The 267,239-nt window shown below is 48.0% G+C and overlaps 7 protein-coding genes and 2 long non-coding RNA genes across 16 annotated transcripts; 3 read left to right on the top strand and 6 right to left on the bottom strand.

The window, feature by feature from the left end:
* Nucleotides 1–782: 782 nt before the first annotated feature.
* Nucleotides 783–24,189, bottom strand: LOC116941479 (neutral amino acid transporter A-like). The gene is made up of 8 exons (XM_032952590.2): nucleotides 22,737–24,189; nucleotides 10,810–10,852; nucleotides 10,481–10,564; nucleotides 9,649–9,815; nucleotides 8,220–8,453; nucleotides 5,708–5,902; nucleotides 4,825–4,959; nucleotides 783–2,688 (listed from the first exon to the last, which is right to left on the bottom strand). Exons 1-8 carry the CDS (start codon nucleotides 23,189–23,191, stop codon nucleotides 2,469–2,471), a joined length of 1,533 nt encoding a protein of 510 aa, XP_032808481.2. The 5' UTR covers nucleotides 23,192–24,189; the 3' UTR covers nucleotides 783–2,468.
* Nucleotides 24,190–29,145: 4,956 nt separating this feature from the next.
* Nucleotides 29,146–37,157, bottom strand: LOC142924357 (uncharacterized). The gene is made up of 2 exons (XR_012941602.1): nucleotides 37,048–37,157; nucleotides 29,146–36,365 (listed from the first exon to the last, which is right to left on the bottom strand). It is a non-coding gene; the product is annotated as an uncharacterized LOC142924357 (long non-coding RNA).
* LOC142924356 (uncharacterized) lies at nucleotides 36,131–38,023 on the top strand. The gene is made up of 2 exons (XR_012941601.1): nucleotides 36,131–36,269; nucleotides 36,912–38,023. It is a non-coding gene; the product is annotated as an uncharacterized LOC142924356 (long non-coding RNA).
* An 11,576-nt stretch (nucleotides 38,024–49,599) lies between these two features.
* Nucleotides 49,600–68,461, bottom strand: LRPAP1 (LDL receptor related protein associated protein 1). 2 transcript variants are annotated; one of them, XM_032952588.2, is made up of 8 exons: nucleotides 67,947–68,461; nucleotides 62,705–62,837; nucleotides 58,204–58,331; nucleotides 57,770–57,884; nucleotides 54,168–54,293; nucleotides 52,318–52,400; nucleotides 51,434–51,673; nucleotides 49,600–49,881 (listed from the first exon to the last, which is right to left on the bottom strand). In XM_032952588.2, the coding sequence occupies exons 1-8, from the start codon at nucleotides 68,085–68,087 to the stop codon at nucleotides 49,810–49,812; spliced, it is 1,038 nt and encodes a 345-aa protein (XP_032808479.1). In that variant the 5' UTR covers nucleotides 68,088–68,461; the 3' UTR covers nucleotides 49,600–49,809. The 2 variants fall into 2 exon arrangements, with proteins under 2 accessions (XP_032808479.1, XP_032808480.1); XM_032952589.2 differs by lacking the exon at nucleotides 54,168–54,293.
* A 16,609-nt stretch (nucleotides 68,462–85,070) lies between these two features.
* On the bottom strand, nucleotides 85,071–137,705 carry MEP1B (meprin A subunit beta). 6 transcript variants are annotated; one of them, XM_032952587.2, is made up of 15 exons: nucleotides 135,030–137,705; nucleotides 105,982–106,009; nucleotides 105,727–105,777; nucleotides 103,809–103,846; nucleotides 102,767–102,851; nucleotides 101,453–101,570; nucleotides 96,884–97,062; nucleotides 95,984–96,202; nucleotides 94,802–94,954; nucleotides 92,335–92,544; nucleotides 91,255–91,728; nucleotides 90,028–90,204; nucleotides 88,651–88,825; nucleotides 86,940–87,120; nucleotides 85,071–85,562 (listed from the first exon to the last, which is right to left on the bottom strand). In XM_032952587.2, exons 1-15 carry the CDS (start codon nucleotides 135,087–135,089, stop codon nucleotides 85,533–85,535), a joined length of 2,178 nt encoding a protein of 725 aa, XP_032808478.2. In that variant the 5' UTR covers nucleotides 135,090–137,705; the 3' UTR covers nucleotides 85,071–85,532. The 6 variants fall into 6 exon arrangements, with proteins under 6 accessions (XP_032808478.2, XP_075922805.1, XP_032808477.1 ...); XM_076066690.1 differs by lacking the exon at nucleotides 135,030–137,705 and adding an exon at nucleotides 129,346–131,844; XM_032952586.2 differs by lacking the exon at nucleotides 135,030–137,705 and adding an exon at nucleotides 110,333–110,730.
* Nucleotides 137,706–156,271: 18,566 nt separating this feature from the next.
* LOC142924355 (uromodulin-like 1) lies at nucleotides 156,272–175,735 on the top strand. Of its 2 annotated transcripts, none has more exons than XM_076066687.1 (7): nucleotides 156,272–157,717; nucleotides 159,556–159,806; nucleotides 161,513–161,631; nucleotides 164,309–164,551; nucleotides 168,392–168,545; nucleotides 170,040–170,181; nucleotides 171,777–175,735. In XM_076066687.1, the coding sequence occupies exons 3-7, from the start codon at nucleotides 161,531–161,533 to the stop codon at nucleotides 171,977–171,979; spliced, it is 843 nt and encodes a 280-aa protein (XP_075922802.1). In that variant the 5' UTR covers nucleotides 156,272–157,717; nucleotides 159,556–159,806; nucleotides 161,513–161,530; the 3' UTR covers nucleotides 171,980–175,735. The 2 variants fall into 2 exon arrangements, with proteins under 2 accessions (XP_075922802.1, XP_075922803.1); XM_076066688.1 differs by lacking the exon at nucleotides 156,272–157,717 and adding an exon at nucleotides 157,825–158,501.
* Nucleotides 175,463–237,274, bottom strand: LOC116941731 (NSFL1 cofactor p47-like). The gene is made up of 9 exons (XM_076066686.1): nucleotides 236,984–237,274; nucleotides 233,396–233,532; nucleotides 183,814–183,900; nucleotides 182,493–182,655; nucleotides 179,560–179,652; nucleotides 178,685–178,794; nucleotides 177,832–177,969; nucleotides 177,126–177,311; nucleotides 175,463–176,621 (listed from the first exon to the last, which is right to left on the bottom strand). Exons 1-9 carry the CDS (start codon nucleotides 237,077–237,079, stop codon nucleotides 176,459–176,461), a joined length of 1,173 nt encoding a protein of 390 aa, XP_075922801.1. The 5' UTR covers nucleotides 237,080–237,274; the 3' UTR covers nucleotides 175,463–176,458.
* Nucleotides 237,275–239,921: 2,647 nt separating this feature from the next.
* On the top strand, nucleotides 239,922–252,939 carry LOC116941761 (peptidyl-prolyl cis-trans isomerase FKBP1B-like). Its single transcript, XM_076066689.1, has 4 exons — nucleotides 239,922–240,110; nucleotides 242,926–242,973; nucleotides 247,974–248,086; nucleotides 250,803–252,939. The coding sequence occupies exons 1-4, from the start codon at nucleotides 240,074–240,076 to the stop codon at nucleotides 250,929–250,931; spliced, it is 327 nt and encodes a 108-aa protein (XP_075922804.1). The 5' UTR covers nucleotides 239,922–240,073; the 3' UTR covers nucleotides 250,932–252,939.
* On the bottom strand, nucleotides 252,892–258,175 carry SF3B6 (splicing factor 3b subunit 6). The gene is made up of 4 exons (XM_032952591.2): nucleotides 258,025–258,175; nucleotides 256,731–256,849; nucleotides 255,764–255,902; nucleotides 252,892–254,822 (listed from the first exon to the last, which is right to left on the bottom strand). Exons 1-4 carry the CDS (start codon nucleotides 258,052–258,054, stop codon nucleotides 254,736–254,738), a joined length of 375 nt encoding a protein of 124 aa, XP_032808482.1. The 5' UTR covers nucleotides 258,055–258,175; the 3' UTR covers nucleotides 252,892–254,735.
* Between the last annotated feature and the right edge of the window lie 9,064 nt (nucleotides 258,176–267,239).

Below are 267,239 nucleotides of genomic sequence, written 5' to 3'. Positions count from 1 at the left end.
CTGGCTCACTGAGGAGGAAGATGCCCCTGTAGTTAGTCTGTGCGGTTCACCTTCAAGAGGGGGGCCACCAGGGCATCCTTCTATTCTTGCAGAACTCATCCAGTGGTTCGGACAGTTGTGATGAAGTCGTATAAAAGTCCATACAGACGTTACCCTCCCTCGGCATTTCACTTGGGAGATCGTCTCTGACCAGCACTTTTCCTGTTCTCAGACTCTGGATCACCTATACGTTCTCAAAAGATGACACTTTACCGCAGCCCCAGCAGGGTCATCCCCACCTCACCTCACGATATTTTCTGGGCTGAGGGATTTCCCCTCTCCCAAGACCTGACAGAAATGCTCAGCACATCAACAAACCTGTTCCAGTGGATGAGAGATCGGATCACCGTTCTTTCCCCAAAGGATGGTAATAGGTGTGGTTCTGCAAGTAACGTTGTTTTAATGTAATTAAAGTGAATTGTGATCACGGGCTACTTCGGCAGATTCCATCTCTTCAGCAACCCGGTACCACCACTCATTCTTGCAGCACCGCACATCTCTCCGAACCTCCGAGCGAAGACTGCGGTAAGCCTCATTTTCCAGCATGGGATGCAATGGTCCACGTGGTGTGCCCAAAGTAATTTACCAACTTAGCACCAACACCATCAAATGGCAAAAAATATCTGGATATTGATGTGCTACTATTGATGCCGTTCCTAAAACCAGTTGCTTTATCTCTGCAACACAGCATATGAAGAATTGACGAATGTGTTGAGCTTTTGAAAACACCGTAACCACAAATAGGAGTTGTCACTTGCTCTTTATTCTTAACAATACATTTATTACATTTTTCAATGACTGCACAGGTCGAGTTGGGTTTTCTTTACATTTTTCAAAAATAACTATTGTGCACTCGCAACGACAAATAACTATTGTGCACTAGCAAAAACAAAGCCAGCTGCTCTATTTCATTTTCAGAACAAGTCCCTGTTCTAAGCACTGATCGAATAATGTAAATGGTCCCACGGTGTATGTACAAAATAAAATGATAGTCTTTGTGGTGATTGTTCCACCGAAAAAAGTGTGGCTATAGAAATCGAGGGGGGGGTAGATAAGAGAGAGGGGTTAAGGACAGAAAGGGAGGGCGATATGAAGAGGCCCTCAAGAAGCATCGGCTGGCGCTTGTGTTACAACCACACAATATAAACTGTTGATCTGTATTCAAGTAAGTATTTTCAAATATTAAATAATTTATGTTTACCAGTCAAACGTGCCAGTTTTGTATTCATGGTCCTTTGTTCAAATACATTTACACATTGATATCCATCTACACTCTGCGCCAACAGTACGCTGGCATTGCAGCAATCACTGCTTTCGCGTGTGCTCTCTACACCACGATGAACAAGCAGCAGGGCGCTGTGCAAATCCTCACTGGGACCCGCGTGCCTATTGGTAGGAATAGGAAGAAACTGCTCAGAAAAGTACCTAATCAGCACAGAGGGCTAACCTCAAAATAAAACGGCCGACGCTTGCTTCTCAATACAAACGAAGCAAAGGAACGTGAGTTGCTTTTCTCCGTGGCCTGGGAATGATTGCTGTTATTTTTGTTAGATCGTAAAAAATTTATCCAGTAATTTAGGATTTATGGAATCATTCATGTGCTATCTTATAAAATATGTATGACTTTATTGAAACCTTGAACACATCCTGTTTTAAGGCTCTCTATGTTTCCAACACAAGAATATTGTAACAATTTCAAGATATACAATTATTCTAAAGATGTAAACCTGCGTGTATTTTGTACACACCAAAATGAAAACTCCCGAAACGCCAAAACATAAAAAACGCCTTGTTCCATTTTTGCTCTTTGTATCAAGTAGGATGTAACTGTATGTTGATACACAGGCCTAAGCCCACTCCCGCAGCTTCATGCTGGTGGTGGAAAATGCTTACAATAAATAAAATAAATAGGGAATATTTTGTTATGCCCATCTGCATTGTGGATGTGCAAAACATAACAAGGTCATATTACTCGTTATGTTTGAGTTTGGCCACATAAACATCTGGCCAAATTTCTGCTGCAAGAGCCTCCACCACCAAACGAAATAAATTATGAATCGTTTACGTGTTTAACAATAAGCCAATTCTTCACGTTTCAGTTCACCAGTGGAAGCAATTCTTACAATTGCACCATATTAAATCATTAATCATTTGCTGCAAAAAACCTACAGGCTAAGGTATTTTTTTTTTTTATTCCACAGCCTTGGTTAAAATAAAAAAAATGTATTCGGGTGTGCATTAGCTTTGCACTCAACTGGTAACATTTACTATCTCAGTGAATTCCCACTCCTAATTCGCCAATTGAATTTCTGGTCTACGGAGACCGGGTGTGGAAGGAGGCGACTTAAGCAACAACCGGTGACGCTGTCGAGGTGTCGTTGGCATCTTTGTCGTCGTTGTGAATCGGCAAGAGGGCGGCACGGCACCGGCTAGAGCACGGACTCACGGCTGGGCTCCACGATATCGCCTTTGCCTGGCATGAGTGGCCGGTCTTCGTGCCACGTCTTCCCATTGGGCACTGGCTCGCACTTCACCTCCTGCAGCTCCTCTTCTCTGCCGCGTTTCTTCTGGTCGCGTTGGCTCAGCACGTGCAGGATCCCCGCCCCGATCGCGTCGCCCTCCACGTTAATCACGGTGCACGTCCGGTCCCTGGCACAACCAACAACGGCCTCGTTAGTGTGAACCCCCTCGCGACGGAGGATATGTTACCGGGGAGAAAACGTACCATTTTTATTTATCAACTCAATGCAATAAAACAATAAATCATTATCACCAGACTTGCTTAATTCACTGCTAGGTAAAGGTCTCCCCAAGCCATCTCTCTTGCTATGTAATAATCTGTCCGGCACCTGCAAAGGAGCCAATCTCATCCCTCTGGATGTCCTCTCCGAGCGTGTTCACTCCTTGGACTGCCATTCCATCGTTAGTCTCAACCACTGGCCAAAACCCTTTCTAGTGCTGTGGATTTGCCCAAGAGCATTTACTTTTATTACGCCTTTTCCATTCTGATGTCATAAGGGTATGTAATCAGTTTTTTAATTCCGTTCCAGAATCAGAATACAATTACTTTATCAGCACATTTTCAGGTCGGAAGATGTACTGAGGCTCCCACAAGGCCATGCGGGAGGGTGTGTGGCACAGTTTGGTGCCAGCTATCATAGAATGCGTTCGTGTGGCTACAATTCTCTGCGGTGAGTACAGTATGTCTCTAAAAACTACGGCATTATGCCTCTAAATAAAATTAACGCCAACTACTTGCGTGTTCTGAGATTCAGCAGTGAACGGGACCCACCCTGCAACTTGCAGACGTCTCGGAACAGGAAAGGGTTAATCAGACAATGATGTCACTAACAGGACATAATTATTAACATTCAAAATATAAATTCAGAAGTCTAATTGTTTTCGTGCTCAATGAGCATTGAGGGGTGCTATTCTCCCATTAAAGCTCTCAGCCAGTTGTGGAACTTCCATATTCTTATGGCCCAGAAGGTGATACTCATTTTATTGAGCCCAAAGGGATGAAACGCTGAGTCAACTTCCAACCAGGATTTGAATTCTTAACCTCTGGATTGCGAGCCACTCGCTTGAGAGCTGAGCCACCTGGCCGGATAGATGCAACACAGAGATGTACTGTGATCACAATAGGCAAATAACAATGTCTAGATTTATCACATGTTTAGCCTTTCAGGGCATCCTAAATTAGAGTGACAACCAGTTTGAATTGTCTATGCCAGCGGTTGCCAGCATGTGCTCCATGGAACTGTTGCAGACACAACTTATGTCATAAAACATCACAGTTTGGATGGGTGGGTAGGTTGGTAATTGAGCGAGTGGTTGACTTGGTTAGTGAGCGAGTTTGTGAGTGGGTGGGTTGGTTAGTTGGTGAGTGGGTGTACTGATGTGTTAGTCGTAGAGCCCAACCGATGCCAGATTATTGGATCCAATGCTGATACTGATTTTGGAGTACTAGTTCACTGATTGCCGATATATCGACTGATATCATAAAAAAGCTACATTTTCTCATCAATTTTAAAAACTTCTACTTCACTAAACTTTAAATATTTGAGAACATTGAACCGAAATTATCCTATGAACAAGAAAACAAATTAAAATACACATCAAGAAGTTAATGGAAAACTAATAGTAAAAAATACTTGCAAAATTAATTTCAGCTATTTTGGCTGAGTCTGGCAGTGCTCGCACATCAGAGTTCATGTCTCTCGTCATGCCATTCGAGCAGTTGCAGATTGTAGTGAAGATAACAGCACCTCTGCATTCTCACCACTGCATGGTGAAGTGCACATTAATCAACACCTTTTTGTATCAAAATTGAACAGGCCACGTGCAGAGACTGATGGCGGGGAGAAGAGTCGGTGAGGCGATGATGTGTCATACACTGCAAGCATCGTACGACCCCGAACGTGCTAGCGACTTAAGTGCACGCCTCAGCTGCGCCACCTCACGCTTGTAGCATCAGAGCTCCCTCTACCGGATCATTTAACAAATAGCAATACCAACTGCCAAACGTAACATTTACAGGTACAAGAATCGATTTCTTCTTGGTTCATTACATATGTAAAGAAGTATCGTGGCACATTGGTGGCATGAATGCCAATACCGATGTTTAAAAAAAAATCCAAATGTCGGCCGATACCTCGGTTAAGCCAATAACATCGGTTAAATCTATGTATCAGTCGGGCTCTAATTCGTGGGTGAGTGGGGACTGTGAGAGGTCAGACACCACAGGCACAGGTGTGGGGAATGCAAGTGCACTGGAGAACTCACACAAGCCAGTCGACTGCCAGGATGAGGGAAATGTCGTTGGTGGGCAGGCTCACTGCTTCCAAAATTATGGCCAGTGTAAGTACGCCACCTGCCGGGATCCCAGCAGCTCCCACACTCGACGCCGTTGCCGTAACGCTGTCAGTAAGACACACAGCACAGCTTGTGTTAAAACAGGGGACGGGGGGGGTGTGGCCAACACCATGCCTGGCCGCCTTTATCTCCCCAGTGGTGATGTTTATACATCACACCCTAGTCGACCTAGGGGAGAGGCCCATGACCAGTTCGGATAATCGTTACTGGTGTTTGCCATGAGCAGGAATCGAACTCGGGTCACCAGGTTCGTAGCGCAGGGCGCGAACCGCTACACTACCGCTCCCTACACTCCAACACAAACAGCTGTCAAAATTCAGGCATTGGCTCCACATCGTATTCGCCACTTGTTGCAGAGATCTGTGATTCAAATCCGGCAGGCCGCCCCGGTTAATACTGAAGTGCATGTTGCAAGTTACTCTGGCAGAAACATCACGAGGAAGAGATGGTGCAATAAGAACAGCTCGTATGCGGGAGAAAGATGGATAATGGCATCGTAGGGCTAAAGGATGACAATGGCATGGGGAGGTCTTCATGCAATAGTGGTTAGATAATGGTTGACAATGATGGCACACAATCCAAAGCATTATTTTGTTGGGTGGAGTTAAAACTTTAATAAACCGGTTTTACTTTATCGAGATCATAAACCCACGTACAGGTTCCTGCGAATGTGTCTGGGTCATTGTCCCCCCGGCTGATGGCACAGCATCGTGATGAGTGGAGGCATTCAACTGTTCAATGCGTCAGCACCACGGACTACTCCTCACCACCGTACAGGCAACAGGCGACTCACAGGATGGTGAAGATCTGTCCGGCGTCGAGCGTCACGTTGTTCATGTACGCGATGAAGACGGCCGCCACGCACTGGAAGAGGGCGGCTCCGTCCATGTTCACCGTGGCGCCGATCGGGAGGATGAAGCGGCTGATCTTCTTGTCCACGCCGTTGTTCTCCTCGATGCATTTGATCATCAGCGGAAGCGTTGCCGAGCTGCACCCCAATGGCGAGTGAAGAAACCGAACCTCCTTTTAGCATGGTTGGCTATGTACGATGTGAAAGAAATTCAACTTACATGTACGTGGCAGAAGATAAATACACCCCCCCCCCTCCTGTACCCGTCCCTCCACGTGGGAGAGAAAATGCCAGCATGGTTACGTCCCTTTAAACATCTGGAGGCAACACAGGTCGCCCTTGCTCTTAAAGAGAGGCAATGGTGGCAAAGGAGAGCAACCGATGTGCGGTACCATGTACGACCATTTAACGTGTACGCGGTGACGGCGTTGTGTAATACGTAGTGGTAATGTCCTGTTGCCTTGTATGTTATGGGTACAGTGTACGGTATTGCATTTATGATTAAGTGTTTGCCATGCTGTGTACACAGCATTCATTGTGAAACATCCCGCACCTCCGATTAACACTGTTGGCTACGTACGGTGCGAAAAAAAGTTCGACACATATACATGTGTAGTGGGTATTGTTAACGTAATACGCCATCACCACTACCGACCTGGTGTAGCGCCAGCCATGGATCAACAGGGGGCAACAGCGAGTCCGGCCTGCATGACGTAACGCCGTTAGGCCAGAGAACCCAGAAGGTGGTTGGGAACCGGAGGTATACACCCCAGGCCAGTGGGGGCTGGGGGATTACGCAATAATCCAGGTACCTCCAGAAGGTTCTAGAGAGTAGGTGTGGCCAGGGGCGAAGTGACCCTGGCACCGTATATAAGTCGGACCTCTCGGGTTTGCCAGTCGTCGTCAAGCAGAAGACCGAAGAGCCAGCCCAACCCCCGGACCGGAAGTCCTTGTCAGGGCCGGGACCGAGTGGGCCAGTGGTCAGGACCCAAGGACCTTGGCTGGGTCGGGTCAGGCTAGCCTCCCCTGGGTCCCCCCTAGCTAGAGGGCTGTGATATAGAGAGTGGTCCCAGTGATTAGGGCACGTTATCCCGGAGGCTATACCTCCCCAGGGTATCAGGTGAAGGGGGCCGTTACCCCCTTGTATTAGGGACCTTGTGTTCCCGTTATTGTTATAAATAAACGTGTTGCCTTCAGAGAAGACTGAGTCTCCATCTGTACCCACTACACATGCATGCAAAATTGGCATCGACACATTATGCTGTACGTACTGTGGGTGGCATACATCGTGTATTTTGAAGTGTTTGTATATATCGTTTGTACAGATCACGTTTCGTTTGCATTGCGTATATTGCATGCAGTATCTACCGTGTGGCTTTAGAATAAGTGCCATTATGAACACAGTCTCATCCGCCCCATTCAACCTGCCCCAAGTCACACGGCAACAAAGGCAGCAGCTGTGCTGGAGTCCAAAATCCTCAATATTTGCATAGGGGCTTAAAACATTACGGCTATGTCATTCAAGTTGGTTCATGGAGTGAAACCCTCCCACACCGAAGCACCCCTACGGTTTCCAGGATGTAGCAGTAACACTGCACTTGGTGCAAGATCATACAAGCAATGTGCAAATTCAACAACCGTGAAAAGAACCAGGGTCGCATTGACATTGCAAAGTTAATGAACCCCATGATCAACTAATTGACCATGTAACTCGCGTATTTCTCAGGAAACAGGTCTGTTATGAAAACTGTACAATCGACTGCAATAAAGTTCACAATATCAGTACAAGCTCTCGGTACAAATCAATTCGTAAATATCGGTAACCATGCGAACATTGACGCCAATTCCTCTACTGTCCAGGTCAAACGTGGAGAGGTGGGGACCCTAGCAGAGCTGTCTGACAAGGACCTAACCAGCACCTATGCGGTGCAGCCTGCCGATTTTTCAGATGAACAGATTCCGATTTGACCCTCGTCACGGTGAATACGCAGACAAGACCGTCTCGTGCACATATCCGTCCCTCCACATAAAACACACACAAGTATTTATTTGCACATACAATCGGTATTATTGTGCACTTAAAACTGGTAGTGGATCATTTCAGCACCATAGGTTCAACACAAGAAAACACTGAACAGTTTTCGACATCGTCTCTCAACAGCAGATTCCCAGCATATTTTGACCAATGTTGGTGAATTGCCAAATTTTATAGGCAAGGACCCCCTCTCTGTTAAATATTGGGTCTTAGTTTGACACAAAACTAAATACACAACACAAAATAATCAATGTCTTAACAAATATTTTTACTCTGTGGGTCTATGTGCGAGTCTACGGATCTGTGCGCAATTCCAACGATTGCATAATATATTCTCCAACAACAGAATACGTGTCTTGTGGTCTCGACGACAACATCAAACAGAAGAAGCGAGCTCGAGGACACGACAATTACATTCACCTGGACGCGGTGCCGAACGCCGTTGTGAGGGGGGTGATGATGCCCAGGAGGAAGCGGTACGGGTTCTGCCTCGTGCACGCAAAGTAGATAAGAGGTAGGATGATGCCGCCATGCATGGCATGTCCCAGAATGCAACACAGGATGTACTTCCCCAGGCTGCTGATGAGCTGCACCAAATCGTCCATCTCCACAATCTTGCTGGCCACCAGAAACATGATACCCAGGGGCGCATACCTGAGGGGAAGGGAACACGGGACAGAATTATTATTATTGTGCAGTTCAGCAACCGGCCAGGCGGCTCAGCGGTGGAGCAAGCGGCTCGCCAGCCCGAAGTGTCGAAAGTTCAAACCCTGGTTAGGGGTTGACAGCCCATCATCCTTCCAGGGTAGAAAAAATAAATACCACTTTTTAGGGAAGTCAACAGTCCTATGGACAGACTCATACCCTCCGTATTGATGAGTAATTTTCACCACTGGCCCAGAGCTATCATCAGCGGTGCTTGCAAAGTACACAGCAGAATGGTCTGTTTATTCTACCCCCCATAGTCATTTTGCTCAAGCGGCAGGCCCTTGGCGGCCATCTTCTCCATCCTTCTCCGTTTTCTGCAGTCTTCTTCATTCTCCCAAACGCCACTTCTTTCAGCTCCTCCAACATCCCAACCCTTGGCTTTTCCTCTCTCGAACTTGTCCATCTGTAACCTCCATCTTCATCAAACTGTGCCCTCCTAGCATGGGATCAATCCAGTTCTGCCCTTTCCTTCGAATGACTTCCATTAGCGTTATTATTTCATTGATGCCATCCAAGATTACTTTCTTGATCTTCCCGGTCCAGCTCACTCCAATTCCTTCTCCACACTCTTCTAACCGTCTCAGTTGGTTCTTTCTCAAGGTCCACATTTCCACTCCATTTAAAACGGAATCTTTGTATGGATAAGAAACTAGTGGTTTATTTAATGCAAAACTATGTTTTGTGTTGGATCAAAGCCTTGGGTCACTGACAGAACAAGTTCACCGCACTTTACAAGGCAGTGTGAAGATAAGTATTGGTGTTATTAAGGTCAGTCCCTGATTTATCGCATGCCATGAAACTTCCATAGCTTGCAAGGTATAACTCTTTTTCAGAAGCGACCTGGCCATAAATGCTAGCTCAAGAAAATGGCTTATCATGTGGAAATTTAGAGTAGCTAAATACTCAAAAGCATGTTTCTAAATGTGGAGGGAAAAACCGGAGGACCCTGAGAAAAATCCACATGACCACAGGGAGAACATGCAGGAGTCAAGGTCGGGATAAAACCCACGACCTCCTGTAATAAACCTGGCAAAGTAGTTAACACCTCGTCACTGTTTGCGCCCTAAAATGATGCACAATACCTATTTGATGCACGATACGTGCCGAATACACACAGACAGAGCGAGGGACACACACGTACCACATGATCCAGGACACCAGTACCATCGTGGCCTCGTTGAAGCTGTTAAAGAACCCGATCAGAGCTTCTCCCTCAGGGCCCAATTTGCGCAGAGCGATTCCAAAGCAAATAGCGAACATTACGAGACCCAAGATGTTCATTCCATCAGCATCAGAACCCACGGGCACCTGCAAATAACAAAAAGACAACGATCAACATTGAACAGTTGTCTTCAGTAACTAGCTTCGCATAAAACTAGTGAGAAAAAAATACAATGAGAGTGAGTAACGTAAAGATAACATCACGAAAATTACTCCAAGAGGACAATACAGTAACAAGACTTCCGTAACTTCTTTATCAGAGACTGCGAGCAGCTGTTCTAGTTTCCTGCATTATTCTTGACTTAAAGCTTGCGTGACTACAGGAATTCACTCTTTGGGTCTTTTGGTAACTCTTTGGGTCTTTCGGTAAAGACTCAAAGAGTATGAATTCCTGCATTATTAATTTCCAAACGTTCACGATGGCTAATTAGTAGCTTGTCGGCCAGATAGCTGTGGTAGAGCAAAGCTTCTGGTTCTTTCACACAAATGAACACCTCCAGTCTATCTGACGACATCTATCTCACTGCATCTCTTAACTTGACTAAATATCCATCCAAAAACATTACCATTCGGCTTCAATTCAAATCTGGCCTGGTTTCCAAATTCAGTGTTTGTCACAAAACTTAGAGCTAATGGCACCCACAAATATAATTTTAAAATAGTTAAATTACAGTTATGTTAAAAGTCAATGTTTATGAGAACTAGATGTGCTTTAGTAGAACTGCTGAAAACACTCGAACTATGTCACTCACCTTTTCTTGTTTGATTATTTCCATCGTTCCATTCTCAGTGGTCAAATTCATCTTAATGAACACCGTCTCGTATGTTGTTGCATACTGAAACAATATTAAACATCGCAAACTTAGAGCTAATGGCATACATCGAAAGCAACAGTCATTTATAATACGTCATCTCCCATATAATTTTATATTATTTTCCACCGTGGTGATTAAATTGTGAAGTCGTCATGTCCTGGAAAGCAGGACAAATGGCACAGTTATGTATGTATGTAGTCAACCATGATAAACGGAGGTTCGTGAGAATATTCCACAGAAAAAGTCTTGTTTTGCAAAATTCTTACCGACTGGAATGCTGCAGAGACCAAATTTGCAGGAAATATGTTTCTGTTGAAAGAAAAACCAAACGGTTACGATCATGGAAAACAAAGATTAAGACTGCAATTGTCAACCACGTCCAGTCATATGCAAGCGAGTGACGTAAATTGTATGAGGCTCAAGAAGAGAATAAAAGTTGAAAACATCGCAAAAACGTTGACCCCCCCCCCCCCACAAAAAATGTAAGGGCAAAACATTTTAAACGTATTGACTTCGGCCTGGCAAGTTTTCACATTGATTTGAAAGGTGAGAAAACCATACTTTTAAAATATCAACCATTGTTATTACAAAGGGAAAGTTAAGATGATTGTAATAATGGAGAAGGATTCTTAATCTCTCCATGAACCAGATAAAGTATTAAAGTTCATCTGAGAGAGTTTCCCAGCTAACACTGGCACTGTGGCTTGACTTGTATTTTCCAAGTATGGAGGAGATGTGTGTATCATCCAGTTGATGTTCTGATGCGGTTGACAGTTACACCACCGGTGGTCTTCGAATAATGTCAAAGCCAGCCGATGCCATGTTTGGGTGGTTGCCATAGGCAAGAAAACGTGGAAGATACCTTACAGTTTGTGTGACGTCTCTGCCAATATTTGGTAGCAGAATGTTCACCAGTCAGTTCCAGTGTTCTGGTTGGTATGTACATCACATTATTCCATTGCGCATCTAGCAGTTTTGTCTACAACTTCCCCGACCAGGCTGGAGTGCAGGGACTGTCACTGAGTAAATCAGTGAGGGGGCGGCAGTTCACAGCGCATCACCTGAGACACCCCTAGGTCGTTCGTGCAAGTTTCTGTAGCAGGGCAATTCTTGATTTTTTTCTTTTCACAGATCTGTCTTTTGTGGAGCTTAAAAGTCAGTTCATGATAACACAGAGATATTTGGGAGTGGGGTTATAGTGCAGTGGGCTACCAGAAAAGGGCACATCAAATGTTGCACCTGCTGAATTATAGCTGAACTCCTGGAAATTTGTGAAAAAGCTTTATAGTTCATTGGATTCCTCCAGTATAAACATTCTGATCGGATTCTGATTGTTTAGGTGGACAGATTATATGCCTCCAATAAAGTGAGATCCGCTGCGAGAGTATTGGCAATGTTCTTGACGTTTGTGGCCTGTGCAGCAAGGCCCATGCCACTTGCATAAATTAACTTGCAAGATGCTGAGCCGAGAGGGAGACCATTGCGGCTGAGCTCACCAGTTGCTGGGCATCTCGAGTAGGGTTCATAAAGTAAACATCTCAAACACTACAAGAACAAATTCAAAAAATAAATATAAAATCAAAACAATTGGCAGTGACGTCAAACGGCCGAAGGCACGCACCACACCCGTAGTTTGCATGGGCGGTGCAGCCACGTCGACAAACACGTTTATATTCCATGCCTGACGCGTTTCAACATTCCAGCACTCAGTGACATTTATCTTGTTTCAGTGAGTTTTTTGGGTTGAATACTTTTTTTTTACAGAGTTTTAGTTTACAAGCAAGCTGACTCGACCTGTTTGCTACATTTACAAAGAAGTGGCTTGTATGAGGCTCAAAGTAATTTCAGTTGAAGTCAGATTTCTGGTTCATGCACAAAACTGCTCGTGACAATTTAAGAACCATTTGAAGCCAATGAACAACATCAACAAAATACTTTTCTGGACATGGACTTCCTGATTTTTCGTTATTTAATACTCGTTATCCATGACATCCACCACAGCACACACAAATGTTATCGCGTAGAGTGCTCTACGCGATAACATTTGGCAAACCAAGTAGGTTATTTAACAGGCCTGGCTCTGCTGATGATATCCTGAATGTCGAAACCAGTCCAAAATTTCCCTGCATAAATTCTGATAGAAAACATTAGTCTGGAAGGCACAGGAGGCCGACGGACTACAAATGGATGTTACATTACGTGGAGAGATTGGCTGCACGTCATCGTCTATTTGTTTCCATCTCAACGCATCTCATGATACAGAAAATGGCAGCATACATTCCCGAGGCGAGATCACTAGGAAGAGATGACGATTTTATTTAAAGGGAAATTGTGGATAAGATGCTAAAAAATACTTTCGTACGGAGGATCAACTTTTTAAGTCTCATCAGAATCCATGGATGAAATGGGATTCCTATGACAATGCTTTCTTAAAAGAGAAACTTATAATAACGGCCGTATGTTACTTTATGTTATGTACCAAGTAAAACTGCAGTGAACTAGGACCTATATGTTACAGAGAGGGTCTTCGCCTAGAATTGCCAACACTGCTGACGAGACACTGAAATATCAAATCCGGTCCAGAGTTTGTATTAAATAAATGCTGCTGAAATTACACACTCCCAGATGGCCGCGTGGTTCACAGGGAGTGTAACAATACCTTTATGTTGTATGTGGAGGGGCAGTTTTGTGAAGGAGCTATAGATTTATAATGGAGGTCGAGCGATCTACACGCGGCAGCACTTTTTGGTATGGATTCCAGCTAAAGCAGTCACTTCCTGTGGGCCACTACAAGTCGCCCAGGTCACACGACATTATCTCGTTCTGATCGGACTGTTGGAAATATTACCGAATTGTGGTGCAGTGCGTGTGTAGGGGTGTCAGGGGAAGGATTCCCACCAATAGGAGGGTTGGTGGGACGGTGACAGGAGAAGGGGTAATCGAGGAGATATAAGGAGAGAACTGGCGGGAAGAGGGGGCTTGGGCGGGAAAGAGATTGAGGGACGGCTGGAGAGAGGTGTGGATGAAAATAGAGGAATAAACGTCGAACCCCCTGCAACCCTTGTGTCGGCTCTCCTTTACACTTGCATTGTCTTTATATATAGACTGTACCACCTCGTGCACCTAAATTATTGGCTTAAGGTTTTCAAATACTGTATGCAACAGCCGAATAGTATATATCGTGGCTGCACCGGGGGTGCCCTTCAGCTGCTACGACTGTGCTACAGCAACAACAGCAAGTCAACGAGTACTACAGCATTAATTACAGCTACTTTAGCAACAGCAATAACTACAGCAGGAAACAACCACTTACAGCATAAACAACCACCCACCAACGACTGGAACAGCAGCAACGACAACTGGAACCAACTTAGCAACAACTACTGCAACAAAAACAAGTATTACACCAGCAACTAAAACAATAATAGCAACTAACTACAGCACAAACGGGAACTACTACAGAAAGCAACCGCTACAAAAACAGCAGCAACTACACACAGAGTTATTGCAGTAGCTACTACCGCAACACCATTGCCAATTACTGCTGCATAATCTCCAACTAGAGCCAATGAAGCAGTAACTTTAACCACTACAGCAGAAACGACCACTACAGCAACTACTCCCACGGAAATAACTACAACTATTAAAAACTATAAACTATTTTTATTTTACCAGGTAAGGCCCATTGAACTATAAGGCTCGTTTTCAGAAGTGACCTGGCCACAAATGATGACCTCAACAAAGTGGCTTATTAAGTGGAAATGTATAGCAGCCAAATACTCTAAACGCGTGATGTTGATTCTAAATGCGGAGGGAAAACCCGGTGGACCCGGAGTAAAAACCAAACGACCAGGGGGAGAGAGACATGAAAACTCCACATATACAACAGGCGTCAGGGTTAGCATCGAATCCACGACCTCCTGCATACCAGGCGAGGGAGTTAACACATCGCGACCGTGGCGCCCAACGACAGTTAACAGAAAATCAACAACAACCGCCATTCGCCACTAAGTAGCGGTGACGTCACCACGACGCTTGTGCCAGGCCATGTGCACCATGAGGCCACAGAAAATCAACAACTTACTGCAGCAGCAACTGCGACGAGAGCAATAACTGCTGTGACAATGGTGTTGTGAGCACACATTGATCATCTGCCTCGCACGCCTGGAATACCCACTTGGAAGTCTTTCAGTCGCTGGTTTTAAGTACAGATTATTATAATCAGCCGTAGCGGTGTTCATGCCGACCTACTGCTACACGCGTGAGCAGTTCATGCGCAACTGCCAAGATGTCTCCCCACTGAGAAGGGCACGCAAGGCTGCCATCTTTCGGCTCTGCCTATAGCAGCCACTGGATCGGCGTGCACATCCTACAGAGAACGTGGCCGTGGTGTCCGTTTCCATCTCCATCTCGTGTTTCAGCCCCACCGGATCCACTGCACTGCTAGCCAAACTGCCGCATTACCTGCGACGGCTGGGCAATCGGCCGTGCTATCACCCACCGTCATGGAGATAGAAGCTATAAAATAAAACTTGACAACTATTAACTATTTTATTTTACCAGAAAAGGCCCACAGTGCTTTATATCTCTTTTTTTCAGAAGCAACCTCGCTATCACAAATGCTAGTTCAAGGTAGTGGCTTATCATGTAGCAGTGTAGAGCAATCAAATACTCTAAACGCATGTTTCTAAATATGGACGGAAAAACCGGAGGACCCGGATAAAAATCCACACGACCATGGAGAAAACATGCAAACTCCATATATACAACAGGCGTCAGGGTCGGGATCGAACCTATGTACACCGGCATAACGAAGCAAGGGCGTTAACATCTCACTACCACGGACAGCTACCATCGGTCCAGACCATAAACCACTCTGCCAGTGCTGCTGCCCCTTTGGCCTGTGTAATTCGGTCTCCTAAATACACGGTCCATTGGAAACAAGTCATCGTTAAAAGGTAGCTAAAACGTGTTCCTAGTCACCGAGACGTGGCATAGACGAGCGAAGATACTGCACTACATCGGTGCACACCACCGGGCTACATCTGGACGTATCAGGCCCATCACAATGCGATGCCAGGACAAACCATGGTGGAGTGGCAGCCATCGTGTCCTAGAAGCTGGCGTGGAAGATCATCCCTCCACCATTTGCACCCGAAGACGTTCCGGGTCCCTGTGCTTCTCGGTCACCGCGTCCTCTAGCACAGCGGTCCCCCAACCTTTTTGGTACCAGGGACCGGTTTTGTGGAAGACAATTTTTTCACGGACCGGATCTTTCCCCATTTTCAAAGAAGCTCTCCAGCGCTGTTTGTTTTTTACTCATTTTGGCGAGGGTTAGCTTGTGGGCTTACTAAAACTGTGACTGAGACAAGTGCGCAGTGCGGGAAAGAGGCACAGACGAAAGTGGTAAATAAAATAATGAGCGGGCCACGTGCGGACTCACCGCTCACCTCCTGCTGTACGGCCCGGTTCCTGACAGGCCACGGACCGGTACCGGTCCGCGGCCCGGGGGTTGGGGAAACCTGCTCTAGCACTATCGTCCAGCTGCTTCTCTATCGCCCAAAGGTCATCGCCCATTCCCCGACATGTTCTTCGTTGAGCTGTTGAGGTACCTCGAAGCCATCGCGCTGTACAAGTGGTAGATCATATCGGTCGGTGACTTGAATATTCACATTGAAAGAGCTCACGAGCCACACGCCGTCCACATAAACTACATGCTCACTCACGTGCATCACGTGCCACAACATGTTCACACACCGTGATGGTGGAACACTGGACCTTGCGATTACGAAGGTCGGAACTCTCGAGGAAATATTGGTTGAGCCACCAAACGTTATCTCAGACCACAGTCGAGTTCGCCGATACCTTTCATTTCCCCACCAATCGTTGACGACAGTGTGGCGAGAGATTAGCTGGGGAGTGCTAGATAAGGAAACATTCCGGACTGCTATCATCAACTCAAAGCTCTTCAGTGCTCACGAACCAGATAGCGCAGGCGTTTAATTTTTATCTGTGCTAGAGTACTCTCCAGTCCCTGGTTGATGAATTTGCGCCAGTGGGGACTACAGCAAACTTCCGGCTCAGGGTGACTCCCAGCAACTTCGACGACACTCACGCATGCAAGAGCAACGCTTCTGTCGAACAGACTTATCTTCGGACAGGCAGGTGGGCCGAAACGTGAACAGAAACGGCACCGTGTCTCCCGTGGGAAGGAGCCATCGTATTGGAACCGCAGATTCATGGAGCGGTCTGCTCAGCCGAGCAAGCCGTGGACCTCTAAGGCGAATCTTCTGGGAACAAACATGGCGGTGAAACCAGGAGTGAACTGTCCATCAGCGCAGAACCTAATGACTCCTCCCACTGAAAATTTGGTGAAGTCCGTAGGGAAACAGAAGGCAATACCCCAGAGTAATTCCTGTCACCAGTCCCAGCCATTCTGGATGTTCATTCCATGTTCAGCCGAGAAGATCCAGAGGATCATAATGACTGCTCCAACGAAGTCCTGTGGGCTGGACCCACTGCCGACTCAAGTCATGAAAGGAGTTCCTTCCAGAGCTTCTGCCGTTCATTAGGCACACGTGCAATACTTCAATTGTTCAAGGTTGTCTACCAACTTGCCATGTTGTCACTGAACAGTTGAAGAAGGCTAAAGCAGACCATTCTGACATCAATAACTCCAGGCAAATTTCGAATTTAACATTCATGTCGGAGATAATTGAGAAACTAGTGAATCGTCAGCTTGTGGATTTTCTTAAGCAAAACAGCCCGATCGCAAGCCTGCAATCTAAATACCGACGCAGTTGCTCAACAAAAACGGCAAACCTGAAGGTCATCTGTGATGAATTTATGGCAACTGACCGTGGTGAAGTCACACTGCTCTGCCTACTGGACCTGTCTGCTGCGTTTGATACGGTTGATCACAGCATTTCAGTCGATCGTCTTCAGAGCACCTATGGCATTCAAGGTAATGTACTCTCATGGATTGAGTCCTTAATTACAGGTCAGACAAAAAGAGGTCAGCTTTGCTGGTAGCCAGTGAGGAAGGTCACCGGTGCCATGCGGTGTGCCACAAAATGGTGTACTTGGCCCGGTGCTCTTCCTACTCTACACCGCTGACATCATCAGCATCTTCATAATATTGGCATGCATTCATATGCCAATGATATACAGCTCTACTTTCACTAAAAAGCCAATGTGTGTGTCTCTTACGTTCCACGTCTCATTGTGCATTGACGACATAAACAGCTGGATGACGTCAAACTGTCTAAAGTTGAACTGGTGCAAAAACTTAATGCATCACACCTGGGACCCACCATCAGCTGGCAAGACATAAATGGCTGGGATATTAAAGTGTCAGATATGCGATGACTGTCGAGACAGCCAAGAGGCTCGTCCACGCATTCAATATCAGCCGTGCAGACTACTGCAACAGCATCTTCGGCTGTGCCAGCGCTGTGCACCTTCGTCCGCTCCAGACGGTGCAAAACGCCGCAGCTCACCTGAAAGCTCAGAAGCGGAAATTTTATTTCATCATGACTTCGATACGAGACGAGCTACATTGGCTACCTATTAAACACAGGATTTCTTACAAACTGCGCCTACTCATCTACACGAGTCTGCATGAATCCACTCTGTCGTATCTCGCCGATCAGTGTGTACCGGTCTCAACATACTCAAATCGACGGCATCTACGATCCACAGCCCATCATAATCTACTGTACTCCGCGTGAACCTTGTGCAATGAGGTCAGCGCAGTTTCGGGGTCTCCGGCCCAACGACCTCGAACGAGTTACCAGTTCACGTTTGGGATCCTTCCCTGAGCTTGAGCCAGAATTGCAAGAGACTTAAAACAGTGTTGTTCCAAAGAGCTTACATGTGCGATCAGTGCTCATTCGTGATGGACTGGATTCATAAGTACTCGACAATAAATGCTCACTTATTTATGTAAATATTGCCTGTAATCCAGATAAATTGTTGGCACCTTCCAGTGCCTGTGGTTCCGACTTAGCAGCGGTGAGATGCAACTAAGCTATTACACAAATCAATACATTTTTTGCTGTTAATATATGCTCATTTCCCCATTGAGCACAATGGATGCATGCAGTTGCTACGAGTGTGATCTCTCCCAGGCACACAGTGGCTTGACCGGAAGCGTGACAACACCAAGGCGATGAACACAACTCCATCTTTCCCAATACGATTTCTAAATGCACTGGAGATGTGGCCAGAGGCATTAATCCCTTGGGAGAGAACTACAGGGTGTTTAAAAAAGATGGACCCGATTTGAAATCGCTATATCTCTGCAACCACGAACCGCCCATGAAGGAAACTCTTACCACTTGAAAGGGCGAGGCATAGAGTTTCAAATTATTACCGCAAGATGCCTCTCCCAGCGCACAAACAGCCCCTAGCCTCAGTCATTCGCAAGATGGTGACCCCGCAACACAAGGGGCGTTTTGCGTTCTGCACTTTACCAAAACTGAATCCGTAATTGCGGTGCAGCGTGCGTTTCAACGGCGTTTTGGCATTGATCCGCCAATGTCGAAGAGCGTTCGTCATTGGTAGCGACAATTTGAGGAATCGGGCTGCTGTTTATGTAAGGGGAAGAGCACAGGGCGACCACGCACCTCAGAGGAATACATGAAAAGAGAGGCGTTTGGGACGAATTCAACTATCGTCTCTATGTTGTCCGTACAGCAGGTGGAGGGCACAGAGCATTTATAAAATGGTTAGTAAAATTTGACAACTCATTAAACCGTTTGTAACTTTGTGTAATTGTAACATGTTGCCATCGTGAAATATACTGCTTTGAAATTGGGTCGATATTTTTTAAACACCCTGTATAATGACAGTACAGACTTTCAGGGCAGAATTTGAAGGTGATTTGAATTAATTTTATCACATGCCAAATGTTGCATTATCCACCTCTCATATCTGGCCCTCCATATATATACACACACACACAAAGCACGTGGAGGGACAGATATGTGGAGCAGGAAAATGTCCTGCTTGTTTAATTACTTGTATTGTCCACAACGATGGCAATTATTATTTTGTATTGCCATTCTATGTTTGTGTATGGCATATGGTTCAGGAGCCAGATGCCAATGTCGAGGTCTGCTGGCCACGAGGGGGCTTCAGGAGAGCGAGTTGGTGGACATTTGCTCGTCCTCCTCCACTGATAGATTGCCACTTGTGTTTACTTTTTCACTTCATCCATGTGCAATACTCACTTTTGAAAGCGTTAACATTGCGTAATGAATGCCTCCAGCCTGGACATACAGCATGACTTGGATAAATATCAATGGGCTGAGTCAGCCTCAGTACTTGTGTTTGATAAGGGCTGCCTCGCGTCCAGCCAGCCTTTGACAAGCCTGCGAGTCATTTCCCCATCACACGCATCCATAGAGGGATATATCCACAACTAGATTACACACCATGTGCCACGTGCCATGTCAGCACTTGGATGCAGGACTGAAGTGCAATATAAACCAGCAGGGGGCAACGACACATCAATCCATCAATTAATATTGTGAGCCAATATTCTTCCTTCACATACTTGTCCCTCCACATAAAAAATATATACTTATATATACTTTACACATACCATTGGGCACACAGCACAATGGTATGTAGAAGTGCATAATTCCAGCAGCATTCAGTCAATACAAAAGACTATGATCCGTTTTCAACAGTCTCAACAGCAAGTCAGGGCTTTCTTGAACCAATATTGGTGAACTGCCAGATATCTATAGGCAGGGTCCCTCTCTCTTACAGATGAGTCCATATGTCGATTATTGTTGTGTGCAACACAAGGAACTGGAATCCCAGATCCGTCTTGCCAGATCCCCATTAGCTTGAGTGTAACACTTCCAGTCACCTCATGGCTAAGTTATCCACAAAGCGATGCAGTCTTTAGGATCAAGCACCTTTCCAATCATCAAGACTCACGCTCTCGTAGTCCTGGGTTTAGGTAAAAGTGTATACATTTATCTCTAATTTTGAGGCCAGAATATAAAGCGTGTGCTTTTAGATTTTGACGTCTTATTGACGCCAACAGATTCCAACATCCACACACAAACTGAAGCACTGGTGGCGGTGGTTGTTGTAGGTTCGGAAAGAAAAAAGATTTGCTCAAATTTGAAGTTAAAGATGTTTTAAAAATATTTTCATACGGGTCGTTAACCGTTTGCCATGCATTGCACGAGTGCGTGTGTGCGTGTTGTTGGGGAGCAGTGGCACAGTGATTAATGCACAGCACTACGATTCCCACTCACGGTCAACACCAGCAATGATTATATCCGAACCGGTCCTGGGCCTCCCCTAGGTCGACTCCGCCTCAAATGAGTACCTGGTGCTGGGTGTAAACATCAACACTTAGGGAGACAAAGGCGGCCGGGCGACGTGCTGGTCACCCACACCCTCTTGTGCCGTGCCGGCCTTCAGAGATGCTCACTAACAGCACTTGGCACAAGTCTGTTAAGACTATACGGGGGATGTTTGTCTTTTGTGTTAGTGAGAGATGAAAGTGAGAGTGAGCAGATGTGAGTACGAGTGTCAAATGAGAGTGAGTAGATGTGAGTGAGGTGCAAATGAGAGTGTGAGCGTGAGAGATGCCAATGAGAATAGGCGTGAGTGATATGCAAGTGAGTAGACGTGAGTGAGTGCGAGATGCAAGTGAGTAGACGTGAGTGAGTGCGAGATGCAAGTGAGTAGACGTGAGTGAGTGCGAGATGCAAGTGAGTAGACGTGAGTGAGTGCGAGAGACAAGTGAGTAGACGTGAGTGTGGGATGCAAGTGAGTAGACGTGAGTGTGAGATGCAAGTGAGTAGACGTGAGTGTGATATGCAAGTGAGTAGACGTGAGTGAGTGCGAGATGCAAGTGAGTAGACGTGAGTGAGTGTGAGATGCAAGTGAGTAGACGTGAGTGTGAGATGCAAGTGAGTAGACGTGAGTGTGAGTGTGAGATGCAAGTGAGTAGACGTGAGTGTGATATGCAAGTGAGTAGACGTGAGTGAGTGTGAGATTCAAGTGAGTAGACGTGAGTGAGTGTGAGATTCAAGTGAGTAGACGTGAGTGTGATATGCAAGTGAGTAGACGTGAGTGAGTGTGAGATGCAAGTGAGTAGACGTGAGTGAGTGTGAGATGCAAGTGAGTAGACGTGAGTGAGTGTGAGATGCAAGCGAGTAGACGTGAGTGAGTGTGAGATGCAAGTGAGTAGACGTGAATGTGAGATGCAAGTGAGTAGACGTGAGTGTGAGTTCAAGTGAGTAGACGTGAGTGTGAGATTCAAGTGAGTAGACGTGAGAATGTGTGAGATGCAAGTGAGAGTGAGTAGACGTGAGTGAGTGTGAGATTCAAGTGAGTATACGTGAGTGAGTGTGAGATTCAAGTGAGTAGACGTGAATGTGAGATGCAAGTGAGTAGACGTTAGTGTGAGGTGCAAGTGAGTAGACGTGAGTGTGAGATTCAAGTGAGTAGACGTGAGTGAGTGTGAGATGCAAGTGAGTAGACGTGAGTGTGAGATGCAAGTGAGTAGACGTTAGTGTGAGATGCAAGTGAGTAGACGTGAGTGTGAGATGCAAGTGAGTAGACGTGGTGAGTGTGAGATGCAAGTGAGTAGACGTGAGTGTGAGATTCAAGTGAGTAGACGTGAGTGAGTGTGAGATGCAAGTGAGTAGACGTGGGTGTGAGATGCAAGTGAGTAGACGTGAGTGAGTATGTGTGAGATGCAAGTTAGTACACGTGAGTGTGAGATGCAAGTGAGAGTGAGTAGACGTGAGTGAGTGTGAGATGCAAGTGAGTAGACGTGAGTGTGAGATGCAAGTGAGAGTGAGTAGACGTGAGTGAGTGTGAGCTCCAAGTGAGTAGACGTGAGTGAGTGTGAGATTCAAGTGAGTTGACGTGAGTGAGTGTGAGATGCAAGTGAGTAGACGTGAGTATGTGTAAGATGCAAGTTAATACACGTGAGTGTGAGATGCGAGTGAGTGTGAGCTGCAAGTGAGAGCGAGTGAGTTGTGTGCGCGACGGCGAGTGTCCATCACGGAGCGCGCGTGAGTCACTCAGTCGGGGAAGTCGCAACCATTGAACCCCCATCAACGCACGTGGCGGCGGCGGCGATGTTGGCGGTGCCGGGAGCGACTCGCTCACGGCTCCCTCCCCCTTCGGGGTCGAGCGCCCTGGGGCCCCTTACCTAGCGAGGTCCAGGAAGGAGTCCACTGCCTCCTTCGACTGCGGCAGGGCGACCGCGCCCGTGTACACCGCGGGCTTCACGCCGCCCGCGCCGGGCTTGAGCATGAAGGCGAAGGCGACCCCCACGGAGGAGGCGATGAGAGTGGTGACGAGGAAGAAGAGGATGGCCAACCCCCCGAGGCGTCCGAGCGAGCGCGGATCGAGGCTGGCGGCTCCGGACACGAGGCTGCAGACCACGAGCGGGATGATGATCATCTTGAGCATGCGGATGAGGAGCTCGCCGGGAAAGGAGAAGTACGTCTTGGAGGCGAGGCTCAGGTCGGCGTTGCGCACCGCCATGCCGATGCCGATGCCCAGCAGCACGCCGGCGACCGTGAGCAGCACGAGGAGGTTGCCGCGCACGAACGCGCGCAGCCGCGAGCCCCACGATCGCCTCTTCTCCTTGGCGGGTGCCATCGTTCTCGTCTTTTTCGTCGTCCGAACGGGGTTTTACCTCTCGAGGCAGGGGGGGGGGACGAGGCTCAAGCGGTTTGGCGGCGGGGGGGTGGTGAGCAGGCCGGGTTTGCGAGCACAGAGAGATGTGGGTGGGAGGGGAGAGACTGGTGCTGGACAGCGGCGGGGAAGTCGTCGCGGCGGCGGCGGCGAGGAGAAGCGGCCGAGTGGATGAGGACTTGGGGGGGGGGAGGAAAAGTCGGGAGGGAGGTTGGTTGACAGAGGGGGGGTCGGACAGTGAGTGAGGTGAGCAGCTGCAGGGAGAGAGAGCGAGCGAGTGAATGGCGAGAGAGAGAAAGCGAGCGCCGCGTGTCGTCCCCCCGTGCGCGTGTAGGCGGATTGCCGGCAACTTGGCGCTACTTAAGGAAGGCAGAATGATGCAACCGTTGCTATATCCTGCATCGAGTGACGTTGGTGGGGGGTGTGGTGAGTGGGGAGCGGCGGTGAGCGCTCCGAAGCTGGCGACCCGAGTTCGATTCCCGCTCACGGCCAACAACCGGTGACGGTTATCTGCACCGGTCCTGGGCCTCCCCAAGGTCGACTCAACCTCAAATGAGAACCTTGGTGCGGTGTGTGAATGTCGCCTCCTGGGGAGACAAAGGCGGCCGGGCGTGGTGCTGGCCATCCACACCCTCGTGTGCCGTGCCGGCCTTCAGAGTCTGTTAAGGCTATACGGGGGATCTTTGTCTTTGTGTGGTGATGGTAGGTGGTGTGTGGTGTGTGGTGATGTTGGTGATGATGGTGTTGTTGTCTTGGTGATGCTGGTAAAGGGGCATTGGTGATGATGTTATGGTTAATGGTGATGTTGTTCGTAGCGGGGCGTGTGCGTCGACGTCACCGTAAGACTGGCGTGAAATCTCATCCACTCCCAATATTGTGTTGAATAAAGGTGTCAGTTTTTGGGCCAGTTAAAAGGGTAAAACCGACTTCTATATCTTGTTACTGGCAAAGGAGGTCTCATAATATAAATGCTCACCCCGAGCCCTAAATACTCTGATAGTGCGCTGTTTTTGAGTTGTATGCCTTTTGGCGTCTTCTGGTTCAACACCAAAGGAGACTAGGCTCTAAGAAAAGCCGTCTCGGGTGTGAACCAATCAAATTCAAGGGCAGTGCATATTATTATCAGAGTTGTCTTTTTTGTTTGCATTTTGACTGCTTGTGTTGTGGTTATTGCAAACATGATGCCTTGAATAAAGGTGTCAGTTTTTGGGCCAGTTAAAAGGGTAAAACCGACTTCTATATCTTGTTACTGGCAAAGGAGGTCTCATAATATAAATGCTCACCCGAGCCCTCAATACTCTGATAGTGCGCTGTTTTTGAGTTGTATGCCTTTTGGCGTCTTCTGGTTCAACACCAAAGGAGACTAGGCTCTAAGAAAAGCCGTCTCGGGTGTGAACCAATCAAATTCAAGGGCAGTGCATATTATTATCAGAGTTGTCTTTTTTGTTTGCATTTTGACTGCTTGTGTTGTGGTTATTGCAAACATGATGCCTTGAATAAAGGTGTCAGTTTTTGGGCCAGTTAAAAGGGTAAAACCGACTTCTATTTCTAGAGTCCAGCCTACTGAAAATTATCTTGCCTGGGGAGTTATCTCAGCCCATGATCGCTTCTGGATCGATATATAAAAAAATGAGTACCACCTTGCGTGGGAAAGTCAACAGTGGCGGTCCCATGTAGAGACTCGTCCCCGCCATAGGAATGCTGAATTTCCACCACTGGCTCAAGGCCTCGACTTGGCTATTCCGTCAGCCATGCACACAGAACTCTGTGAGTGCATTGATTTAAGAAATCTCTGGACGAGTATCGCCAATGCAGTGTCTCATCAGCAGTCATGTTTGACTGAAACTATGCTGAACTATCGGATAAGCCAGCACTGGAAGCTACAACCTGCATGTGGCGCGGCAGTTGACACAATGGAGCACGTTAATTGTCCCCCCTTAGCGCCTAGTCGGTGGGTGCACCACAAGTATCGTGTGGCGAGGTAAAGCGTGGGTACGACCACCCCTTCCAAGACGTCCGGCCGGTGTGCCAGAGCAGGCCAAATAGCGTCAGTTTAACACGTAGGCTTTCGCGGCCAATATCCCGCAAGAAGAGCACGCAAGTGTTGTCATCACAACTACACCTCTATTTAAGGAACGAAACAGGTGGACTTCTCCACAAATCTGGCTGTCGCCTGCCTGATGAAGAGCCAAAATGCTTCCGAAATAAATGTAGTCCAACTTTAATTCTGGGTCACTGAGAATGAAAATGATGCTTACAATTGTTGATTGGCTCTAGTTTTCAATATATGCTACTGGGTCAGTATATACTACCCTTGACTTGGGAATGGCGGCAGATAAGCGAGTTATAAAGGGAAGGGGTCTCAATTTAAACAAGAAATGACGAAAATACATATTTGACTGGACCTATGAATAAATCTATTACTGGGTTTGGACAGTAATTGCTTTTCGAGCAAAACAATGAATGATGCAATCTGAACCTGGTATTGCATCATACATGATATAAATTGCATCATGTTATTCCTAGAAGTCATGGATGATGCAATTATAACTAGGCTTACATCCCTCTGCTGAACAAATTGCCCTATATCAGCTCTATAAATCATAGTGTCGTGCTCTCTTATTTGTCAGTGTTTGATTTTGCAAAGGGACACATTTCTGTTTAGCCAAAGTGAGCAGAGATGCCTCGTACTTATGTGAACAAAGCAGATAACTTCTATGTTTGTGGTGAAGTGACTTTCGCACCACAAAATCACATTATAACCACTATGGTTAAGAAAGCCCATCACCTTTATTTTGGCTGCAAATTGGAGATCAGGACAAGATGTGAACCCCACACATATGTTGCAACACTTGTGCAACACATATTTGCCAGTGATTGAATAGGAAAAGGAAATCTATGCCTTTTGTAGTGCCAATTATTTGGAGAGAGCCAACAGATCATATCAGCAATTGTTACGTCTGCATGGCACCTCCAGTTGGGAAAGGTGTATCAAAGAAGAAAAAGGGAACTGTGCATTATCCTAACATTCCATCAGCTATACGCCCAGTACTGCACGGAGAATGACTGCCGGTTCCTGATGCGCCATAATCAATCTCACTTGAGCCAGACAAGGAAGAGGAAAAGGATGAACTTCTGGTCATGAACCATCAAGGTCACATGACCCATATTATCTCCCATTCTTTTCCTCTGAACCACACCTCATAACAAGGTGAACTGAAATACCTTGTCAGGGTTTTGGAACTACCCAAGAGTAAGGCAGAGCTGTTGGGCTCCAGACTGCAGCAGTGGAATCTCCTGGCAGGTGATGTTGGGGTTTCCATGTTCCATGACCGTCAAAAGAATCTTGCCCCATTCTTCATGGAATGTGATCTTGTAGCCTGCAACAACAGCGATGGTGTGATGGCAGCCCTCAACATCGGTCATGATCCAGATGAGTGGAGACTTCATTGATTCATCGAAGATGAGTCTTAAAGCTGTTTTGCTGCATAATGGCAATGTTTTGGCATCAATTCCAGTTGGTCATGCAGTCCATATGAAGGAAACCTATGACAACAGGAAACAACTTTGGGGATGCACACACTATGACCATCAGTGGCAACTTTGTGGCGATTTGAAGGTTGTTGCTCTCTTGCTTGGTCTGCAGACTGGATACACAAAGTACTGCTGTTTTCTCTGTGAATGGGATAGTCGTGCAAGAGATTCCCACTACATCAAGATAGATTGGCCACTCGAACAGAACACTTTTCCTCCCAGGTTCCAATGACTATTGGAGTCTGGGAGGAGAAGTGTTCAGCATCCACCACTTGTTGAATCAAGGAAGATTTTGTTACCACCCTTACACATCAAGCTGGGTCTGATGAAGAACTTTGTCAAAGCCATGGACAAAACACAAGCAGCTTTCAAGTACCTCCGTGGAAAATTTCCAAGGTTAAGTGAAGCTAAGATAAAGGAAGGCGTCTTTGTTGGTCCTCAGATTCGTGAACTTCTTCGAGATAATGCATTTGACAGTGCACTGCGTGGCAAGGAAAAGGCGGGATGGAAAGCCTTCCAGTTAGTGGCACATTTTCTCGGAAACAACAAGGCAGACAACTCCAGGGAGTTGGTGGAAAACCTCCTCAAGGCATACAAAAGCATTGGTTGCAACGTGTCACTAAAGATACATTTCATGCACTCTCATCTAGATTTTTTTCCCACCTAACTGCGGAGCAGTGAGCAACAAGCATGGCGAGTGATTTCACCAGGACATTGCAACAATGGAGAAACACTATCAGGGCAAATGTAGCCCATTAATGCTTGCAGACTTTTGCTGGACATAAAGGTTGTTGGGTTCGATCGCGTTATTTATAAATGTGTCGCAACCCTCAACCACCTGCCACGTTGACAAAAGACAAATAGTTCACTCTTTAGCCCACCGGTGTGTTGAAGAGCAGATCCACAACATTTACAATTTGAGTACGCCGTTTTGATGAAAATTACATCCAGCATCTACGGGCGATTTGCCAGAATAGTGAAGCCGGTCTTTAATAGTGCAGGAAAACGTCATCATTGTCGAACTCCATGAGGATTCTAGATCAGAGGCGGGGGTGGGGGTGTATGCAATTATGTAATAGCTCAGTAATCAGCCACTTAGCATGTGACTCATCTGTAAGCTATCACAGCGGTTGAAATTATTTGAATTCGTCTCAATTTCAATTGATTCTCCAACTAATCTTGGCCAGTAATAATTAGTTCTGCATAACACTTCAACGCTATCAAAATCAATTGAATGTTCTTGTTGGAAAGCATGCTCTGCCACTCCTGACAACTGTGTTTGGGAAAATGTAACGTTCCTTTGGTGTTATTTTAGTCTTATGCTCATGTTACGTCACGTCTGTCCAATATAACACTTGCCGCATAAGCAATTTATCCGATATACACCTTCTGTTGATAACTTTGGTAATTAATCTTTAGTACAAGACACTAGTTTTTTTTATTTTGTGTACCGTACCAAATCTCACTTTAATGTTTTGCTTTTGCAAAACAAGGGCTAATTTGTCAGTAACTCCTGAGATATATGGTATTTTAATTGTTTTGATAATCTTGATCACTTTCAGCAATATTGTTGTTTGATCTTGATTTGGCATTCAATGCTCTGTTAATTTGAGCATTATTGTAGCCATTCAGTCTTAGTGCTTCTTTAACGTTTTTAATCTCTTTCCCTAAACTTTCACCATCTGACACTGTCTTTGCCCGATGTATGAGCGTCTTGATGAGAGAGGATTTCTGTGCTGGGTGATGATGCGAATCTGCATTCAGATAGGCACCCGTGTGCGTTCCCTTGCGGTAGACGCTCTGTGGTGTTATTTTGCCATTTTGACCGCGTCCAAGCAAAATATCCAGGAAGGGGAGTGTGTTGTTCACCTCCATTTCCATGGTGAACTGAATGGCTGAGTTTTGCACAATGAGATTATTTAAAAAATAATTAAGTGTATCTTTACCATGTGGCCAGACAACCAAAGTGTCATCGACATATCTCAACCACAAAGATGGTTTTAAAGTACTTGAGACAAGTGCTCTCGTGAACTATTTGTCTTTTGTTAACGTGACACATTTTTTACTGATTGGCTGTGTCGGTGGTGGAGGGTTGCGACACATTTATAAATAACGCGATCTAACCCAAAAACCTCTATTATGAATAATACTGGTCGCGAAGCCCACGGACAGTGACAAGAGATGCTCCATTTAATGAATACAAGAGACAAGCCAAGAAGCGCCGAGTAGACACTGAATAAGGACTAAACTACGTACTTATACACAATTGTTTTTTTTCATTTTGTTTCATAAATTGTATCTATATAACCCTTTTGTTTATTTTTAAAGTGTTACATGAACAGGACAGGTGACATGTTATCATGTAAAGCAACAATAAACACATGAAGGGTACTCGGTTTGCAATTTATTAGTAAAACTCTACTATCTACACAATATACATAGACGTAAAATGTAAAACTTAATTATCTTGGGAACAGTAGCCAACCAGTTGTTTTAATTGTAATACAGTGGTACCTCGGTTTACGTCGTTAATTCGTTCCAGAAGGTATGACTTATACCGAAAATGACATATACCAAACGAATTTTTCCCATAAGAAATAAATGGAAAGGAAATAATCCGTTCCAGAGTATAAGAAATTATATTTTATATGGCATATTATACATTAATGGGATTGTATAAAATAATGTAGACACTACTCATTACTAAAATGAATACATAAATTAAAATAAATGCATAAATAAATTAAAATAAATTGAAATAAAAATATAGCAACGGTTGTGCACTGAACGAGATCTCCAGGCAGACTGAGGAGCGGCGCTTTGTCTCAGTCGTGAACGAGGTCTACGTGGGGACGCGGCGACTCATCCCGACCCATACAAGTTCTACCAAGCAGCGCGTCGTATCCCAAGCAAGACGTCGTATCCCAAGACATGTTTTTCTCGTCAAAACACGACGTATACCAAATTCGACGTATTCTAAAGCAGTCGTATACCGAGGTTTGACTGTATTTGAATTCAGCACATCAACATCCATAATAAACAGCACATTTCATCTCTGAAGCAGACGTCTAAAAAAATGTAGACTAGTGTTACTGGCGAAACGTCATACTCATATTGAGTCTACAATTTTATTGAGTTACTTATGCAATTTATCCTTATGCAGTATATTTTGTTTTCAATTATGTATCACACTAGCTTGTTTGCCCGTCTAAGGACGGGTGTATATTGCAGTCAAAGTGAAATATTCAATGGAAAAATTGTTCAGCTCATGATTATTAATGAGGGGGAGGGGGGGAGTTGCCCCATGTGGAGTGACGTCTCCCGTTAATGGTTATTGTGGAGGGGTGTGGCATGTGGAGTGACGTCACCCCCTCTTGATTATTAATAAGGGGTGGGGTGCGGCATGTGGAGTGCGCGACCTTGTGCGTTCGTGTAAATTTCCACGCGCACATTAATATTAATTAAGGGGTGGGCCTCTTTTGCAGTGACGTAACGTACGGATGTCGCACTGTGCTGCGTAGATTTATTTTTTATCGTCACTTTCTGTAAAGAAACGTCATATTTGAAGCGACTTTGCGTAATCAATTATTTAATTCAACTCGACCTGCCTCTGTGTTCGTGTAAAAATCCACCCACTCATGTGGAGTGACGTCACGCCGGGGAGACTCATGTGGAGTGACGTCACGCGGAGGCGCCTCATGTGGAGTGACGTCACGCGCGGGACATTCTTGGCTCATTATAATAGTAATAAGTAACTTGCTTACCGTTCATATACTTTGCACCCCTATCGTGTTTTTAAATTGTTTATTGTTGTAACTTTCTGAGCCGCTCCAACTGAACGTCTGTGAAAAAGAGCTTCATAGCTCATCAGATTCCTCACTATGGCGAAATGCTAACTCAAGGCCGTAGCCATGGAGTCAACATTGGGGGGAATCAAATCTTCCAGGGGGTCTAGGGGTCGTCCCCCCAGAAAAAATATAAATTTGAAAGCTAATTTCCTGCCTAAATATTAAAAAAATCACTAACACATGGGATGTACTTTTTATAAAAAAAATTACAATCATGTCTAATAGTGTATTGTATTACATTGCTCTGTTTTTTCTTTTTTTACCTTTTCTTGTTTCATTGTATGTAATGGCAGAGATTATAGATTAATAAAGTACAACCATAACCACAATCATATGAACAGAAATCTATGCATTGTTATATGAAGACAAGTCCAGATATTGTGGCCAAGGTTTAGCAAATTGTTATGTTTATTTACATAGCATAGCAATTATTATTTTTAAAAAATATTGTTTATAGCAATATATTGGGACATTCTGAGCATATTTTAATATTAGGGGGGATGTGTGGGGATGTGTCCACCCCAATATATATTATAATTACGGCCTTGTGTTAACTACCTCGCCTGGTATACAGGTCGTGGGTTCGATCCCAACCTTGACGCCTGTTGTATACTGTATTTGGAGTTTGCGTCTCTCTCCCCGTGGTCACGTGGATTTTTCTCCCGGTCCTCCACATTTATAATCAACATCACGCGTTTAGAATTTGCCTGCTACTATAAATTTCCACACGACCAGCCACTTTGTTGAGGTATCATTTGTGATAGCCAGGTCGCTTTTGAAATAGAGCTACAGTATATAGCTCAGTGGGCCATACCTGGTCAAATAAAAATAGTTTTAAGGGGTAGTTTGAATAAAGATTCTAATTCCGATCCAATCTTCTCTAAATAAAGCACTCAACTGCTGTCGGGCGTCTCTGTTTAACCAAGGTCGTGGGCCATCTCCATTGATCGCCCTGAAGGTATTTAGTCTCACGGGTTTCCAGATGCGTCCCTCCTCCACATTTTAGTGTTTCAATTGTGTTGTGCATTTTTTGTTTTTCTCGTATTTTATACTTCATCTTCTTTGTGGAGCTCTTCAATAATTTCCTGTTCATTGTTATTGGTTATGACAGCAGGATGTCAGTGAATCTGCGCTGGTTATTGCTTTCTCTGTTCATTTTTGTATCTTTATTTCTCCAAATTTTTGTTTAAATATATAATCTTCTGTTGTTATGAATCTCCAATGACAATCACCTAGAATGCCGTCGCCTATATCTTGTCGGATCTTGGAAGCCACGCCGGGTTGAGCCAGAATCGGGTTTACTGCTCCGAGATAGAGGCTCCCCACTCATGAATATATGCATAGTGTTTAGTTTGTTATCCTTCCCTCGCACCTCTGATTAGCACGGTTGGCTACGTACGGTGTGAAAGAAGTTCAACATACAGATATACAAATAGATTCCTCAGCAACTAAACGTGCCTGACATGGCATCTCATGTCAACCATTCTAAGGGGGCTCCCCCAGTGACAGCTGTCCCTGTGTGCTATACAAGGTGACTCAGCATCCGGCCTACGGTGGGTTTTAATCTTCCAGGTATTTTTTGTATACATTTAGACCGTGACACGAGCACACATAGCCGAATCTTTTTTTAGAAATGACGTCAAGGGACCTTTAACGCCCGCTGTGAAGCAGATGAGCCCATCGTATTTACGGTTAATATACCCACCATACAGTATTAACCAGGGCAGCCTGCGGCTAACGCGCTCAGGCATTCAAAAAATGTAGCTTAAGATGACAAACAAAAGCGGGCTAGTGCCGTGGGCGCCGCGTCCTGCACGAAGCAGCGAGAATCAGGTTTTGTCAGTTGAAGGCTGTGGTTCTCCCACGTCGCGTTGCCCACGTGGAGCCACATGCTCAGTATTCCGTTTCCTCTCCAGGCTTTCACATCGCATTGTCGCGGGCGCGCCTGAAAGAGTTGACGAGAAGACGGCCGCCGCACCTCAGTGGTGGAGGCGCTCAACGAGCGCAGCAGCCTGACCCCGGAACACCACGCGTGGGTTTACTAAGCGGCTGCGAAACCTCGTGCGTTTAAAAAAATAAAACACAGACGGGAGATGCCCGTGGATTTGGACGCAGGTCCGCGAATCTAAACAGATGTTTAACAGAGAGAGGCAATCCAAATAGCTGTGGATTTAATAATAATTAAGTGCATCGTTCGTCAAAAAACAACAGTTACATAACACACTAACCGTGAGCATTGCTGTGCAGTATATGCTTAGCAACATAATATGCAGGCAGTTTGCCTCCTTCACATAGCCGCCTCTCCACACAAACTAGCAGTGTCTTTTTACACGCAGGGGCGGAGCCGGGGTGACATTCAACAAATTTTAATTTCAAGAATGATTAGAGAGTCAGGCTGTTGAACTAGACGCCATCGGTTGGCGACACACTGACAATGCAGTTGCACGGAGTCCGCCAGACCGAGTGTCGTACACTTATACTCAGTTTACACGCATCCTGTCAACTAACACAACCTTATGGGAGTGCATAATTTCACCAGCATTGATTTAAGCCAACTGTGGACTTGTATTAATATGCAGTGTCTCTACAGCAATTAGGCTTGCGTGAACCAATGATAAGCAAGGACCGTCTCTGAGATGGGAGTCCTGGTTCAAAGCAGACTCTCTAATGGATAACACGAAGTAATAAAGCCCTGTGGCCAATTAGTTGCTTAAGAGAATACCCTCAATATGTGGGGAGACGTATACGGAAAGGCGGTATGGTCTGGCTATCTGCATTACAGTGACACGCGTCCTTCGTGTGTCTTTCACACTGCACTGCCAAACGGTGGAAAAACACCCGGGAAGACAGTGCATTCCACCAGTAACCATACACGCAATAATAATTAACCACACTCAGATTGGGGTTGTTTTTTTGTTTGTTACAAAGAAGCTACATTTAAGCCTGTCGTAAGACTAGAATTAGACTTGTGACTCAAGCAGTAATGAAACGCGGTTCGGTTCGTTTTGGAGAACATTTGACAAGAGCCCGGTCATGCTGCAACTACATTGGCAGTGGTGCAGAAATAAAAAAAACATCACATTCCTCAACAACACTGCCTCATGTGCTATGTGGAGGGTCATTGTCCCAAACGTCACCAATCGCTATGGTGTTCCTCTTCACGGCCACATCTTTGTCACCAGACTGGTTAGCGCGGCTGGCAAGGAGATAAAAGTTCACGAAGTTCCGCCCTCGAGGTGTGGTGATCTTTCCCCAAAGTGGGAGATGTTCATCCCCTGCCTCTCCCTGTCCCCTCATTGAGCCACCGCAGCGCCCTTATTGCGGCGGGAGATTACACCCAACGCCTGTACGATCCTATCGTTCGTATGTGCACTGGTACAGGACTGGTACAGGACTGGTTGTTTTGAAATGCGTGACTAAAAATGTGGATACGATTGAGAGCACCGCGGTGGTGAGATGTTATCTCCCTCGCCGGGTATGCAGGAGGTCGTGGGATGGATGCTGAACCTGACGCCTGTTGTATGTGTTGAGTTTGCGTGTTCTCCCCGTGGTCGCGTGGATTTTTTTCCCGGGTCCTCCGGGTTTTCCCTCCACGTTTAGAAACGTGTTTAGATTACTCGGCTGCTATGCATTTCCACATTATATCATTTGTGGCCAGGTCGCTTCTTAAAAAGCGCTACATAGCTCAGTGCGCCTTACCTGGTAAATAAAAGACTATTAGTTTAAAATAGAGTTGAGGCGACTTGTGCACGAAGATTGTTGCTACTACTCATTGTTTTTTTTCGGTAAAGTCACGTATGTAGAAATACAATGAAATTATATTAAAACAAAAAACAATCACGACGTTTCGATCACAACGCAAGCGATCTTCATCAGGTGTCAAGAACAAATCACGGAGGTAAATACAACAAAAAGATGAGAGACGAGAATTCAACAAACCTGAAAAAACATGTGAAGCACATCCAGTCAGGCCAACAACACAGCTAGACACTTCCTGGCGGACCACGAATTTCAGAAGAGTGTTAAATGTCGTGTTCAACCTTTGGATTGCACATACCAGCATAGATAGAATGAAAAATACGAGGTACACGGTCGGTAGAAATACATATACAAGTCCACCAAGAGGTAAGGAGGGAGGAAAGACGGACAGGGAGGCAGAGAGATGGGGGGGTGCCGGAGGGATGAACAGAAGCTTAAATAGGAAATACGGTTGGAGGGGGGGAGGGGCCAGAGCGAGAGCGGCAGCTCAAACACGCACATCTTACACATACAAAACGGCAGCTCAAAAAAGGACCACCTCTTGTAAATACAAAACGGCAGCTAAAAAATTACCACCTCTTGTAAATACAAAACGGCAGCTCAAAAAATGACCACCCCTTGTAAATACAAAACGGCAGCTCAAAAAGGGCACATCTTACACATAATTACAACGGTAACTTCCCCGTAGAAGTATGATAATTAAGTATTAAAGCTTTCGTTTTGTATGTGTAAGATGTGCGTGTTTGAGCTGCCGCTCTCGCTCTGGCCCCTCCCCCCTCCAACCGTATTTCCTATTTAAGCTTCTGTTCATCCCTCCGGCACCCCCCCCCCCTCTCTCTTTGCCTCCCTGTCCATCTTTCCTCCCTCCTTACCTCTTGGTGGACTTGTATATGTATTTCTACCGACCGTGTACCTCGTATTTTTTATTCTATCTATGCTGGTATGTGCAATCCAAAGGTTGAACACGAAATTTAACACTCTTGTGAAATTCGTGGTCCGCCAGGAAGTGTCTAACTGTGTTGTTGGCCTGACTGGATGTGCTTCACGTAATGTTTTTTCAGGTTTGTTGAATTCTCATCTCTCATTTTTTTGTTGTATTTACCTCCGTGATTTGTTCTTGACACCTAATGAAGATCGCTTGTGTTGTGATCGAAACGTCATGATTGTTTTTTGTTTTAATATAATTTTATTGTATTTCTACATACGTGACTTTACCGAAAAAAACAAGGAGTAATTTTATGCAGTCACGAAAGCTTTAATACTTTATTATTGTTGCTACTGCTGCTGCTTCTCCCAAGAATCTGGTCAGCCTCCCGACTCGACTTTTTGAAGGCGTTTTCACCATTTCTGGTCAACACGGGAAAATAATTGCTTAAAAACATGGTAAAAGTTTGCTATAAATGTCTAGAACAATAAACACGATAGTTTCACCTATTTCACTCAGAAACCAAGGGACCTGGCGCGGTGACGTAACCGTCATTGGACTTGCAATCCAGGGTCTCAGGTTCGATTCCATCTTCTGGGGTGGCATCTTTAACTTTTATTAAGTTTCTTAACCCCCCCCGCCCCCACCGTCTCTATCCACCCAGCAGTGCACGTGGGTACACCACTGTCGTTCGGCAGGTCGCGAGTGGTGGGATTCTATTCTCGCGGCTGGCACCACGTTATAAAGGCTCGATGCCAATGTCGAGGTCTGCTGGCACCGGGAGGGCTTCGGGAGAGAGATCGCGCAGTTTTTCTATTGTTGGGGTAAAGTGTGGGTACACCCACCTTTTCCAAGACATCGATTCAGCGTGGAGGAGTTGACGATGGTCAAGAAAAATTAACTGCGGCGCCCAAAGAAATGGGACACAGCTGGGAGGATGGCGACCCAAGGAGATGGAGCGATGAAATCATTTCAGGTGCTGGATGGTTTGTTGTATCGCTGGATCTGGAGAGGTGGCAGCAGCTTGGGGACGCATTCATCCAGCAGTAGATTGATCGTCGTTGATGATGAACTGTCACAGAGAGTATCGTGGAGATGAGTTTAGGATTGGATGCTAGTTCCAGGACTTTAATACTGATGCCAGATTTCGCTTGCCGCGAATTCAAGTTTTGCTGACTCAGCATGATGTGTTTAAACACTAAGCAAACAAATTAATCAGCCGGGTGTTGAACAAGCTGCAATTTGTGATTAGTTACGTTGGGATGACTATGCCGAACGGCAATGTAAGATCAGAAGCCATGCCACCACTGCAGCTCGAGCTTTCTTTTGGTCACTTTATCATTGCGTGACGTAACTTGCGCAATGTAACGAAACGCCACACGTCATTTGTTTTATTTGCCGTCAAAGCTCCCCACCCCCACTTGAAGTGCATAATCCATGACAGTGATTTTTATCGTAAGGTTCAGTGCTGTGACATTAATTTCATTATTTATCTCACCTAGGCATATAAAGGTGTTGCTTAGAGTCATCTGCAATCGGTTACCCACTCAGGTATTTGATTTTAACTACACTGTATATTGTTTTCCTGTCAATAAAATGTGCGCTCTTTGTCCAACAGGTTGCAGATCGATCATCAGAATTTGCTGAGGACAGATACGTCTCTATCCGCAGAGACATGCACACTGCAAGGGAGTTTCCACGTTTTCTTGCCAAAGATGACCACATACCCATCAACCAAGACCTCAAAAATGTACCTCGCCGCCGACTCAAGTCCAGATCGCACCCCTTCTGGGATCGCACTGCTGCTGCTGTCACCATCCCAGAATCTCATCCAGATCCGGAAGAACGCTGCTGGCAAACAAAATGGAACAACCTGGACGTCCAGAACAAACTCCTCCTGGCTTTGACATTCCTCCTCAAAGACCCTGGTGTAACCATCAACCGCATCAGACTGTTAACAGTTCGATGCTAACATCTCCTTCATGAATTGCAAATGAAAGCAAAGCCTCAGTAGTGCGATTATGGCCATGCAACCCAAACTATGAACCACGTAGCTAACCCACTATAGTCTGCGCTCCTTCAACGGAGGAGGTACAGCAAACCGACACGAACGCTCTCTCTGCTGAAGCCCTCTGGTCGTGGCGAGCAGCAGCATGACATTGGCATCTCGCTCCTGAACACATTGCTTGCCAACATCACCAAGCGAGAACATAATGTAATTGTTAATTCTAGATTTTAAACTTTCGTGACTGCAAGAATTCATACTCTTTGGTTTTATTCGGTAAAGTCACGTAGGTAAAAAAACAAATTAAAATAAAAGAAAACAATTAAAACGCGACGTTTCGGCCACAACACGTGGCCTTCTTCAGGTGAAGGAACAGAACTCTCGGGACGACAGCACCTCAATGACCGCTGCTAAGATTCGCAGCGTCTTTTAAGCTCGGTGGGAGAAGCAGGGCGCCTTGACAAAGGAGTTTACATATCAAAAATAGCTGTGTTAAAGTGTTGAAACAGCAGGGTGTTAAAGTCAGAAAATTAGCATGTAACTGGGGAATTAGCATGTTTTTGTTGTGTAGAGGGTGCGGGAGATGGGTCACTGTGTGTGTGCAATAGAAACGGAAATTGGAAAAATTAAAGATCGGCAAGAATGTGCTGTAATTGTTTTATTTTATTTTAATTTGTTTTTTACCTACGTGACTTTACCGAATAAACCCAAAGAGTATAATGTAATTGTTGTTGGAACACATACCTGAATCATATCAAACGTTTAGTTGTTTGACAGCCGTAACCATGCTGACGAAGATAAATCATGCAAAAAATGTTTTTATACTGTATTCAAATATTTCACCTGGAAAATCCCTTGAGATAGAACTCATTTGCAAGGTTGCCCAGGATGTCAAGCGACACATGCATAGCACGCACACGACAAACTTAGATGCACCTCCGATTCGCGCGGTTGACTACGTACAGTGCGAAAGAAGTTCAACATACACCATACATAGGTGCTGTGGTATTGTCCGAATCAAATTGCATGGCTTATCGGTGCAACGTGGCTTTAAACGAAAGGCAGAAACTGGCATTAAATATCTGTCTCTTGGACGTTTGCTAAAAATGTGGGATTAAAATCGGGTGATAATTAGTGATGGAGCTCTAAGCCATGTGACGATTTAGGCAAGACATATCGGTCTTGACATTGAATCCCAAACGAGATGGCGATTCGGGGTAAAGAGAGGGGGATGAATGCTTCTGCTTTGTTCACACGGTCGCTCCGTCACATTTCCCAGCACGTGGTCACTCGGATTCTTGGCAGAACAGTCTGAGCTCTCAGGAGTTGCACAGTTAATTTGGTTTGGGCTGGATTCTTTACATTTTAACTTGTTTTTATATTTCACTGAAACCGATTATAAACTTTGCACAGCAAAGCAATGCGTTGTGCTGCGATGTGTGAGATTGGATTTCATTTTTGTTTATGTTTTTTTTAGAAAACGTTTTATTTTTGTTCATCAGTATTTATCCAAACTTTGTTTTGCATGTGTTAGTGTGTGTACTTTATCACTTGGGCAGTTGCACATGTGCTGTGCCCAACATTGTGCAGGCTGTTGAAGCTTCTCAAGCGCCTGTGGTATCTACAAAGCTTGGACCAGTGGTTTCATCCGGGGTCGATGTATTGCGAGGGCTTCACAGGGGAGGGTTGTTTACAAGAGGCCTGGTCGCCTTGCCTGCCGCGTGTGTTTGGAGAACACCAACGCTGTGCTAAGGTCAAGAAAAGCCTCACGGCGTCTGAGAGTACAGAGTCAAATCAACCAGCAAGCGTTAACAATAGCAAGCGTTAATCATTAGATAATTTCGAGTTAGACCACGTGATTATCTGACCAAATTAGTGTTATTATGACCCTCCACCACCCAACACGGCAAACACATTAATTGGGGCACGGACGCGCGTTTAACGCACCAACTGTGATTGTTTCAGCTGAACGGCGAGTTGACAAATTATCAGACTCGTCGTTGTGAGAATAAATAAAGGCTCATAATTAAATTGGCTGCGCAAACCTGCACGAGTTTTAAGAGATTATTGTCTTACTTTCAATTGTATTTAACTCGCCTTGTTCTACAATTGCCCTTTCAATCTGTGTCCATGTTTTGTGTCCCTTTACTTGGGTGCCGTTTTTGTAACCCATCCCGAGAAGTCGTAACCTCTCATCAGGCTCTCACCCGTGAATCAATAAACTTCCTCCGTGTCTCCCCAAAAGACATCCCCCCCCGTCTCAAGGTTAACTGATTTGTTCAAGTTGAACTAAGTTCCATGTTTAAACTAAATGGAAAAGCCCAACATGTTTCCGTAGGGGCTGTGTGGACGTATATGAGCACGCAAGCGTGTACTTGCCAGGGTAGGCGTCTGGTTTCTGCACGCCAAACTTACAGTGCTCGCTTTGGCATATTGCGAGATCTCATTTGCTCAGGGATGTAATTAAAACATGTTGATACATCATTCGTCTCCAATTATATAACCTTACTACCAAACAATTTATCAACTACCCATGGTCCACAAGCTTCACTAAACATCCACATCACCACTTTGATTTTGTTTAAATGCACATTTTAGTCCCATTTGAGCCAGCTGAGGACTGTAACTGGGCCAGTGCCTGCATCACCGGATACTCCACAACAGGACAAGCTCCAGGCTGCCTTCCTGTCTGAGAGAGTCAGCGTGGATTTAGCAGACCAGCGGTGTGGTAATCCTCTCACCCACTGTGTTGGGTTCCGTTTCAACAATTTGGGGGCAAATTAAAACAAAACGGGTTCCAAAAGCATTCCAATACTGAATGTAAAAGAACTGTGGTTCAGTTGTTCTCTTGGAGATTTGATTATTTCCAATGTGCAACAGCCGCTTTGCTGGAAAATCAACAGTGGTTGACGCGGATAGACTCACCCTCATCATAGGAATGGATAATATCCACCACTGGCTCTGTAGGGCTGTAAAGCAGCAGATGAGCACTACCCCGTTGCCCATTTGATATCACTTTGGCTTGGAATTGACAATAAGCTTCGTAATTCTCAGGGTTGTCAGTTTTTGTGTCCCTTCAGAAAATTCGCTTTGCTTGGCAGAGCTCCCGCACATTGCATGGCAAGCGGCGCTGATGCAGACGTGCCAAGGACATTGCTGCCTTAGCCACGCCACACGTCAGGTCTGGGGCACGCTGCAGCCTGCGATGGCGTTATGTAACGACGGCCAATTTCGACTCCACAGATCATCAGCAGGCACAATGCTGGTGCATGAGCACTACGAACCGCGCGCGCTAGGGTCACTCGATGAACCTAGACACGCTTGCAAACAACACATTCCCCATCTCGAGCGATATTCAGGTGAAATAATTTAACAAAATAAAACAATACGTTAATTTGACACTTAAATGTGAGTTTGTACCTCTTCCAAAATAAATAATTAAACACGATACATTTCAATCTTGATTTGAAGCTTTCGTGACTGCAGGAATCCAAACTCTTTTGTTCTTTCGGTAAAGTCACGTAGGTGGAAAAATTAAATAAAATCTAAAAAAATATATCACGACGTTTCGATCGCAACACAAGCGATCGTCCTCAGGCGGAAAAAATAACCCAGCAGTGAAACTGCTGAACCAGGAAGAACACAGCGAGAGAGCTGTTACAACAAGAAGTTATATATGTTGGCCAAGGGCAAGCAGGCGGGGTCTGAGCTGGAAAGGAATTCCATCCCCGCACACAAGCACGTCAGTTGTGTTAATGGGGGAGATTAGGGAGAGAGAGATGAGCATGAAATGAGCTTCCGTCGCCGCATAAGAGTATCGTCCCCGCATATGCGCACAACAGCAGTGTTAATGGGGGATTAACACTATGTTGATAAGAGAGATGAGACAGGGAGATTAGCAAGTTAATGTCATGTCTATGTGTAACACAAGCTGCAGCGGTGCCAACTGCGCTATGAGGCAAACGCGTCAACGCAAGAGAACCACCGTAAGTAACGGTGGTCGCGCCAGTGAGACACACAGCCCATCACACAGCCAGAACCATCGATATATCGAGGCTAAGGGAGCAGAGGTGACCATGTTAGTGAGACCCCATCCCGTTAATGCAGAGGCACCCAACCGGGCAATGCAACTCAGAGAGTCGGAGATAACAGTTAAATGGCAGGAAGGATGGAAGCACCACAGCAAGTTACGACTTCACTTGGTTAATAACGTCCTTCCAATGATTGCTCAGCTTATACCCATCTTATTCATAATAAACTGATTATACCCATATTCTCGGTTGAAATTGTCTCTGTGTTTATATATCTGGATGGCTTCATGGACAAATCTTTGATGGTAGCCCGAAGGTTTGCAAAGTACCTTGGTCTCGGAAAAAATAATATCGTGCGAGCCCACTGCGTTATAACAATGATCAGCCACGGCAGAGGTATTGGTTCTGCCGTGTTTCAAATCTGCCTTGTGTTCACAAACACGGTCCGAGACATGTCGTTTCCCCAATGTGACTGCTGCCACAGACACGACTTAGTTTGTAGACACCAGCGTATTGCATGTCAGGAATGACATCCTTCACAGATGGGATCAAATCACGGATTTTGTGTACTGTATTGAATCGGACCTGGATCTTGTGTTTGTTTAAGATTTTGGAAATCTTTTTGGTAACACCTGCAATGCATGGCAAGGTGATGGTTTTGATTAGGTCCTCATGATGGTTGTCTCCCCATGGTTGGGGATACAGCTTTGTGGATTGTGCGGTCTGAGATTTCCAAAATCTTAAACAAACGCAAGAGCCAGGTCCGATTCAATACAGCATATGTTGTGCGCATATGCGGGGACGATACTCTTATGTGGCGACAGAAGCTCACTTCATGCTAATCTCTCTCGCTAATCTCCCCCATTAACACAACTGGCGTGCTTGCGTGTGGGGATGGAATTCCTTTCCAGCTCAGACCCCGCCTACTTGCCCTTCGTCAACATATATAACCTCCTTGTTGTAACAGCTCTCTCGCTGTGTTCTTCCTGGTTCAGCAGTTCCACTGCGGGATTATTTTTTCCACCTGAGGACGACCGCTTGTGTTGCGATAGAAACGTCGTGATTTCTTTATTTTATACCTACGTGACTTTACCGAAAGAACCCAAGAGTATGTTACATTTCACACTTAGATGTGGTTTTGGCAGCGTGGAAGAGTAGGCCAAAACACCTTCTATCTCTCGAGCTTCCTGGAGTGGAGGCTGCTCCGCCAGCAGTGGCGAAAGTAAGCAATTGCAGGACTGTACCATTATTTTCAGCTGTAGGGTTTGACGTCTTTCAGTCCACAAAGCTTCAAGAGAAATTCACTTTGGAGTTGCCTCTAGTGCATCCAAGCCAAGCGTTCAATACTCTTTCGTTCTATTCGGTAAAGTCACGTAGGTAAAAAAATAAAACAACAAAAATCACGACGTTTCGGCCACAACACAAGCGGCCTTCATCAGGTGAAGGGACCAGACTGTAGCACAAGTCTCTGCTTGTGAATATTATCTTTAAGCTTATCATGGAACCATTACAAGTTACAGGCACATGAAACAGATATGTTGTGCCTATTGTTCGAATTTTTTAATACACGGATATAAGAGTGAAGGTATAAAGAATCTACAGCTTAGCATAAAAGTGGGATATCCCTGTGCAAATGTGAAAAGGGTGTTCACATTTCCACCCACACATAACCACAACCCCAACACCCTTGCAGCCAGGACTAATTAGCGTGCCATAATTTTGTAACCGATTGCAAAAAAAAGCGGTACTGTTTTATCTATTTCTGACCAATAAGCAGCAACCTTCGTGACACTTCTGCTTATTCTGATTTGCTCCTAACTGGCCAAAGTAAAATAGAATGGAAGGGAAACGATGACGTTCATACATATTTCCATTCCGACAGTTCACACGAATCTCGTCTCAATTCATGGAAACTGGCGACGTTGAGGATAACGACTCGGTCTGGTGGATCGGGCGGCTCTCAATCGGAAAATTGCGAGTTCGAATTCTGGTTGGGAGTTCTCGGCCCATCATCCCACTGGGGTCTATAAAATTAATACCAAGCTGTGGGGAAGTCAACAGTAGTTTAGTTATGGATAGACTCAACCCTTCCTTAGGACGCTGGAGTTCCCACTACTGATTCGAGGGCTGTAAGCAGGAGATCAGCAGCGTCTAATTGCTTATTTAGTGCGAATTCACTCGGCCTATGCAGAGTGGAATAGAGCCAGAGTTTTTGATTGTTATAAGAAAAATAATAACCCGAGTACAGCAGTGCCACGAGGAGTGTGGAAGTTGTGAGGGGTCAGTCAGAGAGGAGCCCAACTTCTGTAAAATCTGAAGACACTTGCGTCAGTGGAAACTGATGCAATTATCCGACCTTTTACAAACCAATACTGTAATTATTAAATTAGAAATATGCGTAAGTTACATATATAAAACACACACACATTTGTTGAGACTGACCAGTTAGACAGATGTGTTTTCTTAAGAAAACAAAAAATACAAATAAGGAGACAAGGAGGCTCTTACACGAGATCTAAAGGAACCTGTGCATTAATGTCATATACAAATTATACGAGCATGGCCTGTCACTGCAGAGGATATATGAATATATAGACAGACACCTTAAAACAGAATCAAGCAGACAATATATCTCCTTTACATACCAGTCGCTCCACGTAAAAAAATGTTTCACACATTCTTGGTTCTTTCGGTAAGTGCACTTCTCCAACGTATGCTACTGTTGCTTTGTTGTCTTTGCTGCAGTGGCATTGGTTTTCTGCACCTTTCTAGCCCCGCCCACTTCCCCCCCCCCCCCCGTCCAGTAGCATTCCACACAACGCTACCTTCCCCCTACTCCCCCCCTCCCTTGCTCCTCCCCCCTCTCTAACGTATATAACCCCTTACCACAGCATCTCTCCCACTTCAGCTGAAAATGTTATTGCTGTAGTTTTCACACCTGATGATGATTGCTTGTGTTATTTGTATTTCCCTTCTACGTGACTTTACCGAAAGAACCAATAATATGAATCCCTGCAGTCACGAAAGCGTTAAATCGACACTTATGTTTCACACGTCCCTTCAACAGCACGGCATTGTTGGGAGTGCATCATTCTAACAGCATTTATGTACACAGAACAAGCAAATTCTGGACTGACGTCAACATTGAGTGTCTCCTCAGCAGTCAGGCTTGCTTGAGCCAACGCTGGTGAACCGCCAGATTTTACAGCGTTGGCAAGGACCCCCGTATGTTAGATATGAGACAAAGTTCGATGCAAAATTATATGAAGCACAACACAAGATGAAGAGTGTGCATTACGCGGTTGGAAGCTTCTGGACCAGAAGGCAGTGGCTTTCCCCTACAGTGGACACATCGCGTTTGTCAATCGCACGAACGAGCAGAGCATGCGCTTCCCATATTGTCTCTCCACATACACTGTTACACATCCCATCAGCCACACGGCCTTCTGGCAGTGTATTTCAGAAGGACATGTGGCTGAGATGTGTAATTTTTTAAATAAATATCGGAAGACACGCACGGGGAGCATCCGTATGTCTGCTTCCTTATTTTGTTGCTGATATCCTGCACAACGATGTTCATGATGGCGTGGTGTGGTCTAAGTTTGTCAATAGCTGAGCCACTGCCTCGCACTTTGAACTGTCCCAGTTTTCTCAGAGCCTCACACTGTGCAATTTTTCCATAATACCTTTAAATTATGTTTTAATTAACACAACAGACTTGCTTATTGTGCGGTTTTAAATTTTGCATTCTCAATATCTAAACATTCTAAATGTGGAAAATTTGCACACACATAGTACATGAACTCAGCGCTCTTTCGCTGTCCTACAATGACCCAGATTGCTCCGGGACCCACAATGTGCAGCGCAATCTCCAACGCAGGTCAGTCAATCTCTCTCTGCTCTCTCCCTCTCTGACAAAGGGCCATTGCCCAAAACGTTAGCCCGATACATTTGTCGTCCATCGTACGGCAGCGCTCTGGATAAAATGTGGCACGTGGCATTTTACTTCAGGTCACTCCCGCAAATGAGACTGCTGGTTTCTCGAGTTGTCATCTGATTAAACAAACTACTGTAACTTGAAAGACTGCGCTTGTGCACATGCCGCCGCCAAAGGGAGCCCTCGACGTTATAGTTCATTACAAAGCACAATGACACCACTGAAGTCTACACACTAATTTAAGGTATAATGAGTGGGACAAGTTACCATATTACTCCGTTGCTGCCCTCGAATGGCAGATATACCCCGTGGTTGGTACCCTGCATTAGGAACCCGGTGACTCGATTTGGATTCCTGGCTATGGCGAACAACAGTGTGCGAGTCAAGGCTAAACCTGCCTGCCATGATCAGCGCGGTGAAGTATGGTCGAATACACCCCATGACTTGCACAGGGTGGGGAGACCGTCATCCAGCAGTGGATTGACATAAACCTGTGGTTTAAAATAGATACCTTCCAGCTAGTTGCAAGATAACCAAGAATCTCTCAGCATTTCCGCAGGAATGACATTGGCATACCTACAGACCATTGCCGTACCTACAGACCACTGCCGTACCTACAAACCACTGCCGTACCTACAGACCACTGCCACACCCACAGACCACTTCCGTACCTACAGACCACTGCCACAACCACAGATCACTGCCATACCTACAGACCAGTGCCACGAGCATGTGCATACACGGCACCCGTATCTAATCTGCCAAGCGAGAATTGCGGTTACGGTCTCACGACCACCATGCTACGCATAATAAACGAGTCATTGTGAACTGATAAGAGATAAGTGTTGCTCACTACAGAAATAACTCAAATATATCAACGTGGATACTACACGCGGACGTTATGGCAACGTTAAAGCGAATTAATACATCTTGTAACGTATCATTATTTTAATTGTATGTCTTCATCTGCTTTTGCGCAAACCACAATAAACCAAAATGAATGCGACTGTATCGATTTATTGGAGGTGCTGATCTTGGGAGCCAGACGCTAATTTGCATCCTGTTGTGTTTCCGTGACGTAGCCTCCGCCAAACACCAACGTCCCTCTCGGATTGCATCAGCTGCCTGCTGCTGCCTTTCGCATAAATGAACACAGATGTCTGTATAAAAACTCACGCAACCGTAAGGGTGAGTGTTATCATAGGACGGGGTGGTGGCACAGCGGTGAGCGCACTGCACTATGAAACAGGTAAGCAGAGTTCGATCCCCAGCCATGGCCATCATCAGTGGTGCATTCAATCTCCCAACCGGTCACGGGCGTCCCTCTTCACCCACCCGCACTGACCGGCGTGGTGAAGTATGATCGTGACCGTCATGGCTGGGGAAGGCTTTCATCCAGTAGTCGATTGACCAAAGGACCAGGTGGCTGAGCCACGGAGCAAACGGCTAATCGGGACGTGCGAGCTCACATTCTGGTTTGGGATTGATGCAGCCCATCAACGCTGGGCTGCGTCAATCCACTTTGTGGAGGAAATAAACGGAGTCTCGCCACGCGGGATTTCCCCCACTGATCTCAGATGAGCACGACCTCATGGCTCGTTTGAGCAGAAAATCACTGAACGTTTTACGTTGTACATCACTATGAATGTAATGTATTCTGCTAAGTGTAATTGAAACGTATACTATGACGCAATGAACGTGTTTCAATTATACGTTTGTCATTTAAATGATTCCACCGTTACAGAGGTCACTGAGATCGCAGCTCTCTCCAATATTTGACTATCAAAAGCAGCTGGGTGGTAGGAGCTGCAACCCATCCTCTGCTGGGGCTGTCTACATCCACTCCACGTCGGCATCCCAGCCCAGGGGGAGCTGTGGGTACCTTCTGCACTTGAACACGAGCACCTGCCTCCCTCCGCCCGGGCACGAATCTCAAGTGGGCGAAAGGGGTCAGGCGCTGCGCAGGAGCTCCCACGGCTAGCCCGGACGTTTATTTACCCCAAGCCCACACCAAAAAAGTAAATCTCCCTAGAACTGAAACGTAATAAAATGAACAGCTACAGCCATAGCAGCCACATTGCCACTTAAACGCACCACCATAAAGTGTCAAGAAAACACATTCCCACTTAAACTGCATCGTCGCCAAAGGCAATGCGATCGTCATCATCATCTACCCAGCTCACCATCACTGTCATGACCATCATCACGAATTCCATCGACATCAACATTGTCATCAACATCCTCCCCATATCTGCATTGCCTCATCATCACCCTTGCCAACATCAATACCTAAACGTAACAATCGCAACTCCCAAAAAACTTCACGTCTCCATCAACGCCACACTGACTTGCGTCCCTGTCAACCACCATTAACACCATCTACATCACCATCAACTTCAAATACATTGCCGTTATAATCAGCGTCAGCATTATCACCTTCATCGTCAACTTCATCAACATCACCAACTTCACGCTCGTCAACATCAGTAGCATCCCCAACTTCAACATCACCAATGTGTGTACGCTGAACCTCTTTCGCGCCGTACTTAGCCGACCGTGCTAATCGGAGGGTGCAGTTTACAAAACACCCAATTCTGCAGGTTCAGGGAGCATGTGCACTCCCTAACGCAGAAGCCGATGCCACCACCGCACCTCCTCGCTACCGACGAGTCCTCCTCTCCGCCAGCTGCCGCAGCTGCAGTAGCAGCACAGTAGCAGCACAGTGAACGCGCAGCGACCTCAAACAACTGGCCTGAACGTCTCAACTCCCTCCGCCTATCCCATAGTTAATGGACGTAAAAGCATCTACTGTCATTATGGAGAAAGTGGTAACAAAAAAATAAACACGCAGACAATATATGTTCCTTCCGCATAAAAAAATTACACATCCCATCGACCACAGTACGTAATTTCACCGGCGTTGATTCAACAGAAGCAAAATAGGGCCGATTTTGACATGTCTCATCAGCAGTCAGGATTGCTTGAACCGATGCTGGTGAACCGTGATGTGAATGTATGTGAAAATATATAGCTGGTCGTGACTGATATAACTTATAACAATGTTCCAGAAGGACGAGGGAGCTGAACCTTGGATACGTACATTGCCGAGTCTAGTGCACAGGTGCTGCTTGAGTGGCGCCGGTAAAGCTGGTTTGCCAGCAGCATGCGGAGCACGTCGAGACGGCGAAATTCACGCGCAACAAGGTTTCCCTTTTAATGGCGGATACCCAAGCGTGTGGCCGGCAACGCGAGACACTCAAAGTGCACCCCCCGCCCCCCATGGACGCTCACATACCGGACGCTCACATACCGTACGGGAACATTGAGAACGCTTGGCTGGAACGATCTGGGACATTCGGAAGAACCCAGACCCAGCCACTTCAGATTTCCATCTCTCTGGGCATGTAATAGATGCTCCAAATGGGAGGCTGTGAAGAGAGTGGTGCCATTACGGTCCAAGGACCAACCATAAGACGTCTGTGCCGAGGGTGACCTTGACAGTCATGGGCACTGTGGTGGCGAGATATTACTTCACCTGGTATACAGGAGGTCGTGGGTTCAATCCCGACCCCTGTATAATTGCAGTTTGCATGTTCTCCCCATGGTCGCTTAGATTTTTCTCCGGAAGCTCCAGTTAACTCAACATTTAGAAACACGCGTTTTAGAATATTTGGCTGTTATAAATTCCCCAGAACGAAAAGCCATTTCGTTAAGATATCATTTGCGGCCAGGTCACTTCTGAAAAAGAGCTATATAGCTCAGCGGGCCCTTACTTGGTAGAATGCCATTGTCATCCTTTAGCCCTACGATGCCATTATCCATCTTTCTCCCGCATATGAGCTGTTCTTTTTGCACCATCTCTTCCTCGTGATGTTGCTGCCAGAGTAACTTGCAACATGCACTTCAGTATTAACCAGGGCGGCCTGCCAGATTTGAACCGCAAATCTCTGCAATAAGCGGCGAATGCGATATGGAGCCAATGTCTGAATTTTGATAGCTGTTTGTGTTGGAGTGTAGGGAGCGGTAGTGTAGCGGTTTACGTCCTGCGCTACGGACCCGGCGGTTGTAAGTAGAGTTCAATTTTGATTGAAAGCTTTCGTGACTGCAGTAATTCATATTCTTAGCTCTTTCGGTAAAGTCACGTTGAAGGGAAACAATAAAATAATAAAATATATATAAAACAATAAAAATTCTCACGACGTTGCGACCATAACACAAACGGTCATCATCAGGTGACCATGCAGAGAAAGTCTGTCAAGGCGATGGCAAACATGTTCTCTGAAAAACCCTCGTACTTTTTATGTCATGATTTGAACAAAGACATCAACCAAACTTTGTGTTTGCAAAGTGAACATGTTTACTTTAATCAAGAAAATTATGCATCGAGGACACGTGCAAAAATTAAGTGATTTTAAGAAATAGGCAACTTGAATTATAAAAAAAAACATTAGTAACTGCTCTGTAATTTGAATCACAACACTATTACAACTATCACATACGTACATTGACTAAACCAAGCCCATGTGTACCATGTGTGCGTTTGTCAAAGTTCATTGTGCTGTCGATAAAGCGGTCGGGAGAGGCGAGTGGAAATATCCTGGTGCAACTTCTTGACCTGTAACCACACAGTGCCACAGAACACGCACCGTGACCACCAGCGACCAGCATTGCATGTGCTGCGTACGTTCTCATCAGAACCTCTACGGCCATTCCTGAACATTGTTATGATCATTACTTTGAATGCATTAAAAATTCCACTTTCATAAGCATTGAGCAATTACATAATTATTATCTGCCACAATCGATCCACTGCTGGATGAAGGTCTCCTAATGCTGCCATGGCCGCCACCTCTCGCGATCCTGCGATGCAACAATCCACCCAGCACCGACCGGTACGCAAGCTGCTCTCATCGCTCCATACACTCGACGGACATCCTCTCGGACACGGTCCATTCCTTGGCTACCACTCTGCTAAAGCCACTTCCAAGACTGAAAAATCTCGTCACCGCTGTCCAAGTTGAAAACGTCATTGTGCCCAACGCCATTCAAGGCCACCATCACCACACCCCGCCGCCAAAGCTCTCTACCCCTCCGCTAGATCTCGCAGCTGCTGTACAGAGGAAGACGGTTACATCCCAGTTTCCCACCGTCTGCTCTTAGGTCTTCCACTTGGTCATTTGATGTGATGTTAACGCTGCACTATTGCAGCAAAAACTACGAAGTCAATGTCGTAGTCATTGGCCCTTCAGAGCAGGGAGAGGGTGAGTGGATAAAGCATTTCACAATGTAATGCTTTAAACGAGTTTACCGTTTTCATCTGTTCTTTGAAATTTGCAGAGATAAAAATATCTTCCATTGAAGATATTCGTTAGCAATAACATAAAAATAAATATTTAAAAAACTAAGCTCAAGATGCCTCTTCAAGTAAAATGATTTGTAGTTAAAAAGTTAATTTGAAAAATGCCTTTGAGCAGGTTATATTTCTGTAACACAAAAGCCTTACAGCTCATTTGACTCAAAGTGCCACTGGAAAGACAATGCAGGCAATGATAAAGTTGTAACGCGGGAGAGAAAATGGCTGCAAGACCATGGGTGAATAACTTGTGCCTTGTAAACATGGGATCGCACACAGATGTCACCATGGGAAGCATAATCAATACATACCTTGCAGACTCTTTAAACGATCCATAAAGAACGACAATCATTCGCATCGTTGTGAATAACAAAATAAATACAGAATTCACCTCCTTCACATATTTGTCCCTCCATGTAAAAAATATATATTTGACACATCCCATCAGCCAACAGGCTATCTGGGAGTACATAATTCAAGCAGCATTGGTTCAACACAAGCTAAATATGGACTGGTGTTCGACATTCAGTGGCTCATCAGCAGTCAGGCTTGCTGGTGAACTGGCAAATCTTTATATGCAAGGTCCTTCTCAGTTAGATGTATGTCCTGCACCTCTGATTAACACGGTTGGCTACATACAGTGCGAAACAAGTTCAACATACATACATATGTCCTAGTTCAAAGCAAAACTATACAATACAAAACACAAAATTATCATTCACATCGTTGTGGAGAATATAATGATATTTATCCATGACCCTGTAGCCAACACATTCAGTGGAAATAATTGTAACCTATGTAAACAAATTCTCACCTTGTACGCTAGCGAGCGTGTCTTGTCCGTCAACTCATTATGCCTGCGTTGCGTTTCACCAAGACGATCCACATCGTGCGATAGTTTTACATTTTCCCGTTTACTGTCCTGTGCCGTCTTGCCAAAGGGGACATCGTCATACGTCGCCTTGGCGTGCTGAAGTTTCTCGTGGGACACCTGCAGCTGTTCGCGGAAATGGCTGTGTTTTTCTGAGATTCGCTCCAATGTCAAGAGTTCCTCCTGGGGATTAAAGAGACTATGCTTACACTTGGACACGAACGAGATCGTACGCAAACATGTCAGACACGGTGTCTTTTAACACAAGCCAACATTCTAAACTATTCGTAAACATTCAAACACAAATTAAATCGTAGCTTGCTGACTTAATTATGTGAACAAAGCCTACTTTGGGCCACGAAAAAACATTGAGGACACTCCCTTAAAAACTGTAACAAACCTTCATGACCACCTCCATATACTTTGACTCCATACACCAAGAGAAATAAGTTATTAATCGGCACATAACACCTGCTACAACATATGGTTCAGAAACATGGTCATTTAGGAAAAACATAAGACATGACAATGGAAAAAAGTGCAAAGATGCATAGAGACGCGTGCAAGTTCTTCTGTCACGTGGTTGTTTTAGCTCCAATTTTTATTTGCTTAATTGTACTTGTCTTTGTGCGATTGCTTTTGTCATTGTGGTGACCCAGGTCAGCATGTATGTTGAACTTCCTTCGCACCATACGTAGCCAACCGTTCTTATCGGAGGTGCGGGGGAAGGACAAGAAAGTCAACACAAAAACATGTTCTTGCAAATGAGGCTGACCTGGTCTCTTGAGTTATCTCCTCGCTAAACAAAATGAACTTGAGCCACGTACCTTTACATCGTGCAGCTCTTTCTCAGAGAGGTTTGCTTGTTGGGCCATTTCCCACAGTTCCATTGCAACAGGCTCGGTGAACTCTGTGCAAACACGAGATATAGAACAATGTGGAAATATTGGTAGAGCAACATAATCCAGTTCTATGCCAGCTGTTCCTGATTTGCAAAGTGCAATTTGCAACATCAACACTCAGGAAAGTTCATTAGTGTCCCCTGTCAATATTTAATGTATTTTGAGTTATCCAGCACTTTTATACTTCATAGATATGCAGTGCTGAAAGGGGAAGTTACCTTTCAGACATAGTTTTAAACGAGACAAATTATAACATGACCTATCACCAGATGTTTAAGACTGATATAAAAAAGTCTAAGTGATTTCCGGCTCAAATGAGCATTGAGGTGGTGCTCTTCTGTTCACAGCCTTGCGGCAGTAGGGGAAATTCCATATTCCTATGACGGGGGGAGAGACTACCTATGGATCAATCATTTTTGACTTCCCAACAAAGTGGAACTTGCATCATTGACCCCGAAAGGATGATGGGCTGAGTCAACTCTCAACCAGAATGTGAACTCACGACCTTCCCGATTGTGAGCCCCTCACTCTACCACTTAGCCACCCGGCCAAACAGAACAAGAGCAAGGCAAGCACATGGCACTTTTACTGCAAATCTCTTACCTACAATAAAGTATTATAGTTTTCGTGACTGCATAAAATTACTCCTTGGTTTTTTCGGTAAAGTCACGTATGTAGAAATACAATAAAATTATATTAAAACAAAAAACAATCACGACGTTTCGATCACAACGCAAGCGATCATCAGGTGTCAGAACAAATCACGGAGGTAAATACAACAAAAATATGAGAGACAAGAATTCAACAAACCTGAAAAAACATTACGTGAAGCACATCCAGTGAGGCCAACAACACAGTTAGACACTTCCTGGCGGACCACGAATTTCAGAAGAGTGTTAAATTTCGTGTTCAATCTTTGGATTGCACATACCAGCATAGATAGAATGAAAAATACGAGGTACACGGTCGGTAGAAATACATATACAAGTCCACCACGAGGTAAGGAGGGAGGAAAGACGGACAGGGAGGCAGAGAGAGAGGGGGGGGTGTCGGAGGGATGAACAGAAGCTTAAATAGGAAATACGGTTGGAGGCGGGGAGGGGCCAGAGCGAGAGCGGCAGCTCAAACACGCACATCTTACACATACAAAACGGCAGCTCAAAAAAGGACCACCTCTTGTAAATACAAAACGGCAGCTCAAAAAGGGCACATCTTACACATAATTGCAACGGTAACTTCCCCGTAGAAGTGTGATAATAAAGTATTAAAGCTTTCGTGACTGCACGACGTTTCGATCACAACGCAAGCGATCTCTTACCTACAATTGGAATGTATCTCTGTACATTAATAGATTACCTCTGTTGTTAACAAACCTGAAAATTCTGTTTAATGAAGGCATTAATGAAGCACAATCTTCGATGCTCCATGATGCTCGTGATTATATTGTGTTGTGTGATATTAGTTGAGTCGACCTAGAACCCATATTTGAGAGGGTCCTTGCCTGTCACATCCGGCAGTTCACCAGCATTGGTTCAAGGAAGCCTGATTCTGCTGATGAGACATTAAATGTCTAAACTGGTCCAGAATTTGCATTGAACCAATGCTACTGAAATTATGTACTTCCAAAAGGTAGTGTGGCTGGCAGCGTGTGTAAAAGATACTTTGTATGTTTCATGTAGAAGGACAGATATGGAAGAGATGTGTCAGCTTAGTAATCTTGTAACTCATGAGACAGCCTCGCCTAAGATGCGCCTCTATCCAGCACTGTGCATTACCGTTGTTCACGTATCCCATGCTCATCAACTCTCGCAGACGCTGCAAGGAGTTATGCAGTTTACTTCTCTCTTCCTTCAGCTGCTTATCTGGGATTCCGGCTCCATCAACTGTGTTCATGTTGCGTCCTGAAAGAATTACACGAATGGGTGCCTTTTATTATGAAGACCAGACGAGCTGGCTCAGCGATATAGCGAGCAGCTCCCAATCGGAAGGTTGCCAGGTCACATCCCGGTTGACGGTCGACTCGGTCAAGCATCTCTGCAGGATCAATAAAGTGAGTACCATATTGTGCAAAAAGTCAACAGTGGTCATCCTCTTGATACACTTGCCACTGTCAAAGGAATGTGGAATTTTCACCACTGGCTCAGGGCTGTAAACGGAAATGAGCACTTTATCAATGCTCATTTGTGCAGGAAATAACTTTATTTATGTTATGATAATCATGCACATGGCCATTGGTGTACAATTCTTTTTTATATATATATAACCTGAGGCAACAACAACATGGCAATTTGTGTTGACTGAGAACAGCGTCGGGAATGTGTTTACTTGGGAGTTCATGAATTACTTTCCTGTGTCAACTCAGAATATTTTCAAGTTTCAAGTTTATTTTTTTAACCACATAATAACTCAATAGACCAGGATAGGAGCCTCATTAGGGTGACAGGGTGGTTCATTCGTAACACCCAGTGCCTTACAGCAAGAAGGGCCTGGGTTCGGGGAACATTTCTGCATGGAGTTTGTATGTTTACCCCATTCTACAGAGCAAAAGATAGTTAGTGTGCATGAGTGAGAGTGGAGTTCGTTTGTTCTCTCCACTCTACAGATTGTGATAGTTAGTGAGCGTGAGTGTGCATTAGTGTGAGTGGAGTTTGTTTGTTCTCCCCATTCTACAGTGAGAGAGTGAGTGTGTAGGAGTGACTGTGGAGTTTGTTTGTTCTCCCCATTCTACAGTGAGAGTGAGTGTGTATGAGTGACTATGGAGGTTGTTTGTTCTCCCCATTCTACAGTGAGAGAGTGAGTGTGTATGAGTGACTATGGAGGTTGTTTGTTCTCCCCATTCTACAGTGAGAGAGTGATTGTGTATGAGTGACTGTGGAGTTTGTTTGTTCTGCCCATTCTACAGTGACAGAGAGAGAGTGTGTAGGAGTGACTGTGGAGTTTGTTTGTTCTCCCCATTCTACAGTGAGAGAGTGAGTGAAAGTGAGTGTGCATAACTGAGTGAGTGTGAGTGGAGTTTAATTGTTCTCCTCATTCTATAAAGCGAGAGTGAATGTGAGTGGAGTTTGTTCTCTCCATTAACATAGTGAGAGTGAGTGTGCATGCCATTCTACAGAGAGTGGAAGGAGGGTGCATGAGTGAGTGTGAGTGAAGTTTGTATGTTCTCCCCATTTGTCTGTCCAGTGCTCGCTAAGCTGCATTGGCTTGCAGTTTCCAAACGAAACATTATAAAGTAGCACTCATTACACACAAAGTGTTTGCCACAAATAAACGACAATACCTTGATGATCTTGTCAGGAGCATGAACCATCACGCAAACTCTGGTCACCCTCACAGCGGCTTTTGGCTAACCATCGAACAAAGATGGTCACTGCATAATGCGCTTTCATGTGCTTCTGCGGCCGTCTGGAACGCGCTTCCTTCCAATATTAGGAAGCCAATTGAGCTTTGTAATTTGAAATCTAGATTGAAAAGTATTTTTTTACAACTCCTTTTTGTGTTTAGTTTGTTGTCCTTCCCCAACACCCCCAATTAGCACTGAAGGCTACATACGCGGTGCCAAAGAAGTTCAACATACATACATACATTCTACAAAGTGGGAGAGAGTGAGTGGAGTTTCTATTTTCTCCCCCTGTTCTGCGTCAGTTTCCTTCATATTCTGCGTTTTTTATATACAGCTAAAATAAACCATGTAACGGGTATTGGCCAAACATCCCAATGCTCAATAATTACCTGAACATACTCAACTGGGATTAGACGTAGCAACATTGCCGGACTAGGAAAGGTTTTCAGGACACTCCTGAAACAGTCTTCAGATATTTTGAGAGTTGTTTGTAGCTGCGTTTATTTTGAGAAGTATTCGCTACAGGGTGCCACAGTGGCGAGATGTTAACTACCTCGCCTGGTATACAGGAATCATGGGTTCGATCCCGACCCTGATGTGTACATTTGGAGTTTGTTTGTTCTCCCCATAGTCACGTGGATTTTTCTCCGGGTCCTCTGGATTTTCCCTTCACATTTAGAATAATGCATTTAGAGTATTTGGCTACTGCTAGAAATTTCCCCGGGATAAGCCACTTCATTGAGTTATCATTTGTGGCCAGGTCACTTCTGAAAAAGAACTATGTATGTTGAACTTCTTTTGGAACGAACATAGCCAACCGTGCTAATTGGAGGTGTAGAGGAAGAACAACTAAACATAAAAAGCATTTCATATTCTTAGTTCTTTCGGTAAAGTCACGTTAAAGGGAAACAATAAAATAATATTTTACAATAAAATCATAATATTTTATTATTTTATTGTTTCCCTTCAACGTGACTTTACCGAAAGAACTAAGAATATGAATTACTGCAGTCACGAAAGCTTTAAATCAAAAAATAAAAAGCATTTGTAAAGAAATTCGTTTTCCATATAGATCTAGCTCAGTGGGCCTTACCTGGTAGAATAAAAAAAGTTTAGTTTCGTGTGGATGTACTGAACATGGGGTGTGGCGGAAACCTTAACACCGTTTGATGTGTTGGTGGTGCCTTAAATTATCACTTGAATTAAACCATGAATCAACAGACGATACGTATCCTTCCCATATCTCATCCTCCACACAAAAATATTAATATTTTTTACACATCCTATCAGCCACATTACCTTCTCAGAGCAAACCAATGCTGATGAATTGCATACATTTGGAAAGGGTCCTTGCCTACACAGGATATATATATCTCTCTGACAGTTAGAACTATTATTGGTTTAGCCTGATTATTCATGAAACACTGAAAGTCAAAACCAGTCAAGAGATTGTATTGCACCAATCCCGTTCAAGCTATTCACTCCCAGAAGGCCGTGTACAGACCATGCTGTGGAGGAACAGATATTAGGTTATTTATTAAATATCGATCATTTACAGGCATTACCACATCACCATGTGTGCAGTAGATCCACCCTGTAACAGATGCATCTCAAACAAGCACAGCTACAGACGATTTGCCGGATTTAGCAGTCCTGCCTCGCTCAGCAGCACACAAATAACCGCCTTAAAAATACTGCACAAACTTTTCAGCTCGCGTTCACATGGAGCAGACAGGCTATTGCAGGTCAACAAATACATTATTAATAGAGGCGAGTGGGCCTCGGCAGGACATGCTAACAAGAGACAATGGACGCCTATCAAAAATAATAACGCAAACAAGGAATTGACACATCCAATGGCGGATCTACTGAGGAAATGGAGCGATGGAATCAGCTCGTGTGCAGGTGCTGGATGGATTATTACATCGCAGGATCGCGAGAGGTGGCGATTTTTGGAGGCCTTCATCCAGCAGTGGATTGACCATGGCGACAATGTCGAGTATGTGTGTCATGCTCTGTACGTGGGTGTGTACGTACCTGTCGATTGGATGACCATCGCCTCGTACTCTTGTATTCGCTCGTCGTGGAGATGGAAATCTCGCTCTAAGCGCTCCAAGTCGCCGGCATTTTCAAACCTCCCAGAGCCACGCGCCTAGTGGGTGCCACATACAAACGTGATGCCCTAAATGTAACAGGTGTGTAGGATTACGCGGATGAATTTTCACCAATTTTTATCCCATTCAAGAGTTCACTGACAGCATTCATCGACAGAATTAAAAGATTTAACACGTTGGTTTTCGCAAACCAAATAGGTGGCGTGATGTGATTAACATACCCAAAACGGACGAGGACATCCATTGAGGAGATGCAGCAACGAAGTCAGTTTGGATTGAACGAATTGAACTAATGGTGGAAAACTCCACATTCCGAGGGCAAAACCAATCTCACTCGCCGTCCACCAATGCACTCACCTTCTCCCACATCTTATTGAGTTTTGGGTCTCTGAACGGCTTGCTGTCTCCAAACTCCATCAGCCGATTGGAGTTGAGCCCGAAGTTCTCCTTCTTTCCTCCATCCAGGCCGTAGCGTGCCAACACAGCTACGTTACACACCATGAGTGTAGACATGCCACCCATTTGAATTGATTAAAAGCCAGTCAATCCATTAACACTACAAGAGAAAAAATACATATGCCCACGTGGCAACTTGATTTTTGACTGGCTTTGTCAGGTGGCAGGGGGTATAGCTGAAAGTTGGCATTATATGCACACAATCTAACCCAAAAGTATCAAATAATTCATCAAGAAAGATAAGCCTTCACAATATTTACCATAATGTAGAAAAGTAAGAGATTGCTAAAAGGCAACAAACGGCGAAAAATAAAAACCAGATCATTAGCAAGTGGCACCAAAATGAAATCAAAGCTAAAAAATTAGCTGTTTTTAGTCACCTGTAAACAATATGTAAATATTGAAATTCTGTATAAACAACCGCAGCTGTTTAAAAAAATATTCCAGTTAATCAGAAGGCAGTGGTGGCTTAACAAAGACAAAAATCCCCCATGTAGCCTCAACAGGCTGTTGGGGCAAGTGCTGTTAGCGAGCACCTATGAAGGCCGGAACAACAGCACATGAGCGGGTGGGTGGCCAGCACCACGCCCTGGCTGCCTTTGTCTCCACAGTGGCGATGTTTACACACCGCACCAGGTTGAGTCGACCTCGGGAAGGCCCAAAAGCAATTCAAATAACCGTCACTCTTGTTGGCCGTGAGTGGGAATCAAACTTGGGTCACTGGGTTCATAGCGCAGTGCACTAAGCACTACACTACCACTCCCCACAGGTAGTTGTACCCACAGTGCATGACAGACGCTGGATGTGGAAGCCGACCATCTATCCCAGTAGTTTTCTCCCTGTGCTCTGCAGAACTACCATTTTATTCCCAAAACACCACAGGTTTTGCTGCAAGAAGTTGAGAAATGTTTAACTAAGTTAAACCAAACAAAAAAGAAAATTAATGTATTCATTCCGGTCTTAAAAGAACCAATTGTCACGGCTGAGTGGACTTCAGTGGGCAGACTGTTCCCGATGGAAACCTCCATTTCCGTTGTCATAAGTAAAGTGCATTTTGTACACAGTAGGTCCATATCAGATGAGCGTAGGTGTCGTGAAGGTGCACATGGGCGATTGGTATCACTTAGGTAGGTAAGTTGGTTGACCGGCTGTCTTTGCTGCGACCTTGAACTCAGCTCTCTTATGCACTGGTCACCAGTGGAGCTCCTTCAAAAGGTTTGAGGAGCTCAAAAGAGATGGGGCCGGGCAAACGACTCTGGCCAGGAGGGTGTTTTGGAGACACTGGAGACGTTTGCTGAGGCGAGTTACAAAAGTAAAGGCATGTGGCACCAAGACTATACACTAAAGTATTTGTGACACCCTTATCTTTGCAATTTCTGATGTGACATCGTGCTCGGGTGTGTTAAGTGTAAATCCGGATTAACTCACTGATATGTGATTCAAAGGTGAGATCTTTGTTAAGTGTAATACCCAACAACTTGAGATTGCTATGTGGTGTTATGCAACTACCCACCAGAACGATGGAAACTGGTTATATTTTGATTGAAAGCGTTCGTGACTGCAGGGATTCATATTCTTGGTTCTTTCGTTTTATATTTTTATTATTTTGTTTTCCTTCTACGTGACTTTACCAAAAGAACCAAGCATATGAAACTGGTTATGTTTAGACGTCCTAAATTCTGATGAGTTGCAAGGATGATGGCCTCAGACTTTGAGGGGTTGAGTTGCAGGTAGTTTAGCATCAGCCAGTGTTGTGGGCACATTCTGACAGCAATGTTATTATGTCCGTATCAGAAGTTTTCAAAGGGGATGTGGAGCTGGGTATCATCAGCGTACTGATGTACGTTTACACTGACACTCTTGAGCCTGGCTACTGGAGACGCATGAGACACATACGCTGCCAAGAGAATGGGGCCAAGAACAAATCTCCCTGCACATTGTGTAATGATTTGGATTAATAAACCAAAAGGGAGGTTGAATATTTTCTTGACATATTTTTCCCTTGAAATTTTAATTCATGTTACAGAGCGTTTTTATGGTGGGGTTTTTTATTTGGAAAAAAATATTTTGGGTGTGCTTGGTGGCGGGCGGTGAGACTGCGTGTTCAAGCTTCTTTTGTTTAACCAGGTGGAACAAAAGAGGAAGGGATGAGTCTGATTTGCAAACGTGACCTGGATCAGCAACATTAGAATAGCAACAAAGTAAATAACAACAATGAAGAAATATAAATCAGAACAAAAACAACTATCACAAGAGAGCAATCAGAAATATTGCACAACCATAAATACATGTTAAACGAAAGAAAAATATTCAATCCCCTGCAACACAAATCGGCTAGGACAGATCATTTGTACATTAATCAAAGTACAATTACAGAATTAAGTTACAGAAACATTAAACATATTATAGGGCGATTATAGTACCAACAGGTAACAGACGAGGATGAATGTCAAATGCACGTGCGTCAAAAGTGCTGAGGGTTGACAGTTAGTGAGTGGTGCGTGGGCCCAGAAAGGGCGGGAAGTCTCGACACCCTGCAGCTGTGACTGTGTAAAACTATTCACAACATGATTTCACGAAACTGATCAACTCCAAAAGTGCTAAATCGATTCTACTGCAATGGTCGCATTTGTATTCATTAATCGAGTTCACAAACTAAGCAAAATGAGGGCAAGTCAAAACTGTGCCCTCTAGGGTCTGCAGAAATCGATGCCAAATAAGTTTAGCCTATGTTGATACAACAGCCTTTGATAACATTGATTTTTTTTCCTGTTGTAAGAACAATCTAAACCAAAAACCTTTTATGATGAAAAATAAATAGTTGTTAACATGCACAAACTGAATTAAAAAAGTTCGAGAAATCACCGAGTGGTGAGCAACAACAGTCAGTGCAGTGAACATACGGCAGGTGACCGATCTGCAAAGATCGACTTATCACGCAGGTAACATTGAGCAAAGCCATCACAAAAAACATCACAAGCAACACTCAGCGATTTTTCTTCGTGGCAATAGGGGGGAGTTAAGATGACCCAAATAAGATTCAGATAATGTAGAACCACGCGGAGACAGAACTTCTTGTAAGGGCTTTCGCCGTTTATTAACACGGTTTAAACACTCAGCTCACACCAGGGGTAGGTGTTCTCTATACTCGGTCCTTCCCGTGGACCCCCAAGCTCTACTCGTCCTAACCTCGACTATCCCTTGGGCTCTCTTACTCGGGCCGGGACGGGGGTTCATTCAACACCGCACGGCCGAGGGGAGAAAAACCCCACTCACTCTTAGCCGATTCTCACAGACTTCTTCGAGCCCTACTCTCGGCTATCTCTTCGGCTCTCCCACTCGTCGACCCCGAACGGGGGTTCAGCCAATACCGTCCGGTCACGAGCGGGAGAGACCTCCTTCTTGCCGATCCACACTCCGGGCTCCCACAACGACCACGCCTTCGTCACGGAGTCCTCCTTAAGTACCCCTTGGGCGGCTCCTCCCCTTCACTCGGACCTGCCCCTGTTCTCGAAGGAGTCTCCTTACAGCGCTCATGACATGACGTCATCACACCTTACAGCGCTCAGGACATGACGTCATCACACTACTCTTCTACACTTTTATTGCTTCTTAAAGTAATCCGTTTACTTGCCGATGTGTTTAATGTCCCATGGGCAGTGACTGAACCTCAAAGATTGAGCAGCGTACAAAACCAGGGAGCGCTTGTGTAAAGATATTCATTATTTTTGAGCCCAGTTAATCCACAAACCCGGATAATCCACCCATGTCTAATCAAGAGCCAACTGTAATCGACAAGAGAACTGCCAAAAAGATATGTTTTTTTATACATAGTTCAGACAAATATATTTTATGTGGAGAGACGTATATGAAGGAGGCGTAATGTCTACTTATTTATTTTGATACTTGTATTCTCTATAACACTATAATTTGTTTTCCGTATTATATTATTTTGCATCAAACGAGGACCCAATCTTTCAAAGAGGGCCCTTGTCTACAAGATTTGTCAGTTTACCAGTATTGGTTCACGCAAACCTGACTGCTAATGAATAAATGAATGTCAAAGCTGATCCAGAATTTGCTTATATTGCACCAATGCTAGAAAAAAAATGCCCTCCCAGAAGGCTGTGTGGCTGACGAAATATATGGAGACAGTTATGTGAAGGAGGTGAATTGTTCACATCAGCAATGAAAAACTTGTGCCTAAAGAATAAAGTTTTCAATCAGTGCCGATGACTTGCGATAAAATATGGATCACATACGATGGAGAAAATGGAACAGATGCAAATATGGGAAGGAGGCGTTTGTCTGCGTATTGATTTTGTTGGTCAATTGGGCGCAAACTGCTTTCTAGGCTTGACCAAGCAGAGCGAGTGGCCTTGCGGCTCTGTGACTCTCGTACCCAAAAGGTTGCGGTTGAGCTGCTCTCTCTGCTGCTCCTCCACGTGGCCGTCCCGCTTCACCGAGAGCTCCTGCCGCTCCAGCAGACGCAGCTCTCCGTGCAGATCCGACAGCTGCACCGCCGATAGCTGTATCTGTTGCCCCAAAGACAAAAATCCATAGTCTTAACAGACTGTTGGGGAAAGTGCTGTTAGTGAGAACCTATGAAGGCCACAACGGTACACGAGGGGGTGGGTGGCCGGAACTTTGCCCGACCGCCTTTGTCTCTCCAGTAGCGATGCTTAAACATTTCACCAGGTACTCATTTGAGGCTGAGTCAACCTAGAGGAGCCCCAAGACAGTTCAGGTAATTGTCACTGGTGTTGGCCGTGAGCAGGAATTGAACTCGTCTTGCCAGGTTTATGGCACAGTGCACTAACCACTACACTACTGCTCCAAAAATAAACAAAGACAAATATCCCCTGTATCGCCTCCATAAACTTTTGGGGCAAGTGCTGTTAGCGAGTACCTATCAAGGCCGCCACACTAACCACAACACTATTACTCCACTCACAAACATGTGCTTAGTTTTCTGGGGCACACAATGCCAGTAAACAAAAATTGCAAGACAGTGTAATAAACGATGATCATAAATAATAACCGAGTGGCAGGCTAGGAATGTAAAGCATCCAAGAGTTTTCTAGCAGAGCAGATGGAGTGATGAGGTCAGTTCATATGCAGGTGCTGGATAGATTGAAGAAATGCATTGTGGTCATTTTGTCTTTGGTCATCTCTTGCAAACTTTACAGCAGCCAGCATTAGTGACTATACTTTGCTGATGAGTCCCAATGAGGATAAAACCAGTCTACAGTTATCTGTCTCGCTGCTGCCTGGCATTCCGTCACATTTGCTTAAATGGATGTATACATATGACAAGAGGACCACAATTCAGTTCTTCAGGAATTGCTGATGATTTTTTTTCATAACATACAAGGCTGAGGAGTACTTTTTGTTCACGTGTTGTGTTTTTGAAACTGTACTTGCCTAAAAAAAACTATTAACACAAACACGGAGGCAAAGACTGCAAGAGGCAGGGCTATGGTGCAGGGTGGCACGCACAGTGCCAACACTTTTTCGGGCGCCTTGCTGTATTATCTGCCCCTGATCTGCATGGGTTTCCGCTGGGTTCTCTGGTTTCTTCCCAAAGATACAAACATAGGATGTACTCATTATATGTTGAACGTCTTTCGCACTGTACGCAGCCAACCGCGCTCATCGGAGGTGCAGGATATAATTGGTATTGGTCAAATAACCCAATGCAAGACCCTCCTGAAAAAAAGCATCTTCGGACATAGCGGTGGCTTTAAAAAGTAAAAAGTTAAATAATAAATAGGGTGCAGCGGTGCACGTAGCTACGTCTCGAGCGCCACCTTTTGTGCGTGTGATGCAGCTCTAGGTGGCCCAGAGGCTGCGCACATGTATTAGATTTTTTTATATAAAATAAAATAAGTCATGCAACCCAACCTTTGGACCATACAGTAAACCCATATAGATCCATAGAGATACATATAGACTCAAAGAAATCCAGAGACACAGAGAAACATTAAAAACAAGACACAGTGGTGCGATTGTGGCTATGCAACCCAACTTATGGTCAACAGAGTACACCCATTAGATCCAAAGAGATACAGAGACACAGGGATACATTAAAGACAAGCCACATTGGTGTGACTGTGGCAATGCCGTTCAAACTATGGACCATATCCTGGAGAAAATACCAAGCTCCTCCGTAAATAGAGAGTAAATAGCAAAACCACAAAATGCTCTTTCATGAAGCATCTAGCTCCTGAACATCTTTGCTGTCATCACATGCAAGAACAAAAAGTTGTATCCAGCACTGGTCCAGTTGAATGTTGCCACTCAAGGGTTTTGATGTAATTAATATATAACTATAATTAATAATTAAGATACGGTGCTAATTTATTTACCCGCGAACCACCGCACCACCAATCCACCTCATTTGAAAAGTCAGAGGGTATGTCCTACGAAAATAAGCATTGAGGCGCTGCTCATCTACTGATTATATCCCTTAGCCGTTCAAGTGATGAAAATTCCACAATCCTATGGTGGAGGCGAGTCTATCCATAGGACAACCACCGTTGTCCCAGATACTCTATAACAAAAACAAAGTCGATACACCACACCAACATAAATCAATATTACGTAAATACATTTCGCATATGTAAGTTGGGCTATAATTTCCGATACTGAAGTGGGGCTATAAAAATGTATGTAAAGCTAACATGTAGAATGAGGGTGAAGTTCCGTTGGTTTTTAACCTTAGTCATAGGTCACGAGTTATAAGGTAATACGTGAACCATTGCATGTGGTAATGGAGAATGATAGGAATGAATGTTAGATGTTTAAGGTGTTACTTTTTTACAAGCAGAGTTAATCTGCAATCACAATAAATGGGTAAATTGTATAATTAACCAGACGCAACCTCAGTTGTATTGACTAAACATCACAATCCAGGACACTCCGCGAAAAGTCGTCACTCGAATTGAACATCATTGAAAAAGAGCTTCATACTTCATCGGATTCCTCCAGTCTAACTAAAACATCTTAGATGTAGATGAAAAATATAAAACAATAAATTTATCACGACGTTTCGACTGCAACACAAGCAATCATCAGGTGTGAAAACCACAGCAAGAAAATTTGAAAAAAGCGGCGGTTTTTTATCGTTATTTTATTGTTTCCCTTCTACGTGACTTTACCGAAAGAACCAAGAATATGAATCCCTGCAGTCACGAAAGCTTTAAATCAAAACATCTTAAATGAGCAGACAATTCGCCTCATTCCCAGATCCAGGGGTTAGACAATAAATATTAAACTATTTTCTACACGTGCCATCAGCTACACGTGCCATCAGCCACACGGCCCTCGGAGAGTGCAGTTTCAGCAGCGTCGAACCAACACAGGCAAACACGGGACCTGTTTTGACATTCAAGTATCTCATCAGCAGTCATGCGCGCTTGGTTATTTGCCAGATGTTTATTGGCAAGTACGTTTTCTCTTCGACATGGGTCCTGGTTCAACACAAAACCATTTCAGACCTCATACAAAGACATCAGAAGCGCCGTAACACAAGCGCGAGGCCAGATAGGGCTCTGATTAATGCGACACAAAGCGGAACGTTTGACCCCGCAAATCCTTCGTCATAGTAATGTCCCTAGTGATGTCCCGCTCAAATAAACACTGAGGGTACACATATCCCGTTTAAAGCCCTGAAACCAGTGCTTGACATTCCACATTCCTATGGCTGGGCAATTCTCTGCATGTGACAAGCACTGTTGACTTCCCCATAAAGTGTTAATCGAAGCGAGTAGAAAGACAGCACGCCAGGGTGATCCAGATGTCATGTGACCCCGATGTTAAAACGTTGTATTGGTGTATACCAATGGGTTTGAAAACATAAATCAATACGCAAAGGAAACAACAATTCGGGCTAAATTAATTGGGCGGTCACAAGACATTTAGACCACACTGGTAATGTGTACTGTAGAGACAGATCTTTGCCAATCCACTGCTGGATGATGGTCTCCCTGATGAAGGAGGGTGCCTGCGTGAGGTGGGATGGTGGTCAGTAGTTAGTTGATGGTGCTTACTGCCCTGTGGGGTGTGATGTTGGTGAGGAGCGATGTTGGTGAGGAGTGTTGTTGGTGAGTGAAAGTTGGGGTTGAGTAGGGAGTAAGGAATTATGGTGGTGAGGCGTTATGGTGGGTGGGTGAGTGGTGGGGAGGAGTGAGGATGGGGGGAGTGTTTGCGATGGTGGGGAGTGAGGAAATCACGGTGGTGAGGAGTGATGGTAAGCAGTGATAGTGGGGAGTGAATAGTGAAGAGTGATGGTGGGGAGTGAAGTGATGGTGGGGAGTGAAGTGATGGTGGGGAGTGAGGAGTGATAGTGAAGATGGTGGGGAGTGAAGTGATGGTGGGGGAGTGGGGAGTGATAGTGAAGATGGTGGGGAGTGAAGTGATGGTGGGGAGTGAGGAGTGAAGAGTGATCGTGGGGAGTGATGGTGGGAAGTGAAGTGATGGTGGGGAGTGAGGAGTGAAGAGTGATCGTGGGGAGTGATGGTGGGGAGTGAAGTGATGGTGGGGAGTGGGGAGTGAGGAGTGATAGTGGGGAGTGATGGTGGGGAGTGAAGTGATGGTGGGGAGTGAGGAGTGATGGTGGGGAGTGAGGAGTGATGGTGGTGAGTGAGGAGTGATGGTGGGGAGTGAGGAGTGATGGTGGTGAGTGAGGAGTGATGGTGGTGAGTGAGGAGTGATGGTGGTGAGTGAGGAGTGATGGTGGGGAGTGATGGTGGGGAGTGAGGAGTGATGGTGGGGAGTGAGGAGTGATGGTGGGGAGTGAGGAGTGATGGTGGGGAGTGAGGAGTGATGGTGGGGGATGGTGGGGAGTGAAGTGATGGTGGGGAGTGAGGAGTGATGGTGGGGAGTGATGTGATGGTGGGGAGTGATGTGATGGTGGGGAGTGATGTGATGGTGGGGAGTGATGTGATGGTGGGGAGTGAGGAGTGATGCGTGCAGATGCAGCACTTGTCGTAGTTATAAAGAAAAAAGAGAGAGCGAGAGAGAGCCAAATGGAGCAGGAAGAGAGGGGGCAGAGAGGGGGGGGGCGGACAGGGGGTAGAGAGAGAGGAGAGGCAGAGAGGGGGGTAGAGAGAGAGGGAAGGGGAAAGAAAAAAGAAAAAAAATTGGGTCTTTCATTTAAAAGGGGGGGGGGGGGGTTACATAAAGCAAAGCATTAAAAAAAACGAAATGATGAACGGAGCAAAGTGCCGACTACACCGAGCATCTTCTTGTTTCTTCTGATCGTAAAAAAAGGAGTGATGGTGGGGAGTGAGGAGTGATATTGGGAGATGGTGGGGAGTGATGGTGGGGAGTGAGGCGTGATGGTGGGAAGTGATGGTGGGGAGTGAGGCGTGATGGTGGGGAGTGAGGCGTGATGGTGGGGAGTGAGGCGTGATGGTGGGGAGTGAAGTGATGGTGGGGAGTGAAGTGATGGTGGGGAGTGAGGAGTGATGGTGGGGAGTGAGGAGTGATGGTGGGGAGTGAGGAGTGATGGGGAGTGAGGCGTGATGGTGGGGAGTGATGGAGGGGAGTGAACAGTGACGCTGGCGAGGAGTGATGGAGGGGAGTGAATAGTGACGCTGGCGAGGAGTGATGGTGGTGGGAGTCGAGTGCAAGCTCCTCACGCGTTGCGCTTTGTTCCACGCCTGCTCGATCTTCGCCACTCGGAACTCCCCAGGACTCACGTCGGCCCCGCAACTCGCGCACGCCACCATCACCAACGCCATCGCCACGAACCGCATCGCCTCCGCGTCTCTCGCTCTCATCCCTCGCGTGACTGCCTCCCCTTCCACAACTAACCACCGCCGCTAGCCGAAGCAGCAGCACGAGTGTTCAACACAACCCTTCTCTCTCCACACACCGCCGTGTTTGCGTGAAACGTCACGACTCCAAGATTCGCCGATTGCATTGGACGAATGGAGTCGTTTTGCACAGTGAAGTCGATTTTGCCGCAATTGTGTGTTTAGTTGTCTCCCCCCACCCCCGCCCGCACCTACCGATGAGCGCCGTTGGCTACGTACGGTACGAAAGAAGTTCAACATACGTACAATGTACGAACGCGTTTGTTTACGCCACCAAATTGGCGAACACGCTGCGCATGCACACCAAGAGCGGTACAGTGTAGTTGATGGTGTAGAGGACCCCCCCCCAGGGTGAATCGCCGAATCGCGTCGCGCAACGCTGGATGCGGGCTTGAACTAAACAAGAAGCCACCCGCTCCCCATGCGATCTGTGAACTAAACAATATGGCCGCCGCATCTGATGCGGTTAAAGACGTCATCGCCCATGGCGATCCTTGCTCTGTGGGCGCGCGGGTCAGTGGGTAGGGGGGTGTGGACGTCATCGCTCACCCCCACCCACGCACAAATGACGTCATGGGAAGCGTGCAGACGTCAAGGGGAATGTGCGGACATCATGGCGAGAATGACTGGGCCGGACGGGTGTGTGGTCTGTGTGAATTAACACGTGTGGAACGGTGTGTAAACGTCGCCACTGGGGATACAAAGGCGGCCGGGCGTGGTGCTGGCCACCCAACCCCCTCGTGTGCCGTGCCGGGCTTCATAGGTGCTACTCGCTAACAGCACTTGCCCCAACAGTCTGTTAAGGCTATACCAGGGATCTTTGTCTTTGTTTGACACAGTAGAGGGTACAGCTGGTGCACCTCAGCCAACCCATGGCACCTGCTGGGTCGGTCCCGAGACCTTCCTGTCAGCGAGATTTCGACACCTCATGTGCACCTGGCCTGGCACAGGCGCCGTTGGCGAATGGCGGCTGTTTTTGAATTTATTTCGCACCGCACGTAGCCAAACGTGCTAATCGGTAGTCGAGACGTCTTCAACCTGAAGCAGCCCTGAAATAACTCAACACGTTCGTCAAAAAACATCACCCTCAACTTCACATTAACAGTATGGACGACATACTGGTATCCACGGCCGGTGGGTTTCGCCAATTCCAATTCAGATCACCCATTAAAACTATTTCACCTTTAGGGAGGCCCCCAAGAAGCTCTCAGTGCAGACGCAGCTTCAACATCCTTACCACTAGGCGGTCTATAGCAGCACACTACCAATATCTGTTGATTATTTGGGAGAGTTATTCTGAGAGCCAGACCTTCAAAGCAACATTTTTTTTAACAAGGAGTGAGGTGGTGAACATGCAATAGTATTACCATCACTGAATTGTCGGGGCCGTTGCCCACCGACTCCCCCGTTCCATTCATACCGCTACCCCCCGGCTGCTCTGTCAGGTCCAGACTACCGACCCCTAATGTCTCGCCCCCCTGTACCTCTGCCTGGGATGTCGACCGCGTTTGCATAGCTTAATTAGCGGCTCGTACGCTTTGCGCTTGCGATGCGCTACACTGTTCAACGGCGGCGTGCCGTGGTGAGCGCGCTCGAAAAGTAAAACCCCGTCCTGCACGGGAATAAACAGGTGTGGCGCGCCGCCGTGGGATTCCTTCCCACCCACGCTCCACGCGCTTAAGCAAAAACAAACATGCTGCGATTACTTTGCTCCGATTTAACGGGCCGTTTACACAGCTGCGTATTCGCGCACGCCAGGCGCTTAATTCGCTACCTCGCTATTAGACAATCGCGCGAGTGCGCGACCGCCACCCCGTCACACAGGCGCGCGAGCGTTAAGCGCTACTGTAGGCGATTGCGCAGGTACGCAAGCGCTGGGCACCACCGAAAATAGTCGTGTAGGCACGCGCGCGCTGAACAATACTGTAAACGATCGTACAGGTACGGACACCAAGCACGCTCTACTCCCTTATTCGCCGCAAACAGCCGCGTGTGCGCGCGAACACAAAACACTCTCCACCCTCCTCTTCACTCTCCAAAGGACCACACGACACAATTTATTCCCCTACCAGTTATTTTATTTACCGCGAGCGACCCGTTAAGCTATGCGTAATTGTGTGGGTCCGTGGATGTCAGCCTATTCTCCTTGGGATCCTAGACTGTATTTCCTCTGCCTATCGCTCTGCTTTCTATCCTCGATCAAATAGCCCAAACTTACCTCTCTCTCTTACGCGTACTTCCACTCTGCTGCGCTGGCAGCTGTAGAAAAGCGATCCGTAGAGGGTTGAGCCTGGCTGTGCTGAAGTTCGTCACGCGGACGTCTCGAACGGCTGACTCCCCTCCTGCGTGGACCGCGATGATTTTTGAAGAAGACTGTCCCTTGCTACGCTAAGCCTCCGTATTTTATACACCCTAAAGGAATTCCGTTGCTCTGGCGCCTGCCCACCCGTGCTCCTTCATATTCAGATCTGTAATATTACTTATGACAAAGGCGTACCGTGGTTCCCACGCTCCGTACCGCCCTGTACATTCAGAGGCTGAGTTATTTTCGTCCTTTTTCACATGCTGATCCGTGACCTTTTCTAGAACAAAAGACATTCAGATGCTTCCACCCCACGCCGCCCTGTCTATGCAGAGGCCTGAATGCTCCTATCCTGTTGTTATTTGGACTCGGGAGCTCACCTATAATCAAGGGCATTCAGTTCCTACTTCCATCTATAACAACAGGAATTCAGTTCCTAATCCCACCTATAACAACAGGCATTCAGTTCCTAATTCCATCTATAACAACAGGAATTCTGTTCCTGATTCCATCTATAACAACAGGCATTCAGTTCCTAATTCCATCTATAACCACAGGCATCTTGCGGTTCACACGCCCCGTGCCGTGTGTGCGGTTTCGCTCGCGGTGGCGCAACGGTCTCCGCCGTGACCACGCAACTTTAATGTCAGGTCACGGTGCCGCAGTGCGTGTCAGCCTCTGGGGTAGATTGCCCAATTTCCCGGCCGCGGAAAACCATGAAGCTTGATCCCATTAGGGGCTTCTGGATAAAAACCCGACAGCCAGGTGACCTTCCCCCCCGGCCCTACGTGGGGTGTGTGTGTATACATGTGGGGGGGGGGGGGGGACTAGGGGCGCGCCGCGTCGGCGTCGTCACTCCCCGGTGGCGGTGTCACGGTGGTGAATACGGTCCCCGACGGAGCTGCTCCGCCGCGGTGGTACCACACAATTCCACCTCCTTTAGACCCTCGGTCAAGCCGAAAAAGTTTGTAGTTGTTAATCGTAATCTGCAAGTCATTTACAGCAGGAGTGAGAAATGTTTCTGGAAGGCAAAAAATGTCCGGGTCCAGATTTGCCACTTGTAGTTTTAGTTGACTTAATTTTATCACAAGCCCTCTGATGTTGACATGTAGAACACCAACACCTTTTCTGCCAGAAAAATCTACAGAATTATACGATTTCTTTACATTTGGGCCATGATGAAGCGCAATACCTCTCAGAAATAAGAAATGTAGAATTAATAGTTTGCACAGGTATTTTCTGTGAAAGGATGAAGAGCGGCGAACCTTGGATGAATAGCAGCAGCTCGCAGATGGCGATATTTTTAAGAGCAGAATGAAGTTTGGAAAGAGTGCTGGTGAAGTAATAGGACAGAGATAGGGTTTAAAAGGATACAATGATGAAGTATAGAAGTGTCTATAAGCTGTTTCATTAGCAGGTCTAGTGGCAAATTGAGCAATAAGTATAGACGAGAAGTAATGAGGGTTCCTGGTGGTAGAGTTAAGTGTGGTACTAGATATGGCCAGGAGGGACAGCAGTAGGATACACAGCAGAATAACTGCTATCTTTAAAATATCAAGTGTACACACAGTTTAACAACACAAGCGGAAAAAAATATTTGTAGGCCGAGCACGAAAAACGTCTTGCCGCACTCGTCACACATACATGGCTTCTCGCCCGTGTGTTTGAGTTTTTGGAGATGAGCACCGCCCTCAATGTGACATTAGAGCAAGAGATCACTATTGATCATAGCATTGGAGGTGAAGCGGCAGAGGGTGGCGCGCTTATTGACGGCATTTAGCTTCTCGCTGCACTCGGGCGGCAGCTTAAGGGTTTCCAGGTCATGGAGCGAGCGCTGGAGGGCGGCTCCGTGCTTGCCGAGCAGGTCGTTGCATGTGCTCGTATCCTCGAGCTTGGAGGACAGCGAGCGGAGCGTGGTCTGCAGTTCCGTCTTGTCGGCCTGTGCACCTGATTTCTCATCGCCCGAGTCATAAGCTTGCAGCACGCTTGTAGAGCCAGCCCTCCTTCACCACCGTCACCTCCGCCATGGCGTCTTAGTCCTTCTGCTATGGCTCTCTCGGTCTGCTCAAGCACTCCGCCACAGACTCTCCATGCACTTTTCACGAGCATGAGCGACGCGTCACTCCTCACCACTATGACCACGGCAGTTCGCATGGCCCTGGGTGCTGCTCCCTGTGATTTTGGGAAATAAAGGCGGCCGGGCCTGGTGCTACCCACACACCTCCTCCTGTGCCATGCCAGCCCCCATTTATGCTGCTCGGGAATAGCACTTGCCCCAAAAGCATGTTAAGGCTAAATGGGGTCTTCGTCTGATTGCGTTTGTGTGTCAGTCGACCCGTGGCACCTGGGTCGTGCACATAGCTTGGCACAAGCGTTGTGGTGAGGTTACCGCCACTTAGCGGCAAATTGCGGTTGTTGTCACTGTTTGTGTGTTTGCGATTGTGTGTGTGTTTGTGTATGGGTGTTTGTGAGTGTTGAGTCGAATTTCTGTGCGGTTATAAATGAGGCCTGCCTACGACCCGTCCTGGGTGTCACCAGGCCGTCTCGTGTGAGCAGCTCACAGACCTACGTTGAACTTCTTTCAAACCGTACACAGCCGACCGCGATAATCGGAGGTGCGGGGAAAGGACAACAAACTAAACATGCAAAAAAACTGTTCTAAAGAAAGTAGTTTTCAATCTGCCCCAGTGGCTTCCTAATATTCATTCACAAACCTTAAAGGATAATAAATGCACAATACGAAAAGCCTGAAGCCTAGGGCTTTAAATTTCGATTTAAAGCTTTCGTGACTGCAATGATTAATCTTCTTTGGTTCTTTCGGTAAAGTCACGTAGAATGAGAATAAAATAATAAATTGATAAAATAAAATAACACAATAATATTCTCACGAAGTTTCGGCCACAACACAAGCGGCCTTCATCAGGTGAAGGGACGAGACTGTCTGGTAGGACAGCGCTGGAGTGAAAGAGCCACGTTCAGATCACAACCTTTAAGCTGTGTGAGAGGAAACAAAGCGCCTTGACAAAGGAATTAGCATATAATTTAGCATTGAAATGGCTGAGTGATTAGCTTGTGACTGGTCACAGAAATAGCTATGTTGAAAGTTAAAGCATACACATCCGCAGAGGCACCCCTTGACAATGGAATTAGCATAGAATTTAGCATTGAAATAGCTAAGTTAAAGCATACACATCCGCAGAGGCACCCTTGACAAAGGAATTAGCATAGAATTTAGCATTGAAATAGCTGAGTGATTAGCTTGTAACTGGTCACAGAAATAGCTACGTTGAAGTCAGAGCATACACATCCACCGAGGCACTTAGTACAAATCAAACAGGAGAATTTAGCATTGAAATAACTAGGCGAATTTAGCATTGAAATAACTGAGTGATTAGCTAGTGACTGGTCACAGAAATGACTATGTTGAAGTCAAGGCCTACACATCTGAGCTATTCACAGTACTATATAGTGAACCAATAAAAAACTAAAATATAAATTACCTTAATGTTATCAATAAACTCTATATTCTCCAATCAGCTAAGCTACCAACAATAAGTCGTTATATATCACAATGCTATATGGCGAAAAAAAATGGGTGGATTCTTACCCTCAACTTTAGCACCACGGATAGCTACGGGCCCCGTTCAGACGGACGAGTTCATCCATGGTCGGAACAGAGGAGGGGGAGAGAGACAGCTGCGAGGCGCTATTATACTCCATGTTGTAAACCATACCATTAACCGTGGTGTGAGAGGTATTAAGAGTCAATGCTGGCGAAAGAGCTGCGGTCTGAAGGTCATCGTAAAATACAATTAATTAAGAACAGAAATGGTTTAAAACATCTTTCCAATGGTTACTAAGCCAGAATCCATCTTCTCGGTTGAAATTGTCTCTGTGCTTGTATATGTGAATGGCCTCATGAACGAATCTCTCATAGTAGCCGGTTGGTTTGCAAAGAACCTCCGTCTTGGAGAAGTCAATGTCATGTGAGCCCACTGAATTATAACAGTGATCTGCCACGGCAGAGGAGTTCGTCCTACCGTGTTTCAAGTCTGCTTTATGTTCGCGGATGCGGTCCGAGATATGTCGTTTGGTTTCTCCAATGTAGCTACTACCACAGAGGCACTTTAGTATGTAAACGCCCGGGTACTGTATGTCTGGAACAGCATCTTTTACAGATGGAACTAAATCACGGATTTTATGTACTGTGTTGAATCGGACCTGGATCTTGTGTTTATTCAGGATTTTGGAGATCTTTTTAGTGACACTGCAATGTAGGGTAAGGTGATGGTTTTGAGTGGCTCGACAAGAGGATCCTTCTTCATGACTGGAGTGATGGCTTTGCGGATTGTGTAGTCGGAGTAACCATTAGCCCTGAGAGCCTGGTGTACGTGCTTGAGTTCACTGGTAATGTGTTCCTGGTCGGAAATGCATTGGGCTCTATGGTATAGAGTCTTGATGAGGGAGTTCTTCTGGGATGGATGGTGGTGGGAATCCGGTTTCAAGTAAGCATCTGTATGGGTAGCTTTCCTGTAGACAGAGTGGCTCATTGAACCATCATGTCTCCTTTTAATTAAGACATCCAAAAAGGGTAGTTTGCCATCTTTTTCGACCTCCATGGTAAATCTGATGGCTGGGTGTATGGAATTGATGTGGTCGCGGAATTGGTCTAGAGCAGGCTGGCCATGTGGCCAGATGACAAAGGTGTCATCAACGTACCTCTTCCATAAGGTCGGGCGTAGAGTGGCAGTCTGGATGGCGTCAGTTTCAAATTTTTCCATGAATACGTTGGCTACAACCGGAGATAGGGGGGAGCCCATTGGGGTGCCTTCAGTTTGTTTGTAGAAAGTTCCATTCCAGGTGAAGTATGTGTTGGTTAAGCAATGTCTCACCAGGGGGGGTACATCAGTATGCAGTCCTTGATGAACCAGGTCTTCAATGATAGCGATGGTGTCAGGTACCGGGACTTTGGTGAACAAGGACACCACATCAAAACTGACAAGCAGGTCGTCTGGGGACAGGGAAATGCCTTTGATTGTCGATACCAGGTGAGTAGAATTTAGTACCGCAGAGGTGGTTGTTCCAGTGAAAGGTCGCAGTATTTCAGCAAGAAAACGTGCCAGTTTGTAGGTGGGGGAGTTGATAGTAGAGACGATGGGACGAAGGGGTGTATCTTCTTTGTGTATCTTTGGAAGGCCATATAATCTTGGTGGTCTGGCAGCAGAGGGTTTCAACGAGAACTGTTTGATCTCATCAATTAATGCTGTTGAATCAGAGATGATTTTGTTCGTTTTGGTGACCAGGCTGTTGGTGGGATCTCTTTTTATTTTTGTATAGCTGCCATCGTTGAGTAGTTCATGAATTTTGTTGTTATATTCTGTTTTGTCCATGATGACAGTGGCATTGCCCTTGTCGGCTGAGAGGACGACAATATCATCCCTCTTTTTTAATTGAGATAATTCAAAACGTTCGTCTTTGCTGATGTTGCTGGGTGGCAACTTAGCGTTTTTGAGGGTTGCAGCGATTTCAGATCTTACTACGTCTGCAGAGATGTGACTCAAGCCCTTGAGTGCAACGTCGACATGGGCAATGATATCATTAACCGGTAAGTGTCTCGGTGTGACAGCAAAGTTTAGACCTTTAGCTAAAACGGATTTCAGACCATCAGAAATGGAACTGTTACTGCGATTAATTACGACTTTGTTGACGTCTATCTTTTCGGTGTGTGGATCCGATTTTTTGCTGGAGAGGTGATTGGATTTGGAAATCAAATTGTCCCTACATTTGGTCGACATAGTGGCAGCCAAAGAGGTAGTCATATTGTCTACATGTTCCCAATCCGATGTAGCCATTGTTGCTGTCAATTTTAAGTGTGATTTGTAGAGTGTCTTGTCTAACTGATCGAGTTCGGTGCATGTAAGTCTGATTTTTTCCGAGATAAGAGCGAAGCTAGTTCTAGCTAGAATTCGTTTTGCATTGAGAGAAGTTGCAACAGCAGAGGTTAGTGTAAATGCGGTTGGTATTACCTTAGAGTCGCGGCATCTCTCTTAAGATCATTCAACAGACTCCGGGATAAGAAGACTCAACTAATCGAGTCTCTCCCCTTTCTGAAGAGATGCCGCGACTCTAAGGTAATACCAACCGCATTTACACTAACCTCTGCTGTTGCAACTTCTCTCAATGCAAAACGAATTCTAGCTAGAACTAGCTTCGCTCTTATCTCGGAAAAAATCAGACTTACACGCACCAAACTCGATCAGTTAGACAAGACACTCTACAAATCACACTTAAAATTGACAGCAACAATGTCTACATCGGATTGGGAACATGTAGACAATATGACTACCTCTTCGGCTGCCACTTTGTCGACCAAATGTAGGGACAATTTGATTTCCAAATTCAATCACCTCTCCAGCAAAAAATCGGATCGACACACCGAAAAGATAGACGTCAACAAAGTCGTAATTAATCGCAGTAACAGTTCCATTTCTGATGGTCTGAAATCCGTTTTAGCTAAAGGTCTAAACTTTGCTGTCACACCGAGACACTTACCGGTTAATGATATCATTGCCCATGTCGACGTTGCACTCAAGGGCTTGAGTCACATCTCTGCAGACGTAGCAAGATCTGAAATCGATGCAACCCTCAACAACGCTAAGTTGCCACCCAGCAACATCAGCAAAGACGAACGTTTTGAATTATCTCAATTAAAAAAGAGGGATGATATTGTCGTCCTCTCAGCCGACAAGGGCAATGCCACTGTCATCATGGACAAAACAGAATATAACAACAAAATTCAAGAACTACTCAACGATGGCAGCTGTACAAAAATAAAAAGAGATCCCACCAACAGCCTGGTCACCAAAACGAACAAAATCATCTCTGATTCAACAGCATTAATTGATGAGATCAAACAGTTCTCGTTGAAACCCTCTGCTGCCAGACCACCAAGATTATATGGCCTTCCAAAGATACACAAAGAAGATACACCCCTTCGTCCCATCGTCTCTACTATCAACTCCCCCACCTACAAACTGGCACATTTTCTTGCTGATATACTGCGACCTTTCACTGGAAAAACCACCTCTGCGGTACTAAATTCTACTCACCTGGTATCGACAATCAAAGGCATTTCCCTGTCCCCAGACGACCTGCTTGTCAGTTTTGATGTGGTGTCCTTGTTCACCAAAGTCCCGGTACCTGACACCATCGCTATCATTGAAGACCTGGTTCATCAAGGACTGCATACTGATGTACCCCCCCTGGTGAGACATTGCTTAACCAACACATACTTCACCTGGAATGGAACTTTCTACAAACAAACTGAGGGCACCCCAATGGGCTCCCCCCTATCTCCGGTTGTAGCCAACGTATTCATGGAAAAATTTGAAACTGACGCCATCCAGACTGCCACTCTACGCCCGACCTTATGGAAGAGGTACGTTGATGACACCTTTGTCATCTGGCCACATGGCCAGCCTGCTCTAGACCAATTCCGCGACCACATCAATTCCATACACCCAGCCATCAGATTTACCATGGAGGTCGAAAAAGATGGCAAACTACCCTTTTTGGATGTCTTAATTAAAAGGAGACATGATGGTTCAATGAGCCACTCTGTCTACAGGAAAGCTACCCATACAGATGCTTACTTGAAACCGGATTCCCACCACCATCCATCCCAGAAGAACTCCCTCATCAAGACTCTATACCATAGAGCCCAATGCATTTCCGACCAGGAACACATTACCAGTGAACTCAAGCACGTACACCAGGCTCTCAGGGCTAATGGTTACTCCGACTATACAATCCACAAAGCTATCACTCAAACCATGAAGAAGGACCCTCTTGAAGAGCCTTTCAAAACCATCACTTTACCCTACATTGCGGGGATCACAAAAAAGATCTCCAAAATCTTGAATAAACACAAGATCCAGGTCCGTTTCAACACATTACATAAAATCCGTGATCTGGTTCCGTCTGTAAAAGATGTGATTCCGGATATACAGTACCCTGGTGTCTACAAACTAAGTTGCCTCTGTGGTAGTAGTTACATTGGAGAAACCAAACGCCATGTCTCGGACCGCATTCGTGAACACAAAGCAGACATTAAACACGGTAGGACCAACACCTCGACGTGGCAGATCATTCTTATAATTCAGTAGGCTCACATGACATTGACTTTTCCAAGACAGAGGTTCTTTGTAAGCCATCTGGCTACCATGAGAGATTCGTTCATGAGGCTATCCACATATACAAGCACAGAGACAATTTCAACCGAGAAGATGGATTCTGGCTTAGCAATCATTGGAAAGATTTGATAAACCATTTCAGGTCTTAATTGATTGTTCACGCTTACAGTGGCTTTCAGACAGCATACATTAATTTTTCGTCTCCCCCCTCCTCTTCTCAGAACATAGATGGACTCGTCCTTCTAAATAAACTGCCAAATCGCTGCGCGTGGCGCTGACGGTTTTTTATAAATAAATAAATACACCGTTTAAAAATAAATAAATTTACGCAAACCGACACACCTGATGACGACCGTTTGTGTTATGGTCGAAACGTCGTGAGAATTTTTTTTATTGTTTTATATATTTGATTATTTTATTGTTTCCCTTCAACGTGACTTTACAGAAAGAGCTAAGAATAAGCTTGGCGGATGGTACGGTCAGAGTATCCGTTCCTCCTATGGGCCAGCCGTACCAATTTTAATTCACTGGTCAAGTGGTATTGGTCTGAAATGCAATGAGCCCTATGGTGTAACGTTTTGATGAGAGAGTTCTTTTGAGCCGGATGGTGGTGGGAATCCGGTTTCAAGTAGGAATCTGTGTGGGTGGGCTTTCTGTAAACAGAATGTCCCAATGAGCCATCAGACCTTCTCTCAAACAGAACATCCAAGAATGGAAGCTTGCCATCTTTCTCTATTTCCATGGTGAATCTGATGGAAGGGTGTCTGCAATTGATGTGGTCCAGGAAAAGGTTCAAATCTGGGAGGCCATGTGGCCAAATGACGAAAGTGTCATCAACATATCTCTTCCACAGGGAAGGACTGAGGGTGGATGTCTGGATGCGTCCGATTCAAATTTCTCCATGAAAAATTGGCTATCACTGGTGACAAGGGAGAACCCATGGGAGTACCCTCATTTTGCTTGTAAAAGGTACCATTCTAAGTAAAGTAGGTGTTGGTGAGGCAGTGCCTAACCAGCGCAGGTACTTCGGGGTTTAGTCCATGTTGGACCAGATCCTCAATTATTTTAATGGCGTCAGGTACTGGGACCTTGGTGAACAGAGACACCACATCAAAGCTGACGAGGATATCGTCAGGGGCCAGTACAATGTCTTTGACCATAGAGACCAATTGGGATGAGTTAAGTACTGCTGAGGTGGTCTTGCCAGTAAAAGGTAGCAGAGTATCTGACAGAAAACGGGCTAGTTTGTAGGTAGGGGAGTTGATCTTGGACACAATAGGTCGTAGTGGGGTACCTTCTTTTTGGATCTTGGGAAGACCATACAATCTAGGAGGTCTTGCAGTAGAGGGTTTTAGAGAGGGAAGTTTAGTTGGTTCGATTAGGGTGGTCGAATTTGTGATGATCTTGTTGGTTTTAATCGTTAGGCTGTTAGTAGGGTCATTTTTATTTTTGAGTAACTCCCATCACTGAGTAGGTCCTGAATTTTATTGTTGTATGAGTTTTTATCCATTATTACAGTGGCATTGCCCTTGTCGGCTGAGAGGATGACTATGTCATCCCTCTCTTTTAATTTCGCGAGTTCAGAGCATTCATCTTTGCTGATGTTGCTAACGGGTTTCTTAGCACTCTTAAGAATAGTGGCTATTTTAGCTCTCGCTACGTCTGCTTGGATGTGTCCTATACCTTTGAGGGCTACATCGACCTGAGAAATGATATCATTTACTGGTATATGTTTTGGGGTGACAGCGAAATTTAGTCCTTTAGCCAATACTGTTTTCAGATTGTCCGAAATCGGGGTGCTACTCTGATTGATAACAAATTTGTTAACGTCTAGTTTTGTGATCTGTAGAACTGGGTTTTTCTTTGATAGGCGGCTGAATTTAGCCATTAGGTTAGCCTTGCATTTGACTGACAGTGAATCAGCAGAGGAAGCAGTCATGTTATCAACGTGGTTCCAATCATAAGGTGTCATTTTTTGTGTTAACATTAAATGAGATTGTAGGAGAGTCCTGTCTAAACAGTCAAGTTCAAATCGGAGTAACCCAATCCTCTCTGAGATTAATGATAGACTAGCCTTAAACAGAATCTGTTTAGAGTTCGGTGAAGATACAGCGGCAGATATGAGTGAAAGCGATGGGTATTACCTTCTGGTCGCGGCATCTTTTGAGGAAGGTCAGCGTCTCGATGAGCTGTGACTTCTTGTCTCGTTGTCTGTTAAAATCTCTAACAGATAGGTGAAAATCTTCCCCGTAGAAGTTGTTAATTCTAGATTTGAAGCTTTCGTGACTGCAAGGATTCATACTCTTTGGTTTTATTCGGTAAAGTCACGTAGGTAAAACAAATTTAATTAAATAAACAATTAAAACACGACGTTTCGGAGGCAACGCAAACTTCCGTCTTCAGGTGGGACCAGTCAAAGCCAAAATCGCTGCACCAAGTGGCGAGGCTCGGGAACCTAGCGCTTAAATACAGGTTAAGGTAGGGGGGGTGTGGGAGGGGCCATGTAGGGGGACTTTAGTGGGGTGCGGAGCTGAGTTAATCCATCTTTTGTTGTGTAGAGGGTGCGGGGGATGGGTCACTGTGTGTGCAATGTAAACGGAAAGAGGCTCTGCCAGGCTGTGCTGTAAGGGGAGGCAGTAGAAATAAGGAAAAACGAAAAGTTCGGAAAGAATATGTTTGGTATACCACTGCTTGAAATTGCTGTTAGAAATTAGCGTTTGGTATGATTCAAAACGTCTTTCCAGTGGTTGCTTAATTTAAAACCATCCTCTCGGTTGAAATTATGCCTGTGTTTGTATATCTGAATGGCTTCTTGGACAAATCTTTGGTGATAACCTGTAGGTTTACAAAGAACCTTGGTATCGGAAAAGACAATCTCATGATCACCCATAGCATTGTAACAGTGATCAGCCACAGCAGATGAATTCGTTCTGCCGTGTTTCAAATCTGATTTATGCTCGCGAATTCGGTCAGAGATATGTCGTTTCGTCTCCCCGATATAACAATCACCACAGGTACAGCTCAATTTGTAAACACCGCGGTACTGTAAGTCAGGGATGACATCCTTTACGGATGGGAACAGATCACGTATTTTGTGTACTGTATTGAACCGGACTTGGATCTTGTGTTTGTTTAGAATTTTGGAAATCTTTTTAATAACGCCTACTATGTAAGGTAGTGTGATGGTTTTTATCGGAGTATCAGGTGGTTGTTTCTGTAAGGTAGAAGAACCAGCTTGGCGGATGGTACGGTCAGAGTATGCGTTCCTCCTAAGGGCCAGCCGTACCAATTTTAATTGACTGGTCAAGTGGTATTGGTCTGAAATGCAATGAGCCCTATGGTGTAACGTTTTGATGAGAGTTATTTTGAGCCGGGTGGTGGTGGGAATCCGGTTTCAAGTAGGAATCTGTGTGGGTGGGCTTTCTGTAAACAGAATGTCCCAACAAGCCATCAGACCTCCTCTCAAACAGAACATCCAAGAATGGAAGCTTGCCATCTTTCTCTATTTCCATGGTGAATCTGATGGAAGGGTGTCTGGAATTGATGTGGTCCAGGAAAAGGTTCAAATCTGGGAGGCCATGTGGCCAAATGACGAAAGTGTCATCCACATATCTCTTCCACAGGGAAGAACTGAGGGTGGATGTCTGGATGGCGTCCGATTCAAATTTCTCCATGAAAACATTGGCTATCACTGGTGACAAAGGCTAACCCATGGGAGTACCCTCATTTTGCTTGTAAAAGGTACCATTCCAAGTAAAGTAGGTGTTGGTGAGGCAGTGCCTAACCAGCGCAGGAACTTCGGGGTTTAGTCCATTTTGGACCAGATCCTCAATTATTTTAATGGTGTCAGGTACTGGGACCTTGGTGAACAGAGACACCACATCAAAGCTGACGAGGATATCGTCAGGGGCCAGTACAATGTCTTTGACCATAGAAACCAATTGGGATGAGTTAAGTACTGCTGAGGTGGTCTTGCCAGTAAAAGGTAGCAGAGTATCTGACAGAAAACGGGCTAGTTTGTAGGTAGGGGAGTTGATCGTGGACACGATGGGTCGTAGTGGGGTACCTTCTTTGTGGATCTTGGGAAGACCATAAAATCTAGGAGGTCTTGCAGCGGAAGGTTTTAGAGAGGGAAGTTTAGTTGGTTCACCGTACATAGTCAACCGTGTTAATCCAGAGGTGCTCGTTCATCGGCTGCAGACGCCCTGGTCCCGCCACCGTTGGTGGGTGGGGAAGAGCCCCGAGCGAGGTGAAAAGCTTCACAACCTCGAGTTGTAATTTCGACGGCATGCTCGTGAACGTCGTAGTGGAGAATATAAGTAACACGATGAGTAAGCGGACGACTCTTTTTGGCTACTGTGCCCACCTTGTTGAGATTTATTTCAACCGAGTACCCCCTTGCCTGACCCAGCATGGTTCTAAGAACTAAATATACGAATAATGAACGTCAATATTTTAAACAATTGTCAATTTTGTGAGGTATCCTAACACCCTAGTAACTGCAAGCGAATAAAAAAATTAAACGATCAGCATGCATGATGTCATTTGTTGGGACTTGCTGGTTACTCTTGGAAACCACATTGTTTATGATCAATGAGTTTAGAGAGGTATTTTTACATCGCTCTAGATTACCATACGGATTAAAATGTATCATAGTTTTACATTGTAAGATTCTTACATGGTTATTCACCAATGACTCTCACGTATGCCATCATTTCACATTCATAAAGAACCTCACGTACCCCCTGGGACATTGCCAGGTACCCCCAGGGGTCCGCCTACCCCCAGCTGAGAACCACTGATTTACAGCATAAGTAGAGTCGGAAGAGGTCGGATGTACCCACACTTAACCTCCCTCTTTGTTATCCACTTCGTGGTGCGTGTTGCCGGTTTAGCACATACACTATTCAGTGTGGACGGAAGGGTTTATGAGACGTGCCCCCACTGTCTCTACTGCTGTGCGGGAAATGGAGTCGAATCGATTACCTCTGCATTGCAAGTCCAGTGCCCTGACCATTTCACAACGTTAGAAGCACTCAAATAAAAATATATACTTTTTAATGTTTATTGCTCGAGAGCTTTCTGTGTGTGCCGCAAACCGGTAACCAGTATTTAACTGTTTCTCATGTGGTTACCGGTAATGCAAAACCTTTATTTACCAACCCTAACTTAAATCTTGCAGGGTTAGGGAGGAACTGGACCCTGACATTTAAGCAAAAAGGCGTGGCTGAGTGACTCGCTTCATCTCAACAACCGCCCTTCACCAATAAGTGGCAGTAACATCACCACAGCGCCTGTGCTAGGCTAGGTGCACCTTGAGGTCAAGTTAAGTGTTTAGGGCTCTCGCTGCTGACAGGTCACGGGGCAGACCCAGGTGTTATGGATTGACTGGTATAGCTGGCAGATGCACCACCTGTGTAGTGACTAACTCGGAGACACTAAGAGTTGGAGGCACTTCTTTACTAACAAGCACCATCGGGATTAACGATTCGTCTATGGTCGGTGACGTTACCCAGTCAGGACAGTTGGTAGGCTGCCTGACAGGTGACGCCCCGAGATGGTGAAGACGGAGACGACGACAAGAAGGATGGTGAAGACGACGAGAAGAATGACCAGAAGAATGGTGAAGATTTCAGCAACACAACGGGGCCTGGCCTGGCTCCGCCCCCGGCCACGCCCCCTTTCTAGAACTTACCAGTGGTTCTTGGTGTGCCCTTCTTGTGACCTTTCCCCTAGACCCCCCTCTGGTGTATAACCTAGCCTGCTGACGTTAGGGCTGCTGGAAGCTGCAGATCCCCTTCCCTGCCAGCAGCCAGCGCATATGCTGCTACATTACTATTCTATGCCACTACACCTGCACTCCCCACTGTGCCCAGTTGCTGCATTTTAGTTGCCCGGTGCTCTGCTTGTTATGAGTATTGCTCTTCTGCCTTCCGTTGTTGTTGGAGAGCAACTGTCTCCAACTGGCCAGTAGTATCCTTCACGCGCCACCTCCATAGAGATAAATCTTGTACAAGTCATCGGCAAGTCTACTCTGCTCCACATCTTCCTGTACTTGATCGGGCCATCTATTCTCTAAACCATGTTGTGCCCATTTAGCCCCCTCTATCTGGCAAAAAAAAAGCTGCTGGGCATTCGGTGGCTGGGCATGCAGGTTACATGACCCAGTCAACGCATCTTCACCTACCGTAGGAGTTTACTGATAGGCCTGTGGTAAGGTCTTTCAAGGATTTGTGAGCTACTCACACAATCCAGTCTTGTTAAATCCGGGATGAATCCGGAAAGCCTGAATGCTTCAGATCGGCGCAGATATTACTTTAAAGGGCACCACGTTTCGCAAGCATAAAGAAGGAAGGCCAAAACTGTAGCCGATAACACCCACATTGTCATCCGGAGTGATAGGCCGAGTATCTTCCAGACAGATAGCTTCAACAAAACACACACACGCTGAAGGAATTGCAAACAGTTTATTATTTACCAGCGCCATTGTGTACATTACCATATTTATTGTATAGATGCCTTTTTTTCTAATATGTTATGGCAACAACATTGAGCTCACATAATTGTCTGTCAACACTTCCCAAATATAATTTTAAACAATCTGAGTAAAACACACAATTACATATAATAACCTACTATTCATGTGTACATGACGTTTCATACCCAAAACGTATTGTGCATATTTCAAATATCACACCTTATGCCTGTACAATTAATTAACATATGTTTAACCAATTGGAAACAATGTTAAAATTACTCTTTAATAACAGATAAACATTTTCAATTTACAATTCCCAGGAAAATGCTCAATCAGAGGTCTTGCGTTCTTCCTTTGGCTCTGAATGTCAGTGGCGATGTTTGTTACTCAGCTACTCAAGCATCCCGGCTGATATCGAATGAATGCCTCCTCACCTCTCACAAGTTAGTAGCATTCTGACTCTTTGCCTGTAAATGACACGCATCACGGACAGCAAACAGTTAATACAACGTACGGCCAATGCCCTTACATAATGTGCACTACGATTGGTTTCCCATCATCCCTCAAAGGTTGATAAATAGACTACTACTTCATGGAGAAATAGAAAAAACCCTATAAACTAATTTTATTTACCAGGTAAGGCCCACTAAGCTATGTAGCTTTTTATCAGAAGAGACCTGTCCACAAATAATAGCTCGACAAAGTGGCTTATCATGTGGAAATTTATAGCATCCAAATACTCTAAACACATGTTTATAAATCTGGAGGGAAAACCGGAGTAAAATGCACGCGACCACGGAGAGAGAGACGTGCAATCTCCAAATAAATGGGCATCATGGTCAGAAATGAACCCACGACCTCCTGAATACCAGGCAAGGTAGTTCACATCTGGCCACCGCGGCGCCCTACAAATAAATAAGTGGGCTGTCCAATATGAGGATTGAGCAATTTCTACCACTGGCTCTGCCGGGCTGTAAAAGGGAGATGAACACTGCCTCGATGCTCAAATGAGCAGCCAGACATCACCTTGACTTTGACTAAACAATGGGGAATCTGAGCCGTAAGGATGGGTTCAAGGACTCTTTAGAGATGCAAATGGTGCTGGAAGTGTCGTGTGAGGAGACTGGACGGGAAGTGTCAAGTGGAGTAAGTGGGGAAGGAGGAGGGAGTGGAGGAGGACGACGTTGCATTGTTTATTACCAGCTTCATGCATGAGATGCACAGGTTTTAACATGTTTACAAGTAAAATTATAACTTGTACACGTGAATATTAATGTTTGACTATGCCAGATAGTGGAGGTCTTATGAAATAAATTTGGCAATATCAATCGGTGTTTAGAGCAATTTAAAAACATTCCCTGAATTTAATTTCCTAATGCACCCGCTTATCCAGTATGCAAGTACAAAAAGTCACAGAAAATAGTTAACTTCCCAATTCATGCAGTCTATGCTTCAGGAAGGGTTGCTGGGAACGAACGCCGATAACAACCATCGGGAGACTGCTGGTCTGGCCGTCGTCAATACAGAACAAGCCCAGCCGTGTGCATAACTCACATATGCTACATCGCCACAAATCCGCATTACACAAGGGATGGGGGCACGAGGTCAATGGGACCACTCACCTGAGTCGGGGGGAGCGAGAGGAGGGGTGGAAGGTGATTGGCCCGGGAGAGTTGAAAGGGAAAGGTACAGAGGGGTTAAAGGAAAAGCACGCTAGGTGATCGGTAATTTTGCCAGGCGACCCTCCGCGCGTGCATCGGTCCGTTCGAAAAATGCCTAAAGAAGGAACAACCACGCATCTGGAAGTCCTCTACGCGTGTGCACCAACATCGCGTTGTGCCCACCTGCTTGTGGGCAGCTCGTTTTTTATTCTTCCTCTTCAGCAGGAAAAAGGTGAGGCCCGAGGCGGCGAGCATCACCACGAACACCACCACCCCCGTCACCGCCGCGGGGATCACGATGTCTGAATCAGAGCCCCGCTTGCAGCGATCGTCCTTGTACCAGCCGTCAGCCAGGGGCGGGCAACTGCACGGCATACACAGCAACCCGGTTAGAAAGCACCAACTATAGTATTCTTATGTTACCAGGTCAAGCCCACTGAGCTGTGTAGCTCTTTTTCAGAAGCGACCCAGCCATCACAAATGATAGCTCAACCAAGTGGCTGATCGTGTGGAAATGTAGAGTGGCAGCCAATTACCCTAAACGCATTTTGATTATAAATGTGAAGGGAAAGAACGAAGAACCCAGAGACAAATGCACATGGTCACGAAGAGAACATGCTAATTCCAAATATATAGCAGGCGTCAGGGTTGCGATCAAACCTACGACCTCCTGCATACCAGGAGAGGGAGTTAACATCTCGCCACCACAGCGTCCGGCACGACACCTCATAGACAAGAGAGCACAGAATGGCATCATCATCATTGGCCTTAATCAATCCACTGCTGGATGAAAGCCCCCCCCCATGCAATCACCCCAATTACTGTACTCTCCTACAAGTACTCTTATTCCTCTCCCCTCTCATCTCGCTCTACTCTCCTCTCCACACTCTACCTCTCATCTCAGTCTATTCCCCTCTACACTCTCCTACCTCTCCCCTCTCATTTCACTCTACTCCCCTCCACACACTCTCCTACATCTCCCCTCTCATCTTAAGTGTTAAGCCACTGACGAGGGGCTTTATAGATTAGTACATTGGTCACGTATAAATAATATCATTGTAAACTGACAATCTTGGCGGGTGGTTTAGGGTTAATGATAATAATTCTGGTGTAACTCTACCATGTAGCGCCTAGGAAAACCTAAATTTTAGGTATTCAATGGATAGACTTACTCCCACCACAGGAATGTGCAATTTTTCCACCACTAGCTCATGGCTGTAAACAGGAGATGAGCAGCACTTCAATGCTCATTTGAGCCAGAAATAACTCTCGACTTGTTTTAAGGCTGTGTTCAGATATTTTAGTCAAATATTTCGCTCTACTGGAAGAAAAAACACCATTGTCACCGTTGTACACACACGCGCACAGACCACAGAGAAGGCAGTGCAAGATTAATCACTGCTGGCAGAGGACACCTTGATGGTAAAACACACGCAGCACAACACTAGGGGTACCTCCTTTCCCACTTTAGACCAAACTCGTACACATTTCTCAGGCAGCCGAAGGCTAAGCTGTAATATAGTTCAACACAATACCGGTACAGGACCTCGGTACAAATTAATTCCTGCCATCCAAACACCTATGCCAATCCCTGGATTATCATCGTCATACCCCGACAGGTGGCAACCCTAAGTCACACACACACACAAAAAGATAGAGACAAAAATCCCCGTATAGCCTTACCAGACTGTTGGGGCAAGTGTTAAAAAAATCGCACCAGGTAATCATTTGAGGCTGAGATGACCTAGGGGAGGCCCAGGACCACAGGTGTTGGCCATGAGCAGGAATCGAACCCGGGTCGCCATGTTCGTAGTACAGCGTTCTAACCGCTACACCACCGCTCCCTCACAATTGCACACACACGCATACACAGGGGTCATGATGCATATCTTACAAACAAAGAGCATTCCCATCTTGCACGAGGCAGACTCCGTCATTCAAACACTCCACATCCGTGCACGGGTCCAGAGGTTTGGTCTCGCCGGGTTTGAGTGTCGTCTGGCCGGGAATAACCGGCGGTTTGGCTGTAGCCGAGGGGCGTGGTTGCTCCGCGACCAGGTGGGCCACATCTGCAGTTTCAAGACATCATCATGATACAATTAGAGATGAATAACCATCGTATGTATTTCTTGGCATGCAAATTATCAGCGAGGCAAAAGAGGCAGCTGTCGCGGTGGTAAAGGGTGGCAGCGCGCTGGCCTTGCTGTCCCAGTTCGATGCGGTCTGCGGGCGCAGCAGTCGCAACGGCGCAAGATTCTCAACCACCGCACTCCTCGCCGCCTCTGTCCACCCGGCAGCGAATGCGGGCGCACCGCAGTCGACGGGCAGGTCGCGTGTGGTGGGGTCACGTGGGGGTGGGGTCACGTGTGGGTGGGGTCACGTGTGGGTATGCCCACCTCTTCCGACGCATCGGGGTCAGCGTGAAAGAGTAGACCAGGTACCCTCGCGAGCTTGCTTTTACGGCCTGAGCAAGCAGTTGAAGGCCCTGCACCTTTACCCTTTTCATGAGGCAGTATGAATGCATTATCATCAGCCATGATCAATCTACTGATGGATGAAGGCCATCCCAAGCCATTCACGGCACTGTAATATAACAATCATCTAGCGACTACGCTCGAGGTTATTTCGTCGTTCCACCTCTGCAAACTCTCCTGTTCCTCTCTGTGCCTCCCTCTCCCTACGCTCAGTCTCGCTCTCTCGTTCCTTCTCTCATCTCGCTCCTCTTCACTGGAACTAACTCCCACTGCAGCACACAGAGCAACCATCTTCACGAACCAGCTTCCGTTCCTCCCTTAAAACAACCCCATCTCTTCTACCCTAGCCCATCATCAACCTACCACTGCTACTCCCTGCCCCCGATCCCAACCCCGAATCACTACCCCTATCACTACCCCTATCACTAACCCTATCACTAACCCTATCACGACCCCTATCACTACCCCTATCACTAACCCTATCACGGCCTTCTGGGAGTGTGGAATTTTTACAGCATTGGTGCAATACTGTGCAAGCAAGCTCTGGACCGATGTCAACATTCAGTGTCTTATCATAAAGTCAGGCATGCTTTAGCCAATGCTGGTAAACTGTCAGATGTTTATTGGCAAGGATCCTCATCCGGAAACTCACCGTCTGTTCAAGCAAGCCCAACTCTGCTGTGTGAAGGAGGCAATCCTTGTATGCTCGTTTATTCCGTTCGCTATATTCCTCACGACACCGACAGTGGCGGTTTTGCTCTGCCGGTGTGGGTGGTGGTGCCTGGCGGGGAGCCCACCTGCGAAGGCGATGAGCACCATGAGCTCGTCGCCCTTGACGTAGTTGCGTGAGAGCAGCGTGTGATGCGACATGAAGCTGCTCGTTCCCAGACCGGGTCCCCGGAAGTACTTTTCACCGGACACCAGAGACCCCACCTTGTCTGGCCGGTCCCAGTAATAGTAAGTGGTTCCGTCAGCTGTGAAGACATCGCATTGGGTGTGGGGGAGGGGAGGAGAGAGTGAGGTTGGAGGGAGAGATTAGTCGTTGTTGTGTAAAAGCCGTCGAAGTCGATCTGTTATGATAAACATCGGCGTTTACCCACTGGCTAATCGCTGTACTGGAACGATCCTGGTTTGGTCAGGCAGAACGGCCACTCGTGATCGATTGTTTGTTGCTACTGGCAAGCATGCGATTGGCTGAAGGGCTTGCAAGGGGATTTAGGAGTTGAAAATTCAGGTGAGAGTTTGGTTAAATATCGCTGTGGCAGATTGGAAGGTTCCAGAAGTAGGAGGGGTCGTGAGAGGACATAAAAGACAGGAGATGAGGGCTCGTAGTCTGCTGGAGATCTCCCTACGGTTAACCTGCTGGTGGTGTAAACATCTCAAAGTCTGCTAATAACGTCGACCGTCAGCAACCCTACTCACATTAGATTCGATATTTGCCAATCTTAAAATTGGGTTTACACGCAGCAGCAAGCATCGCCCATGACTGGTAGACGAATGGCCACTTGCACGCCTGTGCTGAGTCACCGTGTGCAGCACAGGGACAGCTGCCATCCGGGGGTCCCGTAGGCTAAAGCAAACTGCGCTCTGAGACATTTCGTTATTATTTTATCGGCGCATTACAAATGCAAACTCAATTATTATAACACGCACGATCGTAATATTCAGCATTCAACATTAATCTAAGATGCATCCCTTATGTGGTGAGGAACAGCCTTGCCCCTGTGTTCTGGAAGGTGCTGTCACTTTGTCAGAATTTGGTGACATCTATTAATGTGCCGGTGTGCGTGTTGCTCATACTACGACCACTATTTACTAGTTATTTATTTACCAGGTAAGGACGTTTTAGCTTTTCGCTCATTTTTAAAAGCAACCTAGCCACAAATGATAACTCAACGAAGTAGCTTATCATGTGGGAATTTAGAGTATAAGCCAAAAAATCTAAATGCATATTGATGCATTGATCGGTGCTCACTAAAGGCTATTTGGGAGACCATTTGTCTTTGTGCGCGTGCGGTGCTCACGGTTGGTGCCCTCGTATTTCGGATCGGTGGTGACGCTGCGAGTACGCGACATCCGGTCCCCGACGTCCCAGTGCTGGTCCATCACGCTCATGGTCGCCTGCTTCCACGGGCAGGGCCAGGTCAGTGAGTTGTCCTTGTCGCCGCTCATCAGGTGGAAATACAGCGCCAGGTTCCCGGGATTGTCGCTGGTGCCATTGACGTACATGGAGATCTGGAAGTTGTAGCCTTCGCCGCTCTCGAACCGCGGGCTGTAGATCGTGCCCCCGGGCCCCGACGGCGACGACGCCAGAACTTGCGAGAAATTCTGGATACGCCACATGTGGGTGGGACACTTCACCTCCATGATGCTGACATCATCGATGGCTATGCCCCCTGGAGAGGTGGCCGAACCCTTCACTCCTTCGAACACCACGCGGAATGGCTGCGTCTCTGCCAGTGGATGGAAGACAAACTTCCACCGAGCGTCACTGAAATCTGTGATGCTCGGTGGGGGGGGGGGGGGGGGCGGGGGGACAGACACACGCGCAGGGCACCGAGTTGATTTTTAGTGGCGCAGATCCCATCTCACAATACTGGAGAATTGGTACTGCGCTCGTTTTTTTTTCGCATGGAGGCGCAGGAAACTAGAGACACGGAAAGCAGCCAGAACCGGTGGGCGGGTGGGTGAGCGGGTGAGTGCGGGAATAAGTGGGTGAGTGTGTGAGTGGGTGAGTGGGAGAGTGAGTGGGTGGGTGAGTAAGTGTGTGGGTGGGTGAGTGCGCTGTTGTGACCTACAGTGTCGTGGTTGAACACAGTGTGGTCGATGAGACAAGAGAGTCAGAGTCCAATGGACCGAATCCTCAACATGGCTGGCGCAATCATCGAGTGGATTTCACAGGAACAGTCACCACTGTAGTTGTGATACAAGAGTAATAAGGTGGTGACTGACTGCCAGTGGGCATGTGATCGGAGTGAATTGGCGAGTGTTGGATCGTCTCAAGCAACCCGACAGCTCCACGCTGTACAGGGTGTGGTGTTCGAGGCTGCAATGAAACGAGTGCCTCGAGGCGTCGAGCCGCAACGTTTGGTCTGCGTCGTTACCAGTGACCCCCATGACCTCCTTGAGCTCGGTGGAGTTGCCGACGCGCACGTGGACCCCGAGCTTGTCCCCACGCTGCCCACTGCTGCCGGAGTAGTAGAACTGTAGGCATTGGTCCTGCTGGCGCTTTGGAACCAGCGTCCGCGTCTCGAGTAGCCCACGGCTCCCGTTGGTGCCCACTGAGGTGTTCATGAACATGAAGCTGCCCTTCCCTGCAACGATGACCGCCCAACGCAGAGACGACCGTCCAACACCGCTCGACGTCATTAAACGTCCGATGGAGAATGTAAAAAAAAGAATAGGTAGACGATACGCCTCCTTCACATAGCCATCTCGCCATATCAACCATAAACGGTATTTTATACACATCCCATCAGCCAACAGGCCTTCCGAGAGTGCATTACTTCAGCGGCGTTGATTCATTAAAATCAAACTCTGGACCGGTTTCGACATTAATTGTCTCATCAGCAGAGTCAAGATCACTTGAACCAATGCTGAACTTGTAGATGTTTATAGGCAAAGACCCCCCTCTGCCTCTGTTAGACGTGGGTAGTTCAACACAAAACTCTACAAGAAATCATCAGTGTCGTGCAGAATATCGGTAGCAAAATTAATATTCAGGCCATACACCTCCTTCCCATAGCTCTCCCTCTACATTACAAATTAAAGTACAGTCTGTTCTCCTATAAAGCGTGTTGTTTTCATAATGCAAATTGGATCTAACGTGATGAGTGACCATAATTAATCCGAGCGAGTAGGAAATAAGTGGTTGTACGGCTGCCTCGGCATTGCATCGCACAAGGCAGGATTGCTGCTGGATGCTTCTCCAGATCCTTCGGTATTTCCCTCCACATTTAAAATCAACGTGCGTTTAGAGTATTTGGCTGCTATACATTTCCACGTGATAAGCCACTTTGTTGAGCTATCATTTGTGGTGAGGTCGCTTTTGAATCAGAGCTAGATAGCTCACTGAGCCTTACCTGCTGAAATAAAAATTAAATAGCTGCCTCGGGCCTCACCTTTTTCCTGCTGAAGAGGAAGAATAAGAAACGAGCTGCCCACAAGCAGGTGGGCACAACGCGATGTTGGTGCACACGCGTAGAGGACTTCCAGATGCGTGGTTGTTCCTTCTTTAGGCATTTTTCGAACGGACCAATGCACGCGTGGAGGGTCGCCTGGCAAAATTACCGATCACCTAGCGTGCTTTTCCTTTAACCCCTCTGTACCTTTCCCTTTCAACTCTCCCGGGCCAATCACCTTCCACCCCTCCTCTCGCTCCCCCCGACTCAGGTGAGTGGTCCCATTGACCTCGTGCCCCCATCCCTTGTGTAATGCGGATTTGTGGCGATGTAGCATATGTGAGTTATGCACACGGCTGGGCTTGTTCTGTATTGACGACGGCCAGACCAGCAGTCTCCCGATGGTTGTTATCGGCGTTCGTTCCCAGCAACCCTTCCTGAAGCATAGACTGCATGAATCGGGAAGTTAACTATTTTCTGTGACTTTTTGTACTTGCATACTGGATAAGCGGGTGCATTATGAAATTAAATTCGGGGAATGTTTTGAAATTGCTCTAAACACCGATTGATATTGCCAAATTTATTTCGTAAGACCTTCACTATCTGGCATAGTCAAACATTAATATTCACGTGTACAAGTTATAATTTTACTTGTAAACATGTTAAAACCTGTGCATCTCATGTATGAAGCTGGTAATAAACAATGCAACGTCGTCCTCCTCCACTCCCTCCTCCTTCCCCACTTACTCCACTTGACACTTCCCGTCCAGTCTCCTCACACGACACTTCCAGCACCATTTGCATCTCTAAAGAGTCCTTGAACCCATCCTTACGGCTCAGATTCCCCATTGTTTAGTCAAAGTCAAGGTGATGTCTGGCTGCTCATTTGAGCATCGAGGCAGTGTTCATCTCCCTTTTACAGCCCGGCAGAGCCAGTGGTAGAAATTGCTCAATCCTCATATTGGACAGCCCACTTATTTATTTGTAGGGCGCCGCGGTGGCCAGATGTGAACTACCTTGCCTGGTATTCAGGAGGTCGTGGGTTCATTTCTGACCATGATGCCCATTTATTTGGAGATTGCACGTCTCTCTCTCCGTGGTCGCGTGCATTTTACTCCGGTTTTCCCTCCAGATTTATAAACATGTGTTTAGAGTATTTGGCTGCTATACATTTCCACGTGATAAGCCACTTTGTTGAGCTATCATTTGTGGTGAGGTCGCTTTTGAATCAGAGCTAGATAGCTCACTGAGCCTTACCTGCTGAAATAAAAATTAAATAGCTGCCAGATGAGAAACGCGCGACTTCGCTCATTTACAGCCACGCGAGCACAACGACGACCTCTATGGGGGACTGGGGCTTATACACAAGGATTTGAGTTCTCGGCTTTAGCTGACGCTACGAGAGCCACACAGGGGTTGGTCCAATTAAACAATGCCGTGATATATTTACCCGGGCAACTTGTCAGGTGAGTGAAGTCTGAAGCGGGTCCATTGACAGCGGACGTGACTTGCTGCCAGTCGAGCGTGTCACCGGCTCCCTGGATCATCCCGCAGATGTTGAGCTCCTCAAAGTTGCACTGCTCCATGAACGCAAGCGATCGAGCTGCTCGACACAGAGTCGACAAGGACAAAGATTCTCCCCGAGAGCCTTAGACTGTTGGGGCAAGTACAGCTAGCGAGCACCTACCAAGGCCGGTGGTGAGGTGTTAATTACCTCGTCTGGTATTAAGGAGGTCGTGGCTTCGATCCCAACACTGACGCCTGTATAATTGGAGTTTGCATGTTCTCTCTCTCCCTGTGGTCGCGAAGATTTTTCTCCAGGCCCTCCAGTTTCCCCCTCCCCCTACCCCCCACTGCTGCTGATATATTTCCACGTGATACGCAACTTCTTTGAGCTATCATTTATGGCCAAGTTCCTTCTGAACAAGAGCTATGTAGTCCCAGTGGACCTTAAATTTGGACCCTGGCCTACTGCTCGTTTGGAGTGGCGTCGTGGGATCTTAAACGCCCACTGTCAAGCAGACCGCGTGTAGTATTCACGGTTTACATGCCCGTGGCATTAATCGGGGCAGGCATGCCGGGTTCAAACCTCGAAACTTTGCAACGAGCGGCAAACGCCGCATCGCGGAGGTGGCTACGCTGAGGGACACAAGAGGCAGCGAGGGAAGTTGGCGGATCGCGTGAACGGTCGTGAATCGACCACCCACGCCCCGTGGCCGCCGTGGCCGTCGTCTCCTGGTTAGCCGGAGTGCTGTGACGCTACGGCAAGGTGGTTACATTTCCATTCTTTGATTATTGACAATTATGTTTACGGTTGTCGAGCACAAGGCCCACAAGGCCCAGAGCGTCAAGCGGCCGGAAACAAACAGCATTATCAACGTTGTGACGTATGAGAGTCAACGCGTTTTGTGAATTGAGCGAGGTTATTATTGTGATTATGATGGTTATAAGAGCCCGGGGAAAGAGACGATGATGACGACGGGAGTGGGGAGTGTGCGACGTGGCAGGATCTGTACACTAGTTTTGTGTGACCATAGAGAAGACGTCACCGCGTGTCGACGTTCCCTTCGCCCCGCGTGAGGCCTCAGCCGTCCGCGCACCACCGACCCCCCGTCGTCCGCGCGCCCCTCACTGCAGTTGTAGAGGCGGTTGAGCTTCTGGAGGTCATATTTGCTGAAGTCGGAGCGCTGGCCGATGACCTGCATGAAGTCGGGGATGCGCGTGACGATGGTGGGCTCCTCGGCCTTCTGGAAGGCGCTGGCGCCGTAGTGCATCATGGAGGAGTAGTCGTAGGGCACGTTCTGTAGATCCGTCACGTCGTCCTCGTACTTGTCAAAGTTCCCTTCCCTGCCTGCGAAACGCAACCACGCACCATGCGGTTCACACAGTGCGCAGGCACCATTACAATCACAGCCCATGCGGATGTTCCGGGCGAGAACGCTGGATGGGACACGTGCGTGTAGGAGCAGGGAGGGGAAATTGAAGAAAACGAGACACGGAGGGACACGAACGCCACACTCGAGAGCTAGTACACTGAGATGGATGTTAACATAGCTGCTGAGCACACACCCAAGGCCAAAACCGTAAAGTGTCCAGCCACAAACAGCACGAGCATCGATGTCGTAATATGCAGATATGAGTTTTTAAAGACGGTCACTGCATCGCTCGCTTTCAGATGTGCTTCTGCGGCCGTTTGTAACGCTCTTCCTTCTGATACTAGGAAGACACTGTAACTATGCACTTTTAAATCAGAAAATTGAAAACTGACTTCTTTTGAAGTGCTTTTTGTGTTGATTTTTTTATCCTTCCCCCGCACCTCCGATTAGCGCGGTTCACTACGTACAGTGCAAAAGAAGCTCAACATACGCCCATTAAATGGGCGAGGTTAAAGGGGACGACGAGGATGACGATGACGATGGGAGGGGATTCCCAACGTGGAGCAGTGTGAAGAAAGCAGCAGAGACAGACAGAGAGAAAGGAGAGAGTCACTCAAAGTCGTTGCTCGGAGCGAAGGCCGTGCCCGGGCCCTCACCGTTCAGGATCTGATCCCACACGATGGTGACGTAGTCGTCACGGTCGGCGCGCGACTGCTCGTGCCAGAAGCCGAGCGCGTGCAGGAACTCGTGCTCCACGGTGCCCAGGCGGTCGCAGTTGGCGCCGATGGAGAGCTCCTGCTTCCCGTAGTGAAGGTTGCCCACATAGGACCAGCACCTGTGGGACACGGCGACCGCGGCACATCTCAGCTGGGTGTCGACGCGGCCCAACGGTGGCACGCCCCGCGGCCCCTAGCGGAGGTTCAAGGATCGTAGGCCGCCTTGGCTAATGCTGCCACGCACATTCACTGTAAAACCTTGCACGCCATCCGACTCGCTCGGCGGTGGACGTTAAGGGTTCCAAATAGTCAGAGTGAGAATTTGTATTTATCCTGGAGAAATCCGATGAGCTATGAAGCTCTTTTTCACAGATGTCTAGTCGGGGCATAGGGTCAGAAGGTTACAACGCCAAACGATAAATAAAACGATAGGAGTGCAAAGTATAAAAAGGTAATAAAATCACAAAAAATGAATATGTAAAATAGTATATAAGTTCGAATTGCATAAGTACACCAATTCCCAAGCTTGGGAAAGACAGCAAAGCAACAGCTAGAACAGACCCAGACCACACCAAGACAACACAGAGTCGCTCAATAAAATTGCACATTAAAATGTGGGTAGGGATGAAAGTTACAAATTACATTTGCAAATGCAGTTGTATGACGTCGTTTTACATGAGCAGTCGGCCATTGTGCGCTGGCGTCACAATCCACATTCGACGAATTACAAAAATTTACACCGTAACTTCGTTCACTGGGATCCACAATTAACGAAGTTGCGGTGTGGCAGTCTACGGAACAAGGTGGCAGCAGGAGTGATGATGGGCTCACGTCCAGGGAGGGTGCGTGCGTGAGCCTCCAAGCAGCTGCGCCGCCTCCAATGTGGTACTGTGTGTGATGGGCAGCGTTTACGTGTACGGAGAAGATGAGCTAAATTCCAAGCATGCTTGAAGTTACGTTGAAAGACAGAGAGAGGAACGCGTGGATTGGAGAGCACAGGCAGGGCGATGGACATCGTCCACACTGTGAAGGGTTAGTGAGCGTTGCTGGGGCGGGACGCGTCGTGGCCAGAAGGGACAATAGTCGACGGTCGAGACTAATAACGGAGCGGCAGCCAAGGAATGGAAAGCGTCTGAGAGGACAACCGCTGGGGAGATGGAGTGATGAGATCAGTTCGTGCGTGGGTGCCACCACCTCCTCTCGCGATCCGCGAGAGGTGGCGGGGGTTTCAGGCCATCTAGCAGTGGATGGATCATGGCGAACGATGGTGACGATGGTGATGATGACGATGTTGGTGGTGTGGAGAACGTTAGCGTAGCGGTTAACGCACTGTGCTACGAACCCGGCGGCCCAAGTTCGATTCCCGCTCACGGCCAACACCAGTAACAATTATCTGAACTGGTTCTGGGCCTCCCCTAGGTCAATTCAGCCTCAAATGAGTGCCTGGTGCGGTGTGTAAACATCGACACTGGGGAGACGAAGGCAGTAGGTCATGGTGCTGGCCACCCACCCCCTCGTGTACCGTGCCGGCCTTCATAGGTGCTCGCTAACAGCACTTGCCCCAACAGTCTGTGAATGTTTTGATTTAAAGCTTTCGTGACTGCAGTGATTCATATTCTTGGTTCTTTCGGTAAAGTCACGTTGAAGGGAAACAATAAAATAATAAAATATATATAAAACAATAAAATTCTCACGACGTTTCGACTGTAACACAAACAGTCATCATCCAGTGTGAAAACCAACGGCAAGAAGCATTTGAAAAAAGTGGCGGTTTGTATTTATTAATTTATTTGCAAACGCTTTATTTATTTATTTTGGGGCAGTGTTTGTACTTATTTCTTTTTTAAAACGTTAGCGCCACGGATAGCGATTTGGCAGTTTGTTTAGAAGGACGAGTCCATCTATGTTTGGAAAAGAGGAGGGGGGAGACGAAAATTTAATGTATGCTGTCTGAAAGCCACCGTAAGCGTGAACAATCAATTAAGACCTGAAATGGTTTATCAAATCCTTCCAATGAATGCTAAGCCAGAATCCATCTTCTCAGTTGAAATTGTTTCTGTGTTTGTATATGTGGATAGCCACATGAACGAATCTCTCATGGTAGCCCGATGGCTTGCAAAGAACCTCTGTCTTGGAGAAGTCAATGTCATGTGAGCCTACTGAATTATAACAGTGATCTGCCACGGCCGAGGTGTTGGTCCTACCGTGTTTAAGGTCTGCTTTGTGTTCACGAATGCGGTCCGAGACATGTCGTTTGGTTTCTCCAATGTAACTACTACCACCGAGGCAACTTAGTTTGTAGACACCAGGGAACTGTATGTCCGGAATCACATCTTTTACAGACGGAACCAGATCACGGATTTTATGTAATGTGTTGAAACGGAACTGGATCTTGTGTTTATTCAAGAAAAATGAGCGTTTTGAATTATATAAATTAAAAAAGAGGAATGACATTGTAATCCTCTCAGCCGACAAGGGCAATGCTACTGTCATCATGGATAAAATAGAATATAACAACAAAATTAAATAATTACTCAACGATGGTAGCTATACAAAAATAAAAAGAGATCCCACCAACAGCCTCGTCACACAAACCAACAAAATAATTTCTGATTCAACCGCATTAATTGATCAAACTACACAGTTTTCGTTGAAACCTTCTGCTGCCAGGCCACCAAGATTATACGGCTTACCAAAAATACATAAAGTAGATACACCCCTTCGTCCCATCGTCTCTATGATCAACTCCCCCACCTACAAACTGGCTCGTTCTCTGTCTGAAATCCTGCGGCCTTTCCCTGGAAAAACCACCTCTGCGGTACAAAATTCTACTCACCTGGTATCGACAATCAAGGGTATTTCCCTGTCCCCAGACGACCTGCTTGTCAGTTTTGATGTAGTTTCCTTATTCACCAAAGTTCCTGTACCTGACACCATCGCAATCATTGAAGACTTGGTTCATCAAGGACTAAACACTGAGGTACCCCCCCCCCCCTGGTGAGACACTGCTTAACCAATACATACTTCACTTGGAATGGAACTTTCTACAAACAAACTGAGGGCACCCCAATGGGCTCCCCCCTATCTCCGGTTGTAGCCAATATTTTCATGGAAAAATTTGAGACTGACGCCATCCAGACTGCCACTCTGCGCCCAACCTTATGGAAGAGGTACGTGGATGACACTTTTGTCATCTGGCCACATGGCCGGCCTGCTCTAGACCAATTCTTCGACCACATCAATTCTATACACCCAGCCATCAGATTTACCATGGAAGTCGAAAAAGATGGCAAGCTACCTTTTTTGGATGTCCTAATAAAAAGAGACCTGATGGTTCAATGAGCCACTCTGTCTACAGGAAAGCTACCCATACGGATGCTTATCTGAAACCGGATTCCCACCACCATCCATCACAGAAGAATTCTCTCATCAAGACTCTGCACCATAGAGCCCAATGCATATCCGACCAGGAACACATAGGCAGTGAACTCAAGCATGTACACCAAGCTCTTAAGGCTAATGGTTACTCCGACTATAGAATCCGCAAAGCTATCACTCAAACCATGAAGGACCCTCTTGAGGAGCCTTTCAAAACCATCAATTTACCCTACATTGCGGGGATCACAAAAAATCTCCAAAATCTTGAATAAACACAAGATCCAGGTCCGTTTCAACACATTACATAAAATCCGTGATCTGGTTCCGTCTGTAAAAGATGTGAATCTGGACATACAGTACCCTGGTGTCTACAAACTAAGTTGCCTCTGTGGTAGTAGTTACATTGGAGAAACCAAACGACATGTCTCGGACCGCATTCGTGAACACAAAGCAGACCTTAAACACGGTAGGACCAACACCTCGGCCGTGGCAGATCACTGTTATAATTCAGTAGGCTCACATGACATTGACTTCTCCAAGACAGAGGTTCTTTGCAAGCCATCGGGCTACCATGAGAGATTCGTTCATGAGGCTATCCACATATACAAACACAGAAACAATTTCAACCGAGAAGATGGATTCTGGCTTAGTATTCATTGGAAGGATTTGATAAACCATTTCCGGTCTTAATTGATTGTTCACGCTTACGGTGGCTTTCAGACAGCATACATTAAATTTTCGTCTCCCCCCTCCTCTTTTCCGAACATAGATGGACTCGTCCTTCTAAACAAACTGACAAATCGCTATCCGTGGCGCTAACGTTTAAAAAATAAATAAATGCAAACACTGCCAAAAATAAATAAACCGTTTGCAAATAAATTAATAAATACAAACCGCCACTTCTTTCAAATGCTTCTTGCCGTTGGTTTTTCACACTGGATGATGACTGTTTGTGTTACAGTCGAAACGTCGTGAGAATTGTATTGTTTTATATATATATTATTATTTTATTGTTTCCCTTCAACGTGACTTTACCGTAAGAACCAAGAAGTCTGTGAATGCTATACGGGGGATCTTTGTCTTTGACAATGGTGGTGGTGGTGGTGAAACGTGAGATAGTGAGAGAGTTACCCGCTGCCTTTGATGACTTGGATGTACTCTCGCTCGCCAGCCCAGGGCTTGAAGTCGATACAGGTCTTGAGTCGGTACATCTCAAACGCTTGCATAATAACGCCCTTGGCATTCACGTCTAAATGTACAAATCCAGACCCAAACCCTTGCTCATAAATACATTTTGGTCTTACTCAATACACGACATTCGCATTGCACCACCGCCTTCGTTGGAGACCCCGAGATAGTTGTCACTTGGCAAGATGCAAGGGTTGCCACCTGTCCGGCAATTGGCGTCTGTGTACGGCTGGCAGGTATTGATTTGCACCAAGGCAGTGATATATGTTAACTACCTCGCCTCGTATCCAGGAGGTCGTGGGTTCGATCCCAACCCTGACGTCTGCTGCATATTTGGAGTTTGCGTGTTCTCCCCGTGGTCATGCGGATTGTTCTTTGAGTCCTCCGGTTTTCCCTCCATATTTAGAATCACGCGTTTAGAGTGTTTGGCTGCTGCCATCGTTTTCAGGTGATAAGCCACTTCGTTGGACTATCATTTGTGGCCATGTTGCTTCTGAAAAAAGAGCTACACAGCTCAGTGGACCTTGCCTGCTAATATAAAAAAATAGTTTAATAAAAAAAACATTTGCACAGAGATCTGGCACTGGCGTTGTTGCGTTGAACTTTATTGTTGCAATAAACTGCGCAGTGTTGTAAAAAGAGGAGACGGTGGCAGCCCTGCCAGAAACAAACACTTCAGCATCTCCGCTGTTCTTCACCGTCTTTGTGTTCCACAATTATCTGCCGCAGTCCAAAAGGGGTGAACAGAGGCGTGTATCGTGTTCACCCATCGTAGCAGAAAAATAAGCGGAGCAAAATATCGTTGTCTTGAGGGATGCTCATGGGGCGTGGAGGTGAGGCCCCTCCACATACGAGGTTCCCAGAGGCATACGGCAACAGCTAACGTTGATGAATGTACCGTACTGATGAGTCCTAATACGAATGAAATCGGTGTACAGCTGTGTCCTTGTTTCAATGCTGCCTGTTGGGATGGTGGCCACGTTTTTTTTATTAACTCTGTAAGTCGGTGGTCTAAATGACCACCGAATGTTTCTGCTGTAATGGGTGTTCTGGTCATCTTACAAACATGAATTGCAAGTTATGGAAACACGAGACAGATTTGGAGCAATTAATGCACCCATATATATACACGCACACAGAAGGCCATGTGTCAAATACGTCCACTTATTGGCGTATCGTACCGAGCTCGCATTGTGTCGCAATAAAAACACAACCATTGAAATGCGTCGAAGGCACTGGGAAATCGGCGCGACTGACCAAGGCTGATGTCCAGGTAGTAAGGGATGGTTTTGGGCCATCGGTAGCGGTCATCACGGACTGCACTTCGACCTCTTGCATACACCTTACAGAGCACAGCACACGCAGCCACACACACAGGGCGCATCCAGAATACATTGCGGCGCACGCAGTGGCGTAGTCAACGACATGATTAGCTTCGGGGGCTGCGAAAATCGGTCAAGTAGGGCCCCCCAATGTTGTGATTTGTTTCGCACTATCGCACTCAGGCGATTATATATCGCGACTCCCCTTGCCTCATCACATCATGAAGCATTTTCATGAAAACAATTTATTCAAACCGCGTTTTGAATTTTTGTTCTTTCACACTGTTGTTGAAAACACATCTCGCGGTGGGTGTCAAGGGGGCCCCCAACTCATAGCTTTGGCCACGGGGGGGAGGGCAAGGCACCCCCTGCCTACCCCACGCGAGCGAGCGACGCTACTGGGCCCATGGCACTCGTGACAAACGTCGACTCGCAACACGGCGCCGCTCTCACTCGGACGCAGCGAACGACGCAGAGGGGGCGAGGAGGAACCACAGACGAGCGGGGAGGGCAACAGCCACGCGGCGAGGGAGCCGACGTCAACAATTTCCCAAGCTCTGCGGTCCTCTAGTCATGAAGCTGAGTCATCGGCCAATTAACGAGCGTTGACATTATTCACATCGTTGTGCGTGTTTAACCCAGGAGAGTCTCAAGACTCCGTGTGAGGAGGGTGCTGGCGAAGTTGTCGCAGTAGAGATGCGACGATTTGCTGTTTCTCATTTACCCAGCCATGCACGACGTCACATTGACCATCTTACTCACGATGTTACACTACGAGCGGACGTGCCCCGTGCGGAATGGGCAATCATCAGGAGCAGCATCTTTATTTAGACTGCAGGAGGAATCCGATGAACTGTGAAGCTTTCTTTTCATAAACAACTTAACAATCCTAACAAGGTGGTACGTGCGATGTAGATCACACCACAACTAAACGTACGGCAAGGCAAATTAAGTTGCATGAAGAATAATCTACTCACCTGGTCATACGCAATGTCTCCCTCAATCAGGTTCATATCTGTAATCGATCGCACACAATCAGCCCGACACCGCGTACATTGCAGTCAGCGAGCAACGGAGAAGGTGACGTGCTGCTAACCGTGGGGGTGGGTGGAGATTGGTGCACAGTGGAGGCTGCGTTAATCTGCCCAATGTTGCCCACGACCGCAATGCGCGGAACCCGATACGGCACACGTGGATTATAGGAGTGGTGGATTATAGGAGTGGTGGATTACAGTAGTGGTGGATTATAGGAGTGTGGATTACAGGGCTGGTAAATGATAGAAGTGGTGGATTACAGGAGTGGTGGATTACATGAGTGGTGGATTACAGGAGTCGTGGATTACAGCAGTGGTGGATTATAGGAGTGGTGAATTATAGGAGTGGTGAATAATACGAATGGTAGATTATAGAAGTGTTGGATTTTGGAGTGGTGGATTATAGGAGTAGTGGACTACAGGAGTAGTGGATTATAGGAGTGGTGTGTTGTATATTTTGTGATACAAATTTTTGTTAAATAAATTATCTACAAAATATTGGGGTTTGTTCGTCCGGGATCTCCTGCAGACAGTCGATGCATGCATTATTACATGAACCGCTGTTGTGTGTGTGTTCTGAACTGGCCTGGTGGTACCTGACAGTAAATGTGTTAAAAGTCGCACTCTGGGTCGGATTGCCAGAGTAGCTTACGTCACACATGATATGCTAAAATTAAGATAGTCTCCTTGAGTCTTTACAAATACTTTTTTTAAAAACACGCTTTCATGAAATGTACCGTACGAGTAATGGCAGAACTCTACCACTCCGAAGCTTGCCATAACGTAAGGGACCGTGGTGATTTACAGCCAACGTGAGTTGAGCGTGGACAAAAAGACCCAAGCCGAAACATAACATATAAAAAAGATTGTTTTAAAATATATATTTTTCTTTTTTGTGATAGAATATAGTATTGTCACCAGTATGACTTAAGTATATCAAGTTTGCTGTCGATAGCACATTGGGAAGTGGGTAAAAATTGAGTTACAAGATTTGAGGATATGACAACAGACAGAGTTGAATTAAATAAAAGCGTGTACAATAATAATAATAATAAAAAATGACTTATGATAAGCGGAATTCCGGGTCGAAAAACTGGACGTTTGGTTTCGGGTCAGAGGACCGGGATATTTAATTGATTTTAGGGAATCAAGAGGAAGGGAAGAGAAATATTGTGAACTCGCATTAAAACGTACGGGTCGGTCTGATAAAGGGCAGACGAGACAAAAAAGAGACTCGCGAGGGCGACCCGTGCCACGAAAGCATGACCGGCGTGACACGCACGAGAGCGATGCCTCGTCAATCACAGCAAGTCATGGGACCAACACAAAAACACATAGCAAGAGTGAATTAAAAAGCACACACACCCCTCATCTGACGGGCACAGGGAATATGTTAAGAGCAAGACCCAACGCAAGAAATTAAGTCACTGACAAAGCACGAGCCAAAAAGACTAACGAAAGGGCTAATAATAATTATCACACCACATAATAACTGCACACACAACGAGATCACACACAATATAATTACACACACATTAATCATTACGTTTTTAACACACATAATTAATTACACTTAACACACGTTTTTTGTTTGTTACACTTAATTACATATATTAACATATGTTTTCATTAATGTAAAATTTTTATCATTTTATTATTTGACAATATTTAATTAAATGTTAAAAATGTAATCACAAAATATACAAGTGGATTTTATGACTGGTGGATCACAAGTGTGGTGGATTACAGGAGTGGTGGATTACAAGAGTGGCAGTAATTGGAGTAGGGATTGCGTAGGTGGATTACAGAAGTTTTGTTGCGTCGTTGTAAAAGTGGCAGCATCGTGAACATGGAAACTCACCCTTGTTAACGTCAAATATGTCCCATTTTTGACCTTCATCCACATCTTTCTCTGAAAAAAAAATAATAAGGTCCAGAGTGGTCATCACATTGTATTTTACCTATGATGCGAGTGACATTTGGGGCGTTGCGAGATGCGGATGAACTTGACGATTTGGCTGCGAGTTAACGCGCCAGGCCAAATGCACGGAGCGGCTTGTCACGGTGTCTCACGCCGGCATTCATGGCCACAGACCACCGAAACCGCGGCACTCACCCACGGTGCGCTGCCTGTCCTCAATAGACTGTAACGAGAGAGAGAGAGCGCGCACAGCTGCATTAGTCGCAATGCCTGCTCGGTTATTGGTTCACAAGCAGAGAGGCTTTTACAGATCGTCCCAATGTTATCGTTTTTACTTTTTTTTATTGCACGGAATGAAACACATGTTTATGCTGCAAGAATAACCATGCCTAAAGACACGTCACAGTCGAGTGAGATGAGAAGGGAGACGTAGGAGAGTGCGTGGAGGGGAGGAGAGTGAGATGAGAGGGGAGAGGTCGGAGATTGCGTGGAGGGGGGGGGATGAGAAAGAAGAGGTAGGTGGGGGTGAGTCCGTGGAGGATGTTGAAGATGCTGAGTGTGATTTTGTCGCTGTTCTGGAACTGGACCGCGAGCCGGTGCTGCGATATGAAATTGAGGGTCGTTTGCAGTTGCGAGTCGGTAACCTGGCTGCCGCAGTCCGGGTGCATTATGTATTGATTTTTGTATTCCCCTTGTCTGCTCATAAAATCCGCGCAGAATCTCAACTCCCCTGAAGACAACTACGTGCAGAAGCAGGGACATGCAGAGTGTTCGCTTCGGTGGAGGGGGGGGGGGATGCTGCTACGTACATCACTAAAGACAACAACTTCATATCCACATGAACAGAGCAGTCACCTCGTTTCTGTGCAGTGCCGGATTCTCCCAGTAGCAAAAGTGATCTGAGTAAAAAAATATAACTCCTATATTATGTATTAAAATATGTTATTACCTCGAATGTGCCACGCTTCATTGCTACCTTACACTCTCAGTTGGCATCAAGCCCCCAAATTCGGCAGCCCCAAAGATTCTTCCTCACCGCCTACCGATTTGTTTTTTGGCCCCAGCCCTAAATGGGTCAATGAGATCGCACGGCAAAATCACGGTAACACCACGCTAGCACCACGCTAACACCACGGTAACAACGCTAACACCACAGTAACACCACGGTAACACCACGGTAACACCACAGTGACACCACGGTGACACCACGCTAGCACCACGGTAACACCACGCTAGCACCACGGTAACACCACAGTAACACCACGGTAACACCACGCTAGCACCACGGTAACACCACGGTAACACCACGCTAGCACCACGTTAACACCACGGTAACACCACGCTAACACCACGCTAACACCACGGTGACACCACGCTAAGACCACAGTAACACCACGCTAGCACCACAGTAACACCACGCTAGCACCACGCTAACACCACGGTAACACCACGCTAACACCACGGTGACACCACGCTAACACCACGCTAACACCACGGTAATACCACGCTAGCACCACGGTAACACCACGCTAACAGACGCTAACACCACGGTAACACGACGCTAGCAACACGGTAACACCACGCTAGCACCACGGTAACACCACGGTAACACCACGCTAACACCACGCTAGCACCACGCTAACACCACGCTAACACCACGCTAGCACCACGGTAACACCACGCTAACACCACGGTAACACCACGGTAACACCACGCTAACACCACGGTAACACCACGCTAGCACCACGCTAACACCACGCTAACACCACGGTAACACCACGCTAACACCACGGTAACACCACGCTAACACCACGGTAACACCACGCTAACACCACGGTAACACCACAGTAACACCACGCTAGCACCACGGTAACACCACGGTAACAACGCTAACACCACGGTAACACCACACTAGCACCACGGTAACACCACGCTGACACCACGCTGACACCACGGTAACACCACGGTAACACCACGCTAGCACCACGGTAACACCACGCTAACACCACGGTAACACCACGCTAACACCACGGTAACACCACGGTGACACCACGGTAACACCACGCTAACCCCACGCTGACACCACGGTAACACCACGGTAACACCACGCTAACACCACGGTAACACCACGCTGACACCACGCTGACACCACGCTAGTACCACGGTAACACCACGGTAACACCACGCTAACACCACGGTGACACCACGGTAACACCACGCTAACACCACACTGACACCACGCTGACACCACGGTGACACCACGGTAACCCCACGGTAACACCACGCTAACACCACGCTAGCACCACGCTAACACCACGCTGACACCACGCTAGCACCACGGTAACACCACGGTAACACCACGCTAGCACCACGGTGACACCACGGTAACACCACGGTGACACCACGGTAACACCACGCTAACACCACGGTAACACCACGGTGACACCACGCTAACACCACGGTGACACCACGCTAACACCACGGTAACACCACGCTGACACCACGGTAACACCACGGTAACACCACCCTGACACCACGGTGACACCACGCTAACACCACGGTAACACCACGCTAGCACCACGCAAACACCACGCTAGCACCACGCTAACACCACGCTGACACCACGCTAGCACCACGGTAACACCACGGTAACACCACGCTAGCACCACGGTGACACCACGGTAACACCACGGTGACACCACGGTGACACCACGCTAATACCACGCTAACACCACGGTAACACCACGCTAACACCACGGTAACACCACGCTGACACCACGGTAACACCACGGTGACACCACGCTAACACCACGCTAACACCACGGTAACACCACGCTGACACCACGGTAACACCACGGTAACACCACGCTGACACCACGGTGACACCACGCTAACACCACGCTAACACCACGGTGACACCACCGTAACACCACGCTAACACCACGCTAGCACCACGGTAACACCACGGTACGTCACATCGCAACGTCTTGCCCCGATTTGGGCCCGGTGTGTTTACAAATTCCTGGGCCGATTTTTTTGTCCCAGTTCGCTTCTGCCTGCAAGTGCTGGCTCGCCCACTGCTGGCGGAAAGGACCTCCTGCACTCAAGGGAGATCCAGAGGGCTATGGTAGATGGGCCACTCTTCCATGCTGATCAGGTGTGTTGGAAGAGGAGGGAGCACGCACACTGCTGAGTCACTGTGGTTAAGCCCATTCACACGGCTGCTGCTGCTCAGTGGACAGAGTTGGGGGGGGGGGTTGAGAAAGTTTCCTCCAACGGTTCAACTGTCGCGCAGGACATGGAATCGATCCAGGGACCTCTGGATTGCAAGTCCAGTGCACTCGCCCTGACCCCACGATCGCAGCTCCCTTCCTTTCACGATTTGTTGAACTTCTTTCCCGCTGTACGTAGCCAACCGTGCTAACTGGAGATAATTCCTGCCAAACCGAATACCGCTTTCTTTCAATGCGTTGATTTGAACCATATGTCCAACCAGGCGGATTAGACGTGCAATGATCGCCCGAGGCAAGTCACATGGGGAACTATTGAGTCCCAACGGACATCCATAGCTGTCAACCCGTACGCTTCACCCGTATTCTTGAACAGGCAAATTTGGTTTTCAGGTCCGTACGGCGTACAGACGTTTCAATGCGGGTAAATAAAATATTTCTGTCTATTTGTTTGTCCCTTGTGATGGGACTTATTAGGATGAACGTTGACATTTATAAAGGCACAGAGTGACCAATATAAGATAGGTACTGAATGGTGGTTGTCAAGTATGCACATCTCAACTGGATAACACTTCCGTAAGCTTCATTGAGTCACATTACAGAACAATTGTTAAACTCGTCGCAGCTCACAGACTTGCAAGGCTAAGATTCCAATGCACAACTACGATGGCGTTTGTTGGTTATCGAGTCAAACATATCACCTTATCAAATAGCCCTGAGCCAGTGGTGAATATTCCACGTTCCTAATGCGGGTGCAAGACCTCTCCAGAGGACAACCTCTGTTGACCTCCCTACAAAGTGGTACTCATTTAATCAATCACGCAGGGATGATGGTGTGAGGCAAACCCCCAACGTGTATTTAAACTCCCAACCTTCAAATCATTGCGAACCGCTTGCTCTCCCACTGAGCCTCTCGGTTGGATGAACGAGAGGAAAAGTGCCTTCGTGGCCCTTGTAGATAGCGCCGCGGTGCCGAAATGTTAACTACTTCGCTTGACACACAGAAGTTCATGAGTTCGATCCCGACCCCTGGCATCTGTGTATGTTGAGTTTGCATGTTCTCTCCGTGGTCGCATGGATTTTTTTTCTCCGGTTCCTCCGGTTTTTCCCTCCACATTTAAAATCAACGTGCGTTTCGAGTACTTGGCCGCTATAAATGTCCACGTGATAAGCCACTTTGTTGAGCTATCATTTGTGGCCAGGTCGCTTCTGAAAAAGAGATACACAGCTCAGTGGGCTTTACCTGGTAAAATAAAAAAAAAGTTTAGTTTTAGGTGCAGCGTGCATCGACACGGACACTGAAGAGGGAGACATACCTGGCTTCCGGTCAGATGAGTGATGAACACCGTGAGAAGAAGCGTGCGGTGAAGAGACGCCATCGCTGAGACGGGGATCACGACTACACCACCCGCTCAGTCCTACGGGGTGCCAATGGCAACCACTTCCCTCCTATCTACTGAGGCGCGCTGCGCAGGAGTCATCTCGTGCGTGTACTCGAAGGCGTGCCCAGGGGCACGCCTTCGAGTACACGAGTGCAAAGTTCTCACGTTATCTCGTGAAACGTAGAGGCTCCCAGGGCCATCGTGCACGGTGTGAGAGGCACGATTATCGCGACTGCCATGGCTCGATGGTAACCATCGCGTCCAAGGAACTCAATCTCACGCTGGTTGCTTTAGGTGAACGTCTGAGTGAGGGTAAATTTGTGAATTGGAAACGTGGGAGAGATTAAAAGCAGAAGGATTTTAATCAGACGTGACAAAGTAAACCACACGAATGCAATTAGACACGTATTGTTGATACACTTGTAAAGGGTGACGAATATGATCCTTTAATGATTGTTTGATTGTAACTGCCGCCAATAAAACGTAGCCAGATATATAAATTCCAATTGACCGCTGCAATGCGCTAAGCATAGTTTTCACTGGTGGCCACCGCCAGATTCCACTGTTATGAAGAGATGAACATTCCATGTCCGTCCACGCCAGTTCCCATAAATCTATAATGAAGAAGATCAAGGTTGGCAGCAGTGCTCCCCAAGCGGTTCACTTGTGGATCCAATGGGTCACAGTTTTCTCCATGCGGTCCCCTGGTGAACTCCATGAAGCTCTCCAAATAATTTGCAGGAATTTTTTCAGGGGGATTCAGCGTCGTCCGTGATGCCCGTCACGATCTTTTACAAGATGGAATGGCCTCCTTTCGTTTCTTTCGACAGAAGACTCTTCTGTCTGCTAAAGCGGCTTATGGCTCGCCATCGAACAAAGACGGTCGCTAGATCGCGCGCTTTCGGATGCGCTTCTGCGGTCGCGTGGAATGCTGTTCTTTCCAATATTAGGAAGCCAAAGGAGCGATGCACTTTTAAATAATCCAGTTTGAAAACGAATTTCTTTAAAACTGCTTTGTGTGTTTAGTTTCTTGTCCTTCCCCCGCACCTTCGATTAGCATGGTTGGCTACGTTAGGTGTGAACGAAGTTCAACATACATCCAAAGTGGTCTGTTCTCAGGTTACTAAATCTACGCATGTTCACCTTCTCAGGTGCCTCTTGAAAGAGCATTCTCGAAAGTAATCTCTTTTTTTATCTCTGCAATTCTACCAGAAGTATCTACGGCCTATGAAAGTTTAATCCAGATAATAGAGTAGCATTAGTAAAACTATAATTTAGAGTATTGTCACTTAATTTGTGTAAATTTATTAAGATCATAATTAAAAACACATGCACAAATCGATAGGATGTGCTTGTTCCAATATTGCGATTTATGACAGAGTTGTCTTTTTCTGCTTTGGTTCTTTCGGTAAAGTCACGTAGAATGAGAATAAAATAATAAATTGATAAAATAAAATAACAATAAAATTCTCACGACGTTTCGGCCACAACACAAGCGGCCTTCATCAGGTGAAGGGACGAGACTGTCTGGAGGACAGCGCTGGAGCGAACACAGCCAAGCTCAGCCAAGCTTTCTTTGGATTTGGGTCTTGGACATATTCCTTAAAATAATACATTATACAATTCCGACTCCACGCTTCGTTCGAAAGGACAAGAACAGATGCCACTAACCACTTCAAGAACTATCGGCAATTTTACAAACAGCCAACATGGACCGGCAGTGATGCACAGTGGATTACGGATACTGGGCATCACCTCAACACCATGACCACGTTGGAACTCTCTGAAGACCGACTGAAGCACGACGCCCAATTGAAGAACCCGGAGCCACAGCCTGAAACCTTCAATACATTCATTAAAATTATAACATCTGCCACAAAAAAAAACATCCCGAGGGAGTATCCTATATGAATGTTGTGAACCAGAAACATGACTGTTGAAAGAGGTCATTAAAGCTGGTGACTAAAATAAGGGCACGGCACGGCATTGCTGCAGTGATTGCCAACTTGGACTTCACTCAGTCCAGTCGTAAAGCCTGGAAGTGTATCTAGAACCGATGGGCAGATAAAAGCTTCCCACGCGCTGTGGCTTTGTGAGAGATGCTGACCCCAGTCTTCTCACTCGTGTGAGAGCCGCTGCTCCCTTCTTCCTCATCCGGGCAAGGGCTGCTGCTCCCAGATTTCTCTACTCGTGCGACGGCTCCTCGATTCCGCGACCCCACCCCCTCCATATCCTCCGTGTGAGGCATAGCTCGGGGCTTGCGCTTGGCCACCTGGAATTAATCCCTCGCCTCCCCACGTCCACTCCTACAAACGTTAGTAGGAGACTCTCCGCATGTTGTTGCTCACACCCGCGCACACGCACTCAAATCCGGCATCGCCGCTTTCACGGCGCCACGCACCAATCGTACGCGCGGAACGGGGGGTCAGGTGTCAAAGGACAGTGACATCACTCGCACACGCGCTGCCACCGCAAGTATATAATGGAGGTGATTTAAAGGGCGGTGGGGTGGGTATTCAGGATTGGTTTTAGAACGAGTATTGCTGTACACTGGGGAATTAAAGAAATGCTTTAATCGTCCTCTGCCTCCTCTGCATAATGAATACTGGTGACAGGTATTCGCGCGCAAACTCTGGCACAACGGCGGATGAACGTCGGCCGGATTCGCACGCGAAACCCGGGTACAATGACGGAGGAATGTCGGCGAGAATCGGGCGTAGTGGGAAGAATTTGCGCGCAATAACTGGCGACAGGATTCGCGCGCAAACTCGGCACAACGGCGGATGAACGTCGGCCGGATTCGCACGCGAAACCCGGGTACGACAGAGGAGCGTCGGCCGGATTCGCACACAATGGTCGCCCCGATATAGTTATTCGCACGCCAATATCCGTGTTACGACGATCGGACTCACGCCACCATGTGCTCTCCCCACACTCACAGAAACCACACGAGACTGTTATTGATCACTAACGGTTTATTCTCGGCGAGTCCGAGGCTAAATATTACGTAGCCCAAAGCCAATATTAGTAGGATAACTAGCCTATTCCCGGCGGTCTAAAACCCAATCCGCCCCGACTATTTCGAATTACTCTCTCGAGGAATTATCACACTGGTCTCTATCTCTCTCTCCCGTACTCACGGTTCGACTTGTATGGAGCTCCTGGGGCGAATCCTGGCTGCACTGCGACTCGTCTCATGGATGTTCGAGTGGCTGGAAAGTCGACGGCCCCTGGCTTGAGGAGAACACGAACTGATCATCGTGCCCTCCTCTCCTATTTTATCTTCTTCCACATCAAAGAACCCCTCGGCTGATCCGGCGGCCTTCACGGCCAATCAGATTGATGCACCCGCACCGGTGCTCTCAGCGACGTCCGTTTCCCCCTTTACACATCAAAGGGGCCGCCGCTGGGCTGCTGCATTGGCAGTGGCGCACAAGCACATTTGTCCTGCCAATCAGATGTTTACCCGGGTGCTCATGCAGATCTTTAGCCAATCGGGCACCTACCCGGCTGATTCTGCCTCCTGTGTGCTCTAGCCCACCGTTCGTAGCCCCGTCCCCCCCCCCCTACCTGCCATGCTGTGTATGTCTTAACCGCGATGGCTGAGTAGCCTCGTCGTGACCATGTAATTTCACATCAATTCACAGCGCCGCAGTGCCATTTAACCTCGGGGAAGCCTCGGCCAATTCCCTGGCCCCAGGAAACCGTGGAGAATGTTCCCACGAGGAGGGCTCCTGGGTGAAAACCTGGAGGCCAGGTGACTTCCCCCTGAGGTCCTACGTGGGGTGTGTGTGTGTGCTCATGTGGGGGGTGGTGAAGGAAACGCGTCGGCCAGGCTGCTTTGTTGTGGTGGCATTGCAGGCGCGGCGCCGACAGAGCGGCTTTGCCGCTGTGGCATCACAGCTTCCCACGCGCTGTGGCTTCCCACGCGCTGTGGACTTCCCACGCGCTGTGGACTTCCCACGCGCTGTGGACTTCCCACGCGCTGTGGACTTCCCACGCGCTGTGGACTTCCCACGCGCTGTGGACTTCCCACGCGCTGTGGACTTCCCACGCGCTGTGGACTTCCCACGCGCTGTGGACTTCCCACGCGCTGTGGACTTCCCACGCGATGTGGACTTCCCACGCGATTTGGACTTCCCACGCGCTGCTGCCCTGCTCAAAGGCACCAATGGACAAACTCACTAAACACACCATCCGGAAACAACTCACCATCAACTTGAGCTAAGGAAACCATACATGGTCACTGAAGTCGAAGCGGCCGTCATGGCCACAAAGTCCAACAAGGCACTGGGGGTTTGATGGCCTGTGTCCTGACTTCCTACAAAACTTGGGATTATATGAACGACAATGGCATGCAAGCCTCTAAAGTCTAAACCGTCACGCACAGGTCAGGCAAAATCCTAAACGAATGGAACCAGTGCTGGATTAAGCTAGTCCGGGACATGTAGCATATGTTATAAAGGGGCCCTAAATAAAATAAAATAAACAAATATTAAAACACAAATGTATAACTTGCACAGTAAAGTAATTGTATTTTTCATTTTCTATACAGCCAGATAATGCAACAAACTTTAAACACCCAGTCGTTCATAATTGTTTAAGGCAGTATAGTACTATAGTAATAGAGCAAGTGCATAATCACTGAACCGGAATTGATGGCTTGAAATAATTTAGCGCGGGGCACTTGAAGGTGCGGGTCACGTAGCATATGCTACTTTTGCGACGAGGATAATCCGGCACTGAATGGAACCCAAATTCATCACCTTTCTGAAACCCCAAAATCTGCAAGAATCACCCTCCAGCTGCAGGCCAATAGCCCTCTTGTTCTTAACCTCCAAGTTCATGGAACTTTCATCCATTATCGACCCCCAACTGCCTCTTGAGCGGACCAGCCGGAGTAGATCTCCTGCTCCTGTGTGTTGTATAGATTGCGTCTTGAAAAATTATAAAAATTCAATGAAAATAAAAGTGTCGTTTTACGTAATCATGAAATATGTAATTATGCAAATGTGTGCATTTATGCTAATTGAACTCTGCTTTATTGTCTAAGGGTATTACCAATCGTGATATTAAAATGAAGGTGTAATTGTATGAAGTTATGCAAGTGTATGTAATTGTAGTGACATTGAATGTCACTGTAGCACGTGCCGCTGGGAGATTGGTAGACAATGGAATTAGGGGTAGCAGCCCGTTCGACCAGTTGGACCTGTGGGCAATGCACGGAGCCCTCTGGCGGATCCAGAGGGGTGCAGGGCCGAGGGCGGAGCCTGGCATCGCTGGGCAGAATACAAACCGAGCTCCGACGCAGAGTTGAGGCTGCTGTGATCTGGAATGGAACTTGTCGTGTCGACGTCATCGGGATCTTCGCCCTCTTCAAGCTGTGGGTCTGGCAGCATGTTGGCTGTCCCGACCCGGTATATAGTTATCTCCTAAGGCTGTGAAGGCCGGAATAAAAGAGAGTACCTCCTACTAGTGTCTGTTAATTAGTACGCAACATAATTATAATTAGGCTCTGCTTCGTTGTCTAGGAGTATTACCAATCGTGATACTAAAATTAAGATGTACAGTGAAACCTTGGATTGCGAGCATAATTCGTTCTGGAAACGTGCTCGTAATCCAAAGCACTCGTATATCAAAGCGAATTTCCCCATAAGAAATAATAAAAACTCAGATTATTCGTTCCACAACCCAAAAATACTGTATTCATATAAAAATGATTAATACAAAATACCTTTTTATATTTTAGTTATTAAAATTTAATATAATGTAATCAAATTTATTAATTACATTTAATCGTGGCTGGTGTGAGGGAAACGAGAGAGAGGAGAGGAGGAGGGTTATTGTGTAGGACTTCACGTGCAGTAGTTACTAAAGAAGTCACTACACTTGGACACAAAATAAAAAATGCTTTACGCACACACACGTGGTCACAACACTATACAGTACTATAGTAAACAGTATACACGTGGTCACAACACTATAGTACTGTAGTAAACAGTATACACGTGGTCACAACACTATAGTACTGTAGTAAACAGTATACACGTGGTCACAACACTATAGTACTGTAGTAAACAGTATACACGTGGTCACAACACTATACAGTACTATAGTAAACAGTATACACGTGGTCACAACACTATAGTACTGTAGTAAACAGTATACACGTGGTCACAACACTATAGTACTGTAGCAAACAGTATACACGTGGTCACAACACTATAGTACTGTAGTAAACAGTATACACGTGGTCACAACACTATAGTACTGTAGTAAACAGTATACACGTGGTCACACCACTATAGTACTGTAGTAAACAGTATACACGTGGTCACAACACTAAAGTACTGTAGTAAACAGTATACACGTGGTCACAACACTATAGTACTGTAGTAAACAGTATACACGTGGTCACAACACTATACTGTAGTAAACAGTATACACACGTGGTCACAACACTATAGTACTATAGTAAACAGTATACACGTGGTCACAACACTATAGTACTATAGTAAACAGTATACACGTGGTCACAACACTATACTATGGTAAACAGTATACACGTGGTCACAACACAATAGTACTGTAGTAAACAGTATACACGTGGTCACACCACTATAGTACTGTAGTAAACAGTATACACGTGGTCACACCACTATAGTATTATATTAAACAGTATACACGTGGTCACAACACTATAGTACTGTAGTAAACAGTATACACGTGGTGACATCACTATAGTACTGTAGTAAACAGTATACACGTGGTCACAACACTATAGTACTGTAGTAAACAGTATACACGTGGTCACAACACTATAGTACTGTAGTAAACAGTATACACGTGGTCACAACACTATAGTACTGTAGTAAACAGTATACACGTGGTCACAACACTATAGTACTATAGTAAACAGTATACACGTGGTCACAACACTATAGTACTGTAGTAAACAGTATACACGTGGTCACAACACTATAGTACTATAGTAAACAGTATACACGTAGTCACAACACTATAGTACTGTAGTAAACAGTATACACGTGGCCACAACACTATAGTACTGTAGTAAACAGTATACACGTGGTCACAACACTATACAGTACTATAGTAAACAGTATACACGTGGTCACAACACTATAGTACTGTAGTAAACAGTATATACGTGGTAACAACACTATAGTACTGTAGTAAACAGTATACACGTGGTCACAACACTATAGTACTGTAGTAAACAGTACACACGTGGTCACAACACTATAGTACTGTAGTAAACAGTATACACGTGGTCACAACACTATAGTACTATAGTAAACAGTATACACGTGGTCACAACACTATAGTACTGTAGCAAACAGTATACACGTGGTCACAACACTATAGTACTATAGTAAACAGTATACACGTGGTCACAACACTATAGTACTATGGTAAACAGTATACACGTGGTCACAACACTATAGTACTATAGTAAACAGTATACACACGTGGTCACAATACTATAGTACTACAGTAAACAGTATACACGTGGTCACAACACTATAGTACTATAGTAAACAGTATACACGTGGTCACAACACTATAGTACTGTAGTAAACAGTATACACGTGGTCAACACTATAGCACTATAGTAAACAGTATACACGTGGTCACAACACTATAGTACTATAGTAAACAGTATACACGTGGTCACAACACTATAGTACTGTAGTAAACAGTATACACGTGGTCACAACACTATAGTACTATAGTAAACAGTATACACGTGGTCACAACACTATAGTACTATGGTAAACAGTATACACGTGGTCACAACACTATAGTACTATAGTAAACAGTATACACGTGGTCACAACACTATAGTACTGTAGTAAACAGTATACACGTGGTCGACACTATAGTACTATAGTAAACAGTATACACGTGGTCACAACACTATAGTACTGTAGTAAACAGTATACACGTAGTCACAACACTATAGTACTATAGTAAACAGTATACACGTGGTCACAACACTATAGTACTGTAGTAAACAGTATACACGTGGTCAACACTATAGTACTATAGTAAACAGTATACACGTGGTCACAACACTATAGTACTATAGTAAACAGTATACACGTGGTCACAACACTATAGTACTGTAGCAAACAGTATACACGTGGTCACAACACTATAGTACTATAGTAAACAGTATACACGTGGTCACAACACTATAGTACTATGGTAAACAGTATACACGTGGTCACAACACTATAGTACTATAGTAAACAGTATACACACGTGGTCACAACACTATAGTACTACAGTAAACAGTATACACGTGGTCACAACACTATAGTACTATAGTAAACAGTATACACGTGGTCACAACACTATAGTACTGTAGTAAACAGTATACACGTGGTCAACACTATAGCACTATAGTAAACAGTATACACGTGGTCACAACACTATAGTACTATAGTAAACAGTATACACGTGGTCACAACACTATAGTACTGTAGTAAACAGTATACACGTGGTCACAACACTATAGTACTATAGTAAAGAGTATACACGTGGTCACAACACTATAGTACTATGGTAAACAGTATACACGTGGTCACAACACTATAGTACTATAGTAAACAGTATACACGTGGTCACAACACTATAGTACTGTAGTAAACAGTATACACGTGGTCAACACTATAGTACTATAGTAAACAGTATACACGTGGTCACAACACTATAGTACTGTAGTAAACAGTATACACGTGGTCACAACACTAAAGTACTGTAGTAAACAGTACACACGTGGTCAACACTATAGTACTATAGTAAACAGTATACACGTGGTCACAACACTATAGTACTGTAGTAAAACAGTATACACGTGGTCACAACACTATAGTACTGTAGTAAACAGTATACACGAGGTCACAACACTATTGTACTGTAGTAAACAGTACACACGTGGTCACAACACTATAGTACTATAATAAACAGTATACACGTGGTCACAACACTATAGTACTATAGTAAACAGTATACACACGTGGTCACAACACTATAGTACTATAGTAAACAGTATACACGTGGTCACAACACTATAGTACTATAGTAAACAGTATACACGTGGTCACAACACTATAGTACTGTAGCAAACAGTATACACGTGGTCACAACACTATAGTACTATAGTAAACAGTATACACGTGGTCACAACACTATAGTACTATGGTAAACAGTATACACGTGGTCACAACACTATAGTACTATAGTAAACAGTATACACACGTGGTCACAACACTATAGTACTACAGTAAACAGTATACACGTGGTCACAACACTATAGTACTATAGTAAACAGTATACACGTGGTCACAACACTATAGTACTGTAGTAAACAGTATACACGTGGTCAACACTATAGCACTATAGTAAACAGTATACACGTGGTCACAACACTATAGTACTATAGTAAACAGTATACACGTGGTCACAACACTATAGTACTGTAGTAAACAGTATACACGTGGTCACAACACTATAGTACTATAGTAAACAGTATACACGTGGTCACAACACTATAGTACTATGGTAAACAGTATACACGTGGTCACAACACTATAGTACTATAGTAAACAGTATACACGTGGTCACAACACTATAGTACTGTAGTAAACAGTATACACGTGGTCAACACTATAGTACTATAGTAAACAGTATACACGTGGTCACAACACTATAGTACTGTAGTAAACAGTATACACGTGGTCACAACACTATAGCACTGTAGTAAACAGTACACACGTGGTCACAACACTATAGTACTATAGTAAACAGTATACACGTGGTCACAACACTATAGTACTGTAGTAAACAGTATACACGTGGTCAACACTATAGTACTATAGTAAACAGTATACACGTGGTCACAACACTATAGTACTGTAGTAAAACAGTATACACGTGGTCACAACACTATAGTACTGTAGTAAACAGTATACACGTGGTCACAACACTATTGTACTGTAGTAAACAGTACACACGTGGTCACAACACTATAGTACTATAATAAACAGTATACACGTGGTCACAACACTATAGTACTATAGTAAACAGTATACACACGTGGTCACAACACTATAGTACTATAGTAAACAGTATACACGTGGTCACAACACTATAGTACTATAGTAAACAGTATACACACGTGGTCACAACACTATAGTACTACAGTAAACAGTATACACGTGGTCACAACACTATAGTACTATAGTAAACAGTATACACGTGGTCACAACACTATAGTACTGTAGTAAACAGTATACACGTGGTCAACACTATAGCACTATAGTAAACAGTATACACGTGGTCACAACACTATAGTACTATAGTAAACAGTATACACGTGGTCACAACACTATAGTACTGTAGTAAACAGTATACACGTGGTCACAACACTATAGTACTATAGTAAACAGTATATACGTGGTCACAACACTATAGTACTATGGTAAACAGTATACACGTGGTCACAACACTATAGTACTATAGTAAACAGTATACACGTGGTCACAACACTATAGTACTGTAGTAAACAGTATACACGTGGTCAACACTATAGTACTATAGTAAACAGTATACGCGTGGTCACAACACTATAGTACTGTAGTAAACAGTACACACGTGGTCACAACACTATAGTACTATAGTAAACAGTATACACGTGGTCACAACACTATAGTACTGTAGTAAACAGTATACACGTGGTCAACACTATAGTACTATAGTAAACAGTATACACGTGGTCACTACACTATAGTACTGTAGTAAACAGTATACACGTGGCCACAACACTATAGTACTGTAGTAAACAGTATACACGTGGTCACAACACTATACAGTACTATAGTAAACAGTATACACACGTGGTCACAACACTATAGTACTATAGTAAACAGTATACACGTGGTCACAACACTATAGTACTATAGTAAACAGTATACACGTGGTCACAACACTATAGTACTGTAGCAAACAGTATACACGTGGTCACAACACTATAGTACTATAGTAAACAGTATACACGTGGTCACAACACTATAGTACTATGGTAAACAGTATACACGTGGTCACAACACTATAGTACTGTAGTAAAACAGTATACACGTGGTCAACACTATAGCACTATAGTAAACAGTATACACGTGGTCACAACACTATAGTACTGTAGTAAACAGTACACACGTGGTCACAACACTATAGTACTATAGTAAACAGTATACACGTGGTCACAACACTATAGTACTGTAGTAAACAGTATACACGTGGTCAACACTATAGTACTATAGTAAACAGTATACACGTGGTCACAACACTATAGTACTGTAGTAAACAGTATACACGTGGTCAACACTATAGCACTATAGTAAACAGTATACACGTGGTCACAACACTATAGTACTATAGTAAACAGTATACACGTGGTCACAACACTATAGTACTGTAGTAAACAGTATACACGTGGTCACAACACTATAGTACTATAGTAAACAGTATACACGTGGTCACAACACTATAGTACTATGGTAAACAGTATACACGTGGTCACAACACTATAGTACTATAGTAAACAGTATACACGTGGTCACAACACTATAGTACTGTAGTAAACAGTATACACGTGGTCAACACTATAGTACTATAGTAAACAGTATACACGTGGTCACAACACTATAGTACTGTAGTAAACAGTACACACGTGGTCACAACACTATAGTACTATAGTAAACAGTATACACGTGGTCACAACACTATAGTACTGTAGTAAACAGTATACACGTGGTCAACACTATAGTACTATAGTAAACAGTATACACGTGGTCACTACACTATAGTACTGTAGTAAAACAGTATACACGTGGTCACAACACTATAGTACTGTAGTAAACAGTATACACGTGGTCACAACACTATTGTACTGTAGTAAACAGTACACACGTGGTCACAACACTATAGTACTATAATAAACAGTATACGCTCTCACGGATGTTGACTATACGAGTGAGGCACGTCGACTGAGACCGAGCATGGGAGACGATTACGCACAATGCCGCAGCGAGAGAGAGAGAAACCATTGGCTCAGTTGTGATCACGTGACGCTCGGCAGTCAAGGCGTGTACTGTACGTACTGCTCGTATTGCAAGACATTGCTCGTTTATCAAATTAAAAAAAAATCCTCGTCTTGCAAAACACTCGCAGACCAAGTTACTCGCAATCGAAGGTTTCACTGTAATTGTATGACGTTATGCAATTGTATGTAATTATGCTCATTAGGCTTGGCTTTGTTGTCTAGAATTGTTTATCAATCGTGATAATACAATGATTCTCGCTTTAACTTTTACTGATCATATTTGAGTGTGTTTATGTCAGGTCTCACAATTCAGATCTCACCGCAGGATATAGTTCTTATAATAAAGATCATGCATGAACTTAGGAAAGGACCACTCAGACTCTTCTGCTTTAAGCAACTTTAATATCTAAAACACTCTAATATGCGAACACTTATGCTCGGAATTGTCAACACAGTACTCCTGGAAATGTCCTACTCATTCATCCGTACAATTAACCCTCAATGGTTACGTTTGTTAAACTGAGCAACAGAACAATCTCAGAGTTGAGCGACTATACACGGCGATAAGAAAAAGTCCTTGAAAAAATGTGACAATATTCATACAAACAGTGATAAAGAAGCATGTGCCTAAGTCAAAGTAGACATTAATGAATTCATTGATGAGATTATGCAATTAACGAAATGTCCTGGAACAATATTGTGCGGCAGTGTGCCGATTTGCCTAACAGATGCTTATTAATTGGCTAATGGGCGTCAATGAATTCGAGGGCAAGATTCTGTGATCAAAAGAAAAATCTCAACACAATAGTATTCCTGTGTGTAGATTCGTAACCTAGATGCTTATAAATGTTTATCCATCAATGGTCATTGGTAAAGTTATGCAATTAGCGAAAACGAATGACTAAAATACTTCTAAACGACGGTATTCATGCAACTCAATGGACCGAACAATGTTTTTCACGATCAGCTAATAGTTAGCGCACCACCTTAGGATGGCCACCCTTTTCGAAACACAAAAATAACTTTTGCAGCAATCTTATTAGTCCCGATATGCGCGTTATGTGTGTGTGTCTTCTTCTACTTGAAACTTGAATTCTTGCCACTTGAAACTTGATTTAGTGTGCTCCCCCGTCTCTCTCTCTGTATCCCCTGTTGTATCTGTATATATATCTGCGGTTATGTGTCTCCTCTCGTAAATTTTGCTCTTCTGTACCTGATGATTGCTTTTGTTGCAATCGAAACGTCGTACGCTATTATGTAATTTTATTATTTCTTATTTCTACGTGACTTTACCGAAACAAAGAATAATTCCTGCAGTCACGAAAGCTCCAAATTCAAGTTTCAACCACCTCTTCGGGGAGGTATGAAGTCTGTGTCTTTGTGTTCTCTGCTGGTGTGTCTACCTGTGTCTTGACTTAGGTTTGTGTCTCTGTGTTGTCTCTGCCTGTGTTTGTGCCTTGGTGTTTCCGAGTGTGTGCCGTTTCCGAGTGTGTGCCGTTTCCTCCGCGCTGCCCCTTGCTGCATGCTTCATGCTAATTTGTGTCCCATTGCATCTCAGCCCCGCCTTCTCTGTCTATTTAAGACCTTGACACAGAGATGATGCTTCACTGTGTGCTTTTCTCTATCCATGTGTCTCTGTGCTAACTCGTTCTGCTTGGATGTCTATATATGTGTATGCGGTCTGTATATTTTTTACATTTTTAAATTTCACACAACTTGCAATTTAGCAATCGTTGAAATAGCATAATCAACCAGACCATGCATTGTGTTTTGACCGACCGTCTGTGTTGCGTTAAATGGTTTCCAAATTTTGCTAAACCCTGTTTGATTTAGTGTGCTCCCCCGTCTCTCTCTCTGTATCCCCTGTTGTATCTGTGTCTGTATATATATCTGGGGTTATGTGTCGCCTCTCTCTCGTAAATTTAGCTCTTCTGTACCTTATGATGATTGCTTGTGTTGCAATCGAAACGTCGTACGCTATTATGTAATTTTATTATTTCTTATTTCTACGTGACTTTACCGAAAAAAAACAAATACTAATTGTTGCCACTTGTTGAATTATCGGCTTACGCAGTACAGCATTACTTGTACCGAAAATACCTCTGGTTCCCAGCAGGGCCGCTGGGACGGCGTGTGTGCGTGTGTGTTGAACACACGGCACTCTCTCTCTGTTACATGCTAATTTCTGACTTTAACATCCTGCTAATCTATCACATTAACTTAGCCACTTCAATGCTAAATTATTCTGTTGATATGTAAACTCCTTTGTCAAGGCGCTCTGCTCCTCCCACCCAGCTTGCAGTGTTCATTGGAACGCTGTCTTCCCGACAGTTCTGTTTCTTCACCTGAAGACGGCTACTTGTGTTGTGGCCGAAACATCGTGATAATTTTATTTGATTATGTTTTATTTGTATGATTTTATTATTTTCCCTTCTACGTGACTTTACCAAAAAGAACCAAGAAGATGAATCCATGCAGTCACGAAAGCTTTAAATCAAAATTTAACTGCCTTTACAGGGAGGGATTCCACATTACCTTGAGATCCTTCAACAAACTCCGGGAAAAGAAGGCTCAACTAATCGAGTCTCTCACCTTTCTGAAGAGATGCCGTGACTCTAAGGTAATACCAACCGCATTTACACTAACTTCTGCTGCTGTAACTTCTAATGCAAAACGAATTCATGCTAATCTCCCAGTTACATGCTAATTTCTCACTTTAACATCCTGCTAATCTCTTAGTACCTTTCAGTGTAATGTTTAATATAATTTCCCAGTTACATGCTAATTTCTGACTTTAACATGCTGCTGATCTATCACATTAACTTAACTACTTCAATGCTAAAATCTTCTGTTGATATGTAAACTCCTTTATCAAGGCGCTCTGCTCCTCCCACCCAGCTTAAAAGACGCTGCCAAGCTTAGCAGTGTTCATTGGAACGCTGTCTTCCCGACAGTTCTGTTTCTTCACCTGAAGATGGTTGCTTGTGTTGTGGCTGAAACGTCGTGATAATTTTATTTTATTATGTTTTATTTTTATTATTGTATTACTTCCCTTCTACGTGACTTTACCAAAAGAACCAAGAAGATGAATCCATGAAGTCACGAAAGCTTTAAATCAAAATTTAACCGCCTCTACGGGGAGAAATTCCACATTACCTTGAGATCCTTCAACAAACTCCGGGATAATAAGGCTCAACTAATCGAGTCTCTCACCTTTCTGAAGAGATGCCGCGACTCTAAGGTAATACCAACCGCATTTACACTAACTTCTGCTGCTGTAACTTCTTCTAATGCAAAACGAATTCATGCTAATCTCCCAGTTACATGCTCATTTCTCACGTTACACTTTAAGAGCACACTCTTAAAGGGAGTGCTCCTAATCTCAGCTTGTTACCTGTATAAAAGGCACCTGTCCACAGAAGCAATCAATCAATCATATTACAAACTCTCCACCATGGCCAAGACCAAAGAGCTCTTCAAGGATGTCAGGGACAAGATTGTAGACCTACACAAGGCTGGAATGGGCTACAAGACCATTGCCAAGCAGCTTGGTGAGAAGGTGACAACAGTTGGTGCGAATATTCGCAAATGGAAGAAACACAAAAGAAATGTCAATCTCCCTCGGCCTGGGGCTCCATGCAAGATCTCACCTCTTGGAGTTGCAATGATCATGAGAACGGTGAGGAATCAGCCCAGAACTACACGGGAGGATCTTGTCAATGATCTCAAGGCAGCTGGGACCATAGTCACCAAGAAAACAATTGGTAACACACTACGCCGTGAAGGACTGAAATCCTGCAGTGCCCGCAAGGTCCCCCTGCTCAAGAAAGCACATATACATGCCTGTCCGAAGTTTGCCAATGAACATCTGAATGATTCAGAGGACAACTGGGTGAAAGTGGTGTGGTCAGATGAGACCAAAATGGAGCTCTTTGGCATCAACTCAACTCGCCGTGTTTGGAGGAGGAGGAATGCTACCTATGACCCCAAAAACACCATCCCCACCGTCAAACATGGAGGTGTAAACATACTTTGGGGGTGTTTTTCTGCTAAGGGGACAGGACAACTTCACCGCATCAAAGGGACGATGGACGGGGCCATGTACCGTCAAATCTTGGGTGAGAACCTCGTTCCTTCAGCCAGGGCATTGAAAATGGGTCGTGGATGGGTATTCCAGCATGACAGTGACCCAAAACACACGGCCAAGGAAACAAAGGAGTGGCTCAAAAATAAGTACATTAAGTTCTTGGAGTGGCCTAGCCAGTCTCCAGACCTTAATCCCATCGAAAATCTGTGGAGGGAGCTGAAGGTTCGAGTTGCCAAACGTCAGCCTCGAAACCTAAATGACTTGGAGAAGATCTGCAAAGAGGAGTGGGACAAAATCCCTCCTGAGATGTGTGCAAACCTGGTGGCCAACTACAAGAAACGTCTGACCTCTGTGATTGCCAACAAGGGTTTTGCCACCAAGTACTAAGTCATGTTTTGCAGAGGGGTCAAATACTTATTTCCCTCATTAAAATGCAAATCAATTTATACAATTTTTGACATGCATTTTTCTGGATTTTTTTGTTGTTATTCTGTCTCTCACTGTTCAAATAAACCTACCATTATAATTATAGACTGATCATTTCTTTGTCAGTGGGCAAACGTACAAAATCAGCAGGGGATCAAATACTTTTTTCCCTCACTGTACAAACTTCAAGGGAGTTTAGACGTTGTCTTGGCAATGACAACCACCTACCCATCATCAATGAAGACGTCAACAATGGACATTGGCGCCGACTCAAGTCCCGATCCTCTTTTTGGGATCACGCTGCTGCTGCTGTCACCAACCTAGAATCTCACCCAGATATTGAATGACGCTGGCGAACGGAGTGGAACAATGTGGACGTCCAGAATAGACACCTCATTTGAGACCCAAACATCGCATCTTCTGGCTTTGACGTTCGTTCTCGGAGATGCTGGTGGTGGAATCATCAACCCCATCAAAACATCAGCAGGCCAGTGCGCACATCTCCATTAAAAATGGAAAATTAGAGACATACCACAGTAGTGCGATTGTGGCCATGCAACAAAAACTATGGACCCTATAGTAAGTCATCATAGTCTGTGCTCCTTGAATAGAGTAATTGTGCATGTAGAAAACAAAACCAATCTTTCTCAATGCCTCCTTCACCAAATTAGTAACACTGCACAGCCACCCTACGACAGGTCAGATTGGTAACACAGCCATCCCACAATAGGTTAAATGGGTAACACAGCCATCCCACGATAAGTCAGATGGGTAACACAGCCACCCCATGATAGCTCAGATGAGAATGTGCCAAGCACATTAATTCCGTTACTATGGATTAGAATATCATCGTTAAATAAGATGGGTGGCATGGCGCAATTGCTCGGCTCACAAAACGTTATCCTCTTGGTGTTAAGTTGAACGTGACGAGGTTTGCAGGAGCATCCACTTTTGAATTAGAAACTGGGATGCAGTATGTAGTCACCAGCACTGTGGTGGACAGGGTGGCGTATTGAGGACAAGACATCAGTGATAAACATGGATATGGGTTCAAGGCAAGAAGTACCCCCAGGCGAGGTACAGAGAACCACTATCAGTGCGATGTCGGAGTTGGAAATGCTAGATAAAAAGCTGGTTAGTAATCCGAGAGCAAAGGTCAAGTCATATTCGCGGAATGGCTTAGTTACTCACATGATAAACTGCTTGACGTATTTGGTCGAGTGATTTTAATGACATTTCACGGTATTCTAATTTCACAAGTATCTGTGAGTCTCAAGAGGTCACCACCAAGAGGTGACCACCACAGCCAAAGGCGCTAATGCCACCACTGAAACCTCCTCGTCCGACCCTCCACCCGACCCCGCAACTGCTGCTGCATGGTCGAGACACGCAGTGGCGGCCTCCACGATCGGCCTTCTAAGTGTCCAGCCATCTGGCCTGAAGTCTCCCTTTGGGCGCAGACCTCAAAATCACATCTACTGTGAGCCCAGTTGCATAAACCTCCCACATGGTTGTGAGATTTTAACAACCCCGCCTGATATACAGAAGGTTGTGGGTTCTATCCCGACCCTAACGCCTGCTGTATATTTGGAGTTTGCATGTTCTCCCTATGGTCGTGTGGATTTTTTTGTCCGGGCGCTCCGTTTTTACACGCTTTCTTTTAACTAACTCTGTCTGTTGTTGTTGTCGCCTGTATCGTCAAATCTTGTAACTCAATTTTAACCTACTTCCGAAGTGTGGTATCGACTGCAAACTTGGTATACTTATGTCATACTGAATGCAATACTATATTCAAAAATAAAAAATATATTTTTAAACATTATTTTGTATATGTTACATTTCGGCTTGGGTCTAATTGTCCAGTCAACTGACGTTGGCTGTAATTGGCCACGGTCCCTTACGTTATGGCAAGCTCCGGGTCCACTTCCTAGAGTCGTGGAATTCTGCCATTATTAGTACATTTCATAAAATCATTTTTTTAAAGTTTTTTTTATATTACTTATTTCCTTCCACATTTAGAATCAACATCACGTGTTTAGAGTATTTAGCTGCTATACATTTCCACATGATCAGCCACTTCGTTGAGCAATCATTTGTGGCCAGGTCGCTTCTGATAAAGGGCTATATAGCTCAGTGGGCGTTACCTGGTAAAATTAAAATAGTTTTAACCTTACAACACCATCCCTATCAATGGACGCTCAGTTTCACACAATATTTAACCATTGTTGAATGAAAAAAGCTACATTTAAATAATCTGAAAGCCATTTTAAGTACAGTATATGAAATGTCCTTTATCATATATCTTACCATACATCTTGTAACCGCTGTTTTTAATGATGAAGATACTTTGGAATCTGGAGTGTATCCACTTTGCTGTACTGTCGTGGAGTGTATTCGGGCATTCATCAGTCTACAGAACACTGATTTGTGTAATCATGGTGAATGGCACTGTTCTGCCCCACGGAAGATATGGGGGTGTGTTTACACAGGAACTTCCTGATATGACGGTGTTGAGCTTTGTCACATGACCAGGAAGTTACGAGTTAAGGGTCTCTAAATCACGAGGCCAGGCAGGGGTGTCAGCCATTACAAAGAGTACAAAATCGAGACAATTAGCGTCTCAGTGAAGACGGGTGCATCTGTTCACTGTCGGACTTTAAGAAGCAGTGTCTGTAAGTTCGTGTATGTTCTTATAATAGTGTAAATGCTGTTATAATGTTAGGATTGCCGTTATAATGCTGTAAATGCCTTTATAATGCTGTTGTATTGTTATGATTAATATGGGCCTAGTTAACAACGAAGCCTGCCACTTGCATTATTGCGAAAGTTATTTGTAATTGGATAAGTCGAGCCAGACTCGTGCCCATATATCTTTCATGCGTTCTTGAGAGCAAGAATGAAGAAGTATCTCATCCACAGTTAAGTGTTATATGCAGCACTGTAAATTTAGGCTGCAGTCTGGTGATTACATAAAGTGACCTTATTTAACACAGTAGCTTATTCTCTTGTACAGCTATTCAGTGCTAATGTAGGTGCCTTGTACATCCAGGACCTATTGTTGAGATTCATGTTATCTAAGACAATGCTATGATGCTGCAATGTTCATTCATTGTATTGATGTTGCAAGTATTAACAGATGCTATATTTTGTGCTGATTTTTCATCAGTTTTACCTCGTTCTATTCATTAAATACGTTGGAGTCGGATGTTCACCCTGGTTCTGAAGGTTTATTGAATGTGAGGTTAACTACTCAGATAGTGGTGCAACGCAGCACACAGCGAGGCCAAGACAGACACTTTCTACACTGCTATTACAGTGAGGGAAAAAAGTATTTGTTCCCCTGCTGATTTTGTACGTTTGCCCACTGACAAAGAAATGATCAATCTATAATTTAAATGGTAGGTTTATTTGAACAGTGAGGGACAGAATAACAACAACAAAATCCAGAAAAACGCATGTTAAAAATGTTCTAAATTGATTTGCATTTTAATGAGGGAAATAAGTATTTGACCCCCTCTCAATCAGAAAGATTACTGGCTCCCAGGTGTCTTATCAGGTAACGAGCTGAGATTAGGAGCACACTTAAAGGGAGTGCTCCTAATCTCAGCTTGTTACCTGTATAAAAGACACCTGTCCACAGAAGCAATCAATCAGATTCCAAACTCTCCACCATAGCCAAGACCAAAGAGCTCTCCAAGGATGTCAGGGACAAGATTGTAGACCTACACAAGGCTCGAATGGTCTACAAGACCATTCTTGTCAATCTCCCTCGGCCTGGGGCTCCATGCAAGATCTCACCTCCTGGAGTTGCAATGATAATAAGAATGGTGAGGAATCAGCCCAGAACTACACGGGAGGATCTTGTCAATGATCTCAAGGCAGCTGGGACCATAGTCACCAAGAAAACAATTGGTAACACACTACACCATGAAGGACTGAAATCCTGCAGCGCCCGCAAGGTCCCCCTGCTCAAGAAAGTACATATACATGCCCGTCTGAAGTTTGCCAATGAACATCTGAATGATTCAGAGGACAACTGGGTGAAAGTGTTGTGGTCAGATGAGACCAAAATGGAGCTCTTTGGCATCAACTCAACTTGCCGTGTTTGGAGGAGGAGGAATGCTGCCTATAACCCCAAAAACACCATCCCCACCGTCAAACATGGAGGTGGAAACATTATGCTTTGGGGGTGTTTTTCTGCTAAGGGGACAGGACAACTTCACCGCATCAAAGGGACGATGGACGGGGCCATGTACCATCAAATCTTGGGTGAGAACCTCCTTAACTCAGCCAGAGCATTGAAAATGGGTCGTGGATGGGTATTCCAGCATGACAATGACCCAAAACACACGGCCAAGGCAACAAAGGAGTGGCTCAAGAAGAAGCACATTAAGGTCCTGGAGTGGCCTAGCCAGTCTCCAGACCTTAATCCCATAGAAAATCTGTGGAGGGAGCTGAAGGTTCGAGTTGCCAAACGTCAGCCTCGAAACCTTAATGACTTGGAGAAGATCTGCAAAGAGGAGTGGGACAAAATCCCTCCTGAGATGTGTGCAAACCTGGTGGCCAACTACAAGAAACGTCTGACCTCTGTGATTGCCAACAAGGGTTTTGCCACCAAGTATTTAGTCATGTTTTGCAGAGGGGTCAAATACTTATTTCCCTCATTAAAATGCAAATCAATTTATAACATTTTTGACATGCGTTTTTCTGGATTTTGTTGTTATTCTGTCTCTCACTGTTCAAATAAACCTACCATTAAAATTATAGACTGAGCATTTCTTTGTCAGTGGGCAAACGTACAAAATCAGCAGGGGATCAATTACTTTTTTCCCCTCACTGTATGTGTCTATCGTTTGTATTTTGGGGTACAAAAAAGTTTCGCCTTTTATGATTTTACACTCACATAAAGAGGACAACACACAGCTCGTAAAGACATACATCGACAAACTCCTACCACAGCAAATCTGGTGATGGGACCGGGCTGCTTATCTGAAGATGCAAGAGAGACTTTGCCTTTTGACTTTGCTACAAAGCGTGGGACGACCTCCAGGGCCCGCAACTCTCCCCCAGCCCCTAATCTCCCGCCCCCCTCTACCTGTGCACCCCCCCTGCCGCCCTCGCATTCACGTAAAGAGGAGACAAAAAGCTCTCATAGACAGAGCTGTGAGTGTTCCGTACAATTTGACGATTTGTGATGGCGGTGGTGTTTGCGTTTCTGTCTGAGTCCGCGCCGATCCGAGCGAGTTGGGTAGCACCCGGGCTCCATCTGTCGAGCGGTGAACAAGAGGCGGCCTTTGTTACGGAGACGTGTCGCGTTACTGAACACAACTTCAATGTTGTCTGCCTCGCGACACATAAAGGCAATGGTGATGTCAGCAATTGAGACGTCAAAAGGACGTGAAGTTACAAATAGAGAGAGATCGAATGATAGGAACCACAAAGCAGCATATTGTGGGAAAAAAATCGAAAAATGTTTCTCCATCTGTGTGAGCCTGCCATCTATTAATTCCCCACACTCTATGCCCGACACAAACAACGTGATTCAATTGGTTCCTCGCATTGTACAAATGTCCCTCTACTCACTCCACTGCAGTGTTGATATTCGTTAACAAAAAAACCCATATATACAGAAAAGAGAAGATGAGAGAAAGATAGCCAGGCAAGATTTAAATGTAGTGCCTAACTGATATGCACACTAACGTTAAAGTGCTCTGGGTGTGACCTCTACCGCAGGTGTATTGATCGTTGCAATTGATCGTTGTGCTGTTCGCCTTTTGCCTGTTCTCTGATCTAACACTGGCTATACTAGGCCATAAAGAAGGCTGTCTCAGGTATAGGCCAATCAGTTTCGAAGACAATGCCTATATTATCAGAGCATGTTTTTTGCATGTTTTGTTACACGTGTGGTTAGTGCAGACTTGATGCCTTGTAAAAAGTATATTTAGTGTTTGAACATCTGACCACCTGTTTTATACTGGCTAAAAAAAAGGTCCCATAGACAAAACGCGTGCCGTGCGCTTGGTGATTTGTAAAGATCCCGCGATGTCGTTCACAAGAGTAGGTGTCGCGGTCAAAATTACTCAACTGGAATGTAAATAGAAATGATCGCTTCCAACTGCAAAACGTGGCAACACCACCTAATAAGAGTCATGAGACTCGGTGAGGCTTCCCCGATTCAGGAAGCCACTGGGAGCTATGCACTTTTAAATGAACTAGATTGAAAACTGCTTTTTGTGTTTAGTTTGTTGTCCTTTCCCCGCACCTCCGATTAGGGGCCGTCTATAAATAACGTCACGCGATTTTGGACGATTTTTGACCCCCCCCCCCCCTTCATCACACGGTGTCACAAAAAGTCAGACCTCCCTCAAATATGACGTCACAAAGCTCTGCCTCCCCCCCCCTCCCCAAAAAACATGCTTCAAATCGCTTTAAACTATTGTCATTGTAGTGCGTATTTAATGTGGTGCTGCACTCTGATGTAAGAGAAAACATTTATGAAAACGTCTATTTAATTAAATAGAATGTGTTATCTATATTTAAAGTTGTGCATTTTGATGTGGAGTTTGCGTGTCTCTCTCTCCGAGGTCGGGTCGATTTTTCTCCGGGTCCTCCGGTTTTTCCCTCCACATTTATAATCAAAATGCGTTCAGAGTATTTGGCTGCTATACATTTCCACACGATAAGCCACTTCCTTGAGCTAACATTTATGGTCATGTTGCTTCTGAAAGAGCTATATAGCTCAGTGGGCCTTAACTGAGAGAATAAAAAAAAGTTTTAATATAGACTCACCTTTGAGGAAAGAGTGACACCAGGTGACCCAGGGGACAGAAAACGCCTGAGCCAGCACCACTAAGAACCTGGGGTCGAACCCAGGAAAACAACCTGTGATTACCATTATTATTTTAGATGTTTCGCCTGGAAAACCCCTTGAGCTGGAAAGTCTCGTGTGCAAGGGCAATGCAGCGATTCTCCCATAGAAAACGCACAGCGGCACGCTATCAAAAGTGTACAATCTACAACGTACGCAGTTTGCATTCGTACAATAAGTATCAGTACATTAAGAGGAGCAATCTCCGTCTGTTTCCATCTGTACGGACATCGAGTGTTTCCCCATCGCGCAAGGTGTGGGATTTTTCGGGTACCACGGCTTCCTCCCACTTGCAAAATAAACACAACTCATCATCTACTGGAGCTGAAAACATCTTAAAATGAAACACCAATGCAGGGGCAGGACTTCCTGAAAAATAGTTATTGGACTCGGTGTGGCTTTCCTGAGTAAATAAATAATAACATTAAGTATCCCCTCCAGTCAAAAAATCCTACAGTCTATTATAGCCTTAATAGACTGTAGGATCACCTATGAAGGCCGGCACGGCACACGAGGAGGTGGGTGGCCAGCACCACGCCCAACAGCTTTTGTCTCCCCAGTGGTGATGTGTACACACCGCACTGGGTGCTCATTTGAGGCTGAGTCAACATAAAGGAGGCCCAGTACCGGTTCAGATAATTGCAATTGGTGTTGGCCGTGAGCGGGAATCGAACTCGTAGCACAGCACGCTAACCGCTATACTACCGCTCCCCCAGGTTGAACACACCATTCTGACTCATCTAAAATAGACACGTAAATAAAGCCGTACACCCCGCCGGTCCGTGTGGAACGCACTCCACCAGCTGCCAGCGCTGCAGTTACTGTGCGCGCGCGAGAGTTTTAAATCGGAGAGGTTTAACAACGGTGAGAGGGGCAATCGTCGCTCTGTCACCAAAAGCACAGCTGTTGTGATGGTGTCGGCCAAGGCACTAATTCCGTACAAATATTTTAACACGCGATAAATTATCTTCAAAATGCCGGTGTGGTTGATCTGTGATGACCGCTGTGTTACGAGACATCTCTTGAGAGTACGAGTGCAGGTGAGAGGAGAGGTCTCCCAAGGTGTCTGCAAGAAGTAACGCAACATGAAAATCGGCGTCGCTGTGGAGAATGTCAAACGTACCATAAGCCGACGTCCTGCGGATGTCCACGAAAGCAGCCACTCGCTCGATTGTATAATCATCCGTCGGCCTGTGGGACATCATCCCGGTCGTTCTATGTAAAGTCCCTTCCCAGTGACGATGACGGATGGAACTGTTTGGCAGGAGCAGTAGCTCCGATGGCTGTTATTTGATATTGCGATGGCAGCCGACTTGACGAAGCACTTCTCTGTTGACTGGACACTCCTGCTGGGTCGCACGCACGCGGTGAATGCGAACGGAGGTCGAAGGGTGGCAGTGGGAGAGACGTGGTGGTGGTGGTGCGTGGGAGGGCTCGTGTCGAGGACGGGAGAAGAACAGAGCTGGCCTGAGGATAGGATCATTCACACACGAGGCCGTGGCGGCGATGGTTGTGGTGTCATCATCACGGAATAAGTCCGACCGTAACAACGCGTCCGTGTGTTGTTCAAGGTAGCCGCACAGAACCACAGTCGAGTGTGATCACAGTGACAACACAATGGATGCGAAAGTGATGGCACAGACGTTGAGTGCAGTCATCTTAACGATCGCGGTGGTCTGTAACTCGGAGGGGAATTTTGGCATCACGAAAGGAACTAACGTGACCACAGGTAAGATATTTTTCGTTAACCATAATAATGATATCAATATCTTCATGAGGGTTCTTATTGAATTTATGAGCAATTTTGTTCCTATTAAACATGTTTAATACATGGGGGCGCCAAGGTGGCGAGATGTTATCTCTCACACCTGGTATGGAGGATGTTGTGGGTTCAATTTCGACGCCTGTATATATGTAGATTGCATGTTCTCCCCGTGGTCGCGTGGATTTTCCTCCAGGTCTTCTGGGTTTTCCCTTCACATTTAGAATCAGCATCACACGTTTAGAGAATTTGGCTGCTATACATTTCCACGTGATGAGCCACTTCATTGAGCTTCCATTTGTGGCCAGGTAGCTGCTGAAAAAGAACTGCATAGCTCAGTGGGCCTTACCTGGCAAGTAAATAGTTTAATCTTGATTTGAAGCTTTCGTGACTACAGGAATCCATACTCTTTGGTTCTTTCGGTAAAGTCACGTAGGTATAAAATAAATAAATCACGACGTTCCGATCGCAACACAAGCGGTCATCAGATGGAAAAAATATAATCCAGCAGTGGAACTGCTGAACCAGCGAGAGAGCTGTTAAAACAAGAGGTTATAGATGTGGCGATGGGCAAGCAAGCGGGGTCTGAGCTGGAAAGGAATTCCATCCCCGGACGCAAGCACGTCAGTTGTGTTAATGGGGGATTAAGGAGGGAGAGAGATTAGGGAGGGAGGGATTAGGGAGGGATATTAGCATGAATTAACTTCCGTCGCCGCATAAGAGTATCATTCCCGCATATGCGCACAACAGCAGTGTTAATGAGAGATTAGCACCGTGTGAGTGCAATCCAAGGACGTACACATGAGAGTGCAATCCAAAGAGAGAGATACAGAGTCGGAAAAACAGCTGACATAGGCAAACATCACAGTCAGTTAAGACTTTACCTGGTTAAGAACGTCCTTCCAATGATTGCTCAGTTTGTACCCATCTTCTCGGTTGAAGTTGTGTCTGTGTTTATATATCTGGATGGCTTCATGAACACATCTCTGAAGATAGCCGGCAGGTTTGCAGAGTACCTCCGTCTTGGAAAAATCAATTTCGTGTGAGCCCACAGCGTTAAAACAATGATCAGCAACGGCAGAGGTATTGGTCCTACCGTGTTTCAAATTCGCCTTGTGTTCACGAACGTGGTTCGAGACATGTCGTTTCGTTTCCCCAATGTAACTGCTGCCACAACCACAACTTAGTTTGTAGACACCATTGTATTGCATGTCAGGAATCACATCCTTTACAGATGGGATTAAATCACGGATTTTGTGTACTGTGTTGAAACGAACCTGGATCTTGTGTTTGTTTAAGATTTTGGAAATATTTTTGGTAACCCCTGCTATGTATGGCAAAGTGATGGTTTTGGATAGTTTAGTTTAGTTTGAATACGAACATGCTCCAGAGTTTGGGCATAATTAGGCAATCAAACCCGAAAGACAAAGGCTTCAAAAGCCAAAGTGATGTCCAGCTCAAACGAACATCGAGGCAGTGCTCAGCTCCTGTTTACAGCCCTGAGCCAGTGGAGGGAATTCCATATTCCTATGCCGTAGGGGAGTCTATCCATCGTATAACTGCTGTTGACTTAGGCACAAAGTGGTAGGAATTGTATCTAACCCAAAGGAAAGGATGATGGGCTAAGTCAACCAAAGTCAACTCAACCAGGATTTGAACTCAACCTTCTGATTGTGAGCCACTCTCTCCATTGCCGAGCCATCCTGCCTGTTAAATAAAAAGTCTCGAGTAAGAAAATGTAGATGGGAATTGTAAGACTAATTGTCACCTTGATTTTATATTTTGCCAGGTGAGGGTACTATTTTCTATTGTCTTTTCTTTAATCGTGTGATCCAAAATAAATTTTAAATATAATGTCGATTTGAAGTTTTCGTGACTGCAGGGATCCATACTCTTTGGTGCTTTCGGTAAAGTCACGTATGTAATAAAATAACAAATTAAATCACGACGTTTCAATTACAACACTAGCAATCATCAGGTGGGAAAACCACAGCAAGAAAACTTTTTACTGAAGTGGGAGAGAGATGCCGTGGTAAGAGGTAGTAGTACCCGGCAGATATGACCTATCATATCTGCCGGGTACTACGACTCTATTTTGTTCCCCTCTGCAATCCCAGCTCTCTCGGCCTCCCAGTCCCAGCCCCGCCCACTCCCCCCCCCCCCAGCCTCGCGTCCCTCTCCTGGCGTCCACGCAGCGCTTCCCCTCCCCCTACCCCATACCCTCACCCCTCCCTCTACCCCCTTGTTCCTCCCCCTTTCTTACCTATATAACCTCTTACCACGGCAACTCTCTCTCACTTCAGCAAACAAGATTTATGGCTGTGGTTTTCCCACCTGATGATGATTGCTTGTGTTGCAATCGAAACGTCGTGATTTAATTCATTTTATATCTACGTGACTTTACTGAAAGAGCCAAAGAGTATGAAGTCTAATAATAGGGTTTTTCCCCTTTTGGTACTGGCAAAGGAGGTCTAATGATGTAGATGCTCACCCCGAGCCCTCAATACTTTGATAGTGCATTGTCTTTGAGCTGTACGCCTTTTTGCGTCATCTGGTCGAGCACCAATTGGGTCGAGGCTCAAAAGAAAGCCGTCCCTTGGTGTGGACCAATCAGTTTTAAGGACAATGCATATATTATCATAGTATGTTTTTTGTTTGCATTTTGACTGCAGATATTGTGGTTAATGCAGACATGAATCCTTGTAAAAAGGTTTCAGTTTTGTTGCCAGAAAAAAGGGGAAAACCCCTATTATTATATTTTGGTACTGGCATAGGAGGTCTCATGAAGTATGAAGTCTGTTTATATGTAAAATTAGTTGTCAGTTCATCCAGTTTCTTGCACGCATCCTATTGCATCTCTTTGCTCTCTTGCGTTGGTGATAACTGCTGTTCATTAATTTTCCATGCATTTGAAGCACAGCACAGGTAAAATAGTATTTCAGAATACACGTTTCATGACTGTATGTAGTTTGTCTGAGATTTGTTTTTGCTAAGCGCCCGAAACTCCATGTAAATAGAGCCGTGGCGAGGCACTAAATAAATAACTCCGACTACCGAGTTGAGATATTTACGATTCTCACACCGTAGCTGTCGGGAGTCCGTGGGCCATTTGCCAATGAGGTGACAGAAAAGTACCGCGTCGCGACACCGTGCGCAAACTATCATCATCATCCTCCACTCCTGCCACCCGACCACAGATGCCAACTCCTGGACAGTCCGGGTCAAACCCGGATGGATAGGTGGCATCCCTTACTCTAAATTTATACTCTATTCTTGAGTATGATGGCAGCAATATGGTGAGTAGCTAAACAACAATAACATTACATTTTGATTTAAAGCTTTAGTCACTGCAGGGATTCATATTCTTGGTTCTAATAAACAATTAAACATTTTGATTTAAAGCTTTCGTGACTGCAGTGATTCATATTCTTGGTTCTTTCGGTAAAGTCACGTTGAAGGGAAATAATAAAATATATTATATATAAATATATATAAACCAAATATATAAAAAACATATTGTTTCCCTTCTACGTGACTTTACCGAAAGAACCAAGAATAACAATAACATTAATTTGAAACTCATTAGGTGTCCTTTGACAATGTCTGAAGAGATCCTGTGTAAAAAGGACAGAGATAATGAAAGAAAACACGGGTAGCAAGATAAGATTCAGAGAGGCACAACGCGAATTAGAAGAAAAATGCCAGTGTCAAGGTCTGCTAGCCACGACGAGAGGGCTTCAGGAGAGAAAAAGAGTTCGTGTCGCGATATTTCAATAGGCCATGCCGGCCAGAGAATCTAACGTTTAAATTTTGACTTGAAGCTTTCGTGACTGCAGGAATTAATATTCTTTCGGCCTTTCGGTAAAGTCGCGTAGATAGGTTCAAAAAATAAAACCAAAACAAAACACAAGCGATCGTCATCGGGTGTTGCAATCAAAACGTCGTGTAGTTTTTGTTGAGTTTACCGAAAGACCCAAAGAATAATCTAACGTTTGTTGCCCGTTTCACCACCACCTCTACCCCCCCCCCCCCCCGGTGGCGTGCCAGCGATCCCGCCGCCGACGCTGGCGGGCCACCACGTGTGCTCGCGCGAGCAGCAGTACAACGGCACGCGCACGGTGGCCGTGACGGCAGTGGCGGTGAGGGTGCAGGCCCCCTGCGTGTACGGCTGGTTCTGGCGCCTGTGCTACAAGCTCACGTACCGCACGGCGTACACCCTGCAGGACTACCAGGGCAGCCGCAACGTGTCCGAGTGCTGCCTGGGCTACGAGCAGCTGGGGAGCCAGTGCGTGACGCCGCCACTGCGTAAGGGAAGCACCGCAAGCAAGGTCGTGCAATCTGAAGTCAACAGGCAAAATAACGCAGGCTGGCAATCCGCAAGAACGTGCTGACACTTGTAAGGAACACTCAGCCCCTGTGCATTGTGCAAACAAAACCATCGGCCAGTTCATTAAGAACTGCACTTGTCCGTAAGTCACCATCGAAATAGACGCCAGCGGCGGACAGTCAGATAGTTTGTACACCACGACTATGACCACGCGAGTACAGTAGGTCCCAACAAACATCTCACTGACTCAGGCGCCGATGCATAGGCGTTGTGTGAACATGGTGGATACGGGCACACGGTCTTCTTCAGCATTCGCAGAAGGCTGCGTTACTGATGGGACGTGTAAACAAAAAAAATTATGATCAATTTAATGCAGAGGGACAGGTATATGAAGGAGATGTTTCCTTTGTATTATTAGCTTATTTATTTTATAATATGCCTGTTTGAAATGTGTTCACACGAGGGACCAAACAATGCAAAGTGAATGTGCTAATTGTTTATTTTAACAGGTAAGACCATCTGAGCCAGGTCGCTTTTTAAGAAAAAAATGATAGCTCAACGAAGTGGCTTATCGCGTGGAATTTTATAGCAGCCAAATACTCTAAACGCGCGATGTTGATTCTAAACATGGAGTGAAAACCGGAAGGACCCAGGGAAAAATCCACGCGGCCATGGGGAGAGAGACAAGCAAAATCCAAATATACAGCAGGGGTCAGGGTCGGGATCGATGCCCACGAGGTAGTTGACATCTCCTCGCCAGTGTTAATGAAAAGCAAGGTGGCGATGGGCCCAAAGTATAAAGTTCCCTATCAGTGCATGCGGCCTGCCGAGACAGACTGATCGGACACGTTGGACAGCGGCCAAGAATGTGGAACAAAAGATGAAAAGTGTGCAGAGAAGCGAGGGGAAATCCGTGGTGGGAATAACATTGCGAGACAGAGAGAGGTGGGGGGAAACGGGGATTAGAGAACATTCGCACGTAAGGGAAGTCACATTGACTTACAAAAGCACTTACAGTACTTTCCCACGACTATACGTTAAAGATGAATGTTTATACCTCAACATATCATATTCACGTTAAATTAACGCAGCATTTGCAATATAAAAGAGCAATTTGTAAATCCCCGTGTAAAAGAGTAACGTCGTCATGACTCTGAGCAATGCAATCGACTAAAAGCTCTTATACTGGTAGGAACCTCCTGGTTACACCACCAGCCCACAGGGGATTATTGTGTCCGTCCGTCGTGCATCCAAAAATGGGAGGGGTGGGGCTGGGTGGAGAGGGGAGGGTGGGGAGGGGCTGGGTGGGGAGGGAGGGAGGGGCTGGGTGGGGAGGGAGGGTGGGGAGGGGAGGGGCTGGGTGGGGAGGGGAGTTTGGGGAGGGGCCGGGTGGGGAGGGTGGGACCTACTCACGCCGGCTTGTGCCCGCCCTCACAGTCGGGCATATTTGCTGAATACACCACGCCGCAGTTGACCCTGGCCATTGACCGAGCAACCCAACGTTCCTACCAGCTCCCTCCGCAGGAATGTGTTTGTTTTGCATACCTGTCAACCCATACGGTGCACACATGTTCTTGTACAGGGAAATTGTTTTGAGGGAAAACAAATAATGGAGAGGGGGTGGGGGGGTTTGGTAAATTTGTTTGTGTTTTTCCTTGTGATGGGACTTTGTAGGATGAACTTTCAGATTTTATGAGCGCAATAAGCTCTGAATTGGTCTGTATTAAGATAGGTACTGATAATGGGTTGACAGGTATTGTTTTGGAGGCACAGATGGGATTACAATTCTCAGGCGTAAATAACAATTTGGGTGAGTTGAATATTTTCTTGAGCTTTTGCAATTGATGGTTCTCACACACAGATGAAATCTTTTTGATAAACCCGATTTTATATATACATACGGGACTGCACATATCCTCGTGTACTTTTGCTTTAACATCTGTGCGACTGCAGAAGACTCGGTGGCGCTGAAGAAGGTCAGCGCCACGACATCGTCTGCTCACGGTGCCACTGCGTGGGGCGACACTCAGACTCAAGGCCCCTCCGCCTCCGCGTCCTCTTCACGGAGGCCGCCAGCTCTACCGCAAACCCTGCCCACGCAATCGCTCATCTACAGGCAGCAGCAGCTGCTGTGGCTTTCACGCACTCAACAGCAGCAACGCTCGGCTGGGCCATGGAACCCACAGTCACCCTCGGTGCCCGCTATTGGCGCCGCGTTAATCGCACAACCTTCCGTCGACACCCCGCGCGCAACGAGCCTCGGTCCTTCGCGCACACCGGCAGTGCAATCGCAGAGCCCTCAAATACCTCACAGCACCCGCGGGGACCCAGCACTGCCATCGCATAGCCCTCAGAGTACTCACAGGGCCCCATCACCGCCTTCACCAGACCCTCAGAATACCCACAGATACCCATCACTGCCTTCACAAGACCCTCAGAGTACCCACAAGGACCCATCACTGCCTTCACAAGACCCTCAGAGTACCCACAGAGACCCATCACTGCCTTCACAAGACCCTCAGAGTACCCACAGAGACCCAGCACTGCCTTCACAAGACCCTCAGAGTACTCACAGGGCCCCATCACCGCCTTCACAAGACCCTCAGAGTACCCACAGGGACCCATCACTGTCTTCACAAGACCCTCAGAGTACCCACAAGGACCCATCACTGCCTTCACAAGACCCTCAGAGTACCCACAGGGACCCATCACTGCCTTCACAAGACCCTCAGAGTACCCACAGAGTCCCATCACTGCCTTCACAAGGCCCTCAAAGTACCCACAGAGACCCATCACTGCCTTCACAAGGCCCTCAGAGTACCCACAGGGACCCATCACCGCCTTCACAAGGCCTTCAGAGTACCCACAGAGACCCATCACCGCCTTCACAAGACCCTCAGAGTACCCACAGAGACCCATCACTGCCTTCACAAGGCCTTCAGAGTACCCACAGAGACCCATCACCGCCTTCACAAGACCCTCAGAGTACCCACAGAGACCCATCATTGCATTCACAAGACCCTCAGAGTACCCACAGAGACCCATCACTGTCTTCACAAGACCCTCAGAGTACCCACAGAGACCCATCACTGCCTTCACAAAGCCCTCAGAGTACCCACAGGGACCCATCACCGCCTTCACAAGACCATCAGAGTACCCACAAAGACCCATCACTGCCTTCACAAGACCCTCAGAGTACCCACAGAGACCCATCACTGCCTTCACAAGACCCTCAGAGTACCCACAGAGTCCCATCACTGCCTTCACAAAGCCCTCAGAGTACCCACAGGGACCCATCACCGCCTTCACAAGACCCTCAGAGTACCCACAGGGACCCATCACTGCCTTCAAAAGACCCTCAGAGTACCCACAGAGACCCATCACTGCCTTCACAAGACCCTCAGAGTACCCACAGAGACCCATCACTGCCTTCACAAGACCCTCAGAGTACCCACAGAGACCCATCACTGCCTTCACAAGCCCCTCAGAGTACACACAGGGACCCATCACTGCCTTCACAAGACCCTCAGAGTACCCACAGAGACCCATCACTGCCTTCACAAGACCCTCAGAGTACCCACAGAGACCCATCACTGCCTTCACAAGACCCTCAGAGTACCCACAGAGACCCATCACTGCCTTCACAAGACCCTCAGAGTACCCACAGGGACCCATCACTGCCTTCACAAGACCCTCAGAGTACCCACAGAGACCCATTACTGCCTTCACAAGACCCTCAGAGTACCCACAGAGACCCATCACTGCCTTCACAAGATCCTCAGAGTACCCACAGAGACCCATCACTGCCTTCACAAGGCCCTCAGAGTACCCACAGTCATCCATCACTGCCTTCACAAGACCCTCAGAGTACTCACAGGGCCCCATCACCGCCTTCACAAGACCCTCAGAGTACCCACAGGGACCCATCACTGTCTTCACAAGACCCTCAGAGTACCCACAGAGACCCATCACTGCCTTCACAAGACCCTCAGAGTACTCACAGAGACCCATCACTGCCTTCACAAGGCCCTCAGAGTACCCACAGAGACCCATCACCGCCTTCACAAGACCCTCAGAGTACCCACAGAGACCCATCACTGTCTTCACAAGGCCCTCAGAGTACCCACAGAGACTCATCACTGTCTTCACAAGACCCTCAGAGTACCCACAGAGACCCATCACTGCCTTCACAAGGCCCTCAGAGTACCCACAGAGACCCATCACTGTCTTCACAATACCCTCAGAGTACCCACAGAGACCCATCACTGCCTTCACAAGGCCCTCAGAGTACCCACAGGGACCCATCACTGCCTTCACAAGACCCTCAGAGTACCCACAGAGACCCATCACTACCTTCACAAGGCCCTCAGAGTACCCACAGGGACCCATCACTGCCTTCACAAGACCCTCAGAGTACCCACAGAGACCCATCACTGCCTTCACAAGATCCTCAGAGTACCCACAGAGACCCATCACTGCCTTCACAAGACCCTCAGAGTACCCACAGAGACCCATCACTGCCTTCACAAGACCCTCAGAGTACCCACAGAGACCCATCACTGCCTTCACAAGACCCTCAGAGTACCCACAGAGACCCATCACTGCCTTCACAAGACCCTCAGAGTACCCACAGAGACCCATCACTGCTTTTACAAGAGCCTCAGAGTACCCACAGAGACCCATCACTGCCTTCACAAGACCCTCAGAGTACCCACAAGGACCCATCACTGCCTTCACAAGACCCTCAGAGTACTCACAAGGCCCCATCACCGCCTTCACAAGACCCTCAGAGTACCCACAGGGCCCCATCACTGCCTTCACAAGGCCCTCAGAGTACCCACAGGGACCCATCACTGCCTTCACAAGACCCTCAGAGTACCCACAGAGACCCATCACTGCCTTCACAAGACCCTCAGAGTACTCACAAGGCCCCATCACCGCCTTCACAAGACCCTCAAAGTACCCACAGGGCCCCATCACTGCCTTCACAAGGCCCTCAGAGTACCCACAGGGACCCATCACTGCCTTCACAAGACCCTCAGAGTACCCACAGAGACCCATCACTGCCTTCACAAGACCCTCAGAGTACCCACAGAGACCCATCACTGCCTTCACAAGACCCTCAGATTACCCACAGAGACCCATCACTGCCTTCACAAGACCCTCAGAGTACCCACAGAGACCCATCACTGCCTTCACAAGGCCCTCAGAGTACCCACAGTGATCCATCACTGCCTTCACAAGACCCTCAGAGTACTCACAGGGCCCCATCACCGCCTTCACAAGACCCTCAGAGTACTCACAGGGCCCCATCACTGCCTTCACAAGGCCCTCAGAGTACCCACAGAGACCCATCACCGCCTTCACAAGACCCTCAGAGTACCCACAGGGACCCATCACTGCCTTCACAAGACCCTCAGAGTACCCACAGAGTCCCATCACTGCCTTCACAAGACCCTCAGAGTACCCACAGAGACCCATCACTGCCTTCACAAGACCCTCAGAGTATCCACAGGGACCCATCACTGCCTTCACAAGGCCCTCAGAGTACCCACAGAGACCCATCACTGTCTTCACAAGACCCTCAGAGTACCCACAGAGACCCATCACTGCCTTCACAAGGCCCTCAGAGTACCCAAAGAGACCCATCACTGTCTTCCCAACACCCTCAGAGTACCCACAGAGACCCATCACTGCCTTCACAAGGCCCTCAGAGTACCCACAGGGACCCATCACTGCCTTCAGAAGACCCTCAGAGTACCCACAGAGACCCATCACTGCCTTCACAAGGCCCTCAGAGTACCCACAGAGACCCATCACTGTCTTCAAAAGACCCTCAGATTACCCACAGAGACCCATCACTGCCTTCACAAGACCCTCAGAGTACCCACAGAGACCCTTCACTGCCTTCACAAGACCCTCAGAGTACCCACAGGGACCCATCACTGCCATCACAAGACCCTCAGAGTACCCACAGAGACCCATCACTGCCTTCACAAGACCCTCAGAGTACCCACAGAGACCCATCACTGCCTTCACAAGACCCTCAGAGTACCCACAGAGACCCATCACTGCCTTCACAAGACCCTCAGAGTACCCACAGAGACCCATCACTGCCTTCACAAGACCCTCAGAGTACCCACAGAGACCCATCACTGCTTTTACAAGAGCCTCAGAGTACCCACAGAGACCCATCACTGCCTTCACAAGACCCTCAGAGTACCCACAAGGACCCATCACTGCCTTCACAAGACCCTCAGAGTACTCACAAGGCCCCATCACCGCCTTCACAAGACCCTCAGAGTACCCACAGAGACCCATCACTGCCTTCACAAGACCCTCAGAGTACCCACAGAGACGTTTCACTGCCTTCACAAGACCCTCAGAGTACCCACAGGGACCCATCACTGCCATCACAAGACCCTCAGAGTACCCACAGAGACCCATCACTGCCTTCACAAGACCCTCAGAGTACCCACAGAGACCCATCACTGCCTTCACAAGACCCTCAGAGTACCCACAGAGACCCATCACTGCCTTCACAAGACCCTCAGAGTACCCACAGAGACCCATCACTGCCTTCACAAGACCCTCAGAGTACCCACAGAGACCCATCACTGCTTTTACAAGAGCCTCAGAGTACCCACAGAGACCCATCACTGCCTTCACAAGACCCTCAGAGTACCCACAAGGACCCATCACTGCCTTCAAAAGACCCTCAGAGTACTCGCAAGGCCCCATCACCGCCTTCACAAGACCCTCAGAGTACCCACAGGGCCCCATCACTGCCTTCACAAGACCCTCAGAGTACCCACAGGGACCCATCACTCCCATCACAAGACCCTCAGAGTACCCACAGAGACCCATCACTGCCTTCACAAGACCCTCAGAGTACCCACAGAGACCCATCACTGCCTTCACAAGACCCTCAGAGTACCCACAGAGACCCATCACTGCCTTCACAAGACCCTCAGAGTACCCACAGAGACCCATCACTGCCTTCACAAGACCCTCAGAGTACCCACAGAGACCCATCACTGCTTTTACAAGAGCCTCAGAGTACCCACAGAGACCCATCACTGCCTTCACAAGACCCTCAGAGTACCCACAAGGACCCATCACTGCCTTCACAAGACCCTCAGAGTACTCACAAGGCCCCATCACCGCCTTCACAAGACCCTCAGAGTACCCACAGGGCCCCATCACTGCCTTCACAAGGCCCTCAGAGTACCCACAGGGACCCATCACTGCCTTCACAAGACCCTCAGAGTACCCACAGAGACCCATCACTGCCTTCACAAGACCCTCAGAGTACTCACAAGGCCCCATCACCGCCTTCACAAGACCCTCAAAGTACCCACAGGGCCCCATCACTGCCTTCACAAGGCCCTCAGAGTACCCACAGGGACCCATCACTGCCTTCACAAGACCCTCAGAGTACCCACAGAGACCCATCACTGCCTTCACAAGACCCTCAGAGTACCCACAGAGACCCATCACTGCCTTCACAAGACCCTCAGATTACCCACAGAGACCCATCACTGCCTTCACAAGACCCTCAGAGTACCCACAGAGACCCTTCACTGCCTTCACAAGACCCTCAGAGTACCCACAGGGACCCATCACTGCCATCACAAGACCCTCAGAGTACCCACAGAGACCCATCACTGCCTTCACAAGACCCTCAGAGTACCCACAGAGACCCATCACTGCCTTCACAAGACCCTCAGAGTACCCACAGAGACCCATCACTGCCTTCACAAGACCCTCAGAGTACCCACAGAGACCCATCACTGCCTTCACAAGACCCTCAGAGTACCCACAGAGACCCATCACTGCCTTCACAAGACCCTCAGAGTACCCACAGAGACCCATCACTGCTTTTACAAGAGCCTCAGAGTACCCACAGAGACCCATCACTGCCTTCACAAGACCCTCAGAGTACCCACAAGGACCCATCACTGCCTTCACAAGACCCTCAGAGTACTCACAAGGCCCCATCACCGCCTTCACAAGACCCTCAGAGTACCCACAGAGACCCATCACTGCCTTCACAAGACCCTCAGAGTACCCACAGAGACCCTTCACTGCCTTCACAAGACCCTCAGAGTACCCACAGGGACCCATCACTGCCATCACAAGACCCTCAGAGTACCCACAGAGACCCATCACTGCCTTCACAAGACCCTCAGAGTACCCACAGAGACCCATCACTGCCTTCACAAGACCCTCAGAGTACCCACAGAGACCCATCACTGCCTTCACAAGACCCTCAGAGTACCCACAGAGACCCATCACTGCCTTCACAAGACCCTCAGAGTACCCACAGAGACCCATCACTGCTTTTACAAGTGCCTCAGAGTACCCACAGAGACCCATCACTGCCTTCACAAGACCCTCAGAGTACTCACAAGGCCCCATCACCGCCTTCACAAGACCCTCAGAGTACCCACAGGGCCCCATCACTGCCTTCACAAGGCCCTCAGAGTACCCACAGGGACCCATCACTGCCTTCACAAGACCCTCAGAGTACCCACAGAGACCCATCACTGTCTTCACAAGACCCTCAGAGTACCCACAGAGACCCATCACTGCCTTCACAAGACCCTCAGAGTACCCACAGAGACCCATCACTGCCTTCACAATACCCTCAGAGTACCCACAAGGACCCATCACTGCCTTCACAAGACCCTCAGAGTACCCACAGGGACCCATCACCGCCTTCAGAAGACCCTCAGAGTACCCACAGAGACCCATCACTGCCTTCACAAGACCCTCAGAGTACCCACAGAGACCCATCACTGCCTTCACAAGACCCTCAGAGTACCCACAGGGACCCATCACTGTCTTCACAAGACCATCACAGTACCCACAGGGACCCATCACTGCCTTCACAACGCCCTCAGAGTACCCACAGAGACCCATCACTGTCTTCACAAGACCCTCAGAGTACCCACAGAGACCCATCACTGCCTTCACAAGACCCTCAGAGTACCCACAGGGACCCATCACTGCCTTCACAAGACCCTCAGAGTACTCACAGGGCCCCATCACCGCCTTCACAAGACCCTCAGAGTACCCACAGAGACCCATCACTGCCTTCACAAGACCCTCAGAGTACCCACAGAGACCCATCACTGCCTTCACAAGACCCTCAGAGTACCCACAGAGACCCATCACTGTCTTCACAAGACCCTCAGAGTACCCACAGAGACCCATCACTGCCTTCACAAGACCCTCAGAGTACCCACAGGGACCCATCACTGCCTTCACAAGACCCTCAGAGTACCCACAGAGACCCATCACTGCCTTCACAAGACCCTCAGAGTACCCACAGAGACCCATCACTGCCTTCACAAGACCCTCAGAGTACCCACAGAGACCCATCACTGCTTTTACAAGAGCCTCAGAGTACCCACAGAGACCCATCACTGCCTTCACAAGACCCTCAGAGTACCCACAAGGACCCATCACTGCCTTCACAAGACCCTCAGAGTACCCACAGAGACCCATCACTGTCTTCACAAGGCCCTCAGAGTACCCTCAGGGACCCATTACTGCCTTCACAAGACCCTCAGAGTACCCACAGGGACCAATCACTGCCTTCACAAGACCCTCAGAGTACTCACAGAGACCCATCACTGCCTTCACAAGACCCTCAGAGTACCCACAGGGACCCATCACTGTCTTCACAAGACCATCACAGTACCCACAGGGACCCATCACTGCCTTCACAACGCCCTCAGAGTACCCACAGAGACCCATCACTGCCTTCACAAGACCCTCAGAGTACCCACAGGGACCCATCACTGCCTTCACAAGACCCTCAGAGTACACACAGGGACCCATCACTGCCTTCACAAGACCCTCAGAGTACCCACATAGACCCATCACTGCCTTCACAAGACCCTCACAGGACCCACAGAGACCCATCACTGCCTTCACAAGACCCTCAGAGTACCCACAGGGCCCCATCACCGCCTTCACAAGACCCTCAGAGTACCCCCAGGGACCCATCACCGCCTTCACAAGACCCTCAGAGTACCCACAGAGACCCATCACTGTCTTCACAAGGCCCTCAGAGTACCCACAGAGACCCATCACTGCCTTCACAAGGCCCTCAGAGTACCCACAGAGACCCATCACTGTCTTCACAAGGCCCTCAGAGTACCCACAGAGACCCATCACTGCCTTCACAAGGCCCTCAGAGTGCCCACAGAGGCCCATCACTGTCTTCACAAGGCCCTCAGAGTACCCACAGGGACCCATCACTGCCTTCACAAGACCCTCAGAGTACTCACAGAGACCCATCACTGCCTTCACAAGACCCTCAGAGTACCCACAGGGACCCATCACTGTCTTCACAAGACCCTCAGAGTACCCACAGGGACCCATCACCCCCTTCACAAGGCCCTCACAGTACCCACAGAGACCCATCACTGTCTTCACAAGACCCTCGGAGTACCCACAGAGACCCATCACTGTCTTCACAAGACCCTCAGAGTACCCACAGGGACCCATCACTGCCTTCACAAGACCCTCAGAGTACCCACAGAGACCCATCACTGCCTTCACAAGACCCTCAGAGGACCCACAGAGACCCATCAGTGCCTTCACAAGACCCTCAGAGTACCCACAGGGACCCATCACTGTCTTCACAAGACCTTCAGAGTACCCACAGGGACCCGTCACTGCCTTCACAAAGCCCTCAGAGTACCCACAGAGACCCATCACTGCCTCCACCTCCTCGTCCTCCTCCTCTGCCGGGCACGGGCGGCTCCCACGCCCCGCACGTCCCCTCCAGCTCGCGAGTCACGCCGGCCGCCTTGGGATCAACTGGGCCGCCCAAAGGAGAAGTTCGGGTGCCCGCAGTGCTCATGGGGAGCAGCGCCGCGTCCCCACTAGGTGAGGTCAGGGACGGGGTCACGCTACATCTCGCTTGCGACAAGCTAGGGCCACCTGTGTCGGCTTGCCTCTTGAGTGCCTTGGGCTCTGTGGGTAAACCGGACACATGTGAAATAGCTTCGAAGCTCATCGGATTCCTCCAGCGTAAATAAATAATCAGATTCTGAAATCACTGGGGGGAAATGGCTCATCAATGTTGAGTGAAGAAAGGTGACGTTTTTTTAAATTCTAATTCTACATGCCAGGGTTACGAGACATCGCTGGATGTTTTGCGATTTGAAGTTCTTCAGACACGGGGAGAGCTGGCGCCCAAGTGACACTTGTGATGACTTTGTAACAATGCGGTCACTGGATTAGGAGAGAAAGAGAGAGTTGGCCGTGGTGTGGTGCGGCGAATCAGGATTGGAGGTGGTGCACTCGATGGTATTGAGATCCATTATCGAGGTTTTTTGGGTTAGATCGCATAAATATATTAATGCGTCCTGCTTTGTTCCTTAAATAGAGGGATATATGTGATGGCGTCACTTGTGAGCCCTTCACGTGCGAAGTGGGGGAGGGGCATTAATGAATGCATATAAATTACAATGATGGGTATCCAGTCATTTTGTAATTAACGTGCATTATACATGCACATTGTTATTGTACCTCCTGTCGTGTGCACTAATATAGCAGTGCCTGTTATTGTCTGCTCACAGGCAGTCCCCATTGACGTATGGTCACCTGTATAGGCATGCATTTAAACAATGGAGCACTCCGCCAGTAGCTATCCGAATGTTTGCAAGAATTTTTATTTCTCTCAATTTTGATAGATTATCTAATTAGTCATAGCCAGTAGAAACTAGTTTTGCATAGAACTTCAACGTTATCAAAATCAAAAGAGTGTCCTTGTTGGCTTGTTGGCACGCTTGTTTTGCCACTGCCGACAGTTGTATTTGGGATTATTTAATATTTCTTTGGTGTTCTTTTAGTTTCATGCTGATCATTCGTCCTGTCTGCCCAACATAGCATCTAGCTCAAAAGCAATTAATCCGGTACACACCTTCTGTTGATAGTTTCGGTAATACATCTTTAGCACTAGATATTAGTTTCCAAATCTGACTCGGATGTTTTGTTTCTCCAAAAATCTGGCTAGTTTATCAGTTACTCGTGGGATGTACGGTATATTAATAGTTTTAAATACTTGGTCAGTTTCAACACTCGTGTTATTTTATTTGGTGTTGGCATTCAGTGCCCTGTTTATTTGTGTATCATTGTAACCGTTCAATTGCAGCACTTCTTTAACATGTTTAATTTCACTTCTCAGACTATCACCATCTGACACTTTCTTAGCCTGATTTATGAGCATCTTGATGAGAGAGGATTTCTGTGCAGGGTAATGGTATGACTCTGTATTCAGATAGTCGTCAGTGTGTATTTTATTTCGGTTAACGCTGTGTTATTTTGCCATTTCGGCTGTGATAGCATACTATCCAGAAATGGGAGAGTTCTGTTAACTTCCACTGCCATGGTAAACTGGATGGATGGGTTTTGCGAGTTTATATGATTTATAAATTCGTTAAGTGTATTTTTGCCATGTGGCCAGACCACCAATGTCTTATCCACATATCTAAACCAAGTAGAGGGTTTTATTGTGCTTGAAGCTATTGCTTTTGCTTAAAAATCTTCCATGTACAAATTCGCAATCACTGGAGACAAAGTAGAGGCCATTGCTGCTCCTTCCTTTTGTTTATATAAATTACCTTTCCACAAGAAGTAGGTGCTCTTTAGACAGTGTTCAGCTAGTCGTGGGATATCTTTGGCTAAACCTGTGTTTGTTACCAGAGTATCGATTAATTTAATTGATTTGTTGACCGGGACCCTTGTGAACAGGAAGTCACATGAAAACGTCTGAGAATATCATTAGGGTTAAGCTTAATATCTTTAATTATATTTACGAGATGTTCTGAGTTTACAATTAACAAAGAGGTTCTACCGATGTAGGGCTTAATTTGTTTATTTACGCATTGTGCTAATTAGTATGTAGCAAAGCCTATTATACTATGGGTCTTAATGGGACATCAAGTTTGTGAATCTTTGGTTGCCCATAACGTCTAAGTGGTTTTGACGCCCTTGGTTTGATCAGATATTGCTCTTCCTTGGGAATTGATGACTTGGCAATGATTGCCGTTGTTTTACGTCCCAAGGAGTTGGTTGGGTCTCATTTAATTTTAAGATAGGTATCTTCATCGAGGCAATCTTTGATTTTATTATCGTAGGTTTTCCCCTTGAATCTGGACACACTGTGGCCACACGACTCAAACCACATCAACCGGCCCCCTCCATGGTTGCGGACAATGCAACCAGGCCCTGTCCCCCGGCGACCAATCGCACAGGGAAACACGGGCGCATTTGAGCCTCTCGTTGGCCAACTGTTTGGCCCGAGAGTTAACATTGGCAGCTTCCCGCGCCTTGGAAAGTTTGGCGAGCGTGAACCGAATTGAATCAGAAATTTTGGACACCTTCGGGATGGGCACGGCTTGTAACTGCACATCGATGGGAGGATCATACTCCTTCCCATACATCAAAAAGAAGGGAGAGTAGCCGGTGGACGCGTGAGGGGTCATCCTATAAGCGGCGAGAACCGCAGGAATATGAAAATCCCAATCGACCTGTAACTCGCTGACCAAATGACTCAACATGGAGGTCAGAGTCCGGTGTAGGCGTTCGACCATGCCATCCGTTTACGGGTGGTACGGCAACGTGCATACCTTTTTCGTCCCCAGCAAATCGCACACCTCACGCAGCAGCTTGGACGAAATTTTCTTGCCTCAATCCTTCAAGAGGTGCTTAGGGGCACCCTTACCCAGAACATAGCCATTGAGGAACGCCTCGGTAATAGTCACTGACAATTGATTCGGGAGCGGCCAGGCCATAGGCCAGCGTGAGAAATACTCAACGCCCACAAGCAAGTACCTATTTCCATGCGCGGAAACAGGAAACGGCCCGAGAATATCGAGGGCAACAATGTCATTTACACGCGACACCTGGATGGATTGAAGCGGAGGGCAACAGGATCTCGCTGGCGGCATCCGCCAGGCACATTGCACGCATCCCTTAAGCAGATCCTTGACGTCGGAGGCCATGGCCGGCCGTTAATAATCCAATTTAAGAGCGGCCAGCATATTTTGCAACAACCGTTTATGCACAGCCCAAACAATCTCACCACGCAGGGAGGTAGGGACAACAATGGCATAATGGCGCAATCCTCCATCCTAGTACATGAGCAGGCCCCCCGCAGGACGAATGAGGCAACACCCCACGAAGCTGTGCCATCGGCGGTCTCCCTGACACGCCAGCGCAACTTAAGGAGGGATGCATCCTCCACCTGTCGGCGTCCCCACACCTCGTAGTCCAACCACAAAATCGCATCCCGTGCAGCAGAGACGTTGCCCGTCCCTGCCATCGTGTTCACGGCGGAAGCAACGAGAGGGGAGGGGGAGGTCGAGCCGGCCGATCGACAATGACCCGAACCCAAAAAACAAACACACTCTCCGCCCACTGGCAATCGCGAAAGGGCATCGGCATTCGTATGGTGAGAACCCTTACGATAGGTGACATTGAATGAAAAATCCTGCAGGATTTTGAGCCAGCATGACAATTGACCAGAGGGTTGGTCCACACGCAGCGTGTACTGGAGCGCCACGTGATCGGAGCGCATCTTGAAGTGTCACCCGTACAAGTATGGCCGATATTGTTGCACAAAAACCACAATGGCCAGTAGCTCCCGACGTGTTACACAGTACCGCTGCTCGGCCGGAGACAGCACCCTGCTGCCATACCCGACCACGTGCTCCACGCCATTTACAACTTGGGATAACACCTCACCAATGCCGGTATTACCAAAACAAACGGCAACGAAAAGTCGAGATAACGCAGGGGAGGGGCGTTAATCAGCCCATCATGAATAGAGCGGAACACAGCTACCTCCTCCCCCTCATTATATTTTTGGCCCTTGTCAAGGCGTGGAGAGGTTTAGCTATAGACACGACAAATCGATGATAATAAGAGGCAAAGCCAATAAAACTGCACACCTCGCTGGCCGAGGTGGGGGTCAGCCAAGTCCGAACGCAAGCAGTTTTCTCCGGGTCTGTCACGATTCTTGATTCGCTGACTATATGGGCCAAGTATCGAACAGATTTTTGGGGCAGGTGACATTTTTGGGGCTTGAATTTAAGGTCGGCCGCACGCATCTTAACGAAAACAGCCCACAGGCAATCCAAATGCTCATCGAACGTGTGACCGAAAACAATGACGTAATCCGAGTAGATTAGGCACGAATCCCACTGGAGGCCCACAAAAACCAATTCCATCAAATGCTGAAAAGTGGCCGGCGCAGAAACTCGAACAACCCCTGTGGTGTTCGAAAAGCCATCTTGGGCCTTGAGGCCTCGTCAAGCGGAAACTACCAAAAGCCCGACAAAAGGTCAAGGGTGGAAAAGAACCATGCGCCCGCCAGAGCGTCCAATGAATCGTTCATACGAGGCAAGGGGTATGCATTCGCAACAGAAACCTTGTTAAGTTTGCGGAAATCGACACAAAACTGCAAACTGCCGTCGTGCTTCTTAATAAGGACGATCGGAGCACCCCATGGACTTGTGGACGGCGAGATGATATCCACGGCCAAAATTTCATCAACCGCCGCATGAACATGTTCTTTTTCGGCCGGACTCAGGCGGTAAGGATTCTGCCGAATGGTGGCAGCATTTCCCGTGACGATATGGTGGCTCAACAGGGACGTGCGACCGATATCAAATTTACTTTTACTAAAAATGTCCGAAAACTCCCGCAGGAGCGCTCTCAGTTTCCCCATTTGTCCCGTGGATAAATCGCTGCATTCCAAGTACAGCCTATCCATCCCTCATCCACATCCCGAAGTCCGTGAGTCCGAACGCCGACCCCAACATTTCCAAAGACATCCGCCTCCGGACACACCGGAGACGCATGTACGATCATGGAACCCTCCTGAATGACCGTAGTGTCCGACCCGGCATTAACGACTTGGATAAACGGTGCCTGGTCCCGGGAGACCAGCGTCTGAACCGCCACAAGTAACATCCCTCGACTAAACTTATTCGAGGGACCCAACACAATACCGTCCCCCACAGTGCGCGCATCGAGCGGTTTACACAATTGAAGGGGCACCAACATTTGCGTGCCGGGCGGAATTCGTACCGTTCGGCACGCAAGCGCTTGCACCGTGGCATTAGTAGAATACATGCGGGTTGGAGATGGGAGAAATGCCATACGCCGTCCTGACGGTAATTCCAAACAGCCCTGGTCGATACAAAATCTTCAGAGACATTTTGCCGAGAAAATCAGTCCCCAGCAAGCACGGAGCAGCCTGGGCCATAGAAACCAAAACATAGCCCGACAATGTGACATCGGCAATGCGCAACGCAACAGTAATCCGACCGATTATCCCCAACGATCCCCCGTTGGCAGCGAAATATGGAGCATCCACCGGCTCCAAAACCCGACACCGGGGGGGGGGCAAAATATTGTAAATCAGGTCGGAAATAATGGTTGAAAACACGCCGGTGTCAACAAGCATGTGAATTTCAACCCCCTCAATGAACCCAAGCACAGCCAATGATCCCGCGGTCGCCGCAACCACACGATGAGCCAGCTCCGACCATTGATCTGGTCGGAGTGGCCGTGCATCGCGAACACGCACTGACTCCCCCCGAAACTGCGCACAACCCCGACACAAATCGGACCCCCCTGATGGGTGAAGTGTACCCTGGGGCCGAGTGTGAGGTGCGCCGCGACTCGCCTTAGAGAGCAGGGAGTCGTAGGAAGGCGGACGTCCCAGGGGCCGCCGTCGAGGAACCCAGCAGCCCGATTGGATGTGCCCCGGTAGGCCGCAGTTGTAGCAGGTGACTCGTCCACTGCTGGACTGGGACGAAGCAGACCTCGCCCACCGCCGGTTATCCCGCTGCCGATCGCCATCACCCCAACGATCGCCGCTCCGTTGATGCAGCAAACATGCGGGAGCAGGCTCCTCGTCCGCGTGGGCCCCAAGCTACGCGGAAGACGCAGAGCATGCCACCAACACCCTGCCATGTTGCAGAGTCTGCTGCGCCTGTATGCACCTGGCGATCTTGAGCGATGACACCTCTCCGTCCTCCGTGGGGAGCACAGTATGGAGGTCTTTGGCGAGTCCCAACATCTTCTCGAGGCCCAAGGCGTCAAGGCCGTTGTGGTCCATTTTTGGGAACGCGGCCTTCGCCAGCACCAAGAACACGCTTTGGTAGGCAAAAGCCGACTCCCCATCCCCTTTCCGCCTCACGGCGAACTTCTGACTGGTGTTCAGCGGAGGCTCGAAAACAGCGGCCATCTGGTCAAAAGCCTGCATGAGGGTAGACCTCTCCGAAAGCGGAATGGCGAGGAACGCCGCCAAGGCATCATCGTCAAGGGCGGCGGGCAGCGCTTTCAGCGCATCTGCCTCCGACCATCCCGCCAAATCAGCATTGGTGAGAAATCGCCGCTTAAACGCCACCCAGTCGCCGCTGGTGGCAACAAATTATTTAATGAAGGGCAGTCGATGGTGAAGCGACTGGATGTCAATCGATGAGGACGTCCCCGCTTCAAGCTTGACGGGTTCAACGCTCCCCGCCGGCGGCATAATGGCGCCCGCGAGCGTGGGCAGGCGCGATGGCGTTCCCGCCTTCTGTGAATTGGCGGCCGAGTCGCCCCGTCCTGACAACTCCGACGCTTCCTCCTTCGTCGTCGAGGGCAGGGACCGCATCTCAATGAGGATCGAGGACACTGCTTGGAGGTCAGTGAGACGGCTGTGCGTGTCCCAGACGAGCTCCTCCAACTATTATTAGGGGCGCCACGGTGGTGAAATGTTACATATCTCGCACGGTATACAGGAGGTTGTGTGTTTGGTCACATGGAGTTTCTTCAGGTCCTCTGCTTTTTCCCTCCACGTTTAAAAATATGAATTTACAGTATGTGGCTGCTATACATGTGCACGTTGAGCTGTCATTTGTGGATTCTGAAAAATAACTATATAGCTCAGTGGGTCTTAGCTGGTAAAATACCAAGAGTTTTATTAACGATGTTATTAGCAGGCATCCCTTAATTCAACCCGATTATACCTGCAAAACAAAAAACACACCCAGTTTAAATGTAGAAAAACAATGCATATCTTTTCGACGCAATGTAGCCACAATTAACCATAACGTTAAATGAAACCGTGATACATTCAATCGACGTCTTGTTCGTAAGATGTACTTGAATTATAGCTTAGAGTGCCTCACATTATACATTGAACATCGGAGCGCCGCGTGGCCGCATGCCCACACGGACTTCGGCATCGCTCATCCGCTGCATGGTGCCCACGTTCGTGGTCGCTGTGTTGGTCGCTAGAACAATTTGGGAGGTAAACTCAAGAGTCGCTACGTCGAGCTACAGAACTCGCTAAGTTGCCATCACCGCTCCCTGGTGCCTTCCGGTGCGACACAGTCGGCTTTGGCTGTTCCATGCTACTCGGCCCGGCTCGCTGCGGCCTCCATCTCCACCGCTAACCACAGATGAGCAGGCGACGTCCCCTCTGGGTAATATCGCAGTCGCAAACGACAATCGATTCACACTCACAGCGATCTACAGTGCAGACATGATCTACATAGCGACAATAACGACAATAAATGAAACTTACCTATTTAGCAATTTAAATTTTACCAGTTAAGGCCCACTGAGCTTCATAGTTCTTTTTCAGGAGCACTTGAATTTAATATATAGTCCACTGGCAATCCATGTGTGTGTTGGGGTAAAGTGTGAGTACTTCCAACCGCTTCAAAGACATCTGGCTATCGTGGACAACAAGGCCAAATATACCCTTGAGGCTCTCTAGAGCTACCTATAGGCGAGGTCTCTTCGCCAGTAGTGGCGTGAACAGGCACTTGCAGGGCCGCACCTTTGCCTCTACCCATGGGGAAGGGGAGGGATGTGAAATGGGTTTGGAGTTATTGTGCTCGTTCGCAGCTCCCAAGGACCCCCCACTCTGGAGTAGCACACAGCTCCAACGTGGGATCGGAAATTCCAGCAAATGTGACGACCAACACTCAAACCCAGTGGCAGGGCAACCCAAACTTCAGTTGGGCAGTTGGGCAGGTGCCCCCTACATGCTTAGCCACATCAGTCCCCCCCCCCCCAAAACCTAATATGGAATAGAAGATACGTGTATAAAACAAGTGTTGTCATTGACCGTTGACTATCGGCAATGAGTCAGACAGACAGCCAGACTAAGGCTCCTATAGGATTCGTATGGGTCTGTGTGCATACCTAAGGCTCAAAGAGCCAGGTATGGGAAATTATCTATCGAGTGAAAAGTCAATGCCGCCATTTAAAAAATCAATGATGAATTACAGGATTGTTGATGAGTCATGGGGCACTAATCGGTTTGTGTAGTATCACATATACAAAATCGCTTGTAATTATAATCTTCAAGATAATGCAAGCCATTGTTGTTCTTCAGATGTGGCCATGATCAACTCGGCATTTTGGTGACCTAGGTAACTCTTGCAAATGAAACTCATCCTGGTCTCTTGAGGTTGCACTTGGTGACACAAAATCAACCTGAAACCCGAACATTCATTTTGAAATCCGCAGGCCCCTTCTCTTCCTCCGACGACGTGAACCCGACGTTTGGGAGCGGCGTGTCGGTGGGATGCGATGACCTCCGCCTGTGGGCAGCGTTGCCGTTGCCGGCGCTGCTCCGAGCCAACTTCCCCTGGGACTCGCTGTTCATCGGAACCCCCGAGTGCACCGCACGCTTCGCCAACAGCACCCACGTCACCCTGCACCTGCTGCTGCCCAAGCACGCCAACCCTGGGGCCTGCGGCGCCGACGTGACCACGCAGGTGTCGATGGGGGCGGAGGGGCACCGTACAACGCTCACTGCGGCCGTCACCAGCACCATAGGCCCGAGAAGGGCGGACCCATATAAGGGCGATGTCTCTGACAATGGCCCTTCCTCGTAGCACTACTGCCACTGGAGTTGTCAACACTATTTTTTATTTTACCAGGTAAGGTCCACTGAGCTTTATTGCTCTTTTTCAAAAGCGACCTGGCCACAAATGACGGCTCAATGAAGTGGCTTATCACGTGGAAATTTATACCAGACAAATACTGTAAATGCATTGTAAATGTTGAGGTAAAAACCGGAGGACCTGGAGAAAAATTCACACGACCACAGAGAGAGAGACACGCAAACTCCAAATATGCAGGCGTCAGGGTCGGGATCGACCTCACGACCTTCTGTATATCAGGCGAGGTAGTTAACATCTCACCACCGCGGTGCCCATGATTTTATTAATTATTTGATGTATGTTGATGTGCGATGCTGCGCTACTGCTCAGCGGTAAGCTGAGTGGCCCAGCGGTGGAGCGAGCGGTTCACAATCGCACGGCCACGAGTTGAAATCCTGCTTGGAGGGTTGACTCGGCCCATCATCCCACTGGGCTCAATAAAATCGTTACCACTTGTTTCGGAGAGTCAACAGTAGTTGTCCATTGAGTAGACTCACCTCTGGTATAGGAACGTGAGCAGGGGATGAGCACATCTTCGATGCTAATTTGATCCGGAAATCACTTGGACTTCTTTTGTGCTATCGTTACATCCATTGGGATGTTTGGCCAGATCTAATGAGTGTTTGGCTTCATGTGGAAGAAAACTGGAGAACCCGGAGAAAACCCACCATGCATACAAAGGGGCTAACACTCAAAAGATCCACATAGGCAGATTCAGGAATCCATTGCAGTGCTGCCAATCCTTTGGCCATCTCGCAGCCAGCCCCCAACCCTACAGCGCCTGCTGCTCCCATCCAAGCGTGAACCAGGCTCAAGGCCAAACCGACTTTTGTACCAAGAAATGTATATTATTAACTAGCTTTACTACCCGGCTTCGCCCGGGACTTGGATTCACTACGCCCACACCACAGCAGTTACTCGTTTGAGGCTGAGACGACCTAGGGGAGGCCCAGGACCGGTTCAAATAATCGTCACCGGTGGTGGCCGTGAGCGGGAATCGAACTCGGGTCGCCGGGTTCGTAGCGCGGCGTGCTAACCACTACACTACGAGGCGTTACGTTTCCACATGCGTGGGCCACATGACAGATTTTACGTCACAGCTCACTTGCCGTGCAAAAAAAAATATGCATTATTGAGCTCTCCCCCCCCCCCAAAAAAAAAAATGTGTATTTTTATAATTTTTGCATGGTGTACAGTCTGGAAAGTACCCACATGGCAAATTTCAAGTTTGTTGCATGCCGGGAAGTACGCTAAATATTTTGAACAGACACATAATCACAACTTTGCCTTTTATAAATATGGAGATAATTATGTATTCTTGCACACTGGTTTAGATTATTTCTGCGCTGCCACTGTTTCTGCTTCTGATTTGTATTTGCTTCATTGCTGCCCTTTATTTGACGTTCATGCCATTGACATTTTGGTGACTCGGGTCTCAAATGAGGCCCTACCCCGGTCTCCTGAGTTCTCACCTGGGTCTCACCTGGCTACACAAATCAAGCTGAACTCCCCCCCCACCCCCACCTTGTGTTTGACAGAACACAACCCACACCCTGATGCGAAGCGAGATACATGACAAGGACAAGAAACTTAAGCTCCAACTCTACTGCCTCTTGCCGAACGTACTGAACATCACCACCGGTTTCATACCCATCGGGTAAAGAATAATTTCCCACACCTCCGATTAGCACGGTTGGTTGTACGGTGCGAAAGAAGTTCAACGTATAAACACTTAACATTTATAAGGTGCATTTCATTCATAGATCCCAATGCACTGTGTATGGAAAGCATAAATAAACTGAATCAGGGTAAACGGCCACAACTAGGGAGTAAAGACCAGTTTAAATAAGTGAGTTTTCACAACAGACTTAAACAGCTCTAACGATTATGATTGCCTCTTTAGCAAAGGCAGAGCTTTCCCAAGTTTGGGAGCTGCACTGGCAACAGCCCGATCACCCCAGGAAATGAACCTCGACCTCTCAGGGGCCTCGTTAGAGTTTACAGATTGATCAGTTGCTGTTAATATTGTGGGGCTAACCTATTGAGTGCCTTATAGATCAGCAGCAGGATCTTATAGTCCACTTGAAACTTGACTGGTAGCCAATGCACAGACAAGAGAGCAGCAGATGTGTGATGTGCTCGCGAAACGGTGTGTTCGTAAGCAATATAGCAGCTGCCTTCTGAACGAGATGGAGTCTAACCCAGCACCTTACTCAGAATCCCGAACCGTAATACGTTGCAGCAATCAAGTCGTGCAAACACAAAAGCATGGACCAGTCTCTGCAAGTCATTAGGTGACATGAATCGATGCAGCCAGGTAATATTTATAAAGTGGAAGAACAAAGTTCTAACCATCTTAGATGCATGTGCTTCAAAGGTCAGGGACTGGTCAAACTGAACACCAGGATTTCTGACCTCCAATGGCGTCGCGCAACACCATCACGCACTCGCTTGAACACGTTCCGTGTTCGCCGTCGCTTGGGTCTTCTACTTGGGTTGCATGTCGAGCATTTCACAAGCACATACTCAGTCGTGGAGTTAGCCAAATATCCCAACACAGGGCCACAAATCTTGGGGAATTGTTGGTGTCAGTTCTGGATCCCTTCCCCACTTGCCTGTGGTTTCCCGTAACAAAAAAGTTGTGCATATTACAAGTTCTACAGCATTTGGAGATGCAGTTTGCATGAATTACGTCACTGTATAAAAATAAAACATCATTGTTTATTCTTCTCCCAAGCTTTTGCCATGCACTAACTCTGGGCATCTCCAGGAGTTGAATTTGGTAATCTCGCCTGGTTTTCACGCTCTACAAAAGAACAATCTCTGATTGATCAGCACCGCGGGAATGGTCGATTGATCTCCGTCACGATCGATTGATCATGACATAGATCAAAATAAGAGTTGTTCATCTGACGAGTCGGCAAAGTAACACAGTCCACGAACTCTAATCCGTCGACTGACGACCGAACTCAACCGAGAGTTCAAGCGACTGCTCCATGTGGCGCTGGAGTCCATGGCCAGGAACCCTCTGTGGCTTTTGTCGTTGAAGGATATCTCCATCCCAAGACAGCTCCGAGACCTCCACATCAGCAGGGGAGCGCAGGCCCAAGTCGGGCTGAGATTTGCAACCACTTGTGGAGCGCACCATGGATGATGCATCCTCGCTCCAGCCTTGCTTTGTAGAGCAATGGGCTGGATAATGAAATAGCGGTAGACCAGCCCAGCTGCCGAAGAGCTTGGGCTACGATGACGATGCAGCCCCATCCATGGACACACCCAGGGACTTCCCCATTGCACCTCAACAGTAGCATGATGCCGCGTGCACCTTGGACTCAACGTGTCATGCCAGAAGGGAAAGGTGGAGAACTTGGGAGTTGGACCCCCAGAGACCAACACCACTGAGGGTGTCAATGACTCTATTCACCTTCGGCTGCAAGCAGTCATGGGACGGCCACTGCGAGCCTGACATTCTCTACAGGATCAGCCTGGCTGCGTCCATCATGAAGCCTCTACAGAACATCTGGCCTCAACGTCGACTCGGCACATCTACTAAGAACCGAATCTACTAGACTTGCGTGAGGCCAGTCCGACTGTATGACGCCGAGACTGAAACTCTCCTGTGATCGAACTCAATCCGGCTGCAGGCCTTCCCTCCATACTATGCGGTGTCAGCGACAGCTCCTCGGAATCACAGCTTGGCTTTGCTCGCTACACCGAGGTCTCGTCGAGGGCCCGTCTCCCTGCCATTGATGACATCGTCCGCTTGAGACATCTCCGTCCGATGTGGCCACATCGCAAAAATGGAGGGCGACTCTCCTCCAGCACGCCGCGCCTGGCTTCCATCCCTCTGGGTGGAGAGCGGATCTCGGCCATCTTCACTATGGCACCATTCAGGCGGGCGTCCGAGGCACTTGTACATTCGTCAGATCTGTCGTGACACCGGCCGAACCTTGCAGGAGACCTCCTTCTGCAGCGCGGTGAAACATGGTGGACAATCTGGTTGGGGCGCGCCTTCCTCGGCTTCGCGTTGATGATGACGCGTACACAACACAGTGTGTCGACGAATGTCAGACCCTTGTTAGACACTTCCACTTTGGATGCCACCTGTCAACCTGGGTTGGACCCGGACGGTCTGGGGACTGGCAACTGTGTTTGGACGGCAGGAATTGATTGGTACCGAGATCTAGCACCGGTGTTGCTGCATTGAACTCCATTCCAGTAAACTGCATGGTGTTGATAATCAACCGAAAAGCGCTGACTGAGTAATCTGTTCAGGTTTGGTTTCTAGGTGGGACGGGTGGCTGCCCGATACCGGACTTGTCTCCATGTCGCAGGTTTGTGATCAACGACACGGCGCATGGGACTGGGCAGTACGAGGTGAGCGTGCGCCTCTCGCACAGTGGCGGTGGTGGCCACTCGGTGGGCCTGGCGCCCGTGCTGCACGAGTCGGAGCAGCTCGATGTGGAACTGGCACTCGCCAACGTGGCGCCGCCGCTTCGTCTCATCATCGAGTCGTGCTGGGCCACGCGCACCAACTCCTCCCGCGAGCCACGCGCCCGGCTGCTCATCATCAACAGGCGAGTCGCCAACCCGCAGATGAAACACAAGTCGCTTGTACACGGCCTTCTGGGAGTGCAGTATTTCAGCCGTATTGGTTCAATGCAAGCAACCTCCGGACATTGGGAGAGGCATTCATCTGGCAATGGCTAGAGAATGGCCAATGGTGTTGACAAACACGTCCATAATAAAGATTAACAAAGTTGCTAACAATCACACGGGATTTTTTTTCTTTGTCAAATTGGGACTCTGCCTATAAACGCCATCTATGCAGTTCACCAGCATTGATTGAGCAAGCTGGACTCTGCTGATGCAACACTGAATGTCGAAATTAGACCAGAGGTGTCCCTGTGTTGAGCTAATGCCGCTGAAAACATGCACTCCCAGATGGCCATGTGGCTGATGTGGTGTGTATAAAACGCTTTAATGTGTAATTGATGAGAAAAACCAATGCAACGAAAAATGAGTGCGGGCCGGAAAACACTGACCAACACACGAAGGTGTGCAGCATGATACGTACAAACGCTCTCGGCCTTGTCCAGTCCACCAGCTCAACAGAACTGAAGCCGTATTGTCGTCTACACCACTAACTCAAGGAGTTGAGAAAATGTGGCCGTCCCAACAGGCAGCAGCAGTAAGACAGACAGTAGTATACCGGTTTCATCCACATGAGCACTCATCAGTTATGTACACTCATCAGTGTTCACTGCAGTTGTACTACAACACAAAGATTTTAATTTTCACTCCATTTAACCGAGTGAGGTTTACACTTTAAACGAAACTATTTTTGTTTTACCAGGTAAGGGGCCATCTATTTAGTACGTTTACAGAAATCTGTCAAAGCTTGACCCCACCCCCCCTCCCTGTACGCACGCGGACTTTTTACACCCCCCCCCCCCCACCTGCGTATGTACGCTTGACCCCCCCCTCCTCCGAATCCTATAGAACGGCCTATATGTAATCCAAGCAAACAGATAGTCCACCGGCGGACGATCTAACTCATTTAAAGGCCAATGTAGACTAATTATTATTGAGGCTTCACCCCCCCCCCCCCGTTTCCTATGCGTACGAACATTGTCAGTAGACCCCCCATTCGCAAGCGCACGCATTTGGGTTAACCCCCTTCCCCCCTCCATGCGTACGGACTCGATGGATGGCCCCTAAGGTCGACTGAGCTATGAAAGCTATTATTCAGAAGCGACCAGGCCACAAAAGACAGCTCAAACAAAGTCGCTTAGCGCGTGGAAATATCTAGCAGCCAAACAATCTACTGTAAGCGCATATTTTAAAATGTGTAGGAAAAACCCGGAGCTCCCGGAGAAAATTCCACGCGGCCACGGAGAGAGAGACATGCAAACTCCCAAATATACAGCAGCAGGCGTCAGGGTCGGGATCGAACCCACGACCTCCTGTATACCAGGCGAGGTAGCTAACATCTCCTAGCCACCGTGATGATGATGAAGAGAGAGAGACACGCAAACTACAAATATACAGCAGCAGGCGTCAGGGTCGGGATCGAACCCACGGCCTCCTGTACACCAGGCGAGGTAGTTAACATCTCCTAGCCACCGTGATGATGATGAGAGAGAGAGACACGCAGACTCCAAATATACAGCAGCAGGCATCAGGGTCGGGATCGAACCCACGACCTCCTGTACACCAGGCGAGGTAGTTAACATCTCCTAGCCACCGTGATGATGATGAGAGAGAGGGAGACACGCAGACTCCAAATATACAGCAGCAGGCGTCAGGGTCGGGATCGAACCCACGACCTCCTGTACACCAGGCGAGGTAGTTAACATCTCCTAGCCACCGTGATGATGATGAGAGAGAGAGATGCAAACTCCCAAATATACAGCAGCAGGCGTCAGGGTGGGGATCGAACCCACGACCTCCTGTACACCAGGCGAGGTAGTTAATATCTCCTAGCCACCGTGATGATGATGAGAGAGAGAGACACGCAGACTCCAAATATACAGCAGCAGGCATCAGGGTCGGGATCGAACCCACGACCTCCTGTACACCAGGCGAGGTAGTTAACATCTCCTAGCCACCGTGATGATGATGAGAGAGAGAGAGACACGCAGACTCCAAATATACAGCAGAAGGCGTCAGGGTCGGGATCGAACCCACACCCGGCGAGGTAGTTAACATCTCCTAGCCACCGTGATGATGATGAGAGAGAGAGACACGCAAACTCCAAATATACAGCAGCAGGCGTCAGGGTCGGGATCGAACTCACGACCTCCTGTACACCAGGCGAGGTAGTTAACATTTCCTAGCCACCGTGATGATGATGAAGGAGAGAGACACGCAAACTCCCAAATATACAGCAGCAGGCGTCAGGGTCGGGATCGAACCCACGACCTCCTGTACACCAGGCGAGGTAGTTAACATCTCCTAACCACCGTGAAGATGATGATGAGAGAGAGACACGCAAACTCCAAATATACAGCAACAGGCGTCAGGGTCGGGATCGAACCCACGACCTCCTGTAGACCAGGCGAGGTAGTTAACATCTCCTAGCCACCGTGATGATGATGAGAGAGAGAGAGACACGTAAACTCCAAATATACAGCAGCAGGCGTCAGGGTCGGGATCGAACCCACGACCTCCTGTACACCCGGCGAGGTAGTTAACATCTCCTAGCCACCGTGATGATGATGAGAGAGAGAGACACACGCAAACTCCCAAATATACAGCAGCAGGCGTCAGGGTCGGGATCGAACCCACGACCTCCTGTACACCAGGCGAGGTAGTTAACATCTCCTAGCCACCGTGATGATGATGAGAGAGAGACACGCAAACTCCAAATATACAGCAGCAGGCGTCAGGGTCGGGATCGAACCCACGACCTCCTGTACACCAAGCGAGGTAGTTAACATCTCCTAGCCACCGTGATGATGATGAGAGAGAGAGACACGCAAACTCCCAAATATACAGCAGCAGGCGTCAGGGTCGGGATCGAACCTACGACCTCCAGTACACCAGGCGAGGTAGTTAACATCTCCTAGCCACCGTGATGATGATGAGAGAGAGAGAGACACGCAGACTCCAAATATACAGCAGCAGGCGTCAGGGTCTGGATCGAACCCACGACCTCCTGTACACCAGGCGAGGTAGTTAACATCTTCTAGCCACCGTGATGATGAGAGAGACACGCAAACTCCAAATATACAGCAGCAGGCGTCAGGGTCGGGATCGAACCCACGACCTCCTGTAGACCAGGCGAGGTAGTTAACATCTCCTAGCCACCGTGATGATGATGATGAGAGAGAGACACGCAAACTCCAAATATACAGCAGCAGGCGTCAGGGTCGGGTTCGATCCCACGACCTCCTGTACGCCAGGCGAGGTAGTTAACATCTCGCCACCACGACGCCCATATCCGTATAAAGTTGATGTTCAAACTATTAAATGAATACTTTGACTTCCAGAAAATTATTGAAATCACTTAATTAAAAAATGCGTGTTTGATATTTTATTATAAATATATATTATATTCACAGCCCTACCCAACCCCCGTATGTGTTAACAGTCAAGGCGATGTCCCCAAATCGCGAACAGGACTCGGTTATTAACATTCACGTACACATTTCACTTCCGCGCTCATATCCTCCTGTTACAAACCTTGCAGAAATTTCACATTCCTACGGCAGGGCAGAGATTCTCAACGGGGAAACCACCCTCGATTTCCCCACAAAGCGGTACCTATTTCTATCGACCCCGGAGGGATGATGGACCGAGTCAACCCCCCCCCCCGCCCCCCCCCAAAAAATGAGGAATTGAACTCGTGACCATTTACCCGCTCGCCGCTCGCTCTACCCCCGGGAGTGGCGTCACCAACGCTCGCGTCGCAGGTGCCCGACGGCCGCGGAGACGCTGACCATCACGGAGAACGGGCGCTCGAGCCGCGCGGGGTTCCGCGTGCGCGTGTTCCGCCTGCTGGAGGAGACGGCGTCGCTCTTCATTCACTGCCAGCTGCGCGTGTGCGTGGAGGCCGAGTGCGACACCGTACGTACCCACGCACGCACGGACAAAGACAACCCCCCGTGTAGACTTAATAGACGAGTGCTGTTCGCGAGTAGCGCACTGAGGGGGTGGGTGGTCAAAACGAGTAGCAATGTTTAACACATCGGACCAGGTACTCATTTGAGGCTGAGTCGACCTATGGGGAGGCCCAGGACCGGTTCAGATAATCGTGGTTGGCCGTGAGCGGGAATCGAACTCGGGTATCTGTGTTCCGAGTGTAGCTACCGTGACACTACATGTGTTCGTACATGCGACACCGTACGTACGCACACATGTACACACGCACGTATGTCCACGCAACGGGCGGTGGTGGCTACGCTGCACAAATGGCAAATGTTGTAAATACTCCTTTACCGTGGGCATCGAGGAGCCATACCCTGGCCTGCCAGCAGAATGAAGTCCAGCAAAGTGTGGACCGATATCGTCTGTCCCTTGTGAACAGAATTGAGTGTGGCCCCTCGCACGCGTGGGTTTCCTCCCACGTGTATACGCAACACTCACTCATTGGCTGAAAACATCTTAATAAATAGAAAACTGCAGAGCAATTGTTGGCGCCAGCTCACCGCCTGGCTGCAGCCTTCCAGGTTTGTCTGTGGTTCCTCAGCGATTATGACATGCAATTTGAATGAACGACAGATGCTTGGGCTGCTCAGTGAGATTTCCGAATGGACTCCTCGTGCCGTGACCCCGATAGCAGCGCGGTCGGGGTCAACTCTTTGGAGGAGCGGAAATGTTTTGTTCGCGTGGACCACGACCAATCCGTGGACCACAACCAATCCGTGGACCACGACCAATCCGTTCCATCTGCTTCGAGCCGATTGAAATCTGATCATGTTGGTAATATTCCTAATGGTATAGAAGACATCCCCATGTCATTTTATGATTCTCCCCGGGACGCTTTCGTTCTCGAATCCAAGTTTCTGTGAGGCGCCTGCGTAACTTACAGAGTCACCGCTGGCTCAGTAAAATATAACAACCCACAGTTCTTTGTCAATCCATTGCTAGATCCAGGCCTCCCCACGTCGTGCTAACCGTGTGGATTGTTTTTTACCATGGGCGGGAGCGGTGGTGCAGTGGTTAGCAGCCTGCGCTGCCAACCTGGCGACCTGAATTTGTTTCCCGCTCACGGCCGTCATTGGCAACATCTGATCCAGACATGGTGGGGTGTGTAAGACATCGGTACTGCGGAGACAAATGCGGCCGGGTGTCGTTGCTAGCTATGCCGGCCTTTATAGGTCCTCGGTAACAGCATTTACACTCCTAACAGCCTGTGTAGTCTACGCAGGGGATCTTTGTCTCTGTTTTTAACATACTTCACCCTTTTGGTCAGTTTGCGAGATCGGCTCAGACATCGCTCGCTGCTGATGTTAGCCACGGTCGGGAATCGAACTCGGGAGGGGGAAATTCGCGAACCCCCAGCGTCGCCGCCGTTACCCCCACGGCGTCGTGAGGCCTGCGCGTGGCCGCGTGTGTCAGGACTGCAGTCGGGAAAACTCGGCGAGACTCTTGCGGTGGGACCGCTGGGACCGGCGATCGTCAGCGGCGACGGCGGCGCACAACGTCGTGACTCTGGGCCCCGTGCAGAGGGTGAAGCGCGACTCTCCCTCCCACGCCCACGGTGATCCTCACCCTCCCCGCGCGTTCCTGGCCCGCTTGTCGATCCGCTGCCGGGTGACGAGGCTCTCCCGACGTCGTGTGGGGGGGAGGGGGGGGGCCCATTTGACCGTACTTCATCACGCCGGTCGGCGCGGGTCGAAGGCGGGCGGCATCGTCGCCGGAGCGGAGGGCGGCTTCGTCGCGCCGCCCTCTGCCTACAACCGCCGCAGCGTAGCGACCATTGCCGCTGCGCTGTTATGCCGCGTGCCAATCGCCCGTCCAAGTGTGTTACAGGCTCGGCTCTGCTGAGATGCCGAGATCTGACGTGATTGGACGCGTCCAGGTTGAGTTGGTCTCAGGTCAAAGTGTCACTCGCATTAATATTGGCTGTTCCTTGCGTAGTAGACAAGGTCAACACACACATTTTTTTAAACGTTCAAGGAAAATAAATGGGAAATTTTGACAAACAGAATAAATGTAATTCTTGAAGAGAATGTACGGATAAAACAATGTAGGAATCGTCAGTATTTGCTGTTGGCGAACTACACATTCAATCTTGACTGAAAGCTTTTGTGACTGCAGGAATTCATATTCTTTGGATCTTTCCATAAGATATCTACGTGACTTTACCGAAAGACCCAAATAATATAACTACGCATTGCGCTCAGCTTCCGATACCTTTTAAAAGCTAACAGAATAAACCAAGGCCGTAGCCATGGAGTCAACATTAGGGGGGACCAAATCTACCAGGGGGTCTGGGGGTCCCCCCCCCCCCCAGAAAAAAATCTTTACTTGAAAACTCATTTCCTGCCTAAAATATTCAAAACATCACTAACACATAGGATGGACTTTTTATTTATTTTTTACAATGTCTAATGGTGTATTGTATTACATTGCTCTGTTTTTTGTCTTCCAACCTTTTATTGTTTCATTGTATGTAATGTTTGAGATTAGGGATAAATAAAGTACAACCATAACCACAATCATATAAACAGAAATCTATTTTAAAGCAATATATTGGGGGGGGACATTTTGAGCGTATTTATATATATTGGGGGGGATGTGTCCCCACCCCCCCCAATATATGTTATAATTACGGCCTTGGAATAAACAACGTCAGATGTTGGCTCCCGCACTGCGCCGTGGGAGCCAACAGATAACGTGGTTGTTGGCTCGGTGGCAGAGCGAGCAGCTCTCGCAATCGGAATGTCGCAAGTTCAAATCCTGGCTGAGGTTTGACTCAGCCCCATCACCCCGCTGAGTTCAATAAAACGAGTACCACTATCAGAATCAGAAATGTGTTTCCCGAGTAAAACTCATCGCGCAAAAAAGCTCTTTGTCAAGAGCGACTCGGCTGGCACACATCAAAGCATTCCACAATTCCATAATTTGTGACAAAGTCAACAGTGATTGACCTATGGCTAGACTCGGCCCCACCATAGGAACGTGGAACTTCCACCACTGGCTCAGGGCTGTATATAGGAGATCAGCACCTCCTCAATGCGCATTTGTGCAGGCAGACACTTTTGGCTTGACGAGCCCGCAGTGCGGGGTGATGCACCGTGTGCTCACGACACCGTCGTACGTGCCGTGCCATTTCACGCTTGCTGCCAACAGGGGACGGGACCGAAGCTGCCATGTCTGCCGTCCTGGGAGGGCTGCTGGGCTTCTCGCTTCTCGTGCTGCTGGTGACGCTGCTCACTGTGAAACGCTGCGACGCGCACGCCTTCGCGTTCCGGCCCAGGCCCGGCACGGGGTCCCCTTCAGCGGAACTTGCAGGGCCCGTGGACCCAGCACAGGAGAGCCTTCACAGTTGCTGAACGCGGACACCTAGCTCACACGCGAATGCTGGGGCGCCGCGGTGGCTAGGAGATGTTATCTCCCTCGCCTGGTGTGCAGGACGTCGTGGGTTCGAACCCGACCCAAACGCCTGCTGTATATTTGGAGCTTGTGTGTCTCTCTCTCTCCCCGTGGTCGCATGGATTTTTCTCCGGGTCCTCTCGTTTTTCCCTCCACATTTAGAAACATGCGTTTAGAGTATTTTACTGCTATAAATTTCCACATAAGCCACTTCGTAGAGCTATCTATCATTTGTGGCCTAGTCGCTTCTGAAAAAGAGCTATATAGCTCAGCGGGCCTTACCTGGTCAAATAAAAAGTTGAGTTATATTTGGTGTTTGTGAAGCGTATGCGTTACTCTCGGGGCAGGGCTACCACCTGGCCGGGTTTCACTCAAGCAGCCGGGGCATCGTTCGGGATGGCACGGATCGATTTGTTGCGAGATTCTGGTGGCATCGTTTTGAACTTACTTTTTAAACCGAGTGCCGATTGAGAAATCTGTCCGCCTTTGGCCTACAGTGCGAACGGTTGCGACCCCAATCGTGGGTTTAGAAATGGTAACGTAGATAATTGTCAACGGAAGTAAAATTGTGAAGGTACAGACCTGAGAGTGGTCGCTCGCACCACTGCTGGCGCAAAGAGCCTCCGCTAGAGGGAGCTCCAGAGAGCCCCTGTAGATATATTGCCGATATGGGTAAATTTAGATGCGAAGAGGTAGGCATATATATGGAGCATTGTGCACACAGTTCTTCCCATATCCTACAACCGTGTTCTGTACACGCACACACGGTGGGCTCAATGGCAATATGGAAGTGCCACCATAGAACCTATTTGTCCTGCAACCCATGTTCACCGACACTCGCCCTCATTGAGCATGGCCATGCAAAGATTTTCCAATTGGGTAATTTTCAAAAAAAAATTCATATTTGGACCATGACACCGGCACACAATGGCCTATTCTTGCAAATGAGTTCACGGGATTTTTAACGTCCAGTGTGAAGCAGATGGCTTGTATTTTTCACGGTTAATACACTCGCAGTATTGACCAGGGTGGCCACTACATTCCAACCATAAATCTCTTGCAACAAGGGGCAAAGGCGCTACCGCGAGGCCACATCACCATCCACTTACACCCAACGTCAGAGATAGCTTGTACGTCACCGAAGCTATCATCTAAAGATGTCTCGGTTTAGTTTACGTCACACGATGGACACCATTTTTATTATTTAGACACTGCACCTGTGAAACACGAAACTTTTTTTTCATGACAAAATAACGATCTGGAATTTTTTTTTAAATGCTCGTTTAGGGACTCCTCTACTTACGAACATTCGACTTAAGAACTTTCAGAGATATGAACAAACCTGTCCGTATGTCCAGTTGTCTGTTCGGACCGAGTCGTAAGTTCAACCGCCACGCAATAGATGGCGGTGGTGGCATCTACATCTGCAGAACGTGAAGAACCAGTGGCATCTACAGGAGATTATACAACTTTTAGAGCCATTCCCCGTGTTTAGCGTACATGCTGTACATGTTTGGAATCGACAGCAAAATTGGACTTACGAACAAATCGACTAACGAACAGACCTCTGGAACCTAACTCGTTCGTAAGTAGAGGAGTCCCTGTAATATGTTGAATGATTTATTTACGTCTGCTCTGGTGATGATCCGATGATTCGCCGTGGCGGGTGATCCAAGGCTGCTGGCATTGCCACTCCAGTAATGGTGCACCGTTATACGTTTGATGTGGTTTATATATATGCCCCATAATAATTGTTATAAATGACAGTTTTGTCAATCCATTGCTAGATGAGGCCAGTGTGGGTGAAGTGAAGGGAGCATCTGGAATTGGTTTGGATATCGCAGGCCCTGGCTGAAGGTCGTGGCGGTAACATCCACAGAGTCCTTACACTGAAGGGGGCCTCTGCTTCGTGTCGTCACAATGGTCGTTTTGAAAATCGGTACAAACTTTGGAAAAAAAACCTCAAAGAAATGTTCTGCCAATTTGGAAACTTTATTACCACATTTAGCAGAACTTCACAGATCCCAAATCTAACTCGACAGCGAGATTATTATTTTATATCACAGCTGCGGAGCACAGAGGCCCAGAGACTCAAAATTCGTGTTACCCATTGTGGGAAACGGCACCGGTGTTCTGGTACCGGTATCGTCTTCAACTTGATCACAAGATGAACGTATCCAGGTTGGTCTGCGTGAAACGTTGTGACCCTCATGGAAATGCTTTGTCCGGAGTGGTGTAGTAGTAGTCTTATTATAATAGAATTAACAAATAAAGCCCAGAGAAGACAATGGATTTTCAAGGAGAGCGGCTACATCAAAAACTAGGACAGGCGAGAGCCACGAATTAATCATTTGCCATTCTGATGACGTACATGTACGTCAGAAAAAAAATAAGATATCATTATTGGTACATACAAAGCCATGTCGGACGGCATGTGGCACAGTTTGGCACCGGCTATCGAAGAGTGCGGTTGCGTCGCTACAGTTCTCTGCGGTGAGTACAATGCCTTTAAAAACGGCACTACTCCTCTCTAAATAAAATTAACGCCGAACCGCTCATGCGTTCCGAGATTCAGCGGTGACCGGAAACCACCCTGCAACTTGCAGTCCTCTCGGAACATGAAAAGGTTAAAAGTGTACGAACGATCGCAGTAGCGAGCTCGCTATCGCCGCAGCCTCTCACCCGAGTTGGTCAAACGCTCATCTTTATTCGCCAACCCACTCGCAAACCGAATTCACCAAGCACCTTGCAATATTTGGTCGTATGGGAAAAGCAGGCCGGTCTCGGACGTCACTCGATGGATAGAAAAGTTTGACCTGACACTAGTGCAGATCGCTTTCTTGAACAATATAAATAGCAGTCATAAAAAAAACATTGAGAGGTGGTGGGTGGCTCAGTGATGATTTTTCTTTGGTGGAGTAATCGGTGACCAAGGGCTGATACCTTAAACTCACTATACTTGAGAACCCAGTTTTCATAACAGACGGCTATCTGGACCGGAACCTCTGTCTCAGCGGTGTCAGCTCCACGCTCGGGTGTCCGAGCCACCACCACTCTCGATTAGTAAGAGGAGAAATTGTGGCCATCCCAACAGGCAACAGTGAAACAAGGACCAATGCATAGGGGCCAAAGAGGAGCTGCTGCACCTGCAACGCTACGCTATTCCGCATGATGACAAATCCACACTGAGGGGGGGGATACGGCATTGGCAGGGGTCGGGCTCCTGCAGTGCTTTGCCAGTGTTGGGAATCTGACCAAACAGAAGTTTCGGGCGGGCATCGCCGCTAGCAGACAACGCTTTGACACATCCGGTCAAAGAAATCGCATGAGGGAAACGAGGCGAGGGCACGACGGACGGATCGACGACACCGCACTGCTGCTGTCGCACGACGCAGGCACCTTCCTCACGAATGCAAAAACGAATTAAGACCATGACTACAAAATTGTTTCGCTAATTTATTTCCGAGATGACGCGATGAATGGTCATTCCTCGTTATTCCTTTCGTAATGTTAGTGTCGGGCAGAGCAATGGGGAACGAGGTAACGTGTGAAACATTAACCATAAAATAGATCACATCAACCTTCAGTGGGCACTGCCGAAACACATGCTCCACAATTAATTGTTAAATCTAGCACGGGAAGAGAAATATTTTAACGATACCAGTGTTTTTTTTCCTTCTGATTTCGCAAAATTGCACAACCAGGCTTTTTCAAACTGGGTAGAGAAAAATGCTTCCCTTTGTGAATCTACGACTATTAACTCAGCATTAACCCAAAGAAGCAACCAGATGCAGGTAAGTAATGGGAGGGTGCTGGTGTGTGAAGTGTGTGGGCAATTGCTACACAATGCAACTGCACTGCCTACATGGAAACTGCGAGCATCTGGAAGCATGTCGGCCTTTCACAGCCAACTATCCTCAAAAACGTGGCACATTTCACTGCTTATAATTAGGGCGCACTTTGTGTGGTGTGTGTGTCAAACTCTGTGTGCTCCGTGCGTCTACCTCTGTGATGTGTACGTCTAACAATCTGTGGTCTGTGTAACAACCTGAGGTCTGTGTGCGTCCAGCTATGTGCTGTGTGTGTTAACCTGCGTGTCCAACTATGTGTAACAACACGTGTGGTCTGTGTCAACCTGTGTACTGTGACTGCGTGTAACAACCTGTGTGTGTGTAACCTGTGTGTGCGCGTCAACCTGTGTGCTGTGTGTGTGCGCATGCGCCCTAAGTGGCCGCACAGGGTTTCTTGTTGTGTGAAGCGAACCCAAGCCGCGGAATGCTGCTGGGTGACGAGCGATGGTAGCGCCGCGCCGCGCCACCGAGAGGCGGTGCGACGCTGACGGGGGGGGGCGCCCACTGCGGTCCGCGGGACACGGCACCCGGCACGGCGTGGCACACCCGTAGCGATGCGGTGCTCCCCCAACGTGGCAGGTGCGGAAGTCACTTGATGCGCTGCACGATGACAGCGTTGAGGAGGTTCGCCTCCCCCAGCGTCTGCTCCTCGTCCGTCAGCTCCCGACTCGGGAACGTCGTCATGAGCACGAAGGGCGACGCCGCCATGGCCGGTCGCGACTGCACGATGAGCTGCCGCACGTCACGTAGCCTGCGGCGCGTCGGCGCAGAGTGGCATCAGAACGGCGGACCAAATAAACACGAACCTTTCCCTCGCGCCGTTCAACATCGCCGCGTCCCGTCGTTTTCATGTCAAAATGCGTTTTTTTTGTCGTGGCCAGCAATTGCCGCTGCTTTTAAAACGAAAACAAATGGGTGCAATTCGATACGAAACAAAAAGAAAGGAAAAAAAGATCAAATCTAATCGGCACATTCACCACGAACGGCTGGGGAAACGCAAGCGTGCGCGTTTCAACGTCCCGCAGTCCTCACCTGGTCACACAAACTCAACTTGAAGCCACCAAGAGGAGAGCCTCGTGGGCAACCTCAACCCACAGCAGCATGTGCTGGCAGTCACGACTTACCTGCGTGGCTCCGCTGAGAATGCCTACTCCGTGGGTTCAGGGGCAGGGGGTGGGTGAGTGGGCGAGGGGTTACAGACCGGGAGACGGGAACCACTGGACACGTGCGAGCACGATCCGTGGTGAGGGGTCACCTGTGCGTGTGGTTAAACTTCTGCAGGAGCCGCCCCCCGTCGGCCAGGCGGATCTGTAGGCTGGTGGTGGGTGCTGTCTCATCCACCTGCACGAGCGGCGCGTCGCTCTCCGTGTCGGCCGCCGCCGCTGCCGTCGCAGCCACGGGCTGCGCCCCCGTTGGCGCGTTCACCACGTGCGGGGTAGGGCTGCAACACACAGAGACAAAGATCCCCTGTGTAGCCTTGAACAGACCGCTGGGGCAAGTGCTGCTAGCGAGTAGCACATATGAAGGCGGGCACAACGCACGAGCAGTTGGTTTGGCCGGCATGATGCCTGGCTGCCTTAATCTCCCCAGTGCTGATGTGTACACACTGCTGACATTTGCCTGGAAATCGAATGTGGGCATCGGATTTGCAACGTAACGTACTCACCACACCCCACCGCTGCACACACGTACGCAAGCAACACACACACCCACAGTCTCATCTCTGTCTTTGTCTTCCTCACAAAAAAAGCCTTTGTACCATGGGGCCCTCATAACAAAAAAATGTTTATATTTATTTAAGGGAAAAGAGCCCAGCTTTGACCGCTGCATCTCCCACTGGCTCGCGTGTTCCCACGTAGCCATCTCCGTGACGCCCCGACCTGGCACGCTTCCACGCGGGCGCCTCGCTGCCACCCCCACGGCTGCTCTCCCTGACTCACGCGTGCCGCCGCGTTGCTTACCTCCCCAACTTCTGGCCCTCTCCACCAAAGGCTTTGAACTTGGATTTGGGCTTCACGTAGTCAAGATCCCTGTGGTCCTCCATGTCCAAGTTGACTTGCCCTCCGCGGGCCATGCGTCGCAGCTCCAGCGGGATCTCCCTGTGCCCCGACAGTGGAGAACGGGTGTGGGACTTTGTTTAACCAAAGAGCCCAGACATGTCTCATAAATAAAGAGGGCATTGAACATCACGGGGTGGTTGGCTGTGTGCAGGAAAATACGGTGAATAAAGTTAGTACGTCAACTAAAAATTCATTAACCGGACTGCTGCTATTGCTGTTGCTGCTTGACAAGCCACCTGGACCATAGCAAGCGGTTTGCAGAGTCGAAATCTGTGAGCATCACACATCTGTACTCGGTAACATTTAACCTCTTTATATATTCCCACTCAATCATTGTTTGACCTTTGGGGTCTATGGAGACCGAGTGGAATGAGGTGACTCTAGCTACGACTGGTGATGAAGCCATGCACGCAGTTACCCCCACAGTTGCAATGTGAGCATTCGCCTAGGGGTCAGAGACAACACGGTTGTGGTGGTCATAATTGATGTGATGGTATCGACAGTGCATGTTACCAAGATGACATCTGGTAGGTTGCTTCATGACAACGGTATAAATAAGCTTCTTTGTCTAAGTTTCATGTACGACTCGCTTTGAAGGCGAAACACAATCTCACAATTTGTTCTCACCTAATACTACACACAAAGTGTGAACTGGTTCCAGCACTGTGTATATCGTACAGTGCGAGTGGACAGACGCAGTGTATCGCTCAACGCCGATCTGAACGTGCACGTGCGTGTGTGCGCAGAGCTGTACCCCCTCTTTATCGCGCTCAGGAACTGTGCGCTCGCGGGGTCTCCGTAGTCACGGAGGTCTCCGTTGTCGATGCTAAATCCGTTCTTCCACAGTTTGAGCACCACGTTCACCTGTGGGGAGCAAATGGCAGTTCACGCTCGCCAAGATGTCCACGAGTGCCCATCACTTACTCTTTGGTTCTTTCGGTAAAGTCACGTAGGTATATAATAAAGTAAATCACGACGTTTCGGGCGCAACACAAGCGTCCGTCATCAGGTGGGAAAGCATGGTCTGCCATCACGAAAACTTCAAATCAAGATTGAACCACCTCTACGGGGAGGGTTTCCACACAGACTGCGAGACAAGAAGGCTCACCTGATCGAGTTGCTAACTTTTCTCAAGAGATGCCGCGATAACAAGGTAATACCGGTGGCAATTACACTCACATCTGCTGCTGTCACTTCTCCTAACGCTAAACGGATCTTGTTCACAGCTAGCCTATCGCTGATCTCACATTAACATCACTAGCCCCGGCCACTTCTTTATGACCCTTGGGCTACACCCATTTCAAACCTTTGAAAACAATCTGCCTCAGCAGCAGGCCATGCTTTCCCACCTGATGAAAGACGCTTGTGTTGCGCCCAAAACGTCACGATTTATTTTATTTTATCCCTACGTGACTTTACCGAAAGAACTAAAGAGTATGGGTTCCTGCAGTCAAGAAAGCTTCAAATCAAGATTGCCCATCGCTTCCGAAGTCAATTCCGACGGGCGGAAGAACTGGTTCTAACGTGACGCTCGATATTTTCAAAACGGTCACACGCCTCGCTGCGCGCCGCGGTGTGGAAACGCAGCGGAGAGCGGGGATGGGGGTGGGGAAGGCGCCGCCCACTCACATCTTGCGCAGCCTCAGCACGGTTCTGCCCGGCCACGTAGGCCGACTCCTCCGAGCCCGATGCCCCAAGACGATAGCCGCCCCCAGAGAAAGCCTGTATCGGACGGCAAACAAAGCGATCAGTGGCGCAGCAACAGTAGCCAAAGCACATCGGCACCGAGCACGTGCCAGCATTAGCTGGCCACATACTGGGAAATGTTTACTCCACACCAGAGACAGCTTTCTTTTTGGCGTCCTCTGGTCTAACACCGTTTTGAGACTAGGCTCAAAAGAAAGCTGTCTCTGGTGTGGACCAATTAGTTTCAAAGACAATGCATATATTTTGATTTAAAGCTTTCGTGAATGCAAGGATTCATCTTCTTTGGTTCTTTCGGTAAAGTCATGTAGAATGAGAATAAAATAATAAATTGATAAAATAAAATAACACAATAAAATTATCACGACGTTTCGGCTAAAACACAAGCGGCCTTCATCAGGTGAAGGGACGAGACTGTCTGGAGGACAGCGCTGGAGCGAAAAAGCCACGCTCAGATCGCGACCTTTAAGCTGTGTGAGAAGAAACAAAGCGCCTTGACAAAGGAATTAGCATAGAATTTAGCATTGAAATAGCTGAGTGATTAGCTTGTGACTGGTCACAGAAATGGCTATGTTAAAGTTAAAGCATACACATCCACAGGGCACCCCTTGACAAAGGAATTAGCATATAATTTAGCATTGAAATAGCTGAGTGATTAGCTTGACTGGTCACAGAAATAGCTATGTTAAAGTCAGAGCATACACATTCACAGAGGCACCTAGTACAAATCAAACAGGAGAATTCAGCATTGAAATAACTAGGAGAATTTAGCATTGAAATAACTGAGTGATTAGCTTGTGACTGGTCACAGAAATGGCTATGTTGAAGTCAAAGCCTACACATCTGAGCTATTCACAGTAACTGGGTATACACTACAATATATAATGAATACTATATAGTGAACCAATAAAAAACTAAAATATAAATTACCTCAATGTTATCAATAAACTCTATATATTCTCCAATCAGCTAAGCTACCAACAATATGTCATTATATATTACAATGCTATATGGCGAAAAAATGACTTCTCCAAGACGGAGGTTCTTTGCAAACCAACCGGCTACCATGAGAGATTCGTTCATGAGGCCATTCACATATACAAGCACAGAGACAATTTCAACCGAGAAGATGGATTCTGGCTTAGTAACCATTGGAAAGATGTTTTAAACCATTTCCGTTCTTAATTGTATTTTAAGATGACCTTCAGACCGCAGCTCTTTCGCTGGCATTGACTCTTAATACCTCTCACACCACGGTTAATGGTATGGTTTACAACATAGAGTATAACAGCGCCTCGCAGCTGTCTCTCTCCCCCTCCTCTGTTCCGACCATGGATGAACTCGTCCGTCTGAACGGGGCCTGTAGCTATCCGTGTTACTAAAGTTGAGGGTAAGAATCCACCCATTTTTTCGCCATATAGCATTGTAATATATAACGACTTATTGTTGGTAGCTTAGCTGATTGGAGAATATATAGAGTTTATTGATAACATTTTGGTAATTGATATTTTAGTTTTTTTATTGGTTCACTATATAGTATTCATTATATATTGTAGTGTATACCCAGTTACTGTGAATAGCTCAGATGTGTTGGCTTTGACTTCAACATAGCCATTTCTGTGACCAGTCTCAAGCTAATCACTCAGTTATTTCAATGCTAAATTCTCCTAGTTATTTCAATGCTAAATTCTCCTGTTTGATTTGTACTAGGTGCCTCTGTGAATGCGTATGCTCTGACTTTAACATAGCTATTTCTGTGACCAGTCACAAGCTAATCACTCAGCTATTTCAATGCTAAATTCTATGCTAATTCCTTTGTCAAGGGGTGCCTCTGTGGATGTGTATGCTTTAACTTTAACATAGCCATTTCTGTGACCAGTCACAAGCTAATCACTCAGCTATTTCAATGCTAAATTCTATGCTAATTCCTTTGTCAAGGCGCTTTGTTTCTTCTCACACAGCTTAAAGGTCGCGATTTGAGCGTAGCTTTTTCGCTCCAGCGCTGTCCTCCAGACAGTCTCGTCCCTTCACCTGATGAAGGCCGCTTGTGTTGTGGCCGAAACGTCGTGAGAATTTTATTGTGTTATTTTATTTTATCAATTTATTATTTTATTCTCATTCTACGTGACTTTACCGAAAGAACCAAAGAAAATGCATATATTATCAGAGTATGTTTTTTTGCATTCTGACCACAAGTATTGTGGTTAATGCAGACATGATTCCTTGTAAAAGGTTTCAGTTTGGTGTTTTGTTGCCAGAAAAAATGGGAAAACCTATTCTCAATGTATTAATTTTAAACATAAATGCACTTGAAGCCTAATAACCCCCTTGGGCGTCACCTAGTTTCCCTTCCTACATCTCCGTGCCTTCTCAGGCAGGGGAAGCTATACGAGAACAGCGTAGGCCCCAAGTCATACGCCATGACAAGCCGTGGCATGTGACGTCTTTGCAATCTTAACTTATTGTACGTTATATAGCTCCTTGACCAAGGCACTTTCAAGAGAGTTAACATTGGCACATGTGCATGTAATGGTGAAGATGAGCTGCATAAAATAGATGAGAGGAAGTAATGGGCTAACCTGTGACACGTGAATTACGTAAAAGAAAAATTTACGAGAGCGAATGACGACGAACGGATTGAATGGATGGGGGACTGAGCCATGGGGAAAGGATTATGAAAGAGGAACAGGAACGGTAGTGGTTAGAAGGGGTAGGAGATTAAGGGGTCGTGGGATGAGCTAGAGGAGAAACAACAGACCCATGAAATTAACGATCAGTGACGTTCCAGCGGACTCTTGGCCAACCCTTTGGTCGCCCGCGCCCCGCGTGTGAGAGTGGTGCACGGCGGCCCCCCTCACCCGGGAGCCGCTGGGCTCACCGCCCCGCGCGGCGCTGTCCACGGGCACCGCGCCATGCTCCTTCGCCTCCTTGAAGAGGTTCTCCACGATCTCGTTGGGGTTCCGCTTGCGGGGCGGCCCCACGATCTGCTGCCCACTGTGCTCCGACCCGCCGGCGTAAAACCTGGCACCAACAAAAGCGGCAGGCTCCTGGGTTCCGGTTCGGCTGCTGCCCGGCGTGGTGGGGCCAGAGGGCGTGGGAGCGCTGGGGGTTCGAGGTTCGAATTTTGGCAGGCTGCTCCGGTAAATTATATGGGTGCATTAATCGCAAAACGCCAGGTGCCGTCTCCTTCACGGTAGACGTTAAAGATTCCGTGATCACTTAGTGGGCAAATCAACAATGATTATCTATTGGATCACTTGCCAACACCATAGGAATGTGGAATTTCCACCACCGGTTCAGGACTGTAAACGGGAGATGAGCACCGCTTCAATGCCCATTGGAGCAGAAAATCCCTCCGACTTTTTGTTCAATTTGAAACGTTTGCAGATGTGTCATTAGCGTGGTGTCACTTGACACCCAGGACACCCTTGCAAGTGTAGTGACTGTGAATGTCACTATGTGGAGTCGGCCTTGCGAGGCCACGGCGGATAATATGTTGTCATTATGTGCAGCCCGGTTACTGAGCGTAGTACCAGCCCTAGCGGGGCTTGGGTGAGCGCTGGTTAGCGCAGAAACACCACGTACAGTGTGCGGTGCGGGCTCCCGGCGAGGGAGCGAGAGGGAGTGTCAGCCAGCCAAGGTTACGTTGGGGCATGATATGCTGGTTGACCTGCCGAAACGTAACCGGATGATATTGGAGGGGGGCCACTAGTGGACGGGGGCTGCTGGGCGGTCACGTGGTATAGAGGAGCTCTCGGGAGCCTTCGGGAAAGAGCTCGAGAGATCTAGAAGGTGGGCGGGGCGAGGGGCGGAGCCAGCCCCAGCCCAGGCCGATATAACGGGGGCCCGGTGAGGGGCTCGGGGTTCTTTGGGTTGTTGGTGAAGAAGATCCACGTCGGGTTGAAGAAGCCTCTCGCCACGTGGTCTGGGACCCAGCTCGTGGTACGGACTGGGATAGCGGGACCATGTCCAGTTATGCCGTAGCGTGGTTAGATGGGCGTTCAACACCCAAGTGTAGGTTACGTTATGTTGTGTTGAGTTGATGTAATAGTGTTGCTCCCAAGATAACGTCTGCGACTCAGTTGGACTCACTACACAAGTGAGGTGCTCCCAAGGGATTATCCAAGTGAAATATGTCGATGAAGTAGAGTGGACACTTATTGGTGGATGTGGAGTCACCTCTGTCCCTCCTCCTCGTCACTATCGTCGTCCTGCTGCTGCTGCAAATCGCGCAGCCCGGCAATTCGTGATCCGCGGCCTCCCCCACTACAACAGACACGGTCAATCACACACAGACAACAACACACGCCATCAACCACACACAGACAACAACACAGACAACAACACACGCCGTCAACCACACATGAACAACACAGACAACAACACATGCCATCAACCACACACAGACAACAACACACTCCGTCAACCACACACAGACAATAATACAGACAACAACACATGCCGTAAACCACACACAGACAACACAGACAACACACTCCGTCAACCACACACAGACAACAACACACTCCATCAACCACACACAGACAACAACACACGCCGTAAACCACACACAGACAACAACACAGACAACAACACACTCCGTCAACCACACACAAACAACAACACACTCCATCAACCACACACAAACAACAACACACTCCGTCAACCACACACAGACAACAACACACACCATCAACCACACAGAGACAACAACACACTCCGTCAACCACACAAAGACAACAACACACTCCGTCAACCACACACAGACAACAACACACTCCGTCAACCACACACAGACAACAACACAGACAACAACACACACCGTAAACCACACACAGACAACAACACAGACAACAACACAATCCGTCAACCACACACAGACAACAACACAGACAACAACACACACCGTAAACCACACACAGACAACAACACAGACAACAACACACTCCGTCAACCAAACACAAACAACAACACACTCCGTCAACCACACACAGACAACAACACACTCCGTCAACCACACACAGACAACAACACAGACAACAACACACTCCGTCAACCAAACACAAACAACAACACACTCCGTCAACCACACACAGACAACAACACACTCCGTCAACCAAACACAAACAACAACAGACTCCGTCAACCAAACACAAACAACAACACACTCCGTCAACCACACACAGACAACAACACACGCCATCAACCACACACAGACAACAACACACTCCGTCAACCACACAAAGACAACAACAGAGACAACAACACACTCCGTCAACCACACACAGACAACAACACACACCGTAAACCACACACAGACAACAACACAGACAACAACACACTCCGTCAACCACACACAGACAACAACACACTCCGTCAACCACACACAGACAACAACACACGCCATCAACCACACACAGACAACAACACACTCCGTCAACCACACACAGACAACAATACAGACAACAACACGTGCCGTAAACCACACACAGACAACAACACAGACAACAACACACTCCGTCAACCACACACAGACAACAACACACTCCGTCAATCACACACAGACAACAACACACTCCGTCAACCACACAAAGATAACAACACACTCCGTCAACCACACACAGATAACAACACACGCCATCAACCACACACAGACAACAACACACTCCGTCAATCACACACAGACAACAACACATGCCGTAAACCACACAAAGACAACAACACAGACAACAACACACTCCGTCAATCACATACAGACAACAACACATGCCGTAAAACACACGCAGACAACAACACAGACAACAACACACACCGTAAACCACACACAGACAACAACACAGACAACAACACACTCCGTCAACCACACACAGACAACAACACACGCCATCAACCGCACACAAACAACAACATACTCCGTCAACCACACAAAGACAACAACACACGCCATCAACCACACACAGACAACAAGACAATCCATCAACCACACACAGACAACAACACACACCATCAACCACACACAGACAACACACTCCGTCAACCACACACAGACAACAACACAGACAATAACACACGCCATCAACCACACACAGACAACAACACACTCCGTCAACCACAAAAAGACAACAACACAGACAACAACACACTCCGTCAACCACACACAGACAACACACTCCGTTAACCACACACAGACAACAACACAGACAACAACACACACCGTAAACCACACACAGACAACAACACAGACAACAACACACACCGTAAACCACACAGAGACAACAACACAGACAACAACACACTCCGTCAACCACACACAGACAACAACACAGACAACAACACACACCGTAAACCACACACAGACAACAACACACTCCGTCAACCAAACACAAACAACAACACACTCCATCAACCACACACAGACAACAACACACTCCGTCAACCACACACAGACAACAACACACTCCATCAACCACACACAGACGACAACACACGCCATCAACCACACACAGACAACAACACACTCCGTCAACCACACAAAAACAACAACACAGACAACAACACACTCCGTCAACCACACACAGACAACAACACAGACAACAACACACACCGTAAACCACACACAGACAACAACACAGACAACAACACACTCCGTCAACCACACACAGACAACAACACACTCCGTCAACCACACACAGACAACAACACAGACAACAACACACTCCGTCAACCAAACACAAACAACAACACACTCCGTCAACCACACACAGACAACAACACACTCCGTCAACCAAACACAAACAACAACACACTCCGTCAACCAAACACAAACAACAACACACTCCGTCAACCACACACAGACAACAACACACGCCATCAACCACACACAGACAACAACACACTCCGTCAACCACACAAAGACAACAACACAGACAACAACACACTCTGTCAACCACACACAGACAACAAGACACACCGCAAACCACACACAGACAACAACACAGACAACAACACACTCCGTCAACCACACACAGACAACAACACACTCCGTCAACCACACACAGACAACAACACACGCCGTCAACCACACACAGACAACAACACACTCCGTCAACCACACACAGACAACAATACAGACAACAACACGTGCCGTAAACCACACACAGACAACAACACAGACAACAACACACTCCGTCAACCACACACAGACAACAACACACTCCGTCAATCACACACAGACAACAACACACTCCGTCAACCACACACAGATAACAACACACTCCGTCAACCACACACAGATAACAACACACGCCATCAACCACACACAGACAACAACACACTCCGTCAATCACACACAGACAACAACACATGCCGTAAAACACACACAGACAACAACACAGACAACAACACACACCGTAAACCACACACAGACAACAACACAGACAACAACACACTCCGTCAACCACGCACAGACAACAACACACGCCATCAACCGCACACAAACAACAACATACTCCGTCAACCACACAAAGACAACAACACACGCCATCAACCACACAAAGACAACAAGACAATCCGTCAACCACACACAGACAACAACACACGCCATCAACCACACACAGACAACAACACACTCCGTCAACCACACACAGACAACAACACAGACAATAACACACGCCATCAACCACACACAGACAACAACACACTCCGTCAACCACACAAAGACAACAACACAGACAACAACACACTCCGTCAACCACACACAGACAACAACACACTCCGTTAACCACACACAGACAACAACACAGACAACAACACACACCGTAAACCACACACAGACAACAACACAGACAACAACACACACCGTAAACCACACAGAGACAACAACACAGACAACACACTCCGTCAACCACACACAGACAACAACACAGACAACAACACACACCGTAAACCACACACAGACAAAAACACAGACAACAACACACTCCGTCAACCAAACACAAACAACAACACACTCCGTCAACCACACACAGACAACAACACACTCCATCAACCACACACAGACGACAACACAAGCCATCAACCACACACAGACAACAACACACTCCGTCAACCACACAAAAACAACACAGACAACAACACACACCGTAAACCACACACAGACAACAACACACTCCGTCAATCACACACAGACAACAACACACTCCGTCAACCACACACAGATAACAACACACTCCGTCAACCACACACAGATAACAACACACGCCATCAACCACACACAGACAACAACACACTCCGTCAATCACACACAGACAACAACACATGCCGTAAACCACACACAGACAACAACACAGACAACAACACACTCCGTCAACCACACACAGACAACAACACACTCCGTCAACCACACACAGACAACAACACACGCCGTCAACCACACATAAACAACAACACAGACAACAACACACTCCGTCAAATACACACAAACAACAACACACTCCGTCAACCACACACAAACAACAATACACTCCGTCAACCACACACAGACAACAACACACGCCATCAACCACACAGACAACAACACACTCCGTCAACCACACAAAGACAACAACACAGACAACAACACACTCCGTCAACCACACACAGACAACAACACACTCCGTCAACCACACACAGACAACAACACAGACAACAACACACACCGTAAACCACACACAGACAACAACACAGACAACAACACACTCCGTCAACCAAACACAAACAACAACAACACACTCCGTTAACCACACACAGACAACAACACACGCCATCAACCACACACAGACAACAACACACTCCGTCAACCACACAAAGACAACAACACAGACAACAACACACACCGTCAACCACACACAGACAACAACACACTCCGTCAACCACACACAGACAACAACACACGCCATCAACCACACACAGACAACAACACACTCCGTCAAACACACACAGACAACAATACAGACAACAACACATGCCGTAAACCACACACAGACAACAACACAGACAACAACACACTCCGTCAACCACACACAGACAACAACACACTCCGTCAACCACACACAGACAACAACACACTCCGTCAATCACACACAGACAACACACTCCGTCAACCACACACAGACAACAACACAGACAACAACACACACCGTAAACCACACACAGACAACAACACACTCCGTCAATCACACACAGACAACAACACACTCCGTCAACCACACACAGATAACAACACACTCCGTCAACCACACACAGATAACAACACACGCCATCAACCACAGACAGACAACAACACACTCCGTCAATCACACACAGACAACAACACACGCCGTCAACCACACATAAACAACAACACAGACAACAACACACTCCGTCAACCACACACAGACAACAACACATGCCATCAACCACACACAGACAACAACACATGCCGTAAACCACACACAGACAACAACACAGACAACAACACACTCCGTCAACCACACACAGACAACAACACACTCCGTCAACCACACACAGACAACAACACACGCCGTCAACCACACATAAACAACAACACAGACAACAACACACTCCGTCAACCACACACAGACAACAACACATGCCATCAACCACACACAGACAACAACACACTCCGTCAACCACACACAGACAATAATACAGACAACAACACATGCCGTAAACCACACACAGACAACACAGACAACACACTCCGTAAACCACACACAGACAACAACACAGACAACAACACACTCCGTCAACCACACACAGACAACAACACACGCCGTAAACCACACACAGACAACAACACAGACAACAACACACTCCGTCAACCACACACAAACAACAACACACTCCGTCAACCACACACAAACAACAATACACTCCGTCAACCACACACAGACAACAACACACGCCATCAACCACACACAGACAACAACACACTCCGTCAACCACACAAAGACAACAACACAGACAACAACACACTCCGTCAACCACACACAGACAACAACACACTCCGTCAACCACACACAGACAACAACACAGACAACAACACACACCATAAACCACACACAGACAACACAGACAACAACACACTCCGTCAACCAAACACAAACAACAACACACTCCGTTAACCACACACAGACAACAACACACGCCATCAACCACACACAGACAACAACACACTCCGTCAACCACACAAAGACAACAACACAGACAACAACACACACCGTCAACCACACACAGACAACAACACACTCCGTCAACCACACACAGACAACAACACACGCCATCAACCACACACAGACAACACACTCCGTCAACCACACACAGACAACAACACAGACAACAACACACACCGTAAACCACACACAGACAACAACACACTCCGTCAACCACACACAGACAACAACACACGCCGTCAACCACACATAAACAACAACACAGACAACAACACACTCCGTCAACCACACACAGACAACAACACATGCCATCAACCACACACAGACAACAACACAGACAACAACACACTCCGTCAACCACACACAGACAACAACACACTCCGTCAACCACACACAGACAACAACACACGCCGTCAACCACACATAAACAACAACACAGACAACAACACACTCCGTCAACCACACACAGACAACAACACATGCCATCAACCACACACAGACAACAACACACTCCGTCAACCACACACAGACAATAATACAGACAACAACACATGCCGTAAACCACACACAGACAACACAGACAACACACTCCGTAAACCACACACAGACAACAACACAGACAACAACACACTCCGTCAACCACACACAGACAACAACACACGCCGTAAACCACACACAGACAACAACACAGACAACAACACACTCCGTCAACCACACACAAACAACAACACACTCCGTCAACCACACACAAACAACAATACACTCCGTCAACCACACACAGACAACAACACACGCCATCAACCACACACAGACAACAACACACTCCGTCAACCACACAAAGACAACAACACAGACAACAACACACTCCGTCAACCACACACAGACAACAACACACTCCGTCAACCACACACAGACAACAACACAGACAACAACACACACCATAAACCACACACAGACAACACAGACAACAACACACTCCGTCAACCAAACACAAACAACAACACACTCCGTTAACCACACACAGACAACAACACACGCCATCAACCACACACAGACAACAACACACTCCGTCAACCACACAAAGACAACAACACAGACAACAACACACACCGTCAACCACACACAGACAACAACACACTCCGTCAACCACACACAGACAACAACACACGCCATCAACCACACACAGACAACACACTCCGTCAACCACACACAGACAACAACACAGACAACAACACACACCGTAAACCACACACAGACAACAACACACTCCGTCAACCACACACAGACAACAACACACGCCGTCAACCACACATAAACAACAACACAGACAACAACACACTCCGTCAACCACACACAGACAACAACACATGCCATCAACCACACACAGACAACAACACACTCCGTCAACCACACACAGACAATAATACAGACAACAACACATGCCGTAAACCACACACAGACAACACAGACAACACACTCCGTAAACCACACACAGACAACAACACAGACAACAACACACTCCGTCAACCACACACAGACAACAACACACGCCGTAAACCACACACAGACAACAACACAGACAACAACACACTCCGTCAACCACACACAAAGAACAACACACTCCGTCAACCACACACAAACAACAATACACTCCGTCAACCACACACAGACAACAACACACGCCATCAACCACACACAGACAACAACACACTCCGTCAACCACACAAAGACAACAACACAGACAACAACACACTCCGTCAACCACACACAGACAACAACACACTCCGTCAACCACACACAGACAACAACACAGACAACAACACACACCGTAAACCACACACAGACAACAACACAGACAACAACACACTCCGTCAACCAAACACAAACAACAACACACTCCGTTAACCACACACAGACAACAACACACGCCATCAACCACACACAGACAACAACACACTCCGTCAACCACACAAAGACAACAACACAGACAACAACACACACCGTCAACGACACACAGACAACAACACACTCCGTCAACCACACACAGACAACAACACACGCCATCAACCACACACAGACAACAACACACTCCGTCAACCACACACAGACAACAACACACTCCGTCAATCACACACAGACAACACACTCCGTCAACCACACACAGATAACAACACACTCCGTCAACCACACACAGATAACAACACACTCCGTCAACCACACACAGACAACAACACACTCCGTCAATCGCACACAGACAACAACACATGCCGTAAACCACACAAAGACAACAACACAGACAACAACACACTCCATCAATCACACACAGACAACAACATATGCCGTAAACCACACACAGACAACAACACAGACAACAACACACACCGTAAACCACACACAGACAACAACACAGACAACAACACACTCCGTCAACCACACACAGACAACAACACACTCCGTCAACCACACACAGACAACAACACACGCCGTCAACCACACATAAACAACAACACAGACAACACATGCCATCAACCACACACAGACAACAACACACTCCGTCAACCACACAGACAATAATACAGACAACAACACATGCCGTAAACCACACACAGACAACAACACACTCCGTCAACCACACACAGACAACAACACACGCCGTAAACCACACACAGACAACAACACAGACAACAACACACTCCGTCAACCACACACAAACAACAACACACTCCGTCAACCACACACAAACAACAACACACTCCGTCAACCACACACAGACAACAACACATGCCATCAACCACACAGAGACAACAACACACTCCGTCAACCACACAAAGACAACAACACACTCCGTCAACCACACACAGACAACAACACACTCCGTCAACCACAGACAACAACACAGACAACAACACACTCCGTCAACCACACACAAACAACAACACACTCCGTCAACCAAACACAAACAACAACACACTCCGTCAACCACACACAGACAACAACACACTCCGTCAACCACACACAGACAACAACACACTCCGTCAACCACACAAAGACAACAACAGAGACAACAACACACTCCGTCAACCACACACAGACAACAACACAGACAACAACACACACCGTAAACCACACGCAGACAACAACACACTCCGTCAACCACACACAGACAACAACACACTCCGTCAACCACACACAGACAACAACACAGACAACAACACACTCCGTCAACCACACACAGACAACAACACACGCCATCAACCACACACAGACAACAACACACACCGTGAACCACACATAGACAACAACACAGACAACAACACACTCCATCAACCACACACAGACAACAACACAGACAACAACACCCTCCGTCAACCACACACAGACAACAACACAGACAACAACACACTCCGTCAACCACACACAGACAACAACACACGCCATCAACCACACACAGACAACAACACACACCGTAAACCACACACAGACAACAACACAGACAACAACACACTCCATCAACCACACACAGACAACAACACAGACAACAACACACACCGTAAACCACACACAGACAACAACACAGACAACAACACACTCCGTCAACCACACACAGACAACAACACACTCCGTCAACCACACACAGACAACAACACACTCCGTCAACCACACACAAACAACACACTCCGTCAACCAAACACAAACAACAACACACTCCGTCAACCACACACAGACAACAACACACTCCATCAAGCACACACAGACAACAACACACTCCGTCAACCACACAAAGACAACACAGACAACAACACACTCCGTCAACCACACACAGACAACAACACAGACAACAACACACACCGTAAACCACACACAGACAACAACACAGATAACAACACACTCCGTCAACCACACACAAACAACAACACACTCCATCAAGCACACACAGACAACAACACACTCCGTCAACCACACAAAGACAACACAGACAACAACACACTCCGTCAACCACACACAGACAACAACACAGACAACAACACACATCGTAAACCACACACAGACAACAACACAGATAACAACACACTCCGTCAACCACACACAAACAACAACACACGCCATCAACCACACACAGACAACAACACACTCCGTCAACCACACAAAGACAACAACACAGACAACAACACACTCCGTCAACCACACACAGACAACAACACACTCCGTCAACCACACACAGACAACAACACAGACAACAACACACTCCGTCAACCACACACAGTCAACAACACACGCCATCAACCACACACAAACAACAACACACTCCGTCAACCAAACACAAACAACAACACACTCCGTCAACCACACACAGACAACAACACACTCCGTCAACCACACACAGACAACAACACACTCCGTCAACCACACAAAGACAACAACAGAGACAACAACACACTCCGTCAACCACACACAGACAACAACACAGACAACAACACACACCGTAAACCACACGCAGACAACAACACACTCCATCAACCACACACAGACAACAACACACTCCGTCAACCACACACAGACAACAACACAGACAACAACACACTCCGTCAACCACACACAGACAACAACACACGCCATCAACCACACACAGACAACAACACACACCGTAAACCACACACAGACAACAACACAGACAACAAAACACTCCATCAACCACACACAGACAACAACACAGACAACAACACACTCCGTCAACCACACACAGACAACAACACAGACAACAACACACTCCGTCAACCACACACAGACAACAACACACGCCATCAACCACACACAGACAACAACACACACCGTAAACCACACACAGACAACAACACAGACAACAACACACTCCATCAACCACACACAGACAACAACACAGACAACAACACACCGTAAACCACACACAGACAACAACACAGACAACAACACACTCCGTCAACCACACACAGACAACAACACACTCCATCAACCACACACAGACAACAACACACTCCGTCAACCACACACAAACAACACACTCCGTCAACCAAACACAAACAACAACACACTCCGTCAACCACACACAGACAACAACACACTCCATCAAGCACACACAGACAACAACACACTCCGTCAACCACACAAAGACAACACAGACAACAACACACTCCGTCAACCACACACAGACAACAACACAGACAACAACACACACCGTAAACCACACACAGACAACAACACAGATAACAACACACTCCGTCAACCACACACAAACAACAACACACTCCGTCAACCTCACACAGACAACAACACACGCCATCAACCACACACAGACAACAACACACTCCGTCAACCACACAAAGACAACAACACAGACAACAACACACTCCGTCAACCACACACAGACAACAACACACTCCGTCAACCACACACAGACAACAACACAGACAACAACACACTCCGTCAACCACACACAGACAACAACACACGCCATCAACCACACACAGACAACAACACACACCGTAAACCACACACAGACAACAACACAGACAACAACACACTCCATCAACCACACACAGACAACAACACAGACAACAACACACACCGTAAACCACACACAGACAACAACACAGACAACAACACACTCCGTCAACCACACACAGACAACAACACACTCCGTCAACCACACACAGATAACAACACACGCCATCAACCACACACAGACAACAACACACTCCGTCAATCACACACAGACAACAACACACTCCGTCAACCACACACAGACAACAACACACGCCGTCAACCACACACAGACAACAACACACTCCGTCAAACACACACAGACAACAATACAGACAACAACACATGCCGCAAACCACACACAGACAACAACACAGACAACAACACACTCCGTCAACCACACACAGACAACAACACACTCCGTCAACCACACACAGACAACAACACACTCCGTCAACCACACACAGACAACAACACACTCCGTCAATCACACACAGACAACACACTCCGTCAACCACACACAGATAACAACACACTCCGTCAACCACACACAGATAACAACACACTCGGTCAACCACACACAGACAACAACACACTCCGTCAATCGCACACAGACAACAACACATGCCGTAAACCACACAAAGACAACAACACAGACAACAACACACTCCATCAATCACACACAGACAACAACATATGCCGTAAACCACACACAGACAACAACACAGACAACAACACACACCGTAAACCACACACAGACAACAACACAGACAACAACACACTCCGTCAACCACACACAGACAACAACACACTCCGTCAACCACACACAGACAACAACACACGCCGTCAACCACACATAAACAACAACACAGACAACACATGCCATCAACCACACACAGACAACAACACACTCCGTCAACCACACAGACAATAATACAGACAACAACACATGCCGTAAACCACACACAGACAACACAGACAACACACTCCGTCAACCACACACAGACAACAACACACTCCGTCAACCACACACAGACAACAACACACGCCGTAAACCACACACAGACAACAACACAGAAAACAACACACTCCGTCAACCACACACAAACAACAACACACTCCGTCAACCACACACAAACAACAACACACTCCGTCAACCACACACAGACAACAACACACGCCATCAACCACACAGAGACAACAACACACTCCGTCAACCACACAAAGACAACAACACACTCCGTCAACCACACACAGACAACAACACACTCCGTCAACCACAGACAACAACACAGACAACAACACACTCCGTCAACCACACACAAACAACAACACACTCCGTCAACCAAACACAAACAACAACACACTCCGTCAACCACACACAGACAACAACACACTCCGTCAACCACACACAGACAACAACACACTCCGTCAACCACACAAAGACAACAACACAGACAACAACACACTCCGTCAACCACACACAGACAACAACACAGACAACAACACACTCCGTCAACCACACACAGACAACAACACACTCCGTCAACCACACACAGACAACAACACACTCCGTCAACCACACACAAACAACAACACACTCCGTCAACCAAACACAAACAACAACACACTCCGTCAACCACACACAGACAACAACACACTCCGTCAACCACACACAGACAACAACACACTCCGTCAACCACACAAAGACAACAACAGAGACAACAACACACTCCGTCAACCACACACAGACAACAACACAGACAACAACACACACCGTAAACCACACGCAGACAACAACACACTCCGTCAACCACACACAGACAACAACACACTCCGTCAACCACACACAGACAACAACACAGACAACAACACACTCCGTCAACCACACACAGACAACAACACATGCCATCAACCACACACAGACAACAACACACACCGTAAACCACACACAGACAACAACACAGACAACAACACACTCCATCAACCACACACAGACAACAACACAGACAACAACACACACCGTAAACCACACACAGACAACAACACAGACAACAACACACTCCGTCAACCACACACAGACAACAACACACTCCGTCAACCACACACAGACAACAACACACTCCGTCAACCACACACAAACAACACACTCCGTCAACCAAACACAAACAACAACACACTCCGTCAACCACACACAGACAACAACACACTCCATCAAGCACACACAGACAACAACACACTCCGTCAACCACACAAAGACAACACAGACAACAACACACTCCGTCAACCACACACAGACAACAACACAGACAACAACACACACCGTAAACCACACACAGACAACAACACAGATAACAACACACTCCGTCAACCACACACAAACAACAACACACTCCGTCAACCACACACAGACAAAAACACACGCCATCAACCACACACAGACAACAACACACTCCGTCAACCACACAAAGACAACAACACAGACAACAACACACTCCGTCAACCACACACAGACAACACACTCCGTCAACCACACACAGACAACAACACAGACAACAACACACTCCGTCAACCACACACAGACAACAACACACGCCATCAACCACACACAGACAACAACACACACCGTAAACCACACACAGACAACAACACAGACAACAACACACTCCATCAACCACACACAGACAACAACACAGACAACAACACACACCGTAAACCACACACAGACAACAACACAGACAACAACACACTCCGTCAACCACACACAGACAACAACACACTCCGTCAACCACACACAGATAACAACACACTCCGTCAACCACACACAAACAAAAACACACTCCGTCAACCACACACAGACAACAACACACTCCGTCAACCACACACAGACAACAACACACTCCGTCAACCACACAAAGACAACAACACAGACAACAACACACTCCGTCAACCACACACAGACAACAACACAGACAACAACACACACCGTAAACCAGACACAGACAACAACACAGACAACAACACACTCCGTCAACCACACACAGACAACAACACACTCCGTCAACCACACACAGACAACAATACAGACAACAACACATGCCGTAAACCACACACAGACAACAACACAGACAACAACACACTCCATCAACCACACACAGACAACACACTCCGTCAACCACACACAGATAACAACACACGCCATCAACCACACACAGACAACAACACACTCCGTCAATCACACACAGACAACAACACACTCCGTCAACCACACACAGACAACAACACACGCCATCAACCACACACAGACAACAACACACTCCGTCAAACACACACAGACAACAATACAGACAACAACACATGCCGTAAACCACACACAGACAACAACACAGACAACAACACACTCCGTCAACCACACACAGACAACAACACACTCCGTCAACCACACACAGACAACAACACACTCCGTCAATCACACACAGACAACACACTCCGTCAACCACACACAGATAACAACACACTCCGTCAACCACACACAGACAACAATACAGACAACAACACATGCCGTAAACCACACACAGACAACAACACAGACAACAACACACTCCGTCAACCACACACAGACAACAACACACTCCATCAATCGCACACAGACAACAACACATGCCGTAAACCACACAAAGACAACAACACAGACAACAACACACTCGATCAATCACACACAGACAACAACATATGCCGTAAACCACACACAGACAACAACACAGACAACAACACACACCGTAAACCACACACAGACAACGACACAGACAACAACACACTCCGTCAACCACACACAGACAACAACACACTCCGTCAACCACACACAGACAACAACACACGCCGTCAACCACACATAAACAACACAGACAACACATGCCATCAACCACACACAGACAACAACACACTCCGTCAACCACACAGACAATAATACAGACAACAACACATGCCGTAAACCACACACAGACAACAAAGACAACACACTCCGTCAACCACACACAGACAACAACACACTCCGTCAACCACACACAGACAACAACACACGCCGTAAACCACACACAGACAACAACACAGACAACAACACACTCCGTCAACCACACACAAACAACAACACACTCCGTCAACCACAAACAAACAACAACACACTCCGTCAACCACACACAGACAACAACACACGCCATCAACCACACAGAGACAACAACACACTCCGTCAACCACACAAAGACAACAACACACTCCGTCAACCACACACAGACAACAACACACTCCGTCAACCACAGACAACAACAAAGACAACAACACACTCCGTCAACCACACACAAACAACAACACACTCCGTCAACCAAACACAAACAACAACACACTCCGTCAACCACACACAGACAACAACACACTCCGTCAACCACACAAAGACAACAACACAGACAACAACACACTCCGTCAACCACACACAGACAACAACACAGACAACAACACACTCCGTCAACCACACACAGACAACACACTCCGTCAACCACACACAGACAACAACACACTCCGTCAACCACACAAAGACAACAACAGAGACAACAACACACTCCGTCAACCACACACAGACAACAACACAGACAACAACACACACCGTAAACCACACGCAGACAACAACACACTCCGTCAACCACACACAGACAACAACACACTCCGTCAACCACACACAGACAACAACACAGACAACAACACACTCCGTCAACCACACACAAACAACAACACACTCCGTCAACCACACACAAACAACAATACACTCCGTCAACCACACACAGACAACAACACACTCCGTCAAACACACACAGACAACAATACAGACAACAACACATGCCGTAAACCACACACAGACAACAACACAGACAACAACACACTCCATCAACCACACACAGACAACAACACACTCCGTCAACTACACACAGATAACAACACACGCCATCAACCACACACAGACAACAACACACTCCGTCAATCACACACAGACAACAACACAATCCGTCAACCACACACAGACAACACACGCCATCAACCACACACAGACAACAACACACTCCGTCAAACACACACAGACAACAATACAGACAACAACACATGCCGTAAACCACACACAGACAACAACACAGACAACAACACACTCCGTCAACCACACACAGACAACAACACACTCCGTCAACCACACACAGACAACAACACACTCCGTCAATCACACACAGACAACACACTCCGTCAACCACACACAGATAACAACACACTCCGTCAACCACACACAGATAACAACACACTCCGTCAACCACACACAGACAACAACACACTCCGTCAATCGCACACAGACAACAACACATGCCGTAAACCACACAAAGACAACAACACAGACAACAACACACTCCATCAATCACACACAGACAACAACATATGCCGTAAACCACACACAGACAACAACACAGACAACAACACACACCGTAAACCACACACAGACAACGACACAGACAACAACACACTCCGTCAACCACACACAGACAACAATACACTCCGTCAACCACACACAGACAACAACACACGCCGTCAACCACACATAAACAACACAGACAACACATGCCATCAACCACACACAGACAACAACACACTCCGTCAACCACACAGACAATAATACAGACAACAACACATGCCGTAAACCACACACAGACAACACAGACAACACACTCCGTCAACCACACACAGACAACAACACACTCCGTCAACCACACACAGACAACAACACACGCCGTAAACCACACACAGACAACAACACAGACAACAACACACTCCGTCAACCACACACAAACAACAACACACTCCGTCAACCAAACACAAACAACAACACACTCCGTCAACCACACACAGACAACAACACACTCCGTCAACCACACACAGACAACAACACACTCCGTCAACCACACAAAGACAACAACACAGACAACAACACACTCCGTCAACCACACACAGACAACACAGACAACAACACACTCCGTCAAACACACACAGACAACAACACACTCCGTCAACCACACACAGACAACAACACACTCCGTCAACCACACACAAACAACAACACACTCCGTCAACCAAACAAAAAACAACAACACACTCCGTCAACCACACACAGACAACAACACACTCCGTCAACCACACACAGACAACAACACACTCCGTCAACCACACAAAGACAACAACAGAGACAACAACACACTCCGTCAACCACACACAGACAACAACACAGACAACAACACACACCGTAAACCACACGCAGACAACAACACACTCCGTCAACCACACACAGACAACAACACACTCCGTCAACCACACACAGACAACAACACAGACAACAACACACTCCGTCAACCACACACAGACAACAACACACGCCATCAACCACACACAGACAACAACACACACCGTAAACCACACACAGACAACAACACAGACAACAACACACTCCATCAACCACACACAGACAACAACACAGACAACAACACACTCCGTCAACCACACACAGACAACAACACACGCCATCAACCACACACAGACAACAACACACACCGTAAACCACACACAAGACAACAACACAGACAACAACACACTCCATCAACCACACACAGACAACAACACAGACAACAACACACACCGTAAACCACACACAGACAACAACACAGACAACAACACACTCCGTCAACCACACACAGACAACAACACACTCCGTCAACCACACACAGACAACAACACACTCCGTCAACCACACACAAACAACACACTCCGTCAACCAAACACAAACAACAACACACTCCGTCAACCACACACAGACAACAACACACGCCATCAACCACACACAGACAACAACACACTCCGTCAACCACACACAGACAACAACACAGACAACAACACACACCGTAAACCACACACAGACAACAACACAGATAACAACACACTCCGTCAACCACACACAAACAACAACACACTCCGTCAACCACACACAGACAACAACACACGCCATCAACCACACACAGACAACAACACACTCCGTCAACCACACAAAGACAACAACACAGACAACAACACACTCCGTCAACCACACACAGACAACAACACACTCCGTCAACCACACACAGACAACAACACAGACAACAACACACTCCGTCAACCACACACAGACAACAACACACGCCATCAACCACACACAGACAACAACACACACCGTAAACCACACACAGACAACAACACAGCCAACAACACACTCCATCAACCACACACAGACAACAACACAGACAACAACACACACCGTAAACCACACACAGACAACAACACAGACAACAACACACTCCGTCAACCACACACAGACAACAACACACTCCGTCAACCACACACAAACAACAACACACTCCGTCAACCACACACAGACAACAACACACTCCGTCAACCACACACAGACAACAACACACTCCGTCAACCACACAAAGACAACAACACAGACAACAACACACTCCGTCAACCACACACAGACAACAACACAGACAACAACACACACCGTAAACCAGACACAGACAACAACACAGACAACAACACACTCCGTCAACCACACACAGACAACAACACACTCCGTCAACCACACACAGACAACAATACAGACAACAACACATGCCGTAAACCACACACAGACAACAACACAGACAACAACACACTCCATCAACCACACACAGACAACAACACACTCCATCAACCACACACAGATAACAACACACGCCATCAACCACACACAGACAACAACACACTCCGTCAATCACACACAGACAACAACACACTCCGTCAACCACACACAGACAACAACACACGCCATCAACCACACACAGACAACAACACACTCCGTCAAACACACACAGACAACAATACAGACAACAACACATGCCGTAAACCACACACAGACAACAACACAGACAACAACACACTCCGTCAACCACACACAGACAACAACACACTCCGTCAACCACACACAGACAACAACACACTCCTTCAATCACACACAGACAACACACTCCGTCAACCACACACAGATAACAACACACTCCGTCAACCACACACAGACAACAACACATGCCGTAAACCACACAAAGACAACAACACAGACAACAACACACTCCATCAATCACACACAGACAACAACATATGCCGTAAACCACACACAGACAACAACACAGACAACAACACACACCGTAAACCACACACAGACAACAACACAGACAACAACACACTCCGTCAACCACACACAGACAACAACACACTCCGTCAACGACACACAGACAACAACACACGCCGTCAACCACACATAAACAACAACACAGACAACACATGCCATCAACCACACACAGACAACAACACACTCCGTCAACCACACAGACAATAATACAGACAACAACACATGCCGTAAACCACACACAGACAACACAGACAACACACTCCGTCAACCACACACAGACAACAACACACGCCGTAAACCACACACAGGCAACAACACAGACAACAACACACTCCGTCAACCACACACAAACAACAACACACTCCGTCAACCACACACAAACAACAACACACTCCGTCAACCACACACAGACAACAACACACGCCATCAACCACACAGAGACAACAACACACTCCGTCAACCACACAAAGACAACAACACACTCCGTCAACCACACACAGACAACAACACACTCCGTCAACCACAGACAACAACACAGACAACAACACACTCCGTCAACCACACACAAACAACAACACACTCCGTCAACCAAACACAAACAACAACACACTCCGTCAACCACACACAGACAACAACACACTCCGTCAACCACAGACAACAACACAGACAACAACACACTCCGTCAACCACACACAAACAACAACACACTCCGTCAACCAAACACAAACAACAACACACTCCGTCAATCACACACAGACAACACACGCCGTCAACCACACACAGACAACAACACACTCCGTCAACCACACACAGACAACAACACATGCCGTAAACCACACAAAGACAACAACACAGACAACAACACACTCCATCAATCACACACAGACAACAACATATGCCGTAAACCACACACAGACAACAACACAGACAACAACACACACCGTAAACCACACACAGACAACAACACAGACAACAACACACTCCGTCAACCACACACAGACAACAACACACTCCGTCAACGACACACAGACAACAACACACGCCGTCAACCACACATAAACAACAACACAGACAACACATGCCATCAACCACACACAGACAACAACACACTCCGTCAACCACACAGACAATAATACAGACAACAACACATGCCGTAAACCACACACAGACAACACAGACAACACACTCCGTCAACCACACACAGACAACAACACACTCCGTCAACCACACACAGACAACAACACACGCCGTAAACCACACACAGACAACAACACAGACAACAACACACTCCGTCAACCACACACAAACAACAACACACTCCGTCAACCACACACAAACAACAACACACTCCGTCAACCACACACAGACAACAACACACGCCATCAACCACACAGAGACAACAACACACTCCGTCAACCACACAAAGACAACAACACACTCCGTCAACCACACACAGACAACAACACACTCCGTCAACCACAGACAACAACACAGACAACAACACACTCCGTCAACCACACACAAACAACAACACACTCCGTCAACCAAACACAAACAACAACACACTCCGTCAACCACACACAGACAACAACACACTCCGTCAACCACACACAGACAACAACACACTCCGTCAACCACACAAAGACAACAACACAGACAACAACACACTCCGTCAACCACACACAGACAACAACACAGACAACAACACACTCCGTCAACCACACACAGACAACAACACACTCCGTCAACCACACACAGACAACAACACACTCCATCAACCACACACAAACAACAACACACTCCGTCAACCAAACACAAACAACAACACACTCCGTCAACCACACACAGACAACAACACACTCCGTCAACCCCACACAGACAACAAGACACTCCGTCAACCACACAAAGACAACAACAGAGACAACAACACACTCCGTCAACCACACACAGACAACAACACAGACAACAGCACACACCGTAAACCACACGCAGACAACAACACACTCCGTCAACCACACACAGACAACAACACCCTCCGTCAACCACACACAGACAACAACACAGACAACAACACACTCCGTCAACCACACACAGACAACAACACACGCCATCAACCACACACAGACAACAACACACACCGTAAACCACACACAGACAACAACACAGACAACAACACACTCCATCAACCACACACAGACAACAACACAGACAACAACACACTCCGTCAACCACACACAGACAACAACACAGACAACAACACACTCCGTCAACCACACACAGACAACAACACACGCCATCAACCACACACAGACAACAACACACACCGTAAACCACACACAGACAACAACACAGACAACAACACACTCCATCAACCACACACAGACAACAACACAGACAACAACACACACCGTAAACCACACACAGACAACAACACAGACAACAACACACTCCGTCAACCACACACAGACAACAACACACTCCGTCAACCACACACAGACAACAACACACTCCGTCAACCACACACAAACAACACACTCCGTCAACCAAACACAAACAACAACACACTCCGTCAACCACACACAGACAACAACACACTCCATCAAGCACACACAGACAACAACACACTCCGTCAACCACACAAAGACAACACAGACAACAACACACTCCGTCAACCACACACAGACAACAACACAGACAACAACACACACCGTAAACCTCACAGACAACAACACAGATAACAACACACTCCGTCAACCACACACAAACAACAACACACTCCGTCAACCACACACAGACAACAACACACGCCATCAACCACACACAGACAACAACACACTCCGTCAACCACACAAAGACAACAACACAGACAACAACACACTCCGTCAACCACACACAGACAACAACACACTCCGTCAACCACACACAGACAACACCACAGACAACAACACGCTCCGTCAACCACAAACAGACAACAACACACGCCATCAACCACACACAGACAACAACACACACCGTAAACCACACACAGACAACAACACAGACAACAACACACTCCATCAACCACACACTGACAACAACACAGACAACAACACACACCGTAAACCACACACAGACAACAACACAGACAACAACACACTCCGTCAACCACACACAGACAACAACACACTCCGTCAACCACACACAGATAACAACACACTCCGTCAACCACACACAAACAACAACACACTCCGTCAACCACACACAGACAACAACACACTCCGTCAACCACACACAGACAACAACACACTCCGTCAACCACACAAAGACAACAACACAGACAACAACACACTCCGTCAACCACACACAGACAACAACACAGACAACAACACACACCGTAAACCAGACACAGACAACAACACAGACAACAACACACTCCGTCAACCACACACAGACAACAACACACTCCGTCAACCACACACAGACAACAATACAGACAACAACACATGCCGTAAACCACACACAGACAACAACACAGACAACAACACACTCCATCAACCACACACAGACAACAACACACTCCGTCAACCACACACAGATAACAACACACGCCATCAACCACACACAGACAACAACACACTCCGTCAATCACACACAGACAACAACACATGCCGTAAACCACACAAAGACAACAACACAGACAACAACGCACTCCGTCAATCACACACAGACAACAACACATGCCGTAAACCACACACAGACAACAACACAGACAACAACACACTCCATCAACCACACACAGACAACAACAAGACAACAACACACACCGTAAACCACACACAGACAACAACACAGACAACAACACACTCCGTCAACCACACACAGATAACAACACACTCCGTCAACCACACACAGATAACAACACACTCCGTCAACCACACACAGAAAACAACACACTCCGTCAATCACACACAGACAACAACACATGCCGTAAACCACACAAAGACAACAACACAGACAACAACACACTCCATCAATCACACACAGACAACAACATATGCCGTAAACCACACACAGACAACAACACAGAAAACAACACACACCGTAAACCACACACAGACAACAACACAGACAACAACACACTCCATCAACCACACACAGACAACAACACACTCCGTCAACCACACACAGACAACAACACACGCCGTCAACCACACATAAACAACAACACAGACAACACATGCCATCAACCACACACAGACAACAACACACTCCGTCAACCACACACAGACAATAATACAGACAACAACACATTCCGTAAACCACACACAGACAACACACTCCGTCAACCACACACAGACAACAACACACTCCGTCAACCACACACAGACAACAACACACGCCGTAAACCACACACAGACAACAACACAGACAACAACACACTCCGTCAACCACACACAAACAACAACACACTCCGTCAACCACACACAAACAACAACACACTCCGTCAACCACACAGAGACAACAACACACTCCGTCAACCACACAAAGACAACAACACACTCCGTCAACCACACACAGACAACAACACACTCCGTCAACCACACAAAGACAACAACACAGACAACAACACACTCCGTCAACCACACACAGACAACAACACAGACAACAACACACTCCGTCGACCACACACAGACAACAACACACTCCGTCTACCACACACAGACAACAACACACTCCGTCAATCACACACAGACAACAACACACTCCGTCAACCACACACAGATAACAACACACTCCGTCAACCACACACAGATAACAACACACTCCGTCAACCACACACAGACAACAACACACTCCGTCAACCACACACAGACAACAACACACTCCGTCAACCACACACAGACAACAACACACGCCGTTACCACACATAAACAACAACACAGACAACACATGCCATCAACCACACACAGACAACAACACACTCCGTCAACCACACACAGACAATAATACAGACAACAACACATGCCGTAAACCACACAGACAACACAGACAACACACTCCGTCAACCACCCACAGACAACAACACACTCCATCAACCACACACAGACAACAACACACGTCGTAAACCACACACAGACAACAACACAGACAACAACACACTCCGTCAACCACACACAAACAACAACACACTCCGTCAACCACACACAAACAACAACACACTCCGTCAACCACACACAGACAACAACACATGCCATCATCCACACAGAGACAACAACACACTGCGTCAACCACACAAAGACAACAACACACTCCGTCAACCACACACAGACAACAACACACTCCGTCAACCACAGACAACAACACAGACAACAACACACTCCATCAACCACACACCAACAACAACACACTCCGTCAACCAAACACAAACAACAACACACTCCATCAAACACACACAGACAACAACACACTCCGTCAACCACACACAGACAACAACACACTCCGTCAACCACACAAAGACAACAACACAGACAACAACACACTCCGTCAACCACACACAGACAACAACACAGACAACAACACACTCAGTCAACCACACACAGACAACAACACACTCCGTCAACCACACAGACAACAACACACTCCGTCAACCACACACAAACAACAACACACTCCGTCAACCAAACACAAACAACAACACACTCCGTCAACCACACACAGACAACAACACACTCCGTCAACCACACACAGACAACAACACACTCCGTCAACCAGACAAAGACAACAACAGAGACAACACACTCCGTCAACCACACACAGACAACAACACAGACAACACACACTGTAAACCACACGCAGACAACAACACACTCCATCAACCACACACAGACAACAACACACTCCGTCAACCACACACAGACAACAACACAGACAACAACACACTCCGTCAACCACACACAGACAACAACACACTCCGTCAACCACACACAGATAACAACACACTCCGTCAACCACACACAAACAACAACACACTCCGTCAACCACACACAGACAACAACACTCTCCGTCAACCACACACAGACAACAACACACTCCGTCAACCACACACAGACAACAACACACTCCGTCAACCACACAAAGACAACAACACAGACAACAACACACTCCGTCAACCACACACAGACAACAACACAGACAACAACACTCACCGTAAACCAGACACAGACAACAACACAGACAACAACACACTCCATCAACCACACACAGACAACAACACACTCCGTCAACCACACACAGACAACAATACAGACAACAACACATGCCGTAAACCACACACAGACAACAACACAGACAACAACACACTCCATCAACCACACACAGACAACAACACACTCCGTCAACCACACACAGATAACAACACACGCCATCAACCACACACAGACAACAACACACTCCGTCAATCACACACAGACAACAACACATGCCGTAAACCACACAAAGACAACAACACAGACAAGAACACACTCCGTCAATCACACACAGACAACAACACATGCCGTAAACCACACACAGACAACAACACAGACAACAACACACTCCGTCAACCACACATAGATAACAACACACTCCGTCAATCACACACAGACAACAACACACACCGTAAACCACACACAGACAACAACACAGACAACAACACACTCCATCAACCACACACAGACAAAAACACAGACAACAACACACACCGTAAACCACACACAGACAACAACACAGACAACAACACACTCCGTCAACCACACACAGACAACAACACACTCCGTCAACCACACACAAACAACACACTCCGTCAACCAAACACAAACAACAACACACTCCGTCAACCACACACAGACAACAACACACTCCGTCAACCACACAAAGACAACAACACAGACAACAACACACTCCGTCAACCACACACAGACAACACAGACAACAACACACACCGTAAACCACACACAGACAACAACACAGATAACAACACACTCCGTCAACCACACACAAACAACAACACACTCCGTCAACCACACACAGACAACAACACACGCCATCAACCACACACAGACAACAACACACTCCGTCAACCATACAAAGACAACAACACAGACAACAACACACTCCGTCAACCACACACAGACAACAACACACTCCGTCAACCACACACAGACAACAACACAGACAACAACACACTCCGTCAACCACACACAGACAACAACACACGCCATCAACCACACACAGACAACAACACACACCGTAAACCACACACAGACAACAACACAGACAACAACACACTCCATCAATCACACACAGACAACAACATATTCCGTAAACCACACACAGACAACAACACAGACAACAACACACACCGTAAACCACACACAGACAACAACACAGACAACAACACACTCCATCAACCACACACAGACAACAACACACTCCGTCAACCACACACAGACAACAACACACGCCGTCAACCACACATAAACAACAACACAGACAACACATGCCATCAACCACACACAGACAACAACACACTCCGTCAACCACACACAGACAATAATACAGACAACAACACATGCCGTAAACCACACACAGACAACACAGACAACACATTCCGTCAACCACACACAGACAACAACACACTCCGTCAACCACACACAGACAACAACACACGCCGTAAACCACACACAGACAACAACACAGACAACAACACACTCCGTCAACCACACACAAACAACAACACACTCCGTCAACCACACACAAACAACAACACACTCCGTCAACCACACACAGACAACAACACACGCCATCAACCACACAGAGACAACAACACACTCCGTCAACCACACAAAGACAACAACACACTCCGTCAACCACACACAGACAACAACACACTCCGTCAACCACAGACAACAACACAGACAACAACACACTCCGTCAACCACACACAAACAACAACACACTCCGTCAACCAAACACAAACAACAACACACTCCGTCAACCACACACAGACAACAACACACTCCGTCAACCACACACAGACAACAACACACTCCGTCAACCACACAAAGACAACAACACAGACAACAACACACTCCGTCAACCACACACAGACAACAACACAGACAACAACACACTCCGTCAACCACACACAGACAACAACACACTCCGTCAACCACACACAGACAACAACACACTCCGTCAATCACACACAGACAACAACACACTCCGTCAACCACACACAGATAACAACACACTCCGTCAACCACACACAGATAACAACACACTCCGTCAACCACACACAGACAACAACACACTCCGTCAACCACACACAGACAACAACACACTCCGTCAACCACACACAGACAACAACACACGCCGTAACCACACATAAACAACAACACAGACAACACATGCCATCAACCACACACAGACAACAACACACTCCGTCAACCACACACAGACAATAATACAGACAACAACACATGCCGTAAACCACACAGACAACACAGACAACACACTCCGTCAACCACACACAGACAACAACACACTCCATCAACCACACACAGACAACAACACACGTCGTAAACCACACACAGACAACAACACAGACAACAACACACTCCGTCAACCACACACAAACAACAACACACTCCGTCAACCACACACAAACAACAACACACTCCGTCAACCACACACAGACAACAACACACGCCATCATCCACACAGAGACAACAACACACTCCGTCAACCACACAAAGACAACAACACACTCCGTCAACCACACACAGACAACAACACCACACAAAGACAACAACACAGACAACAACACACTCCGTCAACCACACACAGACAACAACACAGACAACAACACACTCCGTCAACCACACACAGACAACAACACACTCCGTCAACCACACACAGACAACAACACACTCCGTCAATCACACACAGACAACAACACACTCCGTCAACCACACACAGATAACAACACACTCCGTCAACCACACACAGATAACAACACACTCCGTCAACCACACACAGACAACAACACTCTCCGTCAACCACACACAGACAACAACACACTCCGTCAACCACACACAGACAACAACACACGCCGTAACCACACATAAACAACAACACAGACAACACATGCCATCAACCACACACAGACAACAACACACTCCGCCAACCACACACAGACAATAATACAGACAACAACACATGCCGTAAACCACACAGACAACACAGACAACACACTCCGTCAACCACACACAGACAACAACACACTCCATCAACCACACACAGACAACAACACACGTCGTAAACCACACACAGACAACAACACAGACAACAACACACTCCGTCAACCACACACAAACAACAACACACTCCGTCAACCACACACAAACAACAACACACTCCGTCAACCACACACAGACAACAACACACACCATCATCCACACAGAGACAACAACACACTCCGTCAACCACACAGACAACAACACACTCCGTCAACCACACACAGACAACAACACACTCCGTCAACCACAGACAACAACACAGACAACAACACACTCCGTCAACCACACACAAACAACAACACACTCCGTCAACCAAACACAAACAACAACACACTCCGTCAACCACACACAGACAACAACACACTCCGTCAACCACACACAGACAACAACACACTCCGTCAACCACACAAAGACAACAACAAAGACAACAACACACTCCGTCAACCACATACAGACAACAACATAGACAACAACACACTCAGTCAACCACACACAGACAACAACACACTCCGTCAACCACACAGACAACAACACCCTCCGTCAACCACACACAAACAACAACACACTCCGTCAACCAAACACAAACAACAACACACTCCGTCAACCACACACAGACAACAACACACTCCGTCAACCACACACAGACAACAACACACTCCGTCAACCAGACAAAGATAACAACAGAGACAACACACTCCGTCAACCACACACAGACAACAACACAGACAACACACACTGTAAACCACACGCAGACAACAACACACTCCATCAACCACACACAGACAACAACACACTCCGTCAACCACACACAGACAACAACACAGACAACAACACACTCCGTCAACCACACACAGACAACAACACACTCCGTCAACCACACACAGATAACAACACACTCCGTCAACCACACACAAACAACAACACACTCCGTCAACCACACACAGACAACAACACACTCCGTCAACCACACACAGACAACAACACAGACAACAACACACACCGTAAACCAGACACAGACAACAACACAGACAACAACACACTCCGTCAACCACACACAGACAACAACACACTCCGTCAACCACACACAGACAACAATACAGACAACAACACATGCCGTAAACCACACACAGACAACAACACACTCCGTCAACCACACAAAGACAACAACACAGACAACAACACACTCCGTCAACCACACACAGACAACAACACACTCCGTCAACCACACACAGACAACACCACAGACAACAACACGCTCCGTCAACCACACACAGACAACAACACACGCCATCAACCACACACAGACAACAACACACACCGTAAACCACACACAGACAACAACACAGACAACAACACACTCCATCAACCACACACTGACAACAACACAGACAACAACACACACCGTAAACCACACACAGACAACAACACAGACAACAACACACTCCGTCAACCACACACAGACAACAACACACTCCGTCAACCACACACAGATAACAACACACTCCGTCAACCACACACAAACAACAACACACTCCGTCAACCACACACAGACAACAACACACTCCGTCAACCACACACAGACAACAACACACTCCGTTAACCAGACAAAGACAACAACAGAGACAACACACTCCGTCAACCACACACAGACAACAACACAGACAACACACACTGTAAACCACACGCAGACAACAACACACTCCATCAACCACACACAGACAACAACACACTCCGTCAACCACACACAGACAACAACACAGACAACAACACACTCCGTCAACCACACACAGACAACAACACACTCCGTCAACCACACACAGATAACAACACACTCCGTCAACCACACACAAACAACAACACACTCCGTCAACCACACACAGACAACAACACTCTCCGTCAACCACACACAGACAACAACACACTCCGTCAACCACACACAGACAACAACACACTCCGTCAACCACACAAAGACAACAACACAGACAACAACACACTCCGTCAACCACACACAGACAACAACACAGACAACAACACTCACCGTAAACCAGACACAGACAACAACACAGACAACAACACACTCCATCAACCACACACAGACAACAACACACTCCGTCAACCACACACAGACAACAATACAGACAACAACACATGCCGTAAACCACACACAGACAACAACACAGACAACAACACACTCCATCAACCACACACAGACAACAACACACTCCGTCAACCACACACAGATAACAACACACGCCATCAACCACACACAGACAACAACACACTCCGTCAATCACACACAGACAACAACACATGCCGTAAACCACACAAAGACAACAACACAGACAAGAACACACTCCGTCAATCACACACAGACAACAACACATGCCGTAAACCACACACAGACAACAACACAGACAACAACACACTCCGTCAACCACACATAGATAACAACACACTCCGTCAATCACACACAGACAACAACACACACCGTAAACCACACACAGACAACAACACAGACAACAACACACTCCATCAACCACACACAGACAAAAACACAGACAACAACACACACCGTAAACCACACACAGACAACAACACAGACAACAACACACTCCGTCAACCACACACAGACAACAACACACTCCGTCAACCACACACAAACAACACACTCCGTCAACCAAACACAAACAACAACACACTCCGTCAACCACACACAGACAACAACACACTCCGTCAACCACACAAAGACAACAACACAGACAACAACACACTCCGTCAACCACACACAGACAACACAGACAACAACACACACCGTAAACCACACACAGACAACAACACAGATAACAACACACTCCGTCAACCACACACAAACAACAACACACTCCGTCAACCACACACAGACAACAACACACGCCATCAACCACACACAGACAACAACACACTCCGTCAACCATACAAAGACAACAACACAGACAACAACACACTCCGTCAACCACACACAGACAACAACACACTCCGTCAACCACACACAGACAACAACACAGACAACAACACACTCCGTCAACCACACACAGACAACAACACACGCCATCAACCACACACAGACAACAACACACACCGTAAACCACACACAGACAACAACACAGACAACAACACACTCCATCAATCACACACAGACAACAACATATTCCGTAAACCACACACAGACAACAACACAGACAACAACACACACCGTAAACCACACACAGACAACAACACAGACAACAACACACTCCATCAACCACACACAGACAACAACACACTCCGTCAACCACACACAGACAACAACACACGCCGTCAACCACACATAAACAACAACACAGACAACACATGCCATCAACCACACACAGACAACAACACACTCCGTCAACCACACACAGACAATAATACAGACAACAACACATGCCGTAAACCACACACAGACAACACAGACAACACATTCCGTCAACCACACACAGACAACAACACACTCCGTCAACCACACACAGACAACAACACACGCCGTAAACCACACACAGACAACAACACAGACAACAACACACTCCGTCAACCACACACAAACAACAACACACTCCGTCAACCACACACAAACAACAACACACTCCGTCAACCACACACAGACAACAACACACGCCATCAACCACACAGAGACAACAACACACTCCGTCAACCACACAAAGACAACAACACACTCCGTCAACCACACACAGACAACAACACACTCCGTCAACCACAGACAACAACACAGACAACAACACACTCCGTCAACCACACACAAACAACAACACACTCCGTCAACCAAACACAAACAACAACACACTCCGTCAACCACACACAGACAACAACACACTCCGTCAACCACACACAGACAACAACACACTCCGTCAACCACACAAAGACAACAACACAGACAACAACACACTCCGTCAACCACACACAGACAACAACACAGACAACAACACACTCCGTCAACCACACACAGACAACAACACACTCCGTCAACCACACACAGACAACAACACACTCCGTCAATCACACACAGACAACAACACACTCCGTCAACCACACACAGATAACAACACACTCCGTCAACCACACACAGATAACAACACACTCCGTCAACCACACACAGACAACAACACACTCCGTCAACCACACACAGACAACAACACACTCCGTCAACCACACACAGACAACAACACACGCCGTAACCACACATAAACAACAACACAGACAACACATGCCATCAACCACACACAGACAACAACACACTCCGTCAACCACACACAGACAATAATACAGACAACAACACATGCCGTAAACCACACAGACAACACAGACAACACACTCCGTCAACCACACACAGACAACAACACACTCCATCAACCACACACAGACAACAACACACGTCGTAAACCACACACAGACAACAACACAGACAACAACACACTCCGTCAACCACACACAAACAACAACACACTCCGTCAACCACACACAAACAACAACACACTCCGTCAACCACACACAGACAACAACACACGCCATCATCCACACAGAGACAACAACACACTCCGTCAACCACACAAAGACAACAACACACTCCGTCAACCACACACAGACAACAACACCACACAAAGACAACAACACAGACAACAACACACTCCGTCAACCACACACAGACAACAACACAGACAACAACACACTCCGTCAACCACACACAGACAACAACACACTCCGTCAACCACACACAGACAACAACACACTCCGTCAATCACACACAGACAACAACACACTCCGTCAACCACACACAGATAACAACACACTCCGTCAACCACACACAGATAACAACACACTCCGTCAACCACACACAGACAACAACACTCTCCGTCAACCACACACAGACAACAACACACTCCGTCAACCACACACAGACAACAACACACGCCGTAACCACACATAAACAACAACACAGACAACACATGCCATCAACCACACACAGACAACAACACACTCCGCCAACCACACACAGACAATAATACAGACAACAACACATGCCGTAAACGACACAGACAACACAGACAACACACTCCGTCAACCACACACAGACAACAACACACTCCATCAACCACACACAGACAACAACACACGTCGTAAACCACACACAGACAACAACACAGACAACAACACACTCCGTCAACCACACACAAACAACAACACACTCCGTCAACCACACACAAACAACAACACACTCCGTCAACCACACACAGACAACAACACACACCATCATCCACACAGAGACAACAACACACTCCGTCAACCACACAGACAACAACACACTCCGTCAACCACACACAGACAACAACACACTCCGTCAACCACAGACAACAACACAGACAACAACACACTCCGTCAACCACACACAAACAACAACACACTCCGTCAACCAAACACAAACAACAACACACTCCGTCAACCACACACAGACAACAACACACTCCGTCAACCACACACAGACAACAACACACTCCGTCAACCACACAAAGACAACAACAAAGACAACAACACACTCCGTCAACCACATACAGACAACAACATAGACAACAACACACTCAGTCAACCACACACAGACAACAACACACTCCGTCAACCACACAGACAACAACACCCTCCGTCAACCACACACAAACAACAACACACTCCGTCAACCAAACACAAACAACAACACACTCCGTCAACCACACACAGACAACAACACACTCCGTCAACCACACACAGACAACAACACACTCCGTCAACCAGACAAAGATAACAACAGAGACAACACACTCCGTCAACCACACACAGACAACAACACAGACAACACACACTGTAAACCACACGCAGACAACAACACACTCCATCAACCACACACAGACAACAACACACTCCGTCAACCACACACAGACAACAACACAGACAACAACACACTCCGTCAACCACACACAGACAACAACACACTCCGTCAACCACACACAGATAACAACACACTCCGTCAACCACACACAAACAACAACACACTCCGTCAACCACACACAGACAACAACACACTCCGTCAACCACACACAGACAACAACACAGACAACAACACACACCGTAAACCAGACACAGACAACAACACAGACAACAACACACTCCGTCAACCACACACAGACAACAACACACTCCGTCAACCACACACAGACAACAATACAGACAACAACACATGCCGTAAACCACACACAGACAACAACACACTCCGTCAACCACACAAAGACAACAACACAGACAACAACACACTCCGTCAACCACACACAGACAACAACACACTCCGTCAACCACACACAGACAACACCACAGACAACAACACGCTCCGTCAACCACACACAGACAACAACACACACCGTAAACCACACACAGACAACAACACAGACAACAACACACTCCGTCAACCACACACAGACAACAACACACTCCGTCAACCACACACAGATAACAACACACTCCGTCAACCACACACAAACAACAACACACTCCGTCAACCACACACAGACAACAACACACTCCGTCAACCACACACAGACAACAACACACTCCGTCAACCACACAAAGACAACAACACAGACAACAACACACTCCGTCAACCACACACAGACAACAACACAGACAACAACACACACCGTAAACCAGACACAGACAACAACACAGACAACAACACACTCCGTCAACCACACACAGACAACAACACACTCCGTCAACCACACACAGACAACAATACAGACAACAACACATGCCGTAAACCACACACAGACAACAACACAGACAACAACACACTCCATCAACCACACACAGACAACAACACACTCCGTCAACCACACACAGATAACAACACACGCCATCAACCACACACAGACAACAACACACTCCGTCAATCACACACAGACAACAACACATGCCGTAAACCACACAAAGACAACAACACAGACAACAACGCACTCCGTCAATCACATACAGACAACAACACATGCCGTAAACCACACACAGACAACAACACAGACAACAACACACTCCATCAACCACACACAGACAACAACAAGACAACAACACACACCGTAAACCACACACAGACAACAACACAGACAACAACACACTCCGTCAACCACACACAGATAACAACACACTCCGTCAACCACACACAGATAACAACACACTCCGTCAACCACACACAGAAAACAACACACTCCGTCAATCACACACAGACAACAACACATGCCGTAAACCACACAAAGACAACAACACAGACAACAACACACTCCATCAATCACACACAGACAACAACATATGCCGTAAACCACACACAGACAACAACACAGAAAACAACACACACCGTAAACCACACACAGACAACAACACAGACAACAACACACTCCATCAACCACACACAGACAACAACACACTCCGTCAACCACACACAGACAACAACACACGCCGTCAACCACACATAAACAACAACACAGACAACACATGCCATCAACCACACACAGACAACAACACACTCCGTCAACCACACACAGACAATAATACAGACAACAACACATTCCGTAAACCACACACAGACAACACAGACAACACACTCCGTCAACCACACACAGACAACAACACACTCCGTCAACCACACACAGACAACAACACACGCCGTAAACCACACACAGACAACAACACAGACAACAACACACTCCGTCAACCACACACAAACAACAACACACTCCGTCAACCACACACAAACAACAACACACTCCGTCAACCACACAGAGACAACAACACACTCCGTCAACCACACAAAGACAACAACACACTCCGTCAACCACACACAGACAACAACACACTCCGTCAACCACACAAAGACAACAACACAGACAACAACACACTCCGTCAACCACACACAGACAACAACACAGACAACAACACACTCCGTCGACCACACACAGACAACAACACACTCCGTCTACCACACACAGACAACAACACACTCCGTCAATCACACACAGACAACAACACACTCCGTCAACCACACACAGATAACAACACACTCCGTCAACCACACACAGATAACAACACACTCCGTCAACCACACACAGACAACAACACACTCCGTCAACCACACACAGACAACAACACACTCCGTCAACCACACACAGACAACAACACACGCCGTTACCACACATAAACAACAACACAGACAACACATGCCATCAACCACACACAGACAACAACACACTCCGTCAACCACACACAGACAATAATACAGACAACAACACATGCCGTAAACCACACAGACAACACAGACAACACACTCCGTCAACCACCCACAGACAACAACACACTCCATCAACCACACACAGACAACAACACACGTCGTAAACCACACACAGACAACAACACAGACAACAACACACTCCGTCAACCACACACAAACAACAACACACTCCGTCAACCACACACAAACAACAACACACTCCGTCAACCACACACAGACAACAACACATGCCATCATCCACACAGAGACAACAACACACTGCGTCAACCACACAAAGACAACAACACACTCCGTCAACCACACACAGACAACAACACACTCCGTCAACCACAGACAACAACACAGACAACAACACACTCCGTCAACCACACACCAACAACAACACACTCCGTCAACCAAACACAAACAACAACACACTCCATCAAACACACACAGACAACAACACACTCCGTCAACCACACACAGACAACAACACACTCCGTCAACCACACAAAGACAACAACACAGACAACAACACACTCCGTCAACCACACACAGACAACAACACAGACAACAACACACTCAGTCAACCACACACAGACAACAACACACTCCGTCAACCACACAGACAACAACACACTCCGTCAACCACACACAAACAACAACACACTCCGTCAACCAAACACAAACAACAACACACTCCGTCAACCACACACAGACAACAACACACTCCGTCAACCACACACAGACAACAACACACTCCGTTAACCAGACAAAGACAACAACAGAGACAACACACTCCGTCAACCACACACAGACAACAACACAGACAACACACACTGTAAACCACACGCAGACAACAACACACTCCATCAACCACACACAGACAACAACACACTCCGTCAACCACACACAGACAACAACACAGACAACAACACACTCCGTCAACCACACACAGACAACAACACACTCCGTCAACCACACACAGATAACAACACACTCCGTCAACCACACACAAACAACAACACACTCCGTCAACCACACACAGACAACAACACTCTCCGTCAACCACACACAGACAACAACACACTCCGTCAACCACACACAGACAACAACACACTCCGTCAACCACACAAAGACAACAACACAGACAACAACACACTCCGTCAACCACACACAGACAACAACACAGACAACAACACTCACCGTAAACCAGACACAGACAACAACACAGACAACAACACACTCCATCAACCACACACAGACAACAACACACTCCGTCAACCACACACAGACAACAATACAGACAACAACACATGCCGTAAACCACACACAGACAACAACACAGACAACAACACACTCCATCAACCACACACAGACAACAACACACTCCGTCAACCACACACAGATAACAACACACGCCATCAACCACACACAGACAACAACACACTCCGTCAATCACACACAGACAACAACACATGCCGTAAACCACACAAAGACAACAACACAGACAAGAACACACTCCGTCAATCACACACAGACAACAACACATGCCGTAAACCACACACAGACAACAACACAGACAACAACACACTCCGTCAACCACACATAGATAACAACACACTCCGTCAATCACACACAGACAACAACACACACCGTAAACCACACACAGACAACAACACAGACAACAACACACTCCATCAACCACACACAGACAAAAACACAGACAACAACACACTCCGTCAACCATACAAAGACAACAACACAGACAACAACACACTCCGTCAACCACACACAGACAACAACACACTCCGTCAACCACACACAAACAACACACTCCGTCAACCAAACACAAACAACAACACACTCCGTCAACCACACACAGACAACAACACACTCCGTCAACCACACAAAGACAACAACACAGACAACAACACACTCCGTCAACCACACACAGACAACACAGACAACAACACACACCGTAAACCACACACAGACAACAACACAGATAACAACACACTCCGTCAACCACACACAAACAACAACACACTCCGTCAACCACACACAGACAACAACACACGCCATCAACCACACACAGACAACAACACACTCCGTCAACCATACAAAGACAACAACACAGACAACAACACACTCCGTCAACCACACACAGACAACAACACACTCCGTCAACCACACACAGACAACAACACAGACAACAACACACTCCGTCAACCACACACAGACAACAACACACGCCATCAACCACACACAGACAACAACACACACCGTAAACCACACACAGACAACAACACAGACAACAACACACTCCATCAATCACACACAGACAACAACATATTCCGTAAACCACACACAGACAACAACACAGACAACAACACACACCGTAAACCACACACAGACAACAACACAGACAACAACACACTCCATCAACCACACACAGACAACAACACACTCCGTCAACCACACACAGACAACAACACACGCCGTCAACCACACATAAACAACAACACAGACAACACATGCCATCAACCACACACAGACAACAACACACTCCGTCAACCACACACAGACAATAATACAGACAACAACACATGCCGTAAACCACACACAGACAACACAGACAACACATTCCGTCAACCACACACAGACAACAACACACTCCGTCAACCACACACAGACAACAACACACGCCGTAAACCACACACAGACAACAACACAGACAACAACACACTCCGTCAACCACACACAAACAACAACACACTCCGTCAACCACACACAAACAACAACACACTCCGTCAACCACACACAGACAACAACACACGCCATCAACCACACAGAGACAACAACACACTCCGTCAACCACACAAAGACAACAACACACTCCGTCAACCACACACAGACAACAACACACTCCGTCAACCACAGACAACAACACAGACAACAACACACTCCGTCAACCACACACAAACAACAACACACTCCGTCAACCAAACACAAACAACAACACACTCCGTCAACCACACACAGACAACAACACACTCCGTCAACCACACACAGACAACAACACACTCCGTCAACCACACAAAGACAACAACACAGACAACAACACACTCCGTCAACCACACACAGACAACAACACAGACAACAACACACTCCGTCAACCACACACAGACAACAACACACTCCGTCAACCACACACAGACAACAACACACTCCGTCAATCACACACAGACAACAACACACTCCGTCAACCACACACAGATAACAACACACTCCGTCAACCACACACAGATAACAACACACTCCGTCAACCACACACAGACAACAACACACTCCGTCAACCACACACAGACAACAACAAACTCCGTCAACCACACACAGACAACAACACACGCCGTAACCACACATAAACAACAACACAGACAACACATGCCATCAACCACACACAGACAACAACACACTCCGTCAACCACACACAGACAATAATACAGACAACAACACATGCCGTAAACCACACAGACAACACAGACAACACACTCCGTCAACCACACACAGACAACAACACACTCCATCAACCACACACAGACAACAACACACGTCGTAAACCACACACAGACAACAACACAGACAACAATACACTCCGTCAACCACACACAAACAACAACACACTCCGTCAACCACACACAAACAACAACACACTCCGTCAACCACACACAGACAACAACACACGCCATCATCCACACAGAGACAACAACACACTCCGTCAACCACACAAAGACAACAACACACTCCGTCAACCACACACAGACAACAACACCACACAAAGACAACAACACAGACAACAACACACTCCGTCAACCACACACAGACAACAACACAGACAACAACACACTCCGTCAACCACACACAGACAACAACACACTCCGTCAACCACACACAGACAACAACACACTCCGTCAATCACACACAGACAACAACACACTCCGTCAACCACACACAGATAACAACACACTCCGTCAACCACACACAGATAACAACACACTCCGTCAACCACACACAGACAACAACACTCTCCGTCAACCACACACAGACAACAACACACTCCGTCAACCACACACAGACAACAACACACGCCGTAACCACACATAAACAACAACACAGACAACACATGCCATCAACCACACACAGACAACAACACACTCCGTCAACCACACACAGACAATAATACAGACAACAACACATGCCGTAAACCACACAGACAACACAGACAACACACTCCGTCAACCACACACAGACAACAACACACTCCATCAACCACACACAGACAACAACACACGTCGTAAACCACACACAGACAACAACAGACAACAACACACTCCGTCAACCACACACAAACAACAACACACTCCGTCAACCACACACAAACAACAACACACTCCGTCAACCACACACAGACAACAACACACACCATCATCCACACAGAGACAACAACACACTCCGTCAACCACACAGACAACAACACACTCCGTCAACCACACACAGACAACAACACACTCCGTCAACCACAGACAACAACACAGACAACAACACACTCCGTCAACCACACACAAACAACAACACACTCCGTCAACCAAACACAAACAACAACACACTCCGTCAACCACACACAGACAACAACACACTCCGTCAACCACACACAGACAACAACACACTCCGTCAACCACACAAAGACAACAACACAGACAACAACACACTCCGTCAACCACATACAGACAACAACATAGACAACAACACACTCAGTCAACCACACACAGACAACAACACACTCCGTCAACCACACAGACAACAACACCCTCCGTCAACCACACACAAACAACAACACACTCCGTCAACCAAACACAAACAACAACACACTCCGTCAACCACACACAGACAACAACACACTCCGTCAACCACACACAGACAACAACACACTCCGTCAACCAGACAAAGATAACAACAGAGACAACACACTCCGTCAACCACACACAGACAACAACACAGACAACACACACTGTAAACCACACGCAGACAACAACACACTCCATCAACCACACACAGACAACAACACACTCCGTCAACCACACACAGACAACAACACAGACAACAACACACTCCGTCAACCACACACAGACAACAACACACTCCGTCAACCACACACAGATAACAACACACTCCGTCAACCACACACAAACAACAACACACTCCGTCAACCACACACAGACAACAACACACTCCGTCAACCACACACAGACAACAACACAGACAACAACACACACCGTAAACCAGACACAGACAACAACACAGACAACAACACACTCCGTCAACCACACACAGACAACAACACACTCCGTCAACCACACACAGACAACAATACAGACAACAACACATGCCGTAAACCACACACAGACAACAACACACTCCGTCAACCACACACAGATAACAACACACGCCATCAACCACACACAGACAACAACACACTCCGTCAATCACACACAGACAACAACACATGCCGTAAACCACACACAGACAACAACACAGACAACAACACACTCCGTCAACCACACATAGATAACAACACACTCCGTCAATCACACACAGACAACAACACACACCGTAAACCACACACAGACAACAACACAGACAACAACACACTCCATCAACCACACACAGACAACAACACAGACAACAACACACACCGTAAACCACACACAGACAACAACACAGACAACAACACACTCCGTCAACCACACACAGACAACAACACACTCCGTCAACCACACACAAACAACACACTCCGTCAATCAAACACAAACAACAACACACTCCGTCAACCACACACAGACAACAACACACTCCGTCAACCACACAAAGACAACAACACAGACAACAACACACTCCGTCAACCACACACAGACAACACAGACAACAACACACACCGTAAACCACACACAGACAACAACACAGATAACAACACACTCCGTCAACCACACACAAACAACAACACACTCCGTCAACCACACACAGACAACAACACACGCCATCAACCACACACAGACAACAACACACTCCGTTAACCATACAAAGACAACAACACAGACAACAACACACTCCGTCAACCACACACAGACAACAACACACTCCGTCAACCACACACAGACAACAACACAGACAACAACACACTCCGTCAACCACACACAGACAACAACACACGCCATCAACCACACACAGACAACAACACACACCGTAAACCACACACAGACAACAACACAGACAACAACACACTCCATCAACCACACACAGAAAACAACACAGACAACAACACAGACAACAACACACTCCATCAATCACACACAGACAACAACATATGCCGTAAACCACACACAGACAACAACACAGACAACAATACACACCGTAAACCACACACAGACAACAACACAGACAACAACACACTCCATCAACCACACACAGACAACAACACACTCCGTCAACCACACACAGACAACAACACACGCCGTCAACCACACATAAACAACAACACAGACAACACATGCCATCAACCACACACAGACAACAACACACTCCGTCAACCACACACAGACAATAATACAGACAACAACACATGCCGTAAACCACACACAGACAACACAGACAACACACTCCGTCAACCACACACAGACAACAACACACTCCGTCAACCACACACAGACAACAACACACGCCGTAAACCACACACAGACAACAACACAGACAACAACACACTCCGTCAACCACACACAAACAACAACACACTCCGTCAACCACACACAAACAACAACATACTCCGTCAACCACACACAGACAACAACACACACCATCAACCACACAGAGACAACAACACACTCCGTCAACCACACAAAGACAACAACACACTCCGTCAACCACACACAGACAACAACACACTCCGTCAACCACAGACAACAACACAGACAACAACACACTCCGTCAACCACACACAAACAACAACACACTCCGTCAACCAAACACAAACAACAACACACTCCGTCAACCACACACAGACAACAACACACTCCGTCAACCACACACAGACAACAACACACTCCGTCAACCACACAAAGACAACAACACAGACAACAACACACTCCGTCAACCACACACAGACAACAACACAGACAACAACACACTCCGTCAACCACACACAGACAACAACACACTCCGTCAACCACACACAGACAACAACACACTCCGTCAATCACAAACAGACAACAACACACTCCGTCAACCACACACAGATAACAACACACTCCGTCAACCACACACAGATAACAACACACTCCGTCAACCACACACAGACAACAACACACTCTGTCAACCACACACAGACAACAACACACTCCGTCAACCACACACAGACAACAACACACGCCGTAACCACACATAAACAACAACACAGACAACACATGCCATCAACCACACACAGACAACAACACACTCCGTCAACCACACACAGACAATAATACAGACAACAACACATGCCGTAAACCACACAGACAACACAGACAACACACTCCGTCAACCACACACAGACAACAACACACTCCATCAACCACACACAGACAACAACACACGTCGTAAACCACACACAGACAACAACACAGACAACAACACACTCCGTCAACCACACACAAACAACAACACACTCCGTCAACCACACACAAACAACAACACACTCCGTCAACCACACACAGACAACAACACACGCCATCATCCACACAGAGACAACAACACACTCCGTCAACCACACAAAGACAACAACACACTCCGTCAACCACACACAGACAACAACACCACACAAAGACAACAACACAGACAACAACACACTCCGTCAACCACACACAGACAACAACACAGACAACAACACACTCCGTCAACCACACACAGACAACAACACACTCCGTCAACCACACACAGACAACAACACACTCCGTCAATCACACACAGACAACAACACACTCCGTCAACCACACACAGATAACAACACACTCCGTCAACCACACACAGATAACAACACACTCCGTCAACCACACACAGACAACAACACACTCCGTCAACCACACACAGACAACAACACACTCCGTCAACCACACACAGACAACAACACACGCCGTAACCACACATAAACAACAACACAGACAACACATGCCATCAACCACACACAGACAACAACACACTCCGTCAACCACACACAGACAATAATACAGACAACAACACATGCCGTAAACCACACAGACAACACAGACAACACACTCCGTCAACCACACACAGACAACAACACACTCCATCAACCACACACAGACAAGAACACACGTCGTAAACCACACACAGACAACAACACAGACAACAACACACTCCGTCAACCACACACAAACAACAACACACTCCGTCAACCACACACAAACAACAACACACTCCGTCAACCACACACAAACAACAACACACTCCGTCAACCACACACAGACAACAACACACGCCATCATCCACACAGAGACAACAACACACTCCGTCAACCACACAAAGACAACAACACACTCCGTCAACCACACACAGACAACAACACACTCCGTCAACCACAGACAACAACACAGACAACAACACACTCCGTCAACCACACACAAACAACAACACACTCCGTCAACCAAACACAAACAACAACACACTCCGTCAACCACACACAGACAACAACACACTCCGTCAACCACACACAGACAACAACACACTCCGTCAACCACACAAAGACAACAACACAGACAACAACACACTCCGTCAACCACACACAGACAACAACACAGACAACAACACACTCAGTCAACCACACACAGACAACAACACACTCCGTCAACCACACAGACAACAACACACTCCGTCAACCACACACAAACAACAACACACTCCGTCAACCAAACACAAACAACAACACACTCCGTCAACCACACACAGACAACAACACACTCCGTCAACCACACACAGACAACAACACACTCAGTCAACCAGACAAAGACAACAACAGAGACAACACACTCCGTCAACCACACACAGACAACAACACAGACAACACACACTGTAAACCACACGCAGACAACAACACACTCCATCAACCACACACAGACAACAACACACTCCGTCAACCACACACAGACAACAACACAGACAACAACACACTCCGTCAACCACACACAGACAACAACACACTCCGTCAACCACACACAGATAACAACACACTCCGTCAACCACACACAAACAACAACACACTCCGTCAACCACACACAGACAACAACACACTCCGTCAACCACACACAGACAACAACACACTCCGTCAACCACACACAGACAACAACACACTCCGTCAACCACACAAAGACAACAACACAGACAACAACACACTCCGTCAACCACACACAGACAACAACACAGACAACAACACACACCGTAAACCAGACACAGACAACAACACAGACAACAACACACTCCGTCAACCACACACAGACAACAACACACTCCGTCAACCACACACAGACAACAATACAGACAACAACACATGCCGTAAACCACACACAGACAACAACACAGACAACAACACACTCCATCAACCACACACAGACAACAACACACTCCGTCAACCACACACAGATAACAACACACGCCATCAACCACACACAGACAACAACACACTCCGTCAATCACACACAGACAACAACACATGCCGTAAACCACACAAAGACAACAACACAGACAACAACACACTCCGTCAATCACACACAGACAACAACACATGCCGTAAACCACACACAGACAACAACATAGACAACAACACACTCCGTCAACCACACATAGATAACAACACACTCCGTCAATCACACACAGACAACACACACCGTAAACCACACACAGACAACAACACAGACAACAACACACTCCATCAACCACACACAGACAACAACACAGACAACAACACACTCCGTCAACCACACACAGACAACAACACAGACAACAACACACACCGTAAACCAGACACAGACAACAACACAGACAACAACACACTCCGTCAACCACACACAGACAACAACACACTCCGTCAACCACACACAGATAACAATACAGACAACAACACATGCCATAAACCACACACAGACAACAACACAGACAACAACACACTCCATCAACCACACACAGACAACAACACACTCCGTCAACCACACACAGATAACAACACACGCCATCAACCACACACAGACAACAACACACTCCGTCAATCACACACAGACAACAACACATGCCGTAAACCACACAAAGACAACAACACAGACAACAACACACTCCGTCAATCACACACAGACAACAACACATGCCGTAAACCACACACAGACAACAAAACAGACAACAACACACTCCGTCAACCACACATAGATAACAACACACTCCGTCAATCACACACAGACAACAACACACTCCGTCAACCACGCACAGACAACAACACAGACAACAACACACGCCATCAACCACACACAGACAACAACACACTCCGTCAACCACACACAGACAACAACACAGACAACAACACACTCCATCAACCACACACAGACAACAACACACTCCGTCAACCACACACAGACAACAACACAGACAACAACACACTCCATCAACCACACACAGACAACAACACAGACAACAATACAGACAACAACACACCCCTTCAACCACACAGACAACAACACAGACAAACATCCCCCCCATGGTGCTGTTAGCGAGCACCTACGAAGGCCGGCACGGCACACAAAGTAGGTGGATGGCCAGCACCACGCCCGACCGCCTTTGCCTCCCCAGTGGCGATGTTTACACAGCACACCAGGTACTCATGTGAGGCTCAGTCTGCCTAGGAGAGGCCCATGACCAGTTCAGATAATCGTCACTGGTGTTGGCCACGAGTGGGAATCAAACTCGGGTCGCCGGATTCGTAGCAGAGCGTGCTAACCGCTATGCAACCGCTCCCCACAGACAACCACACACAGACAACACATGGACAACACATGCAGACAACAGTGCACACACATACACATCAGCCAGACAATCCAAGACAACACCTGTTTCCACTATATCTAGCTATATCCAGCATCCAATTTTATTAAATCTCTACGTATTTCAGACCTGGTGTGCTGAGTGGTAGAGTGAGCGGCTGGTAATCGGATGGTTGCGAGTTTAAAGTCCGTTTTGGGTTTGACTCGGACCATCATCCCTCCGTAATCATATAAAATCGGTACCACTTTGAGGGAAAAGCACCAGTGGTTATCCCTTTGAAAACCTCACCCCCGCCACAGTCTGTAAACGAACTAAAGCCTAAACTTCAACTATTTTTATTTTACCAGGTAAGGCCCACTGAGCTATGTATCTCTTTTTCAGAAGTGACCTGGCCACAAATTATAGCTCAACGAGGTGGCTTATCAAGTGGACATTTCAATCAGCAAAATACTCTAAAACGCATGTTTCCAAATGTGGAGGGAAAACCGGAGGATCCGGAGAAAAATCCACACGACCATGAGGAGAGCACGCAAACTGCAAACATACAGGCGTCAGGATCAGGATCAAACCCACGACCTCCTGTATACCTGACGAGGTAGTTAGCCGTTAAGATCTCACCACCGTGACGACCACCACAGATATGTTAATTTCAGCAGGAAATCACACTGTGCAGTATATATGCCACGCACATCATCAAGCTCTATCCACTGCTCCATGAAGCCCCCCTCCCACCTAAGCCGTCACCATCTCTCGGGATCTCGCCAAGCAACAACGCATTCTGGCTCCGGCACACAAGACGATTTCATTGTCTCCATCTCCGCGGTGGAAGTCCTCCCGGGCGCGTTTCCTCCTGCTGCAACTTGGCCGTTAAGTCTCGACCACCGGCCATCCTCCCGTCGAGCCGCGACATTTTGTGCCCAATCCTGTGCGCTTGTGGCATGCAGAGGGAACTCACGTAACAACGGGCGCCGGCTGAGGAGCACCACCACCACCTCCACCGCTGCTGCTGCTGCTACCACCGCCTGCAGGAGGAGCGGGGGGGGCCACCACCTCCCCCTCATCTGCTTCCTCGTAAAAACTCGCCAGGGCCATCTGCACAGCACAAGCAGCAGCACACAAAGACAAAGATTCCCCCATGTTACCTTTAACAGGCTGTTGAGGTAAGCGCTGGCACGGCGCACAAGGGGGTGCGTGGCCAACGCCACGCCTGTCCGCCTTTGTCTCCCCAGTGCCAGGTACTCATTTAAAGGTGCGTTGACCTCGGAGGGGGCCCAGTACCAGTTCAGATATTCTTCACGGATGTTGGCTGTGAGCAAGAATCGAACTTGAGTTGCCAGATGCATAGCTCAATGCGCCAACCACATCGCTACAGATCACCACGGTGGCATTCATACACACACACCTGAGTTTTTGGTGACACAGGTCACTTGCAAATGAGACTCTCCTGTTCCCCTGGGTTCTCACCTGGTTAATCATCACTATGTTGTAAAACTAACAAAAAAATCAAACAGCTTGAACATCGCAGGCTACCGGTCACAAAATGCAGATTGCATCCTGACAGGTTCTCTGTGGGCTCAACACCGATGAAGAAACATCAATTTTCACCGAGCCAAGACAAAGTCTGGGCAAGGGCCCACTGCTGGTGTTCGTGACAGGTCTGCTGCTGCTGCTAGCTATGAGTCTGCTGTTCTCATATGACGGCTGCTGTTAGGCAACGAGAGTGCTGTTTTTGGTGCCGAGTCTGCCGTTACGCAAGGAGAAATCCACCGTTGAGTGAGTGGTGGGTTTGCGATTTTGGCTCACTCCTTAAAAAAAAACGACGTGATGATTATCCTCAGGCCGTGCCGGTTGCAGGATCTGATGTCTCCCCTCTCCTATGTCTAGTTCACCAATTACCCTGCCATCACTCTCTCTCCGTTTGTTCCTGCCCTTACATTAAAGTCTCCCACCATGAGTGTGTGGTATGTTTTGCGTTGATTTAAATGTCGGTTGACTTGTTCACACCTGCATGGCTTGTTGGGGTGTACATCTGAGGTATATTTATTGTGGTTTCAGCGACCTGCTTTTAGTTCCCCTTTGGAACCTACACCTCTATGTTTGATGCTCAGAGAGAGACCAAACATTCTACGCTTCCACAGGGGCGCAATGTTTAATGGGGGGGGGGGGGCATGCAAGATACGACTGTGGGCCCCCCTCCTTTCTCCATATTAACTTTTACTGAAATGGCTACGGATGTTTTTAACCCGTATGTAATAATATGAAGGCTACAACTAATTTATTTTGGTTGCAACATTATTGGGTTTAGAGGAAGACAGTCTCACGGTCACAGTATTAATAAATAAAAAATGTAAAGGTAACAATACTCACAATTAAGTTATCGTGCATCTTGCTTTCATGTGCGTGTTCAGTAACATTCACCAGCAGTAGCGCTACCACTATATTTTACACGAGGTATTTTTTCAAAAATATTCTTCTCTCATTAGTAACAATGTTTTTGGGCATTTAATCGTTGGAATATTTTTGTTTGTTTGAATAACTGTACTTAACATGTTTGTACTGGTGTTTATCTGTTGATTCGGGGCACCCTTTCTGCCCACTGTGCCCCTATACGTTACATTACGCTGCCATCCCCCCCCCTCCCCATAGTTGTGCCCCCCGCGTACCAAAACTGTCAACTCTTTACTCTACAGGTTAAAAGGCCACCACTTGTTTTTGACTGCCGTTGTAACTTGCTGACCCGGCCCCTACTGGACATGTGAAAGAAAGAGCTTTGTAGCTCATCGGATTTCTCCCCCAGTCTAAGTAAAGATTCTGCTAAAAATTCTGCCTCGAATCAAATGTTTTTGCGCATTGCCTTTTTCGTCACCTCTATAGAACCGACTATGTCCTTATTTTTACATCTCCCAGGTCAGCCTCCAGTTTAAGGCCAAGGTTTGAAGCGTCCACGCACCAGCTGGGTGCTGGTGGCTATGCTGCACGTGACTTTCTGTAATCCGGCACTGTGGAGGCAGCGAGGGTTGGTGGTTTACACAAATATCGCTCTGTACGTTGCGAAAGTTCAACATACATGCATATAGACGTGTAACTCGCTTGAAACATCTTCGTAAATAGAGGATCGCAGAGCTTGGGCAACTAGTGGTCACCACTTGTCTGCTACCGCATTCCCGCGTCTGTAATTGCTCCGAGTCGTTCTCTCGCTCTCGATTCGAGAGCAAGGGAATACTGCATGGCAGAGCGTTACAAGTTGAAGTTATAAATGATTACATAAAAAAAATAAGTATGTTTATTCAATTAATACGATATCACCGTCGCACATTGTTGACAATCAAGCATGTTATAAATGTGCATCTCTAATGCCGTCGTCACAGTGTTCATTGGTACGTCCAGCTAGAGGTGAAGCCTTGCAGTCGCTTGGCCCACACCACTGCTTGCAGCAGGGGTAGGGAGTTGCGGGTTATTGTGGTCAGGATTAGAGATTTAAAGCCATGGCGCTGGGAGTTCGTGGGATATGCTAATAAAGGCACGCACTGACGACTGTCATGCCGGGCATGATGCGGCAGATTTGTTGGCAAATGTAAAAGCCGTACACGGGAGCACCTGTGGTCATATTCACAAGCTCGACTATCCACGGCTATTGGGGGATTGAACAATCGGTGGAAATCCCCTTTACAGCCACAACACAAAGATGCCCCGCGTTGCCTGAAACAGATTGTTGGGGCCCAGTGCTGTTCGAGAGCGCCTATGAAGGCCGGAGCGGCACACCAAGCGGTGGGTGGCCAACACCACTACCGGCCGTCTTTGTCTCCCCAGTGGCGATGTTTTTACGCGCCGGCCCAGGTACTCGTTTGATGCCGAGTCGACCTAGGGGAAGGCTTAAGAAGACCGGTGCAGGACAATCGCTATCCACTGGTGTTGGCATCGAACTCGGGTGGACCGGGTTCGTGGCGCAGCGCGCTGACCACTGCGCCACCGCTCCCCCCACGCACAACGGACGGTCCCGTCTCACGTTAGGCCACAATGAGTCAGGAATGGGGTTGCTGCATCCCCCCTTAACCCCGATCCCCTCTTAACCCAGATCCCCTCTTCCCCCCTTAACCCAGATCCCCCCTTAACCCCTGGCCCCCTTTAACCCCTGGCCCCCCTTAACCCCTGGCCCCCCTTAACCCAGATCCCCCCTTAACCCAGATCCCCCCTTAACCCAGATCCCCCCTTAACCCAGATCCCCCCTTAACCCAGATCCCCTCATCCCCCCTTAACCCCTGGCCCCCCTCTTCCCCCCAGGGCCCCTCTTCCCCCCAGGCCCCCCTCTTCCCCCAGGTCCCCCTCTTCCCCCCTGGCCCCCCTCTTCCACTAGGCTCCCCTCTTCCCCCCAGGCCCCCCTCTTCCCCCCAGCCCCCCCTCTTCCCCCAGATCCCCTCATTCCCCAGATCCCCTTATCTTCCCAGGTCCCCTCTTCATCCAGACCCCCCTCATCCTCCAGGCCCCCCGCGGTCGAGTCGTGGCTCAGGGACCCCCCGTGGGTCCCCCGCGTCCTGCTGGTCACCTGCAGGTCCCCGCCCGACAGCTCGAGGTAGAACCGGGACCGCGCCTCGTCCGCGCCGGTCACCGCCATAAAGGAGGCGAGCGCTTCCTCAGCCATCTCCTCCTCGTCTCTCCGATGCGGCAGAACTCCTCCTCGTCTCCCGCGGCTCCTCGTCTCCTGCTCGCGTCTCTCCGTCTGTCTGTGGGGGCTCGCGGCGTCTTCTCCTCGTCCGGTGCCGGGGCGCGCGTTCCGGTGCCGGGGCGACGGCGGAGATCACTTCCGGAGCAGCACCGCCGAGAGGAGGGAGGGGGAGAGGGCGGGGAGAGGGGGAGAGGGGGGGCGGGGAGAGGGGGGGGAGAGGGCGGAGAGAGGGGGGGCGGGGAGAGGGGGAGAGAGAGGGGGAGGGAGGGGGAGAGAGAGGGCGGGGAGAGGGGGAGAGAGAGGGGGAGGGAGGGGGAGAGAGAGGGCGGGGAGAGGGGGAGAGAGAGGGCGGGGAGAGGGCGGGGAAGAGGGGGAGGGAGAGAGGGAGGGAGAAGCAGGGAAAGGGAGGAAGGAAAGGGGAGCGAGATGGAGGGGAGAGGCGGGGAGAGGGACGGTGAAAGGGAGGGGAGAGAGAGGCAGGGAGAGGAGGGGCAATAGGGGGGAGAGGGAGGGAGAGAGAGAGTGGGAAGGAGAGGGAGAGGAGAGAAGCAGGGAGAGGGAGGGGAGAAAGAGGGAGGGAGAGAGGCGGAGAGAGTGAAAGGCAAAGGGAGAGATGAAGACAAAGAGGCACAGAGAGAGGCAGAGAGTGACTCAGAGTCACCGCGTGGACTTCACGATTCACTGTTTTTGGTGTGGGGGAATTCCCTCACGAGACCCTCTCCATCTCTTGAACCTCTCTCATTTCATCTCTCCCCTCATACATCTCCCTATCTTTCATTTATCTCATCTCTCCATCTCGTCTCTCCATATCTCGTATGCCATGGCCCGCCAGAGGGGACGAAAGTCCCCGCGGACCCCAAGCCCCCCCCCCTCCCCCCCGGAGCCGGACCCCAGTCGGAGCTGCTGGGGTTCGGATGAGCAGGGGCCGCCCTGCGGCGAGAGAGGAGCTCCAGGTAGCCCCTCTAGTAGGTTGGCCTCTTGGAAGGCGTCGCAATACCCACACTTTACCCCAACCTCATGCGGACTGCCGAGCGTAGACTGCGTTGGGAGGGACTTGAGAAGCGTGCCCCCTTCATTGAACTGCCGCGTCGGGGGATGGCATGGAAGGGGCGCGCTGTGGCCCCAGCGTGCCGCTCATGGCAACGGCGGAGCGGCAGGAGCAGCAGCAGAAGAAGCATCCACCACACCACCACCCCCCCCCCCCATTGCACGTCCACTCCCCGTGTTGCCCACCTCGCACCCGTCGGGTTTCTCCTGAGTCCCATGCTGCCCCCCCCCCCCCCACACACGTAGACACTCATCCTCCATATGTGGAGGACCGCTGAGCTTGTGTAATAATTTGAGGCCGCGTGGCTGACTGCTGCTGCTTGTCTGGGGTTCCTCCTCCACTCCTCCGAATCGTTCTCATTCTCCACGAGAGCGAGCGAACAAGTCGAAGATGTAAGATCACGGGCTACGTGCGGCGTGAAAGAAGTTCAACACGCACACACATGACATTACTAGATGACAACTGTGGTCTAGTGTTACACATTGCATGTTGATGGAGGGGGTGGTGGGGGGGCTTGCAGCAGGACACGCCATGGCGAGCAGGGATCTGGAGCGATGGTTGAGACTGGCCACAGACTGGCAGGCGGAAGCGGGAGCCGCACGGCTAAGAGGGAGTAACACCATCACGGAGACGGAGCGATGGGGACCCAACTCGATGTGCAGGCGCATTGTTGCATCGCAAGGTGGCACGGTGGCAACTTTGGGAGAGATATCCATCCAACAATAGACAGAGAGTGGCCAATGATACCTACAAATACGTCTTCAGTGAAGTTAGCAGGAATAATGTGTATTTTGTAAAATTGGGACCCTGCCTATCAACGCCATCTGGCAGTTCAGCATTCGAGCAAGCCTGACGCTGCTGTTGAGACTCTGAATGTCGGAACCGGCGCAGCGTTTGCTGGTGTTGAACCAATTCTGCTTGGACTCTGCACTCCCAGAAGGAGGCCGTCGTGGCTTGTGGGATGTGTGAACATGTTTTAAGAGACGATGATGTGACGAGTAATAATGTGACAGGTCATCGAATCGCCTGCCGAGTATTCGTGCCGCTCGTTACAATGGCACAGACGCCGCGTTCACTCGCACTCTCTCAGCTGCCGCAGAGACTCAGACCCAGCCTCCAGTGTCAAATGACACGTGATGTGATCATCGGTAGCAGCGGATTGTGGTGGGGAATGCTGTGTCAAATCAACTAAAGAACTTGGCAGGCAATCCACGCCGCCTTCCGTGCGGGAGTGCAGTGGCGTTGGTTTAAAGTAACTGCGCCGCTTTCTGTGCATCCAGCGGCGTCTCACGAGCAAGAGACTGCCGGATTAAGCTCGTGCGGGGCTTGTAGAATATGATGTTATAAAGGGGCCCTAAATATTTAAAAAAACACATGAATATTAAAATAACATTTTTACTTGCATAGTAAAGTAATCGTATTTTTTCATTTTCTATACAGCCAGATAATACGACAAATCGCTAACATTAAACACCCAGTCGTTCGTAAAAGTTAAAGGCGGTATAGTACTATAGTAATAGAGCAAGTGCAGAACCGGAATTGATAGCTTGAAAGCATTTAGCGCGGGGCCCCTGAAAGTGCGGGGCCCGTAGCATAATACAGCTACTTGTGCTGCTGGGATCACCCGGCACTGGGTGGAGAGTATCGTTGATGCCAGGAAAACCAGGGCGGCTGCCACGGAGGGAGGGAAAAATGAGAGAAGTGGAAACATGTAAAAGTGTCAATGAGGAGCCTGAGATGGAATGGGGAGGGGGGAGGGAGGTGGGGATGCGACGAGAGGGGGGGGAGTTGCTATTTTGGTCGCTGTGGGTCTCGAGAGAGACGGAGATCGAGAGACGGGGAGAGTTCATCGGCATTTGAGCGGCGCTCTGCACCGGGCTCCCGGCTCTTCTTAGCTCCGCGAACTCCGCGCTCCCTCGGCCATGGGGGTGGACGTGGAGGAGATTTCTCCCGGTGATGGTGAGCGTTCCTGCGCATGCATCCGCCCTCTCGAGCGTACAACCCCGCACCTACCTCGCGAGATCACAGGGGAGATGTAGAGAGATATTGAGATGTAGACAAGAGATAGATGATGTAGCGAAATGAGCGAGAGATGTGGACAATCGATAGAGGTCTCGTGAGAGGAGAAAGGGGTACGGATGACAGACGGATATGTACTGAACTGAGAGATATTTTTAAGAGATAGAGATGAATTGAGATGACAGGAGATATCCAGATATGATATAGAGATGTGGTGAACTGAGATGTATAGACACGAGAGAAGAGATGCAGTGGGATACATATATGGGATAAAGGTGTGGTGAAATGACAGAGGTGTAGACAGCGAGTGTGGTGAGAGAAGACATACAGACGGAGATAGAGAGATATGAGAGAAACAATTTTAATTAGCTGCATTTATGTTAATTTGTTGACTATGTTGATTTCACTCCCTATGTCTATTATGTTCTGAATTTCAGCTGATATTCGGTCCTGCCCTAGTTTTCGGTCACGAATCCAGGGGGTACCTTTAGCTACTTGAGGGGGGGGGGGGCAGTGCCGGATTATCCCAGTAGCAAAAGTAGCTCCATATGCTAAGGGCCCCGCACTTTCAAGGGCCCCGCGCTAAATGCTTTCAAGCTATCAATTCCGATTCAGTGATTCTGCACTTGCTCTATTACTATAGTACTATACCGCCTTCAACTTTTATGAACGACTGGGTGTTTAAGGTTAGCGATGTGTCGTATTATCTGGCTGTATAGCAAATTAAAGAAATATGATTGCTTTACTATGCAAGATAAAAAGTTCCGTTTTAATATTGACGTATTTTTTTTTACTTAGGGCCCCTTTATAACATATGCTACAAGCCTCGCACTCGCTTAATCCGGCACTGTGTGGGGGGAGGGGGGTATTATTGGCCTTTGACTCTTGCCGAGTTTCCCTGTGGCCAGCTCTGCAGCCGGCTGCTGTGAGCAAAAGTGACTGCCGCAGCCACGACACCAACGACAGGGCCCCCCACCACCACCGCGGCCGCCGCCGGGCTGTGTTTGTAAAATGTTGTATCCGTGTGCAGACATTGACAATCAAGAACTTCTAAAAAAAAAACCCAAAAGGTGATATCGTAAAGAAAAAAAACCAACGTGAAACGAGTTGTGTCGCGCGGAGGGTAGTTTCACGGTGGCCCTGCGATTGCTGCTGTGTGGGGTTCCGGGATTCAGAGTTCAGGCTAAAACATCCGCGGTGATGTAAAAGTACGTAATTATTGACTCGTATCGGCGAGTTTGCGTATGGAAAGCAACGTCTCACAAACCGAGATGCGATACGTAAAATGAGTTTCGCAAATAACCTCGCGTGGTGAATCAAGGGGCGGAAATCACGACGATCCCAAACACCTGTCCGGGTTTAACCAGGAACTTTGGTAATTCTAAGTTTGATCTGGTCAGTTCTGATATTGGCATGATCCTGACCTGCGTTCGGGTGGTACCACCACCAGCAGCAGCAGCAGGGATTGATTGTGTACCGAGACCTGACGTCATTGCATGGAAACTATTCACTAATTATTGCACCATCGCACACGATCGCACACCATCACAAACTCACGATTACGCCATCTAACATCATCACACACTCATGGTTACACCATCACACGCCATCACGCACCATTACGCACCATTACGCACCATCACGCACCATCACGCACCATCACGCACCATCACGCACCATCACGCACCATCACGCACCATCACGCACCATCACGCACCATCACGCACCATCACGCACCATCACGCACCATCACGCACCATCACGCACAAATATCTGCCGTATAGCCTTTAGCAGACTGTTGGGGCAAGCACTTATGAAGGCTGGAATGGCACGCGAGGGGGTGGGTGGCCAGCACCACGCTCGGTCGCCTTTGTTTCCCCAGTGGCGATGTTTACACACCCGCACCAAGGACTCGTTTAAGGCATAATCGACCTAGGAGAGGTCCAGGACCGGTTTAGATAATCGTCACCTGGTGTTGGTGTTATAGTGGGAATCGAACTCGGGTTGCCAGGTTGGTAGCGCAGTGCACCAACCACTGTACCACCGCTCCCCGCACACACTAACACACACACATACAACATAACGGCACGAACACACAACACGCTCGTATCGCATTATAAGACGCACCCCCTAACTTTTGTTAAAAAATGCAGAGGCAAAAAAATCGTCTTCTTACGTGGAAAATACGGTGGAATTTATAGACAGGCAGGAGTGAGCTCTTGGAGGATCTTGCAGACGGTGAGGTCTTGAACTTAATCCGGGGTTGAATTGGGATCCAGTGCATGGGTCCCGGAGCGCTGGGCGACTCCACTCCAGAATCCGAATATTTACACTGGAGGAGGAATCCGATGAGCTATAAAGCTCCTTCTCACAGATGTCCAGTAGGGGCGGATAAGAACGTTACAACAACAAACACTTAGGCACGCGGGGTGGCGAGTCTGGCATAGGCGTTCTGGGTCACCTGGACTCTTGAGGACCAGCGATCGGCAGCCAAAACAAGAATATTTGTTTTCAAATTCGGTAACCCCCCCCCCCCCCCAATATTTCAAGATCCGTGGTGCAAGTGGTGAATACGAGAGACGGTGGTGGTCCTTAAATAAATACGCGTCACGAAGCAGTCCTTAAAGAGCCACATGCTGCAGGTTGCCGACCCCTGCTGGGGACGATGGATCCCAGCGGGGAGGCCGACGGATTGAGACTCGACGCGCGGGATGGCCACATCACCAAGGAACTTGATTTCTCACCCCCTCCGCAGGTTGCACCTTCCCCAAGAAAGGGCAGCAGTGCGTGGTGCACTACACGGGTGAGTGCGGACGCGCAGCGCGGGAATCAACGCTCGGTCACGACTCCCAACAGAGGCTGATCATGATAATGCTGCTGCTTCGATGACATCACAATGGACGACTTTAACGCAACGTTCGGTTCGTGCACGCGTTCGGCCGCTTGAGGCGCGTGGTTCCACACCGATAAGGTGGCCCTGAGTTGAACACCTAGTAGGAGGCTTTCGCGACCAATATCATCCATAATACAGGTTTTTTTGGGGGGGATTAGATCGCGTAAATATAAATGTGTCGTTAACCCCGCCACCACCCGAAACCGCCAATTAGTGAGGTTTGTCGCGTAAACAAAACGTGCCAATTCCTTACATCACATTTATCTCCCTATTTAAGACCGAAACGGGAGGATTCCTCCACAACTCTGGCTGTCGCCTGATGATGCCGGTTGTAACTACTGGCGAAATGTCGTACTCGAATTGTAAATGATGTGTGTTTACTCTCCAACACACCGGTGTATTGTACTAGTATTGAATTTGCACGTTCTGTTTACGTGACAAACCTTACTAATTGGTTGTGTTGAGTGGTGGCGGGTTTAACGGCACATTTATATTTACGCGATCTAACCCAAAAACCTCTATTATGGAAGGTGGTCCTGATTAATGCCGTGTGCGGGTTAGCTGCAAATACGCCATCTGCCTTCACTCAGAATCAGAATATTTATTGAGAATGGAGGTATCTCTTTTTCACAGATGTCCAGTCGGAGCAGGGGGTAAAAACGTTACAACAACAAACAGTTACAAAAACATGACAGTAGTGCAAAGTATATGAAAGGTAAACAAATGACCCAAACACAAATACAACACTAAACCATCCCCATCCTACCAGATATTAACATGTTTTTCAGAAGCGCCCTAGCCACAAATAATTGCTCAAAAAAGTGGCTTATCATGTGGATATTTATAGCAGCCAAATAAGCTAAACAATCTCAATGCACGTTTCTAAATTTGGAGGTAAAAACCGGAGGACCCGGAGAAAAAATCCACGCGACCACGGGGAGAATACGCAAACTCCAAATATACAGGCGTAAGGGTTGAGATCTAAAACTCCGACCACCTGCAGACCAGGCGAGGTAGTTAACATTTCGCCGCATTGGACGTGAAAGATCCAGTGATGTCATTCGAAGAAGAGTAAGCCACTGTGTGCCGGGTCGTCACGGTCCAAACATATTCTGGGTTTAAAATGACTGCCGACGACTCCGTCGGTAAAGACCGCGTGGCAGCAATCGCCCTCCCCTACCGTGACAACTCGGCAGGACCATCCTGAAAACGTGCGGCGCCTCAGTGAGGCTTTTCTGGGTAAATAAATAATGAACTAATAATGAACTAATACCGATTAGTCGTGGCGAGTGCGGTGAGAGATGATACAGACGTAGATTCAGATATGAGAGAGATATACATTAATTAGCTGCCTTTTTGTAAATTGGTTGGCTATGTTACTGGACTTCCCATGTTTATTATGATCTGAATTCCAAGTGATATTCAGTTCTCCCGTAGTTTGAAGTCACGAATCCAGGGTGTGTCTGTAACTTCTTGGGGGGGGGGGGGGGTTGGCCTTCGACTATTGGCGGTGATATTTTGATAGTAATAATAACAAAACAATTTGTAAAAACATTTGCCGAATAAAAATATAACCTTTTTGCCAGTATCAAAGTTCTCTGATCTGATACGAGTGAGACTACGCCCTAAAGCAGGCTGTCTGGTGTAGGCCAATCAGTTTCAAAGACAATGCCATATATTATCAGAGTATGTTTGTTTGCATGTTCACCACAAGTTCGTGTGGTTCATGCAGACATGATTCCTTGCAAAATGTTTATATTTAGTGTTTGCACATCTTACCACCTCCTGTTTCATTGCCAGAAAGGGTGAAATCTATTCTTATTTGCCAAATATATGGCCCCAAAACAAACAAAAAACACTCCCGAGCAGAATGTTTCCGATGAAAAAAGGGGGAACGAATGTCGAGGTAAAAACCACGGCGCCACACTCCCGGCGCGATCGGCCCCAGGGCTCTCGCTGCGCAGCTTGAGACGGGGCGCAGCATCTTACAATCCGGAGAATACGGCAGCGATGTTACGGCAAACGCGAGTGAATGCAACACGACGCGAACAAGTCGTGCATCGTTGTTTCGAGGACAGCAATTATAAATTGATAACTCGAAACTTGCATCTTTAGAAACTGCGTTTTGTCTTTAGTTTGTCGTCCTTCACCCGCACCTCCAACGAGTATGGTTGGCTACGTGCGGCGCAAAAGAAGTTCAACATAAGGTACGTAGTACATTATGAGAGATCAGGTGACAATCCTAGGACAGGGTGGCCTATCCGCAAGGAAGCAACGCAATCCCACGCAACCCCTCACAACCCCTCGCAATCCCACGCAACCTCACGCAACCCCACGCAATCCCACGCAACCTCACGCAATCCCACGCAACCCCTCGCAACGCCAAGCAATCCCACGCAATCCCACGCAACCCTACGCAATCCCACATAACCCACGCAATCCCTCGCGATCGTGCGGCCGCGCACGCTGCAGACACCCCCCCCCCCCCCCGGCTAACGTGAGTAACGCGAAACACGTCGCGTGGTTGCACACAAACACGGCTGCGCGCAGCGCAGCGCTCCCAGGCGGCACAGCGCGGGCAGCGAGACGCGGGGCCCACGAAGCCGAACGGCTCAGCGGGGACCTCCCGCACGGTCCACCCCCGCCCCACCCACCACGGGCGAGTGGCCACGCCGCATCACTCCGTTTCACAGCGCGGGTCGCTGCCAATTATAGGCGCTGCCGCGATATCCCCTGGGGACAGCCTCGAGCAGCTGCTTTGGCATCGACGATCGCTGCGTGGCTATTTAAATGTCGGCAGGCCCATCCCACGTGGCGAGCGAGTGAGCGAGCGAGAGAGCGCGTGCAGTGTGTGACCAAGAGGTCATTTTACTTAAATTTGTCACGGGAATCGTGCACGGTGGATTTCAGGAGACGTGAGATTTGTTGAGGTCATCGTAGTCGATATCGCGATACAAAAATAAACTGAACTATTTTACCATATAAGGCCCACTGAGCTATATGGTATCTGTTTTTCAGAAGCGACCTGGCCACAAATTTCAGTTTTAAGTTTCAGTTTCATTCATTAGGTATTGCCCTGTGAGCCATGAGTCTCTTGACTCGGGTGCAACCGCAACAAACAAAACATGAACAAAGAACATCTTACAGTGACGACGCGCAACAGAAACATCCAGGAAAACCAGTAAAATCTTCCAGAAAAAGCACCGTATATCAACGCTGTGTACGAAAATACCAATGGGATGCAAGTCGAACAATAACAACCATAAGACAATTTAGATAAAGTTATCAGGCTAACTCCGTACTTCAACAAACAAACATGGCTTAACCATACGTTTTCGAATATCACCAAAATAAAGCTATAAAAACAATGTAACAGTGGCCATAGGAAGTAAGGAACGGTGGTTAAAATTTAACAATCAACTATATACATAACATGTATGACCAAACTTTGTAGCCATAGCTGGCATCATGAGTCACTCCATAACAGCAGGAGTATCAGCAGGAGTATCAACATTTTTCAATGCACCTTTAAGGATCAGCACACTATAATCGAAACTCAAGATCCTACTTTGCAGCGGACATCCGGAGCGGTGCATTTGATTTCAGGCCACTGCATAGCAGTGGCAACGGGGGGTGTACAGCTCCTCAAGAGCAGTTTTGAATGCAGATCTCACAGGTAGTGATCCAAGTTGCAGTTTATTGGCGATAGCATTCCAGACTCTGGGGGCATCAACAGCAAAGGACCTTCCTCCAGTATTTGTACGGCAATAAGGAATGTGAAGCTGGTAATGAGCGAAGACCTTAAGTCACATTTGTTCTTTGAAACAATAAAGAGATCCAGCAAGTAGTCTGCTGATTTTTTTGTAAGTACATCGTGAATAAATAAGACCTCATGCACAAGCCTTCATTAAGAGATGTTAAGTATGAACCAATCTAGATATCGCAGTGGTGGGTCCTATATGGGCAGTTCAATGCAAATCTTAAGGCCGAGTGATAAATTGGGTCAAGCTTCTTCAGTACAGTACCGGGGGCTGATTTATATACGATGTCACAGTAATCAAATGATAGCCCAATAAAGTGATTTATCACGTGGAAATTTTTATCCGCCAAATACTCTAAAGGCATGTTTCTAAATTTCAAGGGAAAAACTGGAGAAACCGGAGAAAAATCCACGCGACCACGTGGGGAACAAATATACAGCGGGTGTCCGGGTCGGGATCAAACCCACGGCTTCCCGTAAACCAGGCGAGAGAATTAACATCTCGCCACCACAGCGCAGGAAGGGGGGGGGGGAGAGCGTTGGGAAGGCAACCAAATCACAGGCAGGGAGTTTGTCAACAATTTGTGCGGTGGTCCACCAACCCTCGCTGCTGCATTCACGGTGCTGGATTACGGGCAGCCACGGGCGGCCACGTGCGGCGTAGCCACGACTGCCGCCGTCTCGCGTGGTCGAATGTACGAATAACGGCGTCTTATTATGCGCGCGTGTGGGATCACGACTGCATGCAATACAATTACAAACATGATATATGTATGTTCTTTGGTTCTTTCGGTAAAGTCACGTAGATAGATTAATAATAATAAAAAATAAAGTGAATAAAAAACAAACAAAAAAACACATTAGTATAGTAATAGGTTTTACCCTTTTAACTGGCACAAAAACTGACACCTTTATTCAAGGCATCATGTTTGAAATAACTACAACACAAGCAGTCAAAATGCAAACAAAAGACACAACTCTGATAATAATATGCACTGTCCTTGAATTTGATTGGTCCACACCCGAGACGGCTTTTCTTAGAGCCTAGTCTCCACTGGTGTTCGACCAGATGACTCCAAAAGGCATACAACTCAAAAACAGCGCACTATCACATGTATACATATACACTGTGTGCAATGTTCGCGTGTAGGAACGTTCCGCAACGGGAAGAAGTTTGACTCGTCGCGCGATCGCAAGAAGCCGTTCCGCTTCACGCTGGGCAAGCAGCAAGTGATCAAGGGCTGGGAGGAGGGCGTGGGCCAGGTGAGTGGCACGAGCTGGAAAGCGATACAACGAGTAACTGGAATGCGGGGGCCTCAATCAAACTCCATGGGCAGAAATCCACTGAGGCCATGCACACCCTCTCTGGCACCAATCACTTATGTCATCCAGCCATTATCGACAGGGTCTTCCTGTTCTTCCAGTTCCCTCCATTATTCCCATCATTCTTTTTTTTCTATTATTTTCTCTGTTGTTCTACATCCTGCATATCTGGCCCAAACAAGCCCTGCAGATCCCTTTAATTATCAATTGCATGAAGTCTTCTGTTGTGTGCAGCCTTTTGTCTTACTTCTACGTTTGTCACTCTCTGTGTCCAACTAAGATGCAGTAATCCTCCTGTAGCAGGACATTTCAAATGTCAGTATTTATTTCCCTGTCAGTCGTTTTTTGGTGTCCAAGTATCGCAGGTATACTAAGCTGTGCAGAAACGCATGTATTTTTTCAGATGATCAGCTATATTTGATTGCTGCTGTATATGTTGTTAAATCCTGCCATTTCTCCGTTTGCCTTCGCAATCCTTGCTTCGTACGTCCCTCAGAGGCCCACGTTACGATAATGCCGTACAAAGTGTCATGTCCAAATAAGGTTACTCGGGGTGTTCGCCTGCTTGCCCACGCAAGGAATCGTGGAACAGGAATCGAGAGAATGGCGAATCGATTGCATGCTGGACTCTATGCTCGACCGCACGCTCAAACACACGCCTCCAACCATTCCTCCTCAACCCCATGCTTGTTCCCCCGTGCTCAACCCCTCAGCATCTCGAACCCGCCATGCTCGACCTATGGAATCGACGCTTTTGGTCATTGTCTGGCTTTGCTTCCCACTGTGCTAGACGAGGCTCACGCCTGCGTAACTCTTCCTCTGTATTTAATGGACTCGTTCCGTGGCACCACAGCGCGCACACAACCCCGCGGGAACGCCTCCGCGCGTTTAAGTGTGGGGCGACTGACTCAGCAGTGCATCGGCAAACTGGAATCCCGTGTTCAGAATTGATGAGCGGTTCCCACACCCGTGAACCAGTGATCGATTCCAGTGGAATTAAGGTAAGGGATGCAACAACCGGCACGTGCGAATGTACGCAGACCGCACGGTGGCAGGCCTAAGGGTACATAAAAGGGGCAAAGGTGCAGCCCTGCAATGGCTTGCTCCCGCCTATTGTTGGCGGAAGGAGGGAGCGCCGACTCTGGCACGATCTCCAGATGGGTTGGGAGGTTTGACGTGGGAGTTGCCGCCAGGACCAGGATAATTTACCAGAGTTGTGGATGAAAATTCTGAGTCGATGAATCAACAATACAGACTCGTCTTGCCAGCTCTCAGTTTACCGCCTCTTTGTGGCAACGGCTTTGGGTCGCCACCGTTTCCACTGCAGACCAAACGCCGGACGCAGTTCTCCGGCAGCACGAGGTCTATCGACACTGTGCAGTCTCCAAGACCGACAGATGGCAACCACAGCTGTTGCCGTTCACGAATATATTCAAAAGAGAGCGCAACAAATCCAGTTTGGTTTGTTGCACGTGACTATTGAAGCCAGGTTCAGGTCTCTGCCTCGACTTAACGGAGCCACAACAACCGGCATGAACTTGTCAATTGGGTTCAAATGTCGCCTGACAGTCACGAGAGGCCAATTCAATTCGCGCCGTAGCCTCGCCCACCATCTGAAGCTGACGGGAGCGATGTCCTTGATCTGGCAGCTGCGGCAGCGTGAAACGTGATGTTGTGCCCCTTTGCTGCGCAAAATCGACACCATCCAAAATTAGCGTTGTGAATCCTGCAGACGTTTTTATGAGCCGCAGGCAAGGGCAGCAGAGACTTGCATTCAGTTTCGAATTCCCCAACACAGAGATCCATCCATCACTCCACGCCAGTGCCGGATTATCCTTGTAGCAAAAGTAGCATGTGCCACGGGCCTCGCGCTAAATGCTTTCAAGCTATCAATTTCGGTTCAGTGATTTTGCACTTGCTCCATTACTATAGTATTATATACTGCTTTCAACTTTTATGAACGACTGGGTGTTTAAGGTTAGCGATTTGTCGTATTATCTGGCTGTGTAGCAAATAAAAAAACACAATTATTTTACTATGCAAGTTAAAAAGTTCTGTTTTAATATTAGTTTTTTTTAATTGAGGGCCCCTTTATAACATATGCTACAGTCCTTGCACGTGCTTAATCCGGCACTGCCCCACGCCCGATTCCACTCTGGCCTTCAATAGGCGGAGTATTCTAGGTGCCTGGCATAGTGCATGGCTCAAGTAGCCCGGCACATCGTAAATGTGTAGTCCTTGCAGTCGCTGGCTCACGTACTGCCACTGCTCCCGGAATTGCGTCCGCAAGATGGGGCTCAAGAACACCCCGTCCTGGAGGATCATGTCATTTTCGTTCGACCCTGATCTTGGAAGCGGTGGTTGTTAACGACACTCCACAAGTTACACCGCCGCACACGCGAACCCATTCATTCACACCGCTGCCGGGTGGGCAGAGGCGGTGAGGGGGGGGGCATCTACGAAATGTGCCCGTCGAATCGAAGCAGCGACCGACGGATCGTGCGCACGTCCAGCGTGCCGGCCGTTTCACCGCGGCAGCGTCGGGTCGAGCTCAGGATGTTTCTGCGCTCGTTTTGTAAGAAGCGTCGGTTCAGACAAGAGTCGCTCGTATGGATTGCGGTCACACACCCCCATCACCACCACCCCTGCGGCGCAGATGAGCCTGGGGATGCGGGCGCGCATCACCTGCACTCCAGACATGGCGTACGGCGAGACGGGACACCCCGGGGTCATCCCGCCCAACACCACGCTCATCTTCGACGTGGAGCTCCTGCAGCTGGAGTGACGCCTGACTTCAGCCCCGGTGGGGGTCGACCGACGATCCAGGACTCGCCGATTCACTGTCACTGCACTCGCCAATCCGTTGTCTCACACGTCACTCTTTCATCGCTACTACCGTGGTTGCCGTTCTCGTAAACTTGACTCAATTCCTCCACCCATGTTGGCCGGAATGTTTCATGTCATCCACACCCGTGTTCGACCACAACACTGCAGGTCACAACGTGTGCATTCATTCATTCAACAACTCGCACGCCCAGTCGCCACGCTCCAGGTCACATCACTTCTCTTCCGCTTCTTCCCTCGGGCTGCTCCACTTTGGAATTCCCATTCTTATACCAGCGGGCGTATCTTTTCCCCCCGAATAATAACCGTGCCAAGGCCATTTGGTGCCTCTCGGTAAACGCAAACGCAGCATTCACCCTGGATAAACGCACGGCACGGAAACTATTTGTATTTAAAAATGCACCGATATTAACCTTGAACGGTACCCTGCACCACCAGCAACAGCCTAACCCAGGCCTGACTGTAACACCACGGCGCACGTTTTTTTTTTTTTGCGGCTGTCCTCTGCAGCTCCCTGTTGTATTTTCGCGACGTGGCGTGTTGTTCGGCACGAAGGGACCTGGGTTCTATTCCTGACCCCAGGTACCTTTCTGCGCGGAGTTTGTGTGCTCATTGTACAGTATGAATGAGTGTGAGCGAGTCGAGTGTGCATGTTCTTTCCTTGTTCTGCGTGGGCCTACTCCGGGTTCTCCGGTTTCATACCACTGCTAAATAAACCACATAATTTAACTGGCATTTCCAAAACATCCCAACGTGGCAGGACCCTGCTGAAAATGACTTTGGACTCAGTGTGGGTATCCTGGGTGAATAAGTACAGTACTGTAGTTATTATAAAGAATCCAGCTGGTGGGGCGAAACGTCGGACATCGTGCCGAAAAACACGCGGCACAACCACCAACTACCAATTTGGCAAATTCGAAAATTACCCACAAATCACTCAGTTGGGATCACACAGCAGCAATCAGCGCCCCCTACCAGTGGATGTCCGCTCACAGGCGAGGTGCCGAGTCACTTGGTGCCACACAAGGACAGCTTCCACCGGCAGTGCCCCTTCCAAAGGTGTCGAGATGAGGTGTGGGATGTCAAGCGCTTGTATACGCTCCGGCGTACGGGGGGGGGGGCTATCAAACACAACTCAAGATCCACCTCGCTCGCACAGCGCGGCCCTCGTGGCCAGATAATGACCACCGGAGCGGCCCTCACCTAGCCAGATCAATCTCACCCAGCCAGCCAGCTTTCACCCAGGCAGCCAGCTCTCTCAACCAGCCAGATCAATCTCACCCAGCCAGCTCACTCTCACCCAGCCAGTCAGCTCTCACCAGCCAGCTCACTCTCATCCAGCCAACTCACTCTCATCCAGCCAGCTCACTCTCACCCAGTCAACCCTCACCAGCCAGCCAGCCAGCTCTCAACTAGCCAGCTCACTCTCAACCCGACAGCAAGCCAGCTCAGCCAGCTCACTCTCATCCAGCCAGTCAGCTCTCACCAACCAGCTCACTCTCATCCAGCCAGCTTACTCTCATCCAGCCAGTCAGCTCTCACCAGCCAGCTCACTCTCATCCAGCCAGTCAGCTCTCACCAGCCAGCTCACTCTCACCCAGCCAGTCAACTCTCACCCAGCCAGCTCACCATCACCCGTGTGTCGTTCGCAGTGCCCTCACAGCCCTGCCTATGGACGAGTGTTTGTTGTGTGACCATGAAGCCAGCACCGGTCTGTTCATACACCAACACACGCTCTGTCCCAAGCCAATAGAATGGATCTGATCACGAGTTCACTTCACTCGCAGTGCCTTGCAACACACTTACAGTGCACATTTACTGTGGTCTCTGTTTACATACGGTACTTCATAGTGTTCAAATATGCCAAAGCTGCCGACCAGTCGACAAAATTTGCAACCTGCCTTTGTCCACAAAATCATGTTTAATAAACAATTTATTTATACAATTGATATTGCCTTCCAGTCTTGATTGAAGGAGCGGTACAGGTACAGATCTTAACGATGACCAAAATCAAAATCCCCGTTGCTCAAACCATAAAAATACTGCTAGATTACATCACCGCACTCTCCTGAGACGTCTCACCAACGTGGAAGAGTAGGCCAAATACCCGGTACAGGGGGCTCTATGGAGCACCCTCTAGTGGAAACACTTCCACGAGCAGTGACATGAACGAGTAGTTACAAGGCTGCGCCTTCACCTCTCGATGTCGTCTTGGCCAGGTTAAGCACTGTTCAAAAGGGGGGAGCCACTCGCACTGTCCACAATCGCACTTTAAAAGACTTCACCGGTGAGCACGGAGTGAGCGCAGAGTGTCCACGTCAGGGGCACGAGTACTGTGGCACGATGTTAACTACCTTACCTGGTATACAGAAGGTCGTGAGTTTAACCCGACCATGACGCCTGTATCTTTATAGTTTGCGTGTTCTCCCCATGGATTGTTCTCTGGGTCCTCCGGTTTTCCCCTCCACACGATAAGCCACTTAGTTGAGCTTTCATTCGTGACCAGGTCGCTTCTGAAACAGTTATAAAGCTCAGCAGATTTTACCTGGTAACATATAAGTTTAGTTTTTAGGACAGAAAACACCCTTAAAATCACTCGCAAGACCAGCAGGCAGCGACCACAGAAAGAACCAGAAATGCGTAAAACGGATCAACGTTTAAATGCTCTCTAGCGACATCGCAACTCTGTGGACATGCTAGCAGCACCCTACAATTAGGGGTTCCAAACCTTGAGTCAGTGAGATGGTAACATGAACTCGGGGAAGACCCATTGCTGGGAATGTCACCACTCCCACTGCACGAGCCAATCAGCTGCCAGGGAGACAACCCAAAGCAAAATGGCCACCGTGCTGTGCTTCAGGTGGTCCGTGGCCGAGCGGATAATGTTATTAACGTTGACTATATTCTTTATTAATACAATATTTGCGGGGAGTTATGTTTTAGTGATTTATAAAATTAATTTATGTCAATTAGGAGTGGTTCTAACCAGCCCCCAGTTCTTTCCTAACTATATGGCGCTTCATTGTCTTAAACTTACGACTAGACTTTGCACCCTAAGAGTTGCGCCAGAAGTCCGTACCCCAGGCCCAGCTCTCAACTGCGCGACTGCCGTGCCACCTGGATGGAGCCATCGACGGCACCGAGCGGGTTGACCTCGTTAAGTTGTGCGCCTTCGCCAGCCACGTTGAGTCTTCAGAAACACCACGCGTGAACTCGGGGAGTTTTCATTCAAAAAGGACCGTCGCTCGACACGTTTACACACGCTTACGCGAGCAACCAGTCAACGTCCTGCCCACGCCCAGAAACCCCTACATCCGAGGTGGACACCGACAAGAGTTGACATCTCCTGGTGGACACTGCTGCTTCGGAGGAACAAATTAGAGCTGACAAGAGTTGAACGAGAGCACACGCAAGAGCTGTCAATGTTTTATCTGTCAGACGACATCTAGGTCAACTCTATAGTTATCATTCGTACAGAACTGCTTAAAAAAACACTTTTCACTTGCGTCCTGCCGAGCATCGGGGACCGTCAGCTTCTCCTTATAAAAAGACTACGTGAAAATCAGATCTTTAGCAAAACAAATTAAAAAAACAAGACACATTTTACAGTAACATTTAAAGCAATTACTGAGGCTCTATACACAAAAGCGGCCGTCACTCGTGAAACTTCACACACAATCTCGTATGTTGGTGGAATGGTCACGGAGAACGCCCCCCCCATCCCTTCTTCCTGCAGGCTGGCGCCTCACTTCTTGTCAGTGCTGATGCCGTACTTGTCTTTCAAATTCTTGAGCTGCTCCTCCTTCTTCTTCGTGTCCAGCTTCTGGAAGGCCTGCACTCCGCAGTCACGGCAAGGCCACTAATTTAAAACCATCAAACAGTGCAGGGCGCACTCACACGTGACCACAAACGGAGACTTGGTTATCCTCAAGAGACCTAAAAGTCAAAAATGGCTTCCTGCGCAAATGAGCCACATTGAGGGATTGGTGCTCATCTCCTGTTTAAAGCCCTGCAGTCAGTGGTGAAAATTCCATATTCCTATGACAGGGGGGAGTATATCCATAGGACGACTGTTGAACTCAAACAAAGTGGTAGTACATATTCTTAGTTCTTTCGGTAAAGTCACATTACTTTACCGAAAGAACTAAGAATATGAATTACTGCAGTCACGAAAGCTTTAAATAAAATTTAAAGTGGTAGTAGTTAGTTCTATCGACCCTGGAGAGATGATGGGCCGAGTCAACTCCCAACCAGGATTGAAACTCTGGGCAGATAACCTTACTGTGCAAGCCGCACCGCCAGATCTGATCACGTGATGCAGCTGCCATCTCGCGGGAGACCATGGAGATGCGATGACTGTCCGTCACGCCCCCGTCACGTGCGCACGCGTGCGAGTGTGTGCATGCGGGTTCGTGTGACGTTTATCTGAACCTGTTCCGGGCCTTCCTTAGGTCGACTCAGCCTCAAATGAGTATCAAATGAGTACCTGATGCAATGTGTAAACATCGCCATTAGTTTGAACTGCTTTTTGTGTGTTAAGTTTGTTGTCCTTCCCCCGCACCTCCAATTAGCACGGTTGGCTACGTACGGTGCGAAAGAAGTACAACATACATACACTCGGAAAACAAAGACGGCTGGGCACGGTACTGGCCACGCACCTCCTCGTGTACCGTGCCTTCCTTCATAGGTGCTACTCGCTAAAAGCACTTGCCCCAACACCCCATTCAGGCTATACGGGGGTCTTTGTCTTGTGTGTGTGTGTGTGCGCCATACCCGGTTGGGGTTGTAGTACAGCACCACGAGGTAGCGGTTGCACACGTTGAACCCAGAGAGGTGGTCACACGCGTTTTTGGCGTCGAAGATGTCCTCGTACACCACGTACGCCGTGCCACGCGACTCGGGCGTCGTGCCTCTGCGCCGCGGAGAGGACGTTCGCACGGCGTGTTACCTCAACGCACTTTCGCGTACAGGCGCAGCCTTGCAATTGCTCGCAAAACACCGCTGCTGGGGGAAGGGCCCTCCAACCAGAGGGAGCTCGAGAGGCCCCTCTACAGTGTATATTGGCCTACTCTTCTACCCCACCAAACGCGACCTGCTGGTCGACTGCGGTGCACACATTTACACTGCTGGGTGAACAGAGGTGGTGGGGGTGGAGATTTCAAGATGTTCCAAGAGGTCGAACCGCCGACCTCGGCCCAGGGCAGCGTCCACCAATAGAATCAGAATATTTATTTAAACTGGAGGAATCTGATGAGCTATGAAGCTCTTTCAGTTGGGGCGCGTAAGAACGTTACAACAATAAAAAAACAAGCATCACACCCGACTGTCAATACATGCTCCTAACACCGTACCATATCTCAGCCACAACGGCTAGACACCCTGTCACTCAAATTTTTAATGCGCAAGGTATTTTGACATAATTCGGAGAAATGAAATTCCACAACTCTGCCCCACGCAATGATTGCAGGACCTGTCGGATGTTGCACTTCCACTCCGCAAGTTTAGTGACCTGCCGTTTGTTCTGCAGTTGTGGTGCTGTGCATCTCTCGCGCTTGTTATTCAGCACAATGTCCGATGTTTGCCCCAGTCTAATATAGAATGCACTTAGTGTAACACCATGGGGCCTGATGCGAATTCCATTTTACCTGCGCATGATGAACAGTTTAAAATTAGGCGTAAGAATCGGTACCCATTGGTTAGCTACCGAGTAAACAGCCCCTTTACAAACATCATCACTTACACTCGGATCTGTCGGATGGCGCCGTACTTGCCGAAGATGTCGTACATCTCCTCGGCAGTGATCTTGTAGGGCAGGTTCCGCACGTAGAGAATGCGATTCACCTCTGGGGGCAGGCGCACCTGGACACGCACACAAGACACAGACACCGCGCGCGTGCTGCTTGCGTCCCAACTATTCTCGGTTGTATTTATCGCCCTCGTCCAACCCAGGAATACACTCTCGACCCAGTCTCAACACTCCTCTTAAAAAACACGGCACGATCTCTCTCTCTCCGTCTCTCCATCCACTTGTTTCTCTATTTCCCCGCATCTCCCCCCACCCCCTGTATCTCCCCGCGTCTGTCTCCCCGGAGCAATATGAAGGCCTCTCTATCCCCATGTATCTCCCCCGCCTCTCTCCCGGCCTCTCTCTTTCCGTGTATCTCCCCGTCTCCGTCTCTCTCCCGGCCTCTCTCGCCGTGAATTTCCCCGCCTCTCTCCCAGCCTCTCTCTCCCCATGTACCTCCCCCGCCTCTCCCCCGTCTCTGTCTATCTCCCCCGTCTCTCTCTCTCCCGGCCTCTCTGGCCGTGTATTTCCCCGCCTCTCTCTCCCCATGTATCTCCCCCGCCTCTCCCCCGTCTCTCTCTCTCCCGGCCTCTCTCGCCGTGTATTTCCCCGCCTCTCTCTCCCCATGTATCTCCCACGCTCTCCCTCCCCGCCTCTCCCCGTGTTATCTGCCCCCCTCTCTCTCCATGTTGATCTACCCGCCTCTTTCCCCGTGTAACCCCCCTCTCTCTCCCCGTGTATCTCCCCCTCTCTCTCCCTGTGTATCTCTCCCCGTGTATCTCTCCCCTCTCTCCCCCGTGTAGCTCCCCCTCTCTCCCTCCGTGTGTAGCTCCCCCCTCTCTCTCCCCCCGTGTATCTCTCCCCGTGTAACTCCCCTCCCTCTCTCTCCCCATGTATCTCTCCCCCTCTCCCCGTGTATCTCTCCCCGTGTATCTCTCCCCTCTCTCCCCCGTGTAGCTCCCCCTCTCTCCCCGTGTAACTCCCCTGCCTCTCTCCCCCATGTATCTCCCCCTCTCTCCCTCCGTGTGTATCTCCCCCTCTCTCCGCGTGTATCTCTCCCCGTGTATCTCCCCCTCTCTCTCCGCGTGTATCTCCCCCCTCCCTCCCCCGTGTATCTCTCCCCGTGTATCTCCCCCTCTCCCCGCGTATATCCCCCCGTGTATCTCTCCCCGTGTATCTCCCCCCTCTCCCCGTGTATCTCTCCCCCACCACCACCGCACAGCAGCCCCCGTGCCGTCTCTCTGCTCACATTCGCGCGTTTCGCTGCTTGCATCGCCATGATGGCACCTCGGTAATGCCTCGCCGCGCTCTGACGACGTCATCCGCACGGCGGAAGTGACGCCACCACCGCCGGATGTTCACGACGGGACGTGGCGTCAGAACGTACCCGCGGCCGGATGTGGCGCTCATCGCGCGGCGGACTTGACGCCACAGGAAGAAGGGGCGGGGCGACTCGGGGGGAGACTCAGAGGGGGGAGACTGGGAGACAGGGGGAGACACAGAGAGGAGACTGGGAGATAGGGGGAGACACAGAGAGGGGAGACTGGGAGACAGGGGGAGACACAGAGAGGGGAGACTGGGAGACAGGGGGAGACACAGAGAGGGGAGACTGGGAGACAGGGGGAGACACAGAGAGACAGAGAGGGGAGACTGGGAGACAGGGGGAGACTGGGAGACAGGGGGAGACACAGAGAGGAGACTGGGAGATAGGGGGAGACACAGAGGGGAGACTGGGAGATAGGGGGAGACACAGAGAGGGGAGACTGGGAGACAGGGGAGACTGGGAGACAGGGGGAGACACAGAGAGGGGAGACTGGGAGACAGGGGGAGACACAGAGAGGGGAGACTGGGAGACAGGGGGAGACACAGAGAGACAGAGAGGGGAGACTGGGAGACAGGGGGAGACTGGGAGACAGGGGGAGACACAGAGAGGAGACTGGGAGATAGGGGGAGACACAGAGGGGAGACTGGGAGACAGGGGGAGACACAGAGAGGGGAGACTGGGAGACAGGGGGGAGACACAGAGAGACAGAGAGGGGAGACTGGGAGACAGGGGAAGACTGGGAGACAGGGGGAGACACCGAGGGAGGAGACTGGGAGACAGGAGGAGACACAGAGAGGGGAGACTGGGAGACAGGGGGGAGACAGAGAGACAGAGAGGGGAGACTGGGAGACAGGGGGAGACTGGGAGACAGGGGGAGACACAGAGGGGAGACTGGGAGACAAGGGGAGACACAGAGAGGAGACTGGGAGACAGGGGGAGACACAGAGAGGGGAGACTGGGAGACAGAGAGAGACACAGAGGGGAGACTGGGAGACAGGGGGAGACTCAGAGGGGGGAGACTGGGAGACAGGGGGAGACACAGAGGGGGGAGACTGGGAGACAGGGGGAGACAGAGAGGGGAGACTTGGAGACAGGGGGGAGACACAGAGAGACAGAGAGGGGAGACTGGGAGACAGGGGGAGACTCAGAGGGGGGAGACTGGGAGACAGGGGGAGACACAGAGAGGAGACTGGGAGATAGGGGGAGACACAGAGGGGAGACTGGGAGACAGGGGGAGACACAGAGAGGGGAGACTGGGAGACAGGGGATGAGACACAGAGAGACAGAGAGGGGAGACTGGGAGACAGGGGGAGACTGGGAGACAGGGGGAGACACCGAGGGAGGAGACTGGGAGACAGGAGGAGACACAGAGAGGGGAGACTGGGAGACAGGGGGAGACTGGGAGACAGGGGGAGACACAGAGGGGAGACTGGGAGACAAGGGGAGACACAGAGAGGGGAGACTGGGAGACAGGGGGAGACACAGAGGGGAGACTGGGAGACAGGGGGAGACTCAGAGGGGGGAGACTGGGAGACAGGGGGAGACACAGAGGGGGGAGACTGGGAGACAGGGGGAGACGGAGAGGGGAGACTGGGAGACAGGGGGGAGACACAGAGAGACAGAGAGGGGAGACTGGGAGACAGGGGGAGACACAGAGGGGAGACTGGGAGACAGGGGGAGACACAGAGAGGAGACTGGGAGATAGGGGGAGACACAGAGGGGAGACTGGGAGACAGGGGGAGACACAGAGAGGGGAGACTGGGAGACAGGGGGGAGACACAGAGAGACAGAGAGGGGAGACAGGGGGAGACTGGGAGACAGGGGGAGACACCGAGGGAGGAGACTGGGAGACAGGGGGAGACACAGAGAGGGGAGACTGGGAGACGGGGGGGAGACACAGAGAGACAGAGAGGGGAGACTGGGAGACAGGGGGAGACTGGGAGACAGGGGGAGACACAGAGGGGAGACTGGGAGACAGGGGGAGACACAGAGAGGAGACTGGGAGACAGGGGGAGACACAGAGAGGGGAGACTGGGAGACAGGGGGAGACACAGAGGGGAGACTGGGAGACTGGGAGACAGGGGGAGACACAGAGGGGAGACTGGGAGACAGGGGGAGACACAGAGGGGAGACTGGGAGACAGGGGGAGACACAGAGAGGGGAGACTGGGAGACAGTGGAAGACACAGATGGGAGACTGGGAGACAAGGGGAGACTCAGAGAGGGGAGACTGGGAGACAGGGGGAGACACAGAGGGGAGACTGGGAGACAGGGGGAGACACAGCGAGACAGGGGGAGACTGGGAGACAGGGCGAGACACAGAGAGACAGGGGGAGACACAGAGAGGGGAGACTGGGAGACAGGGGGAGACACAGAGGGGGGGACTGGGAGACAGGGGGAGACTCGGAGAGGGGAGACTGGGAGACAGGGGGAGATACAGAGAGGGGAGACTGGGAGACAGGGGGAGACTCAGAGAGGGGAGACTTGGAGAAAGGAGGAGACACAGAGGGGAGACCGGGAGACAGGGGGAGACACAGAGAGACAGGGGGGGACTGGGAGACAGGGCGAGACACAGAGAGACAGGGGGAGACTGGGAGACAGGGCGAGACACAGAGAGACAGGGGGAGACACAGAGAGGGGAGACTGGGAGACAGGGGGAGACACAGAGAGACAGGGGGAGACTGGGAGACAGGGCGAGACTCAAGGTCGAGACACAGAGAGACAGGGGGAGACAGAGAGGGGATACTGGGAGACAGGGGGAGATACAGAGGGGAGACTGGGAGACAGGGGGAGACACAGAGAGGGGAGACTGGGAGACAGGGGGAGACACAGCGAGACAGGGGGAGACTGGGAGACAGGGCGAGACACAGAGAGACAGGGGGAGACACAGAGAGGGGAGACTGGGAGACAGGGGGAGACACAGAGGGGGGACTGGGAGACAGGGGGAGACTCGGAGAGGGGAGACTGGGAGACAGGGGGAGATACAGAGAGGGGAGACTGGGAGACAGGGGGAGACTCAGAGAGGGGAGACTTGGAGACAGGGGGAGACACAGAGGGGAGACCGGGAGACAGGGGGAGACACAGAGAGACAGGGGGGGACTGGGAGACAGGGCGAGACACAGAGAGACAGGGGGAGACTGGGAGACAGGGCGAGACACAGAGAGACAGGGGGAGACACAGAGAGGGGAGACTGGGAGACAGGGGGAGACACAGAGAGACAGGGGGAGACTGGGAGACAGGGCGAGACTCAAGGTCGAGACACAGAGAGACAGGGGGAGACAGAGAGGGGATACTGGGAGACAGGGGGAGATACAGAGGGGAGACTGGGAGACAGGGGGAGACACAGAGAGACAGGGGGAGACTGGGAGACAGGGCGAGACTCAAGGTCGAGACACAGAGAGACAGGGGGAGACAGAGAGGGGATACTGGGAGACAGGGGGAGATACAGAGGGGAGACTGGGAGACAGGGGGAGACACAGAGAGGGGAGACTGGGAGACAGGGGAAGACACAGATGGGAGACAAGGGGAGACTCAGAGAGGGGAGACTGGGAGACAGGGGGGGACACAGAGGGGAGACTGGGAGACAGGGGGAGACACAGCGAGACAGGGGGAGACTGGGAGACAGGGCGAGACACAGAGAGACAGGGGGAGACACAGAGAGGGGAGACTGGGAGACAGGGGGAGACACAGAGGGGAGACTGGGAGACAGGGGGAGATACAGAGAGGGGAGACTGGGAGACAGGGGGAGACTCAGAGAGGGGAGACTTGGGAGACAGGGGGAGACACAGAGGGGAGACCGGGAGACAGGGGGAGACACAGAGAGACAGGGGGGGACTGGGAGACAGGGCGAGACACAGAGAGACAGGGGGAGACTGGGAGACAGGGCGAGACACAGAGAGACAGGGGGAGACACAGAGAGGGGAGACTGGGAGACAGGGGGAGACACAGAGAGACAGGGGGAGACTGGGAGACAGGGCGAGACTCAAGGGCGAGACACAGAGAGACAGGGGGAGACAGAGAGGGGATACTGGGAGACAGGGGGAGACAGAGAGAGACACAGAGAGGGGAGACAGGAAGAGACACAGAGACAGGGGGAGACAGAGACAGGGGGAGACACAGAGATGGGAGACTGGGAGACAGGGGGAGACACAGAGATGGGAGACTGGGAGACAGGGGGAGACACAGAGAGACACAGAGAGGGGAGACTGGGAGACAGGGGGAGACAGAGACAGGGGGAGATACAGAGAGGGGAGACTGGGAGACAGGGGGAGACAGAGAGAGACACAGAGAGGGGAGACAGGAAGAGACACAGAGACAGGGGGAGACAGACAGGGGGAGACACAGAGATGGGAGACTGGGGGACAGGGGGAGACACAGAGATGGGAGACAGGGGGAGACACAGAGGGGAGACTGGGAGACAGGGGGAGACTCAGAGAGGGGAGACTGGGAGACAGGGGGAGATACAGAGAGGGGAGACTGGGAGACAGGGGGAGACTCAGAGAGGGGAGACTGGGAGACAGGGGGAGACACAGAGGGTAGACCGGGAGACAGGGGGAGACACAGAGACAGGGGGAGACTGGGAGACAGGGCGAGACACAGAGAGACAGGGGGAGACTGGGAGACAGGGCGAGACACAGAGAGACCGGGGGAGACACAGAGGGGAGACTGGGAGACAGGGGGAGACACAGAAAGGGGAGACTGGGAGACAGTGGGAGACACAGAGGGGAGACTGGGAGACAGGGGGAGACTCAGAGAGGGGAGACTGGGAGACAGGGGGAGACACAGAGGGGAGGCTGGGAGACAGGGGGAGACACAGAGAGACAGGGGGAGACTGGGAGACAGGGCGAGACACAGAGAGACAGGGGGAGACAAAGAGAGGGGAGACTGGGAGACAGGGGGAGATACAGAGAGGGGAGACTGGGAGACAGGGGGAGACTCAGAGAGGGGAGACTGGGAGACAGGGGGAGACACAGAGGGGAGACCAGGAGACAGGGGGAGACACAGAGACAGGGGGAGACTGGGAGACAGGGCGAGACACAGAGAGACAGGGGGAGACACAGAGAGGGGAGACTGGGAGACAGGGGGAGACACAGAGGGGGGGACTGGGAGACAGGGGGAGACTCGGAGAGGGGAGACTGGGAGACAGGGGGAGATACAGAGAGGGGAGACTGGGAGACAGGGGGAGACTCAGAGAGGGGAGACTTGGAGAAAGGAGGAGACACAGAGGGGAGACCGGGAGACAGGGGGAGACACAGAGAGACAGGGGGGGACTGGGAGACAGGGCGAGACACAGAGAGACAGGGGGAGACTGGGAGACAGGGCGAGACACAGAGAGACAGGGGGAGACACAGAGAGGGGAGACTGGGAGACAGGGGGAGACACAGAGAGACAGGGGGAGACTGGGAGACAGGGCGAGACTCAAGGTCGAGACACAGAGAGACAGGGGGAGACAGAGAGGGGATACTGGGAGACAGGGGGAGATACAGAGGGGAGACTGGGAGACAGGGGGAGACACAGAGAGGGGAGACTGGGAGACAGGGGGAGACACAGCGAGACAGGGGGAGACTGGGAGACAGGGCGAGACACAGAGAGACAGGGGGAGACACAGAGAGGGGAGACTGGGAGACAGGGGGAGACACAGAGGGGGGACTGGGAGACAGGGGGAGACTCGGAGAGGGGAGACTGGGAGACAGGGGGAGATACAGAGAGGGGAGACTGGGAGACAGGGGGAGACTCAGAGAGGGGAGACTTGGAGACAGGGGGAGACACAGAGGGGAGACCGGGAGACAGGGGGAGACACAGAGAGACAGGGGGGGACTGGGAGACAGGGCGAGACACAGAGAGACAGGGGGAGACTGGGAGACAGGGCGAGACACAGAGAGACAGGGGGAGACACAGAGAGGGGAGACTGGGAGACAGGGGGAGACACAGAGAGACAGGGGGAGACTGGGAGACAGGGCGAGACTCAAGGTCGAGACACAGAGAGACAGGGGGAGACAGAGAGGGGATACTGGGAGACAGGGGGAGATACAGAGGGGAGACTGGGAGACAGGGGGAGACACAGAGAGACAGGGGGAGACTGGGAGACAGGGCGAGACTCAAGGTCGAGACACAGAGAGACAGGGGGAGACAGAGAGGGGATACTGGGAGACAGGGGGAGATACAGAGGGGAGACTGGGAGACAGGGGGAGACACAGAGAGGGGAGACTGGGAGACAGGGGAAGACACAGATGGGAGACAAGGGGAGACTCAGAGAGGGGAGACTGGGAGACAGGGGGGGACACAGAGGGGAGACTGGGAGACAGGGGGAGACACAGCGAGACAGGGGGAGACTGGGAGACAGGGCGAGACACAGAGAGACAGGGGGAGACACAGAGAGGGGAGACTGGGAGACAGGGGGAGACACAGAGGGGAGACTGGGAGACAGGGGGAGATACAGAGAGGGGAGACTGGGAGACAGGGGGAGACTCAGAGAGGGGAGACTTGGGAGACAGGGGGAGACACAGAGGGGAGACCGGGAGACAGGGGGAGACACAGAGAGACAGGGGGGGACTGGGAGACAGGGCGAGACACAGAGAGACAGGGGGAGACTGGGAGACAGGGCGAGACACAGAGAGACAGGGGGAGACACAGAGAGGGGAGACTGGGAGACAGGGGGAGACACAGAGAGACAGGGGGAGACTGGGAGACAGGGCGAGACTCAAGGGCGAGACACAGAGAGACAGGGGGAGACAGAGAGGGGATACTGGGAGACAGGGGGAGACAGAGAGAGACACAGAGAGGGGAGACAGGAAGAGACACAGAGACAGGGGGAGACAGAGACAGGGGGAGACACAGAGATGGGAGACTGGGAGACAGGGGGAGACACAGAGATGGGAGACTGGGAGACAGGGGGAGACACAGAGAGACACAGAGAGGGGAGACTGGGAGACAGGGGGAGACAGAGACAGGGGGAGATACAGAGAGGGGAGACTGGGAGACAGGGGGAGACAGAGAGAGACACAGAGAGGGGAGACAGGAAGAGACACAGAGACAGGGGGAGACAGACAGGGGGAGACACAGAGATGGGAGACTGGGGGACAGGGGGAGACACAGAGATGGGAGACAGGGGGAGACACAGAGGGGAGACTGGGAGACAGGGGGAGACTCAGAGAGGGGAGACTGGGAGACAGGGGGAGATACAGAGAGGGGAGACTGGGAGACAGGGGGAGACTCAGAGAGGGGAGACTGGGAGACAGGGGGAGACACAGAGGGTAGACCGGGAGACAGGGGGAGACACAGAGACAGGGGGAGACTGGGAGACAGGGCGAGACACAGAGAGACAGGGGGAGACTGGGAGACAGGGCGAGACACAGAGAGACCGGGGGAGACACAGAGGGGAGACTGGGAGACAGGGGGAGACACAGAAAGGGGAGACTGGGAGACAGTGGGAGACACAGAGGGGAGACTGGGAGACAGGGGGAGACTCAGAGAGGGGAGACTGGGAGACAGGGGGAGACACAGAGGGGAGGCTGGGAGACAGGGGGAGACACAGAGAGACAGGGGGAGACTGGGAGACAGGGCGAGACACAGAGAGACAGGGGGAGACAAAGAGAGGGGAGACTGGGAGACAGGGGGAGATACAGAGAGGGGAGACTGGGAGACAGGGGGAGACTCAGAGAGGGGAGACTGGGAGACAGGGGGAGACACAGAGGGGAGACCAGGAGACAGGGGGAGACACAGAGACAGGGGGAGACTGGGAGACAGGGCGAGACACAGAGAGACAGGGGGAGACTGGGAGACAGGGCGAGACAGAGAGACAGGGGGAGACACAGAGGGGAGACTGGGAGACAGGGGGAGACACAGAGAGGGGAGACTGGGAGACAGTGGGAGACACAGAGGGGAGACTGGGAGACAGGGGGAGACTCAGAGAGGGGAGACTGGGAGACAGGGGGAGACACAGAGGGGAGGCTGGGAGACAGGGGGAGACACAGAGAGACAGGGGGAGACTGGGAGACAGGGCGAGACACAGAGAGACAGGGGGAGACAAAGAGAGGGGAGACTGAGAGACAGGGGGAGACACAGAGAAACAGGGGGAGACTGGGAGACAGGGCGAGACTCAAGGGCGAGACACAGAGAGACAGGGGGAGACACAGAGAGGGGATACTGGGAGACAGAGAGACAGGGGGAGACTCAGAGAGGGGAGACTGGGAGACAGGGGGAGATACAGAAGAGACTGGGAGACAGAGGGGGGAGACAGGGGAGACACAGAGGAGAGACAGGGGGAGACAGAGGGGGAAGACTAGGAGACAGGGGGAGACAGAGAGGGGAGACTGGGAGACAGGGGGAGACACACAGAGGAGAGACTGGGAGACAGGGGGAGACAGAGAGGGGAGACTGGGAGACAGGGGGAGACACACAAAGAGACTGGGAAACAGTGGGAGACACAGATAGGGGAGACTTGGAGACAGGGGGAGACACACAGAGGAGAGACTGGGATACAGGGGGAGACACAGGGGAGACTGGGAGACAGGAAGAGACACAGAGAGGAGAGACTGGGAGACAGGGGGAAACAGAGAGGAGAGACTGGGAGCCAGGGGGAGACACAGAAGAGACTGGGAAACAGGCAGAGACACACAGAAGAGACACAGGGGAGACTGGGATACACACAGGGGGAGAGATACAGAGGGGGAGACACACAGAGGGGAGACAGGGGGATAGACAGAGGGGAGCCGGGGAGACAGGGGGACAGGGGGAGACATACAGAGGGGAGACTGGGATGCACGGGGTGGAGACAGTTGGGAGACAGGGGGAGAAATACAGCGGGGAGAAACACGGGGGAGACAGAGGGGAGACAGGGAGAGAGACAAAGAGGGGAGACAGAGGAGAGACAAGGGGAAGGATACAGAGGGGAGACAGGGAGAGATAGGGGGAGAGACACAGAGGGGAGACGGTGGGAGAGACAGAGGGGAGACAGGGGAGAGATACAGAGGGGGAGATAGGGAGAAACACAGGGGATACATGGGAGAGATACACACAGGGAGAGAGACAGGAAACAGGGGGCGAGATACACAGAGGGGAGACAGGGGCAGAGAGACACAGAGGAAGATGCAGGGAGAGACAGGGAGACCCAGACAGAGGGAGAGACACGTGGAGACAGAG

The sequence above is a fragment of the Petromyzon marinus genome, chromosome 12, assembly GCF_048934315.1.
Source record: "Petromyzon marinus isolate PM22_M1 ecotype Great Lakes invasive population chromosome 12, UKy_Petmar_22M1.pri1.0, whole genome shotgun sequence".
NCBI classification, from domain to species: Eukaryota; Metazoa; Chordata; class Hyperoartia; order Petromyzontiformes; family Petromyzontidae; genus Petromyzon; species Petromyzon marinus.
This window is presented reverse-complemented; position numbering and strand designations above follow the sequence as displayed.

What these genes read in the sequence shown, in the direction of transcription:
- LOC116941479 (XM_032952590.2), bottom strand. Translation starts at nt 23,191, where the DNA reads ATGGCACCCGCCAAGGAGAAGAGGCGATCGTGGGGCTCGCGGCTGCGC. An exon ending in GCGTTCGGCACCGCGTCCAG is followed by an intron (nt 5,903 to 8,219) that starts GTGAATGTAATT and finishes ATTGGGGTGCAG; the next exon opens with CTCGGCAACGCTTCCGCTGA. An exon ending in CTGGCAGTCGACTGGCTTGT is followed by an intron (nt 2,689 to 4,824) that starts GTGAGTTCTCCA and finishes TGGTTGTGCCAG; the next exon opens with GGACCGGACGTGCACCGTGA.
- LRPAP1 (XM_032952588.2), bottom strand. Translation starts at nt 68,087, where the DNA reads ATGAGAGCGAGAGACGCGGAGGCGATGCGGTTCGTGGCGATGGCGTTG. An exon ending in GATGGTCATCCAATCGACAG is followed by an intron (nt 54,294 to 57,769) that starts GTACGTACACAC and finishes TAATTCTTTCAG; the next exon opens with GACGCAACATGAACACAGTT. An exon ending in AAGAGCTGCACGATGTAAAG is followed by an intron (nt 51,674 to 52,317) that starts GTACGTGGCTCA and finishes TTTAATCCCCAG; the next exon opens with GAGGAACTCTTGACATTGGA.
- MEP1B (XM_076066690.1), bottom strand. Translation starts at nt 129,444, where the DNA reads ATGAATGCCCGAATACACTCCACGACAGTACAGCAAAGTGGATACACT. An exon ending in GTGGGATCAGATCCTGAACG is followed by an intron (nt 96,203 to 96,883) that starts GTGAGGGCCCGG and finishes TGCGTTTCGCAG; the next exon opens with GCAGGGAAGGGAACTTTGAC. An exon ending in GATGGGAATGCTCTTTGTTT is followed by an intron (nt 87,121 to 88,650) that starts GTAAGATATGCA and finishes TATGCCGTGCAG; the next exon opens with TTGCCCGCCCCTGGCTGACG.
- LOC142924355 (XM_076066687.1), top strand. Translation starts at nt 161,531, where the DNA reads ATGCGAAGCGAGATACATGACAAGGACAAGAAACTTAAGCTCCAACTC. An exon ending in ACCGGTTTCATACCCATCGG is followed by an intron (nt 161,632 to 164,308) that starts GTAAAGAATAAT and finishes TCCATGTCGCAG; the next exon opens with GTTTGTGATCAACGACACGG. An exon ending in CGGCTGCTCATCATCAACAG is followed by an intron (nt 164,552 to 168,391) that starts GCGAGTCGCCAA and finishes CTCGCGTCGCAG; the next exon opens with GTGCCCGACGGCCGCGGAGA.
- LOC116941731 (XM_076066686.1), bottom strand. Translation starts at nt 237,079, where the DNA reads ATGGCTGAGGAAGCGCTCGCCTCCTTTATGGCGGTGACCGGCGCGGAC. An exon ending in CAGCCGGCGCCCGTTGTTAC is followed by an intron (nt 183,901 to 233,395) that starts GTGAGTTCCCTC and finishes TGTCTGTTGTAG; the next exon opens with TGGGGGAGGCCGCGGATCAC. An exon ending in GTGAGCCCAGCGGCTCCCGG is followed by an intron (nt 179,653 to 182,492) that starts GTGAGGGGGGCC and finishes CGTCCGATACAG; the next exon opens with GCTTTCTCTGGGGGCGGCTA.
- LOC116941761 (XM_076066689.1), top strand. Translation starts at nt 240,074, where the DNA reads ATGGGGGTGGACGTGGAGGAGATTTCTCCCGGTGATG. An exon ending in GTGCGTGGTGCACTACACGG is followed by an intron (nt 242,974 to 247,973) that starts GTGAGTGCGGAC and finishes GTTCGCGTGTAG; the next exon opens with GAACGTTCCGCAACGGGAAG. An exon ending in GGGAGGAGGGCGTGGGCCAG is followed by an intron (nt 248,087 to 250,802) that starts GTGAGTGGCACG and finishes CCTGCGGCGCAG; the next exon opens with ATGAGCCTGGGGATGCGGGC.
- SF3B6 (XM_032952591.2), bottom strand. Translation starts at nt 258,054, where the DNA reads ATGGCGATGCAAGCAGCGAAACGCGCGAAT. An exon ending in GCCATCCGACAGATCCGAGT is followed by an intron (nt 255,903 to 256,730) that starts GTAAGTGATGAT and finishes TCCGCGGCGCAG; the next exon opens with AGGCACGACGCCCGAGTCGC. An exon ending in TGTACTACAACCCCAACCGG is followed by an intron (nt 254,823 to 255,763) that starts GTATGGCGCACA and finishes TGCGGAGTGCAG; the next exon opens with GCCTTCCAGAAGCTGGACAC.